Source organism: Schistocerca piceifrons, chromosome 3, assembly GCF_021461385.2.
Source record: "Schistocerca piceifrons isolate TAMUIC-IGC-003096 chromosome 3, iqSchPice1.1, whole genome shotgun sequence".
NCBI lineage: Eukaryota > Metazoa > Arthropoda > Insecta > Orthoptera > Acrididae > Schistocerca > Schistocerca piceifrons.
Genome location: NC_060140.1, coordinates 249,585,268 through 249,873,625, shown reverse-complemented (window position 1 = coordinate 249,873,625; position 288,358 = coordinate 249,585,268). Strand labels below are relative to the sequence as shown.

Below are 288,358 nucleotides of genomic sequence, written 5' to 3'. Positions count from 1 at the left end.
AAATCGTAACGGAATTCAATATTCGGAGATCCACAGTGTCAAGAGTGTGTCGAAATATCACATTACAGGCATTACCTCTCACCATAAACAACACAGTGGAGGACGGCCTTCACTTAACGACCGAAAGCAGCAGTGTTAGCGTAGAGTTGTCAGTGCTAGCAGACAATCAATACTGCATGAAGTAGCCGCAGATGTCAATATCGGACGTACGACGAACGTATCCGTTAGGACAGTGCAGCGAAACTTGGCGTTAATGGGCTACGTCAGCAGACGACCGACGCGAGTGGCTTTGCTAACAGCACGACATCGCCTGCAGCGCCTCTCCTGGACTCGTGTTCATATCGGTTGGACTCTAGACGACTGGAAAACCGCGTACTTGTCAGATGAATCCCTATTTTAGTTGGTAAGAGATGATGGCAGTGTTCACGTGTAATGCTGATCCAACGAAACCATTGACTCAAGTTGTCAATAAGGCACTGTGCAAGCTGGTGGTGGCTCTATTATAATGTGAATTGTGTTTGCATGGAATGGACTGCGTCCTCTGGTCCATCTGAACTGGTCATTGACTGGAAATGGATATTTTCGAACAGCTGGAGACCATTTGCAGCCATTCATTAACTTCTTGTTCTCGAACAACTATGGAATTTGTAGGGATGACAATGTGCCATGTGACCGGCGCACAGTTGTTCGCGATCCGTTTGAAGAACATTCTGCACAATTCGAGTCAACGATTTGACCACCCAGATCTCCCGATTGAATCCCATCGAACAATTATGGGACAAATTCGAGAGGTCAATTCGTGCACAAAATTCTGCACCGATCCTTTCGCAGCTATGGACGTCTATAGAGGCAGCATGTCTCAATATTTCTGCAGGGGCTTCCAGCGACTTGCTGAGTCCATGCCACAACAATTTTCTGAACTACGCCGGGTAGAAGGAGGTCTGCCACGATATTAGGAGGTAATCGATGACTCCTATCTCAACTATAGTCTGATTCATACTATTTACGGATTCTTCCCCTCAGTTGCAATGGGGTATAAGATTGTCGAGACCCCTGCCAATGCAATATACCTTCCAGTAACATCTCAGACAATGGATCATTTGGAGCTGCGTATTGTGGACCAGAGTAACCGACTTGTTGACTTTCGTGGTGAGGAGATCACTGAACGATTACATCTAAGGCAGTATGGGCGTACGGTATAAAACAAATGCACACAATCCACAGCATGTCACTTCGCTTCCGAACATGAAAGTGTTAAAACGTGTGAACTATGAGTTTCTTAAATCAGTTGGCTTGAAACCACACGATGAGGTCCTCATACAATATAACCAGTCCGATAGAGTATGATGAGAGAATTATACGTCAGGAATACTTCTCTCATAAATCTTACGCTACAACCACATTTAACAAGAACGATGAAATTAGGATTGTCATCCAGCACTATGAGCACTCACGCTTGCATGCAAAAGTTTCATATATCTAGAGGGGTAATTCAAGAAAACCAATGGCAGCGATACAGTGGGATCCAAGCTTACTCGTAATGCTTTAGCGTTCCTGTTCCAGGAGATGCACTATGAACTCAATGAATCTGAGATCGACCGTACACCCGATGTCGGCATAACATCAACCCTTAAAACATACGTCTCTGCATCATCTGCAGATCTGCATAGTTTAAAAAATGTAGGATGGTCCATAGATGATCCAGAGGATAGAACAGTTGCAGAGTACAAGCGATTTACTGCATGCATACCCCCAAAAATGCTTATGGGGTACTTTCAGGACATGAGACAGATTATTATAAACGCTAAACAGGAACTCATTCTGGTGCAGAGTGTGACAGTCAATAACTCATACATTCAAGGAGCTCAAGAGGAGAATATGGTCACTATCAGCAAGACAATACGGAGAATGCCTCACATCAGTGTAACTGACGAGGAGCGTTTGAAGCTTTTAAACATCCTGAATTCGAGTACATTTCTGTCACTGACATTTCGCTTCTGGGAGGTTTACCAATACCCAGTGTTACCGGTTGCGAGCAGAAAAACATGGGCTATTAAACCTCTTTGCAGCTAGAGACACCTAGATTCATCACACTTGTGTTCCAGACTGATAGAAGAGGTAATGTAGGAAATGACCCCACCATGTTCGGCAACTGCAATTAACTAATGCCAAAGTTTACCTCAATTCAGAATTCTACCCATATGACAATTTAAATCTGCAGTGGAATCTAGCTTATGACATGTATGCAGGGTTTCGTGCTTCTTACTACGAAATTGCCAAAGAAGAGGCAGGAGGGTGTCTACTCAGCCCACGTAAGTTTAACGAGCTTTCACCGAGCATCGTAATAGACTGCTTGAAACAGAATGAGATAATTAAGTCTGGGCCTATAGATGTGCGAATTGAATTTGAATCTTTGACAAATTTCCCAGAACACACTGCTGTGTATGCTCTAGTTTTACACGACTGTGTGGTCAACTACTGCCCGCCCACCGGTGTTGTGCAACGAGCTGTATAAATGAATAGGTGCTGCATCAAACCTAGAGCATTTCATAATGGCGTCTCAAGGTGTGAACATCATTGCAGACGCTCAGGATTTATATGATGGTGAGCATAGAGAATTCATATTTAAAGATGTTGCATTTGTAGTGTACACATAAGATGCTGGAATAATAGAGACATTCTCTGCATCACCGAGGTCTTTCAAGTATGTGAAGTTTGCTAAGACATGGAAGAGTGCAAAGTGGTTAACACTCTTCTACCATGTAATTCACAGGAACGATCCTGGCATACCCTATAAAGACATGGTGACGGTGCTTAAATTATTTGATGACACGGATACCATCATCTACGTGAAGGGGAAGGAGAAGATCTCATGGATGTGTTGAATGTTTAACTTTGCAGCTATTCAAGACAAGGAATTCTACGGGTGTCCTTCTGTCCATCGACTCAAGAACATGTATGAAAAAGTGTTACTGTATCTGATTATGAAATTTTAAAATTTTTAAGTTGGATCAGAAATAAATAAATTTTTACCTTACAGCCTCTGTGTTCTTTTTCCTCAACCCTGCCCCCGCTGTGACATTATACAGTATTTTAACCGCATGCTAATTCTGTGGTTTTCTTCAAGCACATGAGACATAATTTTAGACATGTCTGCTACATATCTTTGGAAGCGGTCACATTCCTCCTGCTCCCATTACTGAATCCGTGCTGGATCATAGGCGTAATTCCATGCAAGCGTTGTATATGTTTTGTTATCTCCCATCTTAAACTTCACCTCCTTAATAGCACTCATCTTCAGCGGAAACTTATGTCATTTGACATGGTGCTCCCACACCGGCAGCAGCAGCAGTTTGATGGGTAAATTCAGTGACGAATGGGCTGTCCCATTAGGATTGCTAGGAAGAATGCCCACTGTGCTATTCTGAGAAGCATTGGAACATCTGTCTGGACCTGCACCGCAACTATGCGTCATCGTGCAAGCAACGGTACCTAGGTGACCATGTGTTTTGACAGGTATTTCTCGGCTATGAAAGAGATGTCGCCGCCTTGTCCTTGCGGGATCCGAACTGACACCTATGCATCGTTTGGCAGCAGCTGACGGCAGAGTCGGCAGCGTTGGCATCGGTCATCGAATGGGGGGGGGGGGGGGGTGGCGGGAGGGGATGTGTTTTTTATTAGCGATCAGTCGTTTAAACTATATTCCATCGATTTGTCCAACCAATTGGATACCGTGAATTAGAAAAAACTACCCCATACGTGTGAAGAATATTTGTTATATCAATGTGGTGTTAGTGGTATAATAGTTAAAGGGAGGTGTACAATAGATTAAGGGCGGGGTGACAAAGAAGAATGCGCCAAAAATGGTTCAAATGGCTCTGAGCACTATGGGACTTAACATTTACGGTCATCAGTCCCCTAGAACTTAGAACTACTCAAACCTAACTAACCTAAGGACATCACACAACACCCAGTCATCACGAGGCAGAGAAAATCCCTGACCCCGCCGGGAATCGAACCCGGGAACCCGGGCGCGGGAAGCGAGAACGCTACCGCACGACCACGAGCTGCGGACGCGAATGAGCCAGAAATGGCGTTCAAAAGCATTTGAAATTCCAAAAGTGTACCAGAAAATGATGGGACGACATAACTAATTACTCAGTTTGGTATCGAAGGCGGTACAATAGTTTAAGGAAATGGGGGTGACATGGAAAACACCTTAACAGAACAATAGGTTAAGTAAGACTTATGTCCATCCTATCCCGCACAGGCTGAGTCCTTTTCCAGCCAATTCCTAGGAAGAGGTGGCGGTTGGATGACTTAGGTTAGTGGAGGTAGCCCAAGTGCCCTTTTTTCCTACCATTTTCTTAGGTTAGTGGAGGTAGCCATGGTATGTGTCACTGTCGTGATGGAACTTCCTGCCATTTTCGGAGGAGGGGAGGGGTGGAGTATGGGAGTGGATTTACCAGTGGGTGAGATGCTAATTAATTGATCAATTTAATTAAGTAGTCAATCAGATTGATAACAGTGAGAGGGGGGCCTATTCCAATAACTCAGACCTGAAAGTGTACCTGTAGCAGGGGAGGGGGTTTGGAGAGAGGGAGGGTATGGGAGGAACAATAGGTTAAGTGCCTGTCTATCAAAAGGAAGGATCCTTTTAGCAGAACAATAGGTTGAGTACCTGTCAGCCAAAGGAGAACAATAGGGTAACTACGTATCAATCAAAGGAGAACAATAGGTTTGCCCCTGAGTGCTACCTGCCCCTGACGTAGGCAACCCACAGTAACGAAATGTGCTCGTATGAACCTAGTCCCACTATTGCCACACAGGCGGTCATCAGACAAAGGGAACACCTTGAATGTGCAGTATCCCCACAGTAGAAAATAGGGTTGTACCTGAAAATGGCTTCGGATGGAGTAGTACAGAGCAATATTTGCAGATTATAGCGCTGTACGCAATTATGGTTCTGGGGAGAGTGGTACAGTCCAGTATTCGCACAGTAGAGTGTAGCGCTGTTCCTGGACACGGTTTTGAGATGGCTGATACAACGCAGTAGATGACAGAATAGTGTAGTGCTGTATCCGAGCATGATACCTGGATTATACGGCACGGGGCAGGGTGGTAGTCGCAAGAGGCAGCCTCCCTCCCTCTGTCCTCTGGATACCTTGCACACAAGAAAGCCCAGCTGGACAATTGCAAGTACAACCAAATTTAGAATATGTGACTGCAAGATCATATGACCGGAAGTGCCGTCATCTTGGATCAATAGATTACAAAAGAAGATTTGAGAGTCGCAGCGTCTCAGTCTTCGATGGTAGCTGAAAGTGTTGACATGGATTCCTCGAAAATGCTAGACATTCCTCACCTATTAGGAAGGCAGACAAGGCCAACTGATGAACGCTTTGGTTGTAATTATTATTGGAGAATCTGGACGGTCTTCTTACTGATATTGGCAGTTTAAATAAAAAACCAAAAGGGCACGCTCCTTAGCAAGAAGAATTTAACTGTGCTTACAACCATTACAGAACAGCTTTTGTAGTAACATTACGGTTGTTAAAATCTGTCGTCAAGTGGACTGTCAGGATCAGTTACAGAAAGGACGATGTGTAATGTTAAAGAGAGGGATGTGTGGCTCAATTAACTATTATGTGCGCAGCAAATTCTCCGAATTCATCACTGGAAGACATGATGTCAAAGCGAAGCTACCATTTTTCATACACTGAAGCGACAGTGTGACAGAAAGAGAAATATTGGACAAAAGCGGCAAAGAAGCACTGGAAATCATTTCGAAGAAATATAAAAATCCTGTGGCTTTACTATAGAATGTGGAATTAGCTGAGATTAAAATGGATGTTCTAAAGCAAGAGGTGCCTGGAATATTTCAGCAACTACTTATAGGCGACTACTACCTTTTAGATTCGGACGTAACGCAAGATTTCACAGGGATTTTTAATAAATTTGCGACTACCTAATATCAGACCACTACTTCTGCATGGAAGGAGACTGCCAGGGAAACATCAGACATATGGAACAGATTGTTCAACGATGATGACCCCCAATTGCAGACTAAAGATATGTAACAAATTTATATTTAAAATAATTGATAAGCCACGATCGCTTCAATATCGTTTACTAGATGACTGGTTTCAACACTCTGAAACGTGAACTAACATTTATAAAACCATATGGACATCATGGCACATGAGGCAGACCATCTGATAAAAATCATTGTCACAACCATGATGTCCGAATGGTTTTATAAATGTTAATCCACGTTTCAGATCGGATGATGGCACTTTCAGAGTGCTGAAATCGGTCATCTAGTAAACGATATTGAAGCGATCGTGGCTTATCAATTATTTTAAAAACAGAGTGATCTCCCCACGACACACCATGTGTTCACTGCAAAAAAATTTATATGTCAGATCACAAGCCCAGGTATGAACAAAGTTATAAGTAACCTGCTTACAGATTCTATAAAGTGCCCAGATATCCGACTATGAGAAACTTTTACATCGTCGTTAGCTAAAGAGTATGGTATCACCGGGCTAGAGGCTACAATGTACTGCTAAAGAATGGATCATATGCTTGACGCTGCGCAAAACTGTGTTTTAAACTCTAACAAAGAGTATTTACAATGTGCTCCGCTGTACTCTGTGTCAATCACATCCTCATGGTGTCAGCTAAATAATAACTTACGGAATAGCTGCTGTATGGCGTTTAACAAAGTTTTTCAATTTGTTTATTGAGGTAATAAGAATACCCGAAAACTGACTAGGAAGAAACTAAGTCTACCAGAAACTTAAGCCTGAAAGAAGCTTCTAAGGTATGCTCTGTCTGCATACAATTTTAATTATCTTCCTGTAAACTACGTGGAGATCCTTAACACAGACTCCAACAAAGACAACGTAAATATTACACAGAAGTGCTGTATCAAAGCAAGAGAAACATATTTGTCGCAATCCATGACATTGTTCTCCACAATACCGTCAGATACAGACATAACCGAATTGGTCTTGGTTTCCACAGACAATGTTATTCCACAATACTTAAAGAAAAGAGCCAGTATATCGAAAAGTAAAAAATGGTTCAAATGGCTCTGAGCAGTATGGGACTTAAATTCTAAGGTCATCAGTCCCCTAGAACTTAGAACTACTTAAACCTAACTAACCTAAGGACATCACACACATCCATGCCCGAGACAGCATTTGAACCTGCCACCGTAGCGGTCGCGCGGTTCCAGACTGAAGCGCCTAGAACCGCTCGTCCACCCCGGCCGGCTAACGAACAGACTTAAATCTTCCACCTATTAAGGAAATTACTCCCATTAGTATAGCCACTATATTGTGTGTACGAAGAATAACACTGAAAATGATAGCGCGGGATTAGCCGAGTGGTCAAAGGCGCTGCAGTCATGGACTGTGCGGCTGGTCGCGGCGGAGGTTCGAGTCCTTCCTCGGGCATGGGTGTGTGTCTTTGTCCTTAGGATAATTTAGGTTAAGTAGTGTGTAAGCTTAGGACTGACGACCTCAATAGTTAAGTCCCGTAAGATTTCACACGCATTTGAACATTTTTGAACTGAAAATGATAGATACTGAAGGCAAAGAACGAAAACTGGAGTATATGGCAAAGAGAACTGCCATAAAGGAACAAAATAAACTGCAATTGGAAAAAGAAAAACTATTGTAAACGTACAGTCAAGGCTTACATATTGCTTTAAATGTAGTGTGTGGCGAAATCTGGCTACCACTGGGGAATATAAATTATCTATATTTACTTCTTGGCAGCACTGGGAAGTGGTCATGTGTTGGGAGTCTTGATCGAAAAGGATGGACTGAAACGCGTTTACTACGTTAAAGGGCACACAAAAACCTGTTTACAAAGCTCTCTTCCCACCTGGATCGGCTTAAAAAGGATGATTATATTGTGCCTAAGTGTGCTGGACTGGCCGGCTGGGGTGGTCGAGCGGTTCTAGGCGCTACAGTCTGGAACCGCGCGACCGCTACGGTCGCAGGTTCGAATCCTGCCTCGGGTATGGATGTGTGTGATGTCCTTAGGTTAGTTAGGTTAAGTAGTTCTAAGTTCTAGGGGACTGATGACCTCAGCAGTTAAGTCCCATAGTGCTCAGAGCCATTTGAACCATTTTTTTTTTGTGCTGGACTGGATGTAGTTCACTTAGAAACAGAACAAACTTCTGCAGAGCTTAAAACCAACGGCATAACAAAATTTAATGACCACTCGTTTTGAACGTAAACTTGTATACGGAAATTCCACAAAAAATGTGTGGTGGAAGAGTTGGTAGCATACACAATAGTGTTATGCAAGATATAAGGAGAAAAATTAAAATCACTGAATGTTATCATCTAGAAGAACTGCTGAAAGGAACAGAGCTAACTGTTAATGCCATAAAAGAGATCGTTTACAGGAAGAAACTTAGGTATGTATTAAAATCCGAGAGAATACCTTCTTTGTACCTGTCAAATTACTGACTAGAGAACAAATTAGAAGATTCCAATGTAAATTTAAATTATGAGTTAAAAACTGAGCTAAATGTTGTTGAAACTATGCTAGACAAACATAAGAAAAGGATTGTAGTGTGTGTGTAGAAGTATATGTAGAAATTAAGTTTTTCTATGAACATATTTCCTTGTTATATTTGTAACCTAATAAAAATAGAAAAAAGTCCTCCTTCTTTCTATGATCTACATTTATGGGATGTGGGAAGTTGAATAACCTTGAAAAGTAGCTGAAACTAGGTAGCCAAAGGCACGGCAGCCCTCGTTTCTGAGCTGTATGAGATCTTTCCTCTCTAGCTCAAACTGACTCTTTTCCTCCAAATTATAGATGGTGGAGGAGAGGGGAAGTGAGGAAGAGGGCTAGGGAATTTCCCACAGGGAAAGGGGTTTATTAATTGATCAATTTAATGAATTAATAAATTTGATGCCAATAATGTGCTTCTATTGGTGTTTGGAAGGGGGATTGGGGATTTCCCAGAGGGTGGAGGAGGGAGTGTGGAAGGGGTTGGGGGAGGGATAGGTGCTTTCCCAGAAGAATGGATTACCCCAGGGGGTCATAAATCAATTCCCATGGGATCATAAATCAGTTAACAGAACACTAGGTTTGCCTCTGAATGTACACGTGCCCCTGAATGTAAGCAACCTGTACTAAGAGAACGTGCCACGACCCACATTGTCCTGCTACCCGTTTAGCTTCACTTTAAACCATTATATCTCAACAACATATAAAAATGATTGGATAAAAGAATTTCATTTTGAATTTACCCATTTATCTACCATTGTGCAAAGTTTGAACCGGTCTGTACAAGTTTGAAGTGTAGAATCGGAGCACTTAAAATATCTACCAGAAAAGATGTTTTTTGCAAGTTTTTCCATGTAAAATCCAAATGGTGCTCATATAAATATCATTAGCTGAGCTTTAATTTCAGCTGTCATTCACACCTTGCTTAATATAGAGTAGGAGTAGGTATACTTGGAAAAGGCCACAAGATACGGGAAGATTTCAGTCAGGTTACATCATTGTGAGGCAGAGACCGAATCCTGATACTCGATTGTAAGGCTTACCCAGGAGCGGATATACAATCAGATCACAATTTAGTAATGATGAGGAGTAGTCTAGAGTTCAACAGATTAGCCAGGAAGATTCAGTGGACAAAGAAGTGGGATATGGAAGTACTACGGAATGAAGAGATGTGCTTGAAGTTCTTTGAGGTTATTAATACTGCGATAATGAATAGCTCAGTAGGCATTTCAGTTGAAGGGGAATGGACATCTCTAAAAATGACTATCACGGAAAGAAAAACATAGATGCAAAGAAGGTAACTACGAAGGAACCATGGGTAACAAAAAAAATGCTTCAGTTGATCGATAAATGAAGGACGGATAAAAATGGTCAGAGAAATTCGTAAATACAGAAATACAAGTCGCTTAGGAATGAAATAAGCAGGAAGGGCAAGGAAGTTAAGGCGAAGTGGCTGCAAGAAAAAGTGAACAAATCGGAAAAGAAATTATTGTCGGAAGGACTGATTCAGCCTACAGAAAAATCAAAACAACCTTCGGTGAAATTAAAAGCAGGAGTGGTATCATTAGAAGGCAATGGGAATTCCACAGTTAAATGCAAAGGAGAAAGCGGACAGGTGAAAGAGTGCATTGAAGGCCTCTGTGAGGGGAAGACTTGTCTGGTGTGAAATAAGGAGAAACAGGAGTCGGCATGGAAGAGATGGGAAATCCGGTACTAGAATCAAAATTAAAAAGAGCTTTGGCAGATGAACGTTCATATAAGGCAGAAGGAATAGATAACATTCCAACAAAACTTCTAAAATCATTGGGGAAGTGGCAACAAAACGGTTGTTCACATTGGTATAGAATGTGTGAGTCTGGCAATATACCATGCGACTTTCGGAAAAACATCATCCACACAATTCCGAAGGTCGTAAGAGCCGACAAGTACGAGTGTTACCGCAGGATGAGCTTAACAGCTCATGCGTCCAACTTAGAGCAGAGAGGCAGTTCTGACGTTGCGGTTGATAATGGAAGCAAGACTAAAGACTAATCGAGACACGTTCTTAGGGTTTTACGACCTGGAAAAAGGGTACGACAATGTCAAATAGTGCAAGATGTTCGAAAGTCCGAGGAAAATAGGGGTAAGTTACAAGGAATAATAAGAGTGGAAGACCAAGAACGGAGAGTGTAACACAGGGATGTGAAACATGGACTGCGGCGGATAGGAGGGAAACAAGGTATGGAAAACACTGAGGAAAATAAGGAACAAGATGACAGGATATCTGTTAAGAGGGCAGGGAATAACTTACATGGTATTAGAGGGAGTTGCAGATGGTGAAAACTTTAGGGGAAGACAGAGATTGGAATACATGCAGCAAATAACTGAGGACGTAGGTTGCAATTGACACTCTGAGATGAAGAGTGTGCTCCCTGCCGCCGTTGGATAAGCAGCTGCAGCAGCAAGTCGTATACTCCTAGCTCACTCATTTGTTACATAGTTTAATTCTTAATTTCTTTGCGTGTTTTTGGTACTTGCATTGTTTAATTCATAAATTTCGGGCGTATTATAGTATTTGAGAGTTGTAGCATCGCGTTTTAGTACCTGAATAGTGTAAAATCGCGTAGTCTCCTTCCGCCGCCGAGCAGTGTCAGCAGTGCGCAAGTAGCAGCATTACTGCATTTACTAGGCAATCTTGTATTTTAATAACAGTTTAAATTTTGTCGATTTGTTTGCGCTCTCTGTAGATTAGTTCAGACGTTCTTTGCAAAACAGTTTTTAGCATGGATAGGGACTGCAACTGCTGTGTTCGGATGCAGGCTGAGTTGTCATCCCTTCGCTCCCAGCTTCAGGCAGTGTTGGCTTTGGTCGCACAGCTTGAGGCTGTTGCCAATGGGCATCACTATGGGGGTCCGGATGGGGGTTTGTCGGGGACGGCCAGCTCGTCCCACGCATCCCCCGATCGGACTACGACTGTGGTTGCCCGGGATACTGCCCGCATTGAGGCTGATCCCTCACCTGTGGTAGAGTGGGAGGTCGTCTCAAGGTGTGGCAGGGGGCGAAAGACATTCCGGAGGGCTGAACGGAAGGCCTCTCCAGTTTGTCTGACGAACCGGTTTCAGGCTCTGTCTCAGGCTGATACTGATCTTCGGCCTGACATGGCTGCTTGTCCTTTTCCAGAGGTTGCCCCTTAGTCTGCAAGATCCGGGCGGTCGCAGAGGGTGGGCTTACTGGTAGTTGGGAGCTCCAACGTCAGGCGCGTAATGGGGCCCCTTAGGGAAATGGCAGCAAGAGAGGGGAAGAAAACCAATGTGCACTCCGTGTGCATACCGGGGGGAGTCATTCCAGATGTGGAAAGGGTCCTTCCGGATGCCATGAAGAGTACAGGGTGCACCCATCTGCAGGTGGTCGCTCATGTCGGCACCAATGATGTGTGTCGCTATGGATCGGAGGAAATCCTCTCTGGCTTCCGGCGGCTATCTGATTTGGTGAAGACTGCCAGTCTCGCTAGCTCACCATCTGCAGCATCGTCGACAGGACTGCCTGCGGAGTTTTGGTACAGAGCCGAGTGAAGGGTCTGAATCAGAGGCTGAGACGGTTTGAGACGGTTCTGCGACCGTGTGGGCTGCAGATTCCTCGACTTGCGCCATAGGGTGGTGGGGTTTCGGGTTCCGCTGGATAGGTCAGGAGTCCACTACACGCAACAAGCGGCTACACGGGTAGCAGGGGGTGTGTGGCGTGGGCTGGGCGGTTTTTTAGGTTAGATGGCCTTGGGCCAGTACAGAAAGGGCAACAGCCTCAACGGGTGCGGGGCAAAGTCAGGACATGCGGGGACCAAGCAGCAATCGGTATTGTAATTGTCAACTGTCGAAGCTGCGTTGGTAAAGTACCGGAACTTCAAGCGCTGATAGAAAGCACCGAAGCTGAAATCGTTATAGGTACAGAAAGCTGGCTTAAGCCAGAGATAAGTTCTGCCGAAATTTTTACAAAGGTACAGACGGTGTTTAGAAAGGATAGATTGCATGCAACCGGTGTTGGAGTGTTCGTCGCTGTTAGTAGTAGTTTATCCTGTAGTGAAACAGAAGTGGATAGTTCCTGTGAATTATAATGGGTGGAGGCTACACTCAACAACCGAGCTAGGTTAATAATTGGCTCCTTTTACCGACCTCCCGACTCAGCAGCATTAGTGGCAGAACAACTGAGAGAAAATTTGGAATACATTTCACATAAATTTTCTCAGCATGTTATAGTCTTAGTTTGAGATTTCATTTTACCAGATATAGACTGGGACACTCAGATGTTTAGGACGGGTGGTAGGGACAGAGCATCGAGTGACATTATACTGAGTGCACTATCCGAAAATTACCTCGAGCAATTAAACAGAGAACCGACTCGTGGAGATAACATCTTGGACCTACTGATAACAAACAGACCCGAACTTATCGACTCTTTAAGTGCAGAACAGGGAATCAGTGATCATAAGGCCGTTGCAGCATCCCTGAATATGGAAGTTAATAGGAATATAAAAAAAGGGAGGAAGGTTTATCTGTTTAGCAAGAGTAATAGAAGGCAGATTTCAGACAACCTAACAGATCAAAACGAAAATTTCTGTTCCGACACTGACAATGTTGAGTGTTTATGGAAAAAGTTCAAGGAAATCGTAAAATGCATTTTAGACAGGTACGTGCCGAGTAAAACTGTGAGGGACGGGAAAAACCCACCGTGGTACAACAACAAAGTTAGGAAACTACCGCGAAAGCAAAGAGAGCTTCACTCTTTAAACGCAGCCAAAACCTCTCAGACAAACAGAAGCTAAGCGACGTCAAAGTTAGCGTAAGGAGGGCTATGCGTGAAGCGTTCAGTGAATTCGAAAGTAAAATTCTATGTACCGACTTGACAGAAAATCCTAGGAAGTTCTGGTCTTACGTTAAAACAGGAAGTGGCTCGAAACAGCATATCCAGACACTTCGGGATGATGATGGCATTGAAACAGAGGATGACACTCGTAAAGCTGAAATACTAAACACCTTTTTCCAAAGCTGTTTCACAGAGGAAGACCGCACTGCAGTTCCTTCTCTAAACCCTCGCACAAACGAAAAAATGGCTGACATCGAAATAAGTGTCCAAGGAATAGAAAAGCAACTGGAACCACTCAATAGAGGAAAGTCCACTGGACCTGACGGGATACCAATTCGATTCCACACAGAGTACGCGAAAGAACTTGCCCCCCTTCTAACAGCCGTGTACCGCAAGCCTCTAGAGGAACGGAGGGTTCCAAATGATTGGAAAAGAGCACAGGTAGTCCCAGTCTTCAAGAAGGGTCGTCGAGCAGATGCGCAAAACTATAGACCTATATCTCTGACGTCGATCTGTTGTAGAATTTTAGAACATGTTTTTTGCTCGAGTATCATGTCGTTTTTGGAAACCCAGAATCTACTATGTAGGAATCAACATGGATTCCGGAAACAGCGATCGTGTGAGACCCAACTCACTTTATTTGTTCATGAGACCCAGAAAATATTAGATACAGGCTCCCAGGTAGATGCTATTTTTCTTGACTTCCGGAAGGCGTTCGATACAGTTCCGCACTGTCGCCTGATAAACAAAGTAAGAGCCTACGGAATATCAGACCAGCTGTGTGGCTGGATTGAAGAGTTTTTAGCAAACAGAACACAGCATGTTGTTATCAATGGAGAGACGTCTACAGACGTTAAAGTAACCTTTGGCGTGCCACAGGGGAGTGTTATGGGACCATTGCTTTTCACAATATATATAAATTACCTAGTAGATAGCGTCGGAAGTTCCATGCGGCTTTTCGCGGATGATGCTGTAGTATACAGAGAAGTTGCAGCATTAGAAAATTGTAGCGAAATGCAGGAAGATCTGCAGCGGATAGGCACTTGGTGCAGGGAGTGGCAACTGTCCCTTAACATAGACAAATGTAATGTATTGCGAATACATAGAAAGAAGGATCCTTTATTGTATGATTATATGATAGCGGAAAAAACACTGGTAGCAGTTACTTCTGTAAAATATCTGGGAGTATGCGTGCGGATCGATTTGAAGTGGAATGATCATATAAAATTAATTGTTGGTAAGGCGGGTACCAGGTTGAGATTCATTGGGAGAGTGCTTAGAAAATGTAGTCCATCAACAAAGGAGGTGGCTTACAAAACACTCGTTCGACCTATACTTGAGTATTGCTCATCAGAGTGGGATCCGTACCAGATCGGTTTGACGGAGGAGATAGAGAAGATCCAAAGAAGAGCGGCGCGTTTCGTCACAGGGTTATTTGGTAACCGTGATAGCGTTACGGAGATGTTTAATAAACTCAAGTGGCAGACTCTGCAAGAGAGGCGCTCTGCATCGCGGTGTAGCTTGCTTGCCAGGTTTCGAGAGGGTGCGTTTCTGGATGAGGTATCGAATATATTGCTTCCCCCTACTTATACCTCCCGAGGAGATCATGAATGTAAAATTAGAGAGATTAGAGCGCGCACGGAGGCTTTCAGACAGTCGTTCTTCCCGCGAACCATACGCGACTGGAACAGGAAATGGAGGTAATGACAGTGGCACGTAAAGTGCCCTCCGCCACACACCGTTGGGTGGCTTGCGGAGTATAAATGTAGATGTAGATGTAGAAGTAGAAGAGGCTGACACAAGAGAGGAATTCGTGGCGAGCCGCATCAGACCATTCTGAAGACTGATGACTCAAAAAGGTAAATGAATAAAAGAAATGTCCGCTGGTCTAGGCTAAGCCTAAAACTTTTTACCGCATGTTCCTAGCTCAAACAGGAGCCGAGATCAAAGATCGCCCCCACCCCCCACCCCACCCCCAAACCACACTTTCGCGCACGGCTTTTTCAGACATAATTGTTATAGCACGTAAGTGCTGTACGCCGATTCTGTTCATTCTTCAACCCTTCTCATCTTTTTAAATCCTCATTGACATCGTCTCGCTTCAGCTGGTAGTGTCCGTGCGCTCCAAGCAAATGGTTGCCACGCCCTTCCATTCATTTGCAGTTTGTTCCACTGTTCTAACTGGCATTCAAGCAGATATCTTATATGCGTCAACACGGCTGTCTAGCGCAGTCAACAATCGGTAGCAAGACCCTTGCATCGTCAGTCGTAAGTACGCGTCAGTTACAATCTCACAGGACACACGTCTCATACGTAAACATTGCCATAGTGAATTATTATGCGAAAACATGAAACAGAAAATAAAAAAAGATTTCTGTCAATGTCTTTCTCATTACGAGTTCCTTTTTCTTAATAAACCGTCTTTTAACAGCCAAGGGTCTTCTTTATTGACGTCCCCCACATACTGATTTCACCTGTTTATCGGGTGGCTTCTTAATTCATCTTTCCGGTGCAAATACTGGTAATTTGTCTTCGCACTGGACGCTTGCTGCAATGCCTCCCCATTATCCCTCTCCAGTCTTGGCTGACACAAGAGTGTTTGTGCTTGCTAATAATATTCCCTTCCTCACAATAAACGATTTCGTCTTGCAAATATCAACTAACTTATACTGCTGTACTTTCGCGACGTCTTGCCTCTGCAGATGTGAATACGTGCTGTTAAATTTGCTGAAATCTTCTTCCACCTAAAAATCATCTCCTCTTCCGTACGCTTCAGTTTTTAATTTACGTATATCTACATCGTCTTCTACTACTCTTACATGGGCTGTCGAATCTTCATACTGACATCTAAGCTTTCGTAACAACCAACAACAACAGCAACATTACTATCTTATCTCCTTCCATTTTCTGCAATGGTAGCTCCATTCACTTCATCAACAGATTCTTCTCATATGCATCCTTCCTGTCCCCTATCCTGTAGTATATTCTTTTCCTCCTCTAAAACTGTACTGAACTGTATTGTTCTTTTCTCGCCAAAGTTCTGCTTCCGAGTCCTCTTCTTCCGCTTCCTCCTTACGTGTTTCTCCATTTACTCTATTCTCTCTTCAGTCATCTCCATCCGCCACTTCTGTTTCTCCTGATTTACTAAAATCTGTGTCTTCTCCTCTGCATCGTTCTTTCTCTTCTTTGTCCATGTACGCTCTACTATCTTAAGATACGTCCCATATAATCTAGCCCTTATCCTTTTGTGCAGCTCGTCTAGATTCATTATACTCCACTTCAGATGCTACCATACTTCCTGGCTACCTTGTTCCCTTCTTTTCTAATTATTTCTTATATTCTATTTGATCAACAAAATTTCCTCTCTCAGTAAAACCTTTTTCATCCCATGGCTTGTCTGCTTCTCACTTGCTTTCTTCATATTTGATGTTTTCTAAAATGGTGATATTTAATGATTAATCATTCCCTGCCACAACAGCGTAGCCAACGACATTTCCCAATTCCCTCTTAAACCAAGCAGCTTCCGTAGAAACAGACCAATTAGAGACCTTCCTAAGACAAGGACGGGTGGCATATGACATTAATCTCGTCCAGTGGTTACGACAGTTGCCTAATGCCTGCATGGCGTCGGCCAACTGTAGTTCGTTTTTAGTACCCCAGGGGCATGGCAAGGTGAAGCATTATACAATGAGCAATTTTAACAGGATAATCCAGGCTTATTTTGCAGATCTGCTAAATTTGTAATGTAAGTACTGTGAGCAGTATGTGGCTAAATATACGTCTATTGATCTTGTAAGAGTCGCCACAGATGTTACCATAATGCTCTAGTTGGCTTCATTTCATGTTACGTCGTTTCCCAGAAAAATATTTGAACCTGCAACATATTCCAAAGCTAAATCAATAAGCTATTTTTGTTTTGTTGTATTTGAAATCATTTGTCAGTAAAGTTAAAAAAGTTTTGCGTTATTTCGGTACAATATTTTAAATAAAATGTGCTGAATTTTGAGGTTACTATTGTCTGCAATATAGAGACTAGCATCTGTTTGGAAAATAATGTTCAACGAACGGTGGGAAGAAGGATAGAACTATTACCACTAGACACTTTTTGAAATATTTTCGGTAATAGTTAACTTGACCAAACAACATTTTAGGCGCTTCAGTCCGGACCGCGCTGCTGCTGCAGTCGCATGTTCGAATCCTGCCTCAGGCATGGATGTGTGTGATGTCCTTAGGTTAGTTAGGTTTAAGTAGTTCTAAGTCTATGGGACTGATGACCTCAGATGTTAAGTCCCATAGTGCTTAGAGCCATTTGAACCATCTGAACACTTGAGGCGTGGAGATGATAATGCTTAATGATCTACACTAGGGATTAGAAATCCGGCTGCTTAAAATCGATACAGGTATTTTCGTTCTGAGTAACTAGTATATTTTGGTATCTGATTGGTCTCGGTTATAACCGGTGATTTTTCACTTTTTGCTAGTATTCAGTTTAAAAACCGGTGATTCAGTTTACCATAGCTGCAGTACTGAAAATTTTGATTTTTAAATAATTTTTTCTTTAAAATCGAGTAATGTTAGCTCGTAAAATTTCCATTGCTTCGAAATGCAGGGTTTTTATAAATGTTGCCAAAAGCGAACAGTGCGATTTTAATAACCGCGTCAACGGTTAAAAACTAGTAACAAACACATGTTATAAGAATTGTTACAGCACCGCTGCGACAGTAACATTTCTGTTTCCGTGGGGCTTAGCCTATAGACGGTATGCTAGTTAAGTGCAGTGTGCAGGACTTGTTCTCATTTGGTTTATACGGTACGTTCTGTCCTTCGATATCAGTTATACTGCAGACCGCATCACATTAGTTTGAAACTTTTTACGAATTGCAGTAGGAGTGAAGGACAACGTCTCCACTTGCTTTGAAAGATAAGAAAACGGGAGGAGACCCAACAAACTTGCGACAAGATATAGGGAGAAAACAACCAAAGTGTTCCTTGAGAAAGAAGATAAATTTTATTGATATAATATCATTGACGTTCTGTTAACTTGGGATAATAACTTCGTGGTTGCTTCAGGGTGAAAACTTGATACCGATCGGAAGTGACGGTGCAGGAAAGTCGGCGACTTGTGAACGTTCGCTCCCGCCGACGCCACGTCCTTTTGCTTCACACTCGCCATCTCTACTGGAGACAGCGTGGCCCTGTTCTGCCACAGCCTCACATCGAACGAGACCTCCTAGTCCCTCAACTTCATCGGAATTTCCCAATCTTTATTCGAACTACGGTTGTTACTGGAAATAACAGCAATAAAAACCGGAAATCGGTTATTTCAGAAATCGGTTATTTTGAGTGGTTTCAAAAGTCAGTATAAACTGCACACATAAAAAACCGATAGAACCGACAATCGTATATTTTAGAATTAACCGCCATCCCTAGCCTACACGCAACATTCACCATGTGCGATTGGAGAGCGCTGGGAATGAGGTAAGACTGACATCGTGATGTGTGTGACGTCATGGAGGCAGTGCTAAAATGGGTACATATCTATCATCAGCGAGCTGTTGGCGTGTCCAAACTTGAACACGTCTCATGTCTCATATTGATGCAACACAAGTATATTCACGAAATCTTTGGGCATTATTTTGTGTGTTTCCTGCACAATCTCCAATTGTACAATGCTGCTTTTTTGCCATTGAGCAGATTTTCAGTTTTTTAGGCCATCTGGGTGGTCTTTCTGGAGGGTGAGCACTCCCTTTGTTGTTGCATGAAGCTGCAATGTTTATTTTTATCTCAGTGTATCAGTTTTTTTACTGGTGTTCAGAACATGACATACATGTACAGGGTGTTACAAAAAGGTACGGCCAAACTTTCAGGAAACATTCCTCACACACAAAGAAAGAAAATATGTTATGTGGACATGTGTTCGGAAACGCTTACTTTCCATGTTAGAGCTCATTTTATTACTTCTCTTCAAATCACAGAACGTAGAAGCGTTCCTTCAAACACTTTGTTACAGGAAATGTTCAAAATGTCTTCCGTTAGCGAGGATACATGCATCCACCCTCAGTCGCATGGAATCCCTGATGCGCTGGTGCAGCCCTGGAGAATGGCGTATTGTATCACAGCCGTCCACAATACGAGCACGAAGAGCCTCTACATTTGGTACCGGGGTTGCGTAGACAAGAGCTTTCAAATGCCCCCCTAAATGAGAGTCAAGAGGGTTGAGGTCAAGAGAGCGTGGAGGCCATGGAATTGGTCCGCCTCTACCAATCCCTCGGTCACCGAATGTGTTGTTGAGAAGCGTACGAACACTTCGACTGAAATGTGCAGGAGCTCCATCGTGCATGAAGCACATGTTGTGTCGTACTTGTAAAGGCACATGTTCTAGCAGAACAGGTAGAGTATCCCGTATGAAATCATGATAACGTGCTCCATTGAGCGTAGGTGGAAGAACATGAGGCCCAATCAAGACATCACCAACAATGCCTGCCCTAACGTTCACAGAAAATCTGTGTTGATGACGTGATTGCACAATTGCGTGCGGATTCTCGTCAGCCCACACATGTTGACTGTGAAAATTTACAATTTGATCACGTTGGAATGAAGCCTTATTCGTAAAGAGAACATTTGCACTGAAATGAGGATTGACACATTGTTGGATAAACCATTCGCAGAAGTGTACCCGTGGAGGTCAGTCAGCTGCTGATAGTGCCTGCACACGCTGTACATGGTACGGAAACAACTGGTTCTTCCGTAGCACTCTCCATACAGTGACGTGGTCAACGTTACCTTGTTCAGCAGCAACTTCTCTGACGCTGACATTAGGGTTATCGTCAACTGCACGAAGAATTGCCTCGTCCATTGCAGGTGTCCTCGTCGTTCGAGGTCTTCCCCAGTCGCGAGTGATTGGCTGGAATGTTCCGTGCTCCCTAAGACGCTGATCAAGTGCTTCGAACGTCTTCCTGTCGGGACACCATCGTTCTGGAAATCTGTCTCGATACAAACGTACCGCGCCACGGCTATTGCCCCGTGCTATTCCAAATTGGCATCTGCCAACTCCGCATTTGTAAACATTGCACTGACTGCAAAAACACTTTCGTGATGAACACTAACCTGTTGATGCTAGCCGGCCGAAGTGGCCGTGCGGTTAAAGGCGCTGCAGTCTGGAACCGCAAGACCGCTACGGTCGCAGGTTCGAATCCTGCCTCGGGCATGGATGTTTGTGATGTCCTTAGGTTAGTTAGGTTTAACTAGTTCTAAGTTCTAGGGGACTAATGACCTCAGCAGTTGAGTCCCATAGTGCTCAGAGCCATTTGAACCATTTTGTTGATGCTACGTACTGATGTGCTTGATGCTAGTGCTGAAGAGCAATGAGTCGCATGTCAACACAAGCACCGAAGTCAACATTACCTTCCTTCAATTGGGCCAACTGGCGGTGAATCGAGGAAGTACTGTACATACTGACGAAACTAAAATGAGCTCTAACATGGGAATTAAGCGTTTCCGGAAACATGTCCACATAACATCTTTTCTTAATTTGTGTGTGAGGAATGTTTCCTGAAAGTTTGGCGGTACATTTTTGTAACACCCTGTATATCCGATAGACAGCAATTTACAATCAATATAAGTACATGATTAAATTACATATGACATCCTAAATTCCGCCATTTCAACTGCCGTATCAGTGGTGATAACCAGATCGTCCATCGGGCATGGGGCTTGGAGGTTTCTACGGTTGAGCAGGTGTTGATTATGTGGTGTCACCGCCAGACACCACACTTGCTAGGTGATAACCTTTAAATCGGCCGCGGTCCGGTAGTATACGTCGGACCCGCGTGTCGCCACTATCAGTGATTGCAGACCGAGCGCCGCCACACGGCAGGTCTAGAGAGACTTCCTAGCACTCGCCCAGTTGTACAGCCGACTTTGCTAGCGATGGTTCACTGACAAATTACGATCTCATTTGCCGAGACGATAGTTAGCATAGCCTTCAGCTACGTCATTTGCTACGACCTAGCAAGGCGCCATTATCATTTGCTATTTATCTTGTGAAGCATGTACCGTCAGACCGATGTTTACCAATTATGGTTTAAAGTTAAGTATTCCAGAAGCTACGTACTTTTTTTACTAGACTCAACTCCTTTAACTGTTCCAGACCTCACGCCAACCTGCGTGAGCTTAAACGCGGCCTTTCGGCTACCTCATAGTGGCTTGGCTGTCTTGCCAAGTCACAACAGATGATCTTGCTGTTCGCCACATTCGCATAGTTCATCTCCTGGAGAGAAATCCCATTTCTTCAAATTGACCTTGCATCGGGATACACCAGTTCTCAGCCTGTTGAGGACCTTTCATGTTTTATATGGGAGGTGACGTCCTTTAGCAAGCTCTTCTTTAGGGTTGTTCCAGTAACTCTCTGATGGTGAGTTACGCCAAAGCTGTATTCGACGGTTTGCAGGTGATGTTAAAAGTGGTTCTGTTGACCGGAGGAAACTCTTTCTTGATCTTAATCTTGGTTGTTGGTATTCACATCCAAACGAAGGGTGCCTTGGATCTGTCTCCTGTTTCCGCTTCTGTTTTTCTGCTGCTATTCTTCTTCTGATATGTGGAGGTGCTATGCCCAATAGATGATACATTTTATTAATAGTTGTCCGCAAGCAGCCAGTGGCAATGCGTTCTGTTTCGTTAAGAGCAATGTCCACTTGTTTGACATGGTTGGAGTTCTGTCACACGGGTGCTGCATATTCAGCAGCGGAGAAGCATAAGGACACTGCAGATGTGCGCCCCAATTGTTACCTGCCAGTTCCTGAATGATGTTTCTAGCAGATACTTTCATTTTTGTGTCCTTTCCATGGACTTTGAAGGTAAGGGAACGGTCTAGCTGTACTCCCACGTATTTTAGGGTATCGCAGATGGTCAGTTGTTGCCCTCTCCAGGTTATGTTTAGGTTCCTTCTAGCCTCTCTGTTCTGTAAATGGAAAGCACACACTTGTTTCAGAGGGATTTGATTTCAAATAATTGTGATCATAATAGGCAGACAGTGTTTGAGGGAATGTAGTTAGTTTTTCTTCCAACTCCTCATAGGCGCTTCCTTGGGCAGCAACTGCTGTATCATCTGCATAGATGAAAGATCTTGTGACAGATTCAATTGGTTGGTCATTGGTACAGATATTATGTAACAATGGGGCTAACATACTTCCTTGTGGAATGCCATTATTCTGTATCCTCCATCGACCTCTTTTGTTTTGTAGAGAAACAAAGAACCGTCTATTTTGTAATAGACATCTCCAAAATTGCGTCAGATGATAGTCTTTCGTAACAGCATAGGTCTTTTCTAATAGCTTCTTATGGCTGATGGTGTCATAGGCGGCAGTGAGATCGACGAATACAACACCAGTTATCTGTTTGCATTCGCAACCATCTTCTATGTATTGTGCCAAATTCAAGATCTGCCCACAACAAGACTTCCCTGGACGAAATCCCGCCTGTTCTCTTATCAGTGTTTGGTCAATATGTGCTGAGATGCGATTAAGTATCATTTTTTCTAGGACCTTATAAGAATTACACAGAAGTGACATCGGTCGGAAGTTTTTAACTTCTGTGGGCTGTTTTCCAGGCTTCAACAGAGCCACAATGTTGGTTTTTCTCCAAATCTTTAGTATTTGCAGTCTAGTATATCAGTGAGTTGCTTTTACAACGTATTTCGCATTTGTGGAAAGGGTGCATTCACTCTTCAGTGTGCTCGTACCTTCTTTGTGCTGATGTTATAATTTTTTGCAGTCATCCCTATACATAAACACTGATCGACCAAAACATTATGATCAATGCCCAGCGCGACGTTGGATGCCAGCTGCTGGCGTTGCCGGCACGCGACGCGATTACAAAAGTATGTAAGCGGATCAGACGTGGACAGGTAATCACCCCTAGCAAAGATACAGGCTGCAAATGCGGAAATCCATTGAGATAGGCGACTTTGAAAAAGGGCAGATTGTTATTACGCAGAGCGTATGAAGAGTATATCGAAAACGGCGAAGCAAGTCGAATATCCGTGTGCTATTGTTTTGAGCATCCGCGGAACCAAGATATACGGACACGAATCACTGATTAGGCACCAAATGGTTGGACGTCCACAACTCTTCACAGAACGTGGAGTTCGTAGGCTCGTCTACTCTATGAATGGTGATTTATGGCATCTCTGCCGGAAGAGTACGAGCTGCTGCATAAGCAAGTACTTCGGGGCACACCGTTCATGTTGAACATGGACCTCCGCAACAGACCTCCTCTAAATGTTCACATGTTGACCCAACGACATCGTCAATTACGATATCAATGGGCACGGGACCATCGCGATTCACCGTCGATCAGTGGAAACGTGTCGGCCCTTCGGGTGAATTACGTTTTTGCTACATTAGGTCGGTGGTCGTCTCCACAAACGCCATCATCGACGTCAACGGTGGCTCGAGATCTACAGCGTACCGCGGATATAGACTAATGGTGGCAGTATTCTGCCACGGGAGGCATTCTCCGGCACCTGCAAGGGACCTTTGGTAGTAATCGAAGACACGCTGACAGCTGCGAACCACCGGCATCCCTCAACGCTTCATGTCTTCCACTACGGCGATGTCATATTCCAGCAGTATAATTGTCTTCGTCTCGGGGCCAGAACCATGTTACAGAGGTTTGAGAAACATTATAGCGAACTCAAGTTGACGTCTCTGCGACCATGTTCACCTGACGTAAATATTATGGAACCCATCTGGATCGCTATCGGGCGCCATCGCCGCTTACTCAAATCAGCGGCCCGTTATTTATCCTAATTACATGACCTGTGCGTAGATATCTAATGGCATATATATACCTCCAAAAACCTACGAACAACTGTCGGATCCCTGATACGTAGAATCACTTATGTACTAGTATTTCAATCCAAATACGGACAAACAAGCTGTTAGGCAGGTGGAATAATGTTTCGACTCATCAGTGTATAAGGACCAGTCAAAAGAAAACGAGACACATGGATAAAACTACGTAAACCGTTTACTGTTTTCAGAATAATATCCGTAACTGTTAATTCATTTAACTCACTGTCAGACTAGACGGTTATTTATTTAATGGAAAAACGTTAGCGGTTGCCTGTGTAAGCATGATCTTACCCAGGTGCGCACCTCTTCGTCCGAAGCAAATTGACGGCCACGAATATCTTTCATCATGACTCCAAAAACATGGAAACTGCATGGGGAGAGAGTGCGACTGAATGAAGAATGTGTAGGGGCTTCCCAGGGAAACTTCCGTAGCGTAGTACAAACAACCTTGGTTAATGTAGGCGAAACTCCTGTTTTTGGACCAGAAGAGAACTTTATCAGTGAGACATTGGTAACTATAACAGAATTGGTCTTGGTGCAATACCTTGCACCATTCCTCGTGTGTACTAATTTTGTTTTCACAAATAAAGAGGAGAGAAAATCACAAACATTATGACAAAAGTTGTATTTGGAGGGATATGAAAATTGGGCGAAGTATAGACCACTTCCCAATGAAAACAGTGTTTCAAGTAAAGAATCTGAATGTGAATAAGGAGCATATTTCAAATGAAAGAAACGCGCTTGGCAATTTATGAAATGAAATCATCACTAACTGAACTGGAATAAAGCCATTCTTACACAACATAGGTGTTCCCTCTATAGTTATGTACAGCCACCGTAAAAGATGGAACTCTGTGCATCTATCGATAGATACGTATACCACCAACATATAACAATGGTTCGCAGTATTCGTGGTAGGAAAATACTTTTCATGCAAGTAGAATGTAACGCACTTGGCTTCTTGTCGTTTGAAACTCACCTGCTGCTAGTTCGGAAACTGCGACGGTACAGGTCCTCGTGCACCTATTAAACATAAATTAAAGATCGAAGGGACTCATATTCTGCCTGTTGGGTCGTCTGTGCGCTAGGTGGCGCGGAGCTGAAAGGCAGCAGGGGCCATGGTCGGTAAGGCCCAGCGCTTATATTCTTCGAAGCACCACTTCCCCTCCCCTCACCTCGATACTAGCGCTGATGCCTGTCGTGCACATGGTGACGGATAGCCCAGAGCGTGCACCAATCAGTGTTTCAACAAATCAGTAAACAGAGATAACTAGTGATACACTTACAATAAAAATTAAAGCTTGTAAGCAGAAATGGATGCTTAATATAGAGACACGACTGACTGACATAAAGAAATAGGAATTTAATACACACATCGACGAAAGTTCAGCACCATATTTCACCCGGCCGCAGCTCGTGGTCTTGCGATAGCGTTCTCGCTTCTCGCGCATGGGGTGCCGGGTTCGATTCCCGACGGGGTCAGGGATTTTCCCTGCCTCGAGATGACTGGGTGTTGTTGTGTCGTCTTCACCATCATCATTCATCCCCAGTACGGTCGGAGGAAGGCAATGGCAAACCACCTCCGCTAGGACCTTGCCTAGTACGTCGGAGCGGGACTCCTGCATCGTCCCCTACACTCCTCGGACTATGGGACCTCATCATCAATACTTCGCCCAGGAAAGTTGCTATTATGATCCATCAGGAGGTCACCTCCGTTGTTGTTTGCTAACAGGCACACAGTTGCAATCACCAATACTTACAGGTCCAACACCGCACTCGATTGGATCGCAGTATTTCAGTAAAAACTAAATCACAAGTAAGTGTGCTTTACAGACATCTCTTAACAGTAGAGTGAACATCCATCATGCCTCGAAGGACAATCGCGACCAATGATCGGGTCTACATCATCACGTTATGTCCAGAACCAGGGAAGTTTCTCAACATGTATACCAAAGTGATATGGGGTGTGCACACATGGAATCAGTTCCAGTTCACAGATAGTGTTCATGGTTTACACCGCGCAGGTACGCGGGAGGGGCGACATCTAGGGATTTTGAGTCACAGGAACCCTGGGTTGAGCGCTTCAGAACTGAATTCGGCGTTCAAAGAGGCTACAAGACGACAGTTACTGCATCAGACAGTTATGAGACGATTGCATAATGCGAATCTCCGTTCCCATTGACATCGGCGAGCACCAAGCCGTGCACACAACACCATGGACTCCGTTACTGATGAGCAATAAATCGTCCAGAATGGACGCCCCAAGACAGGCGTTGGGTGTTGTTCACAGATCTGTTTGTATCGTTAATTTAATTGCATTTCTGTTTTTCTTAAATACTGAAATTCACGAGCATAAACTTACATAATTAACACTTAAGACGATTTCCAGAAAACAGTCAAATACACTACTGCGTTACATATAACTGGTGGACTGTTATCCTCTTCGCTGAGGTATACTGGTCTGACCTGCATAGTTGCCAGATCTCTGATGCCTTATAGAATTTATTACCCGATTTATTATCTAATTTCTTATCCTTTTCTGTATCAGATAATTTATTACCCAATTAGGAAACCCTTTTCCTTATTGCTATAATTTTTATTTTCATCACTGATGTTTATTACCCAATTGGGATAATTTATGACCCAATACGATAAATCCAGTCTGGTCAACACTTTGATGTTACAATCAAACATGGCTGGCCAAGGTAAATCTGCAACTCTGTCATTACCACAGTATAAAGACGATGGGAAATAAAAAAATTCAAATGAGATAGCTCGCATATTGCATGATCCATTTATATAGGAACACTTTTGGATTCCTACAGATATGTGTGTTGCAGCATTATTTTTTAAAAATCTTGCTGCAGCTCGCATAAGGCATCGCCACCACTTTGCCCAGTAATAAGCTGGCATGAAATACAAAAAAAATGCAAGTAAGTTGGCTCATGTGACAGTTGTATATTATGTGGTCTATTTATTTGAAACACCTAGATGAACATAGCCGTATTGCAATGATAGCCCCCTGGTTCTAGGTTTAACAACTCCTACCAACCCCCACCCAGACATACATATAAGGTTATTTAATTTCGAATGACCGTATGAGGAACTCTTGAGCACAAGAAAATTATGCACAGAGTGCTCATCTCACTGGCTGGACACACGTCCGAAATGCACCACATGAGAGTGGACAGTTGCCAGCAGCAGTCAAAGAAAACAAATTATGTGCTCCAGTCTACAAAGCACATGGCACTAAGGCTGACCATGTAAGTGACATTTGAGCAGATGTCTGTTTTGTGGCCGGGAGAGTACACTTCACTAGCGAGCTGGTGTGCATGAGGGTGGACAGCTGCTGCCTGCAGCATGAAAAGGCACATTACATGCCCCAAGCCACCTGGTAACACACGCCAGAAAAATCAAAGTGTCTTCAACCCACAGCCCTGCCAGTCCGGGGTAGCTGACTCAGCCACTTTATGAGATACTTCTCTGCTTTGCGAGTTGCCGTGTCTTGTTACAGACAATGCACGCACATAAACATGATGGATACTATGTCTACAATTTGTTTAAAAACAGTATGATCTATAACAACTGTCACGCAACCTTAGATATTGCAACTAATGGTCACATGACATAAAGCTCACTACCTTTTTCTTTTATGCACAGAGCAGACAGGTTTTTTCAGCTCTAATAAAATCATAACTTACACACATCAAAAAACGTTTTGTATCACCTCGGTTCCGAGAGTTCCGGAACCTGCACAGAAAAATGGAATAGAGATTAACATAAACATCATTTCCGCCCTTTTTATTGCTCTTGAAAACCACACATTGCATGTTGTACCACCGTACAGCGAGGCCTTCAGAGGTGGTGGTAGAGATCGCTATACACACCGGTACCTCTAATATCCAGTTGCACGTCCTCTTGCATTGATGGATGAATGTATTCGTCGTGGAATACTATCTGCAAGTTCATCAAGGCACTGTTGGTCCAGATTGTCGTACACCTCACCGGCGATGCCTCAGTGTGGGGTGGGTCACGTCGTCCGTAAACAGCCCTTTTCAATCCATCCGAGACATGTTCGATAGGGTTCATGTCTGGAGGACATGCGGCCACTCTAGTCGAGCTATGTCGTTATTCTGAAGGAAGTCATTCGCAAGATGTGCACGATGGGGGCACGAATTGTCGTCCATGAAGACCAATGCCTCGCCGATATGGTTGCACTATCGGTCAGAAGATGGCGTTCACGTATCGTACAACCGTTTCGGCGCCTTCCATGACCATCAGCGGCGTACGTCGGCCCCACATAATGCCACCCCAAAACAGCAGGGAACCTCCACCCTGCTGCACTCGCTGGACAGTGTGTCTAAGGCGTTCAGCTTGACTGGGTTGCCTCCAAACATGTTTGCGACGATTGTCTGGTTGAAGGCATATGCGACACACATCGGCGAAGAAAACGTGATGCCAGTCCTGAGCGGTCCATTCGACATGTTGTTGGCCCCAGCTTTACCACGCTGCATGGTGTCGTGGTGGCCAAGATGGACCTTGACATGGACGTCGGGAGTGAAGTTGTGCATCATGCAGCCTATTGCGCACAGTTTGAGCCGTAACATGACTTCCTGTGGATGCACGAAAAGCATTATTTAACATGGTGGCGTTGCTTTCAGGGTTCCTCCGAGACATGATCTGCAGGTAGCGGTCATCCACTGCATTAGGCACGTCATCGACAGTTCCTCTCTCTCTGTATCTCCTCCATGTCCGAACAACATCGCTTTGGGGCACTCCGAGACGCCTGAGGACTTCCCTTGTTGAGAGCCCTTTCTGGCACAAAGTAACAACACGGACGCGATCGAACCGCGGTATTGCCCGTCTAGGCATGGTTGTACTACAGACAACACGAGCCATGTACTTCTTCCTTCCTCGTAGAATGACTAGAACTGATCGGCTGTCGGACCCCCTCCGTCTTATAGGCGCTGATCATGCATTCTTGTATACATCTGTGGGCGGGTTTAGTGACACTAAATAGTAAGGGACTGCGTTTGTGATACAATATCCACAGTCAACGATTGTCTTCAGGAGCTCTGGGAACCGGGGTGACGCTGTTTCGAAGTGATGAAGATTCGAATGGAATCAATTCCCTAACACAGATATCTGCCGTTCCATAACGAATTTTTAACTGCTGTAAATAGGGGACAGCATTGAGCAGTGCTTTAAATTTAGAAAGTATAGCTGGAAATGAAGACATGATTATATGAGTGGAAGTGTCAGCATCTTGGATCTTTAGTGTGTATAACAAACCTTGATAACCTGAACCGGTCAGTGTTTTGTGGTGATAGAAGTGACGACATATCTTACTCAAAAGGGCTACATACCCCTCAACTATTAGTGGAGAAGCCGAAACAAGTCGGTAAATGCTTTGGTCAGTGGTTATTATTGGAGAACCGGCCACTCTTGTTACTGACACTGACAACATAAATTACACCGAACATTCTGCACTTCTTAGGAAGAATAATTTTTATGTGCTTACAGCCATTACAGAACCATTTTGTGACAGTATTATATTGGTTCAAGCCAAGTGGTCTGTCAAGAATACTTAGAGGCAGCTCTGGTAATCTGTGACTGCCTACCACCAAATCACCACTTCTTTGTGTAAGAAGACTATACGAAGGAAACAGCAATGTCGTTCTAAACAATGGTAAGATAGCTGGATAGACTGTTTAATGTTGTAGAGCTCCAGTTGTAGAATAAAGATATATAATACTCGTATATTCATATTAGAAGCCAAGAAATGAACAAAGTTATCGGTAACCAACTTATCGCTTTTATGAAGAGAGAGACTTTTACATCTTTCTTGGCTGACGAATATGGTATTACCAGAGTTGAAGCTATGATTTATAACTGGAATGGATGATATGTTTGAACCTGGCGACGTCTGTGTAAGTGTTGTAAAGGCCAACAAAAAGAACTGACAATATGTTCAGCTGTACTCTGTGTCTACCACTGCTATGTGGTGTGAATTATCAGATAGCTTACAAAACAGCTGCCGTGTTTTATTTAACAGGGTTCTGCAGTTTAACTATTAGGGGAATAACAAAGTACAAAGGTTGACTGGTGTACAAGTAAAACTTCTGGAAAAAAAGAAAAAGATTATAAACTATATTCTGTCTACCTATAGTTTTAACTACTAATCTGTAAAATACGTGGACATTAATAACACAGACTCCAACAATGGCAAAATAAGTATTTTATGTAAGTCCTGTATTCAAGATGGAAAAACATGTTTTTCTCATTCTATTGTTCCCCACATTATTATCAATTATAGATACCACCAAACTAGGATAGTTTCTCGCAGAATAACGTTATTCCACAGTTCTTAAGAAAATAACTACTGTATCAAACAGACTTAAATGACAGGCGGTACCCATCTGATTTTCGGTACTGTCTCTGGTTTTTCCCTTCATATGGGGAGACCCTTATGTATTGGATAATATTATTTATTGCAAACAATAGAGGGAGCACAGGTGCGGACTAGGTAAGGGTGGGTAGGTAAATCGGTCACATCCTTCTATAAGCAACCAACAACCCCACCTGGTAAGAATTTCATACAGTGGAGTAATACCCTAAAACAGGACTGGCAGAAATTGTGTAGGCACTTTCTTTAGTAGATTTTCTGAATTTTCTAAGTGGTCCAACGATTAAACACAGTCCTTGGCTCATCCTTCCATTTGACCTACACATGGTTGTACTGTATAGTCATTTTATTTTGGGCAGTTTCTGTTTATGTATGGTAGTTATTTAGAACATGAAACATATTAAGCATTGAATAATCATCATTAACTTAAACAAGGGAAGTTACTGCATAATTCACTATGAAAGGATATACTCTTAATGGAACAGATGAAGTTTGTATTACATATTTGATTTTCAGTACAGTCCTTGTATGAACAATAAAAGGAATTCTCATGGGTGGTTATCATTATAATTATAATTATTGTTATTATCATTATTATACCGGTACCTGTTACTTCTACTTAAGTCATACACACTGCGCTTTTGCTATGCATTGATTTTATTTGTATCAACCGCACAGTGAAGAAATTTTGTAATTAAACTTGGTTTTTTTAATCATTATTCATCACCCTTGAAACATTAACATCCATTTAGACCCTATACAATACAGTGGAATGTATAATTATTACTCTCTTAACCCTTTCAGATCCGAATTTTTTTCTGGAGGAAGGAAAATTTTTCTTTATGCAGTAATGGTCTTACATGATTTCTAATGATTTTAGATGCAAAATTTAGCAAAAATATGTACCCATTTTCAAAATGTATTTTTTACACTTGGAATCCTTTTATGGACTAAAATAAATAATTTCCAAATATTCACTGTTGTAATAAATAAACTGATCGTTTAATTATTACATGCAATAATAATATTCATTTGTACAATGGAATATAATTAACCAACAGCTTCCGTGTATTCTGGCAGTCGCAGGCTGCTCCGTACTGCTACATACACTTGCTAATACACTCCTGGAAATTGAAATAAGAACACCGTGAATTCATTGTCCCAGGAAGCGGAACCTTTATTGACACATTCCTGGAGTCAGATACATCACATGATCACACTGACAGAACCACAGGCACATAGACACAGGCAACAGAGCATGCACAATGTCGGCACTAGTACAGTGTATATCCACCTTTCGCAGCAATGCAGGCTGCTATTCTCCCATGGAGACGATCGTAGAGATGCTGGATGTAGTCCTGTGGAACGGCTTGCCATGCCATTTCCACCTGGCGCCTCAGTTGGACCAGCGTTCATGCTGGACGTGCAGACCGCGTGAGACGACGCTTCATCCAGTCCCAAACATGCTCAATGGGGGACAGATCCGGAGATCTTGCTGGCCAGGGTAGTTGACTTACACCTTCTAGAGCACGTTGGGTGGCACGGGATACATGCGGACGTGCATTGTCCTGTTGGAACAGCAAGTTCCCTTGCCGGTCTAGGAATGGTAGAACGATGGGTTCGATGACGGTTTGGATGTACCGTGCACTATTCAGTGTCCCCTCGACGATCACCAGTGGTGTACGGCCAGTGTAGGAGATCGCTACCCACACCATGATGCCGGGTGTTGGCCCTGTGTGCCTCGGTCGTATGCAGTCCTGATTGTGGCGCTCACCTGCACGGCGCCAAACACGCATACGACCATCATTGGCACCAAGGCAGAAGCGACTCTCATCGCTGAAGACGACACGTCTCCATTCGTCCCTCCATTCACGCCTGTCGCGACACCACTGGAGGCGGGCTGCACGATGTTGGGGCGTGAGCGGAAGACGACCTAACGGTGTGCGGGACCGTAGCCCAGCTTCATGGAGACGGTTGCGAATGGTCCTCGCCGATACCCCAGGAGCAACAGTGTCCCTAATTTGCTGGGAAGTGGCGGTACGGTCCCCTACGGCACTGCGTAGGATCCTACGGTCTTGGCGTGCATCCGTGCGTCGCTGCGGTCCGATCCCAGGCCGACGGGCACGTGCACCTTCCGCCGACCACTGGCGACAACATCCATGTACTGTGGAGACCTCACGCCCCACGTGTTGAGCAATTCGGCGGTACGTCCACCCGGCCTCCCGCATGCCCACTATACGCCCTCGCTCAAAGTCCGTCAACTGCAAATACGGTTCACGTCCACGCTGTCGCGGCATGCTACCAGTGTTAAAGACTGCGATGGAGCTCCGTATGCCACGGCAAACTGGCTGACACTGACGGCGGCGGTGCACAAATGCTGCGCAGCTAGCGCCATTCGACGCCCAACACCGCGGTTCCTGGTGTGTCCGCTGTGCCGTGCGTGTGATCATTGCTTGTACAGCCCTCTCGCAGTGTCCGGAGCAAGTATGGTGGGTCTGACACACCGGTGTCAATGTGTTCTTTTTTCCATTTCCAGGAGTGTATTTTTGTACATGAAGCACAGCAGTTGGCAGCATTTGTACATGATGAAAAGATTGACATTCACAAATAAGTATATAAGGTTTCCAATGGGAAAAAATATTTTTGCTCCAACTAAGAGGCAGTAAAAATTAATATACACTTTGTAGTCACTGAGTCTCAAAGGATTAATTTACTATTCAATTCATGCTTGATGACAGGAGATACTCTTAATGGAATGGCAGATATCTGTGTTAAATCCTTTTTTCCATTCGATATCTCATCACAGGTACTGTTCAATCAATACAATATTAATTATAATTTTACAGCTGAAAAAATCTGTGTATGTGCTCAAAAAATAAGGAGAGGTTCATGCAGTGGAATTACTAGTTGCTAGTCTATAGCAAGTGCTATAGACTCTTTTGTGCTTGAACAAAGTACAGACATAGCACTCATCCTGTGTATGTGCACACAAACTACGACAATACAAGATAGCTCATTTAAGAGCGCAGCTAGCCATACAGTGGTTGAGCCAGTTGCTACCTAAGGCTGGCTGCAGCATGGCTCTAAGACATTCATCTGTTCCAGGCATGCATCGGTGCATGGATTGGGGGACTTGGTGTGTCTGTCCACGCTCCAACCAGCAACTGCCTACCATCACGCATTGCTGTTGGCTCACATGTCCAGCCAGTAAGATGTATATTCTTCATTACATAATACGCATTTGTTCTAATGTTCCTCAGGCATATCTCGTAGGTGTGGTATTTGTTAAACCTAGATCTAGGGTGCTATCAGTGTATTACTACTACATATATATCTGAAGAGCCTCAGACAGACATTTCTAAATGTTTTAAATTAACAGATGAAGCAGTATGCAACTGCCAATGAACTATCTTACATGCATTTTTTTAAAAAAATTCTTGCTGTTTTATACTGAGCACAGTGCTGGCGATGTCTCATGTGGACTGCAGCGTATTTTTTAACGTGATACTATTACATACACATCTGGAGGGACTAGGAAAGTTCCTAAATAAATAGACTACGCAATATACAAGGTAGCTAAGTAAGTGTTTTTAAAATTTCTCACCATGTTTACACTGAGATACGTCCACTGATATATTATAGTGGCAGACTTATCTTGGGCAGCCATGTTTGATTGTGACATCATAGCGTCGGTCATATGGAGTTCATTATATTGGTTCATAAATTTTCCTAATGAGGTGATAAATATCTGTGAAAAGGATAATAAATTACAGTAATAAGGAAAAGGGTGTCCTAAATAGGTAATAATTTATATAATAAGGAAAAGGGTAAGGATTCCACGATAGAAAATTGGGTAATAGTTTACATGATAATGCTCTCTAAATCTGGTAACCATGCAGGCTGTGCCAGTATGACCCTCCTAATAGGATACCAGCCCATCTTTGATACACATGATAATTCGGTTGGAGGGAGGGAAAGGGAAGAGTGGTCAGGAGGAGAGGTAGGCTGATGTGGGGAAATCTGACAACAATGCTGGCTTTCCCGGGATTGGTTTAGTCCCATTACTTCTCATGGTTACCCACGTTCTCTCTTGATATACGCTTCCAATAGTCCATCTCGTTTCACTAAATACAACCCTCTAGACACTGGACGATTTCACAGTCTGCTTTTATGGCAGCTATTGTCTTATTAACTTTTCCTGCAGTAGAACGGTGTACCTGCTAGTGTAACTGCTAGTCTGTACTTGTTTGTAACTTACCATCTGTCCTTTTTTGAATATACAATTTAGTCTGACAAGAAAAACATCTGTAGTATGAAAAGGAGTCTAGTGTCTCTAGTCAGTGGACACAAGCTTTATTGGCATGTATACTTTTACCTCATAACAGGGTATTTGTAACAGTCAAGGCAGCTGCTCATGTAGTCAGTTTGCATCTCTTCAGAATAATCAGATCGCTACTAACGCTTCGCAAAAATTTATCCGCATATAGAGAGACGACTACATAAACAAACGATTGTTGTGTGAACGAACAACTTTAGCAGCACAATGATGTAGTGCAGAATATAAATCAGCGAGGAGAGAATATCACCAGGCGAAGAAAATATTTTTAAATCCATTGATATGATAATGAACCAAGACGAAAGCGTAAGTTTCCCAACATAGTTCCTAAATTCAACAATGTTCCCATTAGTCTCTCGAAATAAAGCTTGTAAACTAAGTCATAGCAGCTGAAATATTAGCCCAAAAAGAAATACGTAAGTCTTTATTCATGCCAAAATGTCAACTGATCTCTACTAACTTACCAAATAGTTTTAAAACGCTCCAGTTTCTAGGACGATTAGCGTACTGTAATTAAAGGACAAGTGGTATCATTTCAGACTCGCGGAGTGAATTTGAAAGAACCGTGTTTGTCGCACGGACAGCTTTACATAGCACGTTCGTATGTTGGACAAATATAAAACTTATTCATCCTTGTACCTGAAAGAAAAAGAGCGAAAGTAGTTTATAGGAATATGCTATTAATAAGGTGCGTGCTCTATGACTGAGATAATTAAGTGATTCTTTTTTTCGAATTCGGAAAACAAATGGAAACAAAGCCTAAGCAAAGTGGGACCTTATCCAACAGCAGGGTAGGTGTACCAATTAAGGCCCACTTAAATTTAGGCAGCTCCTGTATTTTTGTTTCGGATATTCCAGGAAACGTAACCGCAATACTAAATCTCATAATTTTTGCTAGTGTAAATAATTGAGAGTTGATTTAGTTACCAAATGGACACTTATTAAAACCATGGGTCCTAAATAAGACCGACTGTTTTATAAGGCCGTATGAGTACGCTTACTAAGATACATGCTCTTAAATTATCATACTCAGACTCCGTCCAAACAGACCTCGAAGTCTCAATGGAACCGACCGACCACCGTGTCATCCTCAGACGATAGATGTCTCTGGATGTGGACATGGAGGGGTATGTTGTCAGCACAACCCTCTCCGGTCGTTGTAAGCTTTCGTGACCAGAGTTTCTACTTCTCGAGTAACTCCTCAACTGGTCTCACAAATGCTGAGTGCACCCTGCTTGCTAACAGCTGTCGGCAGACCCGGACGGCCACCCATTCAAGTGCTAGCCATGCCCAAAGTGCTTATCTTCGGTGCTCTGATGAGAACCTATGTTAGTTTAGGTTGGGAACTAGGAAATACAGAAACTGACAAATTAAATGTTGTTATATTGCTGTTACAAAGCAATTTAAGTGCAAATGCCTCAGTTGCGCTCATGAATAAAAGAAATCAACATGCATTTACACTCACAATATTTTAAGGAAAAAAAGTAACTGTAAAACGATGTATAGTAGCACTTCCAGTTAATCTGGCAGTGAAATATTAAATTCTCCTGACAATCAGAACAAATAAAATGATCAACAACGTCTGTACGTAAACTCATACATTCCTCATGAACTTATTCCTTGCACGTCACGCATAGCTGCATATCTAAAACCCATTGCTTTCGGAAGACTTAACAATGCCATGCTTCCTTTGCTTCTTTCTTTTTTTTCCACTAACTTCTGGTTGGTTTCCCAAGCGGTTCGCCTCTTTAGGCTGAGAAGTTCTATTTTTGTGCTAGACACATCCTTTTGTTTTTTGCTTTGAGCCACCAACGTTTTATGAGTTTCTTATTGTGGAAACAAAGGCTGCTAAGAGAGGAAATACTACTCGTACGTTGAGGTACTTCCAAGAATGTAGTGCATTGTGGCACTCCCAGCGTTCCAAACAACAATCGGGCACGGTTTTTCTGCTACGTGTTTGTATTCTTTTCATAGAGTTCACATGAGAAGACTATTAACAGTGAAAATTAGTATGTTCGAAATAAAACCACGAGGGCAGTATGAACTTTTGATATAAATGTATTAAATTTTAGGTTTATTTTTACTTGTTATTTAGGACTGTCATTTGTTCTAGGCGTTATGAGTTCATGAAAGTTACGAGATGTAGGACTACGTCCAGGAAAAATGCGAAATTGGTTTCAAAAACATCTCATGAAACGACGGGTGGTTGGAACCTCTATGTCCCAGTGGTTCCAAATTGAAACCACCTCCTTAAAACAATTGGTTGTTTACTTCTTGCCTCTTACTTCTGAAATTCGTTGTTTGATATTAAATGTCGATATTGTGAAAAATTTTAATTTATTTTTATGTTATTGAAACTAAAATGGCTAAAAGGACAGAGTATTCATTATAAAAGAATGGAATGTAGTATTTAAGCATTAAAACAATTAGAGCCAGTGCTAATTTCCGTTATGTAAGACGGAAAATCGTAGAAAATTATCGACCATATGTGGTGTTGTTCCGGCAGCAGGAGTGTTGACGGACGGCGTCATTCTGTTTGCAAGATAATTCCCGCCCACTTGTAGCCACGGTACGCTGCATTTCATGTACGCTGCAGAAGTTTCGCGGGAAGCCCTAACACATCCTCCACACAGCCCCTGCTCTCCCCACACGACTTCCGTATTTTTGGATCCCTGAACAGAGATATATGTGGCCATCGATTTGCTTCGGACGAAGAGATGAGTGCCTGGGTATAATCATGGTTCCGCAGGCAACTGAAAACACGTTTCCATGAAGGCAATGTCCGTCTTGTCTCAGTTGTTGCGATTCCTTTTAAAGTAATAAACAGTTTACTTACTTTTTTCCATCCTTCTCGTTTTCATTCGACTGCCCGTCACAAGAGCCTGGTGTGAGTCAATCCTTCTTACATCTACATCATACTAGACAACTCACCTAACGACGTGTGGCGGAGGGTACTTGAGCTGCCACTAACTGATCTCTCCTTTCCCTGTTGCACTCGCGACTGGCCCGTGGAAAGAATGGTTGTCGGTAAGCCTCTGTATTAGCTCTAATTTCTAGAATTTTACCTTCCCGGTCGCTTCGCGAGATACACAGGGTGTTTCACTAAAAGTGTTTGCCGTTGTAAGTTACGAAGTAATAGGCGACGGAAATATTTATTGCGGTAGGTCACTATAAGAAACATTACACTGTCTGCACAGCTATGAACATAGTTTATTGTGTTATTATCCAAAGAGTTGCAGCAAAAAGATAAAATTTTTAAATGAAACAATAGTTGTTTCTATCATTCACTGAAATCAGTTACACCAGCTGTGTATACATTAATTTAAATTACATTACTATCTCTTTTAGTTTGGGAGCTACAACCCTTCATAGTTCAGGGGCAGATACCAAACGCTGTACATAATACATGGCTGTGTGGTGGGTGATGGATGTTCTGGCGGTGGGAATTTGATTTAAATGATATGTTCAAATGTGTGTCCATGTTCCTGAATGCACAATGCAATGCGCCTTTTAAAGGATCTGCGGACGAAATGTAACATCGCCGGTGTCACGGAGCAATATGCGTCCTCGATGCGCCGTTTTAGATCATCTGAGGATGTGGGCTCAGTGACGTGAACACGATCCTTTAGATATCCCCACAAAAAGAAATCTTATGGTGTTACATCGGGCGACCCAGCGAGCCATGAATGAGGACCATTGCGCCCAACCACCTCCCTGCAAACCTCTTATTAAGTCCTTCCACAACAGCACGCGCGGAATGAGCTGGGTGACCATCGTGCTGCATCCACATATGGACTCTCGTGTATAGACACACATGTTCAAGGAGACCAACCAAACTGTCGACTATAAACGCGCGATATAACTCACCTGTCAGTGTACCTGGGAAGTAGTGTGGACCGATGACTTCATCCCCAAGGATTCCACACTATACATTAATAGACCACCTACGTTGACGGTCGACAGGTCGTACCCACCGAGGATTGTCTGCGGCCCAGTAGTGCACGTTATGGCGATTCACTGCTCCATAATTTGTGAACGTGGACTCATCAGAGAACATAACACCTTGTAAAGACTCCAGTGTGAAATTGCGCATGGCCAAATCACAGAATGTAAGTCTCGCACGGAATTCGTTCCCATGCAGCCCCTGGGTCAGTGACAGGCGGTACGGGTGAAACTATACGGCACACAGACGTGAGACTGGCACCAGCGACTGCAGCAACGGCTCGTAAGCTGACATGAGGATCGTGGTGTACTGCAGCTAAAACAAACAACTCCGTCTCCTCACTTCCTGCAGTTCTTCGACTGATACTGCGGTGCATTACCAAGTTGCCTATTTCCCGAAGTCGTTCGGCACGTAAGAACGTAATGCCGGCCGGAGCTCTTCGCCTAGGGTATCTCACGGCGGAGGCCAAAGCTGCTTCAGTGGCATCGTGTCAGCACTCTCCGAGCATCAGCTACATGTCAACATACTCGTCGTTCGTGTATGCCATCTTCATCCGATGTCAGTAACTGTGGTATATCGAGCCCCGTTTGTTTGTAACGCTCGAACTGTCGGGTATACGGCCGTGTGCGGCGACAGTCGGCAGTCTAACAGCGCACCGAGGAAGCTTCTCGCTCCGTGACACCGACGACGATACAAAAAGGCCGCACCACATTTAGAAGGCGCATTGCGTTATGCGAAGCGTGTGTGCTATCTGCCGCTGAAACTTCGTAGGGTTGTAGCTCCCAAACTAAAAGTGATAGGAATATAATTTAAATTGATGCATACACAGCTGGTGTTACTGATTTCAGTGCATGATAGAAACAACTATTATTCCATTTAAAAAATTGTATCTTTTTGCAGTAACTCTTTGGATAATAACACAATAAACTATGTTCATAGATACGCAGACAGTGTAACGTTTCTTATGGTGACCTGCCGCAATAAATATTTCCTTCCACTATTACTTCGTAAATTATGGAGGCAAACACATTTAGTGAAACACCCTGTATGTGAGAGGAAGTCGCTGGCCGTTGTGGCCGAGCGGTTCTAGGCGCTTCAGTCCGGAACCGCTCGACCACCACGGTCGCAGGTTCGAATCCTGCCTGGGGCATGGATGTGTGTGATGTCCTTAGGTTAGTTAGGTCCAACTAGTTCTAATTTCTAGGGGACTGATGACATCAGATGTTAAGTGCCTTAGTGCTCAGAGCCATTTGATCCATTTGGAGGAAATCATATGTTATGCGTCTCTTCTCGAAAAGTGTTCTCTCCATATTCCAACAGTAAACCTCTCCGTGATGCACAGCACCCGTCTTACAGTGTTTGTCACAGGAGTTTGTTGAGCATCTCTGTAACGCTCTCGCGCCGACTATACGATCCCGTGACGAAACGCGCCTCTCTTCGTTGAATCTTCCCTATCTGTTCTAACAGTCCTATCTGTTTAGGATCCCATACTGATGAACAGTGCTCAAGGATCGGTCTTACAAACGCATTGTAAGTCACTTCCATCGTGGATTAGTTACGTTTCCTTAAGATTCTTCCTATGAATCTCAGTATAGCCTCTACTTTTCATGCTATTTGTTTTTTGTGGTCATTCCCTGGACGGTTACTCTCAGTTATTTTACAGCAGATAAGGTGTTTCCAGCACTTCGTCATCAATTGAGAAGTTATAGAGAAATGGATTTCTTTCCCTATGTATGCGCAAAGTGCTACATGTGTTACCATTTGTTGTTTTGGTGGAGAACCAGCCGAGCTCTGTCGCACATGTCGCTTTGTCGACCACAAAGTATCAGAGACGAGATACCTGTAGTCCATCAGGTCAGATTTTCGTTTCTGACACTTCACCCCCGTAACTGCACCAGGTGTCTAATGTTCATCGAACCATGTATGTATCACTTACGTACACGACGTTTGCCAAATACTGAGTCTTATATTTTGGCTTTAGGGAAGGTAAAGGCACAAGAGGGGCAATTCTGACTTTGCGGTTGATAATGGAAACAAGCCTAAAGAAAAATCAAGACACATTCATAGGATTTGTTGACCTGGAAAAAGCGTTCGGCTCTGAAAAATGGTTCAATATATTAGAAATTCTGAGAAAAGCAGGGGTAACTATAGTGAGAGACGGATAATATACAACATGTACAAGAGCCATAAGGGAATAATAACAATGGGCGACCAAGAACGAAGTGCTCGGCGACGTAAGGCACGGATGTAGTCTTTCGCCCTTGTTGTTCAGTCTGTACATCGAAGAAGCAATGATGGAAGCAAAAGAAAGGTTCAGCAATGGAATTAAAATTCAAGGTGAAAGGATATCAATGATACGATTCGCTGACGACGTTGCTATCCTCAGTGAAAGTGAAGAAGAATTACATGATCTGCTGAATGGAACGAATAGTCTAGTAAGTACAGAATATGGGTTGAGAGTAAATCGAAGAAAGACGAAAGTAATGAGAAGTAGCAGAAAAGAGAGCAGCAAGGAACTTTACATCAGGATTGATGGTCTCAAAGTAGATGAGGTTAAGTAATTCTGCTACCTAGGCAGCGAAATAACCAATGACGGACGGAGCAAGGGTGACATCAAAAGCAGACTAGCACTGGCTGAAAGGGCATTCCTCGACAAGAGCAGTCTAATAGTATCATATATAGACCTTAATTTGAGGAAAAAATTTCGGAGAATGTACGTTTGGAGCACAACATTGTACGGCAGTGAAACATGGACTGTGAGAAAACCGGAACAGAAGAGAATAGAAGCAACTGATATGTGATGCTACAGGTGAATGTTGAAAATTAAGTGGACTGATAAGGTAAGGACTGAGGAGGTTCTGCGCAGAATCAGAGAGAAAATGAATGTGTGGAAAACACTGACAAGGAGAACGGACAGGATGACAGGACATATGTTAAGACATCAGGGAATGACTTCCATGGTAACAAACGGTGCTGTAGAGAGCAAAAACTGTAGAGGAAGATAGTAATTGGATGGCATCAAGCAAATAATTGAGGACGTAGGTTGCAAGAGATACTCTGAGATGAAGAGGATGGCACAGGAGAGGATTTCGTGGCGGACGGCATCAAACCTGTCAGAACACTGACGACTCAAAAAGAAAAAGCCTTATATCGTATCATCCGCACTGGAACGGGTAGCCGAAGCCACAGAAAGGCAAAGTGATACGAGTCAGTCGTCGGCTGATAACGCATATGCAGTCATTTGTCTAGTTACAATTGATCTTTCGCTACTTGAGAAGGGCCCCCATGAAAGACGCGTAATTGTAGGATTATGTAATTTTGTGGAAACTTTTGTAAGGACACGTGGAAGAGAAATAACAAATAAACCGCTGAAAGAAATTTTAATTTACACATACGCGGCATCTGGCCGACACATTCGGGCGTCATACCCGTCACTGCTGCAAATGGGACACACCGTAGCTCGTGGTCTAGTGGACAGCTTTGCTGCCTCTGGATGACGGGGTTCCGGGTTCGATTCCTGGCCGGGTAGGGACTTTTCTCCGCCTGGGGACTGGGTGTTTGTGTTATCTTCACCATCATTCGGGGAAGTGGCGCTGGTAACAACGCAGTCGAGCACCCTACAAACCAAATATAATCATCATCATCAAATAGGACAATCCTTTAAGTGTAGTCCTCTTCGGTAGTTGCCGGGTCAGTGCAGCGGATTGCTAAGCGAGGGGGCCCGAGTTGAATTCCCGGGGAGGGCCATAGATTTTCTCCGCTAGGGGACTGGGTGTTATGCTGTCCTTACGTTCGTAACGTCATATTTGACATTTGACATTCCACTATTGAGGTGGCTGAATGGGCACGTCCCGGAAGAAAAAAAGGCCTCCGATAAGCCAGGTTATTGTCAGCAACAATAAAACGGTTCTAGGCAGTCACAATGCATGGAATATAATATATGATTAAAATACAGGAAGTATGTAAATCACACTTTGAATACTCATCCAACATACAGTGCCCAAAATGAAAACCACCTGTAGGCAAGTTATACAAAGCCAAATTACTGTTAAATTAAAAACAACAGTAGAGTAATGAATAATAATTGAACTATAAAGTGCCAAGCTGGATTTGAAATAAATGTAACCGTTATTGAAAACAAGAAAGTTATTAATTCACTGCAGGTATTAAATTATTCTTAGGCATATAAAAAGTCCATATATCGAATTATCACCCGAAATCTCTCAGTTTATAGGAGAATGAAAAGAGAAAGTAAAACAAGAATTGAACGTTCCGTCGACGACGATCGTTAGATATGGCGTAAGTGTGGACTGAACAAAAGTGGGAACATATGTTGATCGTATTCTTTTCAAAAGAACTGTCCAAGCATTCACTTAAATAGTTGCAGGAAAACCCTTGAAGGATACTATCTGGATGCTCCGCAGTCATACGATTCTAATAATGCCTTTAACCACTGCACCATTTCTTTCGCTAGGATAAATAAAGATCTGTTGCTGGCTCACAATGGCTGAGTCACTCAGCTCCAATCACATACACAAGTCTGTAGGTAGCTTTGATTACACACCGTGGCGTGTCAGTTCAGCGCCCTCGTCCTATCTGATGACGGTAGAATCTATCAGATCGGAGAATACCGAAGCCTTTCTTTTGCTATAACTCGAAAAAAGATTTACTAAGCCCTCACGAAACTAAGCACCAACTCGGCCTACCACAATGCAGCAATATACATTCGCTTTCAAGACCAATGTCTTCTTCACTCCTGCGTTACGTATTGACAACTACTCCACGAATTGCTTCGACTACATTTATTCTCCCTACCACCCTCTCTCTCTCTCTCTCTCTCTCTCTCTCTCTCTCTCTCTCTCTCTGGCAGTTTGAAAATTATTTCAACAGAGGAACTACAATTTCTAAGAATGGTAGGCCTATACAAAACTAAAGAACTGTCCAAGAAATTTAGTGAAAAAGCCTTCAATAGCAAGCTGATACAAGTGTCATGATTTACGAGAAAAGAACACAGTCTGTTACTTCAGTCACTGTTAACAGACTGGGATAGCGAAGCGTGTTGCGGCAATGAAAATGCTGATGACTTTTATTCAACTTAACGTTCTTCATATAAGGAAAGAATTGCCTCCAATTAGAATATATTCAACGACTAAAGAAAAAAACTTCGAAGGTCTTACACGCTGCACTATGGTGTCCATATAAAGTAGACGGTGGGACTGTTTTAGACCAAGTGTTTTCTGATCGCTGGACTGTCAAGGGTGGTCCGATTCCCTGTCATCCTAGGTCACCTGACTTTACAGCCATGAACTACTTTCTGTGTGGGATGGCAAGGACAGAATCTACCATAGCCTGTCAACCAGATCTTTGTACTTAAACAACGAATCGTTGCTGCGATTTCCACAGTTGATGCAGTTATGTTGCTCCGAGTATGAATAGAGCTGAAATACAGACTGGATGTTGTGCGTGTCAGCGATAGAAGACATGTTGAAACTGACTGAATGGGATGACAACTTTATCGTGATAGTGTGTCTCCTAAGACAGACATAATGTGATTACCTTAATTAGTTTGGATGGTACAACAGTTTAAAATTGTACCGTAGCTTCTGAGACAGCCTGTACATTCTACGATGCACTCCGCAGTGGTTTGAAGAGTGTAGATGTAGATGCAGAACGTACAGAATTAGCTTCGTAGAGTCCGAAGCTTTGTTTCTGCTTACGGCGAAAAAACTGTACCAGCATGTTCTGTGACATTCCTTTTATTTAATATGCTCGCTAGCAAAAGCGAACCTGGTGTTAAAAATAGCAAGGAAACACACGTGTCAGTAAGCTGTCCTGCCACAGGGATGGTGAAGAAGTGAGGGGATGTGAGGTGTGCAGAGTGGCAGGCGAACACATGGCACGAGCAAAAAGATGGCTGCGGACGACAAGTAAAAATTGTATTGTTGACACCAGTTCAACAGTTTTAAATCGCTTCCTCTGTCGCGATTGGCTGTAAAACGCGAAGTTTTCTCCCCGCTCTCGTGGGAATTCGAAGGGAAGAGGGGAGGGAGGGGAGACACGAGATGGGAGGAAAAACGAGAATAAAAGAGTTAAACGAAAAGTGGGAGGAGTGACAGGAGAGCGAGAGAGAGCGCGCGGTACATATTCCGCGGCGGCTGGCGCGACAGTGGCGGCAGCGCCCCGTTTCGCCTCCGCTCCGCGGTGTCATTATACGGAGGGGAGGGGCGAGCGAAGCCCCGCCCAGCGCGTGCCAGCGACCACGCCCCCGCGCGCCCTCCAGAGCGCTCTGGTGGGGAGCGCGGGCACTGCGGGCTCGCGGGCGGGCCGCCAGTCGCCAGTCTGCACGCCGCCGCGCCACGACGCCTGCCGCTCGCCGTGGCCGCATACAGCGCACACGCACTATGACCGCGGCGCACGCCAGCGCGCCTAGCTGCCAGGGGTTCTTCGCGATTCAGCCGACAGCTGTGTGACTTTTTACCATAGTGCGAGCCGCTCTCTGCCAGTGACTCTTACTTTTTTTCTCGAGTTATTCATGCTTGATGAGACGGCCAGTAGCATGACAGTCCTGAAGGTAAGCCATTCCATTCACCACCACCATCACCAGCAGCTTCCCCCGCCGCCGAGCAGCGCCGCGTCCCCGATGGACACTTCGGCCGTCGACTCCAGCGGCGAGGACAATGAGATGTCGACGCCGTCGCCGAACAGCCTCAAGGCCGCGGCGGTGACCAACAACAACAACATAGCGACCAGCAACAACAACAGCGGGGGCAGCGGCACGAGTCCGCCGGCGCCTCCCCCGCGGCAGAGCCACATCAGCTTTAGCGTGGCGTCGCTGCTGGCCGACACGAGGCACGACCGGCGCTCGGCGACGCCGACGACGCCAACGCCGCCCCCGGCGCCGCTGCCTCTCCTCCAGGCGACTTCCTCCGACGACGAAGACGGCTCCGAATCAGGGCACGGTAGCCTGGTGGACGTCGAGGTCCTCCGCGAGCCGACGCCGTCGTCGCAGTCGCCGCCGACGCTGCCTCAGGTGCTCCCGCCAGGAGGCCCCGGGGGCGGCGGGGGCGGCGTCGTGGACGGGCTGCACGCGCTGCATCGCTACCACCACCACCCCCACGCGCACCCGCAGACGGCGTCTCCTGGGGGAGGCACGGTGGCGCCCGTAAGGCCGACGCCGTTCTCGGCGCTGGCCGCGGCCGCAGCGGCGTATTCTGCGGGCTTGCAGCACCACGGCCCCCCTGCGGGGGCGGCGGCCGGAGGCGGCGCGGGAGGCGGCTCGTGGACGCTGGTGCCGCACTACCCGGCCTCCGTGTTCCCCGGCGCCGGCGCCATGGGGCCCGCGGCCGCAGCAGCCGCCGCCGCAGCTTTCGCCGCGGGACTCGGCTCCTCTCCAGGTAAGCTTCAGTACACCCTCTACTTCATTAATTTGTGTTGTCAGGGTTTCACCAATCATTCTCCTGTATTTTCATACTGAATGTGTTGCACGCGGTGAATATTTGTTAAGTACTTTATAATACCACGTTATCAGCTTCAGTGACGTTTATTTGCCGATATTTGTAGGCACGCCGCGTTTCGGCATCATGCTTACATCATCAAGAGCGCAACAGTTACTTATTCATCAGTTATTAATTATAGAATCTTTACCTCGGCTGTACTCCAGATTCATCCTGCCTTCTTATTGAATGGCTTGCACGAGGTAAAATATCGCATATCACTTTTAAAATATCATGTTACCAGTTTCAGTGACGATTATCTTCCAATATTTATTGGCATTTTGCGTTTCGGTATCATGCTAGCATCATCATGTACAAGATATTCATCAGTTTTTGATTACAAATCCACGTGAAGTAGTGTGCAAATTTTTTTACGCTAGTCATATACAAATAGCTGGAAGGCACCTAACGTAAAAAAAAAAAAAAAAAGCAGATACATCCGTGATGATAGCAGCATGTTGCAGAAACGTTTCATGTCAATAAATATTGGAGACGTTTTTCACAGTTCGCGCAAATAAGTAATTTACAAACTGATACACAAATAATGGTTAGGCACCTGATGTACAAAGAACAATTAGGTCCTGCTGAACGCACCATGAGGACGAAACGCATCGTGTCAATGAATATTAAAAAAAAATAAACGTCAGTGATGCTGAAAAGTGTTAGTATATAAATTCATATCACAGTCGCAGACCCCAAACAACTACCAAATATACAAAAATTCACGAGGGTCTTACTTTTATGACTTAGCAGGTTTCATTATAGTACGACAGCGTGTTCCTTGTCGTCGCACTATCTTTATAAATATGACACAGCAAACCTCGCCTGGAATCTCGGTCGCTAGCATTCGCAAAACACGTTCTACACACTATATAATTTTTATATTATTAGCAAGAAATGTAATTTTCTCATCAGAAAATCAGATCTAATAGTGTCTACTATGCTGCAGTCTTCTCCAATATGACACTGTTTTTGATTAATAATGAAATTAAAACTTATCTTTGCCTCATGTACTTTCTTTGATCTCTAATCATTACATGTATTTGGCGTGTCCTTAGAATGGTTTTACAGCATCTGATGTTTACATGTGTCCGCACAACAATTATAGCATGTAATTAACAATTACATTAGTACTGTACGAACATCTGTGCCTCACGTACATTCTCTGATTTCTAATCATTATATTTATTTGGCGCGTCCTTAGAATGGTTTTACAGCATCTGATGTTTACATGCGTCCGTACAACAATTATACCCTGTAATTAACAATTAGATTAGAAGTGTACAACCATCTGTATTCGTAAAGGTTGTGCCCTTGTCTGTGTTAAACTCTTTAAGCAAACGCAATGTTCCGTATCTTGTCACTAAACTTTACATTTAGTGTGATTGCTGAGTTTTTCTGCTGTCGCATGGACTGAAGGTCGTACACCCATTAGCAAGCGGGGACGTAACTAACTTCGAGTTAACATGTCGTAAGAATAATTTATTATCATCTTGCTGCAAGCCCGTAAATTGGTGAAATAAAGAAAATTTTTGTGTGGATGACGATCTTCCGCAGCAGCTGTTAATAAAATATTTTTCTGCTTTAAGCGTGCTGCATTGTAAGAGAAAGATACACCAGGAGTTTTTCGGTTTTATTGACAAAGTATCATCATCATTAGTACTGTTTCTGCAGACATTGCTAACTTGATACGTTTCAGCATTCTTATTTTCATTGAGTTAAAAACAGATTCATTATGAAAGTCATGCTCTCACCACTCGCGTTATTTCGGTTATTAAAGAAACACAGCACTATTAATAAACCAATCCGTAAATGGTTCGATTACCTTTTCGATGCCTTAGTGGCGTGTCAGGTGTTCTTAAAACTGTGCGTTTCGCTGCTATCAAAATTCACTAATGTTGCTGCCATGTGACGTTGTGTTTCTGCCTAATTCTTGTCTTCGAGTACACTTGTTTAAGCCTCTCTCGCTGCTGTTAAAACATATGCAGCATAACGCCAGTAGACAGCAGTTTTGGCATCAGAACTACGTTACCTACAATTACATGTAATTTTGTAGTTATGAGCTGACCGGTGTAGTTATTATATGATTGTGTGTAAACTCCTGATGATGCAGTATCAATTCTCTCTTCGTAACAAATAAAAACTGCAGTATAATGTGGTTTCTTATTGGTCATTAAAAGTAACATATTAGAACGCTGTTAGCCAAAGTGATGTAACAGGAGAAAACAACGCAAGAATACTTACGAAGAACTAAAGCTTCAGTTGAGTCAACAGTTTGTTTGAAGCCTAGTGTCGTTCACAGTCCCATGTAGCCTTAACTATAATTCCATTAAGTGAGAAAGAGGTTCATTTCTTTACGGAACATTCAATTGACCGAGTACATTATTTTCTGTTTCTATCAGCAATACTCCAGATAATGGTGGGCTGCTGCTAAAGTTGGTTACGGTAACACCTGTCTTCCTCAGCGTTTCTGTAAAAAGCATACGCATTACTAGCAACACTTAAAAGATTTCTCATTTTGTCTGCTGTTTGCTGCTTGGTGTACTTGTATGTAGTACTTCATTCAGAGTACAGATAAGTATTACTTCCATTACCTATCCAAAATAAGACGACGTTCGGTCCTGATGTGAATGATTAATGTAAAACAAGGAAAAAATTATCTAGTAATGGTAGCATGTTGTCGAAACACGCCTCTCTACCCGTCAATTAACAGTGACTGGAGTAACAAACTGGATTCCTTTCTCGTAAATTATGACATGTTTTTTCCATAAGTCTTCTTGCTATTCTGCCACTGAATATGTATTGAAAATCACGGAGTTTTAATTTTTTTTTTGTTATTTTTGGTCACTCTTTACGTCCTTCGTCGTATGGTACACGCAGATCGATAGCAGCAAACCTGCACTGGCATCTTAATTTTATACACCTATCAGCATGATGTACCTTTATTTACGGGGTGTGCTTGTTTTTATGCGCCTATGGAACTAATGACGTGTGGTACAGCCAAAGCACAACCAAAGTTATTCAAAGAGTTTGGTTGTACTGCTGTACTGAAGTGAAATATTGGTGCAAAGTAGTACCAAGGCCACTGAAGATAACAATGGCGCAATGCATTGTTTTGAACTCCCCACTAAATTTGTCTGAATCAACGCTCAGTCGACTTATTAAAACTATCTTCGCTGTTCCATCTTATCTTTGTCCACCATATAGAAATCCCTCTACCACTATATGTAGACCGATTTTATGTGTGAATTTTATGAAGAATGTTCCTTGTATTGTACTATAATGGAAAGTTGTTTTTCGTGATAACTATTGCGGCCAGATGATTTAAAAGTTTGTCACAGCCACATTATTCTACGTTGTAATGCTATCGGTGTTTTCTTGTAGATGGGGTGGTACTGCAAGTTTATTTTTTCATTTCTGCGGTGCCGGCTGCGAAAGCTCATATTGTTAGACACGTATTGTGTATGTTGATACATAACTAAAACTAACGACCCACCCCAGGTTCGGTAAGGTAGCTTTCAATGTCTACTGACTTGTTTGGTGAATTACATACACTTACCTTCCCTGTGAATTAGTCTATCTAGTATTGGAAACCGTATTAAATTCCCTACTGTAGTTCCTGAGATTAGCCTTCACATACAGACCGAAAAACACGGCGGGGGACTTCAATTTATAAAATGTTGTGATGCTTCTGCCGCAGTACAACTGAAGCAAAATAAAATAATCCTGTGGATTAACCCAGCAACGCTCAGTAGCCGTTAAGTAGCTCCGTTTCAGTATCTTCATTTTACACTTTATCGAAGAAATCGCATATGCATAGCTCAGGATATATTTTTATCTTCGTAGCAAACACACAGTTTTCAACACTACGCGTATCTTCCACTTGCTAATGCGAACGTCATTGTAAATAGTGAAGCGAATGGTTTCATCTTCTTCCAGTTATGCTAATCTGTCAATTACTTCCAGTACCTTCGGTTCAAATCTACCTCATTGTAATCTGCCTTTGTGATTCTATTTTGCATGGACTAATATGAACTCTGCTTTTTTCTATTATCTCTACTACCGCTTTATGCTATTTCAGTTTTAGTTACTTCGAAGTGTCGTATTCCACGATAAATGTTATTGTTTTTGTAGGATGTGTGTGTCGTTAAGAACATAAATTAAAATACGTAGAAGGCCTAGTTAGCCGTAAAAGAGAGCTTTATGCTCCTAATTTTATGGTGTTTCGATAAGGCAATTTCCAAAACAGTCGAAATTATTTCCACCATCCGCTGCAAAGTAAGTCCTGTGGTCAGCCCATATCACCAGTAGAAGGAATAAGGTTGGAAAACTGTGCTTAAATAGCTATTTTGTACATCGTGAATGCAGGCAACAATTAAAATTTAATCTACAAATTCGTTCTGTTTAAGCAAAGAAATAACGAAATGGTAGCGCTACGTAATTGTTTATTTAAAAAGATAGGAGTGTAATTCACAGTTGTGGTTCAGAATCGAAGAAGTACGCACTAAAATCCTAAAGATAATTAAATTTCTCCAGATGACAAGTGAAACGCAAATGTTTCGGGGTAAACTTCAGTTCAGGACGATGTATTCGTGCAGCTGGCTACGATAGTTGTTTTTATTAACATTTTCTGAACTCCACTGCGAGATTCTGCTCAAACCAAACTGTCGGTAACAGATGACCATGTGATTATTAGGAAGGCTTGTTTTCTATCCGCTGCTCTGATTCGCCCCCTCTACCTCTCTTCTGTCCCCACCCACCCGCACGCGCACACACTGGAGAATCTGAAAGCGTAATAAATTTGTTCTTAGCGAATCTATAAACATTAGTAAACTTATATTTATGTTAAATACAGCTACGAGTCGTATGAACTTACTAACATACGCCAATCACTGAAAAATTTTGACGCCCTTGAAAAAGGAAAAAAATAAAAAAGGTATATTTAGTACTTGGAAAATGGCCATCATTTAGTTAGAAATATTTATTTCCGAAAATAAAGTCAACTGATTTGTACTTCAAGTAAGACGCACACAGCCCTTTGTGACTATACCTTCTAAGGCTGCGTCCCTGAGAGCAGATTGGTTTTTCAAAACTTACAGAACATTTAGTGACTTGTAGTTAGTTTTATAGCAACTGATAATTGACGCTTATTCAGGAGCACACTTCATTCTGATGAAGCTTTAAAAGCAGCAGAAACACAAGAAGGATGTTGCTTCGGGTGCTGCAATGTCCTTTGATATCGCCGTCAAATGCATTCATAAGCCCCTTATACTGAATAACGATTATTAACTTTTTTACTGATTGTGGCCTTCTTTGGTACAGTATTCTTCTTCTGGGAACCATATTTAAAGCTCTCTTGTTAAGCTACTAAGTGCTGAGAAATACATTCGTAACTCTCCTGTCAGTATATGTTCGTCTCAGTATTGCGCTTTCAAAGCCGTCGATATATTTTGTAATAACTTATTATTCTCATCAGATTAAATGACTGTATCGTGCTGATACCGCGATAGTGAATTCAGTGGAATTACCAGGTCCTACAGAGGAGCTAAAACTTCTTGATAATGTTGCAGAGAGGGAGAAGCTAATTCATTTATCACATGTACTCTCCTACGTACACGAAGTCGCTTCTAGTTATTTTTCGTGCCGGATTCCTCTATCCCATAACAATTTCCTTGGTGTCATGCTAGCTTCTTCACAGTCAAGATGTTATTTTTAATCAAAATTTATCACGTTACGCCGTTCGGAAATCGTCTCCCGTAAACGGTTATTCCCTACAGTTAGAATTACTAACAGGTCTACTTGAAATTACCAAGTGTGTTTTGTCCCCAAGCCATTGTAATTCAAACGGTGTCTTTGCGTTTGTTTCCATAGCCACTACGAACTTGTTAAAGGATAAAATTTATATCCCCCGTAATTATAAGCTTTAAAATGGATTGACACATGACGATAGGCCCGTTAGGTCTTAAAAATTATTTTTTAGCTTAAGATTGTGCTATTAAAGTGTTCTTAAAACCACATGTATCACTTAAAAATGTTTCTGTATTGAATATGGTCAGTCCTGGTATCTCAATAAATTATAATTTTTGACAAAATGTTTGCAATTTTCGGGGATACTGATTTTAGCCATTCAGCTACATTAATTTTATAGCACGTAAAATAGTGAGCGTACAAACCATTCGTAGCTACTGTAGCGCCACAAGTATCAATTTAAATTATATTACGGATTTTTAAGGCATATTAATTTATAATATTTTATTGTAGCTATACCTATTCTATCAATATTTGTACGTACATAGTATAAACAACAATTCTCGTGGAATTTTACACAAATTTCGATTCTGACAGATTTTCAGAAACCCTGATCACTTACAAGTAATTTAATTGCTGACCTGCACTTGTAGAAGACGTTGTATCCATGTAATTCGTTGTCTGTCGCAGTCCCATAATTGAGAGAATATGTTTTGAGCCAAAATGTTGCAAAACGTGTCTAGAAGGAAATTCCGTATCAGAGCTTTGTGCAGTTCTGCTGCGTTCAATTACACCACTTGCTAATTTTAAGTTACTATTCAATATAGATACACATGTTTAAAAAAATTTGAGAGGTTCTCCGAAGATCACACACAGTCTTGCTTGTGATAATATTTCGGTATCCAAGCAGAGAACCAAATTTCAAATTTTGAATTTTTGTGGAAAGATTCGTCTGAGGCAACCGCAACATGTTACAAGATCATGATATATAGAATTATGTAATATGTAGTCTCGTAATGTGCCACAACTATTTCAAGGTTGCTGATCTTGTAGCAGAATAGAGATATTTACAAATTGTTATTTAATTTTGATGCCCACTTTGTGTTTTACAGGTAGTTATTTCGATATAAGACCAACGTCTGGGATATGTAATTATTTTCACCTCGGTGACTTTGAGCTTGACATGCCTGTCAGTTAGGTTCGTGACAACCACAGTCTCGGTTTTGCAGCAAGTTTTGTAGTTAAAACACCTCACGCCGTCCCTTAGGAAGTGTATTTCTCTCTGTTGACCCAGTTAATTAATTTACTGTTTTACTCGCAGAAATAGAAGTGAAGCTTTCAAATTGGTCTGTGTAAGAACCAAACTTCTACAGTTTTCTAATACCTAAACGTATAAAAACATTGGTATATCCAACCTAGCTGTTCGGTATTGGTACTTTCAGCCTAGCTATTCTCCGAGATCCGGCATGACATGGGCCATGCTTGAAGTATACGATTAGTCTTTTAATCAAAAGAACTATTGTACGTACATGGTTCCTGTTAGACAAATCAGTATTAGCGTATGTCCAGAATGATAAGTAAACACAGCCACTACCCACACATTCACGGAGAAGAGGTGCTAAGAACAACAGCTCCAGTGTTGTACAACATATGTATTGTGGAGAATACAAGTGTAAGATCAAATAAGCAAATATAATAGCAGAAATATCACGTCGTCAAAGGATGTAGACTTTAAAGAACTGCATCCAGTAGAGAGGAAATTCCTGAAAATAAGTAAATTTCTGTGCGCACAGAATTCACGTTCCTCTGCGGCTTCTATCTTTGAGAGCCAACAGTTTGAAATTCGGGGTACGGCGAAAGGTGAAGATTGCTGAGATGACAGTCCCCACGCAAGAAGTAGTGTGGGAAGATGAGAACCGTGTAATTACATCAGCAGGCATTCTGCGCGAATGGTCTATTGGTGTCAGCGAAGTGAAAGGCTTGGAGGTGATGTATCAGGCAACGTGTGGGCCGGACAGAGTAGCGACAACGATGCGAAGGGCACAACAAAATTAGTATCTGTGTTAAAGATTGCGCAGCAACAAGAACAACATTAAAAGCTAGCTGGAGAACTCAGCAATTAAAGGACTAAACGAACAGTAAACTCATACAAACAAACAAACAAAATGATTTCTGTTCAACGGTGGTGAAGAATACTGACACTGCATAATTATATCTACGAACGTAAAATATTATGTACATTAATTTGTCTATATACGGTACAAAATGTTCAATAATATAAAAAAAAATGAAAGGTGCCTGGAAACAAAAAAAAAAAAAACCGCAGTATTTATGCGGTAGGGAGCGATTTCTTTACTTTTCTCCTGAATATAAAAAATTAATCCGAATAAAATTTTACGCTTGAGCGTAGTATAACGGAAATTATGTCAGCATCTGTGAAATTATAATAGTGCATTTCGAATTATTATTGTTATAATATCTTCTAACAGCATTATATTTGGCGTTACGCGGTAAGACAAAATGTAAAGCATATTTATCACCAAAATGTCCGTTGCAAGGGGTATGTATAAGACTCAAACACTGCAATAGTCACAAATATTTTCAAAGATCCGTAGGGGGAAAAAATGAAGTAATTGACAACAGATATGAGCTGAGGTTAGAGCGTGGATGTTTCAAGGCGTAGGTGACCCGAATCTCGTAAGAAATTTTACTGTTCAACAGAAACATTAAAGTTTCTTTATCAAAGACTCGAAATCGCAGAGACTTCCGTCGCTTTTGTCAGAAATCATACATGTAGCCCATGATAACTAATACCAAAAAACGGGAATATTGGGTACATCGATTTATTGTACAGGTTGTATTTATCTACATCTCGAAGATTTCTCTCCAATACACATTTGAGTGTTTGGCAGGAAGTTTCACAAAACTTCTAATTCTCATTCCTATTATCGAGTAGGATATAGGAAAATGAACAATTAAATCTTTCCTTTGAGCATTGATTTCTTTTATTTTATTACGGTGGACAACAAAATTGGTTGGAGTCAACAAAATATTTTCACATTCGGGAGAGAAAGTCGGTGACTTGAATTTCGTGAAAGATCTCGCCGCAACGAAAATCGCCTTTGTTTTGATGATTGTCACCGGTACTCGATTAACACAGCGGTGCAACTCTCTCCCTTACCTTACGAAGACTGTAGAACGAGGTGTCTTCTTCGAACAATGTCAATGTTCCACGTCAATCCTATCTCATGAGGGTTCCATACCGGGGAGCAATACTCCAGTGGAAGACGGACAAGCGTAGTCCAGACAGACTCTTCGGTAGATCTCCAACATCTAATTTTATATCTTTATCCAATGGTTTTCCTTGTTTTATTTTATGCTTGTCCACATTACTTTATAGTTCTAAGTTTATAAAGATACCACTCGAAGTATGAGGTAGAAGTTCGGTCACATTAGGACACCAGATACAATATTGTTTACATACGCTGTTGGAATTCAACGCATCACACTGGTGCAGTTAACTAAGGCGCAGTACATCAAAGACACTACGCATCGAAGTATACACGTCATATAGTGCGAGTGCATAAAATAAAACAAATAGAGCAATACATGAGTTATTACAGATAATAAAAACAAGGATATTCAAATATACGCAAACAAATGTTATTTCTGACTCATCTTGCTGTGTTCTAACGCAGGTAACGTAGTGGCGCTTAGTGTATTTGAAACACACTATTTCCGTGCTTCATTGTCTACCACCACGTCAGAGCAACACTTTTTGCGTGCAGTGAATTACACCCCAGCAACTCGTCCAGTATAAGAAGTTCAGGCACAACAGTCTTCTCAGTCAACAGTATGCTACTGTAAATCGGTCCCCTCACATCTGCGGAATATGCACGCTGATGATACGGATGACCAGCATCCTAGTCTAGTTCGTTGACCACGTTTTCATCGTGTATTGTAACGTTATACCACAGACGTTTAAAGGGTTTATATCTGCACTTTCCAGTGCAATAAGATCATCTGGATGTCACTGATAAACATATGAAACAGTCTGCGATTATTGTCAGTCATCCAACATGAAAATGATAAAGTGATATTTTCAATAGGAGGGGGTTTTCTATGATGAGATCCACATCAATTCAAATAAGGCGGTGGCTCAGTCGGAAAGTATTAGGGATTGAAATTGTCGGGATTAAATTAAGACAGTCATCCCAGCGTTCGCTCCATAATTCGCAGCCACTATGTTAACAATTACGTCATTTTGCTTCCTTAGAGAAGAAATGTTATGCGAAAAGGCAACATATTATGATGACAACTGTTTGAATTAAATGTGATGGTTGCCTTGGGGGAACCACGGTTATTACATTTACATATGCATATGCGTACCCATAAGCCACTTTGCAGGGTGTTAGGGGTGGTACTTCGTTCCCATACCATTCGTACTATTTGTATATGTTTCCTGGGAAAAGTAACTGTATATATGATTCCGTAAGTTAACTAAATCGTCTTTTCTTGCTCTCATTGTCCCAAGAAGAGGTATACCGTCTACCGTTACTGCCAGTTCTCTTAGGTACATATCTGAATAGCAACGACACGTCGACACTTGATCAAAGCCCAGAGTAGAGCACACTAAGGCCTTTTATGGGGTTTCTTAAACATACAGTTCATTTCCCACCGTTTCACAAATAACAATGCTTTTTCCTTAGTCTATTATTGGTCCTAAGACCTCGAACCAGTTAACAGCGTTTTGTGGTATTACCTACAGTTGTATGAACGATGGATCAGGATCCACTGGCTTCCATGTCCAGGTCTGACAGCTGTAGAATTATGAGTTCTTCTGGCAAAATGGGGATGTTGTCCTACCAATTGGGAATTCTTGCAGTTGGGATAAAATTTTCGGTTCCAATATACATATGACAACTACAGGAAACTTACCTGAATCATTAATCGGGAAAGAGAAGTGGAACTTTGTTAGTTAGTTACTGTGTGTTTGTGTGCGAGAGGGACAAAAAGAGAAAGAGTATGTGTCAATATGTTCTCATTTTATGGTGTAATATACGGGGGGAGAGGGGGGGGGACACTTCAGAGTTACACTTCATTATGGCATGACAAGTAACTTTTATTCAATGCTACACTACACCTCAAGGTGGCACACGCGTGATATTATTTTGCAACATAGTCACCAAGACTCCGTAAACAGCGAAGCAGCGTTCGTGAAATATTCTGCCGTTCGTTCAGTTCCTCGACTATAGTACTTCACTCCTTGGTTATGTAATCATTCGACAACTGGTGGATGAGTGTCCCCATCGTCCGAAAACCTTCGGTTGTCGCGAATCAGCTCCTCTGCTGTCTGTACATCGCCATCTTGATCGATGCCGATGACTTTCCTTTCCAACCGGCATCAGCCACGTCTGTGGGCAAACTTAAACTCTATCCATAGGCCCTGGCAGGCCCATCGCTATTGAGGGTGCAACGTGCCATCATCCTCCTCCAATGACGTCATTGGATGTAGTATGGAGGGGCGTGGGGTCACCACAATTGGTACAGCACTGCTGAGATTATTAGTGTCTCTGTAGCCGTGTGTCGTGGCCTAAGGACGTGTGCACGTGCGGTGCGCAAGGCTTCCCCTACCTGACCTGTACGATAGTTCCTCGCATTGGTTGCTGGAAGTCCGTCGTATTCCAGAATGGCACTAAGAGTAGTCCGGAAATATTACGAAGTGGCGTAGCAATGAAGTACAATGCTGCATTTGCTTTAAAAAATTAAATATTTGTCTGCCACTTTTATGAAATAATAAAAGAGGTAGGAAATTGTGGTAACAGTAATAAATTAAAACCTTAACAATTCATTCACAACGTACAATAAAAATTACAAATAGCTGATCGGTTGCCTGTTGCCACCTTTATCTGCTTGTACACAGAACATCTACTCTTCTGACAACGAGCACAATGGACTTACAACGAGAGTTTCGCAGCGGTGGGATCGACTTTTTGAAACCATCTATACGGTGATGTAGAATTCAGTTATCATACTCTGCAGCCATTCTTCCTGGTCAACCGCCGTTTGCGAGTTATCGATGAAAGAAAAATTTCGGTATTAAGCCTGATGTTCTAAAGCTTTAAAAATATATGTTATATGGACTGGTTGCGTAGTGTAATGGATGTAGTACAGGCGTCAAATGTAAGAGATCGTTCTTTCGAATTTCGTAAGGAGGCCATGGAATTTTTTATTTTTAAAGCTTTATCGAAACGATTCCGATCACTATTTTTATTCACTTATTAAGTTTACATGTAATATTTTATTTTGTTGCGTTGCATCATTTTAATCACCTTGTCAACTTTTTCAGTTGCTGTCATTTTTTTCCCTATAGTCCTTTTACCGTATCGAGTCTTTGTGAAAGTGATTTTAATTATTTCCATCCATTAACTTCGACTTAATTTCTTCCGTTTCATCATCCTGCTTGTTACTGAATCCATTATTCATTATTTCTGTTCCTCATTTTGCTTGCATTTCGTTTTCCTTAGACTAACCGTTGCTTTCGTTTAAATCCTCATCTGCCTTATTTTGTCTATAGTGCAAAGAGAATTTATGTTTTAAATGTTTCTACTACGATAACCGTCCAAGAAAACGCGTAACTTGTAACTAAATTACGTTTTCTACACCATTGCATATATAAACAGATTATTTCGTCTTTTCTTCTTTAACCGATAGATCGGCAGTCTCAAATGTTTAAATATTGTGACAATAAATAAAAATAATTATGTGATTAAATTTGGATTCGCAAAGGTTCCAACTGGAAAAAGAATTACAGGAAGAGAAAATGAAAGCGATTGAAAATTTTAATATGGTGATTAAAATGATGTGGCAAAGGAATAGAAATTTAAAACAAGTTACATTTAAATCTATTAACTGAATAAAAGTAATGATCAAATCATATTGATAAACGTTTAAAAATTAAACCTTCGATACCACCTAAAAATGGTTCAAATGGCTCTAAGCACTATGGGACTTAACATCTGAGGTCATCAGTCCCCTAGACTTAGAACTACATAAACCTAACTAACCTAAGGACTGCACACACATCCATGCCCGAGGCAGGATTAGAATCTGCGACGGTAGCAGCAGCGCGGTTGCGGACTGAAGCGCCTAGAACCGCTCGGGCACACTGGCCGGCCGTTACCACCTAATAAGACTGGAACCATAACCCTTACGCTAAGCAAGTAGTCCGTGCAGTGCTTCTTATACAAAGCTGTAGAGTATTACGTGAAATTCCAAATTTTTTTTCGTTGACTACTTGCAAACGAAGGCCTAGCAGGGTGAACAGCTGCAGGGGGTGATACTTGGGACCTTAACCTACAATAGCGCATAGACGGTTTGAAAAAGTAGATCCCACAACCCTACCACAACATAGGTCAAAAATTAATTATGATTGTAGTGTTGCTCACGCTGCTAAATATTGCATTTTCGGGCAACAACAAAGCTATTTTATGTGGCAGGTGTCATTAGAGCACAGTTAACAAAGTCATTTCTTGAAATAATGGATAAACTAGGCACTCATCTTTTCGTGTTTCCCTGGCTGGTCTCGTTGTGAACTCATGGCTCAATCGTCGAAAATCTAGGTAGTGATGATTCCAAGCTAGGGTGCAAAGAGGCCTAGGTGTTATTCTGCGATATTCAAAAGTTTTATAGATGTGTTTCATAAACCATTCTTGAAGATTAAACTTCTGCAAGTTAGGACAATGGTGATGTAAAAAAGTAATCAGCACTCCGAATTTAAGTTACACTTCTTTTCTATTACTTTTGTTGCAATATCACGTAACTCGTTCCAAAACATCACTTCACAGTATAAAACATACTTGAAAATATCTTCCTCACTGTTTAAGTTCACATTTCATAAGCTGACTACAATTTGCGTCTTTTTAACATGACGACCCAAGCTTGACTCTCTCTACTAGCCGCTTACGCACCCAAAAATTAGAGTTACAAGTACGTCAAAGATCACAGTGACAAAAGAAAGAATACACATAAGAATAATATCATTGCAATATATACATATCGACGTATCGAAGTACCTCTACATTAATGAAATCAAATCTGAATGTTGTCGCAGAAATACGTTAACTATTTTACAGAAACACAGTAGAATATTGGTTCAAATGGCTCTGAGCACTATGGGACTCAACTGCGGTGGTCATCAGTCCCCTAGAACTTAGAACTACTTAAATCTAACTAACCTAAGGACATCACACACACCCATGCCCGAGGCAGGATTCGAACCTGCGACCGTAGCAGCAGCGCGGCTCCGTACTGGAGCGCCTAGAACCGCACGGCCACCGCGACCGGCACAGTAGAATATTGCTGGTATCGAGAGGTTGAGGTGAGGTGCCGTAATGGTTACGTAATTCAAGTACCATTACACACCGCAAGGGAGCACTTCTTGTTAGTATGGGACGACTTTTTTTTATTAATTTTTTTTTTAAGTCGCCTCGGAAAGCTATCGGATTTCTTGTAAACCCTAATGAGCGTCTAGGTTGTAAGAGAGTTAGGTACTGGCTCCCGGACGCTGCTGGTACAACACTACTCGTTGCCTCTAACTGCGCCCAAAGCTTTAATAGCTTAAAAGAAAACGTCCCATTTCGGAGAGCCAACAGTAGGCGCCTGCCTAATTAGCAGTCAACATTGACCTCCGGCGGCACCACCGCTTTCCGCCTCCACTTCACACTGGGCGCCTGTGGCGTCGAGTGTTGGCGGAGAAGCGCCAATGTTTTTAAGGAAGAAGCCGGAACAGGCGGCGCGCCGCCTGGCGCGCTCGCGAGCACCTGCAAACACGGGGCCACTCTGGGGACTTCCCCGAGCTGCCCGCAGCACGGTGTTGGAGGTGTCGCGCTGTGGACAGCGGCGGCGCGGCGCGGCGCGGCGCGGCGCGGGGTGCTTTCGCCTCTGAGTGCCCCAACAGGCCGCCGCCTCTAAACGACGAGTAATTGAGATGAAAGCGGGCCGGGCGCGATGGCACGGCAAACAAGTGATCGGCCCGCGCTGAGAGCCGGACGCGGTAGCATGCATCTCCAGGCTAGAGGCAGGCCTACGCCACTGCCGCCACATGCAAGCGGAAGCGAGATTAGGACTTAACGTCCCGTCGACGACGAGGTCATTAGAGACAAGCTCGAACTGAAGACGGAGAGAAATAGGCCATGTACTGATAGGAACTGTTCCAGGGGCATATGGAAGGAATTCAGCCGAGTCTTGTTCATACGATACATCCAGACGTGTGGCTGCAGCGAGAAATAGAACCAGGATATGGCAGAAGAGAACTGATTGTGTCCTCTTCCTAGGAACCATCCAGGGATTGATCAATAATTCAAGAACAGTCTTAATCGCATTTGTTATTATTATTATTATACCGCCAACCAGTTTCAACCCGACGTAGGGGTCATCTTCTGGGCGTTTACACCATTGGCAGACGGCTAGTGGTGTCACTCCCGTCGTTAGGTAGACATGAGTGACACCACCAGCAGTCGACCAATGGTGTAAACGCGCAGAAGATGACCCCTACGTCGGGTTGAAACCGGTTGGCGGTATAATAATAATAATAAATGCGATTAAGCCTGTTCTTGAATTATTGATTAATCATACTAATCGCTGCTTCTCTCCACAACTACGTTGTCCAAACATCCAGGGGTTGAGTTGGGCAGATTTGTGAGAAGAGACCAAACAGCGAGCTCATCGGTCTCTTCGGATTAAGGAAGGATGGGGAAGGAAGTCGGCCGAGCCCTGTCGAAGGAACCATCCCGGCATTTGCCTGGAGCGATTTAGGAAAATCACGGCAAACCTAAATCAGGATGGCCGGACGCAGGAGTGAATCGTCGTCCTCCCGAATACGAGTCCAGTGTGCTAACCACTGCGCCACCTCGCTCGGTGGACCATCCAGACATTTGCCTTAACCGGGTTTTCAACTGCCGTTGTCTCGAATGCGAGGCTAGGCTCTGTACAGCCACATGAAAGAAAAGCTGTTCGGTGCATATTGATCTAATAGAAGTGCACCAGATACGTGCAAAATCTGAATGGAAGTGGTAGTACTGTAAAGCAAAACAGTGTGTACGACTCGCGCACCGAGTGATCCATACAAAATTAATTTTATTAAGAGATCTGACATTCCACGCTCCGATCCGTAGAACGCCAGTTTTGTTTTTACTGATAACGACATCCTCCTGAACAGTCTCCGTCCGGAGACCCGAGATGGTTCAAATGGTTCTAAGCACTATGGAACTTAACGTCTGAAGTCATCAAAAAATGTTCAAATGTGCGTGAAATCTTATGGGACAACTGCTAAGGTCATCAGTCCCTAAGCTTACACACTACTTAACCTAGATTATCCTAAGGACAAACACACACACCCATGCCCGAGGGAGGACTCGAACCTCCGCCGGGACCAGCCGCACAGTCCATGACTGCAGCACCTTAAACCGCTCGGCTAATCCCGCGCGGCCCTGAGGTCATCTGTCCCCTTGACTTAGAACTACTTAAACCTAACTAACCTAAGCACATCACACACATCCATGACTGAGGTAGGATTCGAACCTGCGACCGTAGCGGCGGCGCGGTTCCAGACTGAAGGCCCTAGAACCGCTCGGCCACAGCGGCCGGCCCGGAGATCCGAATGGGATTTTATTTTACCTCCGGAATATTTTGCCTAAGAGGACGCCATCATCATTTAACCATACAGTAAAGCTGCATGCACTCGGGAAAAATTACGGCTGTAGTTTAACCTTGCTTTCAGCCGTTCGCAGTACCAGCACAGCGATGCTGTTTTGGTTGATGTTCAAGGCCAGTTCAGTGAATCATCCAGACTGTTGCCCCTGCAACTACTGAAAAGGCTGCTGCCCCTCTTCGGGAACCACACGTTTGTCTGGCTTCCCAACAGATGTCGTTGCACCTATAGTACGGCTATGTGTATCGCTGAGGCACGCAAGCCTCTCCACCAATGGTTCATGGGGGGAAGAGTTTTATATATAATTCCCGGGATGATATATTCCCTCCAGTGAATCATCAAGAGTCTTGACGACTTCTCCCTGTTATTACTCCAAATACTGGCAAGATATTGGCTCTGGGAATTCGAAGACTTTTGAAAATGACAAAAATATACTTTCGTCTTATGTAATTGCAAATTAAAAATTTTAGAATTTTTTTTTCGCTTACTTGAAATGTGCAACCTTGCTTCTTGCCAAATTTCATGACGCTAGGCCGACGGAAGGACCCTAAAGAGCGTCTGACGAGTGACTTTGCGATTGACAAAATATGTGACATAATTAGCCGTATCTTTTGACAGCATCGACTGAGAAGTTTACGTTTTTTACACAGCCAAGGGACCATAGACCGTAGTGCGTACCACAAATTTCAACTTGGTATGTACACCCGTTACTGAGAAGAAGCAGTCTGGAGAGGAGGGCATACACACAGTCGGTTAACAAATAACAAAAAACATTGTGTGATACAATCACATTCTTTACTTGTACTGTGAAATCTTGCTTCTGGCTAAAATTTCATGATTCTATTTCAACGGGGACTACCCTATACGGTATGATGAGTGAGTTGGGCCGGCCGGAGTGGCCGTGCGGTTCTAGGCGCTACAGTCTGGAACCGAGCGACCGCTACGGTCATAGGTTCGAATCCTGCCTCGGGCATGGATGTGTGTGATGTCATTAGGTTAGTTAGGTTTAATTAGTTCTAAGTTCTAGGCGACTGATGACCTCAGAAGTTAAGTCGTATAGTGCTCAGAGCCATTTGAACCATTTTTGAGTGAGTTGGCGTCTATCAAAATAACTGATATAAATATCCGTTTCTTTTGGTTTCATTGACTTAGAAGCTTCAATTTTTTACACCGCCAGGGACCGTAGACCTTAGTATCTGACATAAATGTCAACTTGACACCTCTACCTGTTCCTGAGGAAAAGAGATTTTTACAGACAGACAGACAAACAACAAAGCTATTCTATAAGGGTTCTGTCTTTACAGATTAAGATGCGGAACGCTAAAAATGACCAACTATTTTTTTATTAGGAGCTGTCGCGGTCTGGTGACTAGAGAGCTAGGCTCCGGTCTTGGAGGTCCCGTGTTAATTCCCGGGTAGGGACGGAGGTTTTTCCTCGTTCCAGTTGGATCTTTCACTGGTGTAAAAGGCGACAGTGGCGGTGCATCCACCATTCTCCCCCTCCTACTGCCACAAGGAAAACAGAGTTTTCTCTAGTCAAGTCTGGCCAATAGCCCGGTCGCGGGCGTGAGCCACAGGCTTTACCTTTTAGTAAGGATCTAAAACACCGTAACCGCTTAAGACTACGTTGCCTCATTTCTTTCTTCTAGACAGCACCGGCAGAAGTATATTTCCGCTCTTCAGGCAAAAGTGTTATAAAAATACAATGTTGGTTTGAAAATATTTACATACTTTTTACGTGAGACCATCCTACGTTTTAGATTTGTTTTCTATACTGTTGCACGGTTTAGGCCTTGCGCCATATTGAAGTACCTAAATACTTTTTTCTTTTTTTTTTTTTTCACCGTTTGGTCCCAAGAATGTGTGATGACAAATGTTGCTATGATGTCTGTTGCACGTGTTGCGTATAGTTAATGTCCACAGCCTTGTGAAAGAGGGCAGCAACATTTGCCTTGCAGATGTTGATTACCGTAGTGTCAGTGTATGTGGTTAGTTGAAAATGGCCCAAGGCCGAATATGAAACTTAGTATGTACCAGGTCTGCTACATTTTTTCGCCGTTCTTTCTCGAAGTTCGTAGCTTTATTCAGAAAAACTTTAAAAAATGTGTGATTCAAAGTACTGACAACTCCTGGCCACTATTTTCTCCCATCTTTCAGATCCAGTTCTTACACGGCGGAAGAATTGGGCGTCTTTTTAATGAGATCCATGAATCGATCCAATTTTGCACTTGTTAATATGGCCGTAACTGCTGGTCATGTCTATCGATGTATTGTGGCAGTTTGTCTGTCAGTTCTCGGCACAAACGCAACAGTTCCTTTCGATAATTATGTCCTGTGGTTCTCCCCGTCGTTTCCAGTAGCTTCGAAAACCTTCTCTCTTCCACCGCATTCTTCGTCTTGGACGTGAAAATCTCCATTCTTGAAGCGTTGAAACCATTCTTTGCACTTTCTTTCACTAATATTTGCCACGCCATAGGTCTTACCCAGCACTTTTTGAGCCGCAGTCGCAGACTGCACTATGTTACAGTGGAATATTAAAACTACCCCGGAATGACGATAATTATGCTCGTAAGCTGACATGTTCAATCGTGAATAACTTTATAGTGTAATCTAAAATCGACAAATGTTTTAATAGTGTTAAGTTTACAAATGCCTAAGCTTATTGTATTACAATTACAGTCTACCACATACAGTACCACTTGCCGCCACTGTCATCTGTTGCTAAACGGCGAAAGCAATGTAGTAGACCTAGCAAAAAAATCAAAAACTGACAGCCGGACATGGAATGTAATCGTTTAACAATTATAAGCACCCGTCGAACCAAGGAAATCATTACAAACAATTTATTGACTAAAAGACCTGTTGTGCATTGATAATGATGACTTTTGAAAACAAATGTTCCTGCAAGTCTTTATAATTATAACGAATCATTTCACTGATTGTATTGTACTGAATGGGGTGGAACCTGTACTGGCAGTAGGAGAGTAAAATAATGCTCTGTAAAGTGGATTAGTAATAGGATTAGTAGGTTAGCGTATATACGAGTGTAGAGTGGGAAAGTGTGTGTCAGGGCTCATTGTCTTTGGATAAGGAGAACTAAAATGGAAGCCAGGTCATGCTTATGGATAATGAAGGAATGGAGGAAGAAACACTAACGTGGGAGTGTAAGAAAAAGTCGGCTGGACATGATAGGAAGGAAAATATTGGGAGGGACTGTTGGGCGGGAGGGATGGTAGCGAGAGCTAGGATGAAGACGAGAGGGGTGGAGGGGGCGAAACGGCACTGGAAGAGCGTACGGTTGTGTAGAGTCGGTGGGATTAATGTTGGTTAGACAACGCGTCAGTACGGGAAGCAAGGGGGAAAGGATGGAATCGACTTTCGAGATTTATGGCTAAGTTCAATATTGATCAGAATGGAGGGGACTTCCATGAATTCGTAGAGAATTCAAGTAGAGGAGGATATACTAAGCAAGACGGACTGCATGGCACTCAAGTATCTTGAAGGAGAAACTGGACGTTCTTATAGCACTGACATCTGTCGGATCGAGACCTTTGAAGGTGTGGAGAATGGCGAAGGAACACAATCCCAATGTATGGTTTGTCAATACTTTTAGCCTACTTAGGTTGCACGTCCATGAAGCAATTAATGTGACGAAAGAATGTTCATAAAAAAATAGAGTAACAAAAACAAAGCCAAAGTTTTGACTCCATTGGTCGAAAGTACGAAAGACTCAGCAGAGGTGCTGACTAAAACAGACGGCTAACTTGGCAAAGGAATTATATTGAGAACGGGTAAATCAACGGTTACGTTGCAGAACTGTACCTTAGCTGAATCAGGATTACAAAGTGACTGACAATCGAACGCAGCTTGAAATGGAAGGCGGGTACGTTGTCGGTTCGCCGTTGCACGAGTGCGCTGCATGGTCACGACAACAACAGCTGAGCGATTCCATACAACACATTCACCCGTTCACTGTGAACGTGCAGTGCCGAATTCACTTCACAGGATCGTTGGCCTAATCAGCGTATCAATTCGCTATACATTTTCACTGCTGGTTGTAAGCATTCCGTCGGCGAACGCAGAAACAAAACACTCGATGTGAACTAACCACATTAGTTGCGTCACCAGCCTCATTTGTCACCGGCAGCTGAGTGGTGGTAACTGTCACCTAAGGCAGAAAAGCGATATGGCAAAGTTCTGTAGCACAAAAGGCGTGACCAAGTTTAGCAACCTAATTCGTTGTCGCTACTGCCTCAGCCCCGTAAGGAAGTAGCGGTTACCCACTTCGCTACTTTGCTCCATGCATAGATCGGCCAGTAACGAACCTCAAGATGAGAAAGACACAGTGTTACTAACAGTCGAATGAACTGTGATTTCTGAAGAAAATTTCGCAAATCAGTCCACACAAAAGAGACAAGAAAAGGAATCGTTTCTCAATGCAATAAGTATACGGCCACATGTATTCGTAGTAGTAATAGTAGTAGTAGTAGTAGTAGTAGTAAGAGCAGGAGGAGGAGAAGGAGGAAGAGATAATGACATCACACTCTGTAATAACATTTCCTTTTTGTTATTTATTTAAGAGGCTGAGTCTACGATCAGCTGAATTGTTGATGCAGATGTAAAAGTGACAATAAGCCCAAGATAGTAGTTTCATTCATTAAATGTTTCTCAATAATGAAAAGATACGTACATATCTGAGTTAAAAGTGGCTAAGTACTATAGCCTTCATCGTAAGAAAATCTTATAACTGATGTCATTTTAATAGCATTCCTCCAGCGGTGGAGTTTCTCCTCTGCGCCAATTCCTCGATCAAGTGGAATCCAATACCGATTTACCACCAACATTCCAGGGTATGAAATTTCGATTCAGGTACAAATATATCATGTGCTCACTAAGCGACGTAATTTCCCGTAATGTATGGACATTATTTCTACGTTGGCAATATTACAATATCTTAGCAATTTTCTTATTGCATAGAAAGACTCAATATTTCCTGAAAAGTATAAACAATGGAGCAAGAGATACCCATTAATTGATATTTACGACGATGAAATGTTGTCTCCAGTAAGGTGCACTGCACGGCAAGTGAGTCTCCAGTAAGGTGCACTGCACGGCAAGTGACTAATTATCTATACATACATCCCGATACATTTAGATGTAACGCACCAAAAAGTAATAGCTCTCAGTAACTAGACGTGAAAAAAATGCAGCCATGTAAGCTAAACACTTACTCAAGCGGAATAAACTCACAAAACTGTGAAAAGTGAGTCTTATATTTTAATACATTAACCATTAGGCGGGGAACATTGTGTATGTATGACTCTGTGTAGTTGACGCTAATCGATGTCTCAATTGGAGTACAGGGGGAATGGGGAAGAATTATATAACTCTGTTGCTGGTGGAACTAACCCAATGTTCATCAGACTTTCTGCTTCTCACTCATCTTTAGTTAACAGCATTGCCTCACCTGGTTCGAGAATCAAACTTAATTCCACTAGTAAGATTTAAGATAAGGCAAGATTGTTGTTTCTTGTCTTGGCCTATATCAATGCTTTCGATATCCTCATTGTTATGATAAGGATTATATACTTTTATATACGCTTTCGCCTACTGTTTTTGTCTTTTAATACCATCATGAGAGGGCTGATTTTGGAAACGAATTGGCTTAAGAACACAAGGCATTAAAAGCTGTACAGCTGAGGAGAAGCGAAATGCTTCTCAACATACGTTGAAGCTTTTAGTGGCTTCAATACAAGACGAACGCAGTGTTTGCATTATGTTTAGACTCGTTTCTCTTTATTGCTTTGAGGTGACGTTGTTACCCATCAAAGAGGTGAAGATCTCTACAGTGTACCTCGCATCTTGGGTGGAGAGTCACTTTTACACTTCAAACGCGCGTATGACGCCAATGATTTGCGGTTCGCTCACGCCGAGTGTGAGGAAGTTGCTACCCCACTTGTGTTCTTTCTTCCTGCTAATGGAAAATTTGCGTCTCACTCTTGGAGTGTTTGCTTTGGCATCATCAGCACCTGAGCTCTAGACCTTCTTGCGAAGCAGGACCGAAGCGTCGGCAGTCAAGTGTAGAATGTTTTGAACTAAGTGCGACAGAGAGATAGAGATCCAGGTTCCAGATGCAAACAGTGTATAATATTTGGGAAACAAACTTCTCCGGGCTTGCGGTTTGGGTTTCACTCGACATTTTCCCACTAGAGATACGTCTGTCCCCAACATCCGTCACGACTGTGTTGTTTTCGGACGGCAAATAACAGCAGTGTTTCTACAAAACATCTCATAGGACGGAAATCTGTGTTCCCAAGCTGGAGTGTTTGTGTCGTTATTAGTCAGACACGGTTTTGGAAACGCGGAACATAACTGCTAGAACGTCCTGCGCAAACACCACGTGGAAAATACCACGTGGAAGAGGACCCAAATGCTGCAAAAGGGCTTCTAGATAAATTTTGACTTTGGAGATATTGGGAACGACGCTGCCGGCTTTGTGTTTAATAATAACCTGTCTGAAATCTAAAGTTTACTGTATTATATGAAAGATTACAGACTTTCTCAGACTCCACTTCAGTGATGTTGATTATTCATATGACATATAAGATAGATATCAACTGTATCTGGGGAGTCAAACTCGTCGATATTGATTCGTTGAAATAATTCCATTCATGGATAACTTTTATCATAAAGTACCACTTTACCCAAAAAGTAAGAAAATGTAAAGGTATTTGTTTTTCATTTACAACACATACGAAACCCAAAGTAAGTGTTGAACGTAACAGCCAGAACTAAGGCCCACCGAGGAGCAGTCGTGCATCTCAGGACACATTACATAGAATTCACCTGACTGTGGACGTCAATTGTGGATGGTGCTCTCGACGTCATTTTGGATTTAGTATGTGTAAAAATAAAGGAAGAAAATAAAGTTCTCTGATGACTTTACGTGATGTTACCTACGGCGCAAAGTAAGCTTTTAGAATACCAATGGTTATCGGTTATCCATCCATGGACATATTTCACTGAATCGACGTAGATATGATTGGTTATTCACTTCAGATAAACGTGATGATGAAATTTGTATTCCTAAATCTATCACGCAAGTTGTATGAGAAATCAATATCATTAAAGTGTAGCCTGAGGAAGTGTAGAATCTTCCACGTAATGAAATACATTGCAGCGACGTGCCTCCGAGATATACCATTAACAATGAGGAAGAGATTGAAATCTAAACTTCTGTCATGAGTTATAAGTAAAAGGGGGAAATTCGTACAAATACGTTCCTTCATGTTTAATGCCATGGATATGTAACTGCTATTCATTTCAAAGGAGTCGTTGCAACATTCGCCTGACGTGGTTTAGGAAGACTACGAAAGACCTAAATAAAGATGGCCCTACGGGAATTTGGATATCATTCTTTCATATTAATACTAGTCCAGTGTCAGAATCACTAAATCACCGCAATAAATGATTCTCTGGGACGTTATCGCTCGTAACTCTATATAGTTCTGTGTTTTTTATTTCCTCTCTTAAGTGCTTTTGTGTGTCTGTTTATATGAAACTAAGGTTGGAAGATACCACAACCAATGTAACGCATACCATCAGCGAATGTAATCTGTGAGTTATATTACAAATAACAATACATTTCAATGACAAACCCTTTAAACCGTAACAACTGTGCTTCAAGTGAAGAATCACATTTCGCCTAACTTCGTTCTTCTATAACAGATAAGTGGCAAATTTTCATGGGTTGCTGATTTTCACTGTACACGTCTTTCAGGAATCAAAACTAAGCAAACAATGTATAAAAACTAGTGACAAACTGAAGTTTTTATTTTATCTGTTAAGACAAACTCTAATGAGGCAGTCGGTAATGCACTGTCTGCGAAAGACGGGGCTATGGGTTCAAAATGGTTCAAATGGCTCTGAGCACTATGGGACTTAACTTCTGAGGTCATCAGTCCCTTAGAACTTAGAACTACTTCAACCTAACTAACTTAAGGACATCACACACATCCATGCCCGAGGCAGGATTCGAACCTGCGACCGTAGCGGTCGCACGGTTCCAGACTGTAGCGCCTAGAACCGCTCGGCTACTCCGGCCGGCGGGGCTGTGGGCTCGACTCCCGTTCTGGCATACGGTTTCAACTAGTCTCCATAGCTAACTGATACAGTAAACATGAGTCGTGTCAGTAATACACAAGAAATTATGAAGTATTTCTAATGTTAAATATTGGTTAGTCCTGTACGACGTGACCACGAAGTAGAACACTATTTCTTCATTGTCACCGCTAGTTAGACAGCTGAACGTTTTTCCGCTCTGTGATTTGTTGCTAGGGATTATCTAGTTTTCAACTAATGAGAACCTTTGAGAGGCCCGATTTTACTCAGTTCTTCATTTACACACAATGTTGTCTCAAGAAACCATCTTTCACAACTTCAACTTCTCTTTTACACAGTGTCATTTACACGTGATAGGCCGCTTCTTTTGCACCGTTGTTAACATTTCTACTTACTTAGCGCCACCTGCTGGCGTGTTTGTGCGTGTGTGGCAGCTAGCCATGGCCTGACACAAACCATATCGACGCTGTCCTGTGCCTCTATCTACATGCATTCTCCTTTGTTGCGTAGCCGTTTTGTTCTCATTTCAAACTTTGGTTATAATTCGAAGGCATTCAAAGTATTCGACTGTGGTCAGCACCTGGAGATGTACAGAGCAGCTTGAGAGTGGTTTAAGAATTCAAATAAATGTTTTCTGTAGAGGTTTATCGTTGTTATAGTAGTGTGGTCTGTGAATTAAATTTGGCGTTTCGGACTTTACTTTCATCCTTTTTGTCAACATGTATTTCTGAATAGGAAGCGACTTGAACAGAGCAAAATTATTTACTTATGGTTATGAAGATCTTTTTCTGGCACCATTGTAGAAAACGTCCCCTATCTTACCTGTTTCAGCTGTGAGCCAACACAGTGTTCGAGGTATACCACATTCGCCTTCGACAGAAGCAAACTGGGACAAAGCGGCTGACGAAATGTTTCTAAACAATTTTGCTCTTTTTAACTCCTGTTCTGAGTAGTTTCTTTCATTTCGTATGGTTCTCATTATTTTCCTTGATTCAACACACTTTTCCACCTTTGGATTAACACTTTTTAAAAAATCGTTAACAGATTTTCTTGTATTCTCTGGAAGTAACCATTTCTATTCTTTGGTGTTTTTTTTTTACTTCACTTTATAAACCAAAAATTACATCTTTATTGGAAATTACATTGCGTCATTGATCCGTTTCCTCGGCAGAGATATTTCATGTAGTTCTGCTGATTTGTGCAACCTGTTGTTAACTAAGGACACGTGATTGGAAAAAGTGCTATCTTTCATGTAAAAATGTGATCGGAATATGTGTCTATCGTAAGAACCAAAGAACTATGATGTTAAAGCCACAGAATTTTGTATTTTCTCTACGTTGATCAATTGAATAACAATGAAAAACATTCAACACTCAATAACAATTTAAATTATCATAAATATTATAACAGTCAACTATGTCAAGAATGGTTAGGTGTTTCCAAAAGTCTCATAGCCGTATGAAGATGCTTTGTATGCAACTACCGGTTTTACGTCAGCACAGACGGATTTTTAAGTTTATTACGGTTATCTTGTCATGATTTAGGTGAACAGTTACGGAGTCCAAGCGTTCGGGAATTTATCCACGTTAAGAGTCAAACCACACTGGTGGGACTCCGTAACTATTCATCTACATCATGGAAATATAACTATTATAAACCTGATGATGTGTCTTTACTGACTTGAAACCGGTAGTTGTGAATAAAGTACCTTCATACACTTGTACGGCTTTTGGAAACACCTCATCATTCCTGGCTTTTTATAATTGTTATAATTTTTATGATAATTTAAATGGTTCTTGAGTGTTGAGTGTTTTCTTATTTTTCATCAAAATATCTCTAAGCGGGTGGTTGCTCTCCCCAGAAATTGGCTTGGGGGTAATCTGTCGCCGCAGAGACAGAGAAGTGTATCACCTTCCTTGTCTTTTTGCGCCCTCACGACCTTTTCGTGATTGTTGTGTTCTCACAGCTGTTCCTGAATGGAAAGTTGATGGTGATAATCGTACAACTCTGGCACTTAAGCAAGTAATATGTCACTGTTTACGAGGCCATCGTCGCCATGGCAAACATTCGCGACAGTACGCTTGTAGCAAACTGTCACATTTGATGAATAGGTCCTATGTTTAGTGTACTCTTTAGTCTCTTCACATTTCGGAAGTGGCCATCGGGTGTGCACAGGAGGATGTACAGTCGTTGCAAGGAGCCCTCGGCGTTCTCTCCTTTTTTATTCGTCCCTTTTTCCCTCGCCCCTTCTTCACTGGTCATTAATCAAGCGGCCAATCGTTGCCCGATTACGGCTGTCGAACGCAGCGCCGGCTCGGAATCTGTAAGCGGCTTGGCTGCTCTTAAGCCCCTCCTAAGTGTAGATAAATATTAGGATAGGCTTTCAGACCCTCTGGGGGATTTATCCGATGCCGAGTGGGTGTCCGCGCCTCTGATCTTCTCGTATGCGTGTGCCCGCGCGCCCGTGCGCGTGTGTGTGTGAGTATGTGTGTGTGTGCGGGGTTGCAGCAGGAGACTGCCGGCGGCGTGTTTGTGCGTGTGTGGCAGCTAGCCATGACCTAATGATACCCGTAAATTACGGTCAGCAGCATCCACGTTTAGGCCTACCTCGCGCTTGTACCGCTGTCGTAAATACGTCCGCGTCCGCTTGAATTAATACGGTGGCGCCCGAGCGGGCGCATCTGGTAGCAGTTCCAGTCAGCAGGCAGAACAGAGAATCGCCTTCGACAGCTATATATGCCAATTAATACGTACAACAGCCGTCACCCCTAAGGTTCACCTGCACGACGCACTGTTTCACCAGGCGCTGGATATAGCATACACCTGCTTTCTTCCACCTGCGAACTGGTTCTCAAAACACGCACTGGGTACACTTGCAATTAAGCCGAAACACAAACTATAGAACGCCCTATAAACTCTACTATTTAACTTAGAAGACAGATTGTAAAACGGCAAATCCGCACTAGCGAGCACTGTTGAACGAAATTAACTGTTTGTAATTTTAAAGTGTTCAGAGGAGGAATAGAGGAACAGAAAGGTTATTTACAACTTCTTTGGAAACTGACTGCATTTATAAGAGTCTAACAAGGGAACCTCCCCATCGCACCCCCCTCAAATTTAGTTATAAGTTGGCACAGGAGATAGGCCTCGAAAAACTGAACACACATCAATCGAGAAAACAGGAAGAAGTTGTGTGGAACTATGAAAAAAATAAGCAAAATATACGAACTGAGTAGTCCATGAGCAATATAGGCAACATCAAGGAAACTGTGGGCTAAGGAGCGCCGTGGTCCTGTGGTTAGCGTGAGCAGTTGCGGAGCAAGAGGTCCTTGGTTGAAATCTTCCCTCTACTGAAAATTTTATTTTCGCAAAGTTATGATCTGTCCATTCGTTCATTGACGTCTCTGTTCACTGTAATAAGTTTAGTGTCTGTGTTTTGCGACCGCACCGCAAAACGGTGCGATTAGTAGACGAAAGGACGTGCCTCTCCAATGGGAACCGAAAACATTTGATCGCAAGGTCATAGATCAACCGATTCCTCCACAGGAAAACACATCTGATATATTCTATACGACACTGGTGACGGCATGTGCGTCACATGACAGGAATATGTTGTCGACCCACCTAACTTGTACACTTAGCGAATGGGTAAAAAGATTCTTCTACCTTGCCCGATTTAGGTTTTCTTCTGGATGTGATAATCACCCCCAAAAAAGTGATGAAACCGTAAGAGTTTGTCACATAAACTGAAAATAAAAAATTAATATTTTCACTCGAGGGAAGACTTGAACCTAGGGCCTCTCGTTCCGCAGATGGTCTCGCTAACCACAGGACCACGGCGCTCCTTCAGTCCCACTGTCCTTGTTGTTGCACATCCTCGCATGGACTACTCAGTTTGTATATTTTCTAATTTTTTTCATAGTTCTACACAACTTCTTCCTGTTTTCTCAATTGATCTGTGTTCAGTTTTTCAAGGCCTATCCACTGTGCCAACTTATAACTAAATTTGAGGGGGGTGCGATGGGGAGGTTCCCTTGTAAGTAAAGGTAAGGTAGACAGAAGTTAGATAGAGAATGAGGTAGTGTCGTATATTGAGCAAGCAGTAAAGGAAACAAATGAGATATGTGGAGAAGTAACTAAAGTTCCGGAAGAAGATATGAAAACTGTAAGGTTTCTCAAGACATGGTATTTTTTCAGAGCTGCAGAGGGCGTGGAATATCAGATGATCGGAAAGGAGAATGTGACGAAAATATTTTATGAGATGAACACCAACTAAAATTCGTAAGTTATCAGGGACAAGATACAGGGGCCGAATACTTATCTACAACTTGTAGAGATATCAGAGTCTGTCATAGGTGACGAAGGACATAAAGACCGAAGCAGTTCAGAAGAGAGCCGTGTTATTCAGTCTTAATACAGAACAATTAATAAAGGAAGCTGGGAAGTAGTTTTTTTATGTCCACGAAAGTCACGTACGGTATTGACTGGTAGCCTGTATTTAATCCTAGTATGTTCTGGACATGAAATGTCATGTCGAGTGCCAACTGTTTTAACATATTATATATTTAAGCATTTTCTTCGTTTTCTTTATGGGATGTATTGTTGGTCTCCATTTTTTTCGTTTCCCAAACGTATACTTTCATCTACCATCTTTCGGTATTTCGTCTTATGGATTAACTTCCTTTCAAATTTATCTTCCGACTACGAGTTTTTGCCGTCATTCAGAGACATTCGTGGAAACGTCTCACCTGTCCTATCGTAGTGACTGAAGTTATCTTTTAAGTTATCTGCTTTTGGTAATGAAAGCCACTATGTGAACAAGCTATAGTTAATCACCAATGTATCGTCACTTATGCATCGTACAAAAACTGAAAAGGACATAAAGAAATCAGACAGCAGCTTTGGCCACCCCTACACAACCACAGAATTGCCTGTGTGTATGCCATAGTTTTTCCCCTAGATCTACTGACATACAGTCTATCAATTCAAAATGAACTGCATGTCACACGAATACACTAATCCTGACAAATGCTAAAGATTTATTGGCAGTAGATGATCGCCGGCAAATCACAAAGGAGATCGATGTTAACTTATTCACGTCGGAATATGGTCACACAGTCCGAAAATTCATGAGTATTCATTCCATAAGATACTTCTACCGTCTTTGTTTTTAGAGGCAATGTAAATTGTTCGCCGATATTTGACTGGTAAACTGCAGCTGTTAGTCGAATTTTGTAAGATTAATTGGAAAGGTATCTCTCTGACGATACACATTATTCAGTTACATCATTAGATAATATTCAGCCGTAATGCTGTGAGAAAAAAGATAGGAAACATTTTTAGTTACATATCACTTCAGCGGTAGTTTATAAATTTATGTGACTGAAACCATCAAGAACGAATTACTCTTCCTTTATTATTTTGTAAGTTGATACTGGCTTTTATTTTGTTGTAAAAATGAAATGTTATAAACTTGCCTGAAGGAATAGTCAAGTGACTATGAGCGAATACGTGAGACGGCAGAAACAGTTTTTAAGCTGTTAGAAAAACAGCGCATACAGAGAAAAAATAAATGTCGACTGACAATGATTATTTACAGCAGTGTTATCCAGAGCACAAGCGTAGCAATAAAGATTTTCATTCTATTAAGGGTAATGTTTAAAGATGAACGGAGGGTAGAAAACTATAAACAAACGGTACTTTTGATTGTCAATTTATCTAAAGGATTAGTGTTCCTTCACAATGTAAAAGACTTGTGTTGCAACTGCGACTTCTCTATCGACTGGAGAAATGAAAATAAAGTAAAATACAATAAGGAAATGCTTTCTGGAAGCGAAATTTGGTATTACTAGAAGCTTTACTGTAGCCGATAGGCCGTTTATACTCGTTATCTGTACGTAAATGCGCCGGCCGGAGTGGCCGAGCGGTTCTAGGCGCTACAGTCTGGAACCGCGCGACCGCTACGGCCGCAGGTTCGAATCCTGCCTCGGGCATGGATGTGTGTGATGCCCTTAGGTTAGTTAGGTTTAAGTAGTTCTAAGTTCTAGAGGACTGATGACCTCAGCAGTTAAGTCCCATAGTGCTCAGAGCCATTTTGTACGTAAATTGTGGATGTTATAATTATAGCTTTCGGAAACGATGAGGTATGGAAACATCTGAGATAATTCATTTTGCATAATGAGTAATTATAGCACAAACGATACGACGGAAACCACAAAGGAATTTGTTTTGGAGCGCTGTATGAAACTAGTCTGAATAAATGGCATTTTGACTGAAGCAGAAAAGAAACGTACCTCAGATATGGAAAGATAATACGAGTATAATCAAATAACCTACAGGCCAAGAGTGTGAAAGTACTAAATACGAATCCCGAAACAATTCTTTTCGAAATCGTTGAAAAGAACTAGAAAATTGAGACATTAAATACAAAAGAAATCAGGTAAAACAACAATAATTTTTTTCCTGCAGCAATTTGGAGCGAAAAATTTCTGTTTAGATTTCCGCTCATGTTCTCTTGTAGCACAGACGATGCCTTTAGAATATAACACCCATGCCCGAGGGAGGACTCGAACCTCCGACGGGGGGAACAGCACGAACCATGCATGACAAGGCGCCACAGATTTCGCGGCTACCCCGCGCGGCAATGTCACTATGGGCTTGATGTCCAGTGGCAAATAAATGAAGAAATATTTCATGTTTAAGAGTTACCAAACTCATATATTAATCAATCGTATTGTCAAATTAATGGCATCAGGTGATTGTTGTTGTTTGCGTTGAAGACCAACGTACCCCACAAGCAGCAGACATGTGTAGCGGCTGTCCATTTTCTGAAGGCAGTGAACGGGAAAAACTGAGTTTTCACACTTCTGCAAAGAAATTCCCACCATTTCAAATGAACATAACAATTAACAGCGAAAATTAAGGGTGGGTCTTTGGCGGGGGTGGCTTGCTCTCATTCGATTAGGAATACAGAACGCTACGCCACAACAACTCACGTTAGCCTGAATTATCCGCGCTAAGATATCATATTAGTTATTCATACTGGGCGCAGTCTAAGCAGCGGCGAGGGAATGACACTGTAGATTAAACGGTGGACGGTACACGGTGGTCAAAGACTGGGCACATTTGAGTATTGGGCGATCCGGGACACAAAAAGACACAGAAATTAATTTGATCGAGACGATGAGACAGAGTATACTAGTACCATTACTTAGGCCATGAAATACTGAATATGCCTTGTATGGTTGTGAAAACAATATTGTGTAGTAAGAAAAATGGTTGTGCTGCTACGTCGGAAAAGGTGATTATTTACTGCCGACCACGGTGACTTTCCGTCTGTTCCTGCGCAATACGTGATGTTTATTTGCGTTGGGGGTCAACCGTTAGTTCCTGCTGCATGGGTCACCACATACTCCCGGCCTTCTTGCACTTCGTTACTGTTCTCTGACGTTGCAACGTCCCTATAGAACAAACAGCTTCACTCAGCTTCCTACATTATGTTCTACACTGTTTGTATTCAACGAATATTTGTGTATATCGAAGTGCCTTTATAGCTTTCTCTTGAGATAATCTCCGTGTAAAGCAAAATTAACGTCATAATTTATACCGTTTACGTATGCTACTAGACAAAACGCATTTGGCGTAATTTCGACGTCGGCTATGGGCGCTGATTTACGAAACTGACGATTGCTTGATGTGTCAGGATGTGTTCTGTGAGCTCAGCCACTCTTTTGGCCAAGTTTTGCCGCAAATTTCTTTTCTCTCCAGTTCGATTCAGTACCACTTCATTAGTTACCAGAAATGGCGAACTAATATTTAGTATTCTTTTGTAGCATCACATTTCATAAGTTTCCATTCTCTTCTTATCTCAACTGTTTACCTTCGGCATTTCACTTATATATAGAGCAAATAGTTTCAGAAAAGACATTTTAACAAAAAAAATGGTTCAAATGGCTCTGAGCACTATGGGACTTAACTTCTGTGGTCATCAGTCCCCTAGAACTTAGAACTACTTAAACCTAACTAACCTAAGGACATCACACACATCCATGCCCGAGGCAGGATTCGAACCTGCGACCGTAGCAGTCGCACGGTTCCGGACTGAGCGCCTTAACCGCTAGACCACCGCGGCCGGCGACGTTTTAACACATCAGTGCAACATCTTAAAATATTGCTCTTTTCAGAACCGTTTTTCTTGATATTTTATATCCTCTCTATATTAGCCGTCATCAGTCATTTCGCTGGCCAAATAGCAAACCTCAACTACAGCTTTTAGTATTTCATTTCGGAACGTAATTCCCTTATCATCATCTGATTTGACTACCTCCCACTAGCTATGTTTCCTTCTTGTTGACGTTAATCTTATAAGCTGTTTTCCAGATATTGTCCATTCACATCAATTGCCCTTCCGCGTCCTTTGCTGACAGAATTACAATGTCATCAAGAAACCTCAAAGTTCTTATTTTACCATTTCCAGCACCACAAACGGAGCCCATATCGAGCAACAATAATATGATTTACAAACATGTAGAGATGCTTTGTCCACTGAGGTGTGTCTATTTTCTATGTCTTTTAGTATTTATGCAGTCTCTTCGCAGACGCTAGAGGTACTCTCGAATTACTCTATTGAGTCCCAACCCTTCCATCGTTAGGAAATGTAACGGTGGCAAATATTTTTTCATATTGTTACTTCTGACTAAGCAAGAAATTAATATAACCATACATTAAGTCTTTCGCTCGGAAAATATTGGTGGTCAAAGTGTTAATGGAATAAAACCGACCAATGTAAATATAATTTCGGGAGTACCCTAAGGGCGTCTTACAGGGCCGCTACTGTTTACAATTTATATTAGTGATCTAGTGTCCAACTTAGCAGCCGGCCGGAGTGGCCGTGCGTTTAAAGGCGCTGCAGTCTGGAACCGCAAGACCGCTACGGTCGCAGGTTCGAATCCTGCCTCGGGCATGGATGTTTGTGATGTCCTTAGGTTAGTTAGGTTTAACTAGTTCTAAGTTCTAGGGGACTAATGACCTCGGCAGTTGAGTCCCATAGTGCTCAGAGCCATTTGAACCAACTTAGCAGTCTCCGTGAGGCTATTCGCAGAGGAGACTGTAGCGGTAGCTTACAACGCCAGAAAACTGTAGTGAAATGTAGGAAGATCGATTATTGGTGCACGGTCTGCCAATTGACTCCCAACGTATATAAATGTAACCTACTGCGCATAAACAGGATGAGGGATCCCCTACTGTTCAATCACACTCGTGGCATCAAATTAGGGGAACGGTATCTGCCTTAAAAATGCTAGTGTAACCATCAGGAGGGGCCTAAAGTGGAATGACCACGTAAGACAAATTTAGGATAATCAAACTCCAGAGCTGGCTGGTGTGACCGAGCGGTTCTAGGCGCTACAGTCTGGAAATGCGCGACCGTTACGGTCGCAGATTCGAATACTGCCTCTGGCATCGATGTGTGTGATGTCCTTAGGTTAGTTAGGCTTAAATAGGCGACTGATGACCTCAGACGTTAAGTCCCATAGTGCTCCGAGCCATTTGAACCATTTGAGCCAAACTCCAGACTGAGATTCATACGGAGAATGTTAAGGAAATGGAAATAATGTATGAAACTATCGTTCCACTGAATTTTGAGTATTGTGCATCAGTCTGAGACCATTACCAAACAGGATTAATAGAAGAGACAGGTATGATCGAGTGAAGGGCGACACGTTTCGTCACGTGATCGCTTATTCAGCGTGATTGCGTTACGAGGATGCTCGACAAACTCCATTTGCAGACACTGGAAGACAGACATTACGCTTTACAATGAGGTTTACTGTTGAAATCTAGAAAGCATACGATGGGTGTTCAATAAGTAATGTAACAATTTTTCTCAGCTAGTTTCGGTTGATGAGATGCGGAATTTGTTGTGGGACATGGTGAAATATATCCACTTCACCCCCTATAGCTTCATGTAGTTCTGATAGTTGGCGGCGCTATACGTAGTCTTTTTGGACAACATGGTTGTGGAGATGAAGCAGCGATTAGTATGATTACTCAATTTATTCAAAAACAGTCTTAATCGCACTTATTATTATTATACCGACAACCGGTTTCAACCCGACGTAGGTGTCATCTTCTGGGCGTTTACACCATTGGTCGACTGCTGGTGGTGTCACTCCTGTCTACATAACGGCAGGAAACTTTATGTTTATGTTATGTAGACAGGAGTGACACTACCAGCAGTCGAAGAATGGTGTAAACGCCCAGAAGATGACCCCTACGTTGGGTTGAAACTGGTTGGCGGTATAATAATAATAAATGCGATTAAGACTGTTTTTGAATAATTGGCTATACGTAGTGTTCAAAATAGCGTCTGTAGCAGAGTAGCGTTTCAGGCAGAGAGCTCTCATTGAGTGTGCCTTGGCGGAAAACCAGAGCTTCGCAGATATTCATAAACCCTTGCAAAATACCTACGGAGACCTGACTGTGAAGAAAAGCACGGTGAGACGTTGGGCGAGGCGTGTGTCATCATCGCAACAATGTCGCCCCTGTCCGATGTCCCGCGTGCTGGCCGTCCGCACGCAGCTGCGACTCCTGCAGTGTTGGAACGTTCGGACACTCTCAATCGAGGTGATCGAAGGATCATACGTCGCTGGTCAACTGGACGTCTCCACTGGTAGTCCTGACACATTTGTCTACCAGATGGGGTTCTCGCCGCCTAACATCTTCTTACTTCCGTCTGTTTGGCCCAATGAAAGATGTACTCCATGGGAAGCAGTACGTGTATGATGGGGAGGTTACTGATGCAACGAGACGTTGGCTGCGACGTCACCAGTAGGTTGGTGCCATGCGGGTGTAGGGGTCCTCCCAGTAAGGCGGCATTAGGCCGTCGCATTGAACGGGAATTGTTTTGAAAAACAGGGTTTTGCAGACAAAAGAGTAGGGATTAGTATCGTGTACTGGAAGCCTGACGAAGCTGCCAGAGAAAAAAAACGTTGCTTTACTAGTTGAATGCCCTTCGTACTTTGCAAGAAGAGTGGAACAACTATTACTTCCATCCACACACGTTTCGCGAAATGATCACAAAGAGAAAATTAGAGAAATTACATGTCATACGGAGCTTTACCGATAGTAGTTCGTCCCACGCGTTTTCGTGAACGGAACAGGAAAGGGTGGGGGGGGGGGGGGAAGGGGGGCGAAGACAATCTTACCAGAGCTTACAATGAAATGAACACCCTTTGCTGCTTACAGGCGTTGACATACGTCAGCGGTTACAGACGAAAATGTGTGCCCCGACCGGGACTCGAACCCGGGATCTCCCGCTTACATGGTAGACGCTCTATCCATCTGAGCCAGCGAGGACACAGAGGATATCGCGACTGCAGGGATTTATCTCTGGCACGCCTCCCACGAAACCCACATTCTCAGCGTATTGTCCCGCACTACATTCATAGAGCCCCCGCCCATTATACTCATTACTCGCGGCCCGTTGCCGATTCCCGTAAGAGTTCGGAAGTTGCTGGTGAGCCTTAACTATATATATATTTACTAAGATGGTCAGATACCATCGGTGACCAAGCAGCTCGTTAGAATGAAATTACAATGTAATGAACACCCTTTGCTGCTTACAGGCGTTGACATACGTCAACGGGGACAGATGAAAATGTGTGCCCCGACCGGGACTCGAACCCGGGATCTCCCGCTTACATGGTAGACGCTCTATCCATCTGAGCCAGCGAGGACACAGAGGATATCGCGACTGCAGGGATTTATCTCTGGCACGCCTCCCACGAAACCCACATTCTCAGCGTATTGTCCCGCACTACATTCATAGAGCCCCCGCCCATTATACTCATTACTCGCGGCCCGTTGCCGATTCCCGTAAGAGTTCGGAAGTTGCTGGTGAGCCTTAACTATATATATATTTACTAAGATGGTCAGATACCATCGGTGACCAAGCAGCTCGTTAGAATGAAATTACAATGTAATGAACACCCTTTGCTGCTTACAGGCGTTGACATACGTCAACGGGGACAGATGAAAATGTGTGCCCCGACCGGGACTCGAACCCGGGATCTCCTGCTTACATGGTAGACGCTCTATCCATCTGAGCCACTGAGGACACAGAGGATATCGCGACTGCAGGGATTTATCTCTGGCACGCCTCCCACGAAACCCACATTCCCAGCGTATTGTCCCGCTCTACATTCGTAGTGCCCCCGCCCATTGTACTTACCAGAGGTCCCCTCCGTCACACCCCGTAAAGCGGCTAGTGCAGTGCAGACATAGATGTAAACTTGGAGCGGATAACATGCGGTCTCAGGGCCTGATGGTGGAGTTAGTTCAGTCGTGCTTTCTGTAAGTTGGACCAGTATTCACCCCTTCAAGTTACCACCGAGCCTGGTGGTCTGTCCTACAGTCGGTACGGCCGCCTTATCCTTTCGTGCCGACATTCATGAAGGCCATTTGATCCCAAAGGTCAGCGACTACCTACAGACACCGGAAGCCGCCTACAAAGAAGCGACGCCGACAACCCTTCCGAGAGCGTCACCGCCGAGAAAGAAGGGCCGCAACGGACCGCCCGCCGGAGGGTCGAAAGAATTAGGGTAAGTAACGGCCAATTACCCGCGAGCGGCGCGGCCACCACGCCGCCTCCTGCAACATCGCAGCCGGACAGCTAGCGGCCGCTAGGCGACGCGGGTGCCGCGTATCGGGCTCATTATCAAGCGCACAATTTGTTGGCGGCGTTATCTCGTTAACAGCGGCACCGCGCATGCGCAGTCGCACCCCGCTGTCTGGCTAAGTGGCCATTGTCCGCCCTCGGCGTCGGCGCGGCGGGGTTAGTTAAGCCCGCTCACTCGGCGGGAGAGCTGGCCGCCGGCTCGCCGGTCGGTTGGCGGCACTGCGCGGCGCCGTTGTAATTAGGGGGTGGCGCAGACGTGTGGTCCTCGCCGGCAGTAAACACGTCGGCCTCTCCGGAGGTGCTTACGGGCCGAGCGCACGCACTGCCCGCGCTACCTGCCGCTCGGCTGCCTTATTACGGTCCACTAAAGCGACTAAAGAGCAGCTCCCGTCGGGTCGAGCGATCGATTTGTTTTGGTAGCGACGAGAGACTTCAGGTGGAGGGAACAGGAACTTTTAGTGACAGGGGAGAGGGAGGGGCGGAGGAAATCACTGACTGCCACAGGGTTCACTTTGGGTCCACTGCTATTCCTTACACAAAGTGAGTCATTGAAAACTGCTTTTGGAAATATCTGGAAAGATATGGACTGGATTAAAATGAAATTTTACGAGGAAACGTTGGAAACTAAGGCACAATAATTTTACTACTCAAGAATTTAATAGGTAACAAAAAAAAAACAATATCACAATCACTTACCATCACTTACACTTTTTGCCTGCTTTCCTACATAGTCTCCAACGTTCTCAACACAATTCTCTCCTCGTGGTAACAGTTTCAATATGCCGTATTGTAGAAGTACGTTTGGTTGAAGTACAGTCATATGCGGTCTGCTGATTTCACTCCCGCATCAGTCGCACATTGTTGCCCGGTCAGGAATTTCTTCTTGGGACCAAACAGTTGGAAGTCCGCTGATGCAAGGCCCGGACTGTATGGTGGATGCTGGAGCACCTCCCACCCAGATTTGGCAATTTTCGCACGAACAGGGACAGCAACATGGGGGCGAGCATTGCCATGAAAAAGTCTGACACCGCCGCCATTTCTGTTGTGACGTCTGTCACGAAGGGAACGACACAACCTTTCATTTAGGCTGCAGCACTCACAGTCGTCCCGTGTTCAGCAAAGTCCACCAACAACACACCATGCATATCCCAGAATGCTGTCACAAGAGCTTCCGAACAGATTGAGTCACTTTGAATGCCTTTGCTACTGTCAAAACAGTATATTCCACTCCATAGAGGCCCGCTTGGTTTCGGGCGTGTGGTGATACGCCCACGACTCATCGCGCGTGACGATTTCTATCAGAAAGTTACGCCCTTCAGCGGCGTAACGCGTTAAGAAAGTTACGCCCTTCAGCGGCGTAACGCGTTAAGTGATCCAAGTTTGTCATCATTCGCTGGCCATTGTGGTTGTGTGTCAGGTTCTTAGGCACCCAACGTGTCATGAACAGTATCGTACACCTCACCATAGGAAATGTTGAGCTGCTACGATAAGGTTCGCAGTTGCACACGCTTGTCATTCAAAATTGCTCACCCAATGACTCCGATGATCTGCGGGGCTGCAACTGTTACCGGCCGCCCGGCGCCTGGCCCACGAGGACCTCTTCAAAGAATGCACACCATCTGAACCACATTGCTACGGTCTATACAGTCGTCCCCACACATGCAACAAACGTCCCTCTGAATTTCACTCGACCTATGATCTTATGCCCACAAGTATCGGACTACCCCTTACTGCTCTTCACAAATTGACGACAGTAACATGCGCGCCATTTTTGTTTCGTAGTTCAGGCTTCCCTCGCTAGAGCTGCACATGAAAACAAGGTACCTTCTGTAGCGCTAACTGCCCTAACTTGAAACTATATGTCCGTGAAATTTAAAAATTCCATTTGCAATACCAGAGGAGAAAAAAGGTCATCAGTCCCCTAGAACTTAGATCTACTTAAACATAACTAACCTAAGGACATCACACACATCGATGCCCGAAGCAGGATTCGAACCATCGACCGTAGCGGTCGCGCGGTTCCAGACTGTAGTGCCTAGAACCGCTCGGCGACTAAGGCTGACCGCCTACGAAAAACACCTAGTTTTTAAGTGTAGTTGCTCGACTAGAATGCAAAAATATTTGTTGATTAATGTTGAAGCGAATCACGTATACATTTATATGTGACTCATTCCATGTCATTTCGATTAAAAAATCATTCAAATTTAACTTATAGTTAAAACTTCCGGAGTGAGAGGCCGTATCCGATATGTAACAGGCTATTCTCACTGAATCTTGGTTTATAGTTATCGCAAAGCATGTTCCGCTATGGTCGGTTTGTCAGTTTGTGGCGCATGGTGGTTCCCTCCGTACAGCTCTATAAACTCGAGAGCCCCTTAAGTCTTTGTTGTAGTCACCATTTTATATCCGAATATGTCTCTCGCAGTCGGAGACGAAACGCCAGGGAATAGTGTTACGTATCGACCACGACCTCTCAGCCGGATGTTTTAATTTAGCAAACAGCAGGTCTAAAAGCTCTCATAGTATGAGAGCAGATTCAAGAATTGTGACACGTAATCCAACCAACAAATTCAGGGTACCGAGATGTGGGTATGTACCCATTCCTTCGCTATACACATATTTCTATACAACTGTTTTCACTATGTATGAAACTGTGGATGCCAAACTTGACGAATACAAGAGCAAAACAAATGACACGTATTCTTCGTACTAGCAATGTCCATCCTGTTCACTGTAGGCGATTTGGGGATATACTGGATGTCAAACACGGTGTACTGGACTGCCACTTTTTACTACAATAATGTCTCTGATCTCGCTGCGTATAGAGTTGAACTGAACATCAACTCCATACCAGAGTTCATCAGTAGCAGGAGGGTGGAGTTCAGTGGCGTGCGACTTTCTCGGTAAAACTTGAAAATATATTTTCCATGAGTGAGAGAGCCGGAGAACGCCAGGATGGCAGTTGAACCCCGCCAGTATCAAGATAGATCAGTACATACGGTCTTGCGTTATCTTGCTAAAAGACAGTTTCATGGAAATATACCGGCATTAATGCGTCAGAAATGTAACGGCTGATGCCCCAATTAGCAGCAATGAAAGCCAGGAGGAATCGTGTTGTGTAAACAGTAGCAGCCCATACCGTCAAGCCAGGTACTGGACCTGTACGATGACGACGAATGCAATTAGCCCTGACAGCTCATACCTAAGAGTTCTGTAAGCAGTTTTCGGGAGTCTAGAACTACTATATGTACCTGATTACCTCTGCCCATACCACTGACGTGTTAAGTTCCTCGTTGGGTTTCGCATAGTGCATGTTTTCGCTATCCGTTTCCATGTAGTAGTTCATTTTCTTCTAGGTAGGTCATAGTTTCTGAGCTTATAACGTGTTCTAGCATTCTGCAACAGGCCACATGGATCGTAAATACCGATGAAATGTAGCGCATTTTCAAATGGATACAGGTCGTATACATCACAACTGAATTGTTGAAATCAGCTAAAGCGGCATTAACGATGTTGGCAACTGTTGGTACGGCATTAAACGAACCCGTTCTAATATTTACTTGCCAAGATGTCGTCTGCCACCATTTGTAAGGGGGCATCGTACTGGCAAATTCAAGAGCACGTAATTGGCCCAGTTTATTCTGCACTGTTAGTTTACACTATGCCGCCGCCCGCCTCGCTGCTGTAACCGGGCCAGCGCCCTGAGGTGACAGATGGCGCGCCGGTGCCGCGTCTGCCAGCGCTCCGTGTCGCCTCGCAGAGAGCCACGTTCGACATCGATTCCTGCCACTGGACGGCCGCCAGCGCCTTCCATAAAACATGACAGATTCCTCTACGCCTTGCTTCGCGCTAACGAGCCATTTGCTCGATTTTAGAAAAAGGGGAGGCGGAGCGCGTCTTTCTTTTTTTAGCGTTTTCGGAGAGCGGAGGTTTATAAATTTGTCGCCAACTTGACACGGAGTTGGCAACGGGTAATCGAGCCTTGGAAGGCAGTCAGCCACCACCATTTCTCTGTGTCCTTGGTCTCAGCGTGTGCACGAAAGTGATGCCGAACTGTAGGGGGAGTGTGCATCATCCGCCTGGATAACGTATGATATCTGGGATGGGATATTACGTTATAAAGGAGGAGCAGGCAGAAGCTTGATACATCTCGATTGACTGTTGCAAGTAGTTGTGTTCTAAAGACTGGAAAGTAGCACAGGTGACACCGATATTCAAGAAAGGAAATAGGAGTAACCCAGAGAATTACAGACCCATATCACTGACCTCAATTTGCAGTAGTACTTTGGAGCATATACTGTACTCGAATATGATGCATCACCTTGAAGAACATGACTTATTGATACATAACCAACACGGATTCAGAAAATATCGTTCTTGTGCAACACAAGTAATGAGTGCTGTTGACAAGGGATCTCACGTCGATTCCATATTCCTAGATTTCGAGAAGACTTTTGATACCGTTCCTCGCAAGCGACTATTAATCAAATTGTCTCAGTTGTGTGACTGGATTCGTGATTTCCTCTCAGAGATCACAGTTCGTAGTGACAGACGGTAAACCATCGAGTAGAACAGAAGTGACATCTGGCGTTCCGCAAGGTAGTATCATAAGCCCTCTGCTGTTCCTGATTTATATAAATGATCTAGGTGATAATCTTAGCAGTCCCCTTAGATTGTTTGCAGATGACGCTGTAATTTACCGTCTAGTGAAATCATCAGACGATCAATTCCAATTACGAAATGATTACAGAGAATTTCTGTATGGCGCGAAAAGTGGCAATTGGCACTAAACAAAGAAAAGTGCGAGGTCATCCACATGGGTACTAAAAGAAATCCGATAAATTTTGGGTATACGATAAATCGCACAAATCTAAGGGCTGTCAATTCACCTAAATACCTAGGAATTACAATTACGAGCAATTTAAATTGGAAAGACCACATAGATAACATTGTGGGGAATGCGAAACTAAGACTGCGCTTTGTTGGCAGAACACTCAGAAGATGCGACAAATCCACTAAAGAGACAGCCTACATTACACTTGTCCGTCCTCTGCTGGAATATTGCTGCGCGGTGTGGGATCCTTACCAGGTAGGATTGACGGAGGACATCAAAAAAGTGCAAAGAAGGGCAGCTCGTTTCGTGTTATCGCACGATAGGGGTGAGAGTGTCACTGATATGATACGCGAGTTGGGGTGGCAGTCACTGAAACAGAGGCGGTTTTCTTTGCGGCGAGATCTATTTACGAAATTTCAATCACCAACTTTCTCTTCAGAATGCGAAAATATTTTGTTGTCACCCACATGCGCAGTGAGAAATGATCATCGTAATAAAATAATATAAATCAGAGGTCGAACGGAAAGATTTAGGTGTTCCCATTTCCCACGCGCCTTTCGAGAGTGGAATGGTAGAGAAGTCGTATGGAAATGGTTCGATGAACCCTCTGCCAGGCACTTCAGTGTGAATTGCAGAGTAACCATGTAAATGTAGATGTAGATGGGAGTCTGGGTAACGTTTCCTACGCTTTCTTCTTCTGCGACACAATAATACAAGGATGGATGCAGACGTTCGTTAAAAATCATAGTGAACCATATATTTCATTGCTTCCGCAGATGATAGAGGAAGTAATTGCAGTTTGGGACAATGAAGGAGTGCCCAGATGTACGGTGGGGACAAGAGGACAAAGGGGTGAATTTCCACTATCTTTGCGTCTAGGGTCACATGTAGCAGTCATGGTCTTTGTTTTTGGAAGTTAACCATTGTGTCTATGGTGGAACACGAGGGCTCAGTTGGTATGTGGTCGTCAGTGCTTGATGGAATTTATGTAGACGGAGAAGGTACAAACGAAACTTTCTCCTTATAAATGTACCTGTTTGGCTATTGCTCATCATGTAACATTTCTGATGAGCTACGCACTCTAAATGGCAGAGTTTGGAGATGCAGCTGCAAATTGCGTTTCTACTGGCTTCCTTGTGTGCGCCAAGGAGTTAAATACTCATGATTGTAAATCAACTGCAATTACAAGTTGACAGTAGTAACTATGTTGTTTGTGGTAGACTAAATTTTTACGAACGCCAAAGACTAAACTCTCAATTTCATTAACAATGAACGATTTAATGACGTAAGAAAGACATACCAAATGGATAGGAATCGCCCGAACGTAACTGAAATCGTTAGGATGAGAACTGCCTAAAATTACAGGGGAGGAGCAGACTTCTTTGGCCTCGACGATAACGTAGACATAGCTCTTTTCATTGCACAAGGGCTGGCATATGTGGGTGAACTTCACGGCCCACGCAAGCCGTGACACTTTACTATGCTCTTCTGGACATAATCAGCCATATACAGTTGATGGTGATTGGCAGCTCTGGAGAGGTGTCTCAAATAGTTGGCTGCTCTCAACAAAGCTACGTGGACCGACTTCCTAACACATAACCTAAACCTAAACCATAACCACCTTTTACTCTTTCAATGCTACTACTCACCCAACTTCCCAATCACGCCGATCAAGGGAGATCTATTAGAATGTTCCTCGCACTCTTCATCCGATTTCATTGTGTCGTTCGGTAAATCTATTATACGTCTGCACACTCAAGTTTTACAAAACATTCACGTGTCGTCCTTGTTTCTCCTCGAGGATATCATCAAGATCAAAATATCAGACACGGGCAGACCTGTTTTCACGTCACAAGTTCTCTTTGGTGCCTGTCAGGACAAGGTGTCAGTGACCCCCTCTTGTCGACAGCGTGGATTCGAAACTGCGTGCACAGTGCGTACCAATAGAAAGGTCATTTTGGCTTCGCTGCTGAGTCAGTGGTGGATTGATTACTGTTGTTGTTCATGCCTGCAGTTTGATTTTATGCAGCCCACCACGCTGTTCTATCTCCTCATCTTTGCTATAGCAATTTATATCCACTTAAAGTTGGTTACTATGGTCACTCCTTGGTCTCCAATTCTTTCGTCCCCCCCCCTCCCCCCTCTCTCAGACACACACACACACACACACACACACACACACACACACATACACACACATTTTCGTTCATTAGCAAATTAACTACTCCTTCCCTTTTCTTGTGAAAATTGCCTCTTGATTATTCACCGATCGGAGATACGAAGAGTTACTACTATCTCCGAAACGTTTTATCCGGTAGGTGTCTCCAGGCGGTACCACCGTAAGTCTGTGTTTCACAGTTATTTTTGTTATTAAAATCCACAGTGCCTTACAAACCCTATAGCAGGTATGGCGCAACTAATAATCTTTTCACACAGATGAAGTATTCATTCCTCGCATTCCGTTGACTCCCAGTGATTCAAATATGCCTTTCAGTTTAAAGCGATTGCACTTTCCCATGTCGCTTGCACTCATTGTATGAGCAAGGCATAGGCCAATCACTTTCTTTGTCACGTATTAAACAGCCAGAGCAACGCCGGGCACGGTAGGTGGTAAAACGATGAACCTGACACTTTTCAGGGTGTCAGGAATTAACATAAATAAAGAGTGTCCTGTAAAGAAAGCAGTTTTTGAAATTGAGCACCTCTCTTCAGTTTTTTTGGTTGCCAGACCCGAAATTCAAGCGATTGTCATCTGTTCGCATTGCAATTACCGATTGTCATTGTCAGTTGGCATTTTTGTGTATTGTTTACAGCTAAAATGGAGCGATACGCGATGTGTCAACACACTGAGATCTAGAAACTGCTTTTCAAGTACGGTGGATGCTATGCAGAGACTGTTCGAAGACTTCGTGTAATTTTTGGTAGACGAAATGCACGAAATGTGTCAACAGTGCAGAGACTACTGAGGAAATTTGAAGATACAGGCTCGACAGTGAACATGGAATCACCTGGGCGTCCTCATTCTCGTCGATCGATAGAGAATGTCGTTCTCGTCAGTCAGAGCGTCGCTAAGAGTCCAGTGAAGTCGATTCGCTGCCGTTCTCAACAGTCAGCCATTCCGAGAAGCAGTTTGCATTGAATTTTAACAAAACATCTGCATTTGCATCCTTTTACGATCCAATTATCTGAAGCTGAAGCCGATGGACCATTTGAAGGGTCGAACATTTGTCTATTAGGCATTCGCAAAACAAGATTTCGATAGTGATTGTCATAAGAAAAATATCTTCAGGGACGAGGCACACATCCAGCTTAATGGTTATGTGAATGAACAAAACTTCCGGATTTGGGGGATAGAGAATCCTCGCATGATCCGCGAGAAGTGTCATTATCCAGAACGAGTCCCTGTATGGTGCGAGTTATGGGCTGGTGCACTAAGTAGGCCATGCTTTTCTGAAGACTGAAAATCAGTGCAGTGACTAGTGATGGTTGTCCCCACATGATAACACAGTTTTTATGGCCGCAGTTACAAGAACTGAATGTGAACACACGTGGTTCCAACAGCATGGGGCAACCTGCCACATTGCCATCGAAACAACAAGGTTGCTGCGATAAAGATTCCCTGCTCATTTCACCTTTCACAATGGCGATCAGAACTGACCACCGAGGACGTGCGATTTAACACCGTGTGACATCTCTGGGAGGGTATGTCAGATCTTGCGTTTAAGTGAACAGTCCACAAACCATCCCTAAACTAAAGCAGAAATCAGAATTGTCATGGGTCAAATTCAAGCAGAACTCTGCTCAACAGTCGTCGAAAATTTTGTCCACAGGGTAGATGAGTGTAGACGAAGCCGTGTAGGACATTGGCCTGATACTTCGTTTCATACTTTTTCAGTGTCCTTACCTGTCATGTTAACGTAATAATGCCAACAGTTTTCAAATAAGTTGTGTTTTACACTGAAGCACCAAAGAAACTGCTATAGGCATGCGTATACAGAGATATGTAAATAGGCAAAATACGGCGTTGAGGTCGGCAACGCCTGTATAAGACAAAAAAAGGTCTGCCGAAGGTTACTGCTGCTACAATGGCAGGTTATCAGGACGTAACTTAGTTTGAACGTGCTGTTATACCGGCGCACGAGCGATGGTATACAGTATCTCCGAGGTAGCGACGAAGTAAGGACTTTCTCGTACGACCATTTCACGAGTGTACCGTGAATATAAGGAATCAGGTAAAACATCAAATCTCCGACACCGCTGCGGCCGGAAAAAGATTCTGCAAGAAAGGGACCAAACACGTCTGAAGAGACTCTTTCAACGTGACAGAAGTGCAACCCATCCGCAAACTGCTGCTTATTTCAATGACGGGCCATCAACAAGTGTTAGCGTGCGACCCATTCAACGAAATATCATCGATATGGGCTTTCGTAGCCGAAGGTCCACTCGTGTACCCTTGATGACTGCACAACACAAAGCTTTACGGATCGCCTAGGCCCGTTAACACCGACATTGGACTGTTGATGACTGGAAACATGTTGCCTGGTCGGACGAGTCTCGTTTCAAATTGTACCGATCGGATGGACATGTACGGGCATGGAGACAACCTCATGAATCCACGGACCCTCCATGTCAGCAGGGGACTTTTCAAGCTAGTGCAGGCTTTGTAATGGTGTGGGGAGTGTGCAGTTGGAGTGATATGAGAGCCCTGATACGTCTCGATACGATTCTGACAGGTGACACGTACGTAAGCATCCTGTCTCATCACTTGCAGCCATTCATGTCCATTGTGCACTCCGACGGACTTGGGCAGTTCCAGCAGGACAGTGCGACACCTATAATTCCTACAGAGTGGCTCCAGGAACACTCTTTCGTGTTCAAACACTTGCGCTGGTCACTCAACTCCCCAGACGTGAACATTATTGAGCACATTTGAGATGCCTTGCAATGTACTGTTCAGAAGAGATCTCTACCCCTTAGTGCTCTTACGTATTTATGGACGGCGCCGCAGGATTTATGGTGTCAGTTCCCACCAGCACCACATCCGACATTAGTCGAGTTCATGTCACGTCATGTCGCGGCAGTTTCGTACGGTCGCGCGGGCTCTACACGATATTGGGCAGGTGTATCGGTTTCTGTGGCTCCACAGTGTATTGTTAAATTAAAAATAAATGGTTCAAATGGCTCTGAGCACTATGGGACTTAACTTCTGAGGTCATCAGTCCCCTACAACTTAGAACTACTTAAACCTAACTAACCTAAGGACATCACACACATCCATGCCCAAGGCAGGATTCGAACCTGCGACCGTAGCGGTCGAATGGTTCCAGACTGTAGCACTTAGAACCGCTCGGCCACTCCGACGTTAAATTAAAAACTGCGTTCTTTATGTGACACTCGTTATTGAAGGACATATACGCAGACACACTCGCAGATATTCCGTCCGCAGAGACTTGTGCCTGCTAGGTATCTGAGTTGCTTCACCTGCGACTGTTTTATTGCACCGTTCGCAGTATTTTCGCAGGGCGGACAGCGCGGGTCTGCCTAGGCGAGGCCTCGCAGCGGGGGGCGCGTCATGCGATCCGCCATCCGAATTCAGGCCGCACTCGCCCGAGCGGACAATTAACCCGGCGACCAATTGGCGGTTGGCCGGCCGTGTTTTGCGCCCTTGTAGCCGCCGCATCTGAAAGTCAATTCCCGGCCAGCGACACGGCACCGCGGTAATTACCGGCCGTGATTAACATTTCTCCGGCGAGTCGAGACCGTCGACAGTCGAGCAGGCCGTTTCGTAACTTTTCCCGCCGTGAGAAGACGGGCAGCGGCTGCCCCCACCGGGTTTTTTGCGATCCTCCGCGGGCTGAGTTACGCGGCTGACGTTTTCTGTGGCGTGTTCCTCCCGGACGGACGTGGGGCGCGCGCCTTACCGTGCGGCGAATGCGCTGCGATCGCGGGACATGTTTGGAGCCGAGCTACAGCACTACCGGGGCTGTCCGTCGCGACGTCTACAACACTTCCGAAAGCGAACGTCTGTTCGGTGTGCTCGCTGCAGTGTCTCCGCCTTTCCTTTTGCTCCACTTGCCTTTACCTGCCAGGCGTGGGAAAAAGATTTTGCTGTATATGGGGGTAGCGCTCTTTGCCTGCATTGTCCTGTCACTAAGAACGACTGCAAATAGAACGGCACACAAACTAGTGCTGCATGAGCGACAGATGTAAGTTGGTTCCGAATGGCATCATACGACACCTGACACATCGACTGCTGTTTCCATTTATACGCAGCGTTTCCGAAGGGAAACATGAGGAGATTTTGCATTTTACAAGAGGTCAAAACAACATTTCAGTTAACATAAAGCACCTGTTGTTTCAGTGTTACGCATGAAAATAATTTTACAAAAGTAATAAAGCAGTCGAGCCAGGCTGGTTAGAGACACTGAAAACAAGCCTTTTCTTCACATTATTTTCACAATAGTAAATAGGGACAGACGAGCAGTAACATCAGCCTTTTGTATGACGAAAATGTACAACAAAAACTCAAAGTGAGACAGTCAAAAGATCTCAGTGGTGTTGGATATATCATAGTGAATAAGCAGCGTATATGTGAGAACCTGAGATATAAAATGTTGGACAAGCGTATCGAACCCTGTAAATCCATATTCAGGTTATTCACACATCGATTCACGATCATTTTTATGTATGTTACGGGGACTTACCTAATTACATCCATACATCGACTCACGATCGTTTCTATGCATGTTACAGGGACATTCTAATTACGTACTATGCAAAGTAATGGTGGACGGCACGTGCAATAGGTATCGTATTGTAAGGAACTGGGGATCTAGAAACGACGGAGAGGCTTCGTCCCCACCGTAGCCGTCAGTGGTTCACAACCTCACAACAGCCTACAGCAGTCCACTCACCCCACCGCCGCCCAACACTGAACCCAGGGTTATTGTGTGTTTCGGCCCCCAGTGGACCCCCTCGGGAACGTCTCACACCAGACTAGTGTAACCCCAAATGTTTGCGTGGTAGAGTAATTATGGTGTACACGTACATGGAGACAGTATTAGCGCAGCAATCGCTGACATAGTGTAATTGAGATAGAATAAGGGGAACCAGCCCGCATTCGCCGAGGCAGTTGGAAAACCGCCGTAAAAACCATCCACAGACTGGCCGACACACCGGACCTCGACACTAATCCGCCGGGCGGATTCGTGCCAGGGACCGGCACGCCTTCCCGCCTGGAAAGCAGTGCGTTAGACCGCACGGTTAACCGGGCGGGCTGTGTTACAGGTAACTAGCACGTGAACATAGACGTCCACGCGTTTGCAGCTGTAAAAGTGTATATTTGTGGTTGAGTTGCTTGTTTACACAATCACGACTGTAAATATGTCGATTAGCCATAAAATGAGGGACGTAAGAATCTCAAAATTGTTTAATTTTTACCAACGGCCTAGCAATACTATCCGAAGACGTAGCAATGCCAACAACAAAAAACAACATTTTGAAAAGAATTGCAGAAAAAAATAGGTTGTCAAATATCTTTAAGAAAACAGAATATACGACAAATAAAAACGATGCTACAAATTTCGTGCATACAGATTGCAGGAAAATTAAAAAAGTTGATAAATTTAAATATCTAAATACTCAGAATGATCTGGATCAGACTACAAGAAAGTAGAAAATATGGGAAAGGAAGAAAAGAAATTATAAGGAATACATTGCGGTCAATATAAGGCAGTTCGGTCAATAAAACACAGCGGTGAATACAGAAACAGGAGCAATGAAGTTCTGTAAAATGAGCAACTAATTGTAACGATATGAAAATGTAGTATAATATTTTACGACCATCTGGTTGGGATGAATGGAAACAAGATTTGCAACAGAATTTTTTAACATGTGTAACGCAACAAGTCTCCCTAGTACAAGGGGCTACAGCAAATCAGACGTGATCTGAAACAGATGAAGACTAAAGAATATCAAATTCTGGAGAGATGTTTCGGAGTAAGGTTTCAGATTCCCAACTCCGGTGAAAATCAACAAAGAAAAATCGAGAAAAGTGGCGAAAACAACAGCACTCTAAAGGAATGAAAAATTATTGGAAAAAATTGCAAGTTAAATCAAAATGGTCCGCAGGAGTGAAGAGAATGTAAGGTGATGAATCTGACAACAAACATTGAACAGCAAAAGTGAGCAGATGGCATGAGGTCAGTGTTTTCCAGTCTACACCCACGCAGATGGCCGAGAGCCTTAACACTCCGCTTCCGTGATACGTGAAGAAATATCTGCCACGGATCGAAATGCCTCGCGGATTTACGACGAGGGCAGATTAGTTAGTTAATTTCGTGTTAAATGGTTCATTCTGCTCGATAAATCGTAATGATGTGAAACGAGTCGTTTTACCTTCACATCGCAGATTAATGTATACATGTGGTTACATGCTGAACATTTCTAAGGTTTCTTTCTACTTTTTGTGAGCTAGTAGTTCCTACTCAACACCTTTTACACATTACAATAATGCAAACTCTTCTACGGAATACAAGCTGTTGTCAAGGATAAACTTCGTCAGTTCGTTTTCAAGTTTTACTTTTCTGTCTGTCAGACATTTTATATCACTGGGTAAGTGATAAAAAATTTTTGTTGCTGAGCATTGTGCACCCCTTTGTGCGCTACAGACAACATTAATGTTTCCTTCTGGTATTGTAATGCGTACATCATTGTTCCTTTTGAACTGTAGTTATTATTTACAACGAACTTCATGAGCGAATAAATATACCCTGAAGCAGTAGTCAGAATGCCCAGCCCCTTAATCAGATGTCTACTAGATGGTAGTGGTTGAGCATCAAGTATTATTCCTACAACATGTTTTTGGGCAACGAAGAGTTTTTTTTTCTTAAAGAGGAGTTTCCCCAGAACATTATCCCACATGACTTCAGTGACTGAAAATATGAGAAATACGTCAACTTACTGATCTGTCTCTCCTCAAGATTTGTAATAATAGTACACTAAGTTGTATTAGAAGTTCCAAAATATGCTTTTCCCAGTTTAAATTCTCATCGATATTGACACCAAAGAATTTTGAAGTTTCCATCCTAACTACTTCAATTAGTACCAACTGCTATCAGCTGTATCATTGGTACAGTACATCTAAACGTGCAGAACTGGATAGATTGTGTCTTTTTAAAATTGGGGGTGAGACAATTCGCAGAAAAGCAGTCAGTGATAGTCTTAAGAACTTTGTTTACCATTTCTTCTCTTTCTGTATGCATGGATTGACTACAATACTAATATCACTTGCGCAAAGAACACATTCTGCTTGTTTTATATTGGAGGGAACAACAGGGGACCTAAGACTGAGCCTTGGGGAACCCATCTGTGCAGGCCGGTGTGGCTGAGCGGTTCTAGGAGCTTCAGTCTGGACCCGCGCGACCGCTACGGTCGCAGGTTCGAATCCTGCCTCTGGCATGGATGTGTGTGATGTCCTTAGGTTAGTTAGGTTTATTTTAGTTATAGGGGACTGATGACCACAGATGTTAAGTCCCATAGTGCTCAGAGCCATTTGAACCCATCTGTGATTTATTCCCAGTCAGAATTATATCCCCGGACTATACGGGTTGAATCGCTAAGTACAAATTCCCGCATTCTTTTAATCAGATGTGATATAGTCCATTGTTTCGCTATGTCAACAATTCCGTAAAATTTCAATTTATCAAGGAGAATGCTGTGATTTACAAAGTCAAATGCCTTAGATATGTCGCAGAAAATTCCAACTGGTGCCATTTTGTTATTTAATGTTTGTACTGTCTGGTGAGTGAACATATAAAACGGGTAATCAGTAGAACAACTCTTCTGAAACCCAAACTGTGATTTGCTGAGGATATTATTGCTGCTGAGCAGAGATACTATTGTAGAATAGGTATCTATTCTAGAACAGATAAGCCAGCCAGCCTGACTGTGATTTTTAGTTCAAATGGTTCAAATGACTCTGAGTACTATGGGACTTAACTTCTGAGGTCATCACTGCCCTAGAACTTAGAACTACTTAAAGCTAACTAACCTAAGGACATCACACAAATCCATGCCCGAGGCAGGATTCGAACCTGTGACCGTAGCGGTCACACGGCTCCAGACTGTAGCGCCTAGAACAGCTCGGCCACCCCGGCCGGCTGTGATTTTTAGTCCGTTTCCCCACATCGAACAAGTAAATACCGGGATTGCACTCACCTCCCGCCCCAGTTTCACGCTGCATAAACATTTACAAAACGTTCTTACGCACTCTAGTCTCAGACTGGCGGAGACAGAGTACACGAATTCCGTCCTGGGAGAAACTGTGGCGTCGGGATGGGCATCAGGCCACCAGCTACCGCTAAAATTCCAAAACCCGTACGACAATGCCGACCCGGTATATAAACGAGAACACGTAAAAAGAAGAAGAAGTGGATGCCAGTCCATGCGACGGGCTAAAGCTTCAGCAGCACCGGCTGCGAAGCGGGTGCGGAGCACAGCACTCGTTCGCTGGTCACGTTCCCAGGCGCCGACGGCCAACGACGAACAAAACGGCGGGCCCGGCGCGCAGTGGAGGGGGCATTGTCACTGCCAATAAGGCGAGGCGTGGTGTGCTGTACTGCCGCAACCAGGGCAGTGCCACTGACACGAGGACGCAGCCGCGTCAGTGTCTTAACCCGCATCACTCCTGACTCGGTAGCAGTTCTCTGCTGCTTGCAGCACACACGACCGTCGCAACTAGAGATGAGATCTACCAAGACTACGGTTCGGTTGTTTCGGTGCACTACATAAATGACGTAGTAAATGGTATTTCAAATGGTTCAAATGGCTCGAAGCACTGTGGGACTTAACATCTGAGGTCATCAGTTCCCTAGACTTAGAACTACTTAAACGTAACTAACCTAAGGACATCACACACATCCATGCCCTAGGTAGGATTCGAACCTGCGACCGTAGCAGCAGCGCGGTTCCAGACTGAAGCTCCTAGAGCCGTTCGTTCACCGCGGCCGGCACTAAATGGTAGTATTACCGTTATTATTGGTTCCATTGGTAAAGAACGAAACATAAATGAACGTTAGAGAGACAATCTGGGAGCCGCCCACTACGGTTTGGTTTTAGTTCGTTAGTTAGTTAGTTAGTTTTGCACATAATTAGAACCTCATTTTGTTCACTCCTAGTTCATTGTGTATTTTACATAATTAGAAACCATAAATTACATTTTATAAATAACAAAAGTTAGTTGATAGAGTAACTTCTGCGCTTTTATGCAGGCAAATCCATTACTTTTGATGCAAGTACAGTTTACATGTACAAACTTAAAAAAAATAATTGTATAGTTAGTGTTGTTACGAGGGTTGTTCGGAAAGCAAGGTCCGATCGGTCACGAAATGAAAGTCACAGTGAAACTCAAAAAAATTGTATTCGCAACAGTTAGCCACACCTTCCAGCTACCCCTCTACATATTCGACACTTCGACATAGACATTTGTCTTGGCATTGTACAAACTTTCCAGTACCCTCGTCACAGAAAGCTTCTCTAGGCTGGTCTGCCTTTCGTTGTTTGTGCCAAAATGTTGTCTTCATAGCCAGCGGTTCATGCGAGCAGAGATCAACAGTGGAACGAACAAATTAAGAGCTGTACTGTGGGTTACTTCCCATCGAAAACGCTGCAAAATACACCTGAAAAGTGTCTTGAAGAAAGAAACGCACGACATTTATATTATGTGGGCTGCATAGCTTCAGACGAAATCTCTCAGCAGATCCTCATACTTGGAGGGAGATACTACTGTTTTAGGCATTTCTGCGTGATCACTTTGTGCTCTGAACTGAGAATACGCACGTGAAGCGATCGACAGGGACACTAAAGACACCGGCCAAGACATCTGTGCAAAGTTCTATGGGATTTTCACAGTGGTTTCCATTTCGCGTCTAATCGGACCTTACTTTCCGAATACACCTCGTATTATGTCATCAATAGAACGTCCATCATAGTCAAAAGCAAGAGTTTCCTCTTATTATTGATAAGTACGAAAGCTATTTATGAATTGCAGAAACATGTTTTTAAGCTCGTCATTGTACTGAAGGGATGTCTAATATGTTTTCGTTCTGAGTTTTCGTTTTTTTGTTTTTTCTTAATTCTACCTTTTTTTGAGGGAATTACATTTGTGAGCGCTATATGATAAACCTGTAATTTTTTAAATTTTTGCTACAACATTCGTCTGTTCCACGTTACAAAGCAACAGTTTTTAAATAAAACACGAACTAAACACTGACAGCTTCAGTTTTGCTATAAATGCTATTTACTTTTAAGTAACTGACAGGAAGATAACTATGTGGAACAAAAACGTTCCGTAAGTCACACGGCCCCTTGTATGTCCTAACTCTGTGTCTAGACGGTTTACTATTTTCGGTTTCTGGGTGAACGAAGTAAGACACTGATCGCTTGTGCAAACAAAGGGCTCGAAATGAGGTAACGCCCGATACGTATGCAACACTCCTAACGTACAGGTTACGCGAGTACAATCCTAACCGACCACAGCTACTAGGAAAACTACCGTGGACTACGCTTGCTTACGACAGTCTGCGGTAGCGTATGGTATATATACAACTCTAGTCGCAGCATCCCACGACACCATTTCTCGCACATCACCTCCTGCCTTTCTAAATCCACAGAATTTCTTTCGCCGAATGTAGAACCGTCAACACGAGAACCAGAGATTTGACACAGCACTTTTTTTTCTTTGTCGTTTTTCTTCTCACTCACTCTCTATCTATCTCTCTCCCTCTATTTTCCCTCAGCTTTCGCGTCATACTCTTTCCTGTACCTCTGTGTCGGGCTTGGTATTCTAGTCGTAAGGAGCATGCACGGAAATCGGTAGGTCGCGAGATCGAATCCCGTTCCGACTACTGAATTTTCAGTGTATCCTTAACCAAGCATTCATTTCTGTATGATGTGCAGATCCGCGAGGAACGATAAGTTGTTCTAAATCTGTGGTAAACTGTTAAGTCCCCTTCTCCAGAAAAGGTTATTGCGGTAGGTTAGCGACATGCTAGTTGCCGAAGTTGCGTTGGATAGAAAGATTTCCAGTAGCATGTTGAGCCACAGGGAATATTTTCAGTGGCCTCTCCAGACGGTATTTTGGTATCGAGTGAGGTGACTCAAGAACAACATTTGAATTCGGGAGGGTTATAGTAGAATAGAAAAACTTGTAGAGGGCAGTGTTCGCAAAAATCAATTTTTGTTCTGGAGAAATTTAGGAACATGCGAGGCGAGACTGACACTACGGCTTATGTTCGAAGATAGAATGAAGAAAGGCGAACCAACTGTTGTAGCAACTGCAGAGTCATAAGAAAGTTTTCATAATTCTGGCAATATACTCTCTGAAACTCCGAAGGCAGTGTGGATAAAATACAGGAAGCGAAAGTTTACCTAAAATTTATGTAGAAAACAGACTGCAGTTGTCTTGAAAATAGGTTATAAGATGAATATCATCAAAATTAAAACACGTGTGATCGAACGTAGCCAAACTGAATCAAGAGAAGCTGAGCGAATTAGATTAGAAAATGAGACGCTGAGAGTAGTAGACGAGGTTCGGTACTAGGGGAGCAAAACCACCGACGATGGCAGAAGTAAAGTGGATATAAATTGTGTACTAACAGCACTAAAAAAGGTGTTTCTGAAAAAGTGAAAATCTGAGATAGACGTGTGTGAGGAAGGTTTTTTCCGAAAGTACTTGTCTGGAGTGTAGCATCATACAGAAGCGAAATGTGGATTATAAATAGTGGAGATAAGAAGACAATAGATGTTTCTGATATATAGTGCTACAGAAGGACGCTGAAGATCAGATGGATAGATCGGATAACTAATGAAAAAGTACTGACTCGAATCGGGTAGAAAATAAAGTTATGACACAACTTGATAAAAGAAGGGATCGTTTGATTGACGGATTCTGGTTATATTAAGGTTTTATCGATTTGGTTATGAAAGGAACTGAAGGAGAAGAACAAGGCTTGACAACAGCTAACAGATATAAAAGTGATGTACATTGTAAGAGTTATGCAGAGCTGAGGAGGTATGCACAGGAGAAACTAGCGTAGAGAGGTACTGATCGTCGGACGCTCGACCACAACAAGATGATTCAAATCCAGATTTCTATTTTCTGTGGTTTCCCTTAAATGATTAACAGAAATGCCAGGGTGTCTCCTCTGGAATGGAACGTCCAATACTTCCTCCCAACCTTCTTCATCCTAAACTCATGGACCAATTCTAGCGATCTCTTTGCCACATCAAGTGCCATCTAGTGGCATTCTGCAAACCGGACAGGTCAGTCTTTCCAGTATAATCTGTTCTCTGCCGGGAAATGTAATTTCGCGTGTGCGTAACAACACCTTCTATGTCCTTTGTCCACGCAGGTACTGATTAATGGCTGATAGGCCAGGTAACCTGGAGACACCTTAACGGACGAAAGTGTGCCTCGGCCAGGCAAGCAATGCAACCTCGGCCAGGCAAGCAATGCAACGGGCAGATTTGTGCAGTTTGTGAGGTGTTACAGAGTAAAGCATTTTTATAGACCAAGTTGTGTACTCTACTCATCGAACGGAAATAAGGGGAGGGCAGTGAGTGCTCTCGTATTGTACGTTCAAAACTTACGTATACCAATGCAGGTCCAGAGGCCTGCAAGTGAACTGCGTACAGTGTCTCTTGATCTGTTGAGAAACTTTCTATCCCTACTCCCAATCTTACTTCTGCATATGTGGTGACAATTAGCTGTCTTGTGTTACACTATTATCAATCGAAATTTACCAACTTTGCATAATCTTCTTCTTTCGTTCAAATGGTTAAAATGGCTCTGAGCACTATGGGACCTAACATCTGAGGTCATCAGTCCCCTAGAACATAGAACTACTTAGACCTAACTAACCTAAGGACATCACACACATCCATGCCGGAGGCAGGATTCGAACCTGCGACCGTAGCGGTTACGCGGTTCCAGACTGAAGCGCCTAGAACCACAGGGCCAACCCGGCCGGCTCTTTTTCTTTAATTGCTTTGTATGCAAGTGGCATTGTTGGCAGAACAGCGTTCGGATGTATGGAATACTGCCTAAAATGTAGCCATAAACTGGATACTATCCCAAAAAAATGGCCGTTAATTTATTAGAATCATTCGATCCTGATTTGGCTCAACCCCATTTCTATCCAACAAATAAGATATAAGAGCAGCTTTGTAATACCACAAAGCAGTAAATGCTATGTCACTTCACGCACATATTTTGTCTCCAACATTCACAACTTTTTTTTTTTTTTTTTTGCTTAAGTGACGTTTCTTCTAGATTAAATATTGAGTTTTGTGATTCCATTATCGATTTCCTTCGATAGCATCATGTTACACAAAACAGCAAAGGCCCATATTTTGCACGAATCTATTTTAACTGTACCGGACTCAGGCACCAGTGCTCTGTAGGATGTCAGATATTTATTTTACTACTCGCAGTGGCACGAAGCTGCTGCTCCTAGCTCTTTGTCCGTACGAAAAACCCTTGTCAGCCACATGAGACACCTGAAGCGGAACGAATGACACAGGCAATGATGCGTGTAAGTGCGGGCCGCTTCCGTTCTTTGTGCACACAAAGTAATTGTTTTACGGTTCAGAACAAAACTCTAGCGGTCACTGTGCTGAGAAATAACTTCAGTCTCAGGTTACACCACTCACCCTGGCAAATGGTTCCGAGAAAACCACAAAAACTCGTGTGATTATAGCTGATTTACAACACACTTAGGATGTCACAAATAAACAAGATGACAGAAGATGACAAAGGAATACAACGCCGTTTAATATCAAGAAGGCAGTGATATTCCCATCTACGTAGCCACAAAATCAATTGCAGGAACAAGAAAGTAACAACAAAACAACGTACTGAGTCCCAAATAGGAGATGCGACGTCCGGCACAGAATGCCAAGTTGAGGTTGCAGAACGCTTTATATTACACCTGGTGGGAGTAGAAATGTTTTCAGAACAATAGATCATCGTTCTTAGTTCTTTGTTAGCACTGTGCATCTTACTATGAAGTAACTTCAGTTGTCTTTATTAGAGCTGCGATTTAAATTTCATTTATGACTTTTCGGCTCTCGTATTTTGTGTACTGATTTCTGAAAACCATGATGCGGGTATTAGGCCATCCTACGTGATATACAGATGTAATATAAAGTACTGTACATTATTCTTTGACTTCCAGGTAAATCCGTATTGGAATCTTACTGATCGTTTGAGATATGGTCTTGTAAAAGGATGTTGAAAATTAGATGCTGTCCGCAGTATAGGTGAAGAAAGGAACACATGGAAAGCACTGACAAGAAGAAGGTACAGGATGATAGGACGTGGTACTAGGGGGAGCCGTAGAGGTAAAAACTATGGAAGAAGACAAAGGTTGGAATATATGCAAAAAAAAATTCAGAACGTGTGGTGCAAGTGCTACTCTCAGATGAAGAGGCTTGCACAACAGAGGAATTTGTGGCAGGTTGCATCAAGACTAACGACTCAAAAAAAGAAATAATTCTGCTGATTCGGATTTATGCGAAATTCGGTATGGAATCAACAATAAAAAATTCTCTCCTCCATTTAGTCAATCGAAGGTTACAGATCCAGTGGCTTGTCAGTTGATGGCACGGTGCTTTAAAAAAATAGGGTGGGGGGTGAGTGGGGGGGGGGGGGAGAATTACTTGAAACATCGAGATTACATCCTTTGATTCACTCATGGGTTTTAATTTAATTATCTGACAAATCAGAGGTATAATTACTTTTTATAGTACAAGGCAAGATTGATGTTACGTTGCCTGTTGTGGATAGTGATACTATGTGAGGTCACAAATAATCTGTATTTGTGTAGTTATCGTCATATTTCAAGTGAGAGAGGAATCAATAGTAAACAAGGCGAATTAATAGTTGAAATACGTACGAATCTTTCGTTTAAGAGGAATGACAAGACAAAGAGAATCTGTTCAAGAACATCCCAATGATCTACGAGAGAATTATATCAAAATTTGAAGGTCATATTGAAAGTACGGCACGAATAACCTACTGGAACGTAAAATCTCTTAGCAATTGTGCATGAAGACGACAGTGCGTTAAGAAATGTTATGATCTTGGCTCATTACATTGAGAGTGACATTTCACTTCGTGGATGACTTATCTCGATTAGGTTTCTGTGATTACAAGGAAACTTTAAAATAAACGTTTCGCCTTGTGGAGGACACAGCTTATTCTTTCTGCCTCACCTACACATGTTTCAGCACTTTTTGTGCTGCTTCCGATAATTAAGTTTCAGACATCACAAATAAGTAGACGATTTCGGCGTATGGGTCCAGGCAGATCTCGCAAAGTATGAGAAATACGTTGCAAATAGCAAAGAAGGAAAATGAGCTTAGAAATTGTTGTAGAACAGAAAACAGCTCAGATGGTAAATTCCGTGCTTGCTGGTATTCTGAATTTGAAGCATGGAGAGGAACGAACGTAGAAATTAACAACCGTAATTCATTAGTGCATATTACACGTTATGTATTAATTTCTCAATAAACACGCATTTTTTGGTGACATCCTGTTAATTTACGGCTGGCGCAAAGTATGCGGAAAAACGATCCGAATACGTTTGATGTTCATGATAATGATCCACGTGTATTTCACGCTTAGAGCAGAATACGGAAGTGTTAATGGTAGTCGTCGGCTGAAGCAAATAAACTGAAGGAAATAATATTAGTTACTGCCTCTGAGAATACTGTTCTCCTGTCTTCCGTATTCAGTTCCGTGTAACGAAGCGTTTCGCCGTAACGAAGTGAGCTTAGTTTTCACGTACCGCAGGTAGCAGTTTCAGACGATCTCACTCAGTAGTTTTGAAAACTAACCGTGTGGCTCAGAAAATGGGGGTCGTGCGGTAGCGTTCTCCCTTGCCGCGCCCGGGTTCCCGGGTTCGATTCCCGGCGGGGTCAGGGATTTTCTCTGCCTCGTGATGACTGGGTGTTGTGTGATGTCCTTAGGTTAGTTAGGTTTAAGTAGTTCTAAGTTCTAGGGGACTGATGACCATAGATGTTAAGTCCCATAGTGCTCAGAGCCATTTGAACCATTTGAATCAGAAAATGGGGACAAACCAAGCTCGACCGCCGCGCTGACCGTATACCTGCTAAGGACACCGGCCGGTACCACCCAGAACGTAACAGCCGACTTTTTAAAAGCTGTTACCTCAGCAGCAGGTAGAAGGGCAAAGAAAAGACCTGTCTTTGAGGCGGCTAGCTACAAAAGCGGCACCAGGAAAAAATATCTTCGTTTCCCAACTGAACGAAACCTTGTACAGTCCCAATATAAGCGGCTTCACATTCAGAATTTAGCAAGCATCTAATTTAAGAATTTTAACTTACCATCTCTTAATCCTTAGATCGGTGTTACTTATTGGTGGAGGATTTGGTAATTATAGGAATATATTTCAAACGAAATCTCGCCACTCATCTGTAGTCATGGAAGAGAAGACGCAACAGCAAAACGTGTCCGTGTTTAGTGACATTTATGTGAAATACATATTTTTTTGAGCACGATTTAGCATCCAGAGAAAATGCGTACTTCCGTGTTGCGGCGGTATAGCGTTTTATTTCTCATCTACATCGCCAGCAAGAATCGTGATGCAGCCATTGCTAAGTGGAATCTGTTTATACGCAGATGGATCACGATAAGAGCTACAGGATGTAGCCGTCTTTTTTGACTGGTTTTACATTTTATCATACTCCAGAGCAGCTCTCGTGTATTTGCGATTCACGAGCAGAGTTCTGTGTAATATCATATATGAGGAAGCCTTACAACCCCAAACAATACTTCAGTTTTTCCTACTTTTGTCCAGTTTTCCAAAACTTCACTGAAAGGTTCCTTGAAAGGCTTTACTAGAGCTACATTCACAAAGCAAGATATTGTGAAGCCTGTCTCAGCAACAGTCTATATGATACAATAATTTTATCTTGGAACTCTTACATTTGGTCAGTGTTTGCATAGAAAAACAACAATATGGAAGTTATGAGTCCACCTTGATGCAAAACACTTTGTTATTTGTTTACTTATTTATTCCCCAAACTAGTTTCGGTGACAAATATCGCCATCATCAGTGGATTCTTTACCACATGCAGAAAATAGAACAGTTATACAAACACTTCCGTGGGTTCTGTAAATCTAAAACATGCAGAAAATTGCATAGTTATACAAGCACTGCAACACATTATTACATTTTTAGCGTTCGTTTTTTGAAATATAGTTTTTTGTGGATTTTTTCATACTACCTTATTTATTGTATGTTATGGCATGTTTTTAAGAATTGTTATTGCTGTTTGCGGCATATTTTCTGTGCTTTTTCTGTTGTCTTTTTTTCCCAGCGTACATTACGTCATCTGCAACTGTGTGAGTGGCTGTTAGTAAACAAATACTGAAAGGTGAACTAATACATATGCCGATAGTATTACGTACGAAAGGTGTAAAAGGACAGCGAATTGGCAGAGCCGTCATTTCTACTCACGTGATTCGTGAGAGAAGTTTCCGACGTGATTATGGCCTCACGACGGAAATTAAGTTACTTTTACTAGGTGGAACTATAAGCAAGGGACAATCCATTTCTGAAATCGTTAGAGAATTCAATATTCCGACATTCACAGATCATGAATGTGCCGAGAACACCAAATTTCAGGCATTACCTCTCACCACGGACAATGCAGTGGTCGACGGCCTTCACTTAAGGACCGAGAGCAGCAGCGTTTGCGTAGAATTGTCAGTGCTGACAAACAAGCAACACTGCGTGACATAACCGCAGTAATCCTCGTGGGACGTACAATGAACGTAGCGGTGAGGACAGTGTGGAAAATTAGGCGCTAATGATCTGCGACAGCAGAAGACCGACGCGAGTACCTTTGCTAACAGCGCGACATCATCTGCAGCCCTTCTCCTATCGGTTGAGCCCTAGACGACTGGAAAACCATGTCCTGGTCAAATGGTTCAAATGGCTCTGAGCACTATGCGACTTAACTTCTGAGGTCATCAGTCGTCTAGAACTTAGAACTAATTGAACCTAACTAACCTAAGGACATCACACACATCCATGCCCGAGGCAGGATTCGAACCTTCGACCGTAGCGGTCACGCGGTTCCAAACTGAAGCGCCTAGAACCGCACGGCCACTCCGGCCGGCTGGCCTGATCAGATGAGTCCTGATTTCAGTTGGGAAGAGCTGATGGTAGGTTTCGATCTTGGCGCAGGCCCCACGAAGCCATGGACTCAAGTTGACAGCAAGGCACTGTGCAAGCTGGTTGTGACCCCATACTGGTGTAGGTTGTGTTTTAACGGAATGGTCCAACTAAACGGATCAGTGACTGGGAGTGATTATGTTCACCTATTTGACCGTTTGCAGTCATTCATTGACTTCATGCTCCAAACAACGATAGAATTTTTATAGATAATGGGCCATGCCACTGGCCCACAATTGTTCGCGACTACTTTGAAGAACATTCGAGACAATTCGAGTGAATGATTTGGCCACCCAGACTGCCCGACATGAAATCCAGCGTATATTTATGGGACATAATCGAGAGTTCGTGCACAAAGTCCTGTGCCGGCAACACTTTCGCAATTATGGACGGCTATAGAGGCAACATGGCTCCGTATTTCTGCAATAGGCTTCCAACGACTAGTTGAGTCTAAACCACGTCAAGCAGCTGCACTAAGCCACGCAGAATGAGGTCCGACGTGTTATTAGGAGATATGAAGATGGCATCTATTCTTTCGGACATATCGTTTAAGGCTAACCGGCTGATGACCTTATTCATTGCGCATGTACACGATCTGCCTGAACTGTTACGGCTTTCCACATGCGGCGCCTGAGATCCATCCTCGGAGTAACGTGAAAGGACCGAGTGACCAACGAAGCAGTGTTGTCTAAAACTAACTGCAACAGTATTTCAGCTATCTTAAAGCAGAGACGACTCCGCTGGCTGGGACACGTCCACCGTATGGATCCTGACAGATTACCACGTGAGGTGACGCTTGGAGAGATCTCTATAGCCAAAAGACCTGTAGGACGTCCTGTATTGAGGTTCAAGGACTCCTGTAAACGAGATATGGAGAGTTTTGGAGTCGACACAAACAGATGGGAGGCACGGGCTAGCATGAGACCAGAGTGGCGTGATGATATATCATCTGGAATGTCGAAGCACGATGAAGGCTTGTTAGACAGATTAAGGCAGAAAAAGCTTCGAATGCTATCACTGCTCCTGCCTCAGCAGCCAGATACACTTGTGACAATTGCGGCAAGAGATGCCGTGCTGTCATGGGCTTGACAAGTCATATGAAAAAATGCGACCCATAAACACACAGACACTGCAACAATCATCTACCAAGATGTCGTGGCCAATATATATACGGGACTCGGTGGATTGTCTTCGGCCAGTAATGGTTATAATGGCAGGGGTCTACGAATGTAATGTGTGAACTTTTTTTTTCACTAGCTGCTTATATTTTATGACCCACCGTCTAATTTCTTATGGTGGGTCGTATGTTGCCACTTAGCCGCTGTGACTGGGTCCGGGGTCCGGAGTGACTGAAAGTAACACCACACCGGCTCCCGTCCCCACTCACACCATTGCTCGTGTCCCGCCACGTGGAGGCGGGCTCTGTTTAGATCCATTTGATATCTTTTTTTTGTGCAGCATTAGAAAAACTTATAACTAATACAAAATCAAGTGAGATATTAATAAACAAAACGAAATTAAATATTTACAAAGAATGAACGAAGAGAACTGAATAGAGAAGGGATAGATATAATATTGCCCGTCACCTAGTTGTTGGCGGCGGCCTGGATCTTGGAATGACCCTCAAGACGCTGGCCGTTGCTCACCATGCCTTTAACATCTACCATCCTAAAAACTAACTTAACTAGAAGAGATTAGGGTACGTTAAAACTAGAAACTAAGACTAAGACCTCCATGTCCAGCCTGCTAAACTATTTACGATATACAATAGAGAGGTAACTGATTTTGTGCTTGGCTCAAAGTTGCTAATGAAAGGGTACTTGTGGTAAAAGTAATAAGGTAATGACGCTAACGGTTTGTGTTGAGCCTACAAGGCTCCTAGTGGAGTACATCAGGCGCAAGCACCTCCCGGCCCCGCCGACAACACGACCTGATCGGTGGTTTTCCCGGATCTACCATAGGTATCCGTCGGGTTGGGCTCAAAAGAGAGGAACCACACTTAAGATCCTTCCATCCAGGACGTGCGCCGCCTCTTACCAGGGGGGCGTAGGTCCCTTGAAGAGGTGCCTAACTTTAAGCTTCAGATCAGAAGTTGTTAGTGTAGCGAAGGTTGAGGTATAGGCTGTGTAGGTTGGTTGTACAAACAGTTCACGCTGAGCCAATGAGACTTACAATGATACGTTGTGTGGCAGTTAGCACCATCCGGCCCCGCCAGCAACAATCATCTACCAAGATTTCGTGGCCAATATATATACGGGACTCGGTGGATTGTCTTCGGCGAGTAATGGTTATAATGGCAGGGGTCTACGAATGTAATGTGTGGACTATAAGTTGAGACTGTGGGTCTCACGGGGAGCGTGCCGGCGATAAATCCCTGCAGTCGCACTATCTTCTGTGCCCTCGGTGGCTCAGATGGACAGGAGCGCCGTGGTCCCGTGGTTAGCGTGAGCAGCTGCGGAACGAGAGGTCCATGGTTCAAGTCTTCCCTCGAGTGAAAACTTTAACTTTCGTTCGGTCAGAGGGTTAGCTGCCCTCTGTAATAAAAAACTGAGGTGACCGATCAACAACGAACTTAAAAACGGGTGTCTTACGACGTCCGCCCCGAGCAGATGCAACAAACGAAAGCGAAGAAAAAAAAAAAAAAAGATGGAAAGAGCTTCTGCCATGTAAGCCGGGTTCGAGTCCCGGTGGGAGCACACATTTTCAGCTGTTCCCGTTGATGTATATCAACGCACGTCAGCAGCTAATGGTATTGATTTAATTGTAATTTCATGTTATTACGAGGTATCTCATGATTTTTGTCACTTCATTTAATTTTAATTGCTGTAGTCTGGATTCTGCGTAACTCTGGAGTCCACCTTCGTCACAGGCCATAGAGGACAAGGTCACCCGAACACTTGCCAGCAGAAGCACCGGATGCGCAGCTCACACGCCGCCTTGCCCGAACGCCTCCACTCTTACGTTAAGGGGCCCAGCTGTTGCACTGCGTTCGCTGCCTCGGATGATGGAATATTAATTGCGAACGTTCCTGTGTAAGAGGCCCGATGTAAACTGGCGCAGGTAGCCGACGGCGTGTTTTCTGGCGGTGGCGGGACGGGTCCCTAATTCGGCGGTCATTACGGAAGCGGCCGGAAGCTGTGGCTGCCTCGGGCGCTCCCTCTTGGCCGCTAGTGGCCCCAGCCCACGTGGCTGCCACGCGCCGCCTGCCGCAGAGGTGTCGCCGCCCCCGCAGCTCACACGCGAGGCGTGGGCGGCGGCGGCGGCATCACGGCGGTGGTAGGCATGTGGCGTCACGCTCTAGCGGCGGGGGACGGCGCGAGGCCGGAACGTCGAGGGGCATTGTTATGAGCTGCTCACCCCATTGTCTAGGGGTGGCTCCCCCTGTCGGTATCAACTGAACCAATGCTGATACATGGGTATTTTAGCGCCCGCACCATAATACAGCTGCCAACCCTCCTAATGTGCTAACATATGGGGTAAATTATACTGTAGGTACACCATCGACCTGTGACTTCACATCCATCAGACGAAAACATTATTCGTTATGGCCTCTACAATTTTCATTTTATTTACTGTTGACCAGTTTCGACCTTTTATTTATTGCTAAGCAACCTATAAACATGCCAATGACCTTCCCGTCAGATCGCCGAAGTTAAGCTCTGTCAGGTTGGGCTAGCACTTGGATTGGTGACCATCCGGTCTGCCGAACGCTGTTGGCAAGCGGGTTGCACTCAGTCCTTGTGAGGCAAACTGAGGAGCTACTTGATTGAGAAGTAGCGACTCCGGTCTCGGAAACTGACACACAACCGGGAGAGCGGTGTGCTGACCACATGCCCCTCCATATCCGCATCCATTCACGCCTGTGGGCTGACACGGCGGCAGGTCGGTACCGATGGGCCTTCTTGGCCTGTTCGGGAGGAGTTAAGTTAACCTAAAAACATGCAAAACACAGAAAGAATAAAACATGTAATTTACAGGGGTTTGACAAATATGCGGACACATTGCAATAAACGCATGAATGAACATGAATGCAAATAACATCCAAACGTGATGCCGAAGCTAACCTGGACTAGGGAGCAATGAACGAAAATAGTATAGTCAGATGAAACTTGTTTCCAACTTCTGGCCGACTTTACATCTTAAAGAGCGAAACGTGGTAGGGGTTCGGTGGTGATTTGGGCAGCCAGATCGTGGTATTCCGCGCGATCCATGGGTACTGTCGAAGGTCGCAATACTGTCAAGGATTATGCGACCAGTTTGGCTGATTAGGTCCATCTCATGGCACAACGTTTACTCCCCAATGATGACGGTGCTTTCCAAGTCGACAGGGCCCAGATCAGGACGGGGTTTTTGGGCACGATGATAAACTGTCGGGTTTTCCCTGGCCACAACAGTCACAAGATCTCAATATTATTGAGCCTTTGTGGTCTATTTGATCGCTAATCACTTCCATCAACATTACCTGAAATCGGTACTATTTTGTAGGAAGAATGGTATGAGATTTCCTTGAAAGCCATACAGGAAAGTATTGTGGTTTTTCAATATCTTTGTCCACCCTCAGCGTAACCTTTAGGCGGCGCGGCTGAAGACCGAGAAGACTTTATTCAGAGTCTCTTCATACTTTGCACAGGAAAAATTACTGTACAGGCGATAATTTTCCTAATTTTACGATCGTAATCATTATGAGACATATATACAGACGAGAGATTTATACGGACGGCAATAATATGTTTCTCTGCTCATCTTGGAAAGCCAACTTTCGGAAATTTAAATCTTTCCGAGATGTGCGAAATCCTGCTCGTAGTGTAGTTTGTTCAGCAGGAAATCCTGAGTAACACCCCTGCCTGACGAATAAAATCTGAGTCTCTTGTATACGACTGTAAGACAATTATTCTGTGCAATTTAGTTATATTTTTGTTTATTTTGGTAGTACTGACTCTCTACGTTGATGACGCATGGTTTGTTTATTTGTTTTTTTTTTTTTTCAAGTTGCTAGGTTAGTTTCGTTATCGCTGACGTGCTGTTAATCACCGCTGCTCCACTGTCTATTTGCACCAAACAAGAGCAACGTTCCGTGATCCGTTTTTTGTGGACGGAAGGCGTATCGGGGGGCCGAAATTCATCGACGACCTTCGGTACAGTACGGGAACTGTGTTTTGCCGCAATGGAGTGTGTAAGAATGGATTGAAAAATTCTTAAATGGCTGCACAAGTGTTACGCACGATGAAGGAACCGGACGACCGGGGCCACAAATGGAGAAACCATTGAGCGTTCACGTGAAATGATTCTCTTAGACAGACGATTAACTATTGACGTAGTGGCACATCGTCTGTATATTAGTCACGGTTCTGCCTACGAAATCATCCACAATAGACTTGGGTTTCGTAAAGTTTGTGCAAGATGGGCCCCAAAACAACTCACACAGTTGCATAAGCAAACGACCTTGGACATCTGCCGAAAACATTTGGGTCGCTATGGTAACGAAAGCGAAAACTTGTTACACAGGATCACTACTGGCGACAAAATATGGATGCATTATTACGAGCCGGAGAGTAAACGGCAGAATATGGAGTGGAAACATCCAAATTCGCCGTGCAAGAAAAAGTTCCGCAGGAAAACTTATGCTTACGGTTTTCTGGGACGCAGAACGTCCAGTACTGGAACATTATGGGGAAAGGGGCACAACAATAAACAATGTACGTTACAGTGAGATGCTTACTGCCAGGGTAAATCCTGCAATTCGAAGCAAACGCCGAGGATTGCTGTCAAAAGGTGTTGTGTTGTTGCACGACAATGCCCGTCCGCATACTGCTGCCCACACTGCTGAAACGCTCCATAAACTCAAATTTGAAGTACTGGATCATCCTCCATATAGTCCTGATCTTGTACCTTCTATCACTTGTTTGGTCCACTCAAACAGGCATTAAGGGACCGTCGATTTGCCTCGGACGAAGTAGTGAAAGAAGCGGTGCATTCCTCGTTCGCAGCTCAACCGAGAACCTTCTTTTATGAGGGCATCAGGATGCTGGTACAACGATGGACCAAGTGCGCTGAAACGCAAGGAGACTATGTTGAAAAGTAATGTTCTTGTAAGTTTCCTATTTAATTACAATAAAATTTACCTACATATATAGACAGGAGTGACACCACCAGCACTCGACCAATGGTGTAAACGCCCAGAAGATGACCCATACGTTGGGTTAAAACGGGTTGGCGGTATAATAATAATAAATGCGATTAAGACTGTTTTTGAATAATTGATGTGCCAGCCTTTTGCCCTGGCCCGCCAGATCAGCACACTTGTCGCCAGTCGAAAATATATAGGATATTGTGAAACGACGGGCGCAGCGCTGTGACGTAGTGCCAACCCCCATAGCCGAACTCTGGAATCATGTGAATGAAGCGTAGATGGCTATACGACAGGACGCCATTTGCGCCTTACACGCGTCGATACCACCACGCATGGAAGAAGTTATCAGGGCCCGTGATGATGATGATGATGTCTGGTTTTGTGGGGCGCTCAACTGCGCTGTTATCAGCGCCCATCCAAATTCCCAATCTTTGCTCAGTCCAAACACGCCACTTTCATGAATGATGATGAAATGATGAGGACAACACAAACACCCAGTCATCTCGGGGCAGGTGAAAATCCCTGACCCCGCCGGGAATCGAACCCGGGACGCCGGCCGCGGTGGTCTAGCGGTTCTAGGCGCTCAGTCCGGAACCGCGGGACTGTTACGATCGCAGGTTCGAATCCTGCCTCGGGCATGGATGTGTGTGATGTCCGTAGGTTAGTTAGGTTTAAGTAGTTCTAAGTTCTATGGGACTGATGACCACAGATGTTAAGTCCCATAGTGCTCAGAGCCATTTGAACCCAGGACGCCGTGTTCGGGAAGCGAGAACGCGACCGCGAGACTACGAGCTGCGGACCAGGGCTCGTGGCGGACCCTGCGTCTACTAGGCAACAGGACACTAACTTGAAACGTCCCCTTCCTAAAATTATAAATGACTGTGCTGGTAAACTTCTACGTTATTTGATTTTCAAGCAGCTGAGCAAAACTCAACGTACTCAAACAGTTTTCTTTTTACTTAATCTAATCATCACTAAACTGACACACAATATTTTTAGCGCAACGCAATCTGACTTTCAATAATCCCTACAAAAGAAAGGCCCTGACTAACAATAACCTTTACCTTTCATGAATCACTTTCCGCACAAAAATCTTCGTTACTCAAACTACTGCAATACAGCGAACGCGAATACTGCCAGCTAATAAATGATTCTAACTACTGAAGGCATAGTTAGAAAATGAAAGATTTTGATAGAGGACAAACAATGTATTTACCTTAATAGTGTTCAAAAGTCATAATATATATAGCAGTTCATGGCATCCAATCTTACAAATTTACTGTCTCTGATGGACACACGTCCAGATCGTCCGCTCTCAAAATTCCGTCATCTCTCTCCCCACATCCACCACTGCTGGCGGCTCACCTCCACGCGCTGTTAACATCCAGCTGCCCAACACAACAATGGCAGACAACAATGCAAACTAGCCACAGACTGCACACAGCACAGCCAGTGGTTATAATACAGAGCGCTACGTGACGTCACCAATAAGAAAACCTAAACAGCCTACTTACAAACTGAACCAAGGTGATTGAAAAGCTAATCATTCCTGCAGAACATGCTACTCTACATGTCCTATGAATATGAAGGTCCTATCTCTAGTCGTTCAATGTGTTCGGTTTTCTTTTTTCTGAAGATGAGCGTATTGCAGCGTAAATGACCATCGGTTTGGTTCGGCTGTTTGGGGATGGAGACCAGACAGCGAGGTCATCGGTCTCATCGGATTAGGGAAGGACGGGGAAGCAAGTCGGCCGTGCCCTTTGAAATGAACCATCCCGGCATTTGCCTGGAGCGATTTAAGGAAATTACAGAAAACATAAATCAGAATGCGCCGGACGCGGGATTGAACCGTCGTCCTCCCGAATGCGAGTCCAGTGTCTAACCACTGCGCCATCTCGCTCGGTCACAAATGACCATCGTCTCAGCAGAGTAACAAGCTGAGCAGTTGGGCAGGGATCGCTGCTTGGCTCTGTAGACTGGGAGCTCCGTGTTTAGCGAGCCAGCAGTGTCCCCCGGGCTGGGGCCACGTCCGCCGGAGCGTGGAGGCGCTTATAATTAATGGGGCATTAACGAGCGGCCGGTGCGCGGCCATCTACAAGTGCTCGCAGCGCCTGCCATCAGCCCCAGTGCGGTCGCCACTTTTTGCACCAGCCTGAGATACGCGAGCGTTCCTTCGCTCTTGACAGGCCTCCCTCTTCACTGATGACGACGTTCGAGGACAACAACGCTCTGGGAGGGTGCGTGCCTCGCCATTTCTCGTGGCAAACGAGCCACTTCAGTGCATTGGCTATGGTTATCACTGGCCGTTACAATGGACACAGGATTTACGCACAGTGGCACCAAAAAGAATTGGCGCAGACACCTTTTCGCATCTAATACAAAATATATGAATACTAGGAACACTATATCTGTACAGCTAACCCTGACTCAATAAATGAAATTATCTGTATAGTAAAATATTTTACCGGCAGAACAGAAACACATGTAACAAATTAAATATGAGTTTCAAATGGTTCAAATGACTCTGAGCACTATGGGACTTAACATCTTAGGTCATCAGTCCCCTAGAACTTAGAACTACTTAAACCTAACTAACCTAAGGACATCACACACATTCATGCCCGAGGCAGGATTCGAACCTGCGACCGTAGCAGTCCCGCGGTTCCGGACTGAAGCGCCTAGAACCGCACGGCCACCGCGGCCGGCAAAGATGGGTTTTCTCCTTCTCAAAAATTATTAGCGCACTGTACGACGTTTGTTACTGTGCTTAACAGACAGCGTCACTTGTACCAGATTATATTCCCAGGGTAAAAGCTACCATGAGACTGATAAAGAACTTTAGCGACACGTCGGGCAATCATCAAGTTTCAAGAGACTGGTAGAACAAACAATAAACTCAGATCCGGATATCCAAGGGTTCTTACTTGTAGGGGGGTTGGGGTTTTTTGGGGGGAGAGACCAAACAGCGAAGTCATCGGTATCATCGGATTGCGGAAGGACAGGGAAGGAAGTCGGCCGTGCCCTTTCAGAGGAACCATCCCAGCATTTGCCTGGAGCGATGTTGTGGTCTTCAGTCCTGAGACTGGTTTGATGCAGCTCTCCATGCTACCCTATACTGTGCAAGCTTCTTCATCTCCCAGTACTTACTGCAACCCACATCCTTCTGAATCTGCTTAATGCTAAATTTGTGATCCCTTGATGCCTCAGAACATGTCCTACTAACCGGTCCCTTCTTTTTGTCAAGTTGTGCCACATACTCCTCCCCAATTCTATTCAATACTTCATCATTAGTTCTACCTATCTAATCTTCAGCATTCTTCTGCAGCACCACATTTCGAAAGCTTCTATTCTCTTCTTGTCCAAACTATTTATCGTCCATGTTTCACTTCCATACATGGCTACACTCCATACAAATAATTTCAGAAACGTCTTCCTGACAAATCTATATTCGATGTTAACAAATTTCTCTTCTTCAGAAACGCTTTCGTTGCCATTGCCAGTCTACATTTTATATCTTCTCTACTTCGATCATCATCAGTTATTTTGCTCCCCATATAGCAAAATTCCTTTACTACTTCAAGTGTCTAATTTCCTCAGCATCACCCGACTTAATTCGACTACATTCCATTATCCTCGTTTTGCTTTTGTTGATGTTCATCTTATCTCCTCCTTTCAAGACACTGTCCATTCCGTTCAACTGCTCGTCCAAGTCCTTTGCTGTCTCTGATAGAATTACAATGTCATCGGCGAACGTCGAAGTTTTTATTTCTTCTCCATGGATTTTAATACCTACTCCGAATTTTTCTTTTGTTTCCTTTACTGCTTGCTCAATATACAGAAGGTAAATCATGGAAAACCTAAATCAGGATGTCCGGACGCGGGATTGAACCATCGTCCTCTGGAATGCGAGTCCAGTGTGCTAACCACTGCGCCACCTCGCTCGGTTTACTTGCAGGGAGCGCTGAAGGATAGTTCGTCTAGCACAAAAAGAGTGCTTTAAAAATGCACGGTCGTTTGACTCGGCCAACAAACAAAAAATGGCTCTGAGCAATATGCGACTTAACTTCTGAGGTCATCGGTCGCCTAGAACTTAGAACTAATTAAACCTAACTAACCTAAGGGCATCACACACATCCATGCCCGAGGCATGATTCGAACCTGCGACCGTAGCGGTCGCTCGGATCCACACTGTAGCGCCTAGAAGCGCACGGCCACTCCGGCCGGCGGCCAACAAACAGTTCATGGATCAAACTATTAGGAATGTTTTCAACGCAGCTGATATTTATGGCAGATCTCCGAGAAAAAAAGCTATTTATTTCGGAAGTTAACGGAAAAAACGCTCGCAGTTCGCCAAAGATCATCTCAATAAATCGATTGAATTTCGGAATACTATGCTATTTTCTGACGTATCCAAGGTTAACTTGTTTGGATCTGACGAAAAGGGAAATGTGTGGTGCAAACCAAATACAGAGCTCCAATCACGTCCTACCTAAAGTAAAACATGGAGGAGGAAGCATAATGGTTTGGGGATGCACGGCAGCTTCCGGTGTTGATGAATGGCAGTTATTGAAGGTGTTATGGCGGCGGCGGGTGTAGAATTAGTTTCTGGAAAGACTGGGTTGCGTTTACAGCTCTCCGTATCGCTACTATGTTGGCTGTCTTCCTGTTACGTTTTAGGGTTGAAGGTAAGGTAGCGAAGGTTTTAGCCATTGGTCTTTATTTTTCCAGCTCTGATAGAGTAAAAATAAACAGAATTGTTATCGACTGAAAATAATGTGAATCTGCATTTCTTAAATTTCAGTGTCTTTAGCTGTCATTCCGAGTCTTTTGCGGGATCCAGTGACGTTGCATAGAACACAGAGTGGAGGTTTAATAGAGCCTTATAACGGTTGGATAGTATCATAACAATCGTTTGCTAGCAACAGAGGTCACCTGTCCGGTGAATGACGTAGGACTTACGACCCAACATTTCCCGTCAGAGCGAGGGTGACGGTCATCATTTATAGAGTTTGATTCACATAGTACTGAAGGACGTTAATCCAGCACTGCCATTAAATGATTACTTTGGAATCCCTGAGGTAAACTTCGAGCAGTGCAGTCACGTGCAACACAAGTAACCTCGACTATGTGCAGATATCAGAGAGCTTTCTTCTTCGATTACGTGGAGACACTTACCTGTGCTACCTGAGTATTGAGGTCATCCCTCATTATGTGAATTCGATCCCCAGTTATTTCAAATAAATTCGTAAATAAGGAGTCTCTGGGATAGTCACTAACGATCAAAATTGGGACCTCACCCTATCGGAGTATGAAGGCTCTACACTCACAAGGGTCATACTCAAAACGTTCTTAAACAGTTGTCGGAAGAAACGAGAAGACTCTTTTTCATTACCTCCAGCACCAACAACAACATGACATTTCAGGTATCTTACTGAAGCGAAATGGTGACTTTTAGTATCCAGTTTTGAAATCATCCTCCATCCCTCAGCAGTGCAAATCTTCTCATCTCGACCTGTCTGCTACGTCCAACACCTCGGTACTCTGTTTTACATAGTAAATCTTTCCATATTTGGAAAATGTTTTCCTGTACCAGCCTTTGTAACTGTCCAAATAATCTGCGTATCCTTCAGAAAAACACGTTTCATACAGTTCTTTCCTTGCCTGCCAATTCACATAGTTAGTTAGCAGATCGTTATCACTTAAGTTTCAATATCTTTTTGGTTCATAATATTGAAATGTTTCCGGTTCGTTATTCTCTAGATTCCCAATGTTCTAGCTGGACGTCCATGCAATGTGACGTTCCAAACGTAAAGCTTCATAAATATTTATTACCAGTGCAGGATCTTTTGTTGAAAATTAGCATTCTTCCGTATACCATTTTGCTTTCGTGTTTGTTTCCTGCTTTGGACGTCTAGTCTGATACTCAATCCTTTGCCGTCACCATACATACACTCCTCTGTAATGCCTTCCACAATTCTGACGTTTAGCAATGCACTGTTTCATCTCCTATTATTCTCCATTGGTCGTGTTTTTGTGTAGTGTGAACAGAGTTGAGCAGTCTATCCTTTCGAATAAACACCTTTTCTAAGTGGCAGTTCTTTCAGCTTGAACAGAATACATTGCCTCTGATTCTTGAAGACCTTCATAAATTTTCCTCGTACACTTTTTTTCTTGTTCAAGATCAAATTTTATTGATTTACTTTATTGCTCCTATGATGATAATATGTCACCCTGCATTACTACCTTCTTATCACGAACTTGTCTCTCGTGATGTCCTACAATGTTTATTACCATTCGATTAGCACAGACAGTAGGCTGCGTGTTCAGTGTTTAATGCTGATGACAAGATCGTATCTCTAGACACACAATCTGACATTGCAACAGCTGCAGTGGCAGCGGTTACGCTCCAGACCTCTCGCAAGAGCAGCGGTTCCCGGACCAGAGGCACAGCCGGACTGGAGTAGAACGGGGTTGCGTGTGTCCGAGCTATTTAAAGAGACGGGCTACAGGACTTCTGTTCCGGCCGTGCAACCTTCTAATCTGGAGACCGTGTTCCGCGTCGTAATGAGCCGCGCGACACGCTAAGCATAATTGAATTCGTTGCGCCGCAGTAATAGTTTTCTCCGAAAACGGGTGCGCTGCCGGAGGCTTTTCAATTAACCGAGTCAATTGTGTTTCCCCTGGCTGTCGTGTACTGAGCGATTGCCTCTCAGTGTGTGGGTATTTTGGAAAGCCGCGACATTTTAGTGTGGGCTGCTCGTCCCTAGGCCTTCAGCAGTGTCTCTCAATAGGGTACACCACCGGAAATTAGACGGTACGTAACGACGGCAGGTATCGTCCTATCCACCAAACATAGCGCAGTAGTGTACTGCAACTATTTTTTATAATTGAATCTGCAACGTGCTTAGCTCTTTAACTCAAAATCTCTTCCTACAGAGAGCTAGCGAAATTCACTGTGTACTAATTTCATTTCACCCCTCACTATAAAACACAAAAGTCTTTCTTTACTCATACCCTACATATTTGGAATGTGCTTACGAAAACTGCTTTCAGTTATTAATATGTGTCTCACATTACATTAAATAATGGGTCCATCTTAAGTTCCTTTTTTAAAAATTTATGTAGCTTTATTTACTTTTGGCGAGTTTAATCCACGTTTACTGTTTACTAGTTTATTCATTTAATTGCAAATCTGTCTATTGTCCGGAGAAAAACGACCAGTACTTGTTCATAACAGAAACAGACTGTCCAACAACTTGTACCGGAAGATGGACGAACGAGGATAGAAACTCATCATTCACTGAAATGTGCACATCTACATCTGTGACATGAGGCTGTTATTTCCATATATCTCTTGTTAACAATTAATTAAGTTTCTGAAAAAGTGGATTCCCGTATTTCGCTGCAGTTGTTACGTATCACAAACCTGAGACTTTTCCTAGCTGTTTGGCACACACGTGGAGAGGCCCTAGCGACCGTTTCGTTCAGCCCTTATGAGGGCAGAGTACCGAACTATTCAACTGATATAAAATTCAGTCACAAATTCAGACAGAAGGGAAAATCTCAAATCCAGTGTCCGTAATTACGGGTGTTCAAAAATGGTTCAAACGGCTCTGAGCACTATGAAACTTAGCTTCTGAGGTCATCAGTCGCCTAGAACTTTGAACTAATTAAACCTAATTAAGGACGTCACACACATCCATTCCCGAGGCAGGATTCAAACCTGCGACCGTAGTGGTCGCTCGGCTCCAGACTGTAGCGCCTAGAACCGCACAGCCACTCCGCCTGGCAATTACAGGTGTACTGCGTGCATTTTGAACGCGTTAAGCCGGCTGGAAGTCAGCACTTCGAGCGAGTCGTGTTTCACAAGAACGATGTTTTCTAAATCCACGTTCACTGTGTGTCAATAGACATTCATTGTGTTATTGTACTTGAATACAAGTGTCATTTCTCTTCGTCTCATTGCGTATTTCTTTCATTTACGTTCTGTACTACACCGCAGTAGTTGTTTCTAACAAGGGAACCTCCCCATCGCACCCCCCTCAGATTTAGTTATAAGTTGGCACAGTGGATAGGCCTTGAAAAACAGAACACAGATCAATTGAGAAAACAGGAAGAAGTTGTGTGGAACTGTGAAAAAATAAGCAAAAAATACAAACTGAGCAGCCCATCGGCAAGATAGGCAACATAATGGATAATGTAAGGTCAGGAGCGCAGTGGTCCCGTGGTAACGTGATCAGTTGCGGAACGAGAGGTCCTTGGTTCAAATCTTCCATCGAGTGAAAAATTTAATTTTTTATTTTCAGTTTATGTGACAAACTCTTATGTTTTCATCACTTTTTTGGGAGTGATTATCACATCCACAAGAAAACCTAAATCGGGCAAGGTAGAAGAATGTTTTTACCCATTCTCCAAGTGTACAAGTTAGGTGGGTCGACAACATATTCCTGTCATGTGTCGTATAGAATATATCAGATGTTCAAAATGGCTCTCAGCACTATGCGACTTAACTTCTGAGGTCATCAGTCGCCTAGAACTTAGAACTAAGTAAACCTAACTAACCTAAGGACATCACACACATCCATGCCCGAGGCAGGATTCGAACCTGCGGCCGTAGCGGTCACGCGGTTCCACACTGAAGCGCCTTTAACCGCACGGCCACACCGGCCGGCTATATCAGATGTGTTTTTCTGTGGAGGAATCGGTTGACCTATGACCTTGCGATCAAATGTTTTCGGTTCCCATTGGAGAGGCACATCCTTTCGTCTACTAATCGCACGGTTTTGCGATGCGGTCGCAAAACACAGACACTAAACTTATTACGGTGACCAGAGACGTCAATGAACGAACGGACAGATAATAACTATACAAAAATAAAGAAAGTAAAATTTTCACTCCAGGGAAGACTTGAACCAATGACCTCTCATTCTGGAGCTGCTCACGCTACCACGGGACCACAGCGCCCCTGAGCTCACATTGTCCATGATGTTGCATATCTTACCCATGGACTACTCAGTTTGTATATTTTGCTTATTTTTTCACAGTTCCACACAACTTCTTCCTGTTTTCTCAGTTGATCTGTGTTCAGTTTTTCAAGGCCTATCCACTGTGCCAACTTATGACTAAATATGAGGAGGCTGCGATGGGGAGGTTCCCTTGTAAGTGCGGTCCAAGCACCATCGAGCTACGTTACTTGACCGCGACATCATGCGAAGGGTACTTCCGTCCTTACGTTTTGCACATCGCTGTATTGTCGGGGAAACTTTTATTTTACTCATACTCTACATTTTTGCATAATCTTTGGCTTTGTGTTTTCACAACCCCGCCATTCGGTATTTCACATTTCTCCGGCAGCAGGTAGTCAAAGTGAAGAATCGAATCGCATCATACGGACGCAGGCAGAATGGCGACAGCACCCGCGCGGAGGCCCGTGGCTTCGTGTCGTGAAGCACAGTGCGCAAGTCTGCACGCTACGGTCGGAGGAAGCCCGCCACCCAGATCGATAGGTGCAACATGGCGGCGGCGGTGAAGCTGCAGCCGTCGAGCAGAAGGCCCGCGAAGCGGTCCGCACGCCACTTGTTGAAGCTCTAAACAGGCTGTATAAAGACAGAAGCGCGGAGAAGTGGTCTATGATCTGTCTGTCAAGACGACTGCATTGTACCCGCGGCCACCAAACAACTGTACTCCGGAGGGGAAACTGGACAAAGAGTCTAGTTCTTTGTTTTCGTAGCTTCTGTATTTCTGTTACGGTTATTGTAATGGAGAAGTAGATCAAAGTTTAACGGTCCGTCGTCGTGGGCATCATTTGCGTGTGAGAGAACGACCCCTTTTGAGCAAGAACGGGGAGGAAATTTGCCGTTACCTTACTGGAGGAACCGTTCTGTCATTCATTTGAAGAGATAAAGACTACGACGACTTTAAGGGTGTAGGACCCTACTCCTCTAGAATCCCAGTACAGAGTTTTAAACAATCTGCCATGTCGCTGAGCAAAGTTGTCTAACAAGGGGAGGCCGCCAATTGTGAAATTCAGATTCGATTCATACTGCGCATAATAAAAGCTCATGGCCAGAGGTGTAATGTGACAAAGCACCAAGATGCACTTCTCAACCGTTGTCGAGCAAATCGACAGTTAAGGGGATACGGAATCACCTATCCCCGCAATGTTAATATATGCCTACTATAGGGAACATTTTCTCACAAACTACTGGAGACAGAGAGGTAAAAATTTTACTGTATGTGCATTCATATGTTACAACAATACTGAAACAACAGTTTATTGTCAAAGTATTTTCTTACAGAGATATTGTACATTTATTTTTAAGTAAATTTTTTCCATCGCTTTTTACTAGACTATCACCCCTAAGTCTTTTGTAAATCAAGTAATTAAAAAATCGTTGTTTCAGTATGTAATAGGGACCTATGTCACTACGTCATAAAAATTTCAGACTTCTAGGTTGACCAGTACCTGAGATAATGTTCCTAGATGAAGTAAAAAGTAAACTTACGGGAAACGGAGAAAGGAGATTAAAACATTCCTGATCCGTAGCTAATACCCCCTTCACAGTCTTCATAATCATCTTCAAGTCTTCTTTTGGCACCCCTCTGCACCTGTCTTGCTTTTTTCACTAATGTCTTGATTATATTATCAGCATGCCTTAGTCTGTGCTGATCTAAAAAGAACATAGCACGTACCGTACGGGAACCAACACACATACCCAACTTTTGAAGGACCTGGCATTTAGTTATATTTCCAAGATTGAAGGTTGCCACAGCATCATACACACCAAAATGTAGTGTATTAATTCCGACAAACACTGTTTTTGGGAGACGATGCCATATCACACTATTCAAGCACTCGTTGGGGTTCTGCGTTTTTCCGTGAAGACATTTCATCAGAAGACTTCTGTCAGCCAGATCTCTGAAAATGGGCTTTATTTCTGCCATGATGGCTGATGGTAGACTGTGGTGGTGAATGTATTTCTCTCCTGTTGTTAGTCCCCTATTGTATTTACACCATCTGTTTTCACCTTTGGGGCACAAACCATGTTGTGGATGCTCATCCGTGGATGCGGTGTGGAAATATAAAGCCCATATAGCTCTCCTCATTTCTTCAAGATTGCCTGTATTTTGCCTGATTGCAAGGCCATAGCAGTTCTGAATGTGGTCTATTATGGAATCAGTCAATCTTCCTCTGCCATCCAAGGTTTTCCCATCATCTAGTTTTTTCCCTTTCATAACTGATTTTAACCTTCTCAGCCTGGCACCCATTCTCTTCTGCACATGTCCTATACATTCAAGTTTGCTTATATTTACACTGTTCCCATATGGTTTGCTTTCCAAAACTTCTTTGAATGCTTTAGAGTCACCATCTCCCAGATATTTGACATAGCGAACATTATACCACTGTGAAGAGCGATGAAAAATTTTCTTCACCCCAGCAACCTCCATGCCACCACTACTACCATAATAATAAGCAATACAGTCATCACTGTGTTCATTTTTCAGCCTGCCTGTGCACCTACAGTATTTAGACATTATTGCAACATCAATAACCTTGCCAGTATCAACACTAGTTGCTGTTACAACACCATTGTTGGAGGTGTGGCCCCTTTTCTGCCACGTGCCATCAAACGCCACTGCGAGGTCACGACTGCCGTCATTTTCTTCCACTGCTTCTTCCACAGCAACCTGCATTGACTTCTGTGCTACATCTTCAACTGCAGATCCTAGTACATAATTGTAAGCTTCAAACTTTGAAGGTGCACTTGGAAGATTTAGAACACCACATAGCATATCACCAGCTGCTTTGCCCTTACCAATTGCTCGCAATCCATAAACTAACCTAATATTTACACTATAAAGTTCAGTTTTCTTGTATCCATTATTTACAGTTACTGAAACCGAACTTGGAAACTTACAGCTGTATTTACAAACACTGCATATTAAATTAAACTGGGCAGCCAGGCCAACATGGGATTCTACTTTCAGAGAAACGTTTCCATGACATTTTTTGCAGCACAAACTGTTTTCAAGAGCTTCACACAATATATTCGTATCAATGAGTTCAAAAACTTCATTCCCTCTATCAAGTAAATTATATTTCTCTTCCAAATCTCTTAGTTTTTTATGAGAAGCACTGTTTTCATTTGGTGTAAGTTCGTTCGGCAAATCAGTAATAAGTGGATTCACATTTTCCAACAGTGATGATGATGAACTGCTTTGCTTTGCTAATGAATCATTATTTCTTTTCTTTTGCCAGTTCACACGCTTTTTAAATACTTTTGCTTTAGCTCTAGGCATTTTCACTGCGAAAAATGAAGCACTAAATACGAAATAACTCAACAACAACTACTTTCTTATACCACACTGTTTACAAACAGTCCCGCCACAAAGTCAAAGAGTAACTTGAGGAAACCAGAGAGAAACATTTTCGGGCAACTAGTGTATAAATAGTCGCTGGAAACCGGGATATTTGAATTCATGTCACTTTAAAGGTACTGCCAAAAAGTTCATGGTCAGCCACGAGAGACGTGTATAACTAAAGCGCAATACCCGATCTCACAAATATATAAAAATAAAATAGTTATAATTGTAGTAGAGCTATGTATGATACGTCATTTTAAAGAGGAAACATGGCAGAATATAATACGCCAATAAAAAAAAATTCGATTTTTTAACCCAAAATCCGATTCCGTATCCCCTTAAAAGGAACCGTTGCGGTGAAATACTCTCTACGAGTAACATTTTTCTACAGCGTCGTGGTGCAGCGGTAAGCGCTCGGGTTCGTAATCTGAAAGTCGCCGGATCGAATGTCGCGCCATGCAATTTTTTTTATTATTAGCTTCTTGTAATTCATATATATATAAACTATTAATCAATTGCTTATGCATCTTGGTGAAGGCGGATCGCTCTCCAATTGTACCGCCTCCATTTTTCCGTTTGTTTAACAGGGTGTACCAAAGCTCTCACGTCCGCACTGATTATATATATATAATTCCCGGCAATCAGTTGCAACAATTATGCATATAATAAGTTGTTGAAATTCGTTTGTCGTGGAAAAACTGGCGACTTCGAACATCATTATGTTTTCCGCAAACAAAGTTGTATTTCACAAATGTTATTAATTGTCTTCATAATGTTAACCACGTATAGTTAACGGAAGACGTAGAAACGATATTCCGAAACGAATACGTGTATCGTAAGTCAAACGTTCGAATTAGAATAGAGACCCCACGAACACAAATTTGCTGTGGCAGGTATGAAATATAAACTCCCTTACTCGCTCGTTACACTTGAAGGACAGATGTTGAATGGGCCGAATTAGCCGCCGCATAACAGCGTAGTTGCCTGCTAACTTCGAAAAAAGGTAGATGCGGTCCCTAGTGCAACTTATAACATCGTCGAAAATCAGTGCGGACGTGAGAGCTTTGGTACACCCTGTTAAACAAATGGAAAATGGAGGTGGTACAATTGGAGAGCGATCCGCCTTCACCAACATGCATAAGCAATTTATTAATGTTTGAATTACAAAAAACTAATAATAAAAAAAATTGCATGGCGCGAGATTCGATCCGGCGACTTTCAGATTACGAACCCGAGCGCTTACCGCTGCGCCACGACGCTGTAGAAAGTTATTAATCGTAGAGAGTATTTCATGGAAACGGTTTCTTTTAACTGTCGATTTTCTCGACAACGGCTGAGAAGTGCATCTTGGTGCTTTGCCACATTACACCTCTGGCCATGAGCTTTTATTATGCGCAGTATGAATCGAATCTGAATTTCACAATTGGCGGTCTCCCCTTGTAAGTGATAAACTGTCACCCGTTGCCGTTAAATGTCGTCTTTAAAGCAGGACCGCATGTGAAATAAGAAGTAACCGTGTGTTATAGTTTAAAAGAGGGACTGAAGGCCCCATCTTGAACAGTGCAATTAACAGAAAAATGTTTGCCTCCTACACTGCGATATGTCACCGTTTCTGGAAATCAGCGGCAGGTCTAGGTGTTAAGGCCGTATCGAAGCAAAACGTTTTAAACGATAGAGCACCTCCAATAAATGATGGCCTGTTCCAGATACCGTAACTAATTTGTCGCCAGTATGAAGGGCAATGCGTATGGTGATCGAGGCTCGAAGACGATTAACAGGTTCAAATAGACATAGGTTGCGGTAATTATTTAGATATGAAAGGTGTTGCACGGGACAGAGCTGAATCAAACCAGTCTTCGAACTGGAAACCACAACATAATAGCGAGTATTTTGCTGTATGATAAATACTCGTAAAGTTTATCTATCACGATACTAAAGAATTTCAGATATTACGAAAAAATGGTTCAAATGGCTCTGAGCACTAGGGGACTCAACATCTTAGGACATAAGTCCCCTAGAACTTCGAACTACTTAAACCTAACTAACCTAAGGACATCACACACACCCATGCCCGAAGCAGGATTCGAACCTGCGACCGTAGCAGCCTCGCGGTTCCGGACTGCAGCGCCAGAACCGCACGGCCACCGCGGCCGGCGCAGATATTACGATGTAACTTTTTCAAGGGCATTCCACAGCTCGTGACATGAAGGATAACAATATACACTGACGAAAAAAAAAATCGCAACACCGAAGGCAGATGCGTGACATAAACGGAAGCTGGTAGTTGTCTTTCTACATCTGAAATATGATGTCTACTCAGATTTAGCGCCAGTCAAATAAGAGTGTCACTTGTAGCGTCACTATGGGATGCAAACCAGGTTTGCTTTAATACACGTTGTAACGGTCGTGAAAGTTAGTTACCTTTGAGATTAGTGGTGGTGAGCTGATGTTAGTCAAAAATACCTTTAGGGCGACAAAGACGCTATTATCAGTGTCTCGCTGAGTTTGAACAAAGCTACGTGAAAATCTTGATGGTTCCCCTACAATATTACAAAAAGATTTTGCAGGGGTGTAGCTACTGTACATGATTGCTTGCAGCGGCGGTCACTAGAATGTACGGTCGCAGGAAGACCGGAATCCGGATGACCGCGAGACCCTACCGAGAGGGAACACCATCGTGACAGGCGTATGGCTCTACCGCATCGTATTGCATCTGCAGCAGCAATCTGAGCAGTAATTGGCACCTCAGTGACACAACGAAATGTTACAGCTAGGTTAATTCAAGGACAGCTCCGAGCCTGAAACGTGCATTCCACTGATCCCAAACCAGGCGGATTACTGTTGTGTTTTCTGATGAAAGTTGGTTCTGCCGCGGTGCCAGTGATGGCCGTATGTTGGTAAGAAGAAGGTCATTGGAGCATCTGTTCCAAACCTGTCTACGAGCTAGACGCATTGGTTCTAAACCTGGAGTTATGGTCTGGGGTCCGATCTGGCATGGCAGCAGGATCACTCTCGTAGTTATCACGTGCACACTGACAGCAAAAACACACGTCTGTCTGGTGATTCAAACCGTTGTGCTCTCATTGATGAACAGAATTTCATGGGTGTCTTCCAACAGGATAATGCTCACTCACATATCGCTGTTGTAACCAACATGCTCTAAAGAGCATCGACACGTTGCCTTGGCCTACTCGGTCCTCAGATCTATCTACAATCGAGCATATATGGGACATCGTAGGATGACAACTCCATCGTCATCCACAACCAGTTCGTTTGCGTGTTCGCATTCATCATTCTGGTGGTGATACCGGTTATTAATGGACCAGCATTTCACATTTGCTGTGGCTTATCTCGTGCTTACATTACCTGTGATCTTGCAATGTTAATCACTTAAAAATGTTACCTAGACAAATGTATTCCCGAAATTTCATTCCTCTACGTTAATTAGTTTTTGGTGGCGCGATATTTTTGTCAGTGTCTAACGATTGCTGACATTTAGTGACACAGTGCAAAAGTAAAGTCTACATGTGTTACATATGAAGCCGCTTTCTGCTGGTACAGCGCAAATACAGCTCAATAATCAAATGTAAACATGGCGATAGAGAAGATGCGGTAACGTGCCACAGCCATAACCTCATTTAGGCATATCTTCGGCCTATGTTTGTGAAAAGTTTCATTACAAACATTAACCTCGTTTACATTACTGTACTTCTTTTCTCAAACGATCTGGAACGCTGTTAAAGTAGTTCATAGTTCCATTAAAAGAACCACCACAAAGAATTCTCTGTTTCAGTATTTCTGTGAATAAAAATGATGCGAGAATTAATGAAACAAAACAAAAAATCTTTCTAATCCTTTCACTCTATGTCTTGTAAAATTCGTATTTTGATACGCCGAGCAGTTTATGAGATATCAGAAATATCAACGTACGTTGCAGCACTTATTAGCATTTCAGCTTCGTCATTTATATAAAAACGAATTCCACCTTTATGTCTAGAAACGCCTATTCAGAAGATCCGAATAGTAGGGTGCATGTCGATTATTGCACATAACAGCGCTTTCAAATCGTCCAGCTCGATGTCAGTTTATGGGCATTTAAGTATAAAAATTAATTTTGTAGTTAGTAACTATACATCGATCCTTGTGGTGCCACGAAGCACGTATTTTTTTCTTTCACCTTGCTGTAAAACAGTTCCAATTTTTTTTTGACATCGTCACTGGAGACGACATTTGTAACATTAACAAAAATGAATCTCACGTCACTTTTGTTTGTACTTGGATTTAACGTGGCTGAGACTGCTAGAAAATGCAGAAACTGTGAAGAATTTGTAATTTAGATGTGAGGTTACTTATTTGTTTCAGTAACCTAATGAAAAGTGAAGAAAGATGATCTCTTATCGAGAAAGATGAATATAAGACAGAGTTGGTGCTTACGATCACTCCAATTTGTTTTACGTATGAAAGAAGTTACGAACAAAGGGAAAGAATATTTCAGCACAAAAGTACAATTGTAAGGCACACGTAAATACATATGTAAGATTTTGCAAAAAAAACGTGGTCCTCTGGCAGAAAATGGCCAGCTGTTAGAAGAATTATTGAAAAACACCCGCAATTTAATTGCCAGGGAATTAAATTAAAAATAAACAAAGCTATGGTAAAAATTATAAAAATAAAAATTTCACATTAGTAGCATTGTGATGCAATTTATTTTTTTCAACTGACTGGTTTCAAGTGAGACATGCGAAACGAACAACCATACTCAAATATTACGGGTCTAATCTCTGTCACACGAAAATACGGAAGAAATGGGCGTTGCAAAGTACTGTTGATGTGCGACATATTGTATTCAGCAGTGAATGCGTTGTCATTCACTAAAGGACAGCCACTGGCGAGAACACCCACATCGTAACGTATTTTCGTGCTGTGGAGATCATGTTGATTATATTTTCTGAGAATATACCACCTGTGAGTGGCTTCAGATTGAAAACTGTCGTGGAAAAACTATAAATTACGTTACAATGCAGCTGTTGTGGAATCTTTATTTCATCATTTTCGTGATGTACAGCAACTGCGGAACCCACCACGAAGAAGACGTTATGAAACGCCAGCAGTGACTCGATAATCATCAAAACTGAGGAAAGAGACAACGATAAACGAATAAAGAGGTTTCGTCCTATTTACGATGAAAAACTTATGCAAGTTTGATACCATAAGAGGCATCAGAAGAGTTTTACGCAGGCGAAGAAACTTTCTTCAGCGGAGAGAATACCAATTTGGAAACGGTGAAAAAATGTTGCTGACGCGTTGTATTCAAAATGAATTTCGACTAGGGGAAGACACCGGTCGATGAAATTGGAAACATATGTAGTGCGATGCAATAGAAGAAAGTTAAAGCTTGTATGTTAAATTGAAGCACGAAACGAAGAGGTAATAGTGAAAACATGAAACCGGGTTTCGCTATTTCATCAGTAATTTTAGGGTTCCATGTCTGAAAATGAAACCCTTATACAATCGCTTTATTGTACATCTGTCTGTCACTCCGACTGTTGCGAACCCTTTTTGTAAGGAAGGAGCAGAAGTATCAAGTTTAAATTTATGGCACATATTGAGATCTGTGGTCCCTTGGCGGTGTAAAAATTTCTGGATTCTAAGTCAACGCAATTAAAAGCTTGGGGGTATTTAGTTCTGTCGCTGCAACAACAAAAATGCATGTTTTTTTTTCACCAGACGCGTTTTACTTTATTGAAGTAAACCGTCATCAATGCTGTGTAATTAAGTTATTTACATTTTCAATTTCTTTTAGATCGAAAAACAGTTCGTTAAGAGTAAGTTGATTTGTACTTACGGCGATTTTCGGTTGATTTCTCGCTTACATGAGGAAATGTCTTCTGCTAGCACATCGTCATTTTTCTGCGTTGGACACTGATAATTTTGGTCTAATTTTTAGTTGTTCTGCAGCACTATGCATTTCTTCTGTTTTTCACAACACACGTTTATGCATATCATTGTATTTAAAGATACGGTAATTTACCCCACGATACTCGAAAGCTCACTCAACAAAACCTGTAGGGTACTTCCTGTTAACCTAGAATCACGAAATTTTGCAAGAAGCGATGTTACACAGTACAAGTAAAGGATAATATCCGAAAATGTTAATCTGAAATTACATAACACGAAAAAAATATTTATTTTGTTATTTGTAATCCGACTTCAATCGTGAAATTAAAACATTCTGGATGGTGCATGGGGGCTTAATTAAATATAATGCAAATAATTTTTACAATTTTAGTTTAGCTGTATGTCCGATTACGTAGTCTCGTAAACGGTTGGTCCTGACTAGTTTTTGTACGCAATCTGACTGCATAGAACAACAACAAAGAATGAAATGAAAATTTTCGTTAACACAATTAATTAATTAAGTCCCCAGCAACTATAAAACCTACGAAACCAAAACACAAGTGTAATCGTTCTGTGTGTGGGAGTGTGATTCAACGTACACATCTGGCACGGTTCTTCTTCAACAAGACAAGAAATTTTAAATACCATTTATACTGAAGTAATTAAAAAAAATAGAAATACTATAATTGCGCAAGAAAACCAGAATTACATTCTAATACAAGAATACAAGCCAGATGCTTTGTTGACTGAACCTGTAATGACGCATTATTTAAGACACTGAAATAATAAAAAGAAAAAAAAAACAGGGAATTTGTTACCTTCATATATATTGACGAAAAGCACTCTGATCATTACAATATCTCCGTTAGAACAACATCTGCTGTCTAGCCCATCAAACAACTGCATAAAACATGGAACAAGCACTCCCTACTACAACATCTCGACAAGCACTCTCCACCACGACCTCTCGACAAGCACTGCCCACCGCAACTTCTCAATAATCACTGCCAGTGGAGGCGGCGAAACAAAACTCTCTGGCGCGATCTCTGGCGCTGTGGCTCAGTGTAGCCACCTTTCAATGGTCTTGGAAACCGTGGGATTGGTATCTTGCCAGTATGAATGTCGACAGCACGTAAAAATCGTCAATATCATCGATTCCCGGAGTGGATTAACTGTCTGCATACATAATTAAGTTTGTTCGGAACCTTCAGGGGCGAAATCCACTCGCAACTAGCAAATGGCTGGATTTTTGTGGAGACAAGTTTCCATTATTATTATTATTATTATTATTATTATTATTATTATTCATTTTAGAAGATAGTGAATCAGATGGATAATGGCAGAAAACTGAAAAATCCAAGACCAATTAACACTTATTTTTATGTTGTCTCATTTAGTTTACGAGCACTATGTGTTTCATTGCTATATCATTATCATCAGCTGGTTTTTGCTTTGTTTTACATCGCTGATTCATTCGATTATGGTTAGAATTTCTGGACGTCCACTGGTCATAAATAAAGAATGCTATTTATGCATTAGAAAACCAATCAACTTCCACGAAAAAAGTTTATTACGGATGAAAGCGTTTAGAACAATTTATGTTACTTGAGCCTGAGAAGCTATGTAGAAAAACATGTTACTGACATGAAAAGGAAAAAGCAACGGAATTGTTGAACATCCCTGATGTTAATTTCAAGTGTAAAATCTCGCAGTTTTCTTAATGTTGTAGACGTAAGTGTGTGTGTGTGTGTGTGTGTGTGTGTGTGTGTGTGTGCGTCCTTAGTAGTTATTGCACACGAGACGTTTGCGTGGAACTTGTTGGCTGCCAGAACTGCAGCGAATGGGGCGGCTGTGATTTCGCGTAACAAGCTACAATCGCCAGTGTTCGGAGGGTCCCGTTCTGCGCATGCGCTTCGACGCCACGGTTGCGGAGGGTTGCTTCCCCCTGTAACAACCCTCCAGTGAGGCGGGGTCTCACAGCGCCCCGATTGCACAGCCTGTTTGCAAAGTTGTTAAACACTGTAACTGTAACCTACGTCGCGGAAATAAATGAAAGCACGTAGAGCTACCTACTGGCGACAGTTGTAAAACAGCGACTGCGTTATTTCGAATTCTGTCTCCTGCCGCGTAGAGCTTCTTTGAATGTTCGGGAATTTGTTCGGAGTAAAAATAAAAAAGAAAAGGAATAGCGTGTAGAAAGCAGGGGAGACATGGTGTACTCAGAGTCACTGCGCATGCTCGGGTACCGAGGCAGCTCGATCTTCCAGTGCTTATAAGTGAATACACACTGCAAGGCTTCAAGTTCAGCCATGTTTTCGTCGTATTTACGCGATTCAAGCTACATATGACTAGGGAATAGCCGTATGTGCACAGGTAGAGAGAAAGCAGTGCGATTCCAGATTGTACTATCTGCTTATGAAGACACGGCTGTAATGCGCTTTTCGATTGTAAAATAACTTGCATTCAGTTTTTGAATTATATTAATAACATGGTTTCTTTTTTAACCCACATGTATTACCTTCAAATCACAATTTCTTCTACTAATACCCTTGTAAACGAGTCAGAAGCTGTAATAAACTCTTTCCAGGCTAAAGCAATTTCACTACCTTCAGCTGTTTAAAATTTTAAAAATATATGTTACCTTGTTTCATCACTACCAGCTAATTTAAACGCTTGGCTATTGTCAAGAGTTTCCTTAAATATCCAGCACATCGAGAAATAAACAGAAACGATCACAAATTCCACAACAGTATACCATACGACGTTGAAAAGATTCTTTGGCGTAGCTCCTTATAAAAATCAAACTTCCATCAGTTCTTCAGACGCATTGGAATATCATGAGAATTTAACAAAATCTCCTCCTTCCTTTAGATTGTGCAGTGTGGCCTTAATATTCCCGTGGATGTTATATTTGTTTTACCTGCACTTGTTGGTGAGCCAATATCTGTTGTTTCTGTCTGGTTTGTGTTTACTGCACCTGCGGAATTATCTATCCTCGAATACTGGATTTGGCGTTATTTTCTGCGAACTGATGTCAATACTGTCGCCACATCGTCATTTATTACAAGAAGAGAAACAGTCGTGGGCACACTCATCGCGTAACCAATATTCTGTGAGTTGCAATTGTTTTGTTTTGTGTTTCTAAGGCATAGCGGAGAATAAGCAGGGCATTTGCATACAGACCAGAGGAAAATGCCTACACACTTACTGACCTGTGTACTAGAACAATTGTGCGAATTCTCTTCAGCTCGCAAGCGCAGCACACTAAGCATTAAATATGCAAGCGTATTATCGAATGAATGTAGTTTAAGAACGTATAATTCAATACTTAATGGTAAGAACCATCCAGATGCTTGTATGCCTCTGAGCATGATGTTCGGTGTAATTAAGGTAATTATGACAAACGGAAATTGGACGTAAATTGGCATAATTTAAAAGTTCTCTTTACGCTCCTGGTCGGAGAAAGAATGCAAAAGTATAAGAAATATATGTGCGGTCCATAGTGGTTCAAATGCCTCTGAGCACTATTGGACTTAAGTTCTGAGGTCATCAGTCCCCTAGAACTTTGAACTACTTAAACCTAACTATCCTAAGGACATCACACACATCCATGCCCGAGGCAGGATTCTAACGTGCAACCGTTGCGGTCGCGCGGTTCCACACTGTAGCGCCTAGAACCGCTCGGCCACATCGGCCGGCTGTGCATAGTGAACAGCATATGTACCATGGGTCTTCATACGTCTCTTCGTTTGACTGTATTTGCAAATAATGTAAGATACGGTATATAAAACGAATGTAAATTTAAAAATGTAATTTCGCAACATTAAAGTGATAGAAAAATGGCAATAATTTTTACCGTGGGTTACTGGGCAAAAAGAATTAAGAGGGTAGGGCAGGTGAATCTGAATTCTTATCTATATCAACATTCTTAGATTGTTGAAGCCACATCGTTAAGATGCGAACACAGATCCCGGCGAGGGCGCGCCGCCAGACACTGGGCGGACCACCTGTGCGGGCGCTGCGGTGTCGTGCCGAGATCGCCCGCAGCTGCAAGTGTGCTGCTTCAGGCACACCCGTTATTTTTATATGGATGTGACGTGTTTCCCGGTGACTACAGAGACTTTTTTCCTGGCGTAAAATGGCTAGGAACGGAATCAGACGTACCGCAGCAAGTGAATGAAGAAGCGCGAATATCTCACAAACAGTTCAGCATATCGAAATACAGTTCTCAACAAATCGCGTTACGCCAATGACAACTATTTCTGTACCATTTTTATTACTTCCAGAGATATTATAATATCAAACATTTTTGTTAACGGAACTAAATAATTTTTAGTGACTTTCGAGAGCATTTCAGACATGAGATGCGTCTCACTAGAGCATCAAAACGCGAATATCATAGAATGAAGATAAGCCCCGAATGATGCAATGCAAAGTCAATGAATAAAACTGTTGTGTACTGTTTTCATATTTTTTAGCGCGTATCGGAAAAATTTGTGGCTGCTATTTGCGACGCGTTCATTAAATAAAAATTAATGAATGGGGTAACCGTGCATTACGCAACATCAAAAACTTCGGAAAAAGCAATATAGAGATGATATCAGAACGTAGCTAACCGGCTAAATATGTAATATCTCTACGATAAAAAGGTCTAGTTTTTAATTTCGTGAGTCAGTTCATTGCAGTTAATTTGCTGTCGGAGCTTGTTGTCCGCGCCGACGATAAAACCAGTCGCAAAATGTGCACACATACAATTAACAAATGAGGCTTTTCCTGCCGAACCGAAGATAACAGCCCACGAAAGCGAAATTATTATTTCCCGTCATTACTGCAATTAATTCCGTGTAAAACCGGACCGACTGCTGGCGTCTGCGTACCTGAAAGAGTTGCAGTTTTATCTGGGTCTGCGTTTTTACCGCGCGCTCGCGTGGTAATTTGGCACCGCCGGCGCCGGGCAATGAATCTCCGCGGCCCGTGTGCGCACGTGCAGCAGACGCGGCCAGCGATGCGTGATTGGCTTTCCGTCGCGATTGCATCCGCCGGCGCGGGCGGACGGGGGACAATAACAGTCCAATTACCGGGGCGGGACGCCGGTCACCTGGCTGCCGTCTGGCGAGCCAGCACAGCCCGCACCGGCACACAGCACAGCGCGGGCGCGGCCTGCAGATCCCGGCGAGGGCGCGCCGCCAGACACTGGGCGGACCACCTGTACGGGCGCTGCGGTGTCGTGCCGAGATCGCCCGCAGCTGCAAGTGTGCTGCTTCAGGCACACCCGTTATTTTTATAGAGTGGTCGTAAATTTTTGGGTTTATGTCTTTTTAGTCCACAGAAACAAGAGCAAAAAATGGTCAAGTGCACAGAGGGATCTGTACGAACTTAATTATGTGTATAGACGGCTCATCCACTCATTAAATCGAGAATCTCAACTATTTATGCCTGTTATCGTCATTGTTACTGCTAAAGTGTCAGTTCCAGGTATTCCGAGACATCTAAACTACTGGCCATCAAAATTGCTACACCACGAAGGTGTGCTACAGACGCGTAATTTAACCGACAGGAAGAAGATGCTGTGATATGCAAATGATTAGCTTTGCAGAGCATTCACACAAGGTTGGCGCCGGAGGCGACACCTACAACGTGCTGACATGAGGAAACTTTCCAATCGATTTCTCATACACAAACAGCAGTTGACCGGCGTTGCCTGGTGAAACGTTGTTGTGATGCCTCGTCTAAGAAGGAGAAATGCGTACCATCACGTTTCGGATTGTAGCCTATCGCGATTGCAGTTTATCGTATCGCGACATTGCTGCTCGCGTTGGTCGAGATCCAACGACTGTTAGCAGCATATGAAATCGGTGGGTTCAGGAGAGTAATACGCAACGCCGTTCTGGATCCCAACGGCCTCGTATCGCGAGCAGTCGAGATGACAGGCATCTTATCCGCATGCCTGTAACGAATCGTGCAGCCACGTCTCGATCCCTGCGTCAACAGATGGGGACGTTTGCTAGACAACAACCATCTGCACGAACAGTTCGACGACGTTTGCAGCAGCATGCACTATCAGCTCGGAGACCATGGCAGCGGTTACCCTTGACGCTGCATCACAAACAGGAGTGCCTGCGATGGTGCACTCAACGACGAACCTGGGTGCACGAACGGCAAAACGCCATTTTTTCGGATGAATCCAGGTTCTGTTTTACAGCATCGTGATGGTTGCATCTGTGTTTGGCGACATCGCGGTGAACGCACATTTGAAGCGTGAATTCGTCATCGCCTTACTGGCGTATCACCCGGCGTATGGTATCGGGTGCCATTCGTAACACGTCTCGGTGACCTCTTGTTCGCATTGACGGCACTTTGAACAGTGGACGTTACATTTCAGATGTGTTACGACCCGTGGCTCTACCCTTCATTCGATCCCTGCGAAACTCTACGTTTCAGCAGGATAATGCACGACCGCATGTTGCAGGTCCTGTACGGGCCTTTCTGGATACAGAAAATGTTCGACTGCTGCCCTGGCCAGCACATTCTCCAGATCTCTCACCAATTGAAAACGTCTGGTCAATGGTAGCCGAGCAACTGGCTCGTCACAATACGCCAGTCACTACTCTTGATGAACTGTGGTATCGTGTTGAAGCTGCATGGGCAGCTCTACCTGTACACGCCATCCAAGCTCTGTTTGACTCAATGCCCAGGCCTGTCAAGGTCGTTATTACGGCCAGAGGTGGTTGTTCTGGGTACAGGTTTCTCATGATCTATTCACCCAAATTGCGTGAAAATGTAATCACATGTCAGTTCTAGTATAATATATTTGTCCAATGAATACCTCTTATCATCTGCATTTCTCCTTGGTGTAGCAATTTTAATGGCCAGTAGTGTACATCTACATCTACATGGATGTTTTGCAAATCACATTTAAGTGCCTGGCAGAGGGTTCATCGAACCACCTTCACAATTCCCTATTATTCCAATCTCGTATAGCGCGCGGAAAGAACGAACACCTATATATTTCCGTACGAGCTCTGATTTCCCTTATTTTATCCTGGTGATCGTTCCTCCCTATTTAGGTCATTGTCAACAAAATATTTTCGCATTCGGAGGAAAAAGTTGGTGATGGGATTTTCGTGAGAGGATTCCGTCGCAATGAAAAACGCCTTTCTTGTAATGATGTCCACCCCAAATCCTGTATCATTTCTTGTGATACTCTCTCCCATATTTCGCGATTATACATAACGTGCTGCCTTTCTTTGAACCAGTTCGATCTACTTCGTCAGTATTACCTGGCAAGGATCCCACACCGCGCAGCAGTATTCTAAACGAGGACGGACAAGCGTAGTGTAGGCAGGTCTGTTACATTTTCTAAGTGTCCTGCCAATGAAACGCAGTCTTTGCTCAGCCTTCCCCACAACATTTTCTATGTGTTCCTTCCAATTTATGTTGCTCGTAATTGTAATACCTAGGTATTTAGTTGAATTTACGGCTTTTAGATTTGACTGATTTATCGTGTAACCGAAGTTTGAGTCCCTTTTAGCACTCATGTGGTTGACCTCATACTTTTCGTTATTTTGGGTCAACTGCCACTTTTCTCACCATTCAGATATATTTTCTAAATCGTTTTGCAATTTGTTTTGATCTTCTGACAAACGACAGCGTCATCGTCAGACAACCGAAGACGGCTGCTTAGATTATTTCCCAAATCGTTTGTATAGATAAGGAACAGCAAAGGGCCTATAACACTACCTTGGGGAACACCAGGAATCACTTCTGTTTTACTCGCTGACTTTCCGTCAGTTACTACGAATTGTGACCTCTCTGACAGGAAATCACAAATCCAGTCACATAACTGAGACGATATTTCATAAGCACGCAATTTCACTCCCAGCCGCTGGTGTGGTACAGTGTCAAAAGCCTTCCGGAAATCCATAAATACGGAATCGATCTGAAATCCCTTGTCAATAGCACTTAGCACTTCATGTGAATAAAGGGTTAGTTGTGCTTCACAGGAACGATGTTTTCTAAATGCATGTTGACTGTGTGTCAATAGACCGTTTTCTTCGAGGTAACTCATAATGTTCGAACTCAATATATGTTCCAAAATCCTGCTGCATATCGACGTTAACGATATGGGCCGGTAATTTAGTGGATTACTCCTACTGCCTTTCTTGAAAATTGGTGTGACCTGTGCAACTTTCCAGTCTTTGGGTACGGATGTTTCGTCGAGCTAACGGTTGTATATGATTGTTAAGTATGGAGCTAATGCATCAGCAAAACTTCTGAGAATGTTTTCAGGGGGAACGATAGAGTGACTGCTGAAAAAACTTGAATTTTTTTTACTGCGGAATTCGAATGTGTATACACTGACGAATTATTCCTCAAGATTTTATGCGTGAACTCCAAAAAGTAAAGATTCTGTGAGCTTTTGAAGCCGAGCGTGCACGGCACGCCACGGTGTTAGAGAACAGGTTCCGCGCTCATGCTCCCTATTTATACCGACTGGAGTAAACCTGATTTGCTGGAGCGTTGTTTGGGCGGTTTTACTCAAAACGTGAAAGAAAGTTTCAATAGTCTCATTTACAGATACGATCGAAAAATAACATTCAGCCTAATCGAAATTATCAACACTGCTTCAAATTAGGGGCGTATGTGTATTCAGTGCAGGCCATACTGCACGAATGCACGCGCCAAATGCCCTTCAAGTCAAAATCGGCGATGAAATGCGCCAATTCTGTGAAGAGAAAGACGCTAGCGATGATGTGCTCAGCGCCGAAAAGGGCTTTGAGAACAAAACTCAGGTCAAGGTAGCAGAAAGCGGTCATCCACTAGCCGGGCCGATAGTTAATATGGACCAGGTATTGATGATATCCCGTAGGTTTCAAGCTTTTACACGTTTTTTGTATGATAAATACTTGTCAAACTTTAAGCTTATTTCACTCAAAATCCTGTTTTCTCGGCATAGTTGTCGTCGCCCACGCTACGGTTTTCATCCGATTTTATTGATTTTTCGTCTCCCTTGAAGCAAACTAAATTCTCTTCAGTTCATCGTAGCCGATTTTTTTATGTTGGTATTTAGTATTTTTTCGGCCAAAATAGAGGGGTCCTCAAATGGCCATTTTTTCAACTATCTATAATTTCGCTTTTTTTTTTGGCAAATCCCTGTGATGCGCTAAAATTACATCTGTAAAGATCAGGGTGATTTGTTAATTTCGTGTTTCAGATAACCACAACCGGAGTTACAACGACAACTGTCGAGCTACCTCCTTTCAGAGCTGCCTCGGGAAAATCCCACCCACACTGTGCAAATATTAATATTTTTCAATAATAAAAACCAATAAAAACTTCAATGTATGCTTTATTCATTGCAGCAAACCCATTTGTCTACTGCATTCCAGTACGGAGAAACAAAATCCTGAATTTGAGTAATATCTTCGTCCGTCACCCTGTTGTTATCCCTTAATGTCAATTATATAAATGTGACACATAGTAATGCGGGATGCACGCGATCATTATTATAATAATCAGTAGATCTCCATTCAAGGTGACTGGGTCACAATGGTAAAATCAAACATCGGGCGAGGGAAGACTTTATTGCTCTAGTCTGCGAATTGTTTATTTCACATACGATTTGGAACGCCATTTCTACGTGCAGTAATTGTTCCTAGATATCTGGTGAGGGATAAATACCTAGACACGTCATATGAGCAGTAAAGTCATTCCCGGCCTGTTGTTAGACTTTTAGCATTACGACCCATTCAGCCTGAATGGAGAACTACTGATTGTTTTAATTTCAAGTGTGATGTCGGATAACAAATGACAAAAATTTTTTTTTCGAGTGACATAATTGCACATTAATCATCTTCGGATTCTTCCCCTTACCTATACTGTGAAACCCTACTTCTTGCCAAATTGCATCATTGTTTATCAAAGGGGAGTACCCTATAGGTTTTGATCAGTGAGTTTTCGAGTATCAAAATATGTGACATAAATGACCGTATCTTTTGACTGAATTCACTGGCAAGCTTAAAATTATTGCACTGTCGGGGAGTCATAGACTTCAATATGTGACATAAATTTGAACTTCATACATCTAGCCGTTCCTAGGAAAATGAGTTCTTAACAGTCGGACAGACAAACAAAGCAATTCTTTAAGGGTTCCGTTTTGGCAAACTGAGTCAAGGAAGCCTAAAAAAGAAAAAAAAAACACGCTATATTTAAAAGAACGTGAAACCAGCAAGATTGGTGAAGCTTTACAGAATCTCGAAATTTAGCGCGAACTTCAATGCGAGAGGCTTTTAATAGCTTCGACAACGAAAAACTGTGCCTCGGAATACAGCAGAAAACCTAAAAATATTCCGGTTTTATGTAAAGTGCGCCAGCGCAACAAGAATGACGATATTATTGATGACAGTGCCAGTAAAGCAAAGTTAGAAGACACTGTGTTCCGAAATACGTTCCTCAAAGTAGGCGAAATAAATATTCCATAATTCTTGTGAATGTTGCAGTTCTTATTTTCGTACCTAGACACGTTTCAGTACTTTTTGTTCTATCTTAAGTGTGTTTCTTTGTTTATTTTTCTTCTGAAGAATTGTTAGATGTTGACCTTTAAAAAAATTTTTTTTACAAAATATTTACTTTTGTAAAATGAGCGCTTATTGTCAAATATTTTAGACTGGTTTGCATACACTATGGAGTTGAGACATGTATCACTGAGCTTAGGGATTCTGTGCTGTTTATTTACGATATGTCTATAGGCTCAAGTTTTATAGTACATTTGTAAATAAAGTGGGTGCACGCACATATTTGCACACCTCACATGAAGCTATCGGATGTTTAGGGCTAGTAGATTTAGGTCTATTACGTAGTCTGCAGCTTGTCATTTCCAAACAGCAAAACTTTATTTTATGATATTATTTTATTTTTTCTTTATATTATGCATTTCCGTTAGAGAATCACTATGTATCGTACCATTTAGCGTCTTACGTAAAGACTCTGATCTTGTTGTGTTTTCACTTAGTATCGAGGTAAAACTCTTACTTCTTTCGCTTTTGTCATTACATATGCATTTCTTAATCTGTGCTTTAAAGTACATGCCCGTGGTGTAGCGAAGCAGCTTAAATCACTTAATAAAGACAAGGCTTCCCGCCCAGCCTGTGTTCCAGTTAGGTTACTTTCACAATACGCTGATACAATAGCTCCATACTTAGCAGTAATATACAACCGCCCACTTGTCGAAACATCCGTACTTAAAGACAGGAAAGTTGCACAAGTCACGCTAATTCCGAATGCATGAAATGCAGTAATCTGCTGAATTACAGCCCCACCCAAATCGCTGATGTCGATTTGCAGTATAATTTTGGAACGTATACTGTAATCTAACATTATGAATTACCTCGACGGAAACGATTTATCGATAAACAGCCAACACGAGTTCAGGAAATATCGTCCCTGAGCAACACAACTGGATCCTTATTCTCACGAAGTAATGAGTACTGTCAACAGGGAATGTCAAAATGATTCCATACTTTCAGATTTCCAGGAGGCTTTCGACATCGTTCCTCACAAGCGTCTTCTAATCAAATTGCGTTCCTATGAGTATCGTCTAAGTTGTGCGACTGGGTTTGTGATTTCCTGTCAGAAAGGTCACAGTTCGTAGTAACTGACTGAAAGTCATCGAGTAGACAGAAGCAATATCTGGCATTCCCCAATGAAGTGTCATAGGCCTGATCTACACAAACGATATAGGAAACGATCTGAGCAGCCCTCTTGGATTGTCTGCAGATGATGCTGTTACTTACGATCTTGTAAAGACATCAGATGATCAATTTCAAAATGATTTAGACAATGTCTTATGGTGCGAAAATGGCAACTGACTCTAAGTAATGAGAATTGTGAAGTCATCCACTTGAATACTAAAAGGAATCCGCTAAATATCAGTTAAACGATAAATCGCACAAATAATTCAACTTAATACTTATAAATACTTAGGGATTACAATACGAATAACGTAAACTGAACACTCGCGTAGATAATGTTGCAGAAAATGAAAACCAAAGACTGAGATTTATTGGAACAACACATATAAAATGCAACAGGCTACTACAGACACTGGTTACACTTTCACGTGTCCGCCCTCTTCTGGAGTAATGCTGTACTGTGTGGGAGCCACATGAATTACAGTTGAAGGAGATTATCTAAAAAGTTCAGACAAGGGCAACTCGTGAGTATTGTCGCGAAGTAGGGAGAGAGTTCCATGGATATGATACGCGAACTGGGGGGTCAGTCATTAAAACAAAGACGTTTTTCGTTGCGACACTATCTTTACAGAAATTTCTATCAGCAGCTTTCTCCTCATAGTGCGAAAGTTTTTTTTTTTCGTCCACCTGTGTAGGGAGAAACGATCATCATCATAAAATAAGAGAAATCAGAGCTCACGTGGAAAGATTTACGTGTTCGTTTTTCCCGCGCGCTGTTCGAGAGTGGAAAGGTAGAAAAATAGCTTGAAGCTGGTTCAAAGAATCCTTTGCCAGGCACTTAATTGTGAATTGTAGAGTAATCATGTAGATGTAGATGTAGAGGCAGTTGTAGTTCACAATCTGTGTTGGCTGTAAGGAGACAAGTCTAAAAAAAAAAGTTATATAACTTACACTATTGTCCTTTATTTTCCAATCAGAGGATTACATGTTGCACTTCTACAGCATTTTAATCGTTTCTGCGAAGTACTTGGGTAGCCTCTACGGAGTACAATGGAATCTGGCAGAGCGACTGGTACGATGGTAATCGTGCGACCAGACGACAACACAGGACGTCTCACTGACGAAGAGCATGGCAGATTAAAATACATTCCCCTAGCTATGGCGGAAATCAAGTGTGCGTTTCTTTGATTACCCGTAAGTCAACTAAGCAAAAATGGCTAGCCGGGCAGGATAATACAATCAGAAAGGTATTGAAAATAAGTAATATTTCAAAATACTTACTCAAATTGTGCTTTGTCACATAGAACAGAAAAAAAAATTCCGTCTACAGCAACTGAATGTTCTATTTGTGTCTATCAAAATCATCGGACTATAGTAGGGGTGCTTTATATTTTCTCTATTATTTCAGCAAAAATTCTTTCAGTGTGGTTCATAAGGATATCTGCTAGCGCGTATGAGATAAAAATCGTAAAAATAATCAACTAACAAAACTACTTTCAATTTATCAATTCAATTTATTTACAAAAGGTAGGCCTCCTAATGGAAATCCCAATCTCGTACACACCAGCGAATTTCCTAGTAAGTCAAACTGAAAACAAAATTTTTGTAGAAATAACAGAAACAAAAACATACAAAATATTATGAACCACTGATGATGCCCAGCATCAAGAGACGATACATTTTTGGTAGTCACAAATGAAAAATTCATTTGCAAAATATGCAATTTTTTCTGGTCTTTATGATAGGGCATAATTGAAGTAGCGACTGTAGAAAAATAGGCGTAAACATTAAAAATAATATTTACTTACTTTGAGTACATTTCATAATTAACATATACATATTTATCTGTAATGATGGAGACCAGGGCCCAAAAAATAAGCTATAATGATTCCAAACACCCGGTTTTCTGCCAGGTTTCCATTAGTTGTTAGGAAAACGTAGGTGAGTACTTCATATTTACATCCGTATGGAAACATTTCTGCCCAACTGCCAACTTGCTTCGTAAATGGCTGTAAAGAAGCGCGACTCTAGAATGGGTTGAATCTAAAAGAGTAAGCTATACACACTGTCTCTCTCTCTCTCTCTCTCTCTCTCTCTCTCTCTCTACGTTCCTCTCCACCGGGCTCTCAAATGCGCCCGAGACCGCGCAGCCCGCACTACCGTTCAGGGTTGAGAATGAAAAATATATAAAAAATTTAAAAATCTGTATAGACGGTGTGATACGTTGGAAAGGTTGAGTTTGTTGTGTTGCTTACACACATGGCTACAAACATCACGCTTTCTAAATGTTTTTAAAAATATAACTTATTCCGGTCGGCTTTTCGACACGTCAGTATACGTCATTAACGTTACACTCAAGTGGCTACATGCTCAAACGTTAGGGTAAAATACTTCTGACTCTGACAGTGCTGTTCCACCAACAATTTAACATAATTGCAATTCCCAAGTTCCCACTACGGTGTTTTTGTGAGGTTTTCGTTGGTTGTATGTAGAGTTGCTCTCAACAATTCGGTGCTGTTGGTACAGTACATAAATGGCGTAGTAAATGGTAGGATTACCAGTAGCACAGGTAGCTGGTAGGGACGCAAACATAAATGAAAATATGAGAAACTGGAAGCCGACGAAATCTCTTTTTTTATTGTTTGTTTTGCAGATAATTAGAAACGCGCATCGTTCATTATTAGTTCGTTGTGTGTTTTGTATCCTCACAAAATATAAATTGCATTTCGTACAAAGTTCCTTGTGAAAATCAAAGCAAGAGATTCCTGTTATTATTAATAAGTACGAAAGTTGCTTATGAATAACAGAAACATGTTCTACATAATGTCGACGAAGTACTGAAGCGGTGTATGATATGTTTTTGTTTTGCGTTTTTCGAATTTTACCTTTTTGTTAAGAAATTACTTTTTCTAGCTCTGTATGATAAATCTATATTTTTTTTTATTTTTACTACAGCATCACCATGTTTCTTGTCACAAAGCAACAATTTCTGAAAAAAATCCTGAATTAAACATTGACAGTTTAAATTTTGTTGTAAATATTGTTTATTTTTAAGTAATAGTCAAAAGGATAACGATCTAGAACAAAAAAGTCTCTTAGGTTACGTGTCCGTTTACATATCGTCAGTTTCTAGACAGTTCATCGCTTCTGGTCTACAGGGGAATCTAGCAAGGCACTGACCGAAATGAGGAAACGCGGGACTGGTATGCAACACACCTAACGTATAGGTAACGCGGGTATTATTATAAATGACGAAGGCTACTAGGAAAACTATCGTAGTTTACGCTTATTTATGATAGTCTACGGTAGCCTACGGTAGATTTGCAACTGTAGTTGTAAGGCACACACAAGAACAGGAAATCTCTTCTGAATTACCCCGTTACACCTGTAATCTGGTTGGAGACAACCCAGAGTTCTACTAGGTCTTTGCCTTGTCGATAAAAAAAGAAATGAAGTCTACCCAAAATAAACAAACCACCAGCAGGTTGCACCTGAGCACACATATCGAAAATATCATCAACGATAGTGTTTCAAGCGTGAAAACAGTTATAGTAACACAAATAAAGACTGATAGCGAAAATAAATCCGACAGATTGTTCGAGACCAGTGTGTTCTGGTACTTACCTGTGATTGTGAAGGAGTACCCTACCAAATATTACCGAATGAAACCACGTTTGCTGAACACCACATCTGCTACTCAAAATCTTCACACCTACCCCGTTCCGCTGAAGAATGACGGAAAAATAAACTCGTTTACTCTATTACACAAGCAGTTTTTTAACTAATCAGTTCCTGGCCACGCCCGTCGGTTAGTGGTGGTCGGTATAATGGACGCCGAGGGGCGGAAACTATTCTCTAGCCTAGAGATAGTGGACTAGTTCTCCCTTAATCTGTTGGATGGTAGTGGTCTGAGCCGATAGTGCGGCGATCCCATGCATCCACCATAGGCACAGTGAAGTAATGCAGGAGTATCAGCGCAATCCCTTAGATTCTAAGCTAGACTCTTCAGTAGGATGCAGTATTGACCGCGACAAAGTAGTTTTACGCACGAGTTGTTTGAGCTCCGGTCGGACTACTGCAACATCAGTTTTAGTTAACTCTGCTACAAGCACTCATTATCATTTGTGATTCCAATGAGCGTTACACTCTCATTCCTTCAGGACAAATGTTGATTTGTACCGTCGTATTTGCAAATAAAATGTATCTAATTATCAGCTTCAATTGGCTCTCTGTCTCCCCTATCGTGTCCCCCTATTGGACCCTGTTTCGACATTTCGTTCATTTATCAGTGAGTAGTAAGGGTGGCAGAGCAGCCTGAAGCACTGTCTTGTATACAAAAGACTAAGTCCATCTGTGTCACACAGCTAGCAAGGTTCGCAGCATTGTGTTTGTCGACTAGTTCCCAAGAAGGTCACATAAAAATACTACAAGGGACTACGTATCGCGGCAGGCCACAGTAGAACATAACCAAAAATAAAAGGGAAGGAAGGTAGGGTTTAACGTCCGGTGAAACAACAGTTACTAAAGACGGAGTACAAACTCGGATTAGGGGCTGATAGGAAAGCAATTCGGCCACCTTCTTTTTAAGGACACTACGGAAAATCTAAATCCGAATTACCGGGCTGATAGTTGAACAATAGTTCTACTGCATTTGAGTGCAGTCTCTTAATCTCAGCACCATCTGGCCTGCTTTCAGTTTAGACCCTTAGTAGTACTAATTTTGCCTAGATAACTAGAGATTTCAGAAAGTAAGTTACATTTGTCGTCCTGCAACGCAACGAGAGTGACAAATTGTCAGAAGAGAGTAGTACATATTCTGGGTTTCGTGTAGTCACAGTTCTACTGCGGTACAAGTAACAGGTGCGTTACAGTGTGGGAATGAAATGGTGCTGCAACTGGAAACGTACTCCAAAGTTGAAATACGCGGGACAGTACAAATAGTGCGGGCAAAAACTCTAAATTTCATACAGATTCACAGTGAAATTTTGACGATATGCGGGTCAATCGCAGTGCAGTGAGATGGGTGTCAGGAATTTCAGTGTGACCCAGGAACGAATTTCCAACGCCGAGGAGCTGAACGATTGGTAGAGCGATTCGACCGTTGTTTACACATACTTGATGACAGTGGTGGAAAATACTGTCATTTATCTGTGTCACTTTTACGTGTAGTGCAACATTCAATAAATACCGGGTGATCAAAAAGTCAGTATAAATTTGAAAACTGAATAAATCACGGAATAATGTAGATAGAGATGTACAAATTGATACACATGCCTGGAATGACATGGGGTTTTATTAGAACCAAGAAAATACAAAAGTTCAAAAAAATGTCCGATAGATGGCGCTTCATTTGATCAGAATAGCAATAAGCATAACAAAGTAAGACAAAGCAATGTTCTTTAAAGGAAATGCTCAATATGTCCACCATCATTCCTCAACAATAGCTGTAGTCGAGGAATAATGTTGTGAACAGCACTGTAAAGCAAAAAAATGGTTCAAATGGCTCTGAGCACTATGGGACTTAACTGCTGAGGTCATCAGTCCCCTAGAACTTAGAACTACGTAAACCTAACTAACTTAAGGACATCACACACATCAATGCCCGAGGCAGGATTCGAACCTGCGACCGTAGCGATTGCGCGGTTCCAGACTGTAGCGCCTAGAACCGGTCGGTCACCCCGGCCGGCACTGTAAAGCATGTCAGGAGTTATGGTGAGGCATTGGTGCCGGATGTTGTCTTTCAGCATCCCTAGAGATGTCGGTCGATCACGATACACTTGCGACTTCAAGTGACCCCAAAGGCAATAATCGCACGGACTGAGGTCTGGGGACCTGGGAGGCCAAGCATGACGAAAGTGGCGGCTGAGCACACGATCATCACCAAACGACGCGCGCAAGACATCTTTCACGCGTCTAGCAATGTGGGGTGGGGCGCCTCGTTCTAATAAAACCCCATGTCATTCCAAGCATGTGTGTCAATTTTTACCTCTCTATCTACATAATTCCGTGGTTTATTAAGTTTTCAAATTTATACTGACTTTTTGATTACCCGGTATTACGTGGCTTGCCATAATAATGTGTAACTTACACATTGAAGTACTCCTCCTTTTCCCCCCGTAGTTGCAACAGTTGCCGTTGAAGATGTTTCCGAACTCATTTTCACTGCGCTACTGTGCTCTGTCAGAACCCAAAATAGACGTGAAAAGCCCATAAATACGCTCTCTCTCTCTCTCTCTCTCTCTCCCTCGTACACACACCACACACACACACACACACACACACACACGAGGGAGAAGTGGCGGACCTTATCCGCAGGGGCTTTATAAATAATCGCATTACGGCCACCCCGAAGTCTCGATAAGCGACGCTATCAATTACGTGTGAGGGCGAGCGGTGGGGTATGGGGAGGGTGTATCAGCGGCCCATCTGCTGGCTCCCGGCTGCTCCCTGCCGCCCCTAACACTTTCAATTACGCCGCCGGAGCTCAACCACCGCCTTCGGGTCCCTTCCACTGTCTTCATCCCTATCTGGCTGTACTAAGGCAAACTACTATGCTTCGGTTCAAGCTCGTGGTGCAGCACTGGTTATGCAGCACAAACTAATTCTATTCCGTCTTATCATCCGTGTCAAAAATGCTAGACCCATCACTCAGTTGCCGGCCGGAATGGCCGAACGGTTCTAGGCGCTTCAGTCTGGAACTGCGCGACCGCTACGGTCGCAGGTTCGAATCCTGCCTCGCGCTTGGATGTGTCTGATGTCCTTAGGATAGTTAGGTTTAAGTAGTTCTAAGTTCTAGGGGACTGATGACCACAGATGTTAAGTCACATAGTGCTCAGAGCCATTTGAAGCCATTTGATTGGGGAAAAGAGGAGTTTGTGGCACAACTTGACTACAAGAAGGGATCGGTTGGTAGGACATGTTCTGAGGCATCAAGGGATCACCAATTTGGTATTTGAGGGTAGCGTGGAGGGTAAAAATCGTAGAGGGAGACCAAAAGATGAATACACTAAGCAAATTCAGAAGGATGTGGGTTACAGTAGGTACTGGGAGATGAAGAAGCTTGCACAGGATAGAGTAGCATGGAGAGCTGCATCAAACCAGTCTCAGGACTGAAGACCATAACAATATATATATATATTCTCACGGAATTTCAGTTACCGACTTTCTCCTCCAAATGCGAAAATATTTTGTTGATGCCGACCTACATACGGAGAAGCGATCGTCACAATAAAATAAGGGAAATCAGAACTCGCACTGGTTTAGCAAGAGGGCACGATATAACATTAACTGAATGGTTATGTTTGTATTAAGGGCAGCTGCGTGATGTTCCCCTTGCACTGGAGACAATCCCACCTAACTGAAAGGTGTGATTGTAGTGGAACAGTCCATTTAGAAACATTGATTTTTCCACAAAAAACTGTTCCCTTGAATGTTAAGGCACACACTCCCTTAAACGCCTCATATTTAGTTGATCTGCTAAAGAGACTGCCTACACTACGCTTGTTCACCCTCTTTTAGAGTACGGTTTGCGATCATTACTAGATAGGATTAACAGAGTGTATCGAGAATGTTCGAAGAAGAGTAGCACGTTTTGTATTACCATTTGAACCACGTTTTGTATTATCGAGAAATAGGGGAGAGAGTGTCACTGACATGGTGCAGGATTTGGGGTGGACATCATTAAAACCAATGCGTTTCCCGTTGCGGCGCAATCTTCTCGCGAAATTTCAATTACCGACTTTCTTCTCCAAATGCGAAAATATTTTGTTGACGCCGACCTACATAGGGAGAAACGATCATCACAATAAAATAAGGGAAATTAGAACTCACGAGGAAAGATATAGGTTAGTTTTTTCCGCACGTTGTTCGAGATTGGAATAACATAGAATTATTGTTAAGGTGGTTCGATGAATCCTCTGCCAGGCACTTAAGTGTGTTTTGCAGAGTATCGATGTAGATATAGACGACTTCATTCCGACATGCCAAAAATAAAGAATAGGATTTGATCTTATGAATCGATAATCAAAAGGAAGACAAAGGCGAAATACACCGAAAATTATTTGACAAGGCATAGAACATTAATATCTGCATCTATACTACATCCATACTACACCTATACTACATTTATACTGTGAAGAGCATGGCATCGGGTACCTCTCATCTGCCAACCATTCCAGTTGTATTCTCGCATGGATCGAGGAAAGAATGATTGTTTACATGCCTCTGTCCGTGCTGTAATTAATCTAAACTTTTTGTCACAATCCCCATGTGAGTGATAAGTAGGAAGTTGCAGCACATTCCTGGAGTCATTATTTAAAGCGAGCTCTTGAAACTTCGATAGTAGGCGTTATCGGGATAGTTTACGACTATTTTCGAGAGTCCACCACTTCAGTTTCTTCAGCATCTGTGTGTCATTCTCCCAAGGATCAAACAAACCTGTGACCATTCCTGCTGCCCTTCGCTGTATACGTTAAATATCCCTTGTTAGTCTTATTTGATACGGGTGTCACATACTTGAACAGTATTGCAAAATGGTGGCACGAGTGATCTGTAAGCAATCTCCTTTGTGGATTGACAGAATTTTCCCATTATTGAATCAATAAACCGAATTCTACTACCTGTACAACCCACGACAGAGCCTATGCAGTCATTTCATTTCACATTTCTAGGAAATATTACACACAGGTATCTGTAGGAGATGGCCGACTCCAACTGTGACTCACCGATATTATAGTCGTAGGATACTGCGTTGTTTCGTCTTGTGAAGTACACAATTTTACATTTCTGAGCGTTTAAAGTAAGTCGTCAATCCTTGCACCACTTTGAAATCTTATCATGTTCTGACTGAATATTTATGCAGGTTCTTTCAGACATTACTTCACTACAGATAACTGCGTCATCTGCAAAAAGTCTGAAGTTACTATTAATATTAAATCAAGAGTTATTAATGTTGATATCCACACATCCTCATACGTTCCACACTTCAAACCTCAACAGGGATTATATGATTTAGGTTGTTCTTTATGTACGTGCAGCTTGCCTGAAGTAGTTGGACACGCCCAACAATTTCTAAACGATTTGAGATATCCAAACAATGATCTAAAAATCGAATGTAGGCATACCAGTGAGCACTCTTCTTTGTAGCTTCTTTTAACTACAAGATAAACTGCTGCGGCTTTTTTATTCCGTAACACTATCGAGAAACCGGCCGCGGTGGCCGTGCGGTTATGGCGCTGCAGTCCGGAACCGCGAGGCTGCTACGGTCGCAGGTTCGAATCCTGCCTCGGGCATGGGTGTGTGTGATGTCAGGTTAGTTAGGTTTAAGTAGTTCTAAGTTCTAGGGGACTTATGACCTAAGATGTTGAGTCCCATAGTGCTCAGAGCCATTTGAACCACCATCGGGAAGCTATAGGAGAGGTAAGTATGTTTAGGTGATAATGAAATCAGCGATTTTTGAAAGAAAAAGAAAGGTTGAGAGGTGAGCTCAGTGTTAAGTTCAGAAATAACTGCGCTATTTTGTCCCTTTCTGCGACCTTTACATGGCATTTTGCATTACTTTAGCGCCATGGAAGAGAAATGCCGCATCAATATTTACATTTTTCAAACTGTTCCACTTTCTGTACGACACTGTTTACGACGAGTCAACAAAGTGTGTGTCAGTATTTTCGCAAAGGAAAAAAGTCTTCGTTGAGAAAGATAAATAATCCCTGTCAGTTCCTGAAACAGATGCCGAGTTTTTCTTTCACTAACTACGACTGTGATGTTAATAGTACACAAAAACAGGTTAACAACAGACGTGACGCTATTCCGTTTTTGGAGGCCTGTGATTCTGTGGTTAACAGCACCGTCCGCTTATTTCATTATTATATACTGACTAAAACGGCGACAGTCTCCGAAACACTGAAGAGCCGTAACAAGCGGTTACTTCGCAGAAGCTATGAGGACAGTCGTGATACTTCTCTTTCACTAGGCATAGCCACTTACAAATTATCAGTAAACGTAGCATAGGAAGGAAATCTGATACAGAATAGTGCGGAGACACATAATATGTATTATAGCGCCACGAGGTACCGACGTTAATTTAGGATACGGTGGCAGTGGCATCTCCTTGAAGGACTGACGACGACCTTATGTCGACTACAGAGCGTAGTTCGCTTTTCTTATAAACGACGCAGTGTTAAAAGCACCTTGAGCAGTCGTCCTGAAGTCTCTCCTCACCATAACCGAACACGACCAAGGGCACTTCACGCTGACGTTCATTACTGTTTTGAAACCCCTTCAGAAGTGCCGCTGATAATGTATGACCAGCATCTTTGATAACCGTGTATTTATTGCTGAGCCCGGGAGCTCTAGCGGCAGTAAAAGAGATGCACTAATCTGCTTCCAGGAATTCAGCTCGCTGGATTGCCCAAGTGTAGCATAGCACTGACGCAATTCACTCGAACTAGACGAGGACGTGATTAGTTAAGAATAGCGGCTCATTTATATGCTTCTATTATTATTGGAGCAAAAATTGTGTACGTTTACGGTGTTTACAGATACTTATTTGCATTTTTCGATCTAGGTTAATTTATGTACAGTTGACAGATTAGCCGGCCGGAATGGCCAAGCGGTTCTGGGGCGCTTCAGTCTTGAACCGCGCGACCGCTACTGTCACAGGTTCGAATCCTGCCTCGGCCATGGATGTGTGTGGTGTCCTTAGGTTAGTTAGGTTTAAGTAGTTCCAGGTCTAGGGGGCTGATGACCTCAGATGTTAAGTCCCATAGTGCTCAGAACCATTTGAATCATTTTTGAGTTGGCAGATTGCGGTCTAGACAGTGGCGACAAACGAGAACGTCCAGGTCTCAGTTTTGGTCTAACTACTTCAATGATGAACGCTGTACACTACTACTACAGGAAAGCAAGCGAACTGGGTAACATCCAAAACGTTCTCTTATAAAATATCATATTCCGTAGGACGAAAATTTATTTCAATAAATTCAAAGACCGAAATCGCTTCTACTAGTTGTTAGTTTAAATATGTACATTTTTAATTACTATCACCGCTTTTCGATCGTATCCTAATCCACAAGTGCCCAGTAGATGTGAATAGATAATCCTTGTAAGTAGTATACAGTGTGTTAGAAAAAGGTACGGCCAAACTTTCAGGAAACATTCCTCACACACAAATAAAGAAAAGATGTTATGTGGACATGTGTCCAGAAACGCTTAATTTCCATGTTAGAGTTCATTTTAGTTTCGTCAGTATGTACTGTACTTCCAAGATTCACCGCCATGATTTCATACGGGATACTCTACGTGTGCTGTTAGAACATGTGCCTGTACAAGTACGACACAACATGTGGTTCATGCACAATGGAGCTCCTGCACATTTCAGTCGCAGTGTTCGTACGCTTCTCAACAACAGATTCGGTGACCGATGGATTGGTAGAGGCGGACCAATTCCATGGCCTCCACGCTCTCCTGACCTCAACCCTCTTGACTTTTATATATGGGGGTATTTGAAAGCTCTTGTCCACGCAACCCCGGTACCAAATGTTGAGACTCTTCGTGCTCGTATTGTGGACGGCTGTGATACAATACGCCATTCTCCAGGGCTGCATCAGCGCATCAGGCATTCCACGCGACGGAGGGTAGATGCATGTATCCTCGCTAACGGAGGACATTTTGAACATTTCCTGTAACAAAGTGTTTGAAGTCACGCTGGTACGTTCCGTTGCTGTGTTTCCATTCCATGATTAATGTGATTTGAAGAGAAGTAATAAAATTGAGCTCTAACATGGAAAGTAAGCGTTTCCGGACACATGTCCACATAACATATTATCTTTCTTTGTGTGTGAGGAATGTTTCCTGAAAGTTTGGCCGTACCTTTTTGTAACACCCTATATAATAAGTAGTATATAACAGAAATCATATGCCATGCGTAGTTATGCCATTGCATAGTTCTCAGTGGATCCGACCTCATAACTTAACGTCTTTCAGGAAATAGACTTCTTAACATCGGTCCCCTAAGAGATGTTTCTATACAAGAGGCATACTTCAATTTCTATCTGCAGCACAGAATACAAACTAATACTGCACAACCACGTATCACCTATAAACAGAACACTGAGTTTAGCCATGACCAGCCTCAACAGAAATCTCCAGTTCAGTCACCGTACGGAACACGCAGCTGTACTCAATTCATGGAGCTAGCTAGTTACTGTATGGGAATAGATATTGAGAAGGAAGTCTGCTGCGAGGCGTTAAATTCTAAGTTCAGCGGTAACTGTGAATAGAGCGTGATTTATGTTTTATATTACACAGTATGACTTGATTGAGATCGATTGAACTTTATTGATTGGCGACTCCATGTTGTCTTGTGCACTACGACCAGATAACAGGTATACTCGAAAAAAGAGACAGCATTGGTCGTATATTTTTTACTATTGCAAAATCGATTTTCTGTCACTGAGTCTATGTGATTGCCGTAAGCTTAGTGACAACAGTGCATCCCAATTTAAGTTATACAATATAGCGCTGAAGATGGTCACTCAGTGACAGAAAATCGATTTTGCAATAGTAAAAAATATACGACCAATGCTGTCTCTTTTTTCAAGTATATCGATTGAACTTGTTACAGCTAGAGGGCAAACTCAAGGGTAATTGCCTAAGGTTGATATGGTTGATGGGGTGGGCAGCAATCTGCGGCTTCCCTCGTTTTATTTGCGAGTGGAGCTGGAAAGGAAATGACAAGTAGCAGTACAGGGTACCCTCCGCCAATCCCCATATGGTGGCTTGTAGATATCTATGTAGAAGTATATGTGAAAAAATGGCGTACAGTGATATACGCCACACCCAATAGCTTCTTCACAATGCGAACAGCCTTTCTTTATTTTTACCTCTTTTTTTTAAGTTTAGAGGGTGGCTGGAAGGCCTTTCTGTCGCCGCCCTTTTGGATTTCGGGATGTCTAGTGTTGTCCCACGCGAAAGTGTGTGTGTACGTTTCTGAAGTATTTGCGAATCGTATAACTAAAATGTAACGTGGGTATCAGCCAGGTATTCATCTACACCAAATAAGGGAAACCGCCTAAAAACAACATACAGGCTAACCGGCAACACCGTCGCTCGTCGTTAATGTACAGGGTGTTTATAAATGAATATCGGGGTTTTAAAGCTTTATTTTATTTATTACATTAAACTTACAATTATAAATGATATGTCCAATGAATGAGAAACTGAAACAGTTTTACCAAGAACCTTAAAATGTTCAGTGTGAGTACCATTTGTCACACAGCACACGTCAAGCCTATAGCCGAGTTCTTCCCAAACGTTGATAAGTGTGTCTTCAGTGATCGTCGCAACAGCTGCTTCAATCCAGTTTCTTAATTCAGTGAGGTCTACTGGTAGCGGAGGCACGTACACACGATCCTTGATGAAGCCCCAAAGGAAAAAATCGCATGCCGTTAGGTCGGGTGAACGTGGAGGCCATGCAAAACAAGCCCTGTCATTGAGCCCCTTGCGGCCTATCCAGCGCTTGGGTACAGTGAAGTTTAACCAATTGCGGCGGAAACATTGCGCGCTGCGCATGTGCATTGATGACAAACACAACTGTTTGAATTACTCTTTCATTTGACGTATCATTTATATCTGTAAGCTTAATGTAATAAATATTATAAAGCGTTAAAACACCGTCTTTCATTTATAAGCACCCTGTACTTAATCAGGGGCCAGCACGCCTCCCCGAATCTCGGAAGCCGCATGCTAAAACACGCTGCTACCTGAGGGAGACATTCATGAGTATCACATTAGCAAAAATATTTTTCAAAAACGACTAAATTCTTTGCAAAAATGTCTCATTCCAATCACTCTCTGGAACGCCAACAAAAAGACTTAACCTTCACAAACTTGTTGTCTAAGTATATTAGAAAATATAATACTAGATTGTTAAACGTTTTCGTTGAGCATCCATTTCATTAGGACACTTATTGAAACATAGATATCCATACAACATTCTGTACACATCAGACAAGGGAATTGTACAAATGTACTAAAATACAGATTGTATTCGAATGACAGCAGTCATTGTGAGTAACCGCTGACAACCACGATCAGTTTCAGAAATTTTCTGCATACTTTCGGGTGTGATTTACATTCAGAATTCTGCATAAAAAAACCATTCCAGTTATTTTGCTGGCGGCCGCTATTTTAACGCAACCGGCAGAGCGTCAAATGTCACGTGTGGGACGCGTTTGTCGAGCATCAGTACGCGCGGAGTGTATTTGTGTTGAGGAAGGCGGGATATATTTGTCGGTGATGCGGGCCGGTATCGCGACAAGGGCCCGTCGCGTTGCTCCACTTGTGGAGGCTATCAACGCCAGAGCGCTCCACCAGACGAGATGCCGCCGCATCCTTACACGGTCCCTTTTTTCTTAACGAATGGACGTCCGCTGTGCGTTTGATTAATTGCTTTGCGATACAAATAATTACGGGGAACTGTCTGCGATAACGGCCGGTCGACGCACATTAATTCTTTAACGAGGGCTGACGACACACAAATTGCTGATAGCTGGTGTCCCTCTTCAGCAAGTGAGACTATCGCCGCTGCGCTCTGGTGGCCGCCCGCACGATTAGCGGTGCAATGGCTCTGGAGAAACGACGAACCAATTGCTCGGCAGCGAGAACTAAAAAGTTTCACATCTCACTGCTGTTGATATGGGTCTGCAGCCCGAAGTCCGTCCTGTGCAAGCCTCTTCATCTCGGCGTAACAAGTGAAACGTAGAGCCAGGTGAACCTGTTTATTCTATCAAGCCTTGGCCTACCTCTAAAAATTCACCCCCATGCCCAAACTGACTATTTCTTGATGCGTCATTATGGGTCCCGTCAACCAGTTCCTTCTTTTAATAGAGTTCTACCACTGATTTCTTTTCTCCCCAATTCTTTTCAGTACTTCTACATTACTTATCTGATCTACTCACCCATTCTTCGGCAGTCTTCTGTATATCCACATTTGAAAAACTTTTCTTCTTGAAACTTCCTGGCAGATTAAAACTGCGTGCCGGACCGAGACTCGAACTCGGGACCTTTGCCTTTCCTGCGAACTTGCAGAACTAGCACTCCTGAAAGAAAGGATATTGCGGAGATATGGCTTAGCCACAGCTTGGGGGATGTTTCCAGAATGAGATTTTCACTATGCAGCGGAATGTGCGCTGATATGAAACTTCCTGGCAGATTAAAACTGTGTGCTGGACCGAGATTCGAGACCGAGAGCTTCTGTTAAGTTTGGAAGGTAGGAGGCGAGGTACTGGCAGAAGTAAAGCTGTGAGGACGGGGCGTGAGTCGTGCTTGGGTAGCTCAGTTGGTAGAGCACTTGCCCGCGAAAGGCAAAGGTCCCGAGTTCGAGTGTCGGTCCGGCGCACAGTTTTAATCTGTCAGGAAGTTTCATATCAGCGCACACTCCACTGCAGAGTGAAAATCTCATTCTGGGAACTTCTTGTTTGAACTGTTTATCGTTCACGTTTCGCCGCGCGGGGTAGCCGCGTTGTTCAGGGAGCCCTGCACGGTTCGGGTGGCTCCCCCGTCGGGGCTTCGAGCCCTCCCTCGGGCATGAGTGTGTGTGTGTCTGTGTGTGTGTGTGTGTGTGTGTGCGTGTGTGTGTGTGTGTGTGTGTGTGTGTGTGTGTGTGTGTTGTCCTTAGCTTAAGTTAGTTTAAAAAAAAAAGTGGCTATAAGCACTATGGGACTTAACATCTGAGGTCATCAGTCCCCTAGAACTTAGAACTACTTAAACCTAACTAACCTAAGGGCATCACACACATCCATGCCCGAGGCAGGATTCGAACCTGCGACCGTAGCAGCCTCGTGGTTCCGGACTGAAGCGCCTAGAACCGCTCGGTCACAGCAGCCGACAGGTTAGTTTAAGTTAGATTAAGTACTGTGTAAGCCTAGGGACCGATGACCTCAGCAGTTTGGTCCCACAAGAATTTACCACAAATTCCCAAAGTTTCGTTCACGTTTTACACCCATGCGGTGCTACAGTCCAGACAAATAATAACGTAATAACATAGAACGCATAGCGGAAACAACACTATATGACGCACTGAGGAAATTAGATACATGGACACAGCTTAACGCTATCGCCAACAACATCACAAAAGCAGAACAAGGCATATACAAACAGACTAATCAATGTAGAAGGTGCAAAAGACGAAGACAGGCTGACGTAGACAGCTCCAGTAGCTCCAGTAATGACGGTGATACCCGTGACAATGACAGCACAGACATAACACAGACACACAAAATAGACATAAGATAAACGTAAAACAAGCACAGCTGCTCAGGTGAACATTAATCAGACATTGCAATTTATATCTTATTATGAATGAATCTAATTAAAAGCAGGACTAATTAGAATAGTCTGTGGATAGACATTGTTCTAGAATCCACGTTAAACTCTACCCATTGCTGTTAAGTAGTTACGAAAATTAACGCATCCTTGTAAACGTAATAACATGAATGTAATATAAATTTATTATAAAGTAAACAAACAAAATCAAAGAGTGTAAATACACAACACAAACGGACCATGCATATTACGCAATTATACAAAACTGATGTGTCCACTACCTAAAAAAGTATAGTTTTATTACAGATAAATGTATTTACAAGATTAATAACAGGTTAGTGATGGCTTGCTATATCTCCTAAGATATGCTGGAACAGTTTTTAACTTCATTAGGTTAGAATGAGCCAGAATATTGTTCCAAAGCTATGCAGAATTTGTTTACTTACAAATCTAGTGGTAGTAGTTATTATGTAACCTAACAAACAACAACTCACACAGCATTCTATCAAACATCACCGACATCGATTACATCCGCTTGGACTGAACAAGTCGAGTTTTCCTGAAGAGGGATGTTCATGTGCATAGAACGAAAATGGGCAGCACCACATGTGAACGCCGTACCTGAAGTTCAATACCAATTCCGCTTTCCCAGGTTGTGTAAGTGAAGCGATATCTATTCTTTCCTGTCTTCTTTTATGGTTCAAATGGCTCTGAGCACTATGGGACTCAACTGCTGAGGTCATTAGTCCCCTAGAACTTAGAACTAATTAAACCTAACTAACCTAAGGACATCACAAACATCCATGCCCGAGGCAGGATTCGAACCCGCGACCGTAGCGGTCTTGTGGTTCCAGACTGCAGCGCCTTTAATCGCACGGCCACTTCGGCCGGCCTGTCTTCTTTTATTCTCTTCTTAAATTATACCATTATTTTATAATTTCCTACTGCTAAATTCCTGTATTTTTCTTTAAAAACTGTAAGTATAATTGCTGTAAGTAAGTAAAGGATAACACCAAAGTGCAGACAAAAGAACTCCACGCAGCCGCACCTCCACATGGTGGTCTATGGGCAGTAGTGCCCGTGGCCTCACCTGCGTATCACAGTTTTGCTGCACCGTGGTGGGCCTGACTACTGGCTAAAAGGTCTGTGTGGAGCACTATGCCCTATGTAAAATAATAAGATCTCACGCCCTAGAAGTCATAATGCAACTTTAAAAAAATGCAATTCAGACAAATACCTCGAGGAATGACTTCCTAGTATTTATATCTGTGTTTGGTGATAGTGAATGTCTCTTTTACAGAAGCACTTTTCTTGCTATTGTCATTCTGTATGCTGTATTTCGTCTGCCTCGCCAGTAGTCACTTATTTTGCTGCTCAAATAGTAAGACTAATTTCCATTTCTAGTGTCCCATTTCCTAAAACAATTCCATAGCCTAATTTAATTTAATGTGACATCTGATTAGAGAAGCATAAGCGATATGATTTAGGACAAAATGTGTTGAAAAGCTTTGTAACGGCGTCACTTTTCCTTCGACAGTTTTACTGTAAATTTCATTTTACTTCGTCTGAGTAATTTTTTTCCCGTTGCTTACTTGTTATCGGTGGCTTAACCAAAATTTCGCTGTGTGCTGTGCAGGACCTAGACAGGGTTTAGAGTGTTGCATGGACAATGAAACGTCATACACTGGTCGTGGCCGACACCTATTCGTATTGGTTAATAAACGGAACCCATTACAAATCCTTCAGTCTTTTCCAGTTTGATGTAAGCTCCGCAAGCTCTCTCTTTCAACATAGACACCTCTAGAAAGGTTCAAGGTTCTATCTACGAGAATGTTGTAATTTTCAAAATAAAGTGGTAATTTAAGCATCAGTTTTGTGCGTCAGTCCATAGAACTGTGCTATTGTATTCAGGTGGGATTTAGTTTGACTGTCAACATCATCATTAGCGTAATTCGACCAATCCCAAAAAACGGCTCACTATCACATAGCTACTACTCCACAATGTCTGTTTATAGTACTCTGCAGCCAGTCGCACTGAATGCCTATCTGTAGCAGGTCCTTTTGGAGTCCATCTTTCCATCTATTTTTTGGCCTCTTTCTCGGCTGCGTTCAAAGGAGAAAAATCGAGTGATTTTACAAGCTATCGATGGTTGTGTCTTTGAATGAAAATATTCTTTTCACAAAAGGCTTATTGCTTTTCGCCAGTTGTTCTCTCGTACATTTCTTGTGACTCACGATTGTACACAGTCTGTCGTTCTCCACCGTTTGCGTATTGTTGTGGACTGTCATATTTAGGCTGTCCTTGTCGTAACAGTATTCGATATCTCGAGATAAAATTACAACTGTGAAATAACATAACTGAACGTTCACAATGAAACGTTTCGAGAAAATAGCTTGCATACGTGTAACTTCTTGCAAGTTTGCCAAAAGTACCATGGCGGCCTCCATAGCGCAGTTTTCGTTCGTTGTAATATAAGCGTCAAATACCACAGGAGAAACTGCACTTTACCTCTAGCCGCCAGATTAATATTTATAAAAGATCTCGGTAAAATTTAAAAAGAAAAACGTGTTACTGCAGATATCAGGAAATCGATAAACGCGTCGTTTAAAGATTTGTCTGATGACGCTAGTAAAAATTAAAATATCTTTGCTTGCATATCTCTGTGGGAGAAAGTTACGATTGCGAACCATAATGCCCAATGCCCTCGTCTGTGCTGCTGCTACTTGCCTTCTGTGGCGACTGGAGTAGGTATACTACCTTGTCTGCCGACACGTCCCTGTCGACAGTGGGTAGAAACGAGGAATGTACTGCGTAGCACCATTTCCCTATCAGCCAGGAAATTGCACTCACTCGCTGATTTTCTGTCCCTGCATCGTGAAGATATCAGTCTCCTTCAGCTACTACAGGTGTTCTGTTTCCAAACTTGTTTACATAATTAAAGGAAATGGGGCAGTGGGAAAGCGGCAGATCAGTTACAGCCAGTAACTGAAGTTAACTCTGACACAGATGTGAAGTAGTCTTGTTGCAATGTTTCATACAATTCATTCACAGTTCTGTGTGGCTTGGAAAGCTGGCACCTTACTATAGCACAGGTAATGAAATAGATGATACAGCCAGACACAAAAGTAAACTTAACAAGAACGTGCTCAGTCCCTAGAGAGAGCAAGAATGGTTTAAATGAGACGAATTAAGAAAATGGAAGACGTAAACACTACTTAAATTAACTTATGCTAAGAACAACACACACACACCCATGCCCGATGGAGGACTCTAATTGCCGCGCAATCCGTGACATGGCGCCTCAAACCGCGCGGTCACTCCGCGAGGCAGAACGGAATCGAAGCGTTTGAGATTTGGTAATGTAGAAGAATGGTGAAAGTTAAGAGATCTGGTATGGTAAGGAATGAGGAGCTTTTCCGCAGAATGGGCGAGGAAAGGAATATATGGAAAACACTGTCAAGGAGACAGGACAGGATGATAGGACATATGTTAAGACATCTCGGAATAACTTCCATTGTAATACAGGGACCCGTAGAGGGTAAAAACAACACAGGAACATAGAGGCTGGAATATATCCAGCAAATAACTCAGAACATAAGTTGCAAGTGCTACTCTGAAAAGGTTGGGACAGAAGAGAAATTCTTGGCGGACCGCATCAAATCAGACAAAAGACTGATGACTGAAAAAAATATTATTTCTAAAAGACTCTCAATGTTTCAAATGTTTGTTATGTTCGTATATTATAGAATATTCGATGTTTGTATACATAGCAGCGCTCTCCGTCGGGGAGGCGGTTCTGATCCGTCTGTACGTTGGTGTCTATAATAAACGTGCTTTGAGTGCCAGTGTTATACTTCATTGACGACCATGCTTTCGGATTTAGATTTGACTGTGGTTACAGCTTGATCAAATTTATTAACTAGGAATCCTAACACTAATAGACTGCAATTTCATACGGCAATAAGCATTTGAACGTGAGCATTCATTGCTCACGTCTCAGATTCGATGAAATTTGAATAGCAAACCCATTATGTCAATTAAAAATGACTCTATAGTGAGTGGAAACGAGTTTCAACATGCCCGAGTACGTGCAGGAACATACAGAATTTCAGTTTAGCAGAAGAGCAAGAGTAAAGTACATTATCGTAAAATACCGAACTGTCGATGGGAAAAAAGCACTTGGCTTGAACTTTGGCAGTGGCTCCTGCCATTTCGCCGAGCTGATCTGGGTGATCCCTGGGGAAGAATCGGGAGCAGGGGTGCAAATCTGGGAGCAGCCGCGTCAAATCCGCGACACGCGCCCCCATCGACCCGCCGGCCGACGCAGGGTCGCTCGGGCTTAGCCCCAGCGGTTGGCTCCCACCGCGCGTGCGCGGATCGTGCCGACGTCCTGGGAGAAGGAAAACACTCCTTCCAGTACGCGGCAAAGTGAGAGCACGGGGGTGAATCTCATATAGGGACTTCTGGTAACACGTCCATGGTTTGCTGCCACGCCACCTGGAGCGCTGCAAGTTTGTCAATCCATCATCTCGCTCTCTTATTTGCTGATTTTTAGTCTTCCACGTTCCTTTTCGTTTCATAGTTAACAGAAGTTGGTTTCATCACAGAATACTTCTGATTACGGCTTCTCGCGTGTATTACACGCTTTCAAATACGTTTTACATATGTTACTCGTTTTCTGCTTGAGATCTTCTCTCATCCGTAATATTGCGTGGTGTAAATAATTGCAAATTGGTTTTTGTCTCGTATAAAGCAGAATCGGCTTCCGTTGCATGATGCTTCTGCTATTACTTACGAAACTGAGTGTGAATTCCTACTTTTAAACGCATTGTAAATATGTTACTCGTATTCTGCTTTATTCTTGTTTGCGTCCGTTTTTAGTACTCTCTCGCATTTAATGGAGAACTCCATGTTGGTAGGCTTTGAGGCTATTGGTATTCAGCTTTATTACATCTTGCCACGGAATGAGTAAGTACTGGTTGCTCTGCTTTGAACTGTGTGTTTCTTGACACTGAGTTCCATGCTTTTCATAGTGCCTTACAGAGACTGGATGTATATGCACATGACCAAGTGCTATGCTTCGTAGTGTTGGTGACTACAGCAGTCTACTTTGCAAATGCTAAAAATGCGACAGTAGCTACGCAGAAATTTTCACACGTTATTAACAGCTGCTACAAACAGTACAGTTTAGTAGAAGTTTACGAAAACTTTGGTGGCCTCCAATAAAGAAAACGAACAGTAACAAAAATAACGTAGAATACGAGCAGTATACTGTCATTGCATTGAAATCGAGCAGTCCACACACGAATTCGTAAGCAGTAACAAACAGAATGGGTTCACAGAATACATGTGAAGAAACCAATTTCTATTTCACATAAAAAAAAAAACAAAAAACAAATATAGAATCACTTACCATACCCAATACTACAGATGAAGGCAAAAATTAAACATAATACGAGCAATATAATTACATTGCAATTCAAAGAGTGCAATACGCACAAGATGCTTGTAATGAGGAACATAATTTACACTTGATAACAGCTACACGGTCGAAATTGCAATATTGCGGTTTACATACAAACATACTTTAGCACCAAGTTACTAGACCCGCCCGTAAAGTATAAATGAAAAATCCCATCCTCTAGTACTAGTTTTTTGAAAAGAAATAATAGGGATTTCCGCATCCTTTTTTTCTCGTTTATAATGATCACTGCCACGCCACGGGTCATGCACTTCCGATATTTTGGTGTTCTGTGAGTGGGAGTCTGCGAGGTCGTTTTTTGATACGGCCAATTCCTATGCTTTTACAACGTGTATGGGATGTATTTTTACGTCCAGAAACACAAGGAAATTCCCTTATAATTCCATAAAGCGTTTTAGGGTTTACATCTCCGTCATTATATAAATTGTGCTATCGATAGTATATCATATTAATCCTGTATAAAATATGTATAGAGAATATTGTGGTGACTATTGATACCGCAAACAGAGAATCATGGCAGAATGCGAAACAAAACATACTACATACTGCTATTTAAAGGTAATCTGTTGAGACTGGAAAGCATTCATAGACACCTGTTACTTACGAAGGGCGCCTACGTCATGTATAGTTACTGGGTTCTATTCTGGGAGAAGGGGACAAAGTTTGTTCCCTTCTCTGAAAAGTTACTTGCATCGCTGCGCCAGCTTAAGTGGGTGTCCCATTTGATATTTTCTGCCCAAATAATTTAGAAACGGTTTAGTATGCAGAAACAAGGTTTTAGTAAAGTTATTTACTGTAAAAGGGCAAGTAATTTGCTGTGTTGATATTCAAATGTTCAAATGTGTGTGAAATCTTATGGGACTTAATTGCTAAGGTCATCAGTCCCTAAACTTACACACTACTTAACCTAAATTATCCTAAGCAGAAACACACACACCCATGCCCGAGGGAGAACTCGAACCTCCGCCGGGACCGGCCGCACAGTCCATTACTGCAGAAGTGTTGTTATTAATGGAAACATAGTTTCAGAGGACTTTTTTAATTTCATTAGTGTTATTGAATGGCTTAATACAGTGACGTGAATCTAGTTAGAATTTGCAGTAAAAATCTTCACAAGAAGGGCAGGATAATATTGTAACATCACGATCACGGTTGTCGGCTGAGTACTGTTTCATATCTGTTGCCTCGCAAACATTACAATAAATGGAACATCATATATCGTTAAAGGATAGTGTTACAATTGCTAACCTTGCAGTAAAATAATCTCTCCTTAGCGTAATACAAAATGTCGGAATTCTTAGTTCGATATCTTGATGCGTTTGCCAAAAGTAGTAAGCGATCTCTTTCCTTGTTGAAAATGTAAATTACGTAGTCTGTATACAAAAACCATCGTAGGTTTTGTTCAGCATCTCCATATGACTTTGCCTGTCATATAATCCACACATTATCCGACATAACATTCAGGACATATTAGCAGCACTCGATCATAGAAATCACACGAGGATGACGTTATAAATTTCAAAACGCTTCGGAAATAAAACAAATGTAAATATATTGATTGTCATTACTGAGCGCTAACCAAACAACAAAAGAAGTATGCGTCCTTGGCGTGTTAGCTTGTTTATTCCCCAAACGGGTAAAGCTGTTCTCTAACAGAAGGTCGGCTTAAACACCGCAGGATCTTTGCAGCCACGGCACTGCTAGAAATGGTATGACCTTGCCTTACATCGAACTTTCTAATGTTACAGGGAGGTCTACAGTTTAACGTATGCTCAACGCACGGAGTACCTCGCCATTTTTGGACGAATCTTTGCTTGAAACGAGCTCCGCATCTAGGCCGTGAAGGACCAAGGGATGTCGACCGGCCGCCGCGTCATCCTCTGCCTTGAGGTGTCAGGGGGATTCGGTAATTTGAAGACTTGACCAACCGCGGAGCCGGTACTGCTCGGTCAGGTAGCTTCTCAGTTGCGTACAGCGCGGCCAGTGTTCCCACCAAGAAAATATCCTCGGCAGTACCAGGAATCGAATCCATGCCCTCCACATGGCAGCCATCTACGCTGACCACTCAGCTACGGAGGTGGATAATCATTGCTTCAGGTGATATATTACTGTGACAGAAAAAGTCCAAGGACCGCCTGACGATCGACCCCTTAAGCTTCCGACTTGCACTCTGTCACCGATTTTATGAAATTTCTCATAATTAAAAATAATTTTGTTCTCCCATACTTGTCGATGACTTTCTTGGCGTAATTTTCCATGCCCTCACTCTCACTCTTGTTCTTGCTATCGCTCTCTCACTCTTGCTCAATCAGCCTCGTTATCTCTCTCTTGCTCTCGCTCTTGCTCTCTCGCTCTGTTTCTCTCGCACTTGCGCATTACCTCTCACTTCTGCTCTTGCTCTCGCTCTCATTCTCATGGTCTTTCTCTCTCTCTCTCTCTCTCTCTCTCTCTCTCCCTCTCTCTCTCTCTCTCTCTCTCTCTCTCTCTCCTTCCAACCCCAACCCGTTCTCTCTCTCTCTGACCCTCCCATAATTTCATGATTTGACAAATTTATTTAATTTTAACTCTGTGATCAGATTCCCTTCCTCTAGCCTCAGTCGTCATTTAACCTAAGGAAGAGAAGCCTTGTATGCTATCTATGAGCCATGCACACTTTGTCTGTTATCGTATTCTGTAAGATTCAGTTTTGTGATAGGTTCAGCATTTGTCGAAACGGGCGTGCTAAACTGCATAAAGTCCACACTTGATATATAGTGTAGAACACATGCGCACATAGACACACGCACTATAATACACACACACGCACACACTCACACACATACACACACACAAAATATATATATATATATATATATATATATATATATATATATATATATATATATATATATATATGGCCCGATAGATGGCGCTGCCATAGGTCATACGGATATCAACTGCGTTTTTTAAAATAAGAACCCCCATTTTTTTTACATATTCGTGTAGTACGTAAAGAAATATGAATGTTTTACTTATACCACTTTTTTCGCTTTGTGATAGATGGCGCTGAAATAATCTGGTTTCCCCCTACAAGCTAGCAAGTTTCATTCTATGTAGTTTTTTCGTTTGACGCTTATTTCGTGAGCTATTTGGCCCGGTTAGGATCAATGGACCACCCTTGGTGGTCAAACGAAAAAACTACATAGAATGAAACCTGTCTAGCTTGAAGGGGGATACCAGATTATTTCAGCGCCATCTATCATAAAGCGAAAAAAGGGGTCTAAGTAAACCATTCATATTTCTTTACGTACTACACGAATATGTAAAAAAAATGGGGGTTCTTATTTTAAAAAACGCAGTTGATATCCGTATGACCTATGGCAGCGCCATCTAGCGGGCCAACCATAACGCCATCTGGTTGCCCCCTTCAAGCTAGACGAGTTTCGTTCTTTGTAGTTTTTTTGTTTGATGATTATTTCTTGAGATATTTGGCCCAGCCACTATCAATGGACAACCCTGTATACACCATACTTACATGGCATAGTTTCCGATTTTTCCAGTAACTTTTTCCACTTACTTTTTTTCCACTAACTTGGTTGTACACCTGCTTTGTGACTAGCGATTGCCTATTTATGACTGAAGATTTCTCCTGCAGATGGGGACGAAACGTTTTCTAATAGTTTCATACATCGACCATGACCTGGACGAAAACAAATACTTGGTAATACAGTATCATTGAACGATCTTGGATCGTAACCATGCATATATAATGCTATACACATTAAATTTTTAACGTTTCCCGCATTTGGAGCCGGCGGCGAACCGCAGAACACGGTTCAGGGACGGCAGCTGCAGCCCGCAGTGGCCAGCCGGCTGTCAGGCAGCGTAAGACGTCAGCGAGCCTCACTTCCTGTTTTCTCGCGGGTCATTGCGCGGGTCACGTTCAGCTTGTCAATTAGCCACTGAATTCTTCGCACCGCCCCAAAACACTTTGAGATTTACTGCCTCTGACTTTATATCGTTTCAGTCTGTACGAGGGCAAATTCTAAAACAGTGCCCGCTTTGTAATGGCGTATAATTGGGCAGCGGATTTACGACGTATCGGATAGCCTACAAAGGAACAGTGAGTTAACCAGTCCAGAGTTTTCAGTATTACACGCTACTGTCAATTAGTCACGAGAAGACCAAATTCAGCGTAATAAATGGGAAATATCATCCCGCGTCTTCGCTGCAACGGTGAATGAGTGAAACATGTATTTGGAAATGCCGAGTGATTAAGAAAGAAAGAACTGATTTCAGTTGTTTATCACAGACAAACGATAAAACATGGAAACTCAGTGCGCCTGTCACTGGATAGAGGAAGTTTTAAGGTTCTGACATAGCTTCCCTGTTATTTCATTGTAGCACCATGGCAACTACAGCACAAGACAAATAATTTTGTGTGTTGGAATTTGCGCGAAGTCACTTCCTTGTTCAAAGGTAACGTGCATTCTGCCATAATGTAAGAATTTTGGGATCACAATATCCTGGTGTCGTCGTCAAACATGAAAGACATCATTGAAACTGAATGTCCACAAAGTTTATGGATCTTTCTTTTTTGCGGAGGGAACAGTGACCGGACTGTCACACCTGGACATGCTGTAAAACTGACGTTTCCTCGACTTCACGAGGATTCCAATGATTTTATTTTTGTGCATGACGGCGACCCGCCTCAATTTCACATTGACGAGTGGCGTTATTTGAAAACCGCCATCCCAGAACGTTGGACTGAAAGAGGAGGACAACAAGATCTAGTTCATTGCTTTTGGCCTCCCATGTCACCAGGCTTTACACCTTGCGATTTTTTCAGCGGGGGTAGATAAGAGACAGAGTCTTTGTCTGATCTGTAGCAGCTACTCTTCAAGAGCTGAGAAATCGAACTGTTGAAGCTGTCTATTGAATAAGTGGGGAACTGTTGATTCGCGTGTGGAATGAAATGGACTACCGTTTCGTTGTTTCTTGAGCAACGCATGGTGCTCATATTGAGAGTATGGTGTAGTATTGTCCGAACATTAAACTCTGAACCTTCCGCTACACAGTTTCTATTTTTCATAGTTTGTAATACACAAATGAGACCTGTCCTTTCTTTTTGAATCAGCCTGTATAGTAAACAGAGTGAGAACTAACGTGAGGCATCTGTGATTTGATGTTCCTGCCTCGATGTGCACCATGTCGACGCTATCGGTATGAAATAATATTAACCCTACAGGGATAATTCTTTTCTGATTTGCACTGATGACCCAAAGTATTTTGACGATATGCTTAATAACACCTTTTTTCAACTTTGTTACACAATACAGGAGTGATTTTGCGTATTGTGAAGTCGACAAGACCTTGGCAGGCTTCCAGAGCTATGTGGCACAATATGCCTACAAACACATCGCTCAGTTTCCAGTCAGTTGCGGGCCTGTGGTTTGCGGGCGCGGAGCAGGCCCCCGATAACATCCCAGATGTGTTCCATTGGACCAGATGAGGCGAATTTGATAGCTCAGAAACCAACATGAATTCGTAATCACCCTCTTCAAACCACTGTAAGACGAATCTGACAATATGACACAAACAGTTAAACTGGTGGAAGATGCCATCGTCGTCGCGAAAGACATCATGCATGGAGAGATGGAAGTGGTCCATAATAATTTTCACGTAGTCCACAGATGTCACGGTGCCTCCAATTAATAATGCAGGTCCCACAGAAGTCCAGGCGAATGTCCCCCATAGCATAATACTGGCTCCACCGGCCTGCGTCCTTAGCGCAGTGCATCTTTCGAGCAGCCCACCCGTTCGCGTGGACGACGGGGTATACGCATACGACCATAAGCCTAGGGTAACGAGAAACGTTATTCATCCGACCGGGCGACACGTTTGTTTCGATTCAGAGTCCGGTCTAAACGCTTCAATGCCCACTGCTATCGTAACTGATGATGTCATAGAGTCAACTTGGGGACACATAGGGCTCTGTATTCATCAATGTGAGCGGAAAGGTGTGCTCCGAAACACCTGTGCCTGCCTCGACATTGTAGTCTGTCGTCAGATCGTTGCTTTACGGAGCAGGTAATCTTCCTACCTCAACGTTCTGCAATGAGGGATGGATTTCCATCACCTTGTTGCTTACTTGTAGTTATACCGTCGTTCAACCACTTTCATAGATTCTCACAACGGATGCATGCATACAGCCTACCAGCTCAGCCGTTCCTGAGTTGCTCATTCCCATACGCCGAACCATAACAACATGACCTTTATCTAAGTCTTTTATGCAGCTAGAACCATTCTCCATTCGTCCCCGCTCCGGTTATAGAGACTATTATCTAACCGCGTCACGTGTCTCTACTCTACCAACTGACATTCAGTCTCGCGGTGGGCAGTGCTCATAACCTTTTTGGCTCATGAGTGTATTGTGACAAAGAGACAATGATTCAAGAAAGATTTGTTCCGCAGGTAGAAATTCCAGTGGACTGATCTTGCGGCGGTCTCTGCATCAGAATTACAAACAGAAATCAGTTTCTTTCTTAAATCGAGCGGTGCTTAGGTAGTCCGTCGTGCCCAATAGCTAGAACAATGCTGAAGCGCACATAGGCAGCAAAATTTATGCTCTTATCGTAGCAATAACAATGCTGGAACATGTGTAAATTGTGAAATTTAAGCTCTTATCATATCATGGAGTGGCTCGGTCGTCCCGTACTTAAGTGTCAAACAAACATTTCAAACGCCTATGATCGGTCCCCGTTCAGCCCTAAGATTTTTTACCTAACTTTTCCTTCTTCCACCACTGGTAATTATTTGTATATCTAAAAAATCACTAGCTGCGCACTTAACAGATGATGATCAGATAAGTCAATAGGACCATCTCGAGTGAATCGCTGTAATGTTCAAACCAATCTTCTGATTGGTAGTAGCACTTATTGCACAAAGAGAAACCCATTAGTACGTGGATCAGGTCATCGCTGTCATCTCGATATCATAATTTTCGCGCTGTAAAGATGCGATGTATAGCAGCCGTGATCCAAAATGATTCCTAGTATAATTGTAACGTACTATTACACACCATTATCAATCGAATGAAGTTACCACGTCAGCAAACGTCGAGTAGTATATGATGAGTTATAGAGTTCTTGTCTGCACTTGAAGTGCTGCCGTAGTTAAAATTACGTTTGGCGATTAACAACAAATTTAATGTTAGAATGAAGCATTGTTCTTATGAGTTTCCAATTATTCAAAATAGAGGAACTCCATTTCTTGGTTTACCTTTTGTTTTAAATAGCTACCATCTGATAATTATTTCTGTTTTAATTTAATCCTAATACAGCTTTTTAGTTTTATATTTGCATTGGGATTACCACTTCTATGTACATTTTAGTACTTACATCCATAACTTCGTAAGGGTCATCATAATATGAGTTCTTTCTGTTTATTTTTCAAAATTGTAAATGTACTCGTATGTCTTTGCCTGCCATATGTTGATTCTGGCTGAAAAACCACCGTCCACGCTGGTAGGTACTTGTAGTGGTTAGTCTACAATTGATTTTAGACCCTTACAGTCACGTTTCTGACCAGCCTTTGGACGCTGAAAACTTACGCTTAGTAACGAAGTTGTGGCTGTTGACGCTGCAATTAGATACTAATCAGCGTGTAATTTTGACGCTTTTTTGCAATTTGTAAGGTTTTAGTTCTGTTATGAAACATACGTTCAAAATACTGTTAGCAGTGTTTTCATTTTAGCTGAAGAACGATTCTTCTATCCGTTTGTATAGGTTTTAGGATGGTTGGAAATCAACCGAAACCGGTTACCGTGCATTTGTTATTGCATTAAACTGTGGTCAGTACCATTAAAATTCGTAACAAATAATACACATCGTTGTGTCTCCGCACCCCCAGCCTTGTGAAGTAGGTCTCACAAAACAGAGTACGTTTATGTCAATTCTAGATTTACAGAGGTAAACAATTACTGAAAGACAGCTAGTGAACTTTGCAGTAATATGCAAATATTGCCCACGTAGGCACTAACAGTATCTGCTGCCGAATCGTCTCTAGAGAACAAGCTGAATATTATCACAACGCCGGCAAGGTCCAAGTTGGCGCCAATAACTGTACATTATCTGTTTATGAACTTTTCTCTGCCTCGGCAGTGACAACTAATGTTCTCGAGACCGGATTATGATTTTACGCGAATCCTTAACTGCCTTCCATGCGTGTGGACGACAACTATTCGGGTTAGGCGACCAATAAAACAGCCTTATTAGCGCAGGCGGCGAGAACCGGCGGGAAACACAGTTTAATTTTCTGAGATACTCCTTCCTGCTTACGTCCGCCCGCGTCCAGTTTACGGCTCCACTGGACAGACTTGCTGAAAGCCACTTAAATATTCATAAACCGCTACGGCGGAGTTGGGAAAAAGAGTTATCCTCGCAGCTGAAGACTGCAGAAAGTCAGTCTGCATGCGTACGCCGTTTCGGTCTACGTTGTTACGCGTTGATACATTATACCACTACGTTTTCTTGGAGGCTGTCCCTCATTAACTCCACCAGTTCGTTTGAAGACTGCCAGAAGCTAAACCTGGCTCACATTAAGTTATCTCTTCATCGAAATAGTAACTCATCTCCTCAGTAAAAGTGTAGCGATTTGGCAAGTGTTGCCACACATAATCAAAGTTAACCAAGACGCTCGCCATTATTTCTGATACAGTGTGGGGCACAGGTAGTACATCAAGTGAACCAAATTATGGAAAATGTAAATTTTATATGTCAATAATAGCAGCTAAATTGTCGATGTCTGAGAAAAACAGGGACGTTGAGCCTATGAGAGAATGCCTGAACACTCAGCGCGCTAGTTTTCTTGATAGGAAAGTGAATTAGACGTATTAATGACCGCTCGTCTGCACACCAGCATGCCAAACTTCGGTTTTTAGGTAGTTTTCTTACCGAAAGAGCTATTTACTCAGTGCCACATGGCAGATCTTTAATGGAAGGTCTAGGCGTACAAAACGAATTCTGAACTATGTGAGTACCTCGAAGAGCTTTAGGTAATAAAAGTAAGTGCATTGCCGGCCGAAGTGGCCGAGCGGTTCTAGACGCTACAGTCTGGAACCGCGCGACCGCTACGGTCGCAGGTTCGAATCCTACCTCAGGCATGGATGTATGTGATGTCCTTAGGTTAGTTAGGTTTAAGTAGTTCTAAGTTCTAGGGGACTGATGACCGCAGACGATAAGTCCCATGGTGCTCAGGGCCATTTGAACCGTTTGAGTAAGTACATTGTCCTGGACGGCAAGTATACATCGAACAGAAAGGGACCTTCGAATTTGATGGATCTGTTGTCGTTTATATGTTTTTATTTAACGATAGAATAGCCTTTACAGTGAAACTTATATCAGCGACGTCCGTCATTTTCATTGATAGACAACGTTCTTCCAGGACGGTCAACTTTACAGCTCAAATAGCTCAACTTGTAAAGAGAAAAAAAGACATCTATTGCTATGGTGGCATGTCTCAGGCGATCTTCTGCATTATTCCATTGAAAACCCAAAATTACCAAAAAAGTGGTACGCTTCCTTCTTTGAGGGAGGTCTTCAATGTTGCCCTTCCTTCAACATCTTCGTGGTAACCAAGTTGTCGACATTTCCGTCTTCAATATAATTACAATTGCGTCCTCAGGGCTGCACGCACGATACTGCTGCAGGATGGTACTCCCTCTCCTCACTGGGCCACGCTCGTTGGGAAGACTTTGGACGACACATTTCCACATCTTTGGACTGGCGGAGGAGAACCCATTTTCTGGCCGCTACTGTGTTACTGGTTTGACGAACATACAGACACCGTATCACGTCTCAACTGGTTCGCAAAGTCATCTGACCGTAGTCCAGAACAAAATGTCTGGTACTATATGTAGCAGTGGATGAAAGTTAGTTGTCATCATTACTGGGATTTGGTACCCCTAGGGGATGTAGTGACAAGTGAATTTCCTCAGCTGAATATGGCATACGTTGAAGATTCCCAGCGAAATGACGTCATTATTTAGGCTAGAGGTGATATTACACAGTATCAGCGTGACCTCTACTGGAAGTTCAAATGGCTCCGAGCACTATGGGACTTAACATCTGAGGTCATCAGTCTCCTAGACCTAGAACTACTTAAACCTACCTAACCTAAGGACATCACACACATCCATGCCCGAGACAGGATTCGAACTTGCGACCTTAGCAGCAGCGCGGATCCGGACTGAAGGGCCTAGAACTGGTCGGTCACAGTGGCCGGCTCTCCTGGAAGTGAATAATATCTTGCAGATAGAGCGAAAACAAGACAATGTTTTTGGATAACGTAAAAGAGATGTAGGATGAGGCGGCGACGAAACGAGAGCGGGTTGTAAGAAGCTTCGGGCTGCGCGAGGTCCTGAGAACAGCAGTAGTGGGGCGTCGGCGGCGCATCAAAGGCGAGTGCAGGCCAGCCGGGCGAGCATGTGTGTTTTGATGAACGGGTCGGCCGGTCCACTCGCCGCTAATCTGTCATTGTTACTGTCCTGACTAATGGCTGACACGCCGGCGCCGTCATAATACCGCCGCGGCGCGCGCGGCGAGGGCGTAAAAAGAGAACGTGCCGGGGTGGGGGGGAGGGGTCACCCAGTAACTTCTCCCCCCCCCCCCCCCCCTCGCACTCGACTCCTGTGTGGCAACGTTCAGCTCTTGTTTGGTGTCGTGGCTTGCTCATTCACTCGTGCACCCTTGAACAACAAAGAAAAAATGCCACGCAATCAGAGCCAGCGAAGCAAATGGTTCTGTCTACAGACGAAGCTTCGCCCTTTGTCGAAGACGACGCTGGAGAGAGAAACATATGATCAGCAGGCTGTTCTCCAACCTAATAATTCCAGATTTTAAATCCAGAGCCGTTACTCCTTCTTTATGTAACACCTCAATCGAATCTCAGGGATAGAAAAACAAAATCGCTCAAAAGACGAAAGGCCGCTGGACCTAATGAGATACCAGTTCGATTTTACACAGTGTACTCGAAGGAACTTGCCCCCCTTCCTGCAGCAGTGTACCGTTGGTCTCTAGAAGAGCGTAGTCTTCCAAAAGATTGAAAAAGGGCACAGGTCATCCCCGTTTTCAAGGAGGGACGTCGAACAGATGTGCAAAACTATAGACCTATATCTCTAACGTCAATCAGTTGCAGAATTTTGGAACACGTACTATGTTCGAGTACAATGACTTTCCTGGAGACTAGAAATCGACTCTGTAGGAATCTGCATGGGTTTCGAAAAAGACGATCGTGGGAAACCCAGTTCGCGCTATTCGTCCACGAGACTCTTAGGGCCGTAGTCACGAGTTCCCAGATAGATGCCGTGTTTCTTGACTTCGCAAGCGTTTGATACAGTTCCCTACAGTCTTTTAATGAACAAAGTAAGAGTATATGGACTATCAGACGAAGTGTGTGATTGGATTGAAGAGCAGCATGTCATTCTCAATGGAGAGAAGTCTTCCTAAGTAAGAGTGATTTCAGGTGTGCCGCAGGGGAGTGTCGTAGGAGCGTTGCTATTCATAATATATATAAATGACCTTGTGAATAACATCGGAAGTTCACTGAGGCTTTTTGCGGATGATGCTGTAGTATATCGAGAGGTTGTAACAATGGAAAACTGTACTGAAATGCAGGAGGATCTGCAACGAATTGACGCATGGTGCAGGGAACGGTAATTGAATCTCAATGTAGACAGGTGTAATGTGCTGCGAATACATAGAAAGAAAGATCCTTTATCATTTAGCTACAATATAGCAGGTCAGCAACTGGAAGCAATTAATTCCATAAATTATCTGCGAGTAGGCATTAGGAGTGATTTAAAATGGAATGACCATATAAAATTAATCGTCGGTAAAGCAGATGGCAGACTGAGATTCATTGGAAGAATCCTAAGGAAATGCAGTCCGAAAAGAAAGGAAGTAGATTGCAGTAGACGTGTTCGCCCACTGGTTGAATACTGCTCACCGGTGTGGGATCCGTACCAGATAGGGTTGATAGAGAAGATCCAACGCGAAAGCGTTACGGAGATGATAGATAAACTCCAGTGGAAGACTCTGCAATAGAGACGCTTAGTAGCTCGGTATGGGCTTTTGTTGAAGTTTCGAGAACATACCCTCACCGAGGAGTCAAGCAGTATATTGCTCCCTCCTACGTACATCTCGCAAAGAGACTATGAGGATAAAATCAGAGAGATTACAGCCCACACAGAGGCATACCGACAATCTTTCTTTCCACGAACAATACGAGACTGGAATAGAAGGAAGAACCGATAGAGGTACTCAAGATACCCCCCGCCACACACAGTCAGGTGGCTTGCGGAATATCGATGTAGATGTAGATGCAGATGTACAGGTGCTAGAATCCACACTTGGGTGCGGCGACTGATATTCCCAGATATAAAACTGAAACCATAGTGCACTAAACAGAAAAAGACTCTTTTTTTATTTGTTTAATCTAGCAAGATTATAGCGCTCGGGCCCTTTCTTACATCTGAGGAGAAATTCACGTTTTGCATTACATTCATTACGATATTCGCACTCCTGTCACGTTAATTTGACCACCACCTACGTTCCACGTCAATGTATAACAACCACTCACAGAAGGCAGGCAGCAGCAATTGCTGCAGAATGTACAGAAAGCGTGTCGGGAGGACGCGGAAAACAGTGCAGCCGTTGTCGTAATGTGGAAACGGAGCCTGTTACCTGACGTCCAAAAGGGCATGATCATTGGCTTTTGGGCCAAAAGTGGAAGGACTCCCTAAACTGGTAAGTTCGTAAACTCTTTGCGTGCCGCCGCGGTTGAAGTAAGCCTATACGAAGCACGGCAAAATGGCGCTATGCAAAACCGGCGACGACACAACTGTAGTGGATCACGGGCCGTAGATAACAGGAGTGAATGACGGCTGTGGAGATGTGTACGGGAGAATGGACTTACAGCTGTTGAGCAACTGACCGCATCAATCGAAGGGCTACAGCTGTTTCCACAACTACCTTTCAGCGATCATTGCTGCGAATGGGCCTCCGCAGGGGGCGCCCGGTTCATGCACGCATGTTGACTGCCGTTCATAGGCGACGAAGACTGGAATTTGTACGTCAGTACCGCTACTTGCCTTCCACTGGCTGGCGTAGGTGGCACTTTCAGATGAATCACGTTTTCTGCTCCATGGCTATTGTCGTGCACTGAGTGAAGCGCCTGAAAGCAAAACACCCTACAACAACCGTCGGAGCGTTACGGTCTGGGGGAATGTTTTCGTGGCATTCCCTGGGTGATCCCATCAGTCTGCAAGGCACAGTGCATCAACACAAGATGCATCTATCCTTGGGGACCGTGTCCACCCCTACATGCAGTTTGTTTTTCCTCGATGTTACCTACTCCCCTAGCCACCAAACTCCCCGGTTTTAAACCAGTCAAGAATCTGTGAGACCACATCGATCGGGCAGTTCAAGTCATGGATCCTCAGCCGAGAAACTTACCGCAGCTGGCCACTGCACTGGAGTCGGTATGGTTCCAAATCCCTGTCGGTACCTTCCAGAAACTCACTGACTCTATTCTTGCACCTCTCGCAGCGGTCCCTCATGCAAAAGGTGATTCTTCATGCTTTTGACAGGTGGTCACACTAATGTACTGGACAACGTACATGTTATTACATCATGTATACGACATAATGAAACATTCACTAATAACTATAGGGTAGAAAGAGAAAAAATTGAATTTACATACGTTAATGAATACAAGTGGGGAGACATATTACGGGAAGATGGATTTAAAATACATGGGCTAGCAGCAACAGACATGAGAGCGCAAGCCTAAAGGTTCTCCGTCTAGTATAAAAATGATGATCATAAAACGTCAAATTCATCCCCGTAGCAGCCTGGTTTACAGTCGTCTAGTAAATGTTCCATTCAGCTGGATGAACTACATTGATATGTCGTCGTATTTCTTACTTTTGGGTAACTAGTTGCACGACAGAAATTCTAACTATTCAGTGATTATAAGGAATTGGCCCCTTACTTTTAACTCTTAGTAGTGGGTGACTGTATTCAAAAAATTGTGTGTGTCTAAGTGAGAAACATCCAGCGCCGAAAGCACTGATAAAATTCACAGTTTAGAATTGGACGAGCGGCATTTCACCCAGCATGAATATTGCATGACGCTTTAGGGGTATCAGAAGAAATAGTGCGACGTGTTTTAAATGAGTTAGTTTTATGCAAGGTGAGCGATGAATTTCTTTAAATCAGACCAAAAGAAAATACGGAAACGAATTTGTCACATCGTTTGGAGCGGTTTAAAAAGAATTAAAATGATTTTATGAGACGATCTGCAATTGTGGATGAGACACGAAAAACTAAACGCAACGCAAGCAGTGGGCGGCTCCGCATAAAAACGACGAATCGACTTAAGTTTCGAAAAGGTTATCGCCAGTGTTTTATAGGATGCGAAAGAAATTACTTATCTTACTTTAATTTATCTTTGCAACAACAAGTGAGTATTCCGCACCTCTTCCGGACCGCCTCAATGAAAAAAATTGAGAGTTACTAAAGAAGGAAATCCACTTTACCTACCAGACGTTTCATTATGTAACTTCCACCTATTTCCTCATCTAAGGAGCGTCTACCCTTTTTTAGTTTAATATAACGGTTATCTAAGCTGTAGGTGTCACTCTTTGCACATGGAGCCTACTTACTGCTAAATTGCAGCACTTAGAGAAAATGGGACCAATTCCAGAAACACGTGTTTTTCCGACCAAAAGCCACAGTCAGTGGAGGGCTAACCTCTAAATAGTATATTGTGTTACTGTGGAAGTTTCTGCCTCTGTGGAAGGTTCAAATGGTTCAAATGGCTCTGAGCACTATGAAACTTCTGAGGTCATCAGTCCCCTAGAACTTACAACTACTTAAATCTAACTAACCTAAGGACATCACACACATCCATGCCCGCGGCAGGATTCGAACCTGCGACCGTAGCGGTCGCGCGATTCCAGACTGTAGCGCATAGAACCGCTCGGCCATCCCGGCCGGCCTCTGTTGAAGAATTTTCTGTAAATTGATGCTCTTATTCAACAGGGAAATAAACTAAAGTGTGTGATCTGTCATCGAGTATTTTTAGTTCCGCTCATGTTTTGGTGCTATAACACTTTTATGTTTTGCATTTGATACAGAGAAAAGAATGAGGAAAGAGCACGAGCCTAAAGCGGTGAGAAAAATAGCAAAAGATTCAATAGTGTAGATTACTGTAGTGAATGAACGACTTGTAGATTGCACGAGGATCGGTTTACAACCCTCTCTCGGAAAAAGAAGGATAGCGGGTTACAGCAATCGATGAGAGAATCATCACACTGAGTAAATCAAGCAAATATTAGCATTGGGAATAATATACATTTTGTAAATTAAGCGGAAAGAGAAGACACAGGGTGACAATATGAATCAACAAATTATAATTCCTCTATTACAAAAAAAAAGTAAGGTATGTCGGAATGAAAGAAAATAGCGAGGTGTCTTAAGCAGGTTACTAATACTGAGTGCTGCACTATTCTTCAAAGTGATACAGATACATGAAACATTGTAAACAACCGTCAGATGGTATTCAGTTCCTCGACTATAGAAATCCGCTACACGGTTAAGGAGCCACTCTAGAACCCCTGTGTGAAAGTCCACATTGTTAGGAAACTCATTCCCCCAGATATTCTTTCAGCTTGCCGAAATAATGGAAACTGCATGGTGGAAGAATGGATTGCCCGATCAGCATAATCCACGTCTGTGCTGCCTTCATAAAATGGTTGGCACAATTGCACTATAGCTGTACGCGACGTTGCATTTGGTCCATATATAGCCAGAATTTCGTGATGTATTTGTATGTCATTTTGACGTTTTCCCCACAAGAATCGTACCGTCCCGCGTATTTCAGCACTGACGCATGTTTCCAGTTGCCGCTCCATTTCATTCCCACGCTGAGATGCACCTGTTAAACACACCGCAGCAGAACTGTCTCTGCAGAAAACCCGGCACATACAGGCTACTCTCTCTCTTCTGACAATGCGCTACTCTTGTTGGCAGTGGTCTTGGCGTGGGACGACGTGCGTTAGTTACTTTTTGAGGTCGCTACGTACGTGTAGGTAAATCAAGACGTCGAGTTTCGCAACTGTGCTTTCGGCAACTCAGTTGCCATCAAGTCTTCGAATGAAGCACTAGTGTAACCATTGAATTCACGACATCCAGTGATTTATAGCCGTATTCACATTTTCACTCGTTTTGAGAGGTGCATATAGGGCCTGAAGATGGCGTAATGAAATGCTGAAACTGGTAGCCTTCTAAATAAAATAACATCTTAAGTTACACGGCTGTTGGCGAATTTCATTGACACTGACAATTACTTAACCAGCCGATGTCCCCTGTCCATAATGGACCCACAGAGACGATAAGGAATTGTGGGACAGTTTTCTGTAAACAAGTCCGATGTGCTGCTCTAAAGTATCTGGAAGAAGTGACTCTCGAGCTGCCGTACCTCTGACAGGAAAATGATTAAAGAGACTAGTGAATAAGTCTGCATTTCCAAAGTTACGAAAACTAACAGAAAAAACGTGGACACCTAAAAGAACACCCAGTAACGAACGATACAGTTCTTACTTAGTAACTCAACAGATACATACATAATTCAACACTGACCAGTTAATTCTTTGTTTTAACTAATCAGTACCAGTCATCAACCACTTAAAAGATGGTAAAATGAAATCGACGAGATAGAGAATGATATGCATATGGGCTGTAGTTGGAACATTAATGAAATTTATTTTTCGCAAGATTAAACTGATTCAGTCATGTTTGTCAGAATCTATGACTGTAGCGTAACAGTTTACTACTTCACACAATATCTATACAAGTGACTAAAATGACTTTTGTATAGTTGAATAAAAAAACACACGATGGAATTCATTTTTTTCCTCCTTTTGATCTCGTAAAACACGTTTCAATACCAGTTTCGTGTCTGACACGGGTTTCTTGTGCGTTACTCGAATCATAGATTGAGAAGAAAATCTGCCGGTGTTGCAGTTCCGCAGCTAGCGCTGCACAAAGAGGAGCTCACGATCGTGCTACGAGGAGAACAGCGTGCCGACTTTCTCCTTGACCCAAGACTTGTACTAGCGTAAGTATGCCACGCAAACGAACATCTCACCTGTTGTGTTCAGCAAATCGCTTGTCGCAGTAGCGAACTCACGATCCTTACTACCTAACGGAACTCTACTAGACATTTACTCCACTTGTTATGGGATGACCATAACGGTTTTTTATTTTTGACTTTGAATCTAGCACATGTGCAATACATAAACATGACCATGCCCGGATACAGGTTTTAAATTAGTACTCTGCCAAATACTTCAGAAATTGCTAACCTAGGATTAAATCAAAAACGCATCCCAAGAACTAGGTCGTAAGATCAGTCCCCGAAGGTCAACTCTTAGATTCACAAACTACTCTTTGTGAATCTAGATTACGCCAAGCTACTTCGGAATCTTTATCGTGCAGCGCAATGTACAGTAGAAGATGACATTTTGAATGAGTAAAATGGAGATAGGAGAGTCATCCCTATAACGATCTTGGCGACAAAGGCATCATTTAGGGTTAATACTAAGAAGCGGTACGAAGCGGTAGGACCACTTAAAACCCAAAGAAGGGGAGGCGAATGGAAGATTTGTTGGAAGTTATCTAGAAAAAATTCAATTTATTTGTGAAGCAAATCGCATACAAAACGCTAATGAGGCCGATTCTAGAGCATCGTTGCTGCGTTTGGATTTCTCTTCAAGTAGGCATGAAAATACAGTATATGAAACACATTCAGAGACACATTACTAGAATCGTAACAGTTAGGTGTAGCTCACACGAAAGCGTAACAGAAATGATAGGAAAAATATATATGAGAATCTTTGGAAGAAAGATCGCATAGTTCTCGCTATACCCGGTTGGGTAAATTTAGAAAACCTGCTTTCGAAAAGACTGTGCATCCATTACGCTGCCGACATTATAGACTCGCGTACGAATCAGCCATTTTCTCTCACTCGGTACGTGAATGAAATACGAAAGAAAATTGATAATATTGCTTCGATGTATTCTTTGCCATGCATTGCACAGTGGCTTCCGGAGTATGCACAGGGTGATTCATTTGACGCTACTGAAGGGTTTTATGCAACCTGCAATGCCTTGAGATACCATGGGCAAGATTTTTTCATATTCACTCACTCACTACGGACAAATTATTAATCCTACAGGAAAAAATGAACACTGGACCTTTTTGCTAGAAGCCATAGTCTTCGAATTATTCAAGAAAAACTTACAAATAGGCGTTTTTCTTGAATAACTGGAGAACTGTGGCCTCCAGCGAAACAGAATGCAAGTATAAACTTTAACTATATTAAATTTGCTACAAAAAGGCCATACTTTTTTTCTGCAGGACTAATACTTTGCACGTAGGTTGCAAGAGAATGTGAAAATTTTGTTTGTGGTTCTTGAAGGCATTGTGGGTTCCATAAGACTCATGGGTGGGGGCAGCTCAGTCACCATGTATGCTGATGTAGAGCGTAATACCAACATTTATAACCAATCTACATCTGATATGTCAGTACACAATCTGTAAAATAACTAATATATAAAATTTTATAGTGTTTAGAGGAGACAAAAAGAATGGCTCTGAGCGCTATGGGACTTAACTGCTGAGGTCATCAGTCCACTAGAACTTAGAACTACTTAAACCTAACTAACCTAAGGACATCACACACAGCCATGCCCGAGGCAGGATTCGAACCTGCGACCGTAGCGGTCGCGCGGTTCCATAGTGTAGCGCGCCTAGAACCGCTCGGCCATCCCGGCCGGCAAACCCATTTTCATGTGAGAAAAATTTCACAGATGCGCCATTTCCCTTATAGGGGCCCAAGAAAGTTTTGAAACTAGTGATGTTCAGAGACTATGTGACAGCTGCTGTGAGATGAATATTGTTCAAGAGATGTTGCGCGAAAATGTCGTCCGATTACACACAGGTATTTAGTTCTTTGGCTGTGGATCATGTGCTGGTGTTGCCGTCGTCATCAGTTCAATGTAACATAGATTCCTCAAATAGAGCAGCTGGCACACTGTGAGGTCTACCAGATTATCATCGATCTGGTCTAAGGGCTCCCATTTCACAAAGATGGTCTTAAAGTCTTTGAAGTGCGATATGATTTGGTAACCTCCTCCTGGAGGTCGTTCTGCACACAAGTGCTTTGCTTCTCGATTGTTTCACCGTGGCTCCCCACAAATGAGGTGGATGTCAGAGTATAATCAGCCAGCGAGAAAGTATAAACATCAGTAGAAACTTTTACGCAAACATTACGTAAACCATAAGAATATAATTATTTATCCAGGAAAGTTGAATCAGCTAGCAGTAATGAAAACTTACACTTATTAGCAATGGTTAACCTAGGGAAAGCCTAGCGTCAGAATCTTCCAGGACCGCGAGAGCGGAAATGGTGCACCTGTGACATTTAAGTGTCACATAGTTAAAGTGTTTCTTTTTATCTCCTCAAGTTTCTTTACAAATTTGTATATGTAGCTTTCTTACACACTGCATAAAATGGATTTACATTTCATAAATGTATGTCACAAGATGAATTAAGAGGTAGAAAAATAATTAAAGAAGAGACAGCGGCAAAATTTATAGAGCGAGGCAGTTGTGCATTTGTTCAATTCAATACACAAGGTTTTATGCAACCTTCAAATATCATGAGCTAGATTTTCATATACTCTCGCTTGCTATGTGCAAACTTCAGTCCCATGGAAAATGAACAGGAACTTTTTGTAGGAAATTTAATGTAGTTAAATTTTGTAGTGGGGTACGTTTTCGATAGAGGCCGTGTTTTATAAATTACTCAAGAAAAACTTACAAAAGTGACCTTCAAACATATTGTTCTTGAATAAATCGAAAACCGTGGCTTCCAGCGAATACGTATCTCAGTACAAAATTTGACTACATTAAACATCATACAGAAATACTCTTTTCATTTTTTTGTATGACTAATGCACGTAGCTAGCAAGAAAATATGAAAATCTCGCACGTGGTTTGTGAATCCGTTGCGAGTTGTTTTAAAACCTTCAGTAGGGCCAGCTGAATCACAAGAAGAAAGTGCGAAACTCTAAACGTTACGGAGAACTTCGTAATTATGGGAAACACTCCTCATTACATCGATATCTTCTTACTCGTCCTACCCCGATCCCCCGTAATTGTCTCAAACTTTGTTTCATTATCTCTTACTTCCTTACTACAGAACTCGTCGTGTCGTTGACGTATTCGAGGAACACGATGCTGAAATAGTCTCCCTAAAGAGCACTGCTACGATGTTTTCGTGCTCCTCCGTGCATCTGAAATCGGCACTGTGCGTTCTATAGTAAGCATTACACTGAAGAGTTCAATGAGAATATCCACTGAACTACAAGAAACGAAAAGGAACAGGGAGGAAACAGCAGTCAGGAGTGTGTATTAAAATTCAGGAGATACTTCAAGATGGAACGAGGAGGGTAGGGGGCGTCGATGAATATTTTTGTGAGATTTCTGATAGTGTGGTAAGATCCGGTAGTCTTTCTCACACTGAAAAGTGTGTGCTCTGTTACCTCAGGTTCTAAGTGTTGTGTTAACCGCCGTTGGTCTAGCACATTGTCCAATTACGGGGCTGATTTTGAGGTGGTTCTCCACATCCCTTTACACAAATGTCGCACTGGTATTCCACGCCGCGTCATAGGCTAAATCTTACTATGATTTTGCAGTGAGACGAAAGACAAAGAAAGACCGTTCAGCTGTAAAAGTGAAATAAACCTGCGTAACAAATTAAAATGGAAGAGACCAGAATAATCTGGATAGATGAGTTGATTTGGCTTTTTACGGCTAAATGCGAAGCTGAACCGAAGACATTTGTAAACATCTTAATCCTACAGTCACGTAATTACGGTGAAACAGAATTTCGGGGTGATACTCGTCCACGTTTGTGGATAGCCTTCGATTTTGCTTAATCGTGTTGAATACTGTAACCGATGCTTGCTGCTGCCCACGAATCGCTGCGTGCTTGCGGGTCGCGTTCGGCGCATAGCGCCCCATTGTCTTGGTCTTGTTGTGTTCCCGGCGTGGTGGCCTATCCCTGTCTCCCGGGAGGTAAGCAAGTGCTTTGTAACCTCTTAACGACTGATTCAGATCCCGAAACAATGATGACAGCTTGATGGAGGAAGGGAAGGGGACAAAAGGAAAACAGTCACAACACGAGAAAGAAGAGGCATTTGTACCTTCCTGTCTCTTAATCCCTGTCTCGTTTTCGTCCTCACCTCATTGTCTGCCTCCTAATATTCTTGGGCACTGGGAACTTGGTCCGCAATTTGGCGCAGTGTTACTTTTTCTAATGTCATGAGTAGTACTAACGGCGTTGTCAGATGACACACAAGGAAATATACATCCAACGGATGCTTGTCTTTCACAAGTTGTGATGCATATTTAAATATAACAAATCCTGCTCTAGTACGATGCCCTTATCATCCGTTTTTTTTCGAAATCGAGGTGCGAAGTTTTGTGAGCCTGTTCAATACCATACGAGAGCGCCAGACCACGAGTAACTGCTTTAGCGTACCCGGCAAAGGCAGCAACGTAGGAAGCTGCCCGTACTGGGTTCGACTCTCGTTATCTCCTTCGCTGGCGATAGGGGCGCAGTTCGAAGTGGAACATCACAGAACACAATTTTACTCAGTCAAAGAGATTCCAGGCCGAAGACGCCTGTGCAGCCGCATTGGATAGCGGTGGGATATCAATCTGTCTGTCCCCCACTACACTGCCCGACAGCTACGAGCGACAGTCAGGAGTGCCATTTTTATTTATTTATTTATTTTTTTCATAGCAGAACCACTTTGGCTGTCATCCGTGGCACCGTTACAGCACAGCGGTAGGTCGACGATGTTCTACTCTTCATGGTAAGCCGTCCTGGGCTTACATTTCAGCAAGATAATACCCGCCCGCTCAGTTCGAGAGTTTCTAATGCTTCGCGCTTGCCAAACCCTACCTTGCCCAACAGGGTCATCGGATCTCACCCCATTTGAGAACTTTTGGATCATTACGGGCAGGGACCCATTTCCGGTTAGGTATTTTAACGATCGAACGCGCAATTTGGACAGAATTTAGCACGATATGCCTCAGGAGCGCATCCAACAGTTACATCAATCAATGATTAGCCGAATAAATGCTTGGATAAGGCCAGAGATGGACCAACAAGTTACTAACTTGCTCAATTTGTGAAGCTCTTTCTCTAGAATAAATAGAAAGAACTTCATACTACAGATTATGGCAGCTCATAACCGAACATTCGTAATTTAAACGCAAACGACTTCTTTGTAGAGCCATGTTCTCTGGCACCATTTTGCTTTATTTATCGCAGATATGCACCCATGTCTGCTTTTGCTGTTACGCGAGAGTGCTGAGAAGTAATGCCTCCGAATTTTTCATGTGAAAACTCATAAAGATTTTTCTACATAAAAGGAACGTATAGTTTTATTCCTTGTGATTACGTAGAGGGTGACAGTTATTGGCTATATGAAAAAGAAACGTAAATTAGTTACAAACCACGGTGTGGACACACTTTATTCAACATGTAAACGTCACTACAGATATTCAGATTTAGGTTATGACACGTTCCATATGCCTGCCACCATTGGTGATGATGTGGCGTAGACGAATAGCCAAATTCTGCATAACCCGCTGTCGATGACCTTCTGAATGGCTATTTTCAGCTCAGCAACGGTTTTGGGGTTATTGCTGTAATATAGCTCCACAAAAAGGAGTCGCATGTGTTCAGATCCGGGGAATATAGTGGCCAATCGAGGCTCGTGCCAGTGGCCTCTTGGTACCCCAGAGCAAGAATGCGGTCCACTTCCGGAAGCAGCCTTGGTACGCCTCCTGCTAAATCACGCGGAACGCCATCTACGAATATTTTTTATCTCGTATATTATTACAAATCTTCATCATTTCAGATTTTGTAAATAAAAAACAGTCCGTAGAGTCCAGATCTAGAGAGTACAGAAGATGAGGCAGCACAGTGATTTCGTTTTTTGAGCAATATTCACTCACCAACCGGGATGAATGTGCGGGTGCGTTATCGTGATGCAAGAGGCATGAATTGCCTGGCACAGTCCAGGCCGTTTCCTTCACACATTTTCCCGCAGGCGTCGCAACACGTCCCGACAGTACCATCGAATAAGTCCGTCCCTGTGGCACGAATTCATGATGAATTAATCCTTCAAAGTCAAAGGAAACTATCAGCATGGCTTTGACATTTGATCTGACCTGACGAGCTTTTTTCGGTCTTGGAGAACCTTTTCCCGAACCATTGTGAAGGCTGAAGCTTGGTCTCAACATTATAACTGTTCACCCACGTCTCATCACCAGCTACGGTTCTGTTAAGGAACATCTCGTTCTCATTTGCACGATCCAAAAGCTCTTCACGGATTGCGAGACGAAGGTCTTTCTGCTCTCAACTCCGAGCAGTGGAACGAATGTGGCAGCAACACGATTCATTCCAAGATGCTGTGTCAGGATTTCATAACATAATCCGACTGCTATGTTACATTCTTCTGCAATGTTTCGGACAGTCAATCTCCGATTGTCACGCATAATTTCGTTGACGTTCTTCACGTGAGCGTCGTCGGTAAAGATCGAAGGGTATCCTGAGCGAGAATCATCTTTAACTTCCGTCCGGCTATTTTTAAACCGTTCGTAATACCGAGTACGGCTTAAGCACTCGTCACCGTAGGCTTCCTACATGATTTGGTATGGATCTGTAAGGGTTTTCTGGAGTTTCACGCGAAAAATAATGCAGACGTTGTAAGTAGGCTGTTTAAGTTTTTATGTTAGTAACGTCACGTAGCGCTCTGTATGAAAATCACTGACTGTGCTGTGTGCAGTCTGTGGCTGGTTGGCATTGCTGGAATATTCGCTATTATAGTGTTGGGCAGTTGGATGTGAACAGCGCGTAGCGTTGCGCAGTTGGAGGTGAGCCGCCAGCAGTGGTGGATGTGGGGAGTGAGATGGGGCAGTTGTGAGAGCGGACGATCTGGACGTGCGTCCATCAGAGACAGTAAATTTGTAAGACTGGATATCATGAACTGATATATATATATATATGATGACTTTTGAAAATTATTATGGTAAATACATTGTTTATTCTCCATCAAAATCTTTCATTTTGCTAACTATGCCTAACAGTAGTTAGTGCCTTCAGTAGTTAGAATCTTCTATTTATCTGGCAGTATTGGCGCTTGCTGTATTGCAGTAGTTTGAGTAACGAAGATTTTTGTGAGGTAAGTGATTCATGAAAGGTGTAGGTTAATGTTAGTCAGGGCCATTCTTTTGTAGGGATTACTGAAAGTCAGATAGCGTTGCGTTAAAAATATTGTGTGTCAGTTTAGTGTTGATCAGAATAAGTAAAGAGCGAAATGTCTGCGTTCGTTCAGTTCTGCTCAGGTGTTCGATAATCAAATAACGTAAGAGGTTTATCAGCACAGTAATTCACTAATTTTTCTAAGGGGATGTTTCAACGCGTTGCTCCTGTAACTCAGCCATCTCGAAATATGCAAAGTGTTCGACACACCGGTCTACTCAATACAGCACTGAACAATAGCTGACAGACATACAAAAATAAAACTTCCAGCAGTCACATATTAAACACAGGCGTCTGCAGGAATGCCCACAGCATTTCAAATGATTCAAATGGCTCTGAGCACTATGGGACTTAACAGCTGTGGTCATCAGTCCCCTAGAACTTAGAACTACTTAAACCTAACTAATCTAAGGACATCACACACATCCATGCCCGAGGCAGGATTCGAACCTGCGACCGTAGCAGTCGCACGGTTCCGGACTGCGCGCCTAGAACCGCGAGACCACCGCGGCCGGCCACAGAATTTCGCTCCAACGCACTATTGGCCAGAAATTACGAATGTTTCGGAATTTTTTGAACAGACCTGAAACACAATTTAGTAAATGAACTGTTCGCTCTTAGCGTCGTTAAACGCTAGAGGCTCTGTTTACCAACAAGTTGAGAGGTCTCCCGCTGTCTGGGTCCTGGCGAAACGCTCCAGCGAACATAAGCAGGGGAGGTGTGGGGGAGGGGGACAAGAGTGAGTGACATTTAGCGCCTCTTGCCGTTCGTCTGTAGGCCAAGCAAGCGGACGCCACACACTGATGTAAAAATACCTCCCCTCCGACCAATCGCCGGTATGAAATATGGTGCGCCGTCCGACGCAGGGTTAACATCCCCGGTCCTCGCCGGATGACTTATTTAATAGTTGAGCAGAAATTCTGAACGCCGCGGCGACGCAGATGAGTTTCTCTTGACGCCTCGCTTTGCTTTGCTTTGGATTTTTTTTATTTCGCCTCTTCTCTTCTCCGCTCTGCGCCGCCCGGCTCTCAGACTGGGGGACTGAGTGAGGGATTTCTTGCTCGTTTCCAAGGTGCCAGAAGCGTCGCGGCGCGGCGTGGCCGCCGGTACGGTCCCTGATTTACGACTGCGCCGGATACCGCTCGCGGTAACTGCCCCGAATACTTGCGGCGGCAAAGCGGCCGGCCGACAGCGGACAGCTAAGCAGCCGTGTTCCGACACCCTCCGGCTGCCCCTAATTAATGGGCTATTACAGAAATTTTTGGCCTAATAGAATCAATTTGTCAAGCCAGCCGCAGTGTTTCTAAGTACTCTTGGCAGAAACGCTTAGGAACGGGATAGGGTTGCGTGTCATTAGTTGTACATAAGGCCCATATTATAAAAGACGTTTACTAAAATATCCAACAGTTTACTGCAGTACTTTTATGATATACATGGTGAACCAGCACGCCACCGTTGAACTTTCAGAAGATGTACCAGGGACACCATCTGAGTCTTGTGATGTAGGACAAACCTGCCTGACTCCGTTACATACCGGGTGATCAAAAAGTCACTATAAATTTGAAAACTGAATAAATCACGGAACAATGTAGATAGAGAGGTACAAATTGACACACATGTTTGGAATGACATGGTGTTTTATTAGAACCAAAAAAATACAAAAGTTCAAAAAATGTCCGACAGCTGGAGCTTCATCTGATCAGAATAGCAATAATTAGCATAACGAAATAAGACAAAGCAAAGATGATGTTCTTTGCAGGAAATGATCAATATGTCCACCATCATTCCTCAACAATAGCTGAAGTCAAGGAATAATGTTGTGAACAGCACTGTATGTCCGGAGTTATGGTGAGGCATTGGGGTCGGATGTTGCCTTTCAGCATCCCTAGAGATGTAGGTCGATCACGATACACTTGCGACTTCAGGTAACCCCAAAGCCAATATTCACACGGACTGAGGTCTGGGGACCTGGGAGGCCAAGCATGACGAAAGTGGCGGCTGAGCACACGACCATCACCAAACGACGCGCGCAAGTGATCTTTCAAGCATCTAGCAATTTTTTTGCTAATAAAACCCCATGTCATTCCAAGCATGTGTGTCAATTTTTACCTCTCTATCCACATTATTCCGTGGTTTATTAAGTTTTCAAATTTATACTGACTTTTTGATCACCCGGTACTTTATGTCGTGCTAGCAGGCATCTTCGACACACAGTTCCAACCATTCTCAACAAATGGCAGGGATGTCTTCCCACGGGAGAGACATTCTGGTCGGCAGTAAACGCCGTGTGCAGAACTGATAGGGCATTGTTTGTTGTGCGAAGGGAAACAAGTCGTTTTCTGGCCTTATCATGTAATACGTGTTCATTGAGCTAAATGGTTCAACTAATTAGTCACACACTGATATGCAGTTGTATTAATAATGGAACATACTTATAATCTTAGTCATCATAGCTGGATTTAAATGCCTTATTACTTAATCGTTCGATTAGAAAAAAGACAACATTCCTTAAAGTTGGTGCCCATTTCAGAAACAATGTCTCCATCTCTAAGCAAATGTAGGGCAAGACAAAATTGGGTAATGTGAGCAAGAGAAGACAATCTTATTCAACTGATAACCTTCGTGAAGCACTTCAGAAGGTTTTGGAAGAAAAGTGGTCGATATACAAAGCTGCTAAACGTATCTCCATTCCATGGAGTACTTTATAAGACTATGTAGACCGCAGGGATGATTATAAAGACGCCGGCCGGTGTGGCTGAGCGGTTCTAGGCGCTTCAGTCTGGAACCGCGCGACTGCTACGGTCGCAGGTTCGAATACTGTCTCGGGCATGGATGTGTGTGATGTCCTTAGGTTAGTTAGATTTAAGTAGTTCTAAGTTCTAGGGGACTGATGACCTCAGATGATAAGTCCCATAGTGCTCAGAGCCATTTGAACCATTTTTGATGACAAAGACAATGTGACCATTGACAAAATTACCACTGTAGCACATGAAATTTGTATGTAAGGGAAAAAAAGTCAAAGAACAAAAGAAACGATATCTGCACCACTTGTAAACAGTGCTACAGATGTGGAAAGTATGTGGATTGAGAGTCGCTTTTGTCTGCGATTTTTCCATGAAAGTTGTTAGTCCATCGATTTAAATGACGCTACGGTATTTACCTGTACTCTTTCTGCAAATGCTAGAGAGAACGACCCCGAGGCTGAAAATGAGTGAAAGTGCGTTATGAGAACTTTAACAACGCAAAAGAAAATTATCACGGAATTAAACACTTTATCACGAAGTTAAGTATGTAGTGTGGTAGAACTAGGTATGTTATAAAGAAATTACAAAACATACCCACTTTGTTCACTATATTTTGTAACTTCAACAGTTTTTATTCTTTAAATGTTCTTTATAATGGGGTAGTAGAGCTGTGTATTTGTCTCTACATGTAAAATATTCACTTTTTAGACTAAATGTTTGTATTCCTTTTTCATTTACAATCAATCCTTAATACTACCAAGTTAGGACCTATTTAATTTCGTAATGGAAAATGGGGGTAGGAAAGGTCGCGTAAAAATTATAGAGGTAGACCAGTGCCTGACTACAATACACACGCCCAAGTGGATATAAGTTGCAGAAGTTATTCAGAGATAAAGAGGCTTCACAGGATAGACAAGCGTGGAGCGCTCAACCAAACCAGTGTTCGATCTGAAAATAACAAAAACACATAATTCTGTTGAAGTATATTAACCACACGGCAGTAAATCCGTATTTCAGCGATTGCCGAGAAATAAGTTTTCAACATTCTAGGACAACATAATCCAAACAATGAGGAGATGACACTAGAAGACCATCCGAAACGTGGTCAAACAGGGAAAAGATGCTCTAGAGAAATATAGCGTAGATATATATCTGAAAAAATCTCAACACTCTTTACCTGTGCAAATGGGTATTATAAAATTGTCATGTCAGAAAATTATCGAAACCGATCTGCATATTTATCCTTACAGACTATCTGCTGTGCACGAGTTAAAGCTTTCATACAAACCTGCGCGTATTTATTTCTGCTCGTGTTTGCTGAATGAAGTGGTATCAGGGTATGTGGGTTCTCAGATTTTCATTTCTTCTGCTTATGCCTGGATTCGCGTGCCTGTGTACCAGTAAATGCTTATCAGCACTCTGAACATCAATTTCATAACGTTAAGATTAGAATTTACTGCGAAACTTACAGCCCAGCTTTATTTTGAACACCGTGTAGATATGTAATTTGACTCTGATTAGTAATACCTGAACCTTAACAGCCTCGCTATGTTGACAACCGAGAGAACGTTCTATTTTTGTGTTCGCTGACTGGCAATACTAAGGGTATCTGGTGGTTTTTGTACGAAATATAACACGAAAACAAGAGCGCACTTGAAGTCACGTTTCATCGTTCACTGACGGACTAGAGAAAGTTATCAGATATACAATGAGTCAGAAGAGCAATATTTTGTACTAACCCAAATACTATTATACAAACGTAATCCTAGAGAATGCTATAAATGATGTTTCTTTTTTCCCCGGCTGGCAATATAGTTGATAAAGTTAGAAAATATAAACTGCAACTAGTGCCGTTTCTGATCTCTAATATGTATGGAGGACGCGTCTGAAAAGTAGCAACTTTGGTGACTAGTCTCTCACATCATGAGAAGCTAGATATTTAAGAACATATATCCGTAAATGTATAGCTTACCAGCTACATGTTCAGACATACATAAACAAATAAGCTCCTGTGTTTTCGGCTGTACATGCGGCGTTATGACCAATAGGGACCTAAACCAGCTGATTGGTAGTAGACAATATCAGCTAATGTACGAAGTAACGTCAACTTGCTTCAAATAACCCCTAAGACACCTGGTACGGTGGGTCGGTTCCATACCCAGCACGACTGCCTTCTACACATCCCGACATTTGTAGTCTCTGTTGCACGAAAGTGCGAGAGGCCTGGGGAAATACTTGACAAGAACAACGAAGACACTTTCGAAACCATTCGCTGCCAGCTTGGGGATTTTTAAAAGTACCTATCATTTTATGGCTCACCGCGTCCAAGAGTGCATAGAAGAAAAACCAGAACTTTTTGTACATTTGTTCTGATTAAGTACTACAAGTGAACAGTTGCAGTACTCCACTCGTTTCAGCAGTATTATTGTTGCGAGACTTTCGGACACATGCTTCTATACGTATTATGGATGTTAAAAGTATTACGTAATTTTGTCATTGGCGTGGTTGTTGGGCTATTTAGTGCCTCATGAACTCCCACAGGTCAAAATGTATTGCAAATAAATACTGGGTGAACATTAATAAAACCGACAAACAGTACGGACGGATTCCTGGCCGGAAATGGAAGTAAAAAGGTCCTAGGAACATGTGTCCGGAAATTGACATACATAGAGCTTGTACTAGGGTTCCTTTAGAACCTAGTCGTCCACAACTGGTTTGCGCATTGTCCGCTGCCGCCCTGCACGTTTGTGTGTCTGAAAGGATCCATGACCACACGGGCGCACAAACATGTCTTGAAATGTAGTGTGATGTGTTGGTGTCTGTGACGGTACTTGTTTTGTTACATAGGTGCTGCCTCTCGGCTGTTTCCATCTGCTTGGCCGTACACAAACACCGTCTCGGCTTGTTTCCACTAGGAATAGCGGACCACTCTGCTGCTTGCAGTACGCTGCGTCAGTCATACAACCTCCAACGCACAAGGAACAGACATCACATGGTCAGAAGAACTGTCATTCGTCAGCGCTATCTATCGTGGCAACAATCCATTTCCGGACACACGTTCGTAGGACCCTTTTTCCTTCATTTCCAAAAAAATGGTTCAAATGGCTCTGAGCACTATGGGACTTAACATCTGAGGTCATCAGTCCCCTAGAACTTAGAACTACTTAAACCTAACTCACCTAAGGACATGACACACATCCATGCCCGAGGCAGGATTCGAACCTGCGGTCGTAGCGGTCGCGCGATTCCAGACTGAAGCGCCTAGAACCGCTCGGCCACACCGGCCGGCCTTCATTTCCAGTCAGGACTCCGTCCGTGCAGTTTGTTGGCTTTATTAATGTTCACCCTGTACACTGAAACAGGGTAATATTTGCAACTGATCGTCGCTGTAAGAATAAAAATATTTTTATTCCATTGCCATTTTTACAGCATTCTTCAATATATGCAGGTGTCTAGGAGAAAGAACAATAAGTTTAAAATGTTCAACATATTTATCATATCTATGCTGAACCTTACTTTTATTGTTAGGTAATACCCCTTGAGTAAAGTAGTAACCTCCGGCGCGGGAAGGAGCGCCTGGTCCCCGGCACGAATCAGCCCGGCGGACTTGTATTGAGGTACGGTGAGCCGGCCAGTCTGTGGATGGTTTTTAGGCGGTTTTCCATCTGCCTGGGCTAATGCGGGCTGGTTTCCCTTATTACGCCTCAGCTGCACTATGTCGGCGATTGCTGCGCAAACAAGTTCTCCACGTACGCGTACACCACCATTACTCTACCACGCAAACATAGGGGTTACAATCGTCTGTTGTGAGACGTTCCCTAGTGGGATCCACCGGGGGCCGAACCACACAATAACCCTGGGTTCGGTGTGGGGTGGTCGAGGGGTGAAGTGGACTGCGGTAGTCGTCGTGGGGTTGTGGACCACTGCGGCTGCGGCGGGGACAGAGCCTCTCCGTCTTTTCTAGGCCCCCGGTTAACATACAACATACAATAAAGTAGTAACCGGTTACTATGTATCACTGGTTTTCTATTTAATATACCAATGTCAGTTTATAGCTGATGAGTTCAATTTACAGGTTGAAATGAACACTCGACATCGCAATAATATTTATTTACCGGTTTCAGCTTATGTTAAAACCATGATCAGGATTTTTGGCCCCCTATGGCTGGTGCTGGCGGCTCCTCTGTTTTCTCGTGATACCACGATCGTACACAGCACTAAATTTAGAAGATGTTTTTATCATAACCCGAAATCGATAAATAAACAAATATTAATGCGATCTAAACTGTTCATTTTGACTTAAATAAAGCATTAGAAGAGCAGTCTCCGTAGTCTATGTTGTCTAAATTTATGGACTTCATATTACACACCACAAAAGGCGGAATCAGCCGGAAAGCACGAATAGCACTAAATCCGGACAAACACTTCATCAATAAATTTATAGCCTGAAACTTATTTTGCAGTCGCTAATCTGTCCATCTCTGTAAGATAAGAACCTAAAATTCAGGAATTATAACAGAAAATCTAATCACATATGAAAACAGAGCAAAAATATTGGTAGAAATCGCGAAACAAAAGTTGCATACTGCATCACAGAAGCATGCGAACATCGCATAGGAGCCACACCTGGGTCGTACTGCCTGATCCAGATGGAATGGCAACAGCTGCTAGCGAGCGAGTAACGGAGAAGGTATTAGCCTATAACGGGCATGAGAGTGATGGAGGGGGAGAGTGGAAGGTGCAGAGCAAAAAAGAAGTTAAGTGTATCGAGTGGCCACGTCTCAGGAAGGAGGAGCAGCGAACCTTTTTAAATCAACCGAGCAAATAATTGTCCGGTAATTGCGCACGTGTTTTCAACGCTCCATAAAGTTTATTGCGGAAGTGGACGATCTCGGCGTTGCGGCGAGCGCAGCCTTGCGCTCCCGCCTGGCGTTTGTTTTGGTCTTGCTGTCCGGCCGCAACAAGTGTTGATTTTGGATGAGCGGCAGCCGGCAATTTGCCGCGTTCGCCGCTGGCGCCTGGTCGCCATGGTAACGGCATGCAAGAACGTTACGCCGCCGGGGTGCAGCCCACTGCCGAGGAATCTACAACCGAGCAGATCAGTTTCTGAACAGCTGTCTCCTGACCGAAGCAGTTTTTTCGCGAGGTTTACCAGTGGATCTCTAGAAAACGACTATACAGCTCTACCCGATGAAAAATCGCTGCGCTATCCCATGCACCGGGGAGCTGTCGCAGCCGGGGGGCTATCGCAATCGTCATTCTCAGAAGTGAACGTTTATGATGCGAGACGTCTCACTGAGGTCTTACACATGTATTATACAGTTCGTATACATTATGTTGACACCTCTGTGATCGCGTAAGTCGTCTAATTTCACACCAATCTGGAATGTTTATGCTCATTGACAACCTTAAACCGTCGGCGCACGGACCGTGCATTCGAACTTGAGGCGTTGAACGTGCAGAGTTTCTAACGTCATATCGTGGAAAAAGGAAATTAGGGGAGGGGGGGGGGGCGTGTTATGGCGTAAAGTCAGCACTGGCACGCCAGTCGTGAACGACGAAGAAGAGAAAGCTGTGAGAAGAAGGCAGCCAATCGCACGCTGACCGACCTCCCTTCCAGGACGACAACGCGACAACAGGGGCCCCTAGGTGAAGAGGACATAAACACCACGCCCGACTGGTGGCAGGCCACTTCGGTAGCAGCTTCAATGTTAGCCACTTCGTTAGCTATCTCTATGTAGCACAGACTTGGGTTTCTCTATTCTGAAGAAGACTGATTATTTTGTATGTCACCCTTTGCTTGCGACACATATCAGAATTAAGTATTGTAATTGTCTTTTGTGATAAAACACATTAATACGAGATGTTCGATTGTTTGTCTAGCGAGCTGAATATGCAGGACCCTTAGGCACAACAGGGAGTCTTTACGAACGTGCAGCGGAATATCTAGCATCTCATTTATTCTGAACCTGCGTTGTACGTAGATCAGAATGCGACCTCCATCAAATGACGACATCAATTTTCAGTACAGAGTCGCGAGACGCTATTTTGCCTTTCAATTGAAGTCTATACGTATATTAGGTGGTTTCTAAGAGCCAGCAAATGGCGGATCTCTCGAATACCCTTCGTTATTTGCAGGATTTGTGGTAATAAAATGACGAGAAACTTTACCTTGGTGGTTAAAGAATTATTGTAATTAGCATATCATGAAAGTATGCTCTTTCAAGGCACGAAATACTGAGGACCCATCAAAAATATAAAAAAAGGCAGTGCTCTTGCAACAATTTGATATAAGTAAATATCTACGATTAAAGATTTCAGGAGAAGGTAGCATGTAAAGTATGGTCATGAAACATTTTTGATCGGTGTGTTGTGATAAGAGGAAAATAAAAATATTTTTTTACCAGTCTACGCGTTTTCCAATAGGTACTGATACCTTCTTACTAGTTTAATACTAATATATTCTATAACATTCGATGTTTTGTGAAAATTAGTGCGCCCTTTCTGAGGAATGAGTTTATTCGATTGGCCGTATCTCTAAGACATCTGTACTACTTGCAGTAAGATATTTTGCTCTTCCTTGTTCCCACTTCTGTATTTCATTTGTTGTAAGTGTTCTGCCACTGAACAGGAACAATGGTCAAGTAAAAATGACGTTAGGAGTTTACTGAAAAGTAACAATGATGAATAATTTTTATTTTATACGAAGAATTGTTGTAAATTTGTATCGCACTATTTGTAACGGAACATTTCTAAGCCAATGTTCTTATTGACTGGGCATTGTACTTTCTGTTTATCCTATACCATATTCAGGAAACTGAATTTTTATTTGTGTATACTACAGGCAGAACAAAATTACTAGCGCATGGGAAAGGGAGGACATTTGCGTTGTAATAGAGTTATCCTAGGAATATTTCACCCGTCCATTTCGTAAACAGTGTGATTTGTGATCCAGTTACAGTCTACAATTGCCAGTGGAGTGCGCTACCATCGTGTGTACCACGTTAAGGCACACGTACCGTATGCAAAAGTCTCATCGTTTCTGAGCGTGTGCCGATGACTTTAGCTACGTATCAATATTGAACGCAATAGCCATTGTGATTCTCCTGTTGGATCGTGTGCCGTATTGTGCGAAACGATTGTTTTACTATCTATAGCCGGCTGGTGTGGCCGAGCGGTTCTAGGCGCTTCAGTCTGGAACCGCGCGACCGCTACGGTCCAGGTCGAATCCTGCCTCGAGCATGGATGTGTGTGATGTCCTTAGGTTAGTTAGGTTTAAGTAGTTCTTAGTTCTAGGCGACTGATGACCTCAGATGTTAAGTCCCATAGTGCTCAGAGCCGTTTGAACCATTTGCAGCACTATCTATAAAAATGTGCAGAGAAGCTGTGCTGTTCCTTCTACGGACTCGACATCAACTTTCGTATGACTCCTACGACGCATTAATTCAGTAGACTTTCGTTTATTTCATAAGGTATGGAAGAAGGAGGTAGGTATTGTCCCAACAGCCACGTTCACATGTGAATATGCATCCAATGTTACGACCCGTTTCGAGTAAAAGAGGTTGAAGTAAAACTAAAAGTGAAATAAGTTTGTAGCACGTACTAAAAAAAAAAGTTATATAAGCAAAGGAACAAGCAAAGATAATCTTTCTCACAGCCTTCTAGACTCATCTGCAGTTTGTTTCAATTGTGTGAACGAAAAATTAGCGCACAAAAAATTACTAGCGTAGGGAAGGTATGTATCACAGCATAGAAAGAGGGGACGTGGTAGGTGCAGACGCCCAAACAAACTTTTTGAAAACATATTTCTAGCCAGAATTCGATTACAAAGCTTTGCGATGTGATCCTCGAGGAATAAATCTAATAAATTATGCAATTACAGAAATTCAAAGTTTTTCGCAATTTTGCCCTACACATGCCTTCCATACTCAATATGACACACACAGTAACACGTGTGTTACAAGTAGCGAAGTGATAATAAATAAAATTACCTTGTTATATACAAGAGAGGTACTCACAGCGCCAGTGATGCCATGTTAATAAATCAATAACTAATACATTTTATTGGTTATTAAATGGCGGCTATCACTAACTACAGATTTGGCTCTGAGCACTATGGGACTTAACTTCTGAGGTCATCAGTCCCACTAACTACAGACAGACACAATGATCAATGTCAGCTGTCCATTACACCCACCTTCAGATTTGAAAATAAGAAAAACATTGTCATACTGTGTGACTAGCACGTTATTGTTGTCGATTAATATACAATATGACAATATTATTATAATGAAGGTGCCTCCATTTAATATACTTATGATATACTAGAAGATTAAGCGTCAGCATTTACCTGACTCGTAGCATTTATCTTACAGCATCAGCCACTGATGGCTATATTTTAAGACGCTCACGTGCTTACTAACAGAGCAAGTAACACACTGTGTATTTCCTTCTGACTGTTTTAACTAGTCCTATGTGGTAGGGATGTCAGATTAATGCACTTTAAGACAATCAGGCGAGTGTTTTGTAGACGACCTCTTCTGTGTAAGATTACACCTTCACATTCTTCCACTGAATTTCTGTCTGACTTCAGCCTTACCCATAATTAATGTTAACTAGTGATTCCAACAATAAAAATGTGTCCCTTGAAAGTTTCTCCTCGGAAAGGGGACCGTGTGTAGAGCGCCAGTGCGACCCATCCTTGAGTAGAGCTCGAGTGTTTGGGATCCCCACCTGGTCGGATTGGAGGTAGACAGGGAAGCAATTCAGAGGCGAGCTGTTAGATTTGTTACCGGTATGTTCGATCAACCTGCAAATATTGCGGAGATGCTGAGTAAACTCACTTTGTCCCTGGAAGGGAGATGGCGATTCTTTGCGGAACATTATTGAGAAAAGTTAGAGCACCGGTGTTTGAAGCTGATTGCAGAGCGATTGTACTGCCGGCAGCGTAAATTCCGCGTAAGGACCACGAACATAAGATAAAAGAAACTATGGCTCTTACGCAGGCGTATAGATAGTCGATTTTTCCCTCGCTCTTTTTGCGAGTGGAACAGGAAAGGAAATGACTAGCAGTGGTACTAGATACCCTTCACCACGCACCATACGATGGCTTGCGGAGTATGTATGTAAATGTAGATGGAGCTGCATGATGTAATCAAATAAAATGGGGCTTCTCGTCCATGTAGTGCAAAGTAGAATACACTTTTTTATGTTAACACTGAGGTCCCAGTCTTTGCTCGAACAATTAATCATCGGCACCTGTTTCTACGTTTGTTAACAATTTTACAAATACAAAATCTTTCTTGTTACTTCCATTAGTCAGAATTCTGCGACCATACTGGACAGCCAGTATGTATCGCGATTAATTGCCATTCCACTTTTTGCGGCTTCCAGAATTGTCCAGGGAACAGCCTATTTGAATCTTAACAACGATAATTTATAACATTGTGATTAAATGTGTATGACATCTGCGACCACCACTGGACTTTGACGGAGGCAAACAATTTATGGCCTGAAACTTACTGAAAGATTAAAACTGTGTATCGGACCGAGACTCGAACTCGGGACCTTTCGCGGGCAAGTGCTCTACCAACTGAGCTACCCAAGCACGACCCACGCCCCGTCCTTACAAACGTACTTCCGCCAGCATCTCGTCTCCTACCTTCCTTTCACAGGAGAACTTCCGTAAAGTTTGGAAGGTAGGAGACGAGGTACTGGCGGAAGTAAAATTGTGAGAACGGGGCATGAGTCGTGCTTGGGTAGATCAGTTGGTAAAGCACTTGCACGCGAAAGGCAAAGGTCCGAGCCTCGGTCCGACACACAGTCTTAATCTGCCAAGAAGTTTCGAAACAGCGCACACTCCGCTGCAGAGTGAAAATTTCATTCTGGAATTTATGGCTTACTAACAGGTCACGTATGCCACACATTCCATATCCGCTGCGTCGTCTACGTTCAGAGAAGCAAGCAGTGGCCGACCACTACAGGAGTTGTGTCTCAGCACGTTCTTACACATCTGTTGTTGGGAGAGCTCCACAGCATTGTATACAAATGCGCCCTTGACGTTGAGCGTTCGTGTACTTATAAGGTTTGTAACCGCACGGAGCTACTTGAAACGGGTAATTCGTACAAGCAAGTACAGTACTACAGTGATTAATTCAGCATGTTTCTTTACAGTCTTTCATTCCGATTGCGACTGATTCTCCGTCAGATCATCCCGTCCTGAAATTGATTTGTACGATCCGTCTTGACTGTACGTCATTCCTACACGTACCTTAATACAGAGGGACGTTTGCTTCTGGCCACCGCGGTTAAATCACCTCGCTGGTAAAAATTTAACTCAAAGGGCTGCGCCCTCATGTCAGATTCGATTTAATGCCAAATGTTTTTAATCTGAACGACTGTATTTATGAAATAACCCATCAGCTCGTTTTTCTGTTTATATCTTGAATGAGACGATAAAGGCTGCACACGTTTACACTTACAATAATTGTTACAAAACAATGAATACAATTTGTTCGTTATTGTAAGTGTTTGGTGTGTTTCATTCTATGTGGCTATTTCGTATTGACAAAGTAAATAAAAAACGTTGCTGACGTGTGTTAACAGATCGGTGTAACGAAAATCACATGTGCTAATAACAAAACATTTATGTTGGTAGCATCCGACGACGTAAATCCTAACTCGGGTTAAATTGATCGCAATACTGACTAGAACTAAAATGCAATGAAAGATAATAGTACTTCTGTGTGAGGTCTAACTTAAATGTTGCTGTTAACTACGCAATATTTTATAATAATTTCTGTTTAGGATCTCATACGTTTTAATAAAAGTCACCACCATCTTTCCCATCCGTCACAATGAATACGGAACTGTTTATCAATAACTGTCCCGTAATGACCAGCACTGAGATAATAAAATTAACAGTTACGCTACCCTGCACATTAGCGCTTCTTTCTATCGTCTGATAGTAAAGTTTTGACTACGAGAGAAATTTGTGTGCTGCGAATGTAATTATCACACTATGGAATACGGTTATTTATTATCTTAAGGGATGCTAACACTGCTCTTTTGATGTGCTACACTTGAGTATAGTATTCTATTATATGACATGACAACAAAATTGGCGGGTTATAGTTGACTGCTGGATCACTGATATTATTAAGCTATGGATATCGCCTACCTCATGATGGAAGTTCTCTGGAGCCGGCGCTTTGTCGTTCTCGGTATCTCTGACACGCTGCAATGTGGCTACTGCAGACTCGTTCATTAGCTAAATTAATTATGAATTTAAAATAAAATTCCACAGCTACTTCGGTGCGTGGTTTCGTGATAAAAGACATTGTGAGCAAAACTTTAAACGGTTTCTCAGAGGTGCAAGAAAGAACCTGTCAGGTCGATACAGTTGGCGGACTCTGGTTTAACACTTCGAACAATGGCGGCTGATAAATTATGTATTTATATAGCAAATCATTGATTTACTAATTCACTCAAGCTAAACTGACCAGGAACTTGGCCCTCACAGTGTTGAAACGCAGTTTTAAAAGAAACAGTTCACAGTTCGATGCTCAGAAAAGTACCGGTCCACTTGAACTCGTAAGTCTGTAGAACGGTAAAATCTCACAGTCTCTTTGCCGTAGAAAAATCACAAAAATAGTTCAGTATTTTGATCGAAAAGGTCACGGGGGATTTATATCCTAATGATGTGTTTGCTACGTGCTATTGACTGTTAAACGAATTTCGGCTTCGTCTTCTTCTGGTCTTCTGCGATGAGCTTCTAAAATATTTTTGCATGTTTCTTCTATTTTCTGTGACGTCTTCAATACTCCTGATTTTTCTTCTGCGAGATATCAGGAAAATACAATCTCTTCGTGAAATACAGTAATTTTTGGCAACAACGGTACCGTAATCGTCGTCTAGAACGTGCTGTGTTCGACTCATCTCTCCGGATAAAATACCAGCTTTCTCCATCTCACAACACTGTCCTCGATATCTTCCAAACCGTCTTCCTTCCACTACTACTGAAATCGATCCTCCTTCCACAAATTAAAAAAAATTCTCACAAAATTACTCCTCGGCCCTGTCCCGATCCTCTTACTACCGCCGATTCCCATCTTAAACTGATTCGCTAATCAACAGTCACTTCCTCTCTTTCAGACTTTTGTTACACAGAAAAAAATATTTCCTGTCAGACCGAAATAAAGCTACTAGCCAACATATCTATTTCCCTATAAATGTTATTACATACAAAAACATAAAAAATAACTTAATTTACAAAATAGAAAATATATGCTTATACATTGTTTACAAAGGATCCAAAAATATTAATTATGTCCGATTCCTTATAGAATATGTGTGCTCAACGACTGGTTCTGTTTAAAGTTGAGAAAATTTACAGCAGTCAGTTGCCCATAATTATTAGCGACTCATTCCTGTGCATTTTTTCAACTTTAAATCATATTAAGTTGGTGAAGAGGCTGTTATTTATTCATCAAAGCGGCTAAAATATGTATGGCTACAATAGATGTGACAATCGAGAATTTAATTTGCTAGTACATCACACAGCGGAATCAATAACATATATTCGACGAGCTGTTTAATGAATAAATGTAATAAGTGATTTTAAAATACTCCCATTTATACGAATTTATTCTGAAAATAGCCGTTTGCTTCTTTGACACTTAAGAAGAAAGAAAAATAGTCCATGCCATGTTTTTATTCAGATACATCACGACAATAACACTGATGTACTAGTGCATTATAACGGACTCTGCAATAGAGGACAGAGAACTACAGCTTTAACGCGCAGAAATGGTGAAGAACGAGAGTAGAATGAAGACAGCTTGGCACGAATCAACGTACACTTTCTATGATGATGAGAAGCTCTTGTTTTGTGGCTTTCATTGAATGGTTAATACACAGATTTAGTACAGTTCTGAGTATTTAGAAAATTTCTGCAGTTTTACTTAAATGTCAGTGACGAGATTCCTGGTGGTTTCGAACAGAGTAGGTACTACCTCCGATAGAGCTATGTAGACTTGCACAAGCTGCAAATGCGAAAGTACTGTGATACGGTTGGCCCGTCGCTGCGAGAACGATTCAGCATAGCGTCGTTGTGGTGCTCTTCCATTGCAGTCAGTTCAGCTGAAGATGCACCGAATATTACATATTTTTACTATTTTGTTTACATTTTGTGACTATATATATATAAATTTTGGGACTATGTATATCTATAGTCTATAGGGGCTGGTTTTATATATCTGTAGTCCCAAAACGTAAACAAAATGCATAGTTTTAATCTTAAGGGTACATTATCGATATTTATTGCATATTTTTGAGAACTTACGTCTAATTACGAAAATAATTTTGGTGCGCCGTAACTCATAAGAAGTCTGGAAATGTACTAGAGTTGCTATAGATCATGCATCTTCTGCTTGGGAGTACCGCTCGCGTTATACCATACAGCGTGACCATTCCACAATATCCTAAGTTCATGTAAGTGCTCAGCAGATACCTTTGCACAGCCTCCCAAGTTTCGACGATGGAATTCGCGTTCACCATTGTATAACGTATATGAGCAAAGACCAGTGTATAAATTGTGTTGAGGAAAACACTTTTAATTTTGCTAATAAGAGACAGTGGGGAAGATCGTGGGCCGACCAGCATGAGTTAAGACCGCTGATATGTCAGATATCCTCGAGCTTCGAAAATGTGTCGGAATATTGCTGCGAGAAAATGAAGATAAACTGCGCTGAGAACCAAACGGCCAGTGTTGAGCGGTAGGCTATTTCGGAGCTCCCACTCGCGGCACGCCGCGATGCGATTACGGCTAATGAGACAGCGTCGGCTGCGAATGTGACGATGCGGCACGGCAGCGGAGGCGGAGGGACAGCGGGCGGCGTCTGCCTGCGACTGCGGTGGCGCTATCTTCGCTGCCACGCGGTGATTTCTCGCCTCCAGCGCGTTACGTCAGCGGCCCGAGACAGGGGAAAGAAACGGCCAGGGGCGGTACATCACAGACGTTTAATTAGCTGCCTGCAGGCATCTGCGTGTATCTGAAATTCTTTTCCTCCAACTAACACAATGCGTCTTTCCGTCCCACTCTGTATCGTTTACGAATCAAATAAACCTCGCTTTACCGTTGCGCAACGGCAAGAAAGTGCAGGAACGTTGCATTATCTATGACTGAAGATGGATCTCGGTTTTGGACACGATAATACGTGTTGAAATTACTATCTTCTTCTATCTATCTATACGCATATAAATTAAAATCCCCCGCCGCAGTTTCTGTCTGTATCTTCAGCCTAATCTCACGAACTGCTGTAGGGATTTTGATGCGGTTTTCACAAATTGACGAGGGAGGTTTTTGTATACAGTTTCAAAAATTTATAAATACGAGGGTCACTCCAAAAGAAATGCACACTATTTTTTTAAATCCATCTTTTATTCTATATGTCTGAAAGTTTTACAGTGTGTAGATACATCCTTTAGGTACAATATTTTCATTTCTCCACATAATTTCCATCCCTATCAACTGCCTTACACCATCTTGGAACCAGTGCCTGTATACCCGCACGGTAAAATTCTGGACCAACCTGTTGGAGCCACTGTTTGGCAGCCTGCACAAGGGAGTCATCATCTTCAAACCTTGTTCCACAAAGAGAGTCTTTCAGTTTCCCAAAGAGATGATGGTCACATGGAGCCAGGTCAGGATTTAAGGCGGATGTTTCAGTGTTGTCCATCCGAGTTTTGTGATGGTTTCCATGGTTTTTTGACTGACATGTGGCCGTGCATTGTCGAGCAACACCAAACATCCTGCTTTAGCCGATGTGGTCGAACACGACTCAGTCGAGCTTGAAGTTTCTTCAGTGTGGATGTTTCCCATTGTCTCGTTTTCACAGCACAGGAATTCTATAACAGCACGTTGCTTCTGACGAACGTCAAGTATAGGAGCCATCTTGAAGACGTGCTGTGACGACGCCACTCACGGGAACAGGTTGGACTAAGTTTGAAAACAAGCGGGAAGGATGTATCTGCACACTGTAAAACTTTCACACATGCAGATTGAAAACTGTATTTTTACAAAAATTGTGTGCATTTCTTTTGGAGTGACCCTCGTATTTCGTGCGTATTCGCTGAGTTAAAATGAGTTTAAGTCCGCCGCCACTGTGGAAATGATGCCATTGGCTTCTAGCAGTGAATGAAAAAATTCCTTAGCATCATTCACAAATATTAGAAGTCCCACCACACTACGTATTCCCAGTATATTGGCGGTTGGAACGGCCACCAACATTATACAGGGTGATTCAAAAAGAATACCACAACTTTAGGAATTTAAAACTCTGCAACGACAAAAGGCAGAGCTAAGCACTATCTGTCGGCGAATTAAGGGAGCTATAAAGTTTCATTTAGTTGTACATTTGTTCGCTTGAGGCGCTGTTAACTAGGCTGAAAACCAAACTACCCGAGTCAGCCCGTGACAGAGCACTTCATCACTGGCCTCCAAGAAGCCCTGATCTTACCCCCTGCGATTTTTTCTTATGGGGGTATGTTAAGGATATGGCGTTTCGGGCACCTCTCCCAGCCACCATTGATGATTTGAAACGAGAAATAACAGCAGCTATCCAAACTGTTACGCCTGATATGCTACAGAGAGTGTGGAACGAGTTGGAGCATCGGGTTGATATTGCTCGTGTGTCTGGAGGGGGCCATATTGAACATCTCTGAACTTGTTTTTGAGTGAAAAAAAAACCTTTTTAAATACTCTTTGTAATGATGTATAACAGAAGGTTATATTATGTTTCTTTCATTAAATACACATTTTTAAAGTTGTGGTATTCTTTTTGAATCACCCTGTATATACAGGGTGAAAATTAATAAAACCGTCAAACTACAGGGACGAATTCCTCACTCGAAGTGCAGGAGAAAAGGTCCTACGAACATTTGTCCGGAAATGCAATGTTGTCACGGCGAATGGAGCTGGAGGAACGAAAGTTACTCTTCCCCTGTGCCGTGTGTTCCTTGTGCGTTGCAGCTTTGTGATTGACGCGGCGTACAATAAGCAGCAGAATGGTCCAATTGCTTGATTCGGGGGAGGGGACCAAACAGCAAGGTCATCGATCCCATTGAATTGGGAAAGGGTGGCTAAGGAAGTCGCCCGTGTCCTTTCAAAGGAACCATCCGGTATTTTCTTGAAGCGATTTAGGGAAAAACGGTCGTCCTCTCAAATGCGAGTCCATTGTGCTAACCACTGAGCCATCCCGCTCGGTAGAATGGTCCGGCATTCAAGTCGGGAGCGAGCAGATGGAAACGGTCTAGTGGCAGTACGGCTGTAACAAAACAAGTACCCTCACAGACACCAACCACATCGCACAACACTTCAAACCATTTTTGGGCGTTTGCGTGATCGTGGGTTCTTTCAGACAGACGAACGAGCAGTGAGCCGGTGGATTGCGTACACCTGATTTGTAACACGGGGTTCTGTCTCTCGACCGTTTCCATCTGCTTGGCCGTACACTAACACCATCTAGGTTTGTTCCCGACATGAAGACCGGACAATTCTGCTGCTCAAAGTACGCTGTGTCAATCACGCAGCATGCAACACACTACAAACACACGGCTCTTGGTCAAATGAACTTTCATTCGTCATCGCCGTCTACTGTGGCGACGATACATTTCTGGACACATGCTCGTAGGACATTTTTTCCTCAATTTCCGGTCAGGAATCCGCCCTGCAGTTCGTCAGTTTTATGCATTTTTTAGTTTTTCATTTTTCCTTCGGTCACTGATTTCGGAACACAGAACCGTCCACAGGACATCCTATAATCAAAATATCCCAGAAAACTGTTGGGAGCCGACCTTACAGCTTGGGAAAATACCATTCCACCACGCCGGAGCCGGCTGCTGTGGCCGAGCGGTTCTAGGCGCTTCAGTCTGGAACCGCGAGACCGCTACGGCCACAGGTTCGAACCCTGCCTCGGGCATGGATGTGTCTGATGTCCTTAGGTTAGTTAGGTTTCAGTAGTTCTAAGTTCTATGGGACTAATGACCTCAGATGTTAAGTCCCATAGTGCTCAGAGCCATTTGAACAATTTTTGAAATTTGTTGGGATAATAATATAAGAGAAATTTACAAAATATTTTGTCTCTGTGATAACAGACGTGTGGTTCATATTTTATGCTATTTCTTAGATACGTTTTACATTGCGACTCTTTTTAAAAAAATAAAAAATATCTGCATATATTGGGCGCTCTTCGTACTTCTGGCCGCAATTTGAATCTATTTAATACTCAGCATTGATTTTTACTTTTTGTATTTGACACACCTACTTAGAATGCGAGCCTGATATCTGGGTGCCAGGGCTATGGGGCCACCTACAAAATTTAAACTTGCACTCTATACCACATGTCTGATATTATAGAGAAGAAACTGCCCTAATGAATTGTCCAGTACAAAGAAGGAAACGAGGGCGCACCCCGAAGTTTTGGAGGGAAGGACTACGTCTTGCTGTACAGAACAGAGAAACATTTCGACTGGAGGGATAGTGTTTCTTTTCTTGAGACCTGGAGATAGTGTAGTAACCCGAACCAACTGATCGAAGAGAGAAAGTGAGTGGGAGCGTAAAAGTCTCCACTAGTTTTGGAAAAATTTCTATACCAATGCCACGTATCTGAATTACTCCAATAACAACAGCATTCATAAAGTCAGATTCAAGGCGCGCAGTTTGAAGACTTCCGGTAAATTTGTGACAAGGAAACTTCAGGGCTGAACATATGTTTCACCGCACTGTACCACCAAAGACGCGTTTCCTGTTTTGCATAGGCTACTGAAGATACGTCAGTGAACAGCTGCCTTTCCAAAAAGAGTCTCGGTTCAACTTAAACGAAAACCCAATACGCTGCGTAAGTACCTGAGTTGATGCGAAGTGATCTGTCCTGTTCTGGTTGTGCTCTTCAGTCTGCACTTCTGTGTCTCTTCATAACTGCGTAACTGCCGGCAGGGGTGACCGAGCGGTTCTAGGCGCTACAGTCTGGAACCGCGCGATCGCTACTGTCGCAGGTTCGAATCCTGCCTCGGGCATGGATGTGTGTGATGTCCTTAGGTTAGTTAGGTTTAAGTAGTTCTAAGTTCTAGGGGACTGATGACCTTAGAAATTAAGTCCCATAGTGCTCAGAGCCATTTGAACTGCGTAACTACAGCAACCTAGGTCCACTTGAGTCTGCTTGCTGTATCCAAGCTGTGGCCTCTCTCTCTCAAAACCTTGCTCCCCACTCCTCCCTTCATTACAAAATTGTATGTTCTTTAATGTCTCGGGACATTGCTTCCTACCTTTAGTCAATTTGTGCTATTAATTTATTTTCTTACAAGTTTGGTTTAGTACTTCTTCGTCTTTTAATCTCTTTCCAAGACACTATCCATTCTGTTCAACTGATTTTAAAAGAGCTTTTGCGTCTCTGACAGAACTGTAGCTTCACTGGCAAGCTTTCAAGTTTATACTCTTCCCTCTGAACTCTAATACACTTTCCAAACTTCAACTGTTTTTGTTTCCTTTACTTCTTTCTCAGTGTACTGTTTGAATAAGATGGTGGGTAGGGGACCGCGGGGAGGGGGGGGGGGAGGAGGCGGTCGTATTAGCCAACGCAATATACCACAGTGAGCTGGTATACTGCACTAAAAGGATGCATCGGAAGACAAATAATGATCCTCCTTGCCACAGATCTCAACCTCTTCCAGTTTTGTCGTAGAGAAATACTGTCTTACCGTGTGGATAGATTCTCTAAACTCTTTCAGCTGGCTTTAATGAGAGTTCGACACAGCACTGCTACTTTACGAGGGGGAATAAAACGGCGGCTCCGCGGATTAACTGCCTCCTTTCACAGGCAACAAAATGTCGTTAGTGCAGGCGCGCTGTTATCTCGCGATTAACGTGCAGCAGGCCTTTAGCCGGGAGATAAAAGTAAAGAGCCGGCGGGGAGCGTGCATAATTGTCAGCCTCCGGTGCTTTGGCAGGGCGCTGCGCTCGCCATAACGGATCCGCGCTTCCTAATAGCAAAGTGTTTACCGGCCGGTCTCCGGGACGTAATGAACACGGCGTCCAGGGAGGGCGCGGCATGCTTTGTGCTGCCGCCAGGTGGCTGGCCAGGCAGCGGGTAGAACTACTTTGTATTCGCTGTCGCGCCTTGCCAGACGAGGCTGCTTCTGTTTGTATCACGCGCGCAGCTGACTAGAGTACTATCGCGCTTTCTGGGCTCTGGCGGGTCATGATACACGGTGCAAGTCACTGTACTTTGTAACTGTGACATTAAATGGATTACTAGCACCATTTTCTAATTTTTTTTTGTTTTTACATCAGAATTCTGACTGGTTTCATGCGGCCCGACATCACCGCTTCTCGTGTGACAAACTCTTCGTCTGAGAGGAGCACTTAACATCTAACGATATCGCCTATGTGCTGAATATAGCTCAATCTCTTTCCTCCCCTGTTGTTTCTATCCATCACAGATCCCCCTACGGCGGACTGCGCTCTGCGCAGACAGAGACGAGGTATACTTTGCGGGGTGACCAGTGTGTTCCCTGTCTCCGCCCCACGCCACGCTGTAATCTACCGTATCCTTCCTACTATTAAAAATGGCAGCATTAAGTCTTCGAACAATTTCCTGAACATGGGCTTTCCACGACAGTTTACCATCTATCTGAACACCTAGAAATCTGAACTGTTCAGTCTCACTAATCATATGTCCATTCTGAGTATACAGGGTGTTACAAAAAGGTGCCGCCAAACTTTCAGGAAACATTCCTCACACACAAATAAAGAAAAGATATTATGTGGACATGTGTCCGGAAACGCTTACTTTCCATGTTAGAGCTCGTTTTAGTTTGTTCTTCCACCTACCCTCAATGGAGCACGTTATCATGATTTCATACGGCATACTCTACCTGTGCTGCTGGAACATGTGCCTTTACAAGTACGACACCACATGTGGTTCATGCACGATGGAGCTCCTGCACATTTCAGTCGAAGTGTTCGTACGCTTCTCAACAACAGATTCGGTGACCGATGGATTGGTAGAGGCGGACCAATTCCATGGCCTCCACGCTCCCCTGACCATAACCCTCTTGACTTCCATTTATGGGGGCATTTGAAAGCTATTGTCTACGCAACCCCGGTAGCAAATGTAGAGACTCTTCGTGCTCGTATTGTGGACGGCGGTGATACATTACGCCATTCTCCAGGGCTGCATCAGCGCATCAGGGATTCCATGCGACGGAGGGAGGATGCATGTATCCTCGCTAACGGAGGACATTTTGAACATTTCCTGTAACAAAGTGTTTGAAGTCACGTTGGTACGTTCTGTTGCTGTGTGTTTCCATTCCATGATTAATGTGATTTGAAGAGAAGTAGAAAAATGAGCTCTAACATGGAAAGTAAGTGTTTCCGGACACATGTCCACATAACATATTTTCTTTCTTTGTGTATGAGGAATGTTTCCTGAAAGTTTGGCCGTACCTTTTTGTAACACCCTGTATAGAACGTCAGGTTTTGATGAATTGTGTATTAGAAACTATAAAAACTGAACCTTACTGTGACTTAGTGTAAGTTTATTTTCTACAAGACGTTAACTTACGTCTTGAACTACACTATTTGAAACAGGGCCAATGTTGCACATAACATCCTTTACTACCAAGCTTGTGTCATCATCAAACAGAATTATTTTACAGTCACCTGTAATACTAGAAGGTATATCATTTATATAAATAAGGAACAGGGGTGGCCCAGCACTGATCCACAGGACATCCCCCATTTAACTGTGCTCCACACGGGCCCCACATCATAGCTTTTGCTGTCCGTTATTCAAGTAAGAAGTGAACTAAATGTAAGCTACTTCCCGTATTTCATAATGGTCCAACTTTTGGAACAATATTTTCTGATTAACACAATCAAACGCCTTAATTAAACTGAAGAAGATTCGAAAGCTTTTATTTAATATGTCCAGGACCTCAAAGAGAAAAGAGAATGTAGCATTTTCAGTTGTTAGGCCACTTCTGACACCAAACTTTCCACTTGATAGCAAATTGTGTGTAGTGAAATGATCAATTGTCCGTACATACATAGCCTTTGCCATAAATTCATCAAACAGTGATGGCATCGAAAAAGGTCTAAAATTGTCTACATTATCCCTTTCTCCCTTTTTATAAAGTGGCTTTACTACTGAGTACTTTCGTCTTTCAAGAGACTCACGTTTCTTACAGGAAAAATTACAAATATGGTTAAGTATAAGACTTAAATGTACAGCACAGTACAGTGCTGTGCTAGATAATTCATCATCTCCTTGAGAATTCTTAGTCTTCAGTGATTTAATTATTGATTCAATGTCCCCCCTTGTCAGTGTCACGCAGGAATATTTCAGATATCAGCATCGTAAAGCCATTTTCCAAGAGAGTTCTATGACTCCCGGTAGAAACTATATTTTTGTTTAATTCCCCAGCTATGACTTACCAGTAACAGAAACATTTTTACTGCGTACTGACTTTATGTCCCCGACCTTGTGCTGCTGATCAGACAGTTGCATCAATACTGACCCTATGATATTAATTTTATCCTGCGAATTAGGTATCCTATTTGCGTATCGCATACTCTTTGCCTACCTTATGATATTTTTAAATATCTTACAGCACTGTGTGTGCCGGGCAATGTAGCTCGATAAAAACTACTTCTAACATTTTGACATAATTTTTACTTTGTTCTACGTGGTATCTTCATCCCATTAGTCTGCCGTCCAGGCTGCCTTTTCTGTTATTACCCCGGTTTGAACAATCTAAAGGAAAGCAACTTTCAAAGAGTGTGAGAAATGTGTTAAGGAAAGCATTTTATTTGGCATTTATTTTATCAGCACTATAATCAGCCTGCCACTATTGTTCCTCAACGAGGTTTTAGAACGTCGTATTGCCATTGGATTTGCTTTTCTACATAGTTTATAATTATATATAACCTTTGCTTGCGTGCAAAAACCTTTAAGTGATAACATTCTCAGGACTGATTCTTACGGCACGACAATGAAACACCTCAAATTGCCTCATCTGTACCGAGTACCTGGCCAGACATTGTGTTATTGCAATCCCACATCCCCCATGTTTGTCAGACCTTTGGCCTTACGATTTTTTCTTGTTTCTGTGATTGAAAAGACAACTGAAAGGAAAGGTTCATCAAGATATCACACACATCCAACAGACTGTGACAAATGAGCTTACAAGCTTAGCAGTTGAAAATTTCCCTGCTTGTTACCAAGAACTTCGGAAACATTGGCAGCTGTGTATAGATAGCCAAGGGAACTACTTCCATAGGAGCTAGGATAATTACTTGGTAAGTGCAGTTTTCTATTTTTTTGAAAACCTGTCCTGTAACTCTTCTGACTACTTCAAATCGACTTTAGCGATATGGTCCTGTAATTTAGCGGATTATTGCTATTTCCTTTCTTGGGTACTGGTGTGACTTATCTTCAGGTACGGATCTTCCGATGAACGAGCTGTTGTATGTGAAAGCTAATTATGGAGCTATTGAATCGGCATATACTGAAAGGAACCTGACTTGTACACTATCTGGACCGAACGCCTTGTCTTTATTAAGTGATCTAAGCTGCTTCGCTATACCGATGATATCTACATATTGCTAAGTTACTCTGTTGGCAGTTGTTCTTTATTCGAATTCTAGAAAAATTACTTCGTAATCTTTGGTGAAGGAATTTCGGGAAATTGTGTTCAGCAACTCTGCTTTAGTGGTAATGGCCTCCTTAACATCACCATTGTTAATCGCACAGTGAGTATACTGATTGCGTCTTTCCGCTGGTGTACTTTATATACGAGCAGAATGTCTTTGGACTCTCTGCTAGATCTCGAAACAGATATTTCGTTCCGCATCCATCCCTGCCCCGAGACTGTGCTCCGTCTTTAAAGGACAACGGGACTTTAAAGTCCAGATCTTTCTTCTTTCTTCCGATCGCATTTATTGATATATACTCTGATCAGCCAGGACATTATGACCATCAACCTGTTATCGATATAAACCCGTCCAGGCGATACTAGCATCATCTGGCAAGGAATGGCAAATAGGTGCATGTAGTGTCAGTGAACATGCTGTCCGTATATACTCGTAAATGGGGAAGGCGCGCGAGTTATCTACGTTCGGCTGAGAGCACATTGTGTTGGCCCGGAGGTTCGAGACGAGCGTTTGGTAAACTGCAAGATTCTTCTGGTGGTCGAAGAGTACTGTGGTGAGTGTCCTCAACAGATATCGAAACCAAGGTGAAACGACGTGCAGATGTCGTGGGGTCGGGTGCTCACCCTTTATTACAGACGTCGGATGTTGTAGGCTCTGCAAACTGGTAGAACAGGACAGGCGGCGAAATGTGACGGAACTAACGTCTGACTTAAATGCTGGTTTGTCTGAACACACGGTGCACCGGACACTCCTAACGATGGGCCTCCGCAGTCGACGATCAATGCATGTGCCAATGTTAACACCACGATATCGGCTACTGCGACTGAAATGGGCACGTGACCATCGGGACTGGAGATTGGCGCACTGGAAGAGCGTCTCATTTGATAATAAATCCCGATAACTTCTTCACCATGCCGAGGGGCGGGCGTGAATCCGTCGTCTTCCAGGGGAACAGCTCCTTGACACGTGCTGGCCCGAGAAATTCTGGCGGCGGTTCCATTACGCTCTGGGAAACGTTCACGTGATCATCCATGGGTCCAGTGGAGCTCGGGCAAGACATGATCAAGGCCAAGCAGTATCGTAGTCTGGTTGCAGACCTCGTGCATCCTTCATGACTATAATGTTTCCCTACGGCAGTGGCATTTTTCAACAAAGCAATGCGCCATGTCACAAGGAATGCGATGAAGTGGAGGGTTCCAATTGAGGTGGTGGCCTCTCCAACAGGCCAGATCTGAACCCGACTGAACATCTTTGGGAAGTAATTGAACGTGGCGTCAGAGCTCATCGGCTCCGTCTCTGGAATTTAAGGGAATTAGGTGACCTGTGCGTATGCATTCTAACAACACCACCACTTGCAAAGTAGGTTATACATCAGATTAATAATGTTGCTCACGCAGCATATGTTCGCTTTATCGGGCAACAACAAAGTTATTGACTGTGGATGGTATCGTCAGAATGGAAATAATTCGGTCACTGTAAAAAAGTCATCAATTTGGCACTTGTTTTGAATGGATTCCCGCGTAGATTTCGTCGAAGTTGTTATGGCTCATCTTGTTGATTCTAGGGTGATTCCACTTTGACTGCTTGAAGGTCCAGATCTGTATTTTAGCAATATTTGAAGACCTAACAAATGCGTTTTTGAGGAAAATCTTATTGATCAAACTATCCCAGATCAGAACAATGGTATGGTAGAAGTAATTTTTGACTTGGTGTTCACGATCCACAGTGTTATTAAACTTCTTGTAAATTCACATATACTTCCCCTTAATTGTCACATCATCAAGAAAACTCTTTTGTATCAATCTTTATATATTTAATTTTCCACTTTAACCAAACACAAGACTTGACTGTTCTTTTACAAAGCGAAATAATAACTTAACTTCTGCCAAAGTGAAACAAAGACTGCTTTGTGCGCATTCGCGCCAAAATGGTTACAAGTAAATCAAAGATTATGACAGCCTCACAGAAATGAATTCACACAAGAACCATATCAGTGCAATATATCGATACATCGGAGTACCTATACATTATTAAAACTAAATGTCAATATTGTTGTGATGTCACCGCCAGACACCACACTTGCTAGGTGGTAGCCTTTAAATCCGCCGCGGTCCGTTAGTATACGTCGGACCCGCGCGTCGCCACTATCAGTGACTGCAGACCGAGCGCCGCCACACGGCAGGTCTAGTCTAGACTCCCTAGCACTCGCGCCAGTTGTACAGCCGACTTTGCTAGCGATAGTTCACTGACTACATACGCTCTCATTTGCAGATACGACAGTTTAGCATAGCCTTCAGCTACGTCATTTGCTACGACCTAGCAAGGCGCATATTCAGTTACTATGTCTTCTGAACAGTTAATACTGACTCAAATACCGTCAAGAGCGACGTTCATCATTAATGGATTAAAGTTAAGTATCAAACTAATTACGTCCGCTTTCTGAATTCTAATTCCTTGTCATGTTCCAGACGTCACGTCAATATAGTCCTTCCCTCCTCACTCCAGCCTGCTTGAACTAAAACGCGTGCATTTCGGCCTCCACTAGTAACACGGTGTTGGCTCTTCTGCCAACACAACAATTGTCACAAAAATATATCTGTTACTTCGCAGAAAAGTAATGGGATATTACTGTTTTCGAGAACTGGTGTTGGAGTGCCGTAATGGTCACGTAAATAGATAACCATTACAAGATGTAGTGCCAACTCATTCCTGCGACGTATAAAGGCCTTATCGATTTCATGCTACGACGCGTCGTAGCTGTTATCTCTGCCAAAGATAGGCATATCGGCTATTACGTAGGCGGTCAAAATGTTTAAGCTGAACAGCGTAAAATGCTCGTTACAGCAAGTAGCACATTTTAATGAAATGTAGAGGGTGTTACAAAAAGGTACGGCCAAACTTTCAGGAAACATTCCTCACACACAAATTAAGAAAAGATGTTATATGGACATGTGTCCGGAAACGCTTAATTTTCATGTTAGAGCTCATTTTAGTTTCGTCAGTATGTACTGTACTTCCTCGATTCACCGCCAGTTGGCCCAATTGAAGGAAGGTAATGTTGACTTCGGTGCTTGTGTTGACATGCGACAGATTTTCTGTGAACCTTTGGGCAGGCATTGTTGGTGATGTCTTGATTGGGCCCCATGTTCTTCCACCTACGCTCAATGGAGCACGTTATCATGATTTCATACGGGATACTCTACCTGTGCTGCTAGAACATGTGCCTTTACAAGTACGACACAACATGTGTTTCATGCACGATGGAGCTCCTGCACATTTCAGACGAAGTGTTCGTACGCTTCTCAACAACAGATTCGGTGACCGATGGATTGGTAGAGGCGGACCAATTCCATGGCCTCCACGCTCTCCTGACCTCAACCCTCTTGACTTTCATTTTTGGGGGCATTTGAAAGCTCTTGTCTACGCAACCCCGGTAGCAAATGTAGAGACTCTTCGTGCTCGTATTGTGGACGGCGGTGATACATTACGCCATTCTCCAGGGCTGCATCAGCGCATCAGGGATTCCATGCGACGGAGGGTCGACGCATGTATCCTCGCTAACGCAGGACATTTTGAACATTTCCTGTAACAAAGTGTTTGAAGTCACGCTGGTACGTTCTGTTGCTGTGTGTTTCCATTCCATGATTAATGTGATTTGAAGAGAAGTAATAAAATGAGCTCTAACATGGAAAGTAAGCGTTTCCGGACACATGTCCACATAACATATTTTCTTTCTTCGAGTGTGAGGAATGTTTCCTGAAAGTTTGGCCTTACCTTTTGGTAACACCCTGTATACGGCAGCTGATGGTGTGGCTCTATGTCTTTCATTAAAAATTTTAGAGATGTGGAGTACCAGGTTGAAAAGAGAGATAGAGAGAGACAGAAATGGAAGGAAATTGTGCTGCATGAAAGTGGCTTACAAGTTTTGCGAACTGGGTCCAGACGCCGAGCGGGCCACACGCCTTGGCGCCCAGGGTGCGAAGTATGGTGGCGGTGACCCGGGCGCCGCTCGCGTGCCGCCCCGTTCCGATTTGGCCGGAGCCGAGCGGCGCGGCAATTAGGCTGCCTCGTTAACGGCCGTGTCGCGCGTGCCTCGCGGCGCACGCCCATTGTCTGCGCTCAGAGTGACCGGCCGCGGAAGACACGCCGGAAATAGCGGCGGCGAGCCCCCGCTGCCCCAGGAGGGAGGGGTCCCGCAGACACTGCGCTGCAACTGCGGCGTCTTCAGGGCCCACGGTCTCATCTGTACTACTGCCGATGTGGAGGTAGCACGGCGAAGATAAGCTCATGCGACAACACGTATTCTAGAAATCTACAAGCTGCATTCCGGCGAAGCTGGATTCCAGAAATGTTTATACCGGGTGATCAAAAAGTCACTATAAATTTTAAAATTGAATAAATCACGGAATAATGTAGATAGACAGGTAAAAATTGACACACAAGCGTGGAGTAACATGGGGTTTTATTAGAACCGAAAAATACAAACGTTCAAAAAATGTCCAACAGATGGCGTTTCATCTGATCAGAAAAGCAATAATTAGCATAACAAAGTAAGACAAAGCAAAGATGATGTTCGTTACAGGAAATGCTCAATATGTCCACCATCATTCCTCAACAATAGCTGTAGTCGAGGAATAATGTTGCGAACAGCACTGTAAAGTATGTCCGTTGTTTTGGAGAGGCATTGCCGTCGGATGTTGTCTTTCAGCATCCCTAGAGATGTCGATAGATCACGATACACTTGCGACTTCAGGTAACCCCAAAGCCAATAATCGCACGGACTGAGGTCTGGGGACCTGGGAGGCCAAGCACGACGAAAGTGGCGGCTGAGCACACGATCATCACCAAACGACGCGCGCAAGAGATCTTTCACGCGTCTAGCAATATGGGGTGGAGCGCCATCCTGCATAAACATCGTACGTTCCAGCACGTGTTTATCAGCCAGGCTGGGGATGATGCGATTCTGTAACATATCGGCGTACCTCTCACCCATCACGGTAGCAGTTTTGCTGTCCAGCGCCATCTCTCGGACATTTTGTGAACATAGTTTTCTTCGGTTCTAATAAAACCCCATGTCATTCCAAGCATGTGTGTCAATTTTTACCTGTCTATCTACATTATTCCGTGCTTTATTAAGTTTTCAAACTTATACTGACTTTTTGATCACCCTGTACATCCCCTCATCAAAATGGTACAAGCTTTAAACAATAAAATATCACCCTCCGCCATTTTTTGTTGAATAGCGTCGATCATGTCACTCTCTCAGAAGAGCTTAAATTTTGTGAAACTGACGTCTCCACCCACAACTGGTTTTCTAACACGTAACCACCAGAACGCTGAATAATTCAAACTATGTTGGAAGGAGAGAAAATTATAGTGACTGGACGGAAATCAGAAAAGGAGGAAATCAGAAAAGGAGTCTCCCAAGTTTCAGTTTTGAGTCCACTCGTATTCCTTACACTCATGTGAGCAATAGGCCTACTTACGCTATGAGAGACATTCGCCAGCGCTTCCGTGGGATGTGCGATGGTAATCGAAGGCAATAAACAGGTGTGGACTGCATGAGCGCTATTGCGGACCACCTGCTTCCCTTCATGCTTGATGTCTTCCACGACGGCAATGGTATCTTCGAGCAGTACCGTACAACGGTGGTTTGACGAGAATGACGGTGAATTAACGCTATGCCTTGGCTAACTTATCTGAACCCAGTGACGACATCTGGGATGCTATAGGGCACCCGTTGCGCACCTGCAAACTTCCGGAACGTAATTTACGGCAATTGTGCGACCTGTGTATGGACATCAACTGCCATTTGCCACTTATAACCTACCAAGATCTTGCGAATGCATGCGACTAAGAATACCTGCTGTATTGAGTTCCACAAGTGAACCAACGCGCTGTTGAGAGGATGGTCGCAGTGGCTTGGTTTATCACTAGGCTATATACTACACTGTCCGGTCACATTAAAGTGACTACCTGTCGAAGGCCTACATAACCACCTTTTGAAGCACGGGACGCTGCTAGACGAGCAGGAAGAGAGACAGTGAGGTTTCCTGGAAGGTACCGACTGGGATGTAGAGCCATGCCGACTCGAGTGCCGTGGCCTGCTGCGCTAGGTGTCTCTGTTGACGATCCGTGGAGCGAACAGCCCAATCGAGCTCGTCCAACACATTCTCGATTGGGTTTTGTTATACCGGAGCCAAGGTAGCCCTGAGGGCCGGCAACCCATATCACACCACAGAGGACAAGGTTGTCTATATCCAAGGCGTACCAAAAGCACCATGGTAAACACCGGATATTTACATTCAAGATAATGGAAACAGACATTCCGAGCACTACATCCTGCAGGGGGAGCTCGAGCCACGGCCTGCAGGAAGTATCACTACGCCAAAACCTGATTGTCTGGAGACAGCTATTTAGCGGCTAGAACCAGCCCCGAAGTTCAGTTCACGCCAGATGCCGACCTCGTGTACTGCGACCGTTGAAGATTACGTCTTCGTCTATGAATTGGACTGTTACTAGTGTGTTTGTGTTACCGCGAACCTCTGTGGAAAATTAGAAGTGAACATTTATTTGCATCAATTAGGAGACTTTTACTAGCATTCTTATTGTTACCTTTCGTTTGTTGTTCAGTCATCAACTTTGCGATCTTACATCTATAAAGGTCGTTTTTCTGAAAAAATTGCGAATTGTCAGTCACAACAGGTTTAAATGCGACGAATTTGCTGACCAAATGGGTACACTAAAGTCATTCCGGTGATCTTCGAACCACGTACGTATACTGCGAGCTGTGTGTCACATTGCATTCTACTGCATATTTTTATTTATTTACACGTCAAGTTCCATAGGACCAAATTGAGGAGCGAATCGCCAAGGTCATGGAGCATGGCAGTACATGAAATTACAACATAAAACTAATAACAGATGAAAATAAAACATTTATGTGCCCAAAAATGTTAAGTCATAGGTTTAAGTAAACGCAATCAACAATATAAGGGTTCTAGGAACTCCTCTGCAGAATAGAAGGAGTGACCAACAAAGAAACTCTTCAGTTTCGATTTGAAATCGCGTGGATTACTGCTAAGATTTTTGAATTCTTGTGGTAGCTTATTGGAAAGGGATGCACCAGTATACTGCACATCTTTCTGCACAAGAGTTAACGAAGTCAGATCCCAATGCAGGTTGGATTTCAGCCGAGTGTTGACTGAGTGAAAGCTGCTTATTCTTGGGAATAAGGTGATACTATTAACAAGGAACGACAGTAAAGAAAATATACATTGAGAGGTCAATGTCAAAATACCCAGACTAGTGAATAGGGGTCGACAAGAGATTCGCGAAATTGTAGCACGTATTGCCCGAAACGCCCGTTTCTGAGCCAAATATATCCTTTTAGAATGGGAAGGGTTACCCCAAAATATAATACCATACGACATAAGTGAATGAAAATATGCAAAGTATACTAATTTTGGTGTCGAACGATCACTTACTTCAGACGCCTTTCGAATAGTAAAATTGGCAGCACTATGTCTCTGAGCAACATCCTTAACGTGGGATTTCCGCAACAGTTTACTATTTGAACACCTAGAAATTTGAACCGTTCAGTATCACTAATCGTATGCCGATTATGTGAAATAAAAACGCCGGGTTTTGTTGAATTGTGTGTTATAAACTGTAAAAACTGAGTCTTACTGTAATTTAGCGTTAGTTTATTTTCCACAGGCCATGCACTAATATCTTGAACTGTGCAAGTAGGCTGTTTAGGTTTTTATATTGGTAACGCCACGTAGCGCTCTGTATGAAAATCACTGGCTGTGCTGTGTGCAGTCTGTGGCTGGTTAGCATTGTTGTAATATTCGCTATTGTAGTGTTGGGCAGTTGTATGTGAACAGCGCGTAGCGTTGCGCAGTTTGAGGTGATCCGCCAGCAGTAGTGGATGTGGGGAGAGAGATGGCGGAGTTTTGAGAGCGGATGATCTGGACGTGTGTCCATCAGAGACAGTAAATTTGTAAGACTGGATGTCATAAACTGATATATATATATTATGACTTTTGAACACTATTAAGGTAAATACATTGTTTGTTCTTTATCAAAATCTTTCATTTGCTAACTATGCCTATCAGTAGTTAGTGACTTCAGCAGTTAGAATCTTTTATTTAGATGGCAGTATTGGTGCTCTCTGAATTGCAGTAGTTTGAGTAACGAAGATTTTTGTGTGGTAAGTGATTTATGAAAGGTATAGGTTATTGTTAGTCAGGGCCATTCTTTTGTAGGGATTATTAAAAGTCAGATTGCGTTGCGCTAAAAATATTGTGTGTCAGTTTAGTGTTGATCAGAATAAGTAAAGAGAGTAATGTCTGAGTACGTTCAGTTTTGCTCAGCTGTTTGAAAATCAAATAATGTAAGAGGTTTATCAGCACAGTCATTCATAAATTTTTCTAAGGGGACGTTTCAGTTGCACTATATGAAACCGAGACAATGTTGTAAACTACATCCTTTACCACCAAGCTAGTGTCATCAGCAAACAGAAATATTTTAGAGTTACCCGTAATACTACAGGGTATATCATTTATATAAATAAGGAACAGGAGTGGCCCCAACGCTGATCTCTGGGGCACGCCCCATTTGACCGTTCCCCACTCAGACACCACATCACACCCATTCTCAACACTGTGAATAATGACCTTCTGCTGTCTGTTGTTAAAGTAAGAGGTGAAACAATTGTTAGCTATTCCCCGTATTCTGTAATGATCCAACTTCTGGAGCAATATTTTGTGATCAACACAATCAAACACCTTATTTAAAAAAGAAAAAATATGCCTAGCGCTCGAAACCTTTTTTTAACCCATCCAGTACCTCACAGAGAAAAGAGAATATAGCATTTTCAGTTGTTAAACGACTTCTGAAGCCGAAATGTACATTTGATAGCAACTTATGTGATATACAGAATGATCAACCATCCTTATATGAACAGCCTTTTCAATAAATTTAGCAAACACTGAGGGCATAGAAATAGTTCAAAAATTGTCTACATTATCCCTTTCTCCTACCCTGCTGGTGGATAATATCGTGTCGAGCAAAAATAGACTGCATGTAGGGGTGCGTTTAGTCTCCAAGCACAGATGCGTACTTGTGTTGATGCACTGTTTCTTTCAGATCGCTGGGATGACCCAGGGAATGCCACGAGAACATTCCCCAGACTACAGCGCTCCATCCTCCGGCCTGGAACCTTCCGACGATTGTTGCAGGGTGTTTTCTTTCAGTCCGATGCAGCACGAAACGTCAGTAATTGAAAAGATCCTCTGCCGCCACTCGCCGCACCTCCACTTGCTGTATTGGTGTGAAAATTCTAGCTTTTGTCGACGATGGGCAGCAGTCAGCTTGGGTGCACAAACTATTCGTCTGCTGCAGAGACCTATACGCAGCAGCGTTCGCTAAATGGTCGTTGAGGAGATACTGTTGGTAGCCCCTTAGTTCATCTGTGTGGTTAGTTGCTCGACAGTTGCATGTCTGTTCGCCGGTACACACTTCCGCTGCCATCGTGAAGCCCTGTCATCTATGGCCCCTGGTACAGCACAGTTGTCTCGCCACCGGTTTTGTATGGCACTATTCTGCCACGCTCGGTACGCTTCAACATCTACATTTACATTTATACTCCGCAAGCCACCCAACGGTGTGTGGCGGAGGGCACTTTACGTGCCACTGTCATTACCTCCCTTTCCAGTTCCAGTCGCGTATGTTTCGCGGGAAGAACGACTGCCGGAAAGCCTCCGTGCGCGCTCGAATGTCTCTAATTTTAGATTAGTGATCTCGTCGGGAGGTATAAGCAGGGGGAAGCAATATATTCGATACCTCATCCAGAAACGCACCCTCTCGAAACCTGGACAGCAAGCTACACCGCGATGCAGAGCGCCTCTCTTGCAGAGTCTGCCACTTGAGTTTGCTAAACATTTCCGTAACGCTATCACGATTACCAAATAGCCCTATGACGAAACGCGCCGCTCTTCTTTGGATCTTCTCTATCTCCTCTTTCAACCCGACCTGGTACGGATCCCACACTGATGAGCAATACTTAAGTATCGGTCGAATGAGTGTTTTGTAAGCCACCTCCTTTGTTGATGGACTGCATTTGCTAAGGACTCTCCGAACGAATCTCAACCTGGCACCTGCCTTACCAACAATTAAATTTATATTATCATTCCCCTTCAAATCGTTCCGTACCCATACTCCCAGATACTTTACAGAAGCAACTGCTACCAGTGTTTGTTCTGATATCATATAATCATACAATAAAGGATCCTTCTTTCTATGTATTCGCAATACATTACATTTCTCTATTTTAAGGGTCAGTTGCCACTCCCTGCACCAAGCGCCTATCCGCTGCAGATCTTCCTGCATTTCGCTGCAATTTTCTAATGCTGCAACTTCTCTGTATACTACAGCATCATCCACGAAAAGCCGCATGGAACGTCTGACACTATCTACTAGGTCATTTATATATATTGTGAAAAGAAAAGGACCCATAACACTCCCCTGTGGCACGCCAGAGATTACTTTACCGTCTGTAGACGTCTCTCCATGGACAACAACATGCTGTGTTCTGTTTACTAAGAACTCTTCAATCCAGCCACACAGCTGGTCTGATATTCCGTAGGCTCTTACTTTGTTTATCAGGCGACAGAGCGGAACTGTGTCGTACGGCTTCCGGAAGTCAAGGAAAATGGCATCTACCTGGAAGCCTGTATCTAATATTTTCTGGGTCATGAACGACGTCACATGAACAGTTTGCAAACTTAGCCGTTTCGGTCATGCTTTCACCCTTGGCCCGAAAGCCAGTGATCATACCCTTTTGGACGTTAGATAAATCGCTCCTTGTCCTTATTACGACAACGCCTCCACTGATTTCCGCGTCCCCCGACATGCTTTATATACTCTCTGCTGCTAGTGGTGCCACCTGCCGTTTGTGGGTGGTTATTGCACGTTGACGTCGAACATATGCGGTGGTCACATTAGTGTCACTGGACCGTGTAGGTTTTTTATACGGACTGAGACATGCTCTTCTCTTCTCCTTGAAGGCAAATCTCCGCTATTAGCAGCTACACCAAATCATTTGGTACCATCAATGACGTTGGGTAAACGAGGTTAATCTAGAATGGAATAATACCTGCACTATGGACCATCAATGCCTTCGCCTCCAGCATACTGCATTGGCTTTCATTCGAAAGTTCCTGCTTTTAATCTCCCGTTAAAGCAGTTCAAAGCTCCACGGCAGAGAAACCGCTCTTTTTTTTTTTTGTATTTTTACATCGCGAGCAAGAGATGAAGACCGGTGATAAAATATAGCCCGCATTTAGTAGCTTATAAAAATGTCGTCCAGGCTCTGAGGTACCCCCTCCCCGCGGAGAGCGTTTACAGGGAAAACACACACATAAATACTCGCGCAGGCAGCGGAACAGCCGCTAGGGCAGCGTTTGATGTCTCTGTGTGCTTGGTCGGGCGCCGCCTATCGGGTACGTATCTCCCCAGCGGGGACAACATAGGAGCCTGTTACCCGCTCGCCAGCAACCACGTTCATAAAAAACCGTCGCAGCGGCGCCGCTCTGTTATGGGAAGCGAAGAGGAGTGGAGCGGATGTGGGAAGGGAGGGAGGAGGGGTCCACCCCTCCCGCCCCTACCCCCTCACACTTGCCATCACTCTCCCCACTATAGACTGCCGAAGAACTGCTCGTAAATATTTCCTCCCCTTCCCCCCTCCCCCCCTCTCCACAGCAACGCCCCTTCCACGCACGCAACTCTAGTAAATAATAATTTATGGCATCTGTAGCAATAAACGTTAAATAAGATTTGCACGAGAATGGCGTGCTATATATTACCTTAATGGCTGACAAGTGGCGGGGAAATTTTTCCTCGGCCGGCTTATTATCTCGGCTGAGCCCGCATTAGGATGTCTTTATTGTGTCAGAATCTATTAGCATGGATTATGCGGCAGCAAAATGAGCAGGTGAATGCTGAATAGATTGTGAGTCGAGCAATCAGTTCGCATCACTCTCGAGCTCCTTGAGGATTTCTTAGTCCTTGAGCACTGGTAATGATGTCGAACGAAGCTGATTGAAGTTGTTATCAGTCAGTGTACGTTCTTATAGCGGCATGTCCTTGACGCCTGGGATCCTTGGCTCAACGTGAAAGACGTTATGAGAGCAGAGAATTCTGTAGCTTTCCAATGATGCTATATGCATTACAGTGACTGAAATATGAATTAGCTCTAATAGTTCAGACAGTGTACACGAAACGTTATTCAAGAACGGAGAAAGATTTGCACCATATCATGACCCTCTGGAATGATACTATGTGATATAGAGTTTCATTTGAGCTCTAAAACAACTTTTATACACTGTGTGACGAAACAGTATCCGCGGACCTATTAGTGGATATTAATATGGGGTGCGTTGACCCTTTGCCTTTATGGCGCGTTGTATTCTATTAGGAACACTTTCAATGAGGTGTCTGAATGTCTGTCGAGAAATGGCAGCCCATTCTTCCTGAACATCCGAAACCAAAGAAAATACTGATGTTGGACGCTATGTGTTGGATCGAAGTCGACGTTCTGTCTCGTCCCAAAGATGTCCCACTGGATTCCGTTTGGAACTCTGGCCAGGCCAGTCAATTTTACGAATATTATTGCCCACAAAACATTGTCTTACAGATGCGGCTAAGACAACATGCACTGTTATACTGATACAAACAATCATTGTCCCCCCAACTGTTTGTCTGTTGTACATAGTACAGAGGGCTGTAAAATGTTTTTATACAGGAAGTTCGGAAATCACCATTACAAACTTCTAGGGCTTGTAAAGGGGAGTGGGTACATAATACCCTATATCGAAGTCCATGTCCAGGAAGGAACCGTTTCGTTCTACGACGATTTAAATTCAAATATTAAACTAATACACTTACGCTTGAGGAATCCAGTTTGGCTGACGCAGTATAGTTATTAATTAACAATTCGAAAGCAAACTCAAGGAAACATCCATTTACCATTTAAACACATTTGTTTGTATGAACACTTAAACATTAGTCTTTACATTATTCCAAAACAAAGAAGAGCCCAGCATACGGTACATACAGAATGTAAGGTTTAATGTTGATGCAAAAAAAAAGTGCTTAAGTGATAAACGGATGTTTCTTTTCGTATTGTTACCTAATAATTTAACTGCGTCACATCTAATTCAGTTTTTCAAGCAGAAGTGATTCAGTTAAACAACTGAACTGATAACCGTCGTAGTAGACTTGGCCACTGTTTCTATGTTTCGATACAGTGTATCGATACGTGGAACTGTTTCAGTGTTTCGGAACGGCTGTGGTTCACTGTTTCGAAACAGTGGTGTTTCATCCCGTCCCTATGTCCGCCCTGGTAGCTGAGTGGTCACAGTCTGCCGCCGGCAGTGCTGCGAGGCGGTCACGCGCCAGAGCGCTGCGGGCGAGGCGCGCACGGTGTGTTTGTGTTTACTTCGGCCGCTGTAAGTGCCGTTTTCCTTCTAGACCACCATGGCGCACAACTATCGGAAGAAGACATTACGTTTCAACTTTTGTTCCGACTTCGCCCGACCCAAGGCCCTGGAGGTAGAACGGTTTATACGCGATGAAGTTAAAATACCACCAACGGATCTAATTGGTATCCACTTGTCCATAGTTAGCAGTACCGTCTACGTCAAAATGATCAACGATGCGGCGTGCGACAAGGTGCTTCAAGAGGCAAAACGTGGACTGCGCTTCTGTCATTCCGACGGCAACGTCGGACCCGTTACCGTCGATCACGCAGGTCTCGGCACACGGACGATAAGGATCTTCGAACTGCCGTTCGAACTACCTGCAGACGTCGTCATCGAGGCGCTCCGTCCCTATGGCAACGTTCTGGAACATGTTGCCGAACGATGGGTCCAATTTCAGACCTATCCAGTTTTAAACGGTGTTAGACAGGTCCGCATCGAGTTGCAGAAACACGTGCCTTCCTATCTACGTATCGGAGGCTGCCGTGCCATTATAATGTACGACGGCCAACCTCGGACCTGTTCCGGTTGCGGGAAAGAAGGTCACCTACGGTCTGAATGCATTCAACGACGTGTCGCGCAGCTCCCGTTGTCGGAAGCGTCCGTCACACCCACGATGACCGCCCTACCGGTCACTTACGCAGCGGCTCTTGCCACGTCTACAGTTTCGTCCAGTCCGTCGCCCGGTCCTTCCGATCGGCACGTCCCACCGTCCCAGTCACCAACGGACGGTACAGACGTCCCACCTGACAACCTTGCCGCCGAACAGGCTCCCGCACCGGATGCTGAGGAGACCAGTACATCTTCACAACACCTGTTTGACAATTTCATTGTACCCACCGACGCCTTCGAACCAGGTCGACGCTCCTCCTTGCCGTCGTCCGACACTGAGGAACACGTGCGCAAACAACGCTCGCCACGTAGGCGCAAACGCCGTCGCCGTTCACCCACGGGCTCTCAGAGCGTTGCCACCCGCGACGACGAAGACGACACCCAAGCAGCCGACATTTCCACGCAGAGGTCGGCGGACAACTTTCACGATGAACAAGACGTTTCGCAGGACGGGACCACTATGGAGGTCGCCACGCACAATGTAACAATCGGTGCGTCGGTTGAGACGCCTGTCTCCCCGCCGACAACTCCAGATCTCTCTCACAACGACGCAATTCCCATGGACATTGGACAGACCCACGGCACAGGAGCATGGGCCGACGACATTGAGGAAGGTACGCCCCCTCCTCCGGATGAGTTACCTCCGCCGGACGAGGCTACCTGTTAACATCAAAAGCGAGGCATTGCAGCTGATGGGACGGGACTTCCTGTCGGTGCCCTCCTCTTACTTCCCTTGGTGATGGTAGATGCGCGTCCACCACCACTGAAACAAACATACCGGTTTGCCACACTGAACATCAACATGATCGGCACTGCACCCAAGCTGCAACTCCTATGTGACATGCTTCGGGCCTCTGACGTCGACGTCGCCCTTCTTTAGGAAGTACGCGTTGCCACACTACCACCAGTCTACGGCTACGACTCATACACGTCCACATGTGATCAATCAGGGCGTGGAGTGGCTTTCTACATACGCGAAGGAATCCCACTCACGGACACGACAATCCTTCCCTGTGGAAGAGGCATGGCTGTTACCATCTTCGACACGCGCGTCATCAATATCTACGCTCCGTCTGGCTCCACGAACCGTCGGCAGCGGTCCACTTTCTTCGGACATGACGTGGCGCCCCTGTTTTCTGGACGCTATGATCGCCTTGTCATGGGAGGCGATTTCAACTGTGTCCTCCATCCGCAGGACCAAGTACCTGGTTATTCGCCATGCCCGGCGCTGCTCACCTTAATCGAAGATTTTCATCTAGTGGACGTTTGGCAGAAAATTCATGGCAATACCCCCTGTTTTACCCATTATACAGCACATTCTGCGAGCAGACTGGACCGGTTTTATGTCTCTGCTCACCTCGGCAATGAAGTCGCCCAAGCTGAACGATGGCCCCTTGCATTTTCGGACCATTGCGCCGTCATTTGCTCTCTGGCTCTGCCACCTCAGTCAGTGTGGCGCAGCAGAGGTTACTGGAAGCTTAATACCTCCCTCCTTAATGATCCACACTGCCGACAATGTATTGCCACTACATGGGCGTCTTGCGAAAGACGCCTTGCGCAGTACACATCCACGTTCCATTGGTGGCTCAAATGTGCCAAACCTGCGATCAGAAAGGCCTTCATACAATGTGGCAAGGAAGCAGCAGCATGGCATCGAGACACCACAAATTTTCACTACGCCGTCCTCCGTGAGCTCGATGCGCTCCCTCCATCATCTGACACCCACAGGGAACGACAACGTACTAAAGCTCGTCTCCTCTCTCTTCAACGTGCACGACTGCATGGTGTCGTGGTGCGTTCCCGACGACAAGACCTCCTCCACGACGAAACCCCATCCACAATCCATGCCGCATCCGACCATAGTCGTCGACGTCGGCTTTTCGTCCCCAACATCACGACCTCCGATGGTGTTCACCACACAACACAGGCGGCGGTCGTGTCCGCCTTTGCTGAACATTATCGCCAATTTTATGATGATGAACCGATGGCGACGCCCATTCCTGATGATCTCCGTCCTTCCCCTGATCGGAGTCTCACCGTAGCGGAGTCAACGTCCATGATGTCTGCAATCACCGCAGAAGAGGTGGTAGATGCGATCAACAAAGGGGCCAAGAACAAATCACCCGGACCAGATGGTCTCCCAGTGGAATTTTACCGGGCGTTCACCACGTTAATGCTTCCTCGCTGGACGGAAATGATTCAGGAACTCTTTACTCCGTCCTTCCCAATTCCACCTGAATTCGTCACTGGCATTCTTCTACCTGTGCCTAAACCGAAGGGAGGGTCTCATGTCTCTGCATATCGCCCCCTTACACTACTGAATGCAGACTATAAAATCTATGCACGCCTCTTAGCAGCGCGCATACGCTCCGTCTTACCTACGGTCCTTTCACCTGAGCAGACTGCACGTGGTTGTGGGGCCACCTTACAAACAGCCCTAGGAGAATGCCGTGACCTCATTGCACTGGCGTCGGTTTGTCGCCTTCGTGCAGCACTGGTATCCGTCGATTTCACGAGTGCCTTTGATCGCGTTCGACACCCATTCCTCCTCATGGTGGCGACACGTATGGGGTTCCCTTTGCTTTTTGTCGATGCCATTCGCCGGTTACTCCTTCCCGCGGTCTCGATGGTACAAGTCAATGGCAGGCTTGTAGGACCGATTCCTATACGCCGCTCTGTGCGTCAAGGATGCCCTATGTCTACTTTACTATATGCCATTGCACTTGAGCCCCTCATCACTGGACTTACCTCTAGACTGCAGGGCCTCACTTTGCGTGACCACACCTTTCACTGTAGGGCTTATGCGGACGATCTCCTCTTTCTCACCTGCTCCTCCACGGAACTCAATGACGCCATCCAATGGATCCACCAGTATGGACGTCTTTCTGGTAGCATTCTTAATGTCAGTAAATCGACTATGATGCACATTGGGCGCGGCCTCCCGGCTATGGTGCCGACCCCACTCCCAGTTAGTGCCACCCTTCGTTACTTGGGTATCGAATTTACGAGCTCCACACACCGCACAGTGGCCCTGGCTTACCGGCGGCTTTTGCAGTCGATTCGGCACCATGTTCGCGGTCAAGTGCACCGTAACTTAAACCAACTCCAACGTGTGTCCTATGTCAACATCTATGTCGCCCCTAAACTGGTACACGTCGCCCAGATCCTCCCAATGCCGTTACTCCTTGGCCGCCGCATCCAATCAGCCTTTGGATATTTCGTGTCAGCAGGGGCACTTTTCAAAGTCCGCTACAACACTCTAACACTGCCTCCTGCAAAAGGTGGCCTCGGACTCGTCAACGTGCGGGCACGCTCTTCTGCACTCTTTGTCCACACTCTGTTGCGGCACTGGCAGGGGCCGGTCCCGTCCTTAACACGCAGTCTCTTAGATATCCTCCGACCAGCTTCTCTCGATCCACCGATCAATGTGGCACCTATTTCTCCATTATTGTACTACGTCGCGAATTGTTTCATAGAACTCAGCTACGTTCGGGCCGATCTTCCAGTCACCCGTCCTCCCCGTACAAAAGATTATTATCGTTTGTTTATGCTGTCCAACCCTTGCGACCCCATGGTGCTACAGCATCCTGACATTCACTGGCGCACGGTTTGGGGGTGTGTGCATGCACCCTTTTTACCGTCGTCTGTGTCTGCACTCTGGTATGTTTTAGTCTATGGAAAATTCCCGACTAATAGTCGACTTTATCGCATAGGACTGGCCACCTCCCCACTCTGCCCTGACTGTCAGCTCGAAGACACCGACGAGCACCGTCTTACGTGCCCCCTGAAACAAAACGTATGGCTCCTCATCCAACGAATCGTGGGCTTTTACCTCCGTGCCCCGCCAACGACGGTAACCCCGGATTTCCTGTTGTTGCCCCAGACATTTCACTACCCTCTTGCTAAGCACCATACCCTAATCTGGTTTCGAGGACAGGCTTTAGAATATCTCTTTCGGAGTGGTCCGCATACAGTCCTTGACTTCTGGTACAAAGTTGTGACCGCGCATAGCACCCTCACCCGAAAACCATCTTACCGACAAACTTTTGCCGGTTATCTCCGCAGCGTCTTCCTTGACCCCCCTCAAAGTTGGGGTGTACCATGCCTACCTGTCACATGATGCAACACCCTTATCCACGTTCTCATGCATCGACCAAAAACAAACACAATTTTTTTTTTTTTTTTTTTTTTTTTTTTTTTTTTTTTTTTAGGAAGAAGACAGAATATGTTATATTTTGTTGTATTTAATTTTTTTTTTTTTTTTTAACTAACAGTCATTTGTATATTTTTAAATGGTACCTTGAAGAACTTTTGCATAGTGAATATATATGTACTTTTAGTTTGTTCAATACAAATTTTTAAACAAAAACAAAACAAAAAAAAAACAAAAAAAAAAAGGAAAACAGGATATGTTCTAATTTGTTGTATTTCATGTTATTCTAATAATTTGTTTACCTAACACTCATTTGTATATGTTTAACTGGTACCTTGAAGAACTTTTGCTTTGTGTATATATATATGTACTCTCCGTTTGCTCAATAATAAAAAAAAAAAAAAAAAAAAAAAAAGTGGTCAGCGTGACAGAGTGTCAATCCTAAGGGCCCGGGTTCGATTCCCGGCTGGGTCGGAAATTTTCTCCGCTCAGGGACTGGGTGTTGTGTTGTCCTAATCATCATCATTTCATCCCCATCGACGCGCAGGTCGCCGAAGTGGCGTCAAATCGAAAGACCTGCACCAGGCGAACGGTCTACCCGACGGGAGGCCCTAGCCATACGACATTTCCATTTCCATTCCGTCCCTGTCTCGGATAACCGGACCAGATTCGATCTCGAGCCAGACACAGAAACTGTATCGTTGTTTCAAAATAAGGCTGTTTCAGTCCACCTGTGCTTGGAACGGACTAATTGTATCGAAACAGTGATGTTTCATTCCGCTCTGTGCCGGACGAGATTCGGGCTCGGCACAGGTACTGAAACACAACATACCACTTCATGAAACACTTTCAAGAGGGTCGAAATCTTTTTGACAAGCAATAGCATGAAGCTTAAGACATCCGAAAATAAAGCTTCGTTTCTAGCTAACTGCCCTATTCCGAATTGGCGTAACATCTGCTTTATAAACACTAACCAAACAATAAAACAATGCATAGTATTCACATTCGAAGTAATAAATATGTGAAACTCATTCAGTTAAATTACACTTTTTTAATAACATACACTTCTCTGTTCATGTACAGTAACCATATTAAGAAACGCAAGTAAGCCTACAACATTTTGAATAAAAAAAGGCGTAGAGTGACAGTTATTAGACATATAAATAAATTTGATGTAGGTATAACTGCAAGCAATCTGTTTGACATGTCACTGATAATGTAATGGTGAACAGGAGGGGCTGGGAAGCATGGTGAATTTATAGTAACGGTTCGAAACACCGTGAAAGACAAAATTTTTTTCTGTTATATTTTGTTGTTTATTCGAATTATTTGGCGTTATTTGTGAGTCTATAGTCACTGTGCCTATTATCCTCAATGATTCCCTTAGTGTGCGTGGCAATTAGCAGGATGGGTATATTACCCATACTAACGGAATGTGGGAATTCCAGTAGCATATCCGTAGTTTCTGCAGTTTGCTCCCACCTCCAGTCCGTTCGTGGTGTTTCTTCTGTCTTCAGCTGTGGCTGTCCTCAGCCAATTGAAAAGTATGAAAGTCACACGAAACGAAAGCAGAGCATTTGCTGCAGGAAATACGAAACTGCCAAGACACCTAAGTGATAGTTTCATACTTTCTGCGACATGATTAGCGCTCTCGCACCTCATTTGTGTTTATATGGACATACTTATACAGTAGACATTCAAGATGATAAAATGTGTAGATTTATTAGATTACAAAACACAAACTGTTTCACTGTTTCGAAACAGCGTATCGAAACATTACATTGCACTGTTTCATTTGTTTCGAAACAGTTACGTGTTTCAGTTTGCCCATCTCTACGTCGTAGAACGGAATCGGTACGTTTCCAGACTTGATATTATATACTCAGTCTCCTCTACAAGTACTATAAGTTTATAACGGGAACTTCCGAACACCTTGTGAAAGCCGACATTCAACATTTTCTTGAACACAGTAAGAGAACTAGACCACTTGCACGAAAAGCACCCCCATTCCGTAACGGCAAGCTTACGTAAACGTTCGACATAGGAAATCGTAAACTTTGAACATAAGAATTCGACTGCCAGAATCTGTTGCAAAATCTGACTGCGAGACAGTAGCTTGAAAGCGCCTATCTGGTTACCAGTCTCTTGAAATAATTGTGACGGCAAGATTGCTGTCTTCATTCAGCACTCTGAATCATTAAACTTTTAAACTTATAAATTGACCCGGGAAAAACTCTGTTCCCTTTTTTTACTATCTAAGTTATGCAAACTTCTTCAAAACAAATGTGAATAAGCAAAAATTATATATTTTTTCATGGGCCTTGGATACCGACAATGACTTGGGACAAATTATAACATCAAATGTAATTAGTTTTCTCATTAGACATCCAAACAGTAGAGAAATGCCCAAGGAATTAATTATCTTCAACCCCGTATCAAACATCCCAGCCTCCTTACTTTACTGTTGGTACAACAGATTATACCAGGTAAACTCCAGATATTCGCCAAATCTAGTCCCTATCACCGGACTACCACAGTGTAGCGTGCGATTCAGCACTTCATACCACTACTGTCCAGCCATCCATAAGTACATATTCGAACAGTTCTCGTAGTTAGTAAGAAACATGAGGCTGAATTTAGGAGTCGGCATGGAGATGGTGTCAAAGAGATCTACGACGTTAATGCATTCTGCATTGAAGTTATTTAGAAGAGGACAAGAGAAATTAAATTCGCTAGCAAAGTTGTCCCGCCCTCTCACAACCCAAAGTATCATGCCGACGAAAGCCTCCGCGTGCATGGTGCATTATTGGCTGGGATATGAAACGAGCTCGTTGCGTGTGAAAAACAGGCCGGCGCTACTGTGTGGTCCAGATAGCATCAGCCAGGCGTCCAGAGAAGGGCGGAAGGCAAAAACGGGTAGGAAGTCGGTAACAGTGCCCGCCTGTGTCAATACTTCAAAGGGTTCGGGCACCGCTTGTTAAAATGCGTGTAAATGTTTAATTATCCCCGCAATTACTTTCATAATTAAAGATCACCTCAATTAGCTCCCCAGGCTGAAGGAGGCTCACGGGCCGTTTGCGGTATCCAAGGGAAACCGCTCTCCGTTTAGGAGAGATTAAAGCTGGACGCGGCTGGACTCCCTGGAATCCTGAAGAACCTCGCCTTGTGAAAGATCAGTCTTCCGGAGGCAAGGCCTGGCTCGCTAACAAACCTGGCTAACTTTAATTGTGCTACTTATCAAACCTGTCCGATAACATCAGTGTTGTGTCATTTTTCCTGTGTGAGATAGTGGTACAAAATATGTTAGTAGATTGGTTGTGCCCGTGTAGCGACAAAATTCTGTTGCTCACTCAAGTTGTTAGCAACATATGGCTTTATCAATAGCTAGTGACTACTAATACCGAAGTAAAGTTTGCTTGCCATTCTGACTTTCGACAATATTTATTTAATGTTTCGAACGTGGTGGCAGCTAGACTTTTCTGGACCGGGAGATTTGCTTATGTCATTTCTCCACCTTCTTCATAGTTAACATATTGACACAACGCATAAGAGACAAAAAACAGAAAATTAGATGCACAGTTATCACATATGGTAGGAAGTGCATCAAGATTTTTGTACCGTAGGACTTACTCCGTCGACGGCAGTTATACAACTGTAGTTCCTTGGTGTCCTTTGATTTATCTGTTATCGGTCTCGACCAATGTTGTTGTATCATATAGACAAGAAAAAATTCCGGCTTGTGTACGATTCGTAAAATCTACAAAAAAACGTAAAATTAATAATAATTGAAGAACGCAATATTGTTGATTTTCTACAGAATTAATTTATTTAGCTAACCAGTTTTCGCTTTACAAGGTCATCATCAGACTTGCACTTATTATAGTCGTCAAAGGAATGCTCACTTTACAGGAAGAACAGTTCATACAGCAAGCCATAAATAGAAACGAAAATACGTTCAGCGACCAAACCAGCAATAACAGAAGTACAGTATTGAAACTACACCATAGTTTACCATAAAAAGTAAACATTCTATAAAAATGATAATAAATAAAAGTTTCAGACATACAGATTATTTAAACTAATTTATAGTTTACCACAAAAACATTACATAAAAAAATATAAATAAAAATTTCATTCACACACAAACAGTTCTCTACCATCCATCTTCCCTCCACCTGCACCGAACCACCCCATTCTACTCTCACCCTCTATAGCTCGCATGATTCCTCAAAAAAATGGCTCTGAGCACTATGAGACTCAACATCTGTGGTCATAAGTCCCCTAGAACTGAGAACTACTTAAACCTAACTAACCTAAGGACATCACACACATCCATGCCCGAGGCAGGATTCGAACCTGCGACCGTAGCGGTCACGCGGTTCCAGACTGAAGCGCCTTTAACCGCACGGCCACACCGGCCGGCGCATGATTCCTCGGTCAGCCCTAAAACATGTGAGTAAGATCCTGTGCAGCGTGCTGCCGTAAAGGTTACGTGCAATGCAACGTTTAAGTATGACCTAACAACTGGAAGAAACCTGTATTTCGTGCATCTAGTACGTGCAGAAGAACGCAAGGATACGTAAAAATGAATGTGAGAGTAAAAGAAAAAAAAAACACAATCATATATTTGTAAATATTCAGTCAGTAATTTAAATGAGATGCCAAGAATCACTGCAGACCTCGTACCAGAATATGTATAACTAAATAATTTTGTTTTTGTTTGTAGACCGCTGAAGATGACTCGCATGAATGGCGAAACAAGCTTGGTACAGACAAAACATTCAGTTGCAGAAGACGGAATACCCTACCTGTATGATAAAGCAATGTTGAAGTACCAGCTGGAGAAAAATAGCTGCAAATATTAAAAATAACATGTACAGCAGTTTTATAAACAGCCTTCATTATTTGTTTTCGTTATCGATATTTTGAATCCGTCCATCATCTTTCATATGTCCGCCCTCGGTAGCTGAATGGTGCCGGCACGATAGATCAACGTGTTCGCTCAGAGGGTTTAGTTACCCTCTGTAATAAAAAAAAAACTGAATGAACGGATCAACGAACAACCTGAACGAGTGTCATTGGACGTCCGCCACGAACAAAGCCAACGAACACTATAGAAGAAAATTAGATTCAAAAAATTTTTTTAAAAATGGTCATCGTGACGGATTGTCATTCCTCTGGGCCCGGGTTCAATTCCCGGCTGGGTCGGGGAATTTTCTCTGCCGAGGAACTGGGTGTTGTGCTGTCCTCATCATCATTCTATCATCCTCATCGACTGCAGGTCGCCGAAGTGGCGTCAAATTGGAAGACAGGCACCTGTTTTCGTGTCTTTATTTGTAGCTACACATTTTATTTTGCTGCTTTTTCCTGTGCAGAGTTAACTGTTAACGGATCACTTAACATATGTCGCACTAACCACTTCCTTCTTCTGGAAAGAACTTCCCATTCGTTTCTTGCTTGTTCCTTATAATACAGCTCAGCTTATTATTTTATCTTTCCCCTCGTTATTTAGTGTTCATCTATGTTCTCATCGCAATCTAAAGTAACACAGTCTATTATAAAATTTGCATTTCAATATGTACTGGAATCAATTTAAGTGGATATGTAGCGCCTAGTGAAATTTTGAACGATGAGTTAAACGCCGCGACTCTTAACACAGTTTTACGCCATTTTTATAATGACATAGGAGCTTCATTTCAGAATTACAAAAAAGGGGAAAATACATGTAAACGGCAGAAATGGCGTATAAATACACTCATCCTGGAATAATTTCAGACAGTATGATGTCAACAGGTTTTGACGTTTCGTCACTAGTCCTGGTACGTCGGAAAATGATAGCTTCTCGAACTGCACGAATCTGAGTAATGTTTAGATAAGGAAAATTTACAATATCCATGTTAGTATAAAAGTACGCAAGACTTCCGGCTAATGGATTGCAGCTGGTTTGAAGCTGATGGGAAAGTTGCCGCTTGGTTGCGGAGGATGTCCTTGTGATGATGTCTAGCCGGAAATGAAGCGCTGTACCGATTAATTGAACGTAAGCAAGAAAGATCTCTGGACATGTACACACACGAAAACTTAATACTCGTCTCATATAAATAACGTTTTATGGGAAAGCTTCATTGGAAGAGTGGGAGGCAGTTCTCCATGTCGACGGAACTGCGCAGCAGCGAAAACTTTATTTGGATTACTTTTGTCCATTTTTTTCCTCCAGTCGCGTTTATCAACAAGAAAGACAAATTGTACAATGTCATTAGCAACTCGAAGATGTGTCAGATATGTTCCATTAACTTGTATTCCTCTTTTTGCTCTCACAATTTAAGGATCTGAAAACTTGCACTAGGACTGCTGAGAATACTTTTGGTAATACATAATTTCCTTGCCTGATTCGTCCTCACTTTCTGAATTTTCGTATGCCATGCGCTGGGCGGTAACATGTGAACGTATAACTGGTATAACTGTTGCTCAAACTGGTGAAAAGGTGTGCAGAGTGTCACAAGAGACTAGCCAGTGTGAAACCTAGTGTGAAATATCGATTATGAATTGCAGTTCCATAACAGAAGACTGGAAGCTCCCAAGCTTAGATGGCAACATTATTCTGTGAATTATGATTTTCTTAGTACGTTGGTACACCATCATAAAGGTCCATTGTTAGCAGCAAATTGCTTTATTGAAAAGAGTTCTTTACAGAGCTGGCGAAAAGAGCAGGGTTGTCAGTATTTTTACAAAGCTGAGTATTGAGCCAGAATCATATTGTTTATTAAATAGGGATTAATGGTAGAAGGCCGGCGGCTGTGGCCGGGCGGTTCTAGGCGCTTCAGTCCGGAACCGCCAAACCGCTATGGTCGCAGGTTCGAATCCTGCCTCAGGCAAGTATGTGTGTGATGTCCTTGGGTTAGTTAGGTTTAAGTAGTTCTAAGTTCTAGGGGACTGATGACCTCAGATGTTAAGTCGTGTTCAGAGCCATTTGAACCATTTTTTAAATGGTAGAGGGAATTCTTCATGAGGGAGTGAAATCTGCCATGCGAACGGAAACATTGGAGAGTCTGGAAGGGTTAACAGACTTAACACGGATTCATAGAGCAATTGCAGATGAGAATTTTATCGAACAAGACGAATGCCGTGGCTGTTCATAGTGTACGAAAAATTAAAATTTATGAGCAATATTTCGTAGTGCTCCATCATATTTCGTGAATGCAAACGGGAACCCAACGTTTCTTTTTTCCATATTTTATCTGATGATGTACGGCTATCATCTGAAATACCGGAGTTGCTGTTGCGAATGCATACACGAATTATGGTAGAACATTGTGTCCGCTGCGAAAACTTTAAGAAACAAAATATTTTACTGTATTTCATAAGAACGAACGAGTCCTTAAACATCGACATATTACTTTCGTTCGCCAGAATGGAACCAACAATAAAAACTATGGACGTGTCAAAGTGTTTAGCAACAAAGAAGCATTATTGCACTTTTCTGTGTGTGGGGGGGGGGGGGGGGGGGGGAGGGGGAGGGGGACACCGAGTGATAGTTGTTTAACTGTTTCTAATACTCATGCAGCAAGCGACAGTCCGTCTTTATTCTCGATTAACATTCGCGAATGCAATAGAAAGAGGGGAAAACGTACCGGCATATCTTCATGTATCTGGCGTACACCGTTCAGTCGTTTGCGAATTGCAGACTCAGATGTAGATGGACGTTTAGCATTATGGGCATTGCCATACAGACTGCTACAGAATACACCCTGTTAGAATGTAGCTCCTTCGGACTTTGATTTCTTCCGGAGACATATTTGTATCCTCTCTGGTAAGTAGTTTCCTTCAAACTGCATCTGCATGAAGGTGATTTGCCGTCTTCTTGTAGAACTATTTGGCTGATGGTCAGGGCATTATGACATTGGCGTTGCATTGGAGAAACGTGATAGTCCTTAGCAAAAAATTTTTGCATGCACTAACTACTCTTGGTATCAAACATAAATATGTAACAGGAATTAAAAAACCCTACCACAGAAAGTAGTTGCTGTTACAACGTGGCTAGCTTGCACGCAGCAAATACTGCCCTATCTTTAACTCCGGGTTAGTCCTGTATCTAGTGAATGCTGAGCAAGATCACTTACAGAATGTCGGACGCTGTGTATGAGTCCTTGTGCTGTCATGAGGTAATGCTGATACTACTGATACTAACAGCTGAACGGAGATACCTATCTGCTTGTATTCACGTTTGGTGGATTGATGTTCACTTGGGAACTGCTTGGGAAATGTGAGGTGGAATCATAAAATATAAGGGTAATCAAACCAAAACTAGACAGGCGGAAGAAAAGTAAGGAAACTGTTTATTATTTCAAAAGTAATCGCCAGTCCTGTTAAAACATTTATCCCGGTATGAAACAAGACGGTGTACGACTTCATGGAAAAATATTTGCAGTTGTCTACGGAACCATGATTTTTCTCAGGCGTGCATGTGTTCACCCAAAGCAAATCGATGGCCACCCATGTGTTTCTTCAGGGCCCCCAAAAATACTGAAATATTGTTCCTTCCACATGTTCCCAAGGTTGTTTCGAGAATGCTGCCGAAATTTCGCTGGGAAGCCGTTACACATCCTTCGTACAGTCCTAATTTCTCCACATGCGTTTCCATCTTTTTGGGATAGTGGGATACAGCGATTGCTTTTAAAATAAAAAACAGTTTACTTTCTTTTTCCACGTGTTTCCACGTTTTTATTTGAACGCTCCTCGTAGGTCTTGCTTTGTGGCACCGTCACTGCGTAATCTTCACCTGACCACTAAGCAGTTCTGCATCCTTCTGTGCATAGCTACGTTCCGTATCTTCCCGAGGTCATGAGAAAAATAAAAATGTATTCATCACTAATGTAACGGTCACCACATAAAATTTGACGATATCTCTGTCGTGGCTCGCACTAACGGCTTCTGGGACAGTTTAACAAAGGAAGCTATTGAAATAAAAATTACCACAAACATCCTGAATAGAGACGGTGGCTTGCAGCTCAGCGCTGCGTGGGATCCAGCGATCGCGCGGTCGAAGAGGGCACATCGAACGCCGACCCAAACATGCCCATATATGGCAATGTCACGGGCGCCAGTTTCAGACTGGGCAATCCTAGATGCCCCAATATATTCTGCAGCGGCGGAAGCCCACGGGCAGTCATACCACTTGACAATGGCCAAGGAGTGCTTGGGCGAAAGCTCGTGTAGTTTTAAGCAATTGACGCGGTTGGAAACCCGAGAACATTTTATTCAGTATTCATCACTAGTCCGAAAACATTTGTACCTGCAACGCTTTGCCACAGGTCATCGTGTCATTAAATCTCAAAACGTCTCATGTGGACATCAAGGGACCAGTCCCACAATACTTCTGACAGCTAATGAGATACTAGGCCGCAAACACATGACTTCCATACGTTTTTGAGTTAAGGCTACAATAGCCAGTAGTCTTCACAAGCACAAAGCAGCATTGCTGCGATAACGAACTCAAAGGTAGCAACATCAAAGACTGCCTGCCTGACTGGCGTTTAGGATCGCTAAATTACCTCCGCCTTCAGTCATTACCTCTCCAGTGTAAAAGTTGGAAGTGTCGGGAAGCAGTCGCTGTTCCAGGAACTTCGATCCGAACGCTAAATGTGTACAGGCACTCCTTTGCAAACTCAACCGCCAGTGGTGACAATTGCTACAGTTTCCAGCACTTTACAGACAGCACAAATCATTTTAATTGCCATTTGACTCTTAGTATAGTTGTGACAGAGACAGCAAGAGAACGAATATGTGGACTCGCCTTAAACCGGATGTTTAAACCGTTCATTTTCCCCAGAATGTCTTGGCAACGCTATTGAGAACCTACTGCTGCAGTATCCGGTCGCTGATTGCCGGTTTTTGTGAAGCACTGTGTCGTTTAGTACAGAAACGATTGGGTATTCATGGCGTATTCTTATTTTGGCTTTGATAAAATGTATTTCACCGTTCTTATTACGGCAGCTGTAGACTGTAGAGGGGACTTTGTAAATAAAGTTTTAGACGGGACTTTACGTATGGAAACGGTCCCCCACTTAGTTCAGAGGAAACGACTTTATATTTTCTGATGAAGCACCCTTCACCGAGGAAATAGCCTTTAGTCGTCGAAACGGCAGGATCTGATTTGAGTCTTTCTGGTCGATTGTAACACTAGTTTCGGTATCAATGTACGGGGAGGCATAATCGGCGGTGACTTAATTGGGACTTTCATTCTACCTTCTGGGTTAACGTGTCAGAGGTACCTATTTTCTTACAAGAAATACTACTGAATTTTTGGAAGATGTGTCACTGAACGTTTGTGGAGAAATCTGTTTTCAACTGGAGCGTCGTTAAGCTAGAAACTGTGATTTGAAACTATGTTCCATTGCACTCCGTATGTAATTACTTTTCTTTCCAGAGCTAATTTGCAATGTCACTCAGAGGGAATGCATCTTTGGAGACAAATAATCGATTTTTAAGCCATTTTTATTCATACTCTATATGCATCTTTACACAAGACACAAAGAATAATAGATAACTACATATAAATACTCTGAAACACCAGAGCGGGTAAAGAGTCTCAAACGTCAACGGACACAACTGAAAAAATATATTCTGGAAACAGGAATTTATGTTTACGTCACACACCTTTTTCACAGTGACACATTAGTTTTGCATCCAATGTTACGTTACCAAACAGACATTACGACGTAGCTTCTCGAAGACATAGCATATTATGAATTTCGACGTTTTAATCTGCTTATGTTGGTCATTAAAAACGAGTACAGTTTTTTTGTGTCTATGTCTGCAAGAGCGGAACATAGAGCTGAATACAAGATTCACCATGAAAGCTATAAATAATCGTCAAATAAATTCGTGGAGTATTTTCGAGCTGCAAAATCACCGTTAAAGATAATGCGTTTCGATAACTCACCAATCTACTTCACAAAAACATATTGTGACAGATTGAAAGCTGTATGATAAGGTTCAGAAGGTTCTATAGGACCTAACTTTCTAGAGAATAAGGTAATGATCACAATAGAAGCAGCGTGTTTTTGCACTGTTTTCGTTTCAGTGTTTATTACATATAACGTGCTATATTTTACACGTGCGAATTAAATCTGAACTATTAATGGTGACACAAACATGTGTGGGCAGTGAAAATGTTAGCTTTTTAAGTCAGTCAGTACTTTCTGTAACACGGACGAACCCTCAAAATCTCACATTAGCTGTTCTTTGCTGTGCATTGAGACGAGACGTAAATGCGACTTTTCGACTAATGTGAAGTAATCGCCGTAATACAGGGCGTTGCTGTTGAGTGACGTGGTGTCCCGCTGGTGGCCAGTGCGGATCGGCTTTGATGTGCAGAATTACTGGTTTTCTGCTGTCTTGTCGATTACCGCTCTGGAGCACTTTATCGACAGCGACCTTGTGTAGAACAGCGGCAACTTAACGAAAGGAAGAGCTGCCAGGAACAGTAGAAGTTAGAGATGCCTCTGAACTAGGGATTGGCAAGAAATGACATAAATGTTCCATTACCAAGTTTTGCGAATTCACGGAGATCAACCAAAACTGCCCGTCAACTGCCCGTCTCTGTTTTACGGCATTCGTATCATCACGGAAGTCGCATGTTATTCCCACTGTTACAATGTTATTTCAGCTGTTTTAAATAACGGTATAACTGCTAAAAGTAGCAGTATAGCATCCACCGCAGCGCGCCATTTTTAGACTGAAGTTCGTACTTCCTAATAAGAACATTTTGTTGAACGCTGTCGATGTGTACTGTATCTGTGGTCGAGGAAATGAAACCTGGCCGCCTGTATTAAAGGCGGCCTCGAATGAACCTACTGGCCATACATCACTGGGAATTTACTAGGATATTTCAGAATTCATAGATGAAAAACGTTTCAAACATTTCATCTGTTTCCTATCCAGATATCCGAAGGTTTACGCCTTGCTGCTGCCTACATGAAGCGACTGCGGATCAGCGAGTTGTGGAATTATTTCGCGTTTATTGATAAATACTGTGCGAGATGTAGTTTGTGCGAGCAAAAGTTGTTGAACACACCAAGTTCGACGAACTTGAACAGGCTTATTCAAAAGTCATGTATGTAGGTGAACTTTAATACAAATTCGACATCAAGATCGGTGGACCCCTTTGAGCCAGAACTAGGTATGTGGTAATGATTGACTGTTTTGTGGTATGCGTTAGTATTCATTGTATTTGCATTCCCTTTTAAAACAGCAATTGTAACATCTTCAACCCGGCACAGTATTATGATACCTTAAGAAGCAAACAAGGGACTTTTACTATTGGGGCTAACATTGGATTTTTATTTATTTTCTCTCTATCGCATCTGCGTTTCGAAGTGCAACTTTGCCCGTTGAGTTCAACTCAACGAGAGATTCTTGCCGCACGTGCCGCTCGGGTTCTGCACACCGCTACGATGTTGGCAGTGCCACGTGGTGGCTAACGAGAGCCCGAACCGGAAGCTCGCCGCAGGCGTCTTCAATGTGCGAGCACTCGCATCACACGACCGTCTGGGTGACATTCTTGTTCATTATTTCCCATAACAACAGAGCACTTGCAGCTAGAATACTTGGACCATATAAATTGTCTCACTTGTAGTAAAGATCTGAGCTTCCGATTCCATCTACATACATAAAATATGATTAAGAATACATGTCACTAAAATGCAGAAGTGTGCAGATTGTGAAACCGTAAAACGTGATTTAAGACTGTTATAAATAACCAACACAAATACCAGCTGCCGAAAAGTAGTGTTAACTTCGGTAGCTGTTGTCGGAAGGTAACAGCTCATCCTATCACTAGCGTAGACTTACTGCACTGGTGTGCAGAATTTAAGGAAGAAAGTAACTTTCGTATGATGTATCACCGCCAAGTAACACAGCTCGATGTAACTTGGAACAGAACATAGAAAGACCTTACATGGTGTATTACGGAAGGTAACTAAAAGAAATACACAATGAGACGGATGGAAATAATACTTTTGTTGAAAGCCAACAATCACACTGAGTCACGGTATTTTGTGATGGTTCCCTGGATGTCAGAAAAGGTGGGACATGTTCTTTAGTAGTGTGTATGATCACAACGGACGGCAGTGCGTGTTCTGCAATGTGCCCCCATGGTGGCACAAGGTTGGTAATGAGTTCTTGTGGTGAGGCGTTCCATTTCTCCATAAGCGCGGTTGATGGTCGTTGGTGTATGCGGACGTGCTGAAATACACCTCGCCAGCGTATCCTGCAGGTGCTCGATGGGATCTATGTCGGGGGAAATGAGAGACCACTCCAATGGCAGAATATCCGCTCGTTCCAATAGCTCCTCCACCTTCGCATTTCTATGCGGTCGCGCGTTGTCATCCACGAAAATGAAGTCTTGGGTATATGCACCCCTGAAAAGACTCATATGGGGGAGGAACACAGCGTGGCGATAACGCTGACCGTTGCGTGTACCACTTTACTTTATGCTTTACGTTTTCCCATCTCTCGCCAAATAAGGCTACATACAACACTGTCGAACATAACTGTTTTGGTGGTCCAGGTGTTATGGCATGGGGAGGCATAATGTTCCACGAGTGTAATTATTTCCAAATCTTTGAATGCAATGCAGTCACCAGTCAACGTTATTGCGACACTATACTCCTTCTTTATGAGCGACTTTTCAAGGGTGCTTCCGACCCGGACTTAATGGTTACGGATGGTGATGCGCGACCGCATCGAACAGCGCAGGTGGCAGAACGCTTGGAATGAGGGGATGTTCAGCGAATGGACGGGTCTACCCGTTCCCCAGAGTTAGATACCATCAAACACGTCTGGGAAGCGTTGGGGAGACGTACTGGAGCACGTCCACATGCACTAATGGCCATCTAACAGTTGCCAACAGCGCTGGTGGAGGAATGTAGAGTCCTGTCAGAAGAATTTCTCACCAACCTTGCGGCCAACATAGGAGCACGTTGCAGAGCTTGCATTGCCATCCGTGGTAATAACACACAGCATTAAAAACCATGTTCCCCCTTTTGTAATATGCAAGGGACCATCATAAATAATCGACAACTTTAGTGTAGTTATTGTCTTTTAATAAAAATGTCATTTCTGTTCGTCTCCTTGCGTATTTGTTTCAGTTACCTTCTATACTATACTGTAGCAGCCCTTCCTACACTGAAGAGCCAAAGAAACAAGTACGCCTGCCTAATATCGTGTAGGGCCGCAGAGCGCGCAGAAGTACCGCAACACGACGTGGTATAGACTCGACTAATGTCCGAAGTAGTGCTGGAGGGAATTGACACCATGTATGTCCAGGGCTGTCCATGAATCCGTAAGAGTATGAGGGGTGGCAGATATCTTCTGAACAGCACATTGAAAAGCATCCAAATATGTCCAATGATGACCGGATCGAGACTCAAAGGCGAAAGGCAAAGGTCTCGAGTTCGAGTCACGGTCCGGCACCCAGTTTTAATCTGCCAGGAAGTTTCATATCAGCGCACACTCCGCTGCAGAGTGAAAATCTCATTCTGAATGCCCAAGATGTTCATGTCTGGGGAGTTTGGTGGCCAGCAGATGTATTTAAACTCAGACGAGTGTTCCTAGAGCCATTCTTTAGTAATTATGGATGTTTCCAGAATTAGATTTTCACTCTGCAGCGGAGTGTGCGCTGATATGAAACTTCCTGGCAGATTAAAACTGGGTGCCCGACCGAGACTCAAACTCGGGACCCCTGCCTTTCGCGGGCAAGTGCTCTACCATCTGAGCTACCGAAGCACAACTCACGCCCGGTACTCACAGCTGCAAGGTTCGCAGGAGAGCTTCTGTAAGGTTTGGAAGGTAGGAGACGAGATACTGGCAGGAGTAAAGCTGTGAGTACCGGGCGTGAGTCGTGCTTCGGTAGCTCAGATGGTAGAGCACTTGCCCGCGAAAGGCAGGGGTCCCGAGTTCGAATCTCGGTCGGGCACACAGTTTTAATCTGCCAGGAAGTTTCAATTATGGATGTGTAGGGTGTCGCATTGTCCTGCTGGAATTGCCCAAGTCCGTCGGAACGCACAACGGACATGAGTGGATGCAGGTGATTAGACAGGATGCTTACGTGCGTGTCACCTGTCAGAGTCGTATCTAGACGTATCAGAGGTCTCATATCACTCCAACTGCACACGCACCACACCATTACAGAGCCTCCACCATCTTGAACAATCCCCTGCTGACATGCAGTGTCCATGGATTTATGAGTTTGTCCCCATACCCGTACACGTCAATCCGCTCGATACAATTTGAAACGAGACTCGTCCGAACAGGCAGAATGTTTCCAGCCGTCCAATGTCTGTGTTGAAGGGCCCAGGTGAGGCGTAAGGCTTTGTGTCATGCAGTCATCAAGTCCATTTCGAAGAGGTTTGTTGAATTGTTCGCACGCAGACGCTGATGGCCCAGCATTGAAATCTGCAGCAATCTATGGAAGGATTGCACTTCTGTCACGTCAGACGATTCTGTTTAGTCGTAGTTGGTCCGGCTCTTGCAGGATGTTTTTCCGGCCGCAACGATGTCGAAGATTTGATATTTTACCGGATTCCTGGTATTCACTGTATACTCGTGAAATGGTCGTACTGGAAAATCCCCACTTCATCGCTGCCTCGGAGATGCTGTATCCCATCAGTCGTGCGCCGGTTATAACACCACGTTCAGACTCACGTAAATGTTGATAGCCTGCCATTGTAGCAGCAGTAACCGATCTAACAATACTTTATCGACTGTGACCCCGGGGGGAATAGCGGTAACCGAATGCATGGAAGAGCTGGCAGGAGCAGTAGAAGCAGTAGAAGGTGCCTCTGTCGGGGTGCGGACACAGGTTGCTGATAGAGGTCGCAGAGCGAGGGAACAGCGCACGCCGCACGAACCTAGGACCCTTGCGTACGGCGCCGCGCCAAGATGAAAGGGCTACCGCCTGTCGGGCGCGTTAACGACTCTCGCAGGCAAAGAAGGCGGCTACTCAAATGCGCCGGAAATGACTGTCGTTTCAGCCAAATGAGCTGCTGCTCTTTTACCGGGAATGGCGTTTAGCATCTCTTCCCGGAACCTGTCGCTAGCGTCGTCCCGACTCTGGTATAGGGTGTGCGTGTCAGGAGAAATAGGTGCTACTCCCTTCTTCTTTGTTTTGTTTTCTACAAACGGTACCGAACTACAACTGGCGTTCAAGCTGGACCGAGATATCTGACTCTGAAACCCTCAGCAAGCTACAAGTGTACTCACTGAAAGTGAGGTAGATTGCAGGACATTTTGAATAGAATGAGCACACGCTGTGTGTTGGTAGTAAACTGGGGGAAGACGTAAGTGAAGAGTAGTAGCAATAATGAGATTAGTGGGAAACGAAATATCAAAATTGAGGACGACGAAGTAGACGAAGGAATTCTGCTAACGTGGGAGCAAAATAGCACACGACTGAGAGAGCAAGGGGGGCATAATGAACGAACTAGCGCCATAAAAGAGGATATTTTTCGCCAAAAGAAGACTGCCAGTAATTCGAGAAATGAATTTCTGAGAATGTTCGTTTGGAGCACAGCACCGTATGGAAGTGAATCATGGATGTGAGCGGCCCAGAGAAGAAGAAGATCGAGGTGTTTCAGATGTGATGTGCGAGAAGGATATTCAAAATTAAAAGGAATGATAAAATGAGAAATGAGGAGGTTCTCCGTGGATTCAGCGAGGAGCGGAACATATGGGAAACAATGAGAAGAAGGAGGATGAAGAAGACAGCATGTGTGTGAAGACACGAGGGAATAACTTCTTTCGTACTTGAGAGAGCTGTAGATGGTAAAAACTGTAGTGGGAGACGAAGATTCGAATATATCCAACGAATAATTGAGGATGTTAGGTGCAAGTGGTGCTCTGGGATGAAGGGGTTGGTACAGGAGAGAAATTCGTGGTGGATCGCCCTAAACCTCTTAGTAACTGATAACCAACATTTAAAAAAAATGTTCCTAATAGTCACGCATCATTGCCACCGTTGTGGTAATATCATAATTTTTTTGGTGTAGACGTGGCTGTTGTTGTAACAACTGCAAGACATATGACAGCAGTGTCTGAAAAACCTCAAATGTCTTCCGCTGCAAATGCTCCTTAAGGAACCCGAACAAGCGATAATCACATTGAAACGTATCTGGTCTGTAAGAAGGGTGACACAAAGACTCACAACTACGATTGCTAGTCTTCCAATGCGACAAGCGCTGACGCGAACGACCGTAAAGAATAAAAAAGTCCTAAGACCACATTCCAGAGCTTACTAGATGGTATTTGCTGCTTCACCCTTAGGGAATGTGAACCCGTCTTCGAAACCAAATGCATCCCATCTTTCTTGCCTTTTAACAAATGTAGTGCCTGATATAGGTCCATCATCCTCTGGAGTCACCGTCACTTTCACTTATATACGAGTAATTTTGTGCATCAGGCCGAGGCATTCTATAAAGCAGATACGATTTACAAAACAGAAACCGACGTTTAGATCGACTTGCAGTTGGTTCCCTCGGGACGATGAAAGTATTTGGTCTAGAAGTGTTGTTTTCGAATTATTTATTCATTTTCCGGTGGTCATGGGATAACTGATATCATTGTGGTTTAGTGGTTGAATGGAATGGACATCAATACTTAGGTTATTCTATTCGCGTATTAGCAGGAAAAGTCGAAATGTATCTTTCACACAGAGGTAGCTTTTTCTTGCAAGAAGACATCGGCGTGGCACGAGGATCCTCTTGAGGCCACTCCTGAGCAGGTCCTGAAAATGTAAAGGGTTGTTACAAATGATTAGAGCGATTTCACAGCTCTACAATAACGTTATTATTTGAGATATTTTCACAATGCTTTGCACACACATATAAAAACTCAAAAAGTTGTTTTAGGCATTCACGAATGTTCAATATGTGCCCCTTTAGTGATTCGGCAGACATCAAGCCGATAATCAAGTTCCTCCCACACTCGGCGCAGCATGTCCCCATCAATGAGTTCGAAAGCATCGTTGATGCGAGCTCGCAGTTCTGGCACGTTTCTTGGTAGAGGAGGTTTAAACACTGAATCTTTCACATAACCCCACAGAAAGAAATCGCATGGGGTTAAGTCGGGAGAGCGTGGAAGCCATGACATGAATTGCTGATCATGATCTCCACCACGACCGATCCATCGGTTTTCCAATCTCCTGTTTAAGAAATCCCGAACATCATGATGGAAGTGCGGTGGAGCACCATCCTGTTGAAAGATGAAGTCGGCGCTGTCGGTCTCCAGTTGTGGCATGAGCCAATTTTCCAGCATGTCCAGATACACGTGTCCTATTTTTCGCAGAAGAAAAAGGAGCCGTAAACTTTAAACCGTGAGATTGCACAAAACACGTTAACTTTTGGTGAATTGCGAATTTGCTGCACGAATGCGTGAGGATTCTCTACCGCCCAGATTCGCACATTGTGTCTGTTCACTTCACCATTAAGAAAAAAATGTTGCTTCATCACTGAAAACAAGTTTCGCACTGAACGCATTCTCTTCCATGAGCTGTTGCAACCGCGCCGAAAATTCAAAGCGTTTGACTTTGTCATCGGGTGTCAGGGCTTGTAGCAATTGTAAACGGTAAGGCTTCTGCTTTAGCCTTTTCCGTAAGATTTTCCAAACCGTCGGCTGTGGTACGTGTAGCTCCCTGCTTGCTTTATTCGTCGACTTCTGCGGGCTACGCGTGAAACTTGCCCACACGCGTTCAACCGTTTCTTCGCTCACTGCAGGCCGACCCATTGATTCCCCTTACAGAGGCATCCAGAAGCTTTAACCTGCGCATACCATCGCCGAATGGAGTTAGCAGTTGGTGGATCTTTGTTGACCTTCGTCCTGAAGTGTCGTTGCACTGTTATGACTGACTGATGTGAGTGCATTTCAAGCACGACATACGCTTACTCGGCTCTTGTCGCCATTTTGTCTCACTGCGCTCTCGAGCGCTCTGGCGGCAGAAACCTGAAGTTTTAGCCCTGTATGTGCAACGCTATAAAAAAGGTGTTCTCGGTATGTGTGGCCTGTCACGTGAAACGACTACCTTAGGGTGCGCATGTAAAGATCCAAGTGAGCCTCGGAACCGTAAATCGTGACAATCGTATAGAGGTCAGAGTGCCTACCTCCTAATATGACTCTTGTGCATTTTTCATTTTCCTGCCCTTTATCCCGTTTCTTTTCGGGATCTGCATATTACTCTGGATTTGACAATGTTAGTGGTAGAGGGTAGCCGAATGCCCCTCTAGTTGCCACCCCTGCAAGTACAGTATGACTGTAAAAGAGGGCGCATACAACGCATACAATACGCTAGCGCGACCAATATTGTTCCAGCGTTTACTCTACAGGTTGACAATAGACATCGAACGGATTCAGTGACACGGTGCAAGGATCGTAAAATGATGCTAAATTTAATAGAAATGATCGTGGAATTTAACCTGGAACAAAATTTCGGACATTGTTCGGTTCCCTTTCACCAAAATATTCAGATATATTCATGGGGCACGTGTAAATAAAATATTTCGTTGCATCAGTCATACATTTATTTAGCAGCTACGCATTTCGATGATTCACACTAGCATCCTCAGGTGGAGAATTGTTCACTGACGTATCTGGTGTTACTGAAAAGCCTTTCCACATCAGGAGACCAAGTGCAACGCAGGTTATGTTGAGACTTTTGCTGGTTATAAAATTGTGTTTGTAGGAAAGACACTGGTAAAGCTAAAAACACATGGCTTTGTAAGAGTAACGTGTACTTACATGTGAAGTAGAGTCAATGTTTGTCCTCTCCACTGTACATTATGGCCGGCAGGAGTGGCCGAGCGGTTCTAGGCGCTGCAGTCTGGAACCACGTGACCGCTACGGTCGCAGGTTCGAATCCTGCCTCGGGCATGGATGTATGTGATGTCCTTAGGTTAGTTAGGTTTAACTAGTTCTAAGTTCTAGGGGACTGATGACCTCAGAAGTTAAGTCCCTTAGTGCTCAGAGCCATTTGAACCATTTGTACATTATGATTATACTGTCAGTTCAAAGATGTTATACATATCAATGTAAGCAAGAATGTCCCTGATACGTAGAACATCTTTAATGTGACAGGGTAAATATAATATACAGTGGAGACCATTGGCAACAAGTAGCAGTATGCAACCTATTTTCTACTCTGCTTCCCTTGCGAGTGCACTTTACTCTCACAAAGCCACGTTGTTTATTTTTTTTTTTGACTTCAACAGTGCATTTTCTAAAAATACAATCTTTTCAGTAGAAAAATACCTGCCTTGCACTTAGTCTGCTATTGTGGAAAGGCGTCTGTGCTCTTCACTAACAGCAGTTATGTAGATGAACATTCTCTGTCCGAATACCGAACGAGGTAGCGTGGTGGTTAGCACACTGGGCTCACATTCGGGAGAATGACGGTTCAGACACCGTCCGGCCATCCTGATTTAGGTTTTTCGTGATTTCCCTAAATCACTTCAGGCAAATGCCGGGATGGTTCCTTTGAAAGGGCACGCCGACTTCCTTCCCCATCCTTCCCAAATCCGAAGGGACCGATGACTTCGCTGTCTGGTCCCCTCCCACAAATCAACCAACTAGCCAACCAGTCTGCATGTAGATGACGGTGTGAACGAAACGAGCAGTGCAAAATAAGTACATAACTGACGCAGAAAGCTGATTTATTTGTATATATCAACAGTCGCCGCCCTTATTATGCTGTCTTTTAGGACCAAATGTTAAAGAGTATACAAATAATGAACAGCACCTCCATAAGCAAATACGAGGGTGGACCCAAAAGAAACCGGACTGTTGTCACAAAAAATTTATTGAGGAACCTGTGGTGTCACCGCCAGACACCACACTTGCTAGCTGGTAGCCTTTAAATCGGCCGCGGTCCGTTGGTATACGTCGGACCTGCGTGCCGCCACTATCAGTGATTGCAGACCGACCGCCGCCACACGGCAGGTCTAGTCTAGAGAGACTCACTAGCACTCGCCCCAGTTGTACAGCCGACTTTGCTAGCGATGGTTCACTGTCTACATAGGCTCTCATTTGCCGAGACGACAGTTTAGCATTGCCTTCAGCTACGTCATTTGCTACGACCTAGCAAGGCGCCATATTCAGTTACTATAATCTGAACAGATAATATTGTGAATCATGTACCGTCAGGAGCGACGTTCATCATTAATGGTTTAAAGTACCAAACTAATTACGTCCGCTTTCTGAATTCTAATTCCTTGTCATGTTCCAGACCTCACGTCAGTATAGTTCTTCCCTCCTCACGCCAGCCTGCGTGAGCTGAAACGCGTGCATTTCGGCCTCCTCTCGTAACACGGTGTTGGCTCTTCTGCCAACACAACAGAAAAAAATTACTTTAGTCACCTTCAAAATATTCTCCATTACATTCGATGCACGTGTCATGTCTCTTTTCCCACTGTTGGAAGCATGTTTGGAGCTCTTCAAGCTTGATATTGTCCAGTGCCCTCTGCGAAGCTGTTTTAACCGCCTCCACATCGTCATAACGCTTCCCTTTTAGCGTTTTTTTCATTCGTGGTAATAGGAAAAAGTCGCACGGGGCTAAGTCCGGCGAATACGGAGCGTTGGGAACGACAGACCACCTCTGAGATGCCAAATAGTGGGTCACTCTTAAGGCCGTGTGTGCTGGAGCGTTGTCGTGATGCAGAAACCAGTCACCTGATCGCCAAAGTTCCGGGCGTTTCCTCCCCACATCCTCTCGCAGACGCCTTAAAACATCCAAGGAAAAGTGCTGGTTAACGGTCTGCCCAGGGGGTACGAATTCCCGATGGACAGTTCGACGAACAAAAATAAAGGCCATGATCATCGTCTTCACATTTAACATCACTTGCCTTGCTTTTTTTTTTGGTCTGGGGAGTTGGGAGTCCTCCACTGGCCTGACGCTTGCTTGGTTTCTGGGTCATATCCGTAACACCAACTCTCATCCCCTGTAATGACTTTGTTCAGAATGTTTGGATCACGTGCAATCTCTGTTTTCATGTCCTGACACATATTCATGGGGATGGTTTTTTGCTCCTGTGTGAGAAGGCGCAGAACAAATTTAGCAGCAACACGTCTCATGTGCAAATCCTCACTCAGAATCCGCTGGCACGAGCTACAACTGATTCCTGTCTCTGCTGAAATTTGGTCGATCGTTTGGCGACGATCCCCGTTGATGTTTTGGCGGACCTTTTCAATGTTCTCTTCATTTCGCGATGCTGAATGGCGTCCAGAACGAGCTTGGTCTTCAACACACATCTCACCACGTTTAAAGCGCCCAAACCACTAGAAAACCTGTGTGCGGCTCATAGCGTCCCCCTGGAAAGCTTCCTGAAGCATTTGGTGTGTCTCTGTTACAGTTTTTTTTTTTTTTGAAGCAGGAAACAAAATTTCACACACACTCTTTGTTCTTTTAAAGTTGCCATAATGACTTCGCAGAGGTAACCCTCCAACAGTCAGAGAAACACAATACCACACTAGCACGTTCAGCTCTACATTGCTGCCATCTGCACAGCTGTTTCATGAAGGTCTCTACTAAGGCCATCTAGCGTGTGAACCATGCACAACGTCTACGAGTGGCAGCGCCCTCGGTTTCTTTTAGGTCCCCCCTCGTAGTAACATCGTAGCCCTCGGTGGGGAAGGAGTTGGGTTCTATTCCTGGTACCTTCGCGGATTTTTGTGAGGAAGGGAGGTCTGCAACGGGGCCCACGCAGCTTCGTGAGGTCAAATGAAGAGCCGCCTGAATTTAGATGGTTCATCAGGCTCTATCGAGTATTTAACAACGGCTGGAGGGATTGGCGGCGTGCTGATCACGTGTACATCACTCCTCGTACTGTGTTCTAGGCAGGAGTCGCAACAGGCCTAAAGCCTCATCCTTAAGTAGTGTTTACGTTTTAAATAATGATAACGATTCTAGCCAGTCCTCCACCCGTGCAGGTACTGATCGTACCGGCCTTCCTGTGTTGCAGGCAGACGCGCTCAGCAACTACAGAGCTGGACGTGGATATTATATTGTTTGATGGAAAAGTTTGGCAAACACATTATAAACTGCGTGCCTCCCGACTTCTGTTCATTCAGAACTAGGGGCTGGAGGGTAAAGGAAGGCCGCGCGCATAATGCGCACAGGACGAGGGCACCGGCGTCCAGCTGCGACTAAAAACACAATTCCCAAGAGGAAGAGGCGGCCGGCCTCCCCTCGGGAAATAATTAAACGCGGCGGTGGACTGCGGGCGCAGCCGACATGTGTAGGCGGACGGCCGAGGAGGCAGTTAGCGACTTCAAAAGTATCCCGCCGCCGCAGCTGCCTGCTAGCGCCTATTTGTCGTCACGGGGCGGCCGATTGTTTTTACGATTTCCTTGAAAGAGAAGGGCGCGTCGGAAACTGGCCTGCTCGGGTGTCGCGGCGGAAGTGTGCAGAAGTGGCCGCCGCCGCCGCCGCCGCCGCCGCCGCTTTTGTTCTGCAGGGGCCCTACAGCCCTTCAAAGGGCCGCCTGCAGAGAGGCAAACCCCCTGCCGTTCCGTCCAGCTGCCGATTCGCCGCCTCGGTCTCGGTCGTGGCACTCTGCGTTGCCTTGGGTGATCGCTAACAAGGAGCGGTTCCTGTTACTCTACGGACAGAGATTCTTTTGTTGCTGATCAAGCGAATGGAATAGCACAGAAAACTGTTAATATTGGTGCGAAGTAGAGCACTACGAGGTGCGTTTGAAAAGTCTGTGCAAAAATAAAAGCTGCTTACGTGTTTGGGGTAAAACTTTTTTATTTTTCGACATAGTCGCCTTACAGACTTACGCACTTCGTCCAACGCTGTTCTGATTTGTTGATCCCTTCCGAATAATAGGAACTGTCGAAGTCTGCAAAATACCAGGTGATCAGAAACTCAGTATAAATTTGAAAACTTAATAAACCACGGAATAATGTGGATAAAGAGGTAAAAATTGACATACATGCTTGCAATGACATGAGGTTTTGTTAGAACCGAAAAAAACAAAGTTCACAAAATGTCCGACAGATGGCGCTGGAGAGCAAAACGTCAGTGACTGCGCATGACAATCGTGTATAAAAGGAGCTGTAATGAGAGAGAGAATCAGATGCGCCAACAGTCGCAGCATGTTGACGTTACCTGAAAAGGCGCTTTTAGTGAAGCTGTATTATCATAATGGGGAATGTGCTAGTTCAGCGTTACGATCCTGTCGCCCTAGGAAGGGGATTCGAACGGGTAAAGGTCCGTTGACAAATGCATTTGTGGCGAGAATGATTTCGAAGTTCGAAATCACCGGTTGTTCAGACGATAAACCCCGTAGTGGCCGACCGAGCACAAGGCGTAATGTTGTTGAGACAGCTCAGGAAGAAATGGAGACTGTAGCGGGTTCGTCTATGCATGGGGAAGACAGCGCTCGTGCAGTCGCACGTCGCACCGGCATTCCGTACACTACTGTTTGGTTGGCACTGAGGCGTACCCTCCGATGCTATCCGTACATAACCCACCGGCATCATGAACTGTTACCTGGCGATTTAGTGAAGCGGAGGGCATTTGCGATGTGGGCGTTTCAACAGATGGCGGAAGATGACGATTGGTTGAGTAACGTGTTGTGGACCGACGGAGCTCACTTCACGCTCCGAGGGTCAATCAACGCCCACAACTGCAGAATTTGGGCTACCGAAAATCCTAGAACTGTCGTTGAAAATCCATTGCACGTCGAGAAAGTCACGGTATGGGTTGGATTTACCACATCTATCGTTATCGGGCCTTTTTTCTTCGAGGAAATGCGTGTTTCTGGTTTTGTAACTGCTACCGTGACGGGTGAGAGGTACGCCGATGTGTTACAGAATCGCATCATCCCCATCCTGGCTGGTGAACACCTGCTGGAACGTACGATGTTTATGCAGGATGGCGCTCCACCCCATATTACTAGACGCGTGAAAGATCTCTTGCACGCGTCGTTTGGTGACGATCGTGTGCTCAGCCGCCACTTTCGTCATGCTTGGCCTCCCAGGTCCCAAGACCTCAAAAAATGGTTCAAATGGCTCTGAGCACTATGGGACTCAACTTCTGAGGTCATTAGTCCCCTAGAACTTAGAACTAGTTAAACCTAAGGACATCACAAACATCCATGCCCGAGGCAGGATTCGAACCTGCGACCGTAGCGGTCCTGCGGTTCCAGACTGCAGCGCCTTTAACCGCACGGCCACTTCGGCCGGCCCCAAGACCTCAGTCCGTGCGATTATTGGCCTTAGGGTTACCTGAAGTCGCAAGTGTATCGTGATCGACCGACATCTCTAGGGATGCAGAAAGACAGCATCCGACGCCAATGCCTCACCGGTAACTTCAGACATGCTTTACAGTGTTGTTCACAACATTATTCCTCGACTACAGCTATTGTTGAGGAATGGTGGTGGACATATTGAGCATTTCCTGTAAAGAACATCATCTTTGCTTTGTCTTAGTTATGCTAATTATTGCTATTCTGATCAGATGAAGCACCATCTGTCGGACATTTTTTGAACTTTTGTATTTTTTTTTTTTTTTTTTTTGGTTCTAATAAGACCCCATGTCATTCCAAGCATGTGTGTCAATTTGCACCTCTTTATCTACATTATTCCGTGGTTTATTCAGTTTTCAAATTTATACAGACTTTTTGATTATCCGGTAGCTATTAGTTGCTGCACTACCTCCTCGTTTGAATTAAATCTTTGTCCCGTCAGCCATTTCTTCAAATTGGGGAACGAATAGTAGTCCGAGGGATCCAAGTCTGGAGAAAAGGGGGCATGTGAAAGGAGTTGGTATCCTGTTTCCATTAATTTTGCGACCACAACTGCTGAGGTGTGTGCTGATGCATTGTCGTGATGGAAAAGGACTTTTTTGCGGTCCAGTCCCCGGCGTTTTTCTTGCAGCTCGGTTTTCAAACGGTCCCATAACGATGAATAATATGAAGCCTTAATAGTTTTACCCTTTTCCAGATAGTCGATGAGGATTATCCCTTGAGAATCCCAAAAGACAGTCGCCATAACCTTTCCGGCCGAAGGAATCGTCTTCGCCTTTTTTGGTGCAGATTCTCCCTTGGTAACCCATTGTTTACATTGTTGTTTGGTCTCAGGAGTATAGTCATGTATCCATGTTTCATCCACAGTGACGAAACGACGCTTAGCGTCCTGCGGATTGTTCCTGAACAGCTGCAAACAATCCTTGCAACACTTCCCACGATTCCGTTTTTGGTCAAGCGTGAGCAATAGCGGAACCCATGTTGCGGATAGCTTTCTCATGTCCAATTGTTTATGTAAAATATTATGTACCCATTCATTCGAGATGCCCACAGTACTAGCAATCTCACGCACCTTAACGCTTCTGTCATCCTTGACCATATCATGGACTTTTTCGAAGATTTCTGAAGTCGTAGCCTCCACAGGGCATCCAGAACGTTCAGGTCACTTGTGCCCATATGGCCACTCCGAAAATTTTGAAACCACTTATAAACTGTTCTAATCTAAGGTGCTGAGTCACCGTAATGTTTATCATGCTTCTCTTTAGTCTCCTGAGGCGTTTTGCTTTCCATAAAGTAATGTTTAATCACCACACGAAATTCTTTTTCGTCCATTTTTTGACAATCACTGGACTTCCTTAATTCATACAAATGCCAAACATAAAGAAGTAGACCAATATGGCTGAAACTTGGTGTGCGTTCTTTCCAAAGATGGTACTAACTAAGCGTGGCCTCGATACGCGCCGGTGGTGTCATCTCTCAGACTTTGAACGGACTTTTCCAACGCCCCTCGTACCTGTGTTTGGTATAGTTGCGTGTAGAGCGTTCCCTCGCCATCGCCCGCTTTGCACGCAGCCGGCAGCTTCCTCAGTCGCCATCAACAGTACCGCGAGTTGCCCTACCACGGAGTATGGATACGAGATTGCACGGTAGGGATCACGAGGTGGCCGCCCATTTGCGAAAAAATGCCTCTGAGCACTATGGGACTTAACATCTGAGGTCATCAGTTCCCTAGAACTACTTAGAACTACTTAAACCTAACTAACCTAACGACATTACACACATCCATGCTCGAGGCAGGATTCGAACCTGCGACCGTAGCGGTCGCGCGGTTCCAGACTGAAGCGCCTAGAGCCGCTCGGCCACATCGGCCGGTGCCTATTAGCAAACCGCGCCTCTGACGCCAGAGCGGATCCAGCCAGCACAGACTAACCCACATTTGCCATAGTGTATTGTGCTGTTAATTGCGTTTATTAGCGAATACAAGGTTGGTTACAGCAGTGTGCATTTTTATTACTGTCTGGCGATTGAGTTGAGAGTTATGCCGCGATTATCAGTATAGTGAGGAAATATTTTAGAGCAAGTTTTTAAGTGAAAAATAATGGTTTGCTGTGCGATCGCCAGTTGTACGAGGGTTGTCCAGAAAGTACTGCACCGCACTTTTTTCTTCGACAGTTATTTATTGAACAGAATGAGAATTACACACCCAAAAAAATGGTGTTTTATCTACACACTTTATTTTTCGACCTAATCTCAATTTCGTTCTGTGGCCTTTTTCCAGCGTGAAACAAGGGCGTGTATGTCCTGTCGGTACCAATTCTTATTCTGGTGGCGGAGCCAGTGCTTCACTGTGTGAACTTTCTCTACTGATTACAGATGCAGCTCCAACTGCCGAGTCGTAATGCGTCTATCCTCGCGAATGACAACCGCATCTCGCTGCAGCATGTCAGGTGTGACAGCCATGGATGGCCTCCCCGATCGCTGCAAATCGTGGAGCTCCGCCGAACGGCCTTCTGATGACCTCACCCTCCGTGCCCAGCGACGTTATGTACTTCTGCCGACAGCTGATGTTCCATTGACTTTGCGCGAGCGTTTCTGAATATTCCACTCTGCAGTGGGAAATTCAGTGACGTTACGTTGCTTGTAACGTACATCACCTACGGACGCCGTTTTGAAACTGCAGCTACGCTATCTGTCGGAAGTGACGGGAACTTTGCGCGCTCACTCAGAAGGCTTCAATAAACGCACATGTAACGTTTCACATTAGTAGCATTGTTGCCGACTGAGAAAAAAAAATGCGATGCATTACTACCACAGCAGAAAACTAAATAAGTTACGAATTAAGTTTCATATATGTCCCAAAAAAATGAGATGAAACGAAAATGGCTAAATGTTTGTAAATGTGCAGATTCGTTTTCAGTTGAGTTGAAAATGCTCCTGTCTGTTCAATACATTTTACTGATTCGGATTATGAAAGGGATCTGAAAAATGAACTGTTAGAATATTTCTCGGAAAGGCAAGCTGTAAACCGATACTGTTCTAGCTCTACTTCCACTCTCCTCTGGTGCTAATTTAGGTTGTAGCAATGAGCCTAATAAAGAAAGAAATATTCGTGTACAGAGACGAAGCTACAGTACAGAAATACAAGGTAATTTGCAGGAAAATCTATTACCAACTACTGAAGAAATTACTATTACATAGAACGTTAACCGCAAAAACAAACACTAATCTGAATGCGCCAACAATCAGAAATTATGGAAACAGAAACAAAAGACTTTTGGCAAAAGAATGCAGATTCACAGGGTCGTTTCTCTCGACGTAGTGTTGAGTTATTGAAATCAAAACATGTTCAAAAAGTGATTCAGGGCTCTTTTCTGAGTGTCGGCAACAAATGGGTAAGTAAGGACGGCGTACTGTATCAAGTCATCTCAACATATTGCAAGGGCTGCGACGTTACGTTGCCTTCTTTATGGAGCGTATTGTTTTGTCAGAGACGCCTGGAAGTATCCTCTTCCTAATCAAGTCACTATTAAAAGTAAGACACGGGTAATTTAACATACTACCATGTTTCATTTATTTAAGGCTTATTGTTTTGAAAACCCAATCGAAATTACACGCAAAATTTAGAAAAGACATAGTTTGGAGACTACAGTATCATTCACCAACCACAGAAAAAAATAACCTAACTAATATAGCGCTTAATAACAATAACGATTCACTAAAACTCTTAAAAACTCTATTAATATTCATACCTGTCCGCCTGCTTAGCCGAATGGTAAGTAATGTGCTTGCCTGCCATGCAGCGGACCCGGGTTCCATTCCAGACCGGGTTGGAGATTTTCTCCGCTCGTGGACTGGGTGTTGTGTTGTCCTCATCATCATTTCATCCTTATCACCGGCACGCAAGTCACCAACGTGGCGTCGACTGAAATCCACTCGGCTGCCGAACTTTCCCGGCTGGGGCCTCCCGGCCGACAATGCCACACGCTCATTTCATTTCGTTCGACCAGCTTCGGCGTTTCCGAGATACTCGTTCACGGGCCCTGCGTAATAATAATCTGCTCTTTGTCAGATTCGCTTATCTCAATGGATTTACCCACTTCCAGCCCATATCTCCGCTACGGTGATCCCCTCTCCGAGTCTGCTCCTCTTACACACTTTCGTTACCGCGTCACTGTCCTAACGCCACCACCCGACATCCAACGTCCCAATGGGCAGTGCTCATAATGTTTTGGCATATCCGTGTATAATCAATAGTTGAACACTACAAGGAATAAAATAAAGTGAAAAAGAAGTTTATATCAGCAGGGATCGAATCCAGGTCCTCAAATTACCACTCGCCCACAGTGTCGTCATGACAGTGGGTCTTTAAAAAAAAGTCCTCATATTCCGCACTTGTTCAATACGCTACATGCAATTTTAACGAAAAATACTGACATGGTGCTGTGGGAAACATACCAGTTGCTGTGCTGGAAGGGATGACGTCACATCGGAACATGCGCAGTAGCAGACAGCTGCATCTCTAAGTTGATCTTAGCGCGGCTGGACGTCATTTCAGCACTTGACGCCGGGTTATTGCGGAGGGAGCGCTACAAAACATCTTTTCGTCTGTTTTATCTGCATACCAGCATATATCAAAAGAGAAATCGTGCAATCTTAGTGTAATTGCCAGTTCACATTCAAACGGAAGTTGTGTGACTTTAGTGCTATTTCTGGCCCGCAAAAAAGGCCGTAATTTTGGTGCAGTCTCAGGAGCACATTCGAAGCGAAATGACATAGTTTTGGTGCGATATTTACAGTGTGTTGTAGAACATTAGCTCATGATAACGGGCCGAGACTGGTGGTCTTCATGGTGATTTGCGAACTTGGCACTCTGCAGCGGCTGTCTGCGGCATCTCGCTCGTAAACCACTCAGTTTCTTAATGGAAGTGGATGGGCGTAAAACAGCTGCGTTATCTCTGTTAGCAATAGTAGAAGAAAAGGGGAGGAAATCGCGAAGAAAATTCTGGATTCGTTAATGGTTTGAATAGCGAGTAATGTTGTACAACGATGTGACATACATACTAGTAGAAGTTGTTCGTTAACTCAATTGAACCTTCAGCCCATTTTCGGTTTTAAATTGAATATAGTTAAGGTATACTGTCTAATGTCACTTAGCACATCCATATTATCCATAGTCTCGATGAAGCGTTGAGTACAATACTTGCGAAGTAATGATCTTCTTCACATAAAGATCGAGGTTTATTTCATTATTTCATTTGAATAGAAGTTGCTCAGCATCATTGAAAAAGAAATATACCGACAAGATACTAACATAAGGCAGTCCATCAGATTTCTGGCCACTGGGGAAACTTTCCGGTAGGTGACTTTTGCAACAAGAATTGCAGCAAATACGTTATTTATAATAAATAACATCGATTACCGCAAGAAATGCTTCCGATAAATTAATAAGAAAGACTCATAGTACACTCCTGGGAATTGAAATAAGAACACCGTGAATTCATTGTCCCAGGAAGGGGAAACTTTATTGACACATTCCTGGGGTCAGATACATCACATGATCACACTGACAGAACCACAGGCACATAGACACAGGCAACAGAGCATGCACAATGTCGGCACTAGTACAGTGTATATCCACCTTTCGCAGCAATGCAGGCTGCTATTCTCCCATGGAGACGATCGTAGAGATGCTGGATGTAGTCCTGTGGAACGGCTTGCCATGCCATTTCCACCTGGCGCCTCAGTTGGACCAGCGTTCGTGCTGGACGTGCAGACCGCGTGAGACGACGCTTCATCCAGTCCCAAACATGCTCAATGGGGGACAGATCCGGAGATCTTGCTGGCCAGGGTAGTTGACTTACACCTTCTAGAGCACGTTGGGTGGCACGGGATACATGCGGACGTGCATTGTCCTATTGGAACAGCAAGTTCCCTTGCCAGTCTAGGAATGGTAGAACGATGGGTTCGATGACGGTTTGGATGTACCGTGCACTATTCAGTGTCCCCTCGACGATCACCAGTGGTGTACGGCCAGTGTAGGACATTGCTCCCCACACCATGATGCCGGGTGTTGGCCCTGTGTGCCTCGGTCGTATGCAGTCCTGATTGTGGCGCTCACCTGCACGGCGCCAAACACGCATACGACCATCATTGGCACCAAGGCAGAAGCGACTCTCATCGCTGAAGACGACACGTCTCCATTCGTCCCTCCATTCACGCCTGTCGCGACACCACTGGGGGCGGGCTGCACGATGTTGGGGCGTGAGCGGAAGACGGCCTAACGGTGTGCGGGACTGTAGCCCAGCTTCATGGAGACGGTTGCGAATGGTCCTCGCCGATACCCCAGGAGCAACAGTGTCCCTAATTTGCTGGGAAGTGGCGGTGCGGTCCCCTACGGCACTGCGTAGGATCCTACGGTCTTGGCGTGCATCCGTGCGTCGCTGCGGTCCGGTCCCAGGTCGACGGGCACGTGCACCTTCCGCAGACCACTGGCGACAACATCGATGTACTGTGGAGACCTCACGCCCCACGTGTTGAGCAATTCGGCGGTACGTCCACCCGGCCTCCCGCATGCCCACTATACGCCCTCGCTTTCCGTCAACTGCACATACGGTTCACGTCCACGCTGTCGCGGCATGCTACCAGAGTTAAAGACTGCGATGGAGCTCCGTATGCCACGGCAAACTGGCTGACACTGACGGCGGCGGTGCACAAATGCTGCGCAGCTAGCGCCATTCGACGGCCAACACCGCGGTTCCTGGTGTGTTCGCAGTGCCGTGCGTGTGATCATTGCTTGTACAGCCCTCTCGCAGTGTCCGGAGCAAGTATGGTGGGTCTGACACACCGGTGTCAATGTGTTCTTTTTTCCATTTCCAGGAGTGTATTTTACAAAACAATACGTGACATAACATTGAAAGGAGATGGGCGCAAAGTTGCTGCTTTTCGTTTCACAGCTCAGGTCGCTGTGTGTTGTGAGTGAATGCGCGAGATGAACTGCTTGGCCGCATCATGGACAATGCTGCCTGGTCTCATTAGGGAACGTGTAAAGCCACCCAGACGAGGGACACGAAATGTTTTCCCAAAAGTGCACCAGTTCGTTGAAGTTGACAGTGGGATCTTCGAACATTTATTGTGAACTGCACAACAGCTGTAATGTGAGGTACACCATAATCCTTAGGGGCGAATGTATTAAAAATACGCGTTTCTCAGTTGACACTTTGTAAAACGCGTGACGTAATGTTTACTTACCGTTGTACATGTTTACATGTGTGAACCCGACGATGTGTTGAGTAATACGGAAAATAAATAACAATTTATATGAAATGAGTTCCACCTCGGAAACCATTCGGAATAGGGCCTATGTCCGTATGAAGTTTTCCGCTTCATATAATCGCTCCTGTCGTTATCTCCGAATATTGGCCATTTCTCCTGGGACACCTCGTAGACGGCATATTGACTTCTCATTAAATTTAAATTATTAACGGCACTTAAGGTTTAGGGTCGTGTGAAATTCTGACGCAGGGGTTCACGACATAAACAAAGGAAGCCATCCGTGAATGCAGCATTGTCTGCTAATGAGCGTCTTTAATTTGAAAGCAGCAATTTAGAGGGAAACGATGAGGTGACTTCCCCTGGCTCAGGCTATCGACGATCTGTTGGGATACACTGTCGTGCGTGCCCTTATGGTAATGCGGGTGACCCGACAGTAAAGTTGTCCTTCCCTGCCGCTGCCTGCGGTGCGAACAATTGCGATAGCCCACGACTGATTGCCACGGTCACACCACGCCTCCCTCCCACCCACCACCTGCACTTGCGTAACTTCCCAGACGACAGAACTACAAATTCAACATTCGCTGTTTCTTCTTCATCCATGAAGCTTCTGGTATTCACTATATTGCTGTCAATTATAACATGCACTCACAAAAGGATGCAGCAGAGCATCTAGTTAAAAAAGAAAGAATTAAGACGTATGTGCCTACTAATGCAAAAAAAGAAGAAGAAAAATGGAATGCTGGTGCTCGTATACTCCATAATTAAATAAGTGGTAAATTGCAGGATGGAATGTAACAATATTATGAAAAGGATAGTTGCTACTCATCATGCACTGGAGATGTTGAGTTGCAGATAGGCACAAGAAAAAGAGTGCTAGAAAGTGAACTTCCGGCCAACTAGCCTTTGTCGGAAATAGCCAACAAACACATACACATTCATGCAAACGCAACTCACACACACATGACCACAGTCTGGCTTCAGTAATCAGAGACTGTGGACACGTCCGCGTCAGCTGCTTTTTCGTGTGTGTGTGTGTGTGTGTGTGTATGTAGTCCATTTCCGACGAAGACATAGTTGGCCGAAATCTTACGTTCGGACAGTCTTTGTGTTGTGCCTATCCGCGACTCAGCATCTCCGCTCTATGGATAGTAGCGACTATCCTTTTCATAATATTGTTGACTGTGTTCTAGGGTTGCCATATCTAGTTGGGGCCTCGTTGTGACCCTCTGAGATCGGGATGTAGAAATAAAGTAAAAAAATTTGTTTAATACAATTACCTTTTATTTAGAGCACAATTACATGGGGGGCTTGTGCGGGGCTGGTGCGCCGTATTTTTCAGAAGACTTCACCTTCGTCAACAAGTCTCTTTTCCCTCTGACGTGTTTATAAAACTCCATGCAAGGTAGCCTGTAGTTAAACTGGCACTGTAAGATTTATTTCACAGTTCCTCACAGCAATCGATTCCTTTCATCAACCCACGAGGCCGATATCAGTGAAAATACTCTTTCTAGTGTGGCACTATGTGCGGGAACAGAAAAGTGATACTTTCTCTTTCTATCTCAAAGTGACTGTCTCTTCCCACTCTCAGGTATCTTCGTAAGCTTAGATAGCGTAAGTTTATTATACGGCAAACAGTCGACAGTAACACTTTAGTCATCGGATTACACGTCGCTATGCACTTCATGCCCTATATACCCGCAGTAAACACTTGAAACATTACTAAATTGCACTTTTTTTGTACGTATTACGTTCAGAAAGAATCGTCATATCAGATCGCTATTCATATGGGAACTGCCCGATTCTACGACGTGGTGCTGCTTGAACAGTTCCAGCCCCATACTACCGGAGAAGTCTGGTATTTTCTCGAATGATGGCGCTAGATATAGAAGATGCTTATGTCGTCGATACAAGATATGCAACATGCAACGCCATCCATGAGACGGCCTTGTCAACATAAACTTGTTGGCATAAATAAAGCCGGCCGGAGTGGCCTAGCGGTTCTAGGCGCTATAGTCTGGAACCGCACGACCGCTACGGCCGCAGGTTCGAATCCTGCCTCGGCCATGGATGTGTGTGTTGTCCTTAGCTTAGTTAGGTTTAAGTAGTTCTAAATTCTAGGGGACTGATGACCACAGCAGTTAAGTCCCATAGTGCTCAGAGCCATTTGAACATAAATAAAGCTAACTGAGGCTGCATTTACATGTTGCGCTAGCATATGGCGTTACTTCAGTACTTGAGGAGGAGGAGATTAATCTTTAGTGCCCCGTCGACAACAAGATCATCAGAGACCGAGCACAAGCTCGGATTAGGGAACGATGAAGGTGGAAATCAGCGCTGCCCTTTCAAAACAACGATCGCGGCTTCAGTACTTGAACCACGCTCGTATCAGTATTTAGCACAAGCGGGACAAATTTGGGTCTTTTCGGGATGCTGGAACAAGATGGTCCATAACGGTGATGGTCTCGATATATCGGGACGGATGGCAATCCCACTATGCTCGAAAAGCAGAGGGATCGATATGGTTTTTGATGTTTGCCATGCGGCAGAGAAATTGCAGTGTTTCACACTGACTCGTTCGTTGAGTTGGAGATATTTAAACGAAAGTCTTGTGAACCATCACATACATTCATAAAATGTATCTTAAGAAGACACATTGTTACACCATATTGTTAATGTCATCCTAAAATATGTTGCGTAATTTTACTACGAAAAAAGCAAGTAGCTGTGAATTTTCCTTCACTTGGCTGTAGTAAGAGGAAAAATCTGTCTGGTTCTTATTCAAGCATAAGGAATTTAACTGTTCCAGCTTATTCACCAGAGTGCTTTTAACGTCTTTTACAGTTTCGTAGAAATACTCAGCCTAGACTGCTAAGATCCGATGCCTTCAGAATAGTACCACCCTACGAGCTGTTTACTTATTTAGTAGTTCTGCGTAATATTCTTTTATCGGACCTGGAAATGACTTCCACGTTCTATAGATCGGACCCTCATAAGTGTGATTCTATAACAAAGGACGGAGATTGCGCTAGCAATACTTCTAAGGCTACTGTCAACAAATGCCTAACGAATCGCGGACGTCGATTCTGAATCACATCTTTAATCAAGGGGTCCAGACCGATCGGCGGTACCCTAGAATTGCTCCAGCGAGCGTTTTGTAAACACTATTCTTTGAGAATCTTTCGTGGATTTGCTTGAGTGTCTTCTGGTAATTCCCACTGCGCCATATGTCTTCCTCTCGGCTACGTTAAATTGCTGCAGGCTCCTATTCTAAGTTACCTGGCGGTTAAGACTGGTCGCCACTTATAGTCAAAAAGTACTCATCTATTCTATTTACACGCATTACTCTACAATTCTTTATGTAGAGGTCCAGCTGTCAGTCTCAACAGGACTCACTAATTATTTTTAATTCCTTCTGTGTTTCGTAACAATTTTATAACGATATAACCTCCCTGTGGACTTTGATGTGTCCAGCTGTTGCCAGCTAAGCCCCCAACCAAGCCATAGTGGTACAGAACACTACTTTCCCAGCACCATGCTATCCTTACATAAAACCTGTATAGATTTTCAGAAAGCGGGTTTAATATTCCACCAAATTGGCGGAGCCCATGCTACTTACGGACAGCAAATGGAATGGTGAATTAGAAACCCATACCAATCATGTGGAGCTAAACTACCTGCTATGTGGTCAACCTGCCCCTCCGTAACCGGCAGATGTTTTGTAAGCGGTCGTCGTTGCAAATCCGAAGAGCCACTTGTTTAGGAGTCTCCGTAGAGTACACAGCTAGTTACGCAAGCTCGGATGACGCAATAACCTTTCAAGGTGCAGTCTAGGTCGGAGTTCCACCAATAGAGAAAGGCTGCGTGACTCCCACGTCCCTGCTAATTATTGCGTGTGGCTGAAAGACACATAATGGCGCATTGTCTGTGACACGGCACACAGTGTAAGCTCCTATAGTCCGATGCTTTTTCCCGCATTAAAACATGCATTTATAAAAGTGTCGGTATGCACCGGAAACGGTAAGAGGAAATAAAGTTGGAACGGCGGACGGAGGGTCTGACCTTAAAGAGGTGCGGTGCTCGTTGACCTGCAGCGTCAGTTATCAATCGGAAATATCAGTTGACAACAATGTAATTACTCCCTCAAGAGCAGGAAAGCCACGGGTTAGTGCAGGTCATTCTGGACTACTCCTTGTCGCACAGTAAGCGTGTATGCTTTCTTTAACTTAGAGCATATTATACAGCGAAGAGCCAAAGAAACTAGTACACCTGTCTAATATCGTGTAGGGCCACAGAGCACGCAGAAGTGCCGCAACACGACGTGGTATGCACTCGAATAATGTCCGAAGTAGTGCTGCAGGGAATTGACGCTACGAATCCTGCGGGGCTGTCCATAAATCCGTAAGAGTACGAGGGGGTGGAGCTCTCTTCTGAACAGCATGTTGCAAGGCAGCCCAGATATTAATAATGTTCATCTTGATAACCTGCCATTGTAACAGTAGTAACCTATCTGACAACTGCGCCAGACACTTGTGTCAAGAGGCAAAATGAAAGATTTCAGACTTAAACAGTCTCTGTTCGCACAGCTATAACAGGCATATTCGTTAGCGTCTTGAAAGTCAGAAGAGTGTACCTGGAGCCATTCGGTAGTAATTATGGACGTGTAGGGTGTCGCATTGTCCTGCTGGAATTGCCCGTCCGTCGGAATGCACAATGGACGTGAAAGGATGCGGGCGATCAGAGAGGATGCTTGCGTACGTCTCACCTGTCAGAGTCGTATCTAGACGTATCAGAGGTCTCATCTCACGGTAACTGCACACGCCTCACATCGTTACAGAGCCTCCACCAGCTTGAACAGACCCCTGCTGATATGCAGGATCCATGGATTCACGAGGTTGTCCCCATACTCGTACACGTCCATCCGCTTGACACAATTTGAAAAGACGCTCGTCCGACCGTGCAACATGTTTCCATCCATCAACAGTCCGAAGTCGGTGTTGATGGGCCCAGGCGACCCATAAACCTTTGTATCGTGCAGTCATCAGGGGTACACGAGTGGATCTTCGTCTCCCACAGCCCATGCCGATGATGTTTCGTCGAATGGTTCGCACGCTGCCACTTGTTGATGGCCAAGTATTGAAATCTAGAGCAATTTGCGAAAGGGTTGAACGATTCTTTTCAGTCATCGTTGGTCCCGTTCTTGCAGGATCTTTTTGCGGCCGCAGCGGCATCGGAGATTTGATGTTTTACAGGATTCCTGATATTCACGGTACACTCGTGCTATGGTCGTACGGGAAAATCCCCACTTCGTCGCTGCCTCGGAGCTGCTGTACCCCATCACTCGTGTACCATCTGTAACACCACGTTTAAACTCACGCACATATTGACAACCTGCCATTTTAGCAGCAGTAACCGATCTGACAACTGCGCCAGACACTTGTGTCAAGAGGCAAAATGAAAGATTTCAGACTTGAACAATCTCTGTTCGCACAGCTGTAACAGGCTTATTCGTTAACGTCTTGAAAGTAACTTCGATGTTCCGGAAGCATGTGCCGCAGCATCGACCCCTTAAAGGGCTAATATGCGTCTACAGAACATGTAAACTTGTGGTACTCCCTTCAAGAACAATTTTTCAGGACAGAAACTGGTGAAGATATCTTTGTCAGGGGATACATGCTCTAAATCGGCTAAAAAAATCGAAATTTCTTCCCATACATATTTTTAACGGTTTTGTTGAATGATGTATTATGAAATCTGTGAATGGGTTTGCTTCCCCGCAGCCTTTCCCCCTTCCCTCTCCCCTTCCATAAATCAGTGAATATGTTTGCTTGCGCTCTCCGCCAACAGTGAGTGAATAGACTTGTTTGCCCCCTCCTACTAAAACAATAGCTGGTATCCCACTGAATGGGCTTCGTTTTTCACGTCTGTTTACACAAAAGTAAGTGACACAGCATCTTCATAGGCCGAAGTTTAAAGAAGTTTAGCTAACTTTTTAAAGTATCTGCCTGAAGAGTAACTTCTCTTTAATGACCACCTCACTTTAAACCAGACAAAACACTGTAGTAAGAATTCTCTTCATTCGGTACACAGCTTTAATTGAATTTAATTCCGGGAGGACCTTTCCTGCTTAGAGGGGACTGTAGAACAATCAGGACCGTTTCCAGCCCACTCTTTTACAACAGAATATGCGCGCAATCTAAGAGCAACATTTTCTAACACAGGAAGCACCGTTTGTCTGCTGCCCTGAGTATACTGCCGGCGGTTTAAGCACCGGTGTCAACCGAATCTCTGTTTGCGTTTCATTTACCCAATACGAAGGCAGCTTAAAAACAATGGCGGCTCGTGAGTAGACATTCTGGGTGTTCACAAATTTTTAGATTCAGATAAATTTGGAAGTGTTAAATTAATAGCAACTTCTGTATAACCTTATGCTTATCCACAAGTTTATACAATTACAGCACTGCTAATAATAATAATAATAATTAGACACATAGCTTATCTGACAAACGTAAGAATTGTTTTTGTGGAATTTTGTTGTTTTTTACTTAATTAAGTACAGATTAGGGCAATAACGAGATAATGTGTAAGCATTCGCAACTCACCGTACCGTGTAAGTGGGGGTTTTCGTGCTTTTCCATTTTTTTTCGGACAAATGTACAAGACGTTCAAAAATTTACTTCCAGGGTGAAAATCAGTTGTTCTTACGCTGCACGCACACAACAACTTGTGCTAACTGTACGCTTCCCTTGTTAAATGATCGATTGTAATCACGCTTATTTGATTTCGTCACTCATTCATAGGATCTATTATCGGAGTCGGATTAAAGTTGTGTGCCAGACCGGGACTTGAACTCGGGACCTTTGCCTTTCGTGGACAAGTGCTCTGCCGACTGAGCTATCCAAGCAAGACTCACGACGGGTCCTCACGGCTTTACTTTTCTGTTATCATTTTAAATAGATTCACATTGTTCACACTGCGCACCAAAGCCGATTCCCGCACAGCAAACAACCAAGTCCACCCACAAAGTGCCGTTTGTGGAAATGATCAAACGCAAGTAGCAATGTCTACCAACATGGTTACTTGACTAGAACGCAAATGAGGCGCTGAGATCCATAAGGGCCTAAAGGACACCGCCGTAGATCCCATTTTTAAGCGAATATCACAGAAACCAGTGATACAGCTTTTCGCGAATTTTCATAAACAGTGTGGGCCTACAGTACAGATAAACCTGACTCACCATAAGATCAACAGATTTCAGAAGCATGAATGCTACACTCTCACAATCGACGGCTCAAATGAATAACTGTATGATAAAACTCATAACGTAATATTCTGTAATTCATTCAGAAACTCAGTAAATAGGTTTATTATCAGTACAAGTTTAACATATACTGATATCCAATCTTATTTTACTACATAGCGAGTGAATTAGCGTATCAGAGGAGTGTCTAGTAGGTTCGATGCCGAGCGAAAGGGAATAAAAGTCTGACGTGGTGTACAACCACCTGCTGGCACTGACGTAAGCTTCTAAATGAGTGACAAGGGCTAGCTGTGCTCATCGTGAACCGTGCACCTTATTTATCAAATACGTATGCATTTGGTCTGTAAGGCAGTTACGTCGCGAGAGTTGCGCATGCGCAGAAGCTCCTTAAAACGTACACAACTGAAGGTGTGCTCGCGACCCTTATGCCAAGTTTGATGGTCTCTAGAGGAGCAGCTGCGCGGTAGATTTAAGTGCTATATCTTTCAAATTGCTGCAGCTATGTTACGTTTAACAGCATTCAAAGAAAAATAACCGATAAATCCGCAAGGCATCGAAATTTAGGGTACTCACATGCTCTTGTGCTCTTACACAGCAGCCGCCACTGCTGGAATACGAATTATAGCGAACAGAGAGTATACTATTCTCAATTTCGTTGGATCTTCTCCGAGTGTGATTTGATGTATCTGTTCCACATATCCAAGCGAACTGCATAGAGAATCCATACCTGAAACGAGCATATAGTTCTACGTTTCCCGAGAGCTCGCTGAACTACGAATAAACATGAAATGTAGAAATCAGAAGGAATGGACGGAGAATCGTGGCGGCTAGCAAGTCAGGGAATTATGGCAATGAGAACGTTGAAAACTTGTGCCGGACCGGATCTCGAACCCGGATTTACGGCTTCTCATGAGCCGTTGCCTTAACCGCTTCGGCCATCCGGACACGGTCTCTGAGCGACACAAATTTCCAACTTATCGCAGGTTGCAGTGCAGCGTCACCTGTCCATTCAAGTCACTACTCGCAAATACTGATTCTCATAGGAGTGCAGACGATATTTGTGGATTGTCACTGAAATAGACGTCGACAAGCTGTCTCTCTATTTTTTCATAAACGTCTATATCTGCGCGGTGTCTGTTCTATCAGACATGTCCGACAGAACAGACAACACTCAGATGTATATATTTCCCTAAACTACGTTACCAACATTGCAGAGTGGTTCCTACAAGAAAGTAAATGGTTCACATGGCTCTGAGCACTATGGGACTTAACTACTGAGGTCATCAGTCCGCTAGAACCTAGAACTACTTAAACCTAACTAACCTAAGGACATCACACACAGCCATGCCCGAGGCAGGATTCGAACCTGCGACCGTAGCGGTCACGCGGCTCCAGACTGTAGCGCCTAGAACCGCACGGCCACTCCGGCCGGCTACAAGAAAGTAAACGAATAATCATATCCCTCTGGAGATATTAATGAGGACTGTAGGGAAACTCGTCATTATTCTCCATCTAAATCCGGTAGCGTTAGTTGTATGTCAGCAGTGACATATGTCAGTACGTATACGTTTGCTGACGAAGAGATGGTCTATGAGCAGCTATATGTGGGATCACCGAATGCAGTGGAAGAGCGGCACAACGATGGTATGCTATGGTGAGCAGTTCTCGCAGCGAATGATAACCACATCACAGACGAGGGTCGAGGCATTATTCTGTGTTCTCTGTTTTGAAGAGAGTAAGCCACAGCCTTTCCACAGTTGTGCAGGTGACTTGGCAGAATTTGTTAACTGGAGTAACAAGTAGAATAAATCATAATTACATTAGTACTCTGTAAAGAACTACCAGAGACCACAGATCTGTTATAGCAAAATACTCAGAAAATACCCCGAAATAAAGTCAGAGATTTTTTTTCCGGTGTTCGGGTTCGTCCCGTATCTGCACAGGCTGCTTCTATATTGAATTACTCTACAAGGGCATATCCTCAGCTCACGGGGCTCGATGTGTAACAAAAGGCCCAGCAGCCGCACTCCGTGTTGTGGACAGGAGTCGCGAGCTGCACCACAAGGTAAACAGTAGGATGAGGGCGGGGCCGATATGGAGTGGCGCACGCTTGTCGTGCCCGCCCTGTTAATTTGTTGTGTGGAGCGCCAGCACGCCACTTAGCCGAGTCAACACCAACAGGGTGGGTGGACCGGCTGCCCGGCGCACGTGAAGGTGCGGCGCGCCGGGGGCGAACAGGAGGTGTCGCCACCGTGCCGCCCCCGCGATTATCCGATTGTCGCCTTACCTCACACCTCCGCCTCCTAGTGACACCTCACTTCCACGGCTTCATTATGGCGCCTTAGTTACCTATTAATAATAATGAGTGTATGGCATTGGTGGCCGGGAGACCCCTCGCGGGGCGGTTTGGCCTCCGCTCCACAAGTTCTTTAACGCCACTACGGCGACTTCCGACTGAATGAGGATGAAATGATGATGAAAGACACACAACACCCAGTCATCTCGAGGCAGAGAAAATCCCTGATCCCTCCGGGAATCGAACCCGGGACCTCGTGCGCGGGAAGCGGGAACGCTACCGCAAGACCACGAGCCGTGGACAGTTACCTATTTATATCACAGTGTGGTGTAAGAGAGAACTTGAAAGCTATAATACGATCAGGTTAAATTAATAAAACAACTGTGCCGTTACAGGCTGTCCTTTGTTGCAGACACTTTTACATGAAAATTGGTCTCTTGTCTGAACGAGAAATCAGTATGAGTCGTTGATACTGAACTAAAAGCTCTTTTATCTACCCCATCACTCAGACGTCTTATCTAAGGTCCTTTCAGTAGCAGGAACCCGATTCTGGACTGATATTTCTCACTATATCAGAGAACTAAATAACTGCAACTCTAAAAGATAGCTTATACCTTATTAAAACCACAGTAATTTTCGCCTTTGTTCTGCACGCACCCTTTATCCCCCATCTTTAGCACGAGACATTCATTATTTTCCAAAGTAACTAGCTGGCGTGAATATCCCTCCACCTCAACATGCTATGATGCCAAATTTCACTTGTGTGCACCTATAAATACGTTTTGCATCTACTATCACTACTGTTGTCGCTATTACTAGAAGATTTAGTAATGTCCCTTCTATTATTGCTACTAATTACTTAGTCTGTATTATTATTCGAAAAGGCTTTAGATAAATTCAAATCTTATTTAAAATCATTGTTATTTCTGTTAGTGTCGTCTTATGAGTTTTTTGTTCGTTTTAGAAAGAAATACTATTCAATACACAGCAACCACCATTAGACAAAGAAATGAAAAAAAAAAAGGATTGTCAGACTGCACTACTGTACTCGGAGTCGCAAGCGGGCGACTTTCTTCTGTGCAAGATTCAGCGCAAATCTTAATCTTTATCGGTCATTTAATGGTCTCTGCGTGTCCGCGGTCACAGTTGGTGGTATCCACAGTGAAGTGTCACTTCCACAGTTTATTCCTGGATGCAGTTCTGTTCATGCCCAGGTGGGAGGGCTTCCGAAAGGAGAGGCTAAGCAGAAATGTTCTCAAGTCGATAAAACCACAAGTGTTCTCTTGCTGTAACTGCTGTTGTTTGCAAGACAGAAGTGATCTGGACGAAACTTCTTCTGTACGTCGACATGCTGGAATGTGCCCATGTGGTGGCGATTCTCCTGATGACCCTGGTTTGTTCTCTTAGCGTTGGCAACTACTTGGTGGCTGTGCCTGCAAGCTGGTAGAGTTTTACAGGTAGCGTAGGTTTCAAAGAGGTCAACAGCCCCACCGCGGTGGATATTCCGGTGCCCGTCAACTCACTGAAGCTAAGCAGTGTCGTGTGTGGTTGGCACTTAAATTGGTGGCCATCGAGTCGGCGATGCGCTGTTGACCTATTGGAGTGTGCTCAGCCTCGTCATGCCAGTTTAGGAGCTGGTTCACCGAGTGATAGCAGCTCCAAGTCGTGAAAACTGGCAACGGCCGGCAGAGCAGTGCGCTGAACCTACGGCCCTCCATACCTGCAACCAATGATACCAGTCGGCTGAGGATGACACGGTGGTCAGTCGGTACCTTCGGGCTTTCCGAGGCCTGATCAGAGTTTAGAGTAGCCTTTAAACAACTTGTGATGAGCCTGCACGTTAGCAACTATGTCTGCCGAGATAGATTTGTACCAGAGTGGACGCGCATACTCTGCACCAGTGTAACCTGTTGCTAGTGCCGTCGTTCTCAGGGTTTGTGGCCGAGAGCCCCACGTGCTACCCCTAATTGTACCGAGGATATTTTTCTGGCTTCCACCTCTATTATCGATATCGCAATGCTGTCTGTCATTTGATTAATATCGTACTAAAATTATTGTCATTCTATAAGTAACTGATTTACAAGCATTGCATCTGTAAAACAGTAGTCCGATGTAAGAGAGGAGCTGAATGCCGTAACCTAATCAAGTTAAATAAAGCATCCCGTTACCGACTATTTTGACTGTGGATACGTCTAGGGCCGGCCAGAGTGGCCGAGCGGATCTAGGCGCTACAGTCTGGCACCGCGCGATCGCTACGGTCGCAGGTTCGAATCCTGCCTCGGGCATGGATGTGTGTGATGCCCTTAGGTTGGTTAGTTTTAAGTAGTTCTAAGTTCTAGGGGATTGATGACCTCCGAAGTTAAGTCCCATAGTGCTCAGAGCCATTTGAACCAATTTTGAAACGTCAAGGCGGCAGTCGGCCACCAGCTAAAACAAACAAGAACTTATTCGGCATCGGGGAGAAGAGATGTGCGGGGGAACAAGCTCCACCTACCTTGCCGCCTGCGTCCTAAATTGGAACTTCTGCGAAAGGAGAACTGACGTGTGGTGACAGCAATTTTCGATTCTTTTTGGGCTTACAGGGAGCCGAACTCGTAACCTGTGATGCAGCTTCACTCATGTCTAAAATGCAGTCAACAAACATCGCTCAACACAAAGGAAAATCGAACGCGTAAGGATTGGCAGTGCAGTATATCACGTGGTACAGGCTCACCCTCTCGTGGTATCTTACGCAACCACGGTTCAAAACACCCCAACTTCGAAAATGATATGTGTCTTCTGTAGCAATAAACACCTAATACAACCGTGTACAATTCACAGCCATTTGATACAGTACGTCGAGCGAAACAGCAAGTGGTTGAGTGTGAGAGGGGAGGAAGCGCAGGAGGTTGCGACCAATCTGCGTGTTGTGGTGAATACCACGAGGAACCACGAAAACAGACCATAACGTTCGTACTCAAAATAATGACTAGCCATGCACATACGCGGAGTGGCTGAGCGGTTCTAGGCGCTTCAGTCTGGAACCGCGCGAACGCTACGGTCGCAGGTTGGAATCCTGCCTCGCGCATGGATGTGTGTGCTGTCCTTAGATTAGTTAGGTTTAAGTAGTTGTGAGTTCTGATGACCTCCACTGCTAAGTCCCATAGTGCTCAGAGCCCTCTGAACCATTTGAACATGCACATCCGATAACGTAGAGAGGTATTTAAACTGTATTCGTGATATGACTTCTTCGAATATTGTGTTTCTTATATGTAAACATGACAGTGGACTAATGATGTGCGTTCTCCTATGTGCAGACAGCGGAGGCGGCGAGGGCCCCAAGCTGAAGTGCAACCTGCGCAAGCACAAGCCCAACCGCAAGCCGCGCACGCCCTTCACGACGCAGCAGCTGCTGTCGCTGGAGAAGAAGTTCCGCGAGAAGCAGTACCTGTCCATCGCCGAGCGGGCAGAGTTCTCCTCCTCGCTGCACCTCACCGAGACACAGGTGAGACGACCACTTGCGCTGCCACTTTACGTAAGTCAAACCACCGAAACGTAGCGCTAAACACTGCGGAACCCTCAATTACACATACATTCTGAACATCGTAGGGTTTCTGCTTCTGCACTATCTGAGCAAAAGTATCCGGACACCCATTAGTGGACATTAAAATGGGATGCATCCACCCTTCACCTTTATAACGATTTGAACTCTGCTGAGAATACTTCCCGTGAGGTGTCTGAATCTGTATGGAGGAATGGCAACCCATTCTTCCTCAAGAGCCCAAACCAGGGAAGGTAGTAATGTTGGACACTGGCCTCCGACGTCAAGTCGACTTTCTAACCCATCTCACAATTGTTCCATTTTGTTCAGGTCGGGACTCTGGGCAGGCCAGTCCATTAAGCAATGTTATTCTCCACAAACAATTGCCTCATAGATGCTGCTTTATAACAGGGTCCATCGTCATGCTGATACAATCACCGCCTCCGAACAATTACTGTACTGATCAAGGACACAGTGCTGTAAAATATCCTTCCGCATTTAGCTTTTTCTTGTGTAATAACGAGACCACACCTGAACCACGAGGAACACCTCCATACCGTAACTCCACCACCTCAATTATACTTCGCTGTTGGCACTACATATGATGCCAGGGTAATGGTCTCCAGGGATTCACCAAACCCAGAACCCCCCTCCCCCCATCGAGCTGCCACAGAGTTAGCTTGATTGGTCACTCCAAATCACTCGTTTCCAGCCATTGGCGTCGCCCTTTACACCAACTCAAGCGCCTCTTAGCATTGACTACAATGACTATAGTTATGTGCGATTCATGAGAAGCTGCTCCACCTTTGTAACCCATTTTTTTTAACTTCCCACGCACAGTCCATTGGTAGAATTTAGAAACTCTCGAATGATTGCACCTACAGACTTCATGCGAATGTTTAGAACCACCTTCCGCTATGCTCGTCTGTTCCTGTCCATTCGTACATATTCTTGGTTTCGCTGACCAGCCGGAGTGGCCGAGCGGTTCTAGGCGCTACAGTCTGGAACCGCGCGACCGCTACGGTCGCAGGTTCGAATCCTGCCTCGGGCATGGATGCGTGTGATGTCCTTAGGTTAGTTGGGTTTAAGTAGTTCTAAGTTCTAGGGGACTGATGAGCTCAGCAGTTAAGTCCCATAGTGCTCAGAGCCAATTGAACCAATTGATTGGTTTAGCTGGGGTTGTTCCTTCCCGCTTCCACTTCACAGTCACGTCACCGACAGTCGACTTGGGCAGCTTAATGAGCGTTGAAATATCGCTAATACCTGTGTTACGTGGCATCCAATAATGTCCACATTCCAAGTTACTCAGTTTTCTTGACCAACCCATTCTCCTGTTACTCTGCTTCTCTAGTGACAACGCAATACCCCCGCCTTCTTTTATACTGGCGTGTTCACCTTCCGTGGCACCTGGTTATCAGTTCCACATTACACTGCGGTGTCTGGATACCTTTGATAAGATTCCTCCGTATTTTCTTGCTCTGTGTAAACTTAAAATAATTATGAACCTGCCTGCCCATTTAGAGCCTTCGAGGAAGCTATGTTTACAGTGTTGCCGTTTAATACATTGCTGACATACAAAAGAAAGTAGAAAGTTTCTCGACCTGTCAGAAAGATAAAGTTTCTTACTAAGAACATTACTTACTCCACTTTCAGATCAAAGAGCTGCATCCAATGTTGCTCCCAGTGAATAAATTCCATCTCTGAAGTGCGGATTCTTGAACTCTGCGCTGTGACCAACCTAAAGTTTCAGGTACCCTCTTCAGTCGAGTCAAAAACGTTTTATAGCCTAGTTTTTCTTTAGATGTGACAAGGGGCAGAGTCTGAGACATGTAGGACGATGAGTAGAGTGGATGCTCCAACAACTGAAACGTCAAAAACCTTATTTTCACTCAACCAAAGCACCTTTGAGGCCAAGATTATTGCACTGACAAAATCCAGACCTCTCTTCGCCTATTTTTTCATGTTGCTCATACAGAAGACTTCCACAGTATACGCATGTACTGTTTTAGCATTTGCAAAGTAATATATGAGAGCAACCCTTTTTCACTAAACACTGGCTGTAGCATTTCTGGTAGATGAAATTACCGTTAGGCAAGGAGTCATAGGCTTCAAAGGACTGCTTAGAAGGATATATTACAGACTTAAAACTACCGTAAGCTACCGTAGACCATCACGAGTAAGCGCAGTCTCGGGTTTGCAGCCTAGGTCAGTTAAGACCATAGCAGCGTTACCTTTACGTTAGGTGTGTTTCATACCTATTAGGTATTGCCTCAATTCGATCACATTGTTTGCGTACGCGATCAGTGCCTTACTAGATTCCTCTTGAAACTGGAAGCACTGAACCATCTAGAAACTGAGTGAGGGTATATAAAGGTCCGCATAATCTAAGGAGCATTTTCGTTCTACATAGTTATCTTCCGGTCAGTTACTGAAAAATAAACAGTATGTATTGCGAGATCAAAATTGTCAGTGTTTAATGCAGTTTTATTCGGAAACTGTTGATTTGTAAAGTGAAACCGAGGGATGTTGAAGTAAAAATAAAAAAGGAATACTAAGTAATCGTACAGCTCTATAAAACGCAATTTCCATAAAAAAAGTTAAATTAAAAAGAACACTACAAAACAAAAACATATCAAACATTGCTTCAATACTTCGTCGAGTTATGTAAAACCGTTTCTGTTATTCATAAAAAATGTTCGCACTTACCAGTAATAAGAGGAAACTCTTGCCTTTGATCATGATGAAAACGTTCTATTGAGGACAAAATAACAGCCATAATTATATGGATTGTTTGAGCTTGTGCATGTAAACTGTACTTGAATCAGAAGTAATTGCTTTGGTCACATAAAAGAGCAAAAGTTGCCACATCAAATAATTTTTATTACCTATAATAAGCAATTTATGTTTTGGAAGGATATAAAATGCACAGTGGAATGACACAGAACGATGTTCGATTCTAATTATGTGCAAAACAAACAAACAAAAAGCAAAGAAAAGTCGTCGGCTCCCAGTTTCAGCCACACATTCATTTATGTTTCTTTCCATACCAAAGCTACTGATACCATTGATAATCCGGCAGTTTACTATGTCATTTGTGAATCGTACCTAAATTACCGAATCGTAATTTTGGTCGATTACGGATGGAAATCCTACGTATGGTAATAGGGTGGTGCACTAATTGGGTGTATTGTATTTAAAACTGTCCAAATGTTGATAGAAATATCAGATTAGCTTGAGATTAAAGAAGAAAGAACTATATCGATGCAGAATCGGCAGGTACTGATAATGTGTGGTACACGACATGTTTAAACGACTTAAGAACTGTACGATCTGTTAACACAGCGTACCTGATCACTGCAGTGTGAAGATTCGTCCGAAGCAGCTACAAGTTCTAATCTATCCTGTGCAAACCCACAAGCCTCTTCATTTGTACGTAACTACTGCAATCTACATCCACTTGAAAATATGCTGGCTGTAGTTATATCTTCGTTCTCCTCTACCCCTCAAACATTTCTCTGTTATGAAATTGACGATTATTTGATGCCTCAGAGTGTGTCCTATAAACCCTTCTATTAGTCATACTGTGTCACACATGTCTCTTCTATCAATCCGATCCAGCATATCCTCATTCGTTATCCGAACATCCCATTCAATCTTCAATATTCTTCTGTTACAACACATTTCTTTACAAAGCTACACTTCAGGCAAAGACCGTCAGAAAACACTTTCTAACGTTTGAATTTATATTATGTGTTAACACATTCCTGTTCTTCAGAAATATTTTTCGTGCTATTACCAGTCTACATTTTTGTGGTCTCTGCTTACTTTGTCGTCCAAATAGAAAAACTCGTTTAGCACTTCTAATGTCTCATTTCCTAACCTAATTTCTTCAGAGTCACCTGATTTAATCTGACTACATCCCATTACTCTTCAATATACTGTCTATTCCGTTCAAATGATTTTCTAATCTATTTGCATTTGTGTAATTCCTGGTTCATTTTAAACTTACAGTGACGTCGAAACTGGCCAGTCATAAAGTATTAAAACATATTTCAGTAAAATACAACTGGTTTCCTTTAATATTCTCCGCTGCATTTCACGCTGATTCGAGGTGCGTGTAGTTACTATTATCTTCAATACTCCGAATGACTTCGTTTTGTGAATTATGTGGTTTTTTACAGTGCAGCCCATACAATGATTTGGTATCGAGCAGAGTTCACGAAGTGACATTTTGCTTAAGTTTCCAACGGTTGACATAACTAATCTTCAACAGACGGTGTGGGCTCCAATAGGTGTTTTTAGGGAGCAGACGTCCGTCGCACAAAAATAGTTCGGTCATTGCTTTCTCATGACACATGTACATTTGAACTATGGAAGATGTTTCCGCTACTGGAGCTCTCCTGGAACGTCGATCCGCAGCTGGATTGTGTGTTGCATTATGCTGACATACAGTAGCACTTCAGCAGTGTTTCGAATATTGTAATCGATTCCGCGATTTACAGTAATTTCTTATAATCTGCATTTCCATAATCACATGCACTAACGTGATGGATGGTCTACGTTTCATCCAGCAGCCGACTAACTTGGCTTTTCTCCATACATACGGCAAGTCGATTTGTAAAGGTGACAGCTTGCAGACGTATGGTTGCATCAATCGTTAACTCCGCGAGATATTCAAAAGCGTACTACAGTTTCTTTTGCCTGCTGAGTATATCCACTCTTTGATCTACAAGAATATCTCATACGCTTCTGCACAGAGCGTGGCGGAGGGTGCCTTGCCCAATGATATCGATCTTCTTTAATATTGCATTAGTGTGTCGAACAAAAGAAAAACGACTGTTTGTATGCCTCTGTACGCGCCCTACTCTCATTTTTTCCTCGTGGTGTGTACACGAGACGTAGGCCTACGTAGGTGGCAGTATGACAGCCGCAGATTCACCTTCGTATACAGGTGGTTTAAATTCACCCTACAGCGTTGCGAGTGACCTACGTCGTCTCTCTTCCAGATACTTCCATTTAAGTACCCGAGCACTTCTGTTCATTATGGGCTATATCAGCCTTTAACGAAGCTGGCAGTGTGTCTCTCAGTTCTTTCGATGTTTGTTGTCATGATGAAGTTTCCAAATGCTAGAACCAAAAGTTAGAATCGGCCGCAGAAGCGTCTTGTACGTAACTGAACCTGGCTTTGCACAACCTTTCCAACAAAAGTAAGTTTACCATTTCCTTTCCCTAACACTGATTTGGAGTTATTTTTCCATTTCTCATCGCTTACCAGACAATACCTGTAAATTGTGACGTGCTCAAAATACCACCACTAATCAGGTAATCAGATATGGTACTATACGGTTCAGTCTCTTTTTAATAAGCATTATCTTACATTTATCCCCTTTTAATTGAGCTAACATCCACTACATCAAGTGGAAATGTTGTCGAAAGACAATTCCTTACAATCGCTCAAAGACCTTACTTCACACCGGCAGCGGTGGCCGAGCGGTTTTAGGCGTTTCAGTCCGGAACCGCGCGACTGCTACGGTCGCAGGTTCGAATTTTGTCTCGGGCATGGATGTGTGTGATGTCCTTATGTTTAAGTAGTTCTAAGGGACTGATGACCTCAGATGTTAAGTCCCATAGTGCTCAGAGCCAGTTGAACCATTTTCTTGAACCTTATTTCATTGTACAAAATTGCGTGGTCAGTGAACAATCTTACAGAACAGCTGATCATGTATTATAAATCGTTTGTGTATAATGAGCGCAGTGGGGATATTACTACGCTTCCTTGAGGCACGCCGACTAATTATTCCTTTTCTGTGGAATATTCGCAGCCCAGTTAAACATAGTAGCTTCTATTAAGAGGAGTAGGACGTCAAACGGGCCGACTTGGAGCAGGAGAGGCATCACAGGACATTTTAATTTCCAGTGTCTATACTTTTACGAATAAATTCATAAAACTTATTCAGCATGACCAGGAATGATTCAGGATTCACACTCATTGCAGTGTAAGTTCGAAAACATAACAAAATAATTGTTGTTTTTTTACGTGTGAAATTTCATCATTTTTTCACTTACTAATGGCTGCATTTGTTGCTATAGGTACACTTGTCTTCATAAGTTAGAGAGATTCTTCGATGAATTTGGCACAGCATACATACCATACTCACAGGTGTATGAAACTTTAGAATTTATTTAATTTATGAAAAAAACGAATGATCTGTTGTATTTTAACCTTCATGTTTAGGAAAAACACAAATTTTATAGTTAATTGCCTCAATTTTTACCACAGTTTTTAATAGATTTGAAAAATTCTAGAGTTTCGTACACCTTTAAGTATGGTTTGTATGCTGTGCAAAATTCATCGAACCGTCACTCTTACTTATGAAGAAAAGTGTACCTATAGCAACGAATGGTGCAATTAGTAAGTGAAAAAAAAATGATGAAATTTTACAAGCAAAAAAAATTACTTCGCCATTTTTTCGAACTTCCACTGCTATGAGTGTGAATTCTGAATCCTTCCTGGTCATGCTGACAAAGTTTTATGAATTTATTTGTAAAAGTATAGACACTGGAAATTAAAATGTCCTGTCGTACCTCTCCTGCTCCAAGTCAGCCCGTTTGACGTCCTACCCCCCTTAATGAAGTATTCCACGAGCCAATAACGTATCTGCGAAAATAGTAAGATCTACGTTGATTAGTAGTCGACTATGTGGCACAATGACAAAAACGCCTTACGGATCTCCTGCAAGACGGAAACTATTTGCTCACCGGAACCTACTGTTAAACATTTGTACACACCGGCAACTTTCCCGTGTGGTGATTCTCTATTGAAGGGGTATCTTTTGTTTGTCTGCCGACAGGTGAAGATCTGGTTCCAGAACCGCAGGGCGAAGGCGAAACGGCTGCAGGAGGCGGAGATCGAGAAGCTGAAGATGGCGGCGGTGGCGGCGGCGCGGCCGCACCACCTGTACGGCGGCGTGCCGCCCGCCGTGCCGCCCCCGCACCACGCCTACTTCCACCCGCACCCGGCGGAGGCGGCGGCCGCCGCCATGCTCATGGGCCACCACCCGCACCACGCGCACCACCATCACCACCACCACCACCACCACGCCGCCGCCGTCTCGGCGCTTCTCGCCAGGCACCCGCTGCCGCCCCCGCCGCCGCTCATCGGCCCGCCCCCGCCGCCGCCGTGCCCTCAGCAGCCGCCCCCTCCGCCGCCTCCGCAGCAGCCGCAGCTGTCGCCGGGTGCCGTCACCGTCGCCTCCAGGTCGCCGACGTCCCCGGTCACCGCCCCCGCGGGCATCGGCCTCTCGTAGGACTCCCGGGTGCCACGCCTCGACAACCTAGCACCGTATCCATCGTCTCGCCTCCGACGGAGCTCACCGAAAGAGACTCGCAAGCTGGTCATTCTCGTAGACGTACCAGACTGTCGCACTTTAACAAGTGCAGAGAGTGTCGATCACTTACAACTATGTGTCGATGAGTCCACCCCAAAACTTCTTCCTTCATTTCCTTCTCTTGCCTCCACATAGAAATGTTGTCAAATGAAACATTCTAAGCAGTACGCATTCAGTTTGCTCTTTCGTTTTTCTTGTAGTCGCCTGCATTCGGTATCTTGTATTGAGGAATATTCGCATATGCATGTTACTTACATCGGAGTTTTGTCCCCGTTGATTGTTGCGCCACTTGTCACCGACATATTGCCTTGAATCACGGTACAGTGCAACAACCTAGCTACGTGTAGGATTTCAATCTGACACTGATGATTCATTTTTGCTGCAGGTGGTAAGTACTCAACTGCAGCACAGACTTCAACTGATCCACATAGCTAAAGAACGTGCCTGCTGTTCTAGCCAAATATTTTCGAAGCA

The 288,358-nt window shown here is 43.5% G+C and overlaps 1 protein-coding gene across 1 annotated transcript; it reads left to right on the top strand.

The window, feature by feature from the left end:
• Window positions 1–45,263: 45,263 nt before the first annotated feature.
• Window positions 45,264–287,590, top strand: LOC124788553 (homeobox protein MSX-1-like; the record flags this gene model as incomplete). Its single annotated transcript, XM_047255823.1, has 3 exons — window positions 45,264–46,306; window positions 280,273–280,460; window positions 287,348–287,590. Coding segments are annotated over exons 1-3 (1,293 nt in total), but the record flags the coding sequence as incomplete, so codon positions are not given.
• Between the last annotated feature and the right edge of the window lie 768 nt (window positions 287,591–288,358).